The 288,358-nt window shown below is 40.5% G+C and overlaps 2 protein-coding genes and 1 pseudogene across 9 annotated transcripts; all 3 read right to left on the reverse strand.

Annotated features, from left to right (window-relative positions):
* Positions 1-25,806: 25,806 nt before the first annotated feature.
* TBC1D1 (TBC1 domain family member 1) lies at positions 25,807-226,134 on the reverse strand. Of its 8 annotated transcripts, none has more exons than XM_039848786.1 (22): positions 225,918-226,134; positions 215,757-216,262; positions 130,003-130,521; positions 128,338-128,427; positions 126,463-126,567; positions 125,806-125,935; positions 120,170-120,261; positions 115,213-115,323; positions 108,590-108,718; positions 107,277-107,363; positions 103,579-103,820; positions 101,366-101,524; positions 100,407-100,526; positions 99,112-99,251; positions 66,833-67,018; positions 61,136-61,297; positions 55,311-55,469; positions 47,703-47,947; positions 45,480-45,639; positions 38,446-38,615; positions 31,661-31,834; positions 25,810-27,677 (listed from the first exon to the last, which is right to left on the reverse strand). In XM_039848786.1, the coding sequence occupies exons 2-22, from the start codon at positions 216,171-216,173 to the stop codon at positions 27,477-27,479; spliced, it is 3,798 nt and encodes a 1,265-aa protein (XP_039704720.1). In that variant the 5' UTR covers positions 216,174-216,262; positions 225,918-226,134; the 3' UTR covers positions 25,810-27,476. The 8 variants fall into 8 exon arrangements, with proteins under 8 accessions (XP_039704719.1, XP_039704725.1, XP_039704720.1 ...); XM_039848784.1 differs by having other exon boundaries at positions 27,471-27,677; positions 103,540-103,820; XM_039848785.1 differs by lacking the exon at positions 225,918-226,134 and having other exon boundaries at positions 25,807-27,677; positions 103,540-103,820; positions 215,757-216,173.
* LOC120591359 (uncharacterized) lies at positions 162,843-162,961 on the reverse strand (annotated as a pseudogene).
* Positions 226,135-241,841: 15,707 nt separating the features above from the next.
* On the reverse strand, positions 241,842-273,491 carry PGM2 (phosphoglucomutase 2). Its single transcript, XM_039848671.1, has 14 exons — positions 273,331-273,491; positions 268,386-268,553; positions 263,937-264,043; positions 260,713-260,797; positions 259,378-259,461; positions 259,054-259,247; positions 255,929-256,118; positions 255,096-255,193; positions 253,791-253,971; positions 253,607-253,700; positions 252,214-252,343; positions 251,283-251,472; positions 246,890-247,023; positions 241,842-242,555 (listed from the first exon to the last, which is right to left on the reverse strand). The coding sequence occupies exons 1-14, from the start codon at positions 273,424-273,426 to the stop codon at positions 242,453-242,455; spliced, it is 1,854 nt and encodes a 617-aa protein (XP_039704605.1). The 5' UTR covers positions 273,427-273,491; the 3' UTR covers positions 241,842-242,452.
* Positions 273,492-288,358: the final 14,867 nt, after the last annotated feature.

The raw sequence follows: 288,358 nt of genomic DNA on the forward strand, positions 1-288,358 counted from the left end.
CTATTAAAATTGGGATATATGAAACTTGATTCTCAAAATCATCCTTTTCAAGATTTAAATATAAAAACCATAAAACACAATATGAATATTTGCTGATATTATTTAAATAACGGAAGTACATTCCTTTCAAAAAAGAACACTCAGAGTGTAGAACATGAGAGCCTGAATCCTTTCACTGATGTGTAAAACCCAAAGTATCCACTTTCTTAATTCAGTTTGAACAAAGTGCGAAGTTACAGTTCATAGTTCCTTCAACTCTTTTCAGGATTCCACTGTTTTCTGTCTGGAAATAGCCATTGACACATGCACAACTTCAAACTTGAGAAAATGACCCAGAATCAACATGTGAAGAGGCCACAGGGCAATAACCACTTTGTGAAAGCGAGAGAGAAACCTGCCAATTTACATTCTTTGTTGATGAGAAAAACGCATCAGCAATTGTAAAATTAGGTGTTGGCGCCCTATTTAGACACAGATTCAGCCTTCAATTCACTTCTCTCCCACTTTTTCAGTGCCAAAGAGTTGATCCTAATAATCACTTCAGAAATAGTTACTATCACCTTCTCCAATTACTTCAGTCTCCATATTTCAAACTAAAAAATATTGGCCTTAACTGTACGACTTCTCTGGACTGCTCCTAAGTTGCTATTTGGAAATTTACCGAATAGTTCTTAGGCCTATCAGTGAAGACAAAAGTCATCAGTGAAATTCCTCTTGCAATTTTGCTTGCAAGCTATCTAAAGAAACAAAGAGGCCAGGGGTAGTCAAGAACTTCATGGCACATTGGAGTCCATGGGAGGTTGGAAGCCCTGTGTGGGAATGTGGACAGGGGCTCAAAGACAGGAAGGAGACACCATAAAGCTCTGAGTGGACATGTGCAGTGCTTGTTCAAATCCAGAGACTCATGTCATGGACAACAGACTAGTGGTTACCAGAGGATGGGAGGAAGGAGAGATGGAGAGGTAGATGGGGTAAAAGGGGTCATATGTGTGGTCACAGAAAGAAATCTAACTATGGGCGGCGAACACACAATGCAATATATATATATATGCCTTACTGCTAAATTGTACACCTGAAACTTACTGGATTTCATTAACCAATGTCACCATAATATAAATAAATAAATAAATAAATAAATAAATAAATAAATAAATAAATAAATAAATAAATGGTTTTAACCAAAAAAGTATTTAACTTGTGAGAATCAACAGTACTTTAACTATAAAATATAAAATGTGATATAGTATAAAGAGCAAACCAAGTTATACATAATAATTTTTTTCAACCTAAAATAAAGTGATACATTAACTAAAAAAACATCCAGATCTGAATCTGTGGTGTGTGCGTGTGTCCAAGTGTGTTCATTGGCAAGTATGAGCAAGAGTTAACCCTTATTTTTCTTGTTTTTAATGGTGGCATCTAGGCATTCATGGTGCTCAATATTATGAAAGTATTATAAATCCTAGGGGCTTTTGGGTCCAACTCTCTAAATTACTTATCTGTGTGGCCTTGAGGAAGTTAATTAACTTCTCTTAGGTTTGTTATCTGAGGCCTGATGAGATTCTCCTCATCTATGTTAGAATAACAATATCTACCATTTATCATGCACTTACCACCCTCCAGACACTATGCTGAAACTTTTAAGTATATGATATAATTTAATTTATTCTCAAATCTATTAAGGTTTTATTTATATTGATTTTACAAATGAAGAATTAGATATAGAGCAGTTAAGAAACTTGTCTAAGATCACAAAGCTGGCAAGTGTGGAAGAGGTAGGATGTTAACTAAGGTGTGTCTGACCCCAAAGCCTGTACTCCCCAGCACCTCGTGTCTCTGGTAGGACAGGTCCAGCTGCAGATAACTGAACAACTCAAAGTTACCCCTCACAATCATTAAGGACTGCAACTCCTGCTTGTTGCTTTACCTTCATCAACAAGTGACTTCTACCTCATGGTCTAAGAAAGCTGCTCATGTCCAACTATCACGTTTACATTCCAGTCAGCAAGAAAAGAAAGGGACAACAAAGGGTATGTCCCCTGTTAAGGATGTTTCCTGAAAATTACATACAACACTGCTGCTCGCATCCTGTTAACCACGTGGGCAATCATAGCTACAAGGGACACTGGACTATGTGATCTTATTACAGCAAGTCATGTACCTGGCTAAAACAAACAAACAAAAACATGATATTATATTACTAAGGGAGAAGGGAAGGACAAATACTGGAGGATAACCTCTGGCACACCGGGTTATTGAAACTATGAGGGACAATGTATATGAAACACTTAGTTTACTGCCTGCTACATAGCAGGTACTTGTGGGGGGGAGGGGTGGTTGGGAAGCCACTATTTGTTATTTATTATTATTGATCTAAATCTGGCACCCTGTGGAACACATTCGGAAAATCATAATTTCAAATCTGGCAAGGAAAGGTCACAGAAAAAGAAAACATTTTTAAAATCACCGTGATATTATGTATTGGCAGCTCCTTTTTTTAGTTGCACAAAAGCACCATCTTTGTTCATTTGCAAGATCTCCAGGACTTTGTGGAGGGTGATAATGAGTAGATGCTTCAGCAACCATCCCTGGCAGAGTCGGTCTGCCATATGACCCACTGGATAATGCTATCGCAGGGGACCAGTGGTAAGTAATTTCTACTGCAGCAGTTAATAGCAGTGCAGTTTTCATTACAGTAAGAAAATTGAAGTCTCGGCCAGTCTCTGTGCATTTCATCTGACCCAATCTTCATTTCTCATAAGACTGTGTGTTGTTTTCTACCCCCTCGTGATTAACTTTTACCATGAAGGGCAGGGGAAGCAAGATAAGTGAAATCTCCAGGAAATCTCCAGATCATACTACCATTTTAACAATCTTCCTCAACCCTCCTGATATCAAGGCTCTAAACAGGGAGCAAAGGGATGATTTTTAATTTGAGGTGGAAATATTATCTTGTAGGGAAGATTCCAGATGGCTGGCCTGAGCCGGTGACAGACATTCATGCAGCTAGTATGGAAGGGGAAAGAGGAGGAAAGAAGAAAAGTGGTCGCATAAGCGACCCGTACCATTGAAAAGTTCTCAAGTGTATCGGACAACTTCCCTTGAGTGGGACATTTTCGAGGCATTTATACTGTGCATGCCTCCCGCACAAAGTACGTTTTCCACTCTGTTCGGCTCTTGCTCTTTGAATTGCAAATGATCTATGGCTGCATGAATTTTCTCCCTTGGTAGAGAAAAGTTAACTGACTGCAAAGCAAAGTTGCTTCCTCAGATGCCCCTGTCCCCTGAATTTGGGGTCACTGCCCCTCATCTCCTGATCTCTCGGAGGTCCCTCATGTCCTTTCCTATCACTGCTGGTTCCTTCCTTGCAGCTTTTATTTTTGTACTATCCACTCAACAGAGTAGGCAAGGACCTGATAGATTTGTGGCCAAGAGACCATTTGCTCAGCTATGCAAATCAAGGGAATTTTGTAAAATTGTTGAGAAAGCAAAAGAGCATGCGACATCCTCTATTCAGCAGGGGCACACCCTGCTTCCAACTTTAAGGTTTTCTCTCGTCCATGTTTTTTTTTTTTCTGTCATTGCACATGGTATGACCAAATGGTTCCTGGTGCCATTGTCTTAACCCAGAACTGATGCTATATAAACCATGCGCAAGTAATTTCCAGAAAGGGGATTATGGTAAAATCAGGAAGGAGGGACCGTTTGATTTTGGCAGACAGCCAGAATCAAATCCCTTTCCATAGCCTCCTGCACCCTGGCATGTTCCAACCATGGCCAACATGACATGGAGTGGTGATGGGGCGATCCACCTCAGCCATTTTGGAGAGCTTGCTCCCTTTTCTGTTTGATTGCTCAAGACATTGGCAGGAAGAGAATTGTCAGATCCCTCCTTTATTCATTCTTGCATCCTCATATTCTCCTTCTTGCTCAATCTTTCTCTTTTACTGCAACAACATGGATGGACCTCAAGGGTATTGTGCTGAATGGAGTAAGTCAGACAGAGAAAGACAAACACCATGTGATTTTACTTACGTGTGGAGTCTAAACAACAAAATAAACAAACAAACAAAATGGACACAAATTCATAGAGAGAACATGTTGATGGTTGCCAGATGGGAGAGGGGTTGAGGCCAGGGGGAGGTAAAAAAGGGGAAGAGATTAAGAAGCACGAATTAGTAGTTATAAAATAGTTATGGAGATGTAAAGTATAGCATAAGGAATTTAGTCAATAAAATTGTAATAAGAAAAAAGATTCCTACAGATCGGATCCCTTAAGCAAGATAAAGAGGGATCTTAACTAGGCCCATAAATAATATCGTTAATATAACATGATCATTATACTTAAAACTTAATTCTTCATATTACTTTAGTTTCTTTTATCAGAAATAAACCTAATTTAAAGAAAAAAAAATCTCATTCTTTGAGAGGATACTTCTTTTGCCATGATTCACAGACGTTCATAGGCGCTGGAGCTAAATTCATGTGTTGGTCTCTTGGAGGGCAATCTACCTCACTGAGCAGGCAAACTGGAATTCCAGGCTGGAGGTCACATCTCTGGTCAGTCAGGTTCAAATTCCCTCTTCAAGTCTGGAAACTTTCCTGCCCCTACTATTACCCATGAATCCTGTTTCATTTACCTTTGCATGTCTAAGAGACATTTGAGCCTGTGGATAACAGAACTAACTAGGAGACCAGCAGAGTTTGAATTATCCTCACCTTCTCCTTTTGCATCTCTGAATCCAGCCAAGTTATGACCTCAAATATGGAGCTGCCCCCTGCTCCCCAGCATCCTGCAGAAAGGTAGGCCAACAGACAGATAATGGGCTGAGGAAGAAAAGAATCACAGGTCATAGATTTCAGAGTTATGAAGAATTTTAGAGACCATCCATGCTTGTCATTTTACAGAGAGAAGTGTCATGGTCAAAGTCACACTTCAGAAACCCAGGAAGAGCCAGAATGAATCTCTGCCTCCCAGTTCAGGGCTCTATCCAAAGTGCTCTATGTGCCTGATAAAATGCTGGCCCGAATTGTGCTTAGTGACATTCTCCAAATGCTAGGGTTCACCATATCATGTGAAGAGACCAAAGAGACATAAATGTAGAACAAGTGACAGAGAGGAAGGGGCAGAAATTTCTTTTTATTTGTGACCACCTGGTGCTTCTACTGGCCTATTTGCAAGGGAGGAGAGCTGAATAGATGTGAAGGATGGCGGGGCGGGGGGAGCAGAAGAAATTAGGTGAGAGGGTCAGAAGAACATAGCATGGTAGCTGGGAGAGTAAGCTATGGAATCAGCCTGCATGGATCTCAATCCCAGCTCTTACGCTTAACTAGCTGCGCTACTTAGATTTTCTCTGCCTTGGTTTATTCATCTGTAAAAGAGAAAGAATAATACCATCTACTCAAAAAGTGACGATTAAATGAGTCATCTCATGGAAAGTACCTGATACTTAGTTAGCCATTGCTATTATTATTAGGGAAGGGAAGCATGAGGAACAGCCAGGAGAAAGCCACAGGATATCTTTCAGGCCTGACAGTAAGTAAATCACCCTCCCTACTTCTAGTAGTGTTATTAGGAGGCAGTAGAGTGCAATGAAAAGCCTGATATTAAAAGTTATATCAGTTCGTGTAAGTCTAAGCTGCTATAACAAAGAAGCCCCAAAAGACCACGACTTACAGAATAAAGGAGATTATTTCTCTGTTACATAATAATCTAGATATGGACTGTGCCTGTCAGTAAAGCAACTCTGTTCTATACAATCGTTTGGGAACCCTGGTTCTTTCTATGTTGTTGCTCTGCCATCCCCTTGAGGATCTTGTCAAACTAAGTTGCCACATCCAGATTTTAGCCAGCAGGTAGAAGGGAGAAAGTGTGGAGGAGGTATACCCATGATCTTACGGCTCAGGCTAAAAAGTAGCACCAGATTTCTGCGCATATTAACTTGTATGCACTGCATCACATGGTCACAGCTGGCTGCAAAGGAGGCTGGGAATGGAGTCTAGTCATAAACTCAGAAAGGAGGGGAGAGCAGAACTATGTTCAAATCCAGTTCTTTCCGTTACTAACTGTGTTCGGGGGCAAGTTATGAAATTTTCCTACCCCCTTTTTGATCATTTATTTAATAAGTTCTCTATTGTCAGTCACTCTTTTATTCCACAAGTATTTCCTAAGCACTTACTATGTGCTGGGCACTGCTCTAGGTCCTGGAGATACAGCTTTAAACATGACAGACCAAGCTCCTTCCTCTCTGAGGTAGATTTGCTGTGAGGCTAGTGAGGAGCCTGCCAATGACCTTTCATTCTAAATCTGTATTTATTTTCATGCCTAATTTTATATCCTTATTTTTGTTTTTCTTATAAAGTACCTCAGATTTATATGTGCTTTAAGTCCCACAAAACTTGGATCTGCCACTCCTGCTTTCATGGAGCTAACATTCTAGTTAGAAGAAAGTCAACAAGTAAACGAATAAACGTACACCACAATACATGGTGATGTGTTATGACGTGCAGACATAGAGAAGAAAGATTGATTTGATGCAAACCCAGAGAAAGAATTTACTTGCTGAGATGGACTCCCCATGGTCAACCGAAGGCCCACATTTTATAAATAATGAGAGTCTAACGGCCATCCGTTGGCAGGTGTTCCTCTCCTACTATGTACAACAGTACGAATTTCTGATACTTCTCCACTTCCCACACCATGTCCTGCTCCTTTACACCTTTACATAGGAGTTTCTGGTTTGGTCTCTCAGCCAGCGGGTTGAGACCTACCCCCTCCAATTAGAACTGCTCCTTCACAACCAACCAGGACACTGATACTGATTAATCAGAACTGCACAATTCGGACCAGTCAGAACCAAACTATTTTGGAGATCTCATCGACATAAACGGACCTAAGTAGGAACCCGGGAGGGAATTTTCTGTATAAAAAAAAAACGGCCTCCCTTTTGTCTCAGAGGAGCATATTTTTGGTTTTTGGCCCAAGGTTTTTGTCTCCCTGGTTTGTAAACTGTTTACCTGAAAAAAGTTTCTCCTTTTTCCCCTCCAATGCATTTTGGATTTGTTTACAGATGTAAAAAATGAAGGCAGGGTAAGAGGAGAGAGCACTACTTTATTTAGCACAGTTTGAGACTCTCCTTGAGTCATCTGAGCAGAAATTAAACAAAGGGAGTTGTTCCCACTTTTTACACTATAAAGACTACTGCCATTCTTCCTCTAATACACAAATCGTTGTGTGTGCTTCTGATTAATTTTTAGAAATTTTTTCTGGTAGTGGAGTTAGTGAGTCAGAGGGACAAATGTTTTTAAGTTTCTTGAAACCATGTGCCGAAACCTGTGTATTGAGACTGCTCCTGTGGATAATAAAAGAAGCAATGATAGAGACGTAGATTTTGAGGCATTTTAAATATAACTCTTTCAAAGTTTAAAGATGTTTAAGACTTTTAAGAATTCCTTATATCTGGACTGTCTGGGCTTCTCCATGACATAGGTCCTATCTAACCTTTTTCACCTGGCACCCTAAACACCTAAATGCAATTCTTTATCCTAGAATTATTTCTTAAGTTACAGAATTTTTGTGCAACTAGGAACCTTGGTGTTAATGAGTACATTCCAGAGATATTGCTAACTTGCCTTAAGCCTCATGGTGACAAACTAAGATAAAGCCTCAATCTCTCAATTTCTGTGTTTGTAATAAAAACCAGTGACACGTAAAATGTGCCTGTAGTGTTTTGTGACAACAGAGCTGAAGGCATAAGTTTTAAAATAAACACTCATAGATATGGCCTGCCAGATTTTCCTACTTCATAGGTGATGTGAGCATTAATTGAGATAATAAATGTAAAGTATATAGAACAGTGCTGGAATATTGCAATCAACATTTAAATGTTTGCGATAAATACTGCTCTGGTGGCAGAGCAAGTGGAGGGTCCCAAAACCAGATGTGGGCCCTGTGGGAAAGGGAGCAGGTGTGGGGTAGTGTGGGGTGGTCTTGGGGCCTGTAGGCATGGGCAGAAAGGGCTGGTCATTCAGCCTCCGGAATCCCAGGAGCAGGGGAAGGAGTCACATGAGACCACCCAGAGGGATAGAGACCTTCAGCCTGGGTCAAGGGAACCACAGGAGACAGGGGCCCAGCTGGAGGCCTCTGCAGAACCCATGACAGGGCCAGCTTTAATCATCTGCCAGGCCACCCCACGGAGGCCAGCTGCCGGCCCAAAGGGCTTAGGCCACCCGGCCACGTGAGAACTATATTATTCCCTTACCTCTCTTTCTGGGCTTCAGCCCAGAAATGGAGGAAAAGGGCAACTAGCAAAGGGGGAGGAGGTAAGCAAAGGGACAGGAGAGGAAAAAGACCATGCCCCTTTCCCAGGGCAGGCTTCCAGGATGAGCTAGCTCTGAGCCAAGGGAAGAGAGAAGATTTAGGGCTCAATCAGTCTCAGAGTTTTAACCTGGGACTTGGAATGCTAGGATCTGAATGAGGCTACTTTTTGTAATTCAAATGATTTTTTTTATTGCCCTAAGGTGACAGTAAGTTCATTGGCTTGCCCAAGTCATCACTGGGGATAGAGGGATTCTGAGGCTATCAAATAAAATTTAAAGAGACAATGGGGGGCCCCACGAAACTTGGATCTGCCCATATTGCTCTTGTGGGAAAGATAGATTATTGATAGGGAGTAAGAGGAAGACAGAGAGATAGAGTTGCATTTTGTTCACAGTCCTATTTCATGCTTTTCCAGTGTGCCAGTTACACATGATTTTAATGTGACTGTCATTCTGGCTGTGCCACACACGTGCTATGTTATTTCCTAAATCATCACTTTCTGCTAACGGGACACACTTTTATTCCACTCTCACGCACTCACTCATGAGTTAAAAGTAATTTTTGGACTTCCTTTTAAACTTCCCTTCCTGATTACATGCATGGTAGTTTTATTTTCTATAACCCTCAGGTTATATGTTTGAGCCTCAGGAACATACATTACTTAGGCCAATATTACTCTGAACTATACATCAGCTCAAAATTGCTAACATTGACTCCTAGTGTCTCTGAGCCATGAAGTCCCATGTAGTGTTTTCATGTTCCTTGAGGCCTTTCCCATCACCCTCCACTGACAACCTGCCTAGATTATGTTTAGTCAGTTATTTTGTTCATTCATTCATCATTTATTGGATTGGGTACCCTCTTATGCCAATCACATTGTGGGGTTCAGATACACACTTGATAGCTGAATGACACCTAGTCCCTGCTCTCAAGGCTCCTACAATTTACTCTTTCATGATTTAATGGACATTCAATTATTGTGACAACAGGTGATAAAGATGACGTTGGCATTACATTCAAGGTACAGTAGGAGCACAGGAGGGAGTAATTAATTCTACTTGGTAATTCAATTTCACAGAATGAAGACCAGGGGGATGGAAGGGTCAGTAGGGCTCTCCCAGGGAGCTGAAGGAGGGTAGAGCAGGCAGAGGTAACAGCCTGAGCAGAAGCACTGCATGGTCAGGATAGACTAAGTTATACTGTGATAACAAAATGATCCTGAAGCCTTAGTAGCTTAATATGTTAGCTTTAGATAGCCAAGGTTTATTTTTCACTCAAATCACATGTCCAATGCAGGTCAGTTGGTTGCAGGGGAGAAATGGGGGACCAGAGGGCAGGGCTCTGCTCTACATAGTCACCTGGGGACCCAGGATAGTGAAGGCCGTATACACTTATAGCTGTACCATCAGGAACATATGGCTTCCAAGTTGATATGGCAGGAAACAAAAAGATGGAAGGTAACATGCTGGCTCTTAAATGCTCCAGCACAGAGGTGATACATATAATTCCCATCTTCAACACATTGGCTGGAAATAATCACATGCCTCATCAGTTGTGAAATGTACAAGAACTCATGGATATCCCATGAATATTAAATGTCTCTGCTACAGGCTCAAAGGCATGAAACCAATTTTTAAGTTTAGGGAATTAAATAGTTCACAATGATTAAAGAAGAGAGTGCGGAGAGGCAGTATTGAAAGCTGAGTTATGAGAGATAAGGACAGGATGATGAAATCTTGTGTGCCGTACATAGAGCTTTTGAAGGGGTTTAAACATGACATCATGCTCATATTTGTGTTTTAAGTACATCTGTCGTGCAGCAACATGGAGAATGAATTGGAAGGGGTTGAAAAAGGAGATGGAAAGATCAGTTTGATGTCCACGACTGTTCAGGTTAAAGATGATGGAGGAACCAAAATAGGGTCATTGAGGATGAATATGAGAAATGTTAAAGAGATAGTCAATAGACTAATTAGAAATGGAAGAGGGAGAGAAACAGGATGACCTTCTCTTCTGTTGCTTTCGGTGGGCCTCTGTGCCAGCCATTAAGGAATACAGGAAGACGAGTGGGTTTGGGGAAAAGATATGAGGACAATTTGGGATCTGAGTTTGAGTTACCTATTGTGTTTGCTATGGGTTGAATTGTGTCCCCCAAAAAGGTATTTTCAAGTCATAACCTCCATTAGCTTAGAAGGCGACCTTACTTGGAAATAGGTTAGTTGCCGATATAATTAAATAAGATGAAGTCATCTGGAGTCTAGTGGACCCTCAATCCAATATGACTGGTGATCTTATAAGAAGATGGCTGTGTGACAACAGAGGAAGAGATTGGAGTGATGTATCTACAAGCCAAGAAATACCAAGGATTGCTAGAAAACACCGGAAGCAGGAAGAGGCAAGGAGGGATTTTCCGTTACATGTTTCAGAGGGAACATGGCCATGCCAACACCTTGATTTTAGACCTCTACTCTCCAAAACTGTGAGAAAATAAGTTTGTGTTGTTTTAAGGCTGTTTTGTGGTACTTTGTTATGGCATCCCTAAGAAATAGATATAGGCATCTAGATGCAGCTGTCCAATTGAAAGGTACAGATGAGGTCAGACCAGTCTTCTTCCAGAAAGCCCAAAAAAGAGATTATTACTAAGGAACACAGAGCATGCTGGGGGCACGTGCTGGAAGAGATTGTTCTTCCCGGAGTGGAGAAGAGGAAAGGGGATCGGACAGGGAAACTTCACAAGGAGGATGGCATTCGAAGAGGGCTTTGGGGAATAAATAGAAATATTTCCCTCTCTTAGCTGATGATAAACTCCTGCAAGCCAAGTCTACATAGCTATTTAAATATTTGACAAATATTTATTGAGCTGTTTTGTGTTAGGCTCTAGGCCAGGCACTGAGAATATAATGTTGAGCAAAACAGGCACAGTCCCTCTTCTTGCACAATTTATAATCTACTGAGGAGAATGAGATTGATCAAGTAATCAATTAGAAAAATATGTAAGCACTCATTCTAACAAATAATATGAAAGGAAATTACCAAGTGTTAAGAGAACACGTTGCAAGGAAATAGTTCAAGCCATGTTAAAGAAGTGATGTTTTAGCTCAGACCTGGGGTATAGATGTTAGTTTTAGGTAAAGATGAAAAGGGAGGAGACAATCCAGGCAAAGTCTTTGTAGGAGAGAGGAGAGGAACACGCAGATCTGAGGATCTGCAAGACAGCCAATGTCACTACAGTACAGAAAGGGAGGAGAAGTTGAGGCCGGGAGCCGGCAGCAGCCATTGCTTGTAGGAGCAATGGATGGAAGGGAAAGCCAGTCAATGACTTTCAGCAGGCAGGAGGAGAAAAAAGGTCACATTTGTTTTTTTGTTTGTTTGTCTTAGATCACCTTGATGAGAATGATTGGAGAAAGGCAAGAATGGAAACAAACAGAACCATTTAAGAAACTATTACGCTGCTCCAATCCAGAGAGAATGGTAGTTTGAGCAAGGTGATATTGGTGGAGACAGTGGATTCAAGAAATATTCCTCTAGGCACTCAAGGAAAGAAAAAAATAAAGAATGAAATCAATGGTCTGTATCTGCAGCTATTCCATGCTCCTCTCTGTCTTCAGATTTTTAAATGCTGTCTCTGAAAAGTGACATTGATGTCTCAATACAAACATTTTGAGATGTGATAACAAAGATTCAGTGTATGAAGAAGAGGAGATGGTAAACTCTGTCTGGGAAGAAGAAGGCTCATGAAGAGCGAGCAAGACATTGGACCCCTGAAGCCTTCTGAAGCCATGGAAGTCCTAAGGCAAGGACCTTTCGGAAGAAAGGGGTCCCTACAGCACCTGCCAGACAGCAAGCTTCTCTTATCTGATATCCTCTAAGGAGTGTGACTCAGAGGCACTTCATTCAGAAGGAACATAATGTACAACTGAGCTCTCCCAAGGCACCCTGCAAGGCAGCGTCATCACCTAGAGAGCGTGGAAGCATCTATGGTCTAGTTTTCCTTCTCTGCTGCCCTTAGACTCTGAATGTGCAGTAAAGGATGGAGTTTCGACTGCCTTCCATGAGGGAGTGCACTTCTTCCCGGGGACTTGGTACACACTCAGAGTTCTCTAGAACATCAGATCCCAGCTCCTGAAGGACACAAAGCTGTGCTTCTTGGTGCCAAGGGACTTGGCTCACTTTTGCAATTTGTGATGTGTTGAGTTCAAATCATCACTCAGTTGGGCACCAAATTAGATGTAAGATGCAGCTCTAGGAAGGCCTCGTGTTCCTCTTCCTTTTCCATCATGAGAGAGAAGGATGGCATTCTGAGGAATAAAAGGCAGCCAGCCGTTCTTGAACACCCAGAGTGTCTCACAGCTGAGAGAATCTGAAGACTACTGGGGAATTGCTTCAAATCTTACCTTCTTATTATGGTTCAATAGATGCTGGATGCACTCTGTGGATTTAATTTAAAATCAATGTTTTTATTCTAATTAACCACGCAACAAGAGCTATTTATGAAGTGACGCAAACAGATGACTCAATATTTGTTTAATAATGACATCATACTCACATTTATGCCCAAATTCCAAAGACGCTGAGTTCTCCTGCCAAATGGCAGGACTCAAGCTCCCCCTTTAAAATTTTCCCCTGATTTCTGTGCAAACCGGAAGGGGTGTCGGTGTCTCGGTCACAAGAGTGGCACAGCGTTCTCCGCCGGCTTTTTCTACAGTAAGTCATCATTGTTAGAGTCCACCAAAGAGACCCTTAAAGAAACCTCCCTGCCGCCACTGAGACAGTACTGAGAATGTCCCCAAACTCTGTGCCCCATCTTGTCACTAGGTGCTGAAGCAGGATTGCGTGTGCCCAGTATCACTAAGTCTTTCAAAAAAAACAAAAACAAAAACACTGTCCCTTTACCTTACGCTTCTTACTCCACTTCTGGAGAAAACTCAAGCTCAGTTCCAAGGCAGGTAAAGGTCAAAGGCCATAGCATCCCTTCCTTGTCATCCTTGCCTTTCTGCAGGGCCCGCTGCATGCCCCAGTTCCACATCTCCCCACTCGGCTGCACAGACTCCAGGCACAGTCACAGAAACCTGAAGATCTTTACTCCTTTCACCAGCTGCATTAGAGCCTCAGACCCTCCTCGCCAGACACTCACTCACTCACACACACACACACACACACACACATATTAATATACTTGTAGAAAAGGAGCCAAAAGGTCACACATCAAGGAGTTTTAATAATGATAATGATCTCTGGAGGGTGAGTGTTTGGGTGTTTCTCATTTTTGTCTGCTGGCATACCCACTTGTTTTGCTTTGTTGTTGTCATTTTATTTTGTAATATTTTTTAAAAATATGTATTAATATGCATTTTACATTTTATTATGTAATGCTTTCATTTTTAAAAATCACTTTAGATATTAACCTTTGGCTAATAGCTGGAAGCTCTCTAATATATTTTGGTCTTCCTGTAAGTCGCTTTCAGTCCTTCCGGAACTGTTCTTTGAGTGTTTTCTGGCTTTGTGTCTCAGCCTCAAAGGCAAGCTGGTGGGAGCTGGCATCGCGAGCCCTCCCTGTGTGCCAGGCCCTGTGCCAAGTGCCACACTCCCCAGAATGCTGGGCGGGCACTGTTACCCCGCCACCCCGAGGACATGGAGCCTGGGAGTGAGTATAATCAATAAGTCAACACACGTAGGTCCCAGGTGCATGGGCAGAGACCCAAGTTTGGCAGGAGCCAAGAAGACTAGACCCCTTGGGGTATCTGCTTAGGGCAGTAGTTTGGGGGCTTCCTCAGGCTAGCTGGACCTCCCCTCTCGGAGAAACTTCTTTCCTCTTACCCCAAATTCCTGCTTGTAGAATGAGACAGGACAGGGCTGCGCCCCCTCTGTGGACCCTCGACCGGCCCTCGCCTGCCCTCACCTGCAGGCTCCTGCGGAGTGTCAGCAAAGCTCAGCCAGCCAGGTTCAGAGCTGCTGAGGTCCTGCCATGCCCGCCCCACCCAACCTCCTGTAAGAGCTTAAGTCAACAGGCGCAGAAAATCCGACGGGCCATCTCGGGATGCGGAAAGGAAAAATCCCAGCAGCTGCCGCCTAATTGGCATTCTAAACAGCTACAGGCTTCCAAGAGCAGAAATGAATTAAATAAGCCTTTTTCCCCCTTGAGGGTGGAGTGCAGGCTCCAGATCTCCACCCAAGTCACACCCTCGCTGCAGCTATTTATAAGATCTAAGTGCCAGATGGAACCTGCCAGCGTGAAACAGAAAACAAAGAACTGGGCAAAAGGCAAAGGTCCCACCAGCTCAATTGTCCTGGGCGCAGACACAAACCCTGAGGGAGTGCCTGGAACAGTCCACAGGGGCAGGGCACAGCGGGCAGGGCACAGGGGACCGGGCACCTCCGCTGACCCTCTCGCCCAAGTCCAGCTTCCCCCGCCAGCAGAGAGCTTCGGAGAGCAGCTGTTGGATGCTTCTCCTACATTCCACAGCCCAGGGCACAAGGCTGGGTGCTTGGGCAGGGATTCAGGCTGTACCTGTTGGATTCGGCGCCGACCTAGAGTCCAGGAAAGTTCGCCTGGGCTAGCAGCCAGGCGTGGAGTGGGCCCAGCCAGCAGCTGGGGTGGGGCCGCGGGGCCACCGGGAGGTCGGAACGAGGTGGAGAGTGGTGGTTCAGAGCGCAGAAGCAGGGATGTGGGGCAAATCCTTATTTCCTCTTTCACCCGGGGTGACTCTCTGCCTGTTATTAGCTCCTGGGGGACTCTGCTTCCTTATTTGTGAAACGCAGGCAGTAACTAAACCAACTGAATGGGATTTTCGAGAATACTGAATAGACAGATAGTAAGCGCTTTGGATAGTTCTGCAGCATTGAAATGGAAGCCTTTACTAGTGGACTTTCTGCCCAGATTTAAAAAAAAAAAAAAAAAAAAAGTGCCTCTGAGTTGGCCAGTGTCTGTACCAATGACTTGCAGGACTAACGCAAACCCCTTTCCTCCCGGAGAGCTAAAGCACTTGGAGACAGAGCTCATCACAGCTTTCCAGTCCCTGCTCCTGATGTGCCACAGCAGACGGACAGGCTGGCTGGAGCTAACACGCCCTCTGAAGTAGGCACCTGATAAAAGCCAGTTAGCATCCTGTTCCCAGTCCAGCTGGTCTGCTGGTGAGTTAAATAGTTTCTTCCGAAATGAAAAGCGCCCCTCCTGTCCTCTGATGAAAGCCTTCCCTCCTCCTCTCAGTTCCACGCTTCCCTTCAGGAACTTTTCTGACCCTTTGGCCACACTACAGACCCTTTCAAAGGTTCTAGAGCTGTGTCCTGTGGAAATGTCATGTGGACCACATAAGTCATTTTACGTTATCTAGAAGCCACGTGAATAAAAGAAGAGGTGAAATTAATTTTAACATATTTTATTTAACCTAATAGATTAAAAATAGTGTCATGTCAAAATGTAATCGATATAAACATCATCAATGAGACATTTTACATTTTTCTTTTATATTGAGTCTTCAAAATCTGGTGTGGATTTTATACTTACAGTACATCTCAATCTGCACTAGCTACATTTCAAGTGCTCGGTCTCTACGTGTGGCCAGTGGCAACTGGATTGCAAAGTCCTAGAGCTTTTTCTTGATTTGCTGCTGAATTGTTGTAGGGGGAGTGGTCTCCAGCTTAAGTCTTTATGCCGCCTGCTCTGGGGTTCAGATGCATGCAGGGATTTCTGGAGAGGAGCTGCTGTGCCGTTGCAGCCAGTGCGATGGGCCAGGCAGGAGTGACTGCAAACTGAGATGCAGCTGGAGACAGGACGTCCAGGCTTAAGCATCACTGGGTTTCTCTTTGGTTTTCTCCTGGCAGGTCTCTCGACAGTCTAGGTGTTACTCTTAGAGTGGGGATGGGTCATGGCACTGTATAAATGATACATAAATAAATAAAACATAAACAGCCATTTGCCCCCAAAAGATCTGAGAACACTGACAACTCTGCTTTGAAACCTCCCTATCAAAGGATATGGTTCCTTCATCTCCCTCCAAGCTCTCACAGCTGGACTGAAGCTTTCAGTTGGGACCATGCTGTCATGGTTGAGGAATAAACTGAGCTTTCCAGGGAAGGGATCTGATGAGGGAAGAAACAGAAAGAAAAAAGAATGAAAAAGGAGAATCTTTGGACCACAAGCTGCAGACTTTTCACACAGGATCGGGAAACTGGAAAAGTTTCTTTGGCTTCCAAAGTATCCAAAACGTTTTTAGGTTTGTGGCCTTGAAGGCTCGGTGGCCTCGGCATATGAGAAATAGTTTCCAAACACATCACAGGAAAAATGTTTTCTTTTGGTGCTCTGAGGACCTGAGCTCCGTGAGGTCTGATCCCCCCACCCCCTCCCGTCCCAGGAGGAAGGCACTCCCTGACTGCTGCACTGCCTGTGGGAGCAGCCACACTAACCCCCCAGGAAATCACAGGATTATGACGCCTGCCTTATGCAGAAAATGCTAGAAGCTTCTGGAAAACCTAGGAAAGGGCCAAGATCGGACTTTGTGGCTGGTGCCTACTAGTCCTGAAGCCATGGTTTCCCACAGGTCTCCACCCTTCTGGGGTCACTCTTTCTGGCACAGCCCTGGAGCCTTCCCAAGCCTGACGCTGGCCTAGCTGTCTGAGGCATTCACTCCTCTCTGTTGACTCCTTGCAATACAAACTGCCAGGCTAGTTACTGAGAGGGTTTCAAATCTAGGGAGTAAGAAAAATCACCATCCACAGTGTAAATATATATATACCTTATTGTTAAAGTGTACAGCTGAAACCCATTGGATTTCATTAGTTGAAAGGAAGGAAGAAGGGAAGGAAGGGATAGCGTGTGGAGGAGAGAGAGAGAGAGAAAAAAGAGAGAGAGAGACAGGAAGGAAGGAAGGAAGGAAGGAAGGAAGGAAGGAAGGAAGGAAGGAAGGAAGGAAGGCTGTGAAGGCTGTGAAGGAAGGAAGGAAGAAAGAAAGAAAGAAAGAAAGAAAGAAAGAAAGAAAGAAAGAAAGGAAAAGAAAAAGAAAGAAAGTCACCACCCATGCTCTAGGGTGACAGTCTGATCAAATGACCTCTTTTAGCCAACCTGGCTTAAGTGCAGTCATTTCCTGACAGAGGCACCAGTGGCCCCTGAATTGAGCCAGTTAGCAAAAAGTGGCATCCCCTGATTTTGTCTGGGCTACTCTTATGTCCCTCTAAAAAAGACCGCATGGATATCTTGTCTCAGAAGATACAATTTCCCAGAGAAACTGCTATAGCGTACTCTCTTGAAAAATAATTTACTTTCCTCTTATCACCATCTCAAAAATTAAAATGCTGAGGAAACGAGGTTCTGCCGATAATTGGCTTTTCCTGGTTAACAGGAATCTGTTTTTATTTTAACCAGTGACACTGAAAATCTCTGTCTCATGGACCAGTGCCTGGACTGTTTCTAATTCTACAGGACCTGCTAGGCTTCAGGGCACTGTGAGTCCAGATGACGCGGGGTTTCGACATAGAACACATAAGTCACTGAGTCAGCCCTGCTTCCAGGCCTGCCGCTGGCCACTGGTATTTTGTTTCCTTTAGATAAGCTCATTTTGTCGTAGTATGTCCCCTCTCCCTAAAATCTAAGCATAGAAATTCAATTTGAGGGCTCAAGTTAACTGGGTCTACTTGAGAAGTGACTTTAGTTGGAGCAAAACGTTTTTGGCTCACATCTGGCGCCTGACCACATTCTGACTATGGGATGACTTTAGCTTCACTTGGCAAGGGCACTTCCGTTTGGCTCCCCATGAAGTCACAGAAATTCTAGTTATTTCTGTAGTGTGCGATGGCCTGGTTTATTTATAAGAACCATCCATCCGAGCTGAGCTGTTTCTTGTCTGGAGCCGCTTATATTATCACAGTTATGAAATGTTTATTTTCTTAGATCAGCTTGAGCTGATAAGGCAGTTTTGAGCCATTAAGAATCTTGTAAGTCAAGAATAATTTAGATACAGGATGATTTTTTTCTGGTGGGGGCTAAATCAGATGAATCAGTGCCTCTCTCTTGATTGGGCTACTATGTTAAATGGGTGTGACCATCACATATTCCTTTGAGAAATGGTGTTGCCTAGTTCGGAAGGTTTGCTGACAACCCACTTCATTTCCTCCGGCTCACACCCCAGCTGAATTGTGCGGACCCAAGGACCTGGGGAGAGGAGGCCTCCTCACTGGAGGCAGAGGGGACACTGATAAATGTTCCAGGGCCATGGGGCTTATTTGCAACCACACTAAGCATAAGAAACCCAAAGAAAATTGTCCAAATTAATAAGGGTTGAACAAACTCATAGAATTCAAACCTAAGGACAAATCTAAATGAAGGGCAATCTGGCGGTGTCTATTAAAAATGTAACATGCACTCTTTCCAGATTTTTTCAAATATTTGAGTGCCTCTTCTGTACCAGGTGCTGTTCTAGGCTATAACCGTGAAGAAGTCCGGTCGCACCCTCACAAATCCTGCTTTCTTGTGACAGGGACAAATAGAGAAACAAATAATTATGCGATACTGTGTCAAGAACACTGAGTGACATGGATAGACAAAGCAGAATCAGGAGAGAAATAGTAAGGGGGCGGCTAGGGTGGGGGTAGCTGCTGGACACGTAGTCGGGACCAGCCTCTTGGAGTGACATTTGAGCTGAGACCTGAATGAAGTGAGAGAACAACCCGAGTGACTTTGTGGGAGAGGAGCCTCTAAAGCAGGAGGAGCAGCGGACACGAAGGCCCTGAGATAGACACACCTGGCTGGCAGGAGAGCAGGCACACCTGGACTCTGGAGAATAGCAAGCGACGGGGAGAGGTAGGAAGCGAGGTGAGGGACGGAGTAGGGGCGGGGTGTGGATCGCGTGGCTGCCTTCAGTGGAGACTGCGAATGGTCCCCAATGCCCATTCTCTCTTCCTCCTTTTAGTAACCAAATCCCTGCCGTCTTTGTGGGGCTCGTGGTTGCTTTGCTGGAGAAGACCGCACCTTCCAGCCTCTGGTATGACCGGGTGTGGCCACATCATCGTGTTCTTGCCCGTGGGACGTGAGTGGAAATGACTTCTGCTACTTCCACTACTTCTTGGTTTGTTACTCCTAGCCTGGGCAGCGTTCGTCTCTCTTTTTTCTTCCTTCCTGCTGGTGAAATCAAGACTTTGTGCTGGTGAGCCCGCCCTCTCCATGCGGACCTAGGGGAAGGCCCCAGGCAGAGGTTAGTCAAATGTGGTCCTTATACTTGCCTGGAAACTTGTAGAAATGCAAATTTGGGGGCCTCACTCCAGACCTACTGAATTAGAAACTGTGAAGGTGGGGTCTGAGTCTCAACAAACCCTTCAGGGGATTCTGATGAGCTCAGGTTTCAAAACCACTGCCCCAGAGCCGAGTTGGGGGGGTGGGGTATCAACATCAGCTGATGTTGCCTCTTTGGACGGATGAGTCTCCGGATGAGTCTCTGTCGTGGGGGCTGTTCTGCGTACTGCAGGATGCTAAGCAGCATCCAGATCTCTGACCTCCAGAAGACAGTGGCGCACATTCCTCTCCCCCAGCCGTTTTTACAATCTAAAATGTTTCCACAAACACATACATCCAGGTTTCTTGTAATACACATATCAATTTTTTGGAAGAAGAGATAAGAAACTAATAAAAGTGATTATCTCTGGGTATATTTGGAAGACTTTCTTTTTTATTTTATGTTTCTGTTGTGTGCTCAAGTTTTTACCATTATGTAACATAACAATCATGGGGAAAAATGCTTTAGAATGACCACACATTGAAAAAGTGGAAACTAGGTTTCTTTACCATAATTCTGACACCAACTCCAATGTGTGTGTGTGCGTGTTTTTTACCTCCACCGAGCAATTCTCGGACACTAGCTGGGTGTCCTACACTTCAACTCAATCTGACACTAGTTAGTGGTCTTACTGGTTAAAACTATTAAACCAACCCAATTGAACTGTCCTTCTGTCCATGTAATGTTAAGTTATTTAAGTTTAATTAGCTTTAAATAAGCTTTAAGTTATTTAGGTTAGTGTGAGGGATGTTGTCAAAAGTTTTGCTGACATCGAGGTATGTTCTCCTATACCTTTCCATCTTATTGGTCATTACACTATCAAAAACATAAAATTATATTGGCCTGACATGACAGTGTCTTGGGTAATCATACTATTTTTTTAAATTACCTTTTAATTGTGTTTGCAATCTGTTGAGGAATTTTGCCTGGAATTGATTTCAAGCTCACAGAATCATCACGATTTATTTACTTTATATAATCATAATGGGACAAAGCTAACATTTCTTGCTTATTAACTTTGTCTCAGCTGCAGTGTCTTCATAAATATTCACACGACAATCTTATGAAACAGCTGCTATTATTTCTCTTTCACACACGGGGACTCAGGGTCGGATTCCCGCTCACTCTGGGGCTTGTGCTTTAACCACCAGATGTTGCTTCTATTTATATTTTTCAGGCTTCCGTTTGTTCTTCAAATGTTTTACGGTGACTTACAAAGATGTTTAAGATATGAGAAAGCATGAAATATTGGAATAAAGACCAGAGAGGGTCAAAATGAGTCATGGGTCAGAACAAAATGCTTGTACATTTGCTAACCGAAGGGTCTTTGAATATTCTGGAAATGTCAACTCAAAATAGGATCACATGTTTAATTGCACAACAGACACTGGAGTAAACACAAAGTTTGCTCAGAAAGTACCTGAGAAGCCCTGGAGCTTCTTGAAGAAGACATTGAAGATGACAAAAACTCTGCAAAAAACATCTTCATGATCGATGTGGATGAGTTTCACAGGACTGAATGAACCAGAATTTACACAAACACTTCCTCTCTTATCTAAAAAACAAACAAACAAAAAATCCCAAAAAACAAACAAACAAAAAAAAACCGTGGAAATTTTGGCTAACTTTTATAATTCTTCAAAGATTTCTGCATTCAGTTTTCTAGTACTTTCCTTCATTGTCAACTCATTCCAAAAGAATACTAACAATTGAGCTGTTCTTTGTTTGAATTTTCTCAGTATCCCGTAATTTGAGCAGTCAGTATTTGGAGAGTTTCACGTAGCCTCTTGACTCACATTCCTTTTTGGACTCTCATGCCATGAAATCACACCTAACTTTAAGGAACGTCTACCCAGTGCTCAGTTTTCCCATCATTACAGCATGAAGTTGATATGCCCATGTCCACAGGCTCTCCGGCAGATCTGCAGACAAGGCTAGCATAAACCGAAATAATAAGGTCTTTCCCTGTCAGCTGCCCATTTCAATGCCCATGTCATCAACTCATTCCTCTTTGTAGCTTGAGGCTAAGTCGAAAATAGTGTCACTTGAAACTAGTGGATGAGGACAATAAAACATTTGTATTTATGGGACTATATAGTAATGGGAGTTTTGTCTTGAAAAACATTGGTATTATATTGTCATCTGAAAAAGACATGATGTTCTGCGGAGTAGGGTTTCTGAAAAATACATCCCTTGACTGAGATTTAAGGTTAGGATAGAATTCTGCATCATTCGGAACATACCCTTGCATTGTCTAACACTGAGCTGCTCACCCGACTCCTCCTTGGCTTGTTCCTCTTCTTCTCCTTTGGATCTCATCTTGAACACCAGCTCCTCAGCTAAGCCTTCTCTGTCTACTCCATGCTGGCAGCCCCACCTTTGGTTTTTCTTTACTTATTTTAATTACCAATCTCTCTGCTGGAAAAAAGTGCAGTGATGGCAGCCGCTTATCTTGCAGTCTCAGGATCTATCTAGATCAGGGCTTGGTTCATAGTAGAAGGCACCATAACCATTTGCTGGTAGAAGGCACCATAGCCATTTGCTGGAAAGAGTGAAAACAGGCAAGCAGGGGCTCCACTGATGACTGCAGAGTTGGGACCTGAGAGGCAGGCGGGTCTATTTCTACACAACAGAAAGACGGTGGGGACTACAGTGATATTAGGAGTGATTCGCAGAAGCATGTGGGGGAAGAGAGAGGAATCCTGAGTGAAAAAGCTCATTTTATCCTTCCTGATAACCAAGCCATTCAGATGATTTGAGCTTATGAAATTTAGAAATTGATTGCCATGTACCTCAAAGGAAGGAAAAATGGGTCATGCCATCCTTGGTAGAAAGTGCAGGAAGCATGGAGATGGGCAGAAATTTCATTCAATAGCCTCCAAGCAACCTGCCTCCACTTCCCTAAGGTGCTACATCTGCACAGATTCCCCAAGATGGCAGCTCAGGATGTCTCCCTGCAGAGTGCCAAGGACCAAAGCCTAAGTTTAACAATAATCAGTCAGCTTTTCAAACGGTTGGAAGAAATGGGAAACAGAGTTCGAGGTTTAGCAAGAAGAAATGTCTAGGAGAACAGGAAGGAGGCACCCAGAATTTGTCAACACAGGTCCAAATATGGAATAAGACAAAAACAAGGGCAGGAAGATGGAGCCAGAGAGTGAGGAAAAGCAGATGAATCTGATTGGGAGAAAGAATGCGACAAAGCTATTTCCCCGTCACCTTGTCCGATTGTCCAGGCTCTCTCCAGTGGGTCTGAGGAAAGTGCACTGCAGTAATAAGGTGGAGTGAGTCACAGCCGCTATTTTTAACAACACTGTTCGGCTCCTCTCTGCTCTGCTCAGCCCAGCCCTTTGCCAGGCCCAGGACCTCTAGGCTCCTGTGGGACTGCAGGGAAGGGGCTGGTGGCGAGACAGCAGGCACACAAGCAGATGAGCCAGCGGCCACATGGCGAGAGAAGACCCACAGACCGGAACTCCCTACTCCACCCTGACTGCCAAGAACACAGGGCTTCAGATGAAGGGGCCCAAGACAAGATCTCTGAGAAAGGCTATGAAAAGAGCTTTTCAGAAAAGGATGTTTGGAAGTGTTTCCATTGTTTAGGTCACCTTTTGGCCAAAAAAAAAAAAAAAATCATGTGAGCATGTTACTCAATCTTGGAAATGCTTTTATAACTTGTTTAAAACTTTCCAAATGAAGAGTTTGAGTGCTTTAAAATCCTTGGTTTGCAAATTTAAAACTCCAACATGTTTTGATTAGTTTGCAATAGTCTGCCATCAGAGAAGATGGAAATTTTCTAGCCAGATTTCAACAAAAACCTTTGCATAATTGGGGAATCAAAGCAAGTTTATGAGCATCATGACTTAATGTGACCAGCAGTGCCTTTCCTCCCTTTAGAATTACTAGATTTTGGAAGCCACCTTTTTCCAACCATGACAGTGCATTAAACCAACCACTGATCTCAGCTAAACTTAGAAACTGACATGTGAATTGCTATATCTTAAAACAATATTTAAAATAAAATGTTTATTGTCCTTAAAAACTTTTTTATCATTAATATCTTTAAATATTTTGCCTTTTAAAAGTTCTATTTTATAATAAAATTTAGTTATGTACTACATTTTAAAATATATGTATATACACAGTGATATAAATTCAAACACTTTGCTAATAAGGGTTTACAACGAAAACAATTCATTATTCACTTTAGAGATATGAAGGCAGATATCTATGAAGCCTAGATACTAAAATATTCTTATTTTTTATCAGTTTCAAATTGTCCAGATAATGAATGCCTGTGGCTGCTCCATATCATAATTCATCTTTCTCTAATCATTTCTAAAGATGGAAGCAAAAAACTTTACATAATGGAAGCTCTCCCTTTTATAAAACCAAAAGCAATTCTGGATTAATTAGCTTTCTAAAAACATTATAATGCAAGGGTTTTTTAAAAAGCCTAAACGCAAAAAGGAAATGGCTGTCAAGAACAAACATCGTACCCCATCAACCCAGACCCTCTTGTGTTGGTACTCCTTCCTCTGCCTGAGTCTGCACGTAGGGCTGGGCTGCAGAGACCCTGGGTTTAAGTCTTAATAAACAAAGGCCCCCGGAGACCTCCCATTTCAGGAGGGAACCTGATTTGGGCTCCCCGCTATACAGATCACCCTTGTGAAAATGAGACAGATCTTTCCTTGCTTTGAATCTTGATGTCCTCAGAAATGACTCTCAAAACTCACGCAATTAAAGCTGGGCAGTGTCGACTATTAGGCAGTCGGGAGACTGGGATCCACTCTGATCCTGTAGCTAGGCATTAGGTGATTTCGAACCTCTCTTCGCACCTCGCTTAGCTTTTTCCTCTATAAAATGAGGTGGGATGTTTTTCCAGCATGAAGAACAAGGTTCCCTCCAGCTTCTACAGTCCGATTGTTCCGAGGCATTCCAAACCCTTAAAGCCGAGTTTCGCTTTGTAAAATGACTCATAGACGTGCACGCTCCTTCAAATTAGGCAGGTTTTAAAATTAAATGTGGTGGTTTGTAATGTCATCTAAGTTAAGCCAGAACTGCCTTTCCCATAGTCCCCTTCCTGGCTGGTTGAAGGCTGGCATTGACTCAAAGATGTGCTTGTGTGAGGATTGGAAGGCAAAAGTGAAGCAAGGACTTATTTTGCTCTGAAGGTCATCATCACAGGCAAATACGGCGACTAACAAACACAGAGGTGCCTGTCCTGGTTCTTCTCTGCTCCACTTCCTTCTTCTCTTCCCAAGTGTTGGCCTTGAGTGTTGACCTGGGGTTGGGGGCAAGGCAGGCCCACCACTAGGCACCTGGCTGTAAATACACAGAAGTGGCCACTACATGGCAGCACAGCTTCCCAGAGCTCCCTGCACACCACCTTGCCCAGGTCCACTTCAGCCTTGCATTTGGCTTCTCAGATGGACTAGCTGGTTTGCACACCTCTTTCTGCAAAATCACTTCTCAGCTCCTCACACAGTGGTTTGGGGTCTAATTCCTGTAACAAATCCTACATCCCACAGCAATCAGAGCAACTCTTCTCCCCTGACTCACCAAAGCAAACACACAAATCCCCAGACATTATTGTTCTATCTACATGGAACTCCAAAGGCGGCCCAAAACTGAATGTTTGGCAGAGAAGACATTTGTATACATGTTTTCTAAGTCATAGTGTATTTCCTGGAGGCCTATAATGTCCCAAGTCGAAGAGAGCACAAATGGTATCAAAAAAAAAAAAAAAAAAAAAAGACAACCTTGAAGTGTACACACACGAATGCACTTGGGGAATATATGACAAAACTTGCGTGGTTTAAAAACGTGCCTCTGCGAATCTTCATGCAGTGATGCAAGTTGGTTCAAGTATTTTTCTTTCCCTGGCTAAGTCACAAGCTGAGACTCTGTCCAACCTATATCCATAGGCTCACGTCGACAGTCCCCTCTGCTCAGTGCAATCTCCTAACAGCACTTGCTGGCACGTACAACTGAGGGAGCTGGTCTCACTGGTGCCACATTCATACCCCGTGTAGAGGTGTTATACATAACAAGCACTTGGGTAGCAATACTAAAAACACAGGATGCCGATACTTTGAATGATTTCACTGCTGGTTAGGTAATATTCGCACTTTGACCTACAGGTGTTCATGAGGTGTCTCTTCACTCCAGGGCTGAAAAGCAAAAATCCAAAGTTAAAAAAACAAAACAAAACAAAACCAAACACCATAAAAGTGTGCCCATGAATTGTTTTATTGCTTTCCTATTTAATGCAGAGTCAATGTTTTGAGTAATGGTCATAAGATGTCCAAATTTCAACATTATTAAACATTCGAACAGTAAAACATGGAAAGAAGCACTCAAATGTGAACTTCTTCAAGTTATATCTGGTGGGACCACTTGAGATAAAGGCTACTGGGCTCGTCATCTTGGTTTATGAAGAGAACTGCTATCCTCTGACACGGGGAACAGGAGAGTCCCAAATGTCGACCAAGTGTTTAGGCACTGGGGGCAGCACATTCGTCTCCCTCTGAAATGTCTGGGGAGATTTATATTGACTCCAAATATGAAAATCCTTCCTTTCACCTCAAGCTTTAAAGTGACGCCCACGACTGAGAGTGTCAAAAGAAACTCCTGTGGAATAGAAGATGTGGTTACAGTGATAAAGACCAGAAATGATTCTGCTGTCAAGAAAAGTGACATGTGCCCACACAGTTCTCCTCTAACCTGTCCTTTGTAAGAAAACCACCTGTTCTGAGAGAGCACATGGCAGAGGCCAGACACAGTGACCAGATGAAACCGCAGCAACCGTGAGCGGCTTCTTGCTTGTTGAAGGCACAGGGTCCTCATCATCCTGAGGCGGGGGTGGGGGTTGCTGTGTTGTGAGTTATGTTCAAAACATACATCCTACCTCTAAAAAACTGCTCTCAGCTACCATACATTTGATTGTAATTTTAGGCTGATCTCTTTTTTGAAAGTCCCAGAATCTCTGGCATCCCTAAATAGCCTGATGTGGCCTGCTACTTCTGCAAGGATTCAAATTCCCAAGGGGTGGAGACTCACAGGGACACACAGCTGCATTACATCATATATTAGGCAAAAATAAATACACGACTCTACAACATGGATATGAAACACCATAAAGAAATAAATATCTCAGACACTATAACTGCAGGTCGCATGCTAGCAATACCTGGTAGAGTCTAAAAAATGGTGATTTTCCAATAAAACATTTATCTACAATGACTCTGATCAATGCTTAAGGGCTAAGCAAAAAATATAAGAAAATACTATTTTTTTAAAAAAGAAATTTCATTAAATACCAAAGATAGTGATCAAATTTAAGATGTCATATTTCAATAAATCACTTTTGATCTTTCTTGACAGTCACCTTGGCCTTCCATAACAAAAACGGACAAAGGCCAAGTGTACGCCCTGCCAGTGACGCTGAGGGTGCAGCCACACCAGCCCTCCTTGGAAAAACGACGGACCCTCATCTTTGCCAGAGGAATCACCTTGGGCCCTTCCGGCTTCTGAAATTCCACCGTATTATAAATGCTCTTTACAAACACAGTGATACGGAAAAAGGAAACATAAAGGTGTGTTTATTCGTGTCCATGCCATCTAAATCTACTGACTACAGCAATTAGAACTGGAGAAGGGACCAACTGGAACCTAAACAACAACAACGCTGGGACGTTCGCGCCCATGAATTGCGAGTTTTAGTTCAGAAGAACCTGCATGCTGGCAAGCCAGTTTCGTCCCTGAGAAGCATGCTTCGTGCTTCCTTCTCTCCCTCCAGCATCTTCCGTCTCTCTCAATTAAGGCCTGGACAGTGTCAGGATGGTGTCACAGTGTCTCCTCCAGAGCCATGCCCTGGCGAGGTGCTGTCCCCTGTGCTGTCAGTCGCCTGTGGGCTTGGGCTGGGTGAGGTCAGGCTGTGGAGCAGTCAGCTCTGCAGTCGGCCTCTGCAGCTCTTCCACCGTCTGCAGCAGGGCTGACCTCTCCAGCTCTAAGGCAAGGGTGGCCTGCTTCAGCTTGCTTTCACTGCTCAGAAGCTTCTCAACTGTGGCTTCGAGGCTTTGAATCCTACTATTTGCCACCTGAAGAATAAAAGAAAAAGTGAGAATATAATTGCCCAGTGATGACACAGGAGGATCCACTGTACGGTCTGCTGTCCGGACTTGGGGACACCGTGGAGCCATATTTTAGCAGAGAGGCGTCTGCTGCTTACTATCAGTTCTTCTGGCCACACAGGAAGACTACATTTCCTAGGTTCCCTTGCAGGCAAGCTGGGCCACCCTGAGATCCTCCAGCATTTTCCTCCCCTGTTGTGGCTACTATGGAAGCTATGAGTTGAGATGGTGGCTTCACAATGCAGAGGGAGCCCAATCTCCAAGTCACCCACTACAGGGACGGCAGCTCTGATAGCGCCAAAGGATGCTACGTGGAGAAGACATATAGCTTTGGGGACAAAGAGATTTCTGTTTTGCTAAGCCACGGAGATGTGGAGCTTATTTATTTCTACAGCACAGCTTGGCCTATTTTAACTACTACATATATTTATAGGTACAAACTGATTTCATACTGACAGTCAATATGGATTCCATGTAAAGGCCCAAGTGGTAATAGCTCTCTAATCTGAAATTCTTATTATTTTCCTTATAGTAACAAGACATCACTAGGTCAAAGAACATGGGCATTTTCCCTGAACATGGGTGGAGTGCTCAGAACATCCGTGTGTTCTGCTAAGTGGCTCATGTGCAAGGTCTAGTCACCACTGCCATGGAGCCAAGCGGTGTCCTTATGTCCACCTGGTCTACATCCTCTGTACCAAATTATCGTCCGGTAGGTAGAACTTCCAGGTGTTTCTCTCTCTAGTGCACTCAGGCAGGCTTCCCAGGCAACGAGTGAGCTGGCTCTAGCGAATCTGAGGGGCTTCCTGTGAAAGCCACAGAAACCCCGGCCTCTATATTGCCATCCCACAGGTCTTTCTGGCCTGTGCCTTAGCTCACGGCTACATTCTGTGTGTTGCAGTCACTGAGTCACTGCTCTGTCTCGTTAATACAGTCCAGCCCTCCTCTCTATGTCCCCATGTATTTTAGATGGGGAAAATGGTGTGTGTGTGTGTGTGTGTGTGTGTATCATAAATACATACATATATATATATATACCATAAACATATATATATTTATACCATAAATATATATATATTCCCATATTGGTATATATATATATTGGTAGTATATATATATTGGTATATACCAATATATACCATAAATATATATATAAATTTATGGTGTGTATATATATATTTATGGTATAAATATATATATATTTATGGTATATATATATTTATTATGGTATATACACCATAAATATATATATATATTCCCCCCTCCCTCATTTTCAAAACAGGAAAAACAAGTTTTTGAACAAGATAACATTTGTGCCAGACAGACAATTCATGACTCAAAGTCTAGTTCTGGCTGTGCCACTGGAACACTCAAAATAGAAGGAAAAAAAGACTGAGATGCTAAGTTCGTCAGCTCACCAGGCAGGGAGGGGGTGGGCATGTCTGGTGTGCATCTCCAAGCTGTACTCTCTGATCCTTACCCATGGTCAAGGCCTGGGCCACAGCCCATCTCGTCTCAGTGTTCTGAGGTGTGCTGCACAGCTTAGCAGTGAGCTGTTCTGCATGGTCATTTACTGTTCTGTATTACGGTCAGGTCTCCTCAATGAGACTGAAGCTGTTTCATGGAAGAAAACACATCTTATCCTGTACATGAGTGTGGCCTCACACAGCACCTAGCTCATTGGTGCTCAGTGACTTTTAGTTGATTAAGAAAAATGTATTTCCATTATTTGGCACCATCTGACATGTCTATGTAATCATCTTATGTGTGCGACTGGACAAAACAGGTTAATAGTTTGGTCTCCAGTTGCTAGACAACATTCTTAAGCATGTAATAAGAACATAAATGGGATTTTGGTATGTCTAACAACAATATGGACAGAACAAAGCTAGAAAATAGGTCAATTTTGATACTTTGGCAAAAAAGAAGATTTATATTAAAAAAATAGACACTGTATTAATCACCTATCCTTGCACTCTGAAACTGTTTTAAAAAGGTATGAGTCTCACAGAACTTAACATAGTCTGAACTTAACATACTGAAAGACAGTAAATCCATGTGACTCATAGAAGGTAATGGGAAAACTATATGCAAACACCCACAAATTGACACAGTGCAACATAATCCCTGCTCCTACTCTTTGAGGGCAGCAGTGTCTTATGGGTCTTGGTGGCCCTAGCACCAGCCAAGCAAGAACTCAGTAAATACCAGTGAACTGGCTGGCATACACTACAGCCCTGAAGCCTGCCTCCACACATGTAGAGCCATTGGGCAAGGAAGAGCATCTGTCAGTACTATTGCCGTCTGATGCCTTTCTCGAGGAATGTAGGTATCAGAGCAGCTTTTTACAACTCCCTTTCTTCATGAAAAGGGACAGTATCACAGAAGCAACATAAAATTACTCTCTACCCCTCATCTCTCTCTCTTTCTCTCTCCCTCTCCCTCTCTAACACACACGCACACACACACACACACGGGCATGAGCCCAATAAAATGAACCTTTTATTTGAGTATTGCCTAGCTCAATAAGCCGAATGCTTCAAATGCAAATCTGAGCTTTGTTAGAAACGTTTCCATTACGTCATATTTTGGGGACTCACTGTTTGTTAGAAAGTCATTTAAAATTACCCCCTACACTGTAGACCCTTACAGGCCAGATAAGTCTCCTTATCCCATGGAGCCTTCCCTTCAGGCTACAGCCGAGACGTCCTAGAGAGACTGTACACAGACATATTTTCAGTTAGGACATCTCTATCTTGCGGGGAGAAAAGCTGCTAAATTTCCGAAGGTGACAGCTAGTTAGGACTGGGTAGGGAAAGCGTTTTTCTTTGTTCCTCTATAGTAAACATCTACTAGGGTCTATTGGGACAAAACCCTGCTGGGAGAAATGCATTTCAGACAAGGGTTGATTTCTTAGGCTCTCAAACGCTGCTGGCCTTTCTCATACCACCGCCAAGCTTATATCTGCAAAGCGGCAACTTGCCATGGAGAAAAATAAGAGGCTCAGATCAGGACGGAAAGCTTATTCTAAGGTCAGCCCAAGAACACCATGAAATACATACTTGGGGGAAAATATGTATTTCTCTCTCTAGAAACTAAAAAAAAAAAAAAATCTTTTTAAACACTCCACAAACAATTCCTTAACACTGACAGCATTACCACCTATTTATGATGTCAAAAAAGTTCCATCTTATTGGTAAAGAAGCTACGCTAAGCATTCTTCTTGTCCTTGTCACACAAATAAGAGACAGAGCAGGTGAGCAGCCTGCCCAGAGTGACAGCGTGGGTGAGCAACACTGGACCTGGGAAGACCAGGTCTCCAGATTGCACCTCTGTGCTCACTCCACTTCACCCTTCTGTGTGCAGGGTCTGTGTTAGCATTTTTACAGTAGGTCCTCATCCACACTTATCTATGTTAAAATAGAAGCTTCTAGAATGGAGAACTGTGTCCTTTGTTAATCAAACCTTTGTATTTGCACTGAGGACTCATGTATCATGATCACATGCTCTGGTTTATTTTGTGAGGTAGATTTTCGTGTCACTTTCCTCCCTTAATATCCTTCCATGGACCTAGCTAGTTTTGCTCATGGAAGCTCAAGCCTCAGATTCTGTCATCATTATTCAAAGCACAATTGCTGGAGTTACAATCGGCTAAGAGCACCAGGGCATCCTGAACTCAAGTTCATCTCGAGGCCTGTCTCCTAAAAGGCTAAGTGCGGAAGCAGCCTCTCAGAAAGCTCCAGGACTGTGTGATCTCAGCAAAGGATAATCTGTCTGCTCCCTAATAAAAAGGCCCAATTCTTCCGGGATACCTTTGATCGCAACTATAAACAGACAGGGGACAGAAAGGTCCTGCGGTCATGGGAAAACTCAGCCTGCTGCTGCCTTTGGTGAGTTAATGAACGACCACACACTCGGGATTCAGAAGGTGCTTCGTAAATAAGCTCTACCTGCAGTTGTTCGAGAAGGTCAAGGTTCTGTTTGCGTAAGCTGCTGTTGGTTTTCTCTAATTTGTCCATTCTTTGGTTGTCACTGAGAGGAGAGGAATCGATAAGTTCTTCTTGAAGGACGTGGTACTCAACTTCATAAGCTTGTAACTGTTTAGAGATGTCCATCTCAAACACCTGTTAAATACAGAAAAGTCACGAGGCACTGGAAATGAGAAAAATCTCACACACACAGACACACACAGACACAGAGACACACACACACGACCATGTCAATGAGCAGCATCCACCAAACACTCTATGCCTGTACTATTAGTGATAAATAAGGAAAACACTCTGCTCTGAGAAGGTAATAATTTTACTTGGGAAGAAAGGCTAGAGAAAGCATTTAGAAATAAACCTAACATAACAGTTAAGTGTGGGTCTCTGATACTCATTTTCCAGAAGCCAAAATCTTATTTTAAAGAGGCTTACAAAAATTTATTTTTAGTTCTTATTTCAGTATGCATTTCCTTTTTCTCTGAAAATTCTATTAGGTTAGCTATATCAGCTATGGGTCAAAGGGAGGAAACAAAACAAAACAAAAGAATCATAGCCCTACTTGCCCAGTCACCGAGTCAAAGTTTAATTATAGTTCAGTTGGGTTTTCAGAGTTACAAGAACAGCTAAGTAATGGAACTGTTTACTAAAAACCCTTCTTTGCACACAAGACATGCAGAAATGAGCCAAAATCCAAATGTCACCCACACAGATGAGTGAATACGAAACAATGCCTGAGCTGCCTCCCTTCCCATAATAGTAACAGTGATGAAAAAACCACCCGTGTGAAAAACAACCCCAAGTGCACAAGTGAGTGAGTTGTTGGAGTCCGGACTTTCTCTTGGTGAGTGGGCTTGATGGAAGCAGGGCTGAAGGGGAGGGCGGAGGGCAGAGGCTGCGGCCCCAGGCATCTCCTTTCTCTCCCACTGTCTGCGTGGGATCACCCCGCAGGGCTGTGCCTCTCAGCACAGGAGTTAAGCCCCGCCTTGGATCTGGGGGAATCTGAGAATTCAGTTACCATATCAAAAAAGCCAACACGATCAGAACACACATTTAGAGCATGAAGTTAGATTTTACAAGAGCACAAATGACTATTCATTGTATTTCCTTAAGAAAGGCCAACAGAGTTACAATCAATGAAAACTCATTTCCTCTGATGACACCCTATTAGCATTCAAACACCAGTGAGTCCTATCTTCCTTGAAATCAATTTTCAAAAGCCATGTTTACTTGCTCACCATTCCCAACAATCTTATTTTCTCTTCCTTAAGATTAATTTCTCAGCTTCCTGGGTTTCGATTTAATTCAATGGATAATACTAATTAGGCACAAAAGTCATTCTATCACAAAAAAACAAATAATGCATTGTATTTGTGGTGTGTGTGAACAGGTCACCGTATTCACCTGATTCTCTGTCCTCCCTCAGTGACCTGAGGTCAGCAGAGATTATCAGCTCTATTTTCAGTGGAGGAAAATGACTCAGAGACTTTGAGTCAGACTCAAATCGGGGCTCCACCGGTGCCTTCCTGAAAGACCTCGACTAAGTTACTTGACCTCCAAGGTCAGCCCAAGTACACCATCAAATACATACTTGGGAGAAAATATGTATTTTTCCCAGGATCAGTTTGTGGCCTCCCACATGGGGGTGATACCACCTACTTCCCAGCATCACAGTGGGAATTACACAACACAATCATGGAAGTTCCCAGCACACGCCTGGCAAGTTGACCAGGTGCTCACTTAGCTAAGAGACCTGCTTCCACACACTTGTGAAACCCTCACATTCAACCTCGTGCTTCAGCAAAAATTACAAAGGACACCACATCATGGAATATTTGAATAGCTCAAAAAGAGTAAAAACCACCAACATTAAAACCGAGATTGCTGTGGCATAAAGTGTGTAATTATAAACATGGTGCAGAATAAATGTCATATACACAGTTACTTTTTCTCTTCCACCACGATTCATTTTTAAAACAGCTCCTAACCTGGGAGCAAAACCTCTGGCCTTTTACACAGATTGATGATCTGCCAAGGTTAATGGCTCTCAACTGTGCCCAAAGCTATAAACCTTTTCGGGCCTCCATTAAGCCCTAGGAACCATCTTGGGTCATAATCATCTCTGCTTAATTGCATCATTATCTCCTGGCAGTCCAAATACTCAGAGCCCTCAGTTTTGCAGTATGCTCCAGAATTTATCCCCTATCGTGGCAGTGTGTGGTTGGTCGTGACAGGAGAGCCCCAGTTCTCAAAGAAGGCTTTTTCAAGTTGTTATATATTCTTTATAACCGTAATTATAAATGGCTTCATGGTATTCTAACAACTCAACATAGAACCATGTTAATCTATTCATCACATGTTGTATATCCAGTTACTTGCAAGTTTTTGTTATAAATGACAACTCTAAATATCCTTGTACATATGGCTTTTCCCATATTTTGGATTATTTCCTAAGGATACAGTCCAAGAAATGGGATTACTGAGTCAAAAGGTATGAATATTTTGCTGGCTTGTGATACATATTTCCAAAACTGCTTCCCGAATGGGAATAATCAACGTACGATGCCATTAGAAACACATGAATGTGCCAGATACAGTATACCTTTGGCACTGTGTATTGGCATTAAAAAGTTTCCTTTGGTTGATCTAGTAGGTAAAGCACTGTATGTTATTTAAATTTAAATTGCGCATGAAACTAAGTATTTTCCCAGATATTTGTTTACTAAATGGTGTTCTCTTTAGTGAGTTGTCTGTTTATGTTCTTGGCTCATGTGGTATTGGAGACTCAACGTTTCTCTTTGCAGTCTGTGGACACTGTGTATAATAAGCCATTAATCCTGATGTCTGCAGAACTGGGCCACATACTTTCCACCTTCCCAACCCCCAGACCCTGCCCTCCACTTGTTGGTCTTAGTGGCACACCAAAGGGCTGGAGAGTGGAGTGGTCTGACCAGGTATCGGCAGGAAGGGGGTATGGTGTGCATAGTAAATTTAAAAACAATACTAAACCCAACTAAAAGTTGGTCTGCTTTTTATTATCACCACATGTGAGCAATCCTAAACAAGCCAGTGGTAAAATAAAATGCCCCTCCAGCCACACCCCATCCTCTTGGTGGGCACTGACTGGCCTTTATAGAAAGGACTCCTTTTCAACAGCGCAAACTGCCCAAGCGGTGAGGGCTCCTCTCAGGGGCAGAGGCAGCTTGCTGCAGGCTCTGAGGAGCGCCTTTTGGACAAAGGGACCTTGTTAAGATGCTGGTTTCCATCACACAAGCTCAATTAGAGCAGAGAGCTGTCCAGTGTGTTTACAATGAAGTTGCCCATAGCAGAGCTTTTCTAATGTTCTCCTGTGTGTGAATGCCCAGGAGATCTTGTTAAAATGCAGATTCTGATTCAGCAGGCCTGGGGTGTGGCCCCAGATTCTGCATTTCTAATGGGTTCCTACGTGATACAGTGACAGTGCTGGCTCAGGCCATACTTTGAAAGGAGCCTAAGGGATGCTGAAAATAGGTATTTGCCCTGTGTCCCAGAGCCCCACTGTTTTCCTTCCTTACACGGAACTGAGGCTGCGTAAGCAGGCGGCACTCACCATGACGAGAATACGAACCTGACCTCCTCCGAGTTTGTTTATTCCCAGGGTTTCCCTCCTTCTTGAGTCAGAGGATTTTTATGGTTTATATTCAACGGACGGTCAAGTCACACTGAGGAACCCCACATGGCCTTCAGAGACCCTCTTCCCTCTGCCATGGACTCTCAGCTCTCGGCCTATCCACACTGAGCCAGAGTTCCAGAGCCCTGTTCTCAGCTACTGTCTCTCCCATCCTGGATGCAGACTGTGTCCCAGTTGCTCAACTGTGACTATCTATAGACAGGGCATTTAATGAAACAGATCTCACAGAGGACCACCCACCCACCCACCCACCCACAGGCCAGTCTGCTCAGCTTCTACCCTGTGGACCTCCGAGACTTGAGCCTGGGGGTTCTCTGACTGCAGAAGAATCGTATTGTACCCCAGGCCTCATTTCTGAGTAGGATTTTAGACTAGAGCACCCCTTGGAGGGGAGAGGGCAGTGAGAGGGACAGAAAGTCTGACAAGAGCACTCAGATGTCAAGTTCCAGATGGAAAATATGGGAGAGAAAGAGGGCAGAGAGCCACCTGGCATTGTAACTGTTTTCCTGTCAAGACTTTTGGCAGAATAAAAACCTGGGACCCAAAATGTAGACTTTTGTGTTCCCTACACTGCTAGTCCTCAGTCCCTAACCGTCCCCCCAAGCCCCCCCCACCCCCCACCCCAGCAAACACACAAGCTGAACACGTCAGGCATCTAGAATTTGTCTTTTCTCACTCCCATGGCTTTGCATTGCTGTGATCAGGAATCAGCAAACTACAGCCTGTGGACTGAATCTGTCCTACTGCATGTTTTTGTAAGCAAAGTTTTATAGCAACACAGTCACTTCATTCCTATACATACTGTCTATGGCTGTTTTCTAACTAAGGGCAGCAGAGACCTCATGGCCCATAAAGCCTAAAATACTGTCTGGCCCTGTACAGAAAGTGTGTGCCGACACGTCTTGGCGCATCCCTTTAGGCCCAGCTGAACTGTACTCCCTCAGCTCTCAACCCTCAGCACTCACTCCCTCAGCCCAGCTCCCATAAGCCCTCACACAAGCACCTCTGTAGCTCTGACCGCACTTGTAATTACTGGATTACACGCTTATTTTCTGCAAAGGATGGGCTTTGGTGTCAGAGAGACACGTTACATTCCTGGCTCTGCCACATTACACAGGGTGTGGGGCATGTTACTCTCTCCATGCCCAGTTTCCCCATCTATGAAAACAGGGATTATAATATACGTCCCAGAGTTGTTAAGGAGTCAGTGGAATAAAGGATGCCAAGTTCAAAACAGCTTCCTGAAACAAATCAGGTACACACACACAAAACTATTCTCTCTCCATGTGCCCATGGCCATTCTTCCAACATTTAGAGTACCCGATACTCTCACGAGTATCCATATACAGAAAGGGGGACAAAAATGAGAAAATGGGATTTTTTTTTCTAGAGCTCAATATCCAGGACATAATGTGAATGTCAGCTGTGCAAGGTCAAGGCACTCACTGGACACAGACTTGGTTTTAGGGAACCAAGTCTCTGTGTTTGCCCTGGTAGCCATAAAAATATAAGTATATACAATGGAAGCTCTGAATTCTGTACAAAATGCCAGAATTTAAGGAATCAAAAGGGTGGAGAATTCAGTATTAATATACAGGTAAAATAGAGAAAAATCCTGTAATTAAATGACACCCAGAGACCTGGGGGTGTGAGTAGCTACGAAAGCACTGTGAGGCCAGAGGACCTGAGTCTGAGACCCTCCCTTTCCACTTTGCAGCTGGGTGACCTTGGGCCAGTTATTTAACCACTTTGAGCCCTAAGTTCCTCATGGGTTAAAACCATCTCTCCTCTCAGGAGTGCGGTCATGATTTAATGAGATCATATGTATTTATGGATTCACAGAGAACCTGGCAAAAGTGGGGCCTCGACCAGCCAGTTATTCGCATCAAGAAAACGTGCCAGGGCAGTAAAACACAGAGAAAGGCAAAGCCCGTCAATGAACCGAAGATGAATGTGCAGAGTGGCGAGCTGCTCTCTCACACAGGCATGTGAAACGTGCAAAGATCCAAAGTGACACCCGGCACAACACCCTCCCCTGCTCCAGGCCACCTTACTTCTTTTCCTGTGCCCAACGTCTAAGGAGGACAGCAAAGGAAATTACAAATGCTGTGTCTGAGTGTGATCCACTAGAATCGCTGGATTCCTCTTGGACGAACAGAAATCCTCAGAACAAGGATTTTAAAAATAGCTTTATTTCACTATTTGTTTTCACCAAATTGCTCTTGTTTTCATGATATCTGGAGCAGGTAAGGTAAGTTCTAGGCTTATGAGAGGCCCTACTACTGACTCTGCAGTGCCCGAGGCAGAAATCTCTTCCAGAACATTCTTAACCATCTGGCCTCTGGACACTTTCAGGGGTGACCTCACCCTCTGCTAAGCAGCTTAGTCCTTCATAGTCAGCAATCGTTATTGGAAGATACCTCCTTATACAGGGTCAAAATCTGCTCCCACTCCTAACCCAGACCTTGTGACAACTGGTCCAGGTGTAATTACTGGCTCGATTCACCCCTAACCCCTAACGTTTCAGAGAGTAATGGTTCTACTGTACCCAGAAACCAGAGGTTCTGAAATTGCGGATGTGAAAATAAAGTCTATTAACACACGCGCGCACACACACACCCATGGAACAAGCTTATAGAAAATATATGCTCTATCACGACTCTGCTATCAGAGTTATCCTTAAAAAATTCCAAATACCATACAGCAGGAAAGTCAAAGCACTTATTTTACAAAAGTCCACATTGAAAAAATGCATGTATTTTGGAAGAACACATGACTAGGCGGGTAAAGCCTCTTAATCATAAGAAACTACCGGTAATCTGTGCTGGTTATCAGACCTGAATATTGCCACCATGTTTCAATGTGGCATCTCACTATTACACTCACATGTGCACACTCTGACACGCCTTTAATCATTAAACATATACATAGTTGTGACGTGCCTCCTACATGCCAGCACAAGAGATGCTGTCCAAAATACAAAGTGGTAGAAAATAGGTCCTGTTCAAAAAAAAAAAAAATCAAGCGTTCACATATCTCAGATTGCTTCAGCTTTTGAAAGGTTTAGGTTGAATCATACCTGATTGATGGTCTTTTCCATTTGCACCAGGCCCAGGTTGGGTAGTGTGTTTTTTATAAAGTCAACTATGGTTTCTAGGTTTTCATGCTGCAGAATCAAGGGCTTATGGCTTCCCAAGAGACTTAAAGCCACTTTAAATATGACCTCTGATCCCTGAAGAAAGATCATATCTGGGAAAACACAGAAATGCAGAAAGTTAAACCAGACCAGCTTCTGATGAAATGCTATTCCATTTCCTTTTCCCCATGTCATGGGGCAGGACAGAGGGAAACATGACCCCAAACTGCAAACTTTATTTATTTTTTTTAAAGCCTGGTATTTCAGATAGGGTTGTCAAGACAATACTGCAAATAATAAAAGAAATATAGATAAACATACTGCTCAGCTTTTGCCAAAGATTCATATAAATCTTTTTTTGCTCCAAAAATACATTAAATTCAAAACTGCTTCAAAAGTTAAATTGAGAAAAAGATTACTTTTTATTAGTCTATTTTTTTTTTCCAGGAATGCTCTGGATTTTAAAGGAGTTACTAAAACATATGTTTTTACGAGTAAAACAAAGTTTTTTGGTATACAGCATCAGATATATAGCTTAAGATAAAGTTTAAAAAAAAATGCCTGTTTCCTCTATTTTGAAATAAGGAGTTGAATTAAAAAATCTCTAAAAAACTATAAAATGTCTACTCAATTGCAAAAGTACATTATTAAATATTTAAAAATAGCTTAATAATGAAATAAAAAACATCTTCCTCAGAGGAATTAAAAAACTTTGCCAGAGTTATTTTCTAGCTCATGTTATATATATTTTCTATTATCAATCCCAATATTGACTGTACACAGTGAGGCGATGGGTGAGCAACCAGCCCAGGCCCTGACTTCCCCATCCCCACAGAGCTGAAGCCGCTCCAGAAGGAGACAAACTGCCCTAGCATTAAAGCCCAGTCCTTAACTAATTGTTGGGTAACTAAATTCAGGCAAGTTACCTAACAATTGGAATAAAAATATATGATATAATTTTAAAGATGAGAAGATGAGAGAACCTAAATCTAATTAGAGGCAACTGTCAATACTTCTCTCTCTCTCACTGAAGGATAATGGAAGAGACAAAAAGTTGTCAATTTCATCAAGTCAAGGCAAAAGCAGGTGAGAGGAAGAATCCCCAGCATTATGCCTCTCTTGGCGGTTTAGTGTGACGACATGTGAAAGCCATTAAGAAACAGGAAAGCAAAAGCTGGATGTTTTTGTGCAAATGACAAAGATGTCTAAGACAGAGTGGTTTGTGGACAGTGAACGGGATAGTCCTAGGTGCCAAGTGGCCGGGTGAGCCCTGGTGATGCTCTGTGGCCTTCAAGAAGGCCGGCTGGGAGCAGCCTTAAGCAATGAAGCTGCTGGGATCAGCCTGTCTCTCAGAACTCAGGGCCAACACACAACCGCTTGTGTTGCGGGACGGCCCCACAGAACCAGAAAGGTCGGATAGCTGCCTCCCTCTTTGGTTTGGCTGTAGAGGCTGGGGAGATAAATGAGAGAACTGATCATGACTCTGGAAGTTCAGCTTCTTAGGGGGAGTATTGTGTTTATCAAGGCAGTGAAATAAAAGAATATTCCTGTGAAACGTCTGCTTCATAAAATACACAGTCTACCCACGTAATTCACCACTACAGAAAATAAAAAGACCTAAAATAGCACTATAACTAAGATGTATTTTTAAACAGAAAAGTCGTTTCCAAAAATGAAACAAAGCAAATTTGAAGATTCTGTGATTTAGACATTAAGACTTCCTTTCAGTATATGAACATTTATAGCTGGATAGACTGATGGTAGCTATCAGGATAAATATCAAGATGTTTTGGGCGGGGGTCCTGGGGACTGGACTGCATTATCAGACCAATGACTTACTACACACAGCTCAATTTCTTTGGTCTCTGAGGGACAAGTATCTTGAAATTAGATACAGTACCACATCGAAGGCAATTAAATAATCATTGGGGAACTTTTTTGAGCATAATCAAATGTGCAATCCATATCTGTGGTCTCTTAAGGTCAACGATGGGTTTTCTAAGTTTAATTCCTTTAGGATTTTGGTTTTTAGAACAAATCTACTTAGTACAGTGCTTCCTACGAGTCTAAACTCAGACTTTTCTGGACAGTCTGAAGAAAACAAAAGGAAGTTTGCAGAGGTGTTTTTTTGTTTTTTTTTTAACTCTATTGGTATGTTAAAAACTAAACAAATATAAATCTATGTTTATTTCATTGGTTTTAACAGACTATTTAACGTAATAAAAAAGAAATATTATTTTCTAATGCTATTGCCAACACCTTAAGAGTATTCTTATCTGCTGAAAAGTTTCTCTAACTTAAGTTAACAAGCATTCACTGGACATCAAATACATGTCAGGCACTGTACTGGGCACTGGGGAGTCAGCCATGAACAAAGAACAAAGTGTGGAGATACTAACAACCATTGGTTTGGTAGAGTTATGCCCAGGGTGTTATGAGAACAAAAGAGAAGAAAAAAGTCCAAGCAAAGTTGGTGGCCAAACCCAGTCTTGAAAAACCAACAGAAACTTCCTAGGTAAGAAGTCAGGGAATAACACTCTGAGCAGAAGGAGAAGAAGGTATTGATGCGCAAGTGTGAAAGAACCACATCAGGTGTGGGAGCCAGGAAAGAGAATGGCAAGGGAAGAGCTGGGGCTGCAGGTGAAGGACGGGGCCCGATCCCCTTCTGCCAGGCCACACCGTTCCAACTCTACCCAGACTGCAGCAGAGCTCACCGAAGGCTCTCTTCCCGTTTTTCTCAGTAGGTCAGTGCACTGGTAAGGAGATGATGTTAACAAGATTCATGTTATGGGTCTAATCCTTGCAAGAGCTAGTTAGCTTTACGTAAAGGAAAGCCACCTTCCAAGAGCCACTGCCGAGTCCACGCTGACGCCTCCAGCACACTCACAAGTGCCCGCTGCAGCTGCGAGACGCTCAATCACCAGCGCTTGCGGAGGCCCACTCCAGGTGCCCATCCTTCCGAAGACAAGCCAGCTGGTCATCTGTACTAGTGAGCATGGGAGAGCTCAGCCCGAGAAGTTTCTGTTACAATGGGGGGGCCCTGAACTAAGTTCATCTGGGAGCACGGTGAAGAATGGGGCTGAAGGGCTGAAGGGTTGAAGGAAAGACCCCTCACAGTTTTGCCTGGAGGAAGGGGCTCTGAAATAAATCTGACTACACTTGGGGGGCAACATCTATATTCTTTAAACAATGAATGCATTTGTCTCCCTCTGGAAATTTAGAAAATTAAATAATATTTAGATAGCAGTAAAAAAAAAAATCTTCCCTATAAACCCCACTGCCCCAACCCAATTATTTTCAGTTTTGCCCATATTCCAATCTTTATACATTTACATTCTGGAATTGTCTTTAAAAAAAAAAAAGAGAATTAAATTCTCACATTTGAAAATCACTACACAAGAAAGCTTTGAGCCATCCCAGCTCACAACACTGTGGCTGACTTCCTTTCTCCTCTCCCTTTCTCAAGTCACCTAGAAACAGACAAAGAGTTTTATCAGGCAGGAGGTAAAGGGAACCTTAATTCAGCTGACTCCACCACTTTGCAAATTATTTGCTGAGAACAACGCAAATAACTACTTTCCTTTGAAGACACTTCAGCAGCCCTGTTATTGTGTTAACAGGTATGGGAACTCTATTTGAAACTCCCCATGATATAACAGTGTAATTTTCCTGTGGGGGAAATGATAAACGCCAAGCACATTGGCCAGTAAGCAAACTCATACTGCATTTCCTCTCCGGCCACCTTTGTCCTTGTCAAGGGCAATTCCTCTCCTTAACTTTCTCCAGGAGGACGGAGTCCTCCAGTTGTGACACCCCCACATTCCTACCAGGAACAGGTAGGAGGGAAAGGAAGGATGATGACAGCCTTGCAGTAGAAAAACAGCACAGACTGTGCAAAAACTCACTTAATCACCAACCACTCTACCACGTTACTCAAAAAGCCATTTTTCCCAGCCCAACGAACAATCCTGTTCAGTCTATTTCAGTCCTCAAGCCTCTCTGAATCCTTCCCTATGTTACGAGTGGCTTCTGTGTTTTTTGCCTAACCCTTAGTTTTTATATTCCTCCTCCTCTTTCATCTATTCGGTTGCACATCCTATAGAAAAACTTCAGAAGCCTAATACCTCAGCCTCCTCTTCCATGAGGAGCAAGCCAGGTCCTATTTCTCACATTTTTTCCCCGAGGCAGACATGATTAGAAGGAGGACAGAGCCAGCAACTCTTCCCAAACCCCTCTACATCCAAACTGGAAAAATACAAGAGGAGGCTATTTAACACATGAGACCCAGACAGGGCTGACATTCAGAAAAGTGTGATGATTACCAGGTGAAGGTAAAGGTACATACATCATGGGCAGCTTCCCTTCAAGTCGCATATACTTGATGTGAAGGAACCTATTAATTAATATACTAGCTATGCTGACTGCAAGCTGAGAATTCCTTACTTACATATAAAATAGTGAGTAGTTAACAAAGATTCATTTGTTTTTAAGAGTTTATCCAGGCCTAAAGGCTTATAACAAAATGGGCTTCGGGCCAAAAAAAGACTATAGCGTATGAATGGCAGGCTTTGGGATTTAAAACGAAGCTATCCACCAGCTTGGAGCTAAACACACACAGTTCAAGTCACCAATGCTAAGTATGGGAATGGTTTTTTTAAAAATGTCTTTTCTATGGAATCTACTAATAAAAGTTTGTTTTTAAGTACTGATAGGATGGACTGTGCAAAAAAACAGCAGTTTTTGCAAAATGACACCACAACACAGCGCTACCTTGAGTTTCCACTTCTTGCCTATAATGCGAGGATCCCTGAACCCTTAGCCAGCTGGACACAAACCCACTCAATACAGCAGGGGTCTGTTGGGTCTAGGAATAACAAAGACACTGGCATCTTTACGCACAACGTATAAGAAACTCCAAGACCCACCACTGACTACATAGTATAGATAAAAAAACATCCACTTTTACTGGTTTCAGTTTTTATTTATGAAGTCATTAGGGTGATCTTCAGAGAGTTCTGAATATTCATTTCCAAAGCAGAGTTTGTTGGTTTGCTGTTAGTGCCTCTTACCAACTTATGCAGCCTAGGATTTTTTTCTCTTGGAGCTTTACTGCCTGGAGCCCCAGAACTATCTGAGCCCCAGAACAATCTGCGGGTAGCAGCTCTGGTGCCTGTGCCAGCACAGTGACAATTGGTGTTGACCCCCTTAGCCCTTCCTGCCCAGCCCCCTTTGTAGAATTTTCTTCTCAGTGTAATTAAATGCTGAGCTGTTTTCACACCGTTAACAACACTCCTTCCCTTTTCAATCTCCACTCTTCTCCCTCACCCTGTTTGAAAAACTACAGTAAAAACCAGGAGGAAATAAAAAAAAGTAAGTTAAGGTAGACTAACGACTTTCTTTGAATTTCCAGCATAAGAAAAGTAAAATCCACAGAAATTTTTGGCAAGAAAAACTGAAGCCTACAGCTAGAGATCTTATAGTTTCTGAGACTCTTGTTAGTAAACTAAAAGGACAATTTTGAGGCTTTTAGTTATGTTTAACTACACTATAAAACCTTCATGAAATCTCGCTAACAATTTGTTTAATCAGAAAGAGAGGTTTTAGTATCTATTTTCTTCAATGTTTATTTTTTTAGGGACAGAAAATAATCCATTTGGAGAGAGAGTTTTACAAAAGGGAGGGGTAGTGAAAATTTTTAAGAACATAGAATCTTTTAGTAAAGCCAAATAGGAAATTCTTTAAAAGTTCTTGCGAAAAGAAGCAAATAATAATACCACTTAGTACTCTGCTACGAGGAGAGGGAAGACAAGTCAATGCCCACTTACGTTTAACAGTATTTTTATGATTTCTGGAATTTGGACATGCAAGCTGTCTACCCAAAGCTGCCTAAAATAGTACTCTCTCAGTATCTGTGAACATTCCCATTAGGATGATAATTCTAAAAACAGATACAAAAAAAAAAAAAAGTATGGTAAGATTACAGGTTTTTAAGCTATCAAATGACTGAATGTAAATGACACTTTAAAACGCCTTGATATGTCATGACTATCAATTTTTTAATAACCTCTTCCTCCACGGTAACAAAATAAAATAAAAAGAAGCTGAATTGTCAAAATTATGATTTCATTCTGAAGTAGGAAAAAATACAAGAATTGACTGTGCTCAGTGTTTCACTCGGCTCCTGGTATCCAAGAAGATGCACCTCTTCCTGTCATGTCAAGGTTATTTTCACATTTTTTAATTAAAAAGAATTTTTATTGAGGTATAATGGACAAGACAGTTTTGACACTTTGCACATGAACAACTATTTTACTTTGACGGAGACAATCTTCTCGAAAAGTAAATCAAGAAATTGAGAGATAGCTTGAAACGTGAACCACCTACTTACAGTGGGGCACAGGAGTCAATGTGGCTGTGACATCTGGGAAGATGAGGCAGGGGTCTGTGAGGATGGGACGGGAGTCATCGACACAGAGGTGTCTTCGAGAGTGAGTTGGCAGAGAAAATGAAGGGCCAAGGTAGGGAATGAGGAGGAATGGGAGGAGGAGGTGCAAAGAGAATCTGGAAAGAAGAGTAGCCCAGAACTCAAAGGTGAAAAAGTTTTAAGGAGCTATCATTGAACACACCACAGACCACGGAGGATGAGAAAGACAATTCATGGGAAATACTGCCTGGAATTCATGCCAGGACTCTTCAGCCAAGTCTTCAAGATGTCTGCTCTAGGGAGAGCCTGCTGACGAGGGAATCAGGTTAAATCCCACGAGATGAAGGCATCGAGGGAAACCCAACGATTACCAGAAGTTAAGCGGCTTTTGAAATTCACAACCCAACACTAACTAAACTTAGGGTGTCAAACGGTACCGTTCCTGCCGAAGTTACAGGTATAAAAATAAGGAGAGGCACCACGGAGTGACAATAAACGGTTCTCATCTAACACAAGAATGCTGGTTCTAGCAAACAGATGTGCACACATTTACCAAAGACTCTGGCCACAAAGCCCAGTGGGAACTGTGAGGCAAACACGGTGAGAAACCAGGGGGCGGCATAGAGGCTGGGGCCGATCTCGTGCTCCTCCAGGTGATTGTAGAGGTCTCTGTGGTAATCGTGAAGAAGCCTTGAGAGCTGGTACATCTGGATCTGCAAGGATATATACACGCACACAGGCATCAGATATCTGCTACGTGTATTCGGTTACTTATCCCACTCACGGGATGTAAGAGAACAGTTATTAGAACTTTAAACACTCTGTTTGGCTCATGATTTCCGTTGATCTCAGCTACTCATTTATCCAATAAGAGCTTCCTGGTGCCTACTGCACTCGAGGCCCCGGCTAGGTGGGGACCAGAATGGTAATAATGCTGGGCCTTCTACCACTTTCCTTCTTTTTACTGTTCCCTTGTGTCCCCGGCTAAGAGAATCTAAACATCTGTCTTAAGGAAACACTTCATAAATTCTCTCACAAATACACATTCCTAGCAAAACTCAAACTCAGGGGAATTAGAAATAAAGAGCCAGCCTCCGTGCTAAGAGTGAAGTCAGGGCACATGATGATTCTATAGAAGGATTTTATTGTGCCCATTCAGTTAGCAGACCCCCCAGATTACTCAAGAGGCAGGACAAATGTGATTTCTTTAGGTTTATTAAAATGAAGTATACGGATCCTGGGCAAGTTAAAAAGAAAAAAAAAAAGAATACAAGTGTTTATCTCAAGATGGAGAAAATAACTTTTCCAACAAAAGCTGAACTTCAATCTGCAAAAAGTTCCCTTTTCAGAGTGTGATGTAGTCTTGGCAGGAAGCCCTACGATAAGTCCTAGAGCTCAGCCCAGATTCCAGCCGTCCCATGGCCCAAGCCCAGAGAATGATAACCAAGAGGGTCAGATCCTGACTGAGATGCTCCAAGTTGGGTATCTACTGCCCACACTGGGGAAGCCTGTGGCCAGGGCCAGACAACACAGTCGTCCTAAGCACCAGCGATGGCTTTTTTGCACTGAAAAGAATCTAATCACCAAGGCCACCAGCACAAAGGGTCGTGTGTCACAATACTAAATTATACAAAACTCAAAAATTCTGCTCTGGTAGATGGCACGTGCACCTATATTAAAGCTAATGGGAAGAATGTAGGAAGAACCTAACAGTATGTGTGGAAAGTATTATGAGGGGCAAAAACTTTTGGCAAATGGAATGGCTTCCTTTTATGAGATTTAGGTCCACGTGGTTCATATTTACAGGTGGAGGTAAAAGGATTTTTAACCACAATTTGGTGCTCTGAAAGTCCTTGGCTCTAAAGTGCCCTTTCCAAGAATACTTTCTGAGAACTGAAATCACAGTATCTCACTGGTAAATGAACACATAAAGACGTGCTCCATCATTCAGAAATATCCAAAGCAGGACCTTGAGTTTTCCCCACTTTGAAAGATGGCAGAATCGGCACGTGGAACACACAGCTGGGTTTGGTTTTCTTTTGGTATGACCTGCCTCCTGTTCATTCGACAAACACTGACTAGCTGCCTACTTCATCCCAGGCAGTGCTGTTCTAGGAACAAGGGACGCAGCTCCAAGATGGGTAAGACCCCTCCCATCTCGTGATATATGCTAAGAAAAGTCAGAAAATAAACAGGTAAGTGAATAAGGAAATAAGTAATTTTAGGCAGTGAGTGTGTGATGTAAAACAAATGAGACAAGATAAGGTGATACGGTGTGCCTGGGGTGGAAGTGGGGGACACAGCATCGAAGTGCTCAGGAAAAGCTTCTCCTGGGCTGTGATATTTGAGCTGAACTCTGGATGGCAAGGGCTGAGAGGTGGAAGTGAGTGGGATCTCTGGCACAGGAAGGAGCACATACAGGTAGGAATCAGATCATCTGAGGATGGTTTGATGAAGGCTAAAAGGGAACCCAGGAGTCAGACAGGCCTGGGTTTAAATCTCAACTCTGCCACTTGCTAGCTGTGCGACCTGGTTAAATTATATAACCTCTCTGAGCCTTAGTTTTCCCATCTATAAACTGAGCCATTTATAATAATGTCTCTTCTGCAGGGTTATTGAGAAGATAAATGCCTATGAAACCTATCACGGAGTAAGTTCCCAGCAATGACCGTTATTACAATGTTGTCTGATGGTGAGAGTTCCCTAGCTAGACCTGGAAAGGAATCATAAATACTTTAGGCATTTGGCTTTCTTAAAGACACAAGGAACACTCTACCTGTAAAATAATCATGTCCGGCCGATACTGTTTCCGCAGTCCCCTGTCAAACATCAGAAACTTGAGCATGTGAAACGCCTCCTCCTCACCCATGTGAAGCAGCAAAATGCCAGCTACAAAGCTGAGACCTTGGCAATAGCCCACTTCCTGGTCTAGAAGCGAATAGGCCTTCAAAATGTTGTAAAGTGACAGCTGCCCTGCTCCTAGCTGGGCCGAGAAGTACGGATGTGTTGGAAAGGTTCGCCCTGTGAAAACAATATGCATTAGTTGTAATTTTAAAAAGGAAAGCCTGTTACACCAGAAATCCGATGGGCTTCAGGTTAAGGCAAAAGAGCTTCAGAGGCTGGCTATCCTAAGCCAGCCCTGTAAACAAGGCCAGCTGGTTGTTCTTGGAATAACGTTTGCAATGAAAACATCGGCAAGTATTCCTGCTTTTGTGTGGTGAAAAGAAATCAGAACCACCTTTGGTCCTAGGGATATCTGGATTTCAATCTATAACAAAAAGGAAACTGTCAGTCCTGTAAACGTACGTCTGCTCTCGAGAGGAACAGACTGCTGTGGTTCTTTAGCAGCACCTATCCCAGCACCATCTAAATGCGGCCAAGGGCCTGGCCTGGCTACAGACACTCCCCGATCAGCTTTTCCCAGACTGCGTGTGCCTGCAAATGCTTTCATGCCTCCTGCGTTATGTCTGTACTTTTAATTCGCAGGCAGAACTTTGAAACCAAATGAGGAGCAAGAGGTGTTTTCTTTTACACAAAACAGTTACATTCCGGAAAGAGGTTTAAAAAAAAATGTTCTCAACATCCTGATTATTTTCACAAAAAAGCTGGTATTCAGATAACGTTTACAGACTTCTTTTGTCCAAGAGGCTTTTGTGGCTGATACCTGTCAAATCCCACCTCCTGGAATGTGACTCCTGGGGAAATGTGTTTCCAGGGAGCAGAAAAATGCCTGATCAAGAGAAAAAATACTTATCCAGGGCCAAGCTTGGATCCAGATGAGGATTGTGGCCTCATCTAGCAGAGGCAGAAAGTGCATCTAGGCCACAACTTAATTGTTCACCTTAATTGTTTGGCTTGGCAAAAGGAAGAGGACAGATTCCTGTGTTCTTCCTCAGCCTCCCGAGAAAGCATTTATTAATTCAGAGCGGTTTATCTGAACTCGATTTAAGAGGATGGCAACAGTCTCTTAACCACTTTACTGATTTCTTGTCCTATATTCATTCTTGGCCTGTTCTACCTCTTCCCCTAACATATCTTCCCCAAACGCACCCTGCACGTGACGTCCCACTGCTGGAAAGCGATCACTTTCCAGGTCCCCAGTGGAGCTCTGAACACTTACTTCCTTACCTACCCTCCCAGCTTCATCTTCTACTCCAGGGTTAACCTAGGAACTGTAAGGGGGTTCTCCGAGTCTCTGAACCCCTCCAGGCTGCAAGCAGAACCGAGTGTGTGCATGTGCGAAGTATGAGGGGTGTGGTTACCCTTGTGCATTTTCCTAGTCCACAGCAGCATGTATAACTGAACTGTAAAGGGAGCCACATAAATAATTTAAAATTTTCTAGCGGCCACACTAAAAAGTAACAAGTAAGATTAACTTTTATAAGCTATTATTCTGTTCAACCCAGCATATACAAAATATTGTCATTTCAACATGTAATCAATACACAAATTATTGAGACATTTTATATCTATTTTTTCATACTAAGCCTTTTGAAATCCAGTGTATTCATTATACTGACAGCACATCTCAATTCACATTTCAAGTCCTCAATAGCCACACGTGGCTATTGACAGTACAAATACTGACAGCACAAATACACTGCTTTCCACAGATTCTGAAATGGCCTAGGGCAAAAATATATGGGAAGCTCTTCACTCCATCACCCCGCCAGCTTCCAAGCAGATGTGGAGCACCTGCCACCTCCACGGGCTTGCTCATGCCCCTGGCCCCGCCTGGCACGCACCCCTCCCCCACTCTCTCTGGGTCTCAAATGGGTGCAGGTGGCAGAACACACAGGAGTCTTGCAGCATGGAGGGACACCAGGAAACATTTAAATTGGTTTTAAATGTAATCCTTCAATATTATCATTTTTGCTAACCAGACGTCCCCTTATATTACAGAAAGAAGGGCTCGCACTAACTGGCCCTGCTCGTGGAGTGGACAGTTCTCAATGAACAAGGCCCCTAAGAGTACGAGGCTGGCAGCCCGAGGAGTGACTTACGCCAGTCTGGCACTCCACAGTGGGGCAGAGTCTTCACAGACATCTGTCCCGTGCAGTCACACTGGCTCTGCGTGTAGAAGGGCTTCATGCTGGGTTTAATGATCTACTGTCACCGTCGTGAAATTCTTAATATTTGCACAAGGGGTTCTGCATTTTTATTTTGCAACAGGCCCTGCAAATTCTGCACTGTGTTTGGGAGAGACAGGCCCCTAGGGAGCCTCCAGGGGTGGCTACGGACATCCTCTCCACAGCCTTGCTACCAAGCGGTACATTACATGAAAGCAAACCTTAGTCTAAATTCTGCCACACATACAACTTTAAAATTTGTAAGCTGACATGAAAAAGAAACCGCACAAGCATTTCTCATGCTCTGTCCCCAGGCCTCCGACAAGTACCTCTTGGGAAAGGTTCTGCTGGAGGAGGGCACTGTGGCAGTCTGACGAGACAGCCATGGCCACTGATGGTCAGGCCGCACTGATGCTCCGGATGCGGTGGGCGCTCAAGAAGTATTGCAGAATCGCCACTGAATGACCCGGGGCGAGGGGTAAGAAGGGAGAGCTCTTCTATATGCAGATTATTTTTAGGAAACGTTTGGCTGAGTGTAGCTGCAGTTGGAACGGGCTGCTTCTGGCTCCATGCGCATCTCTGCCCAATTCTACATCAGTGACATCACGTTGGTGGCTTAAAATTAGCCAAGGCGGAAGTATTTACACCATGGAAATCTGCAAATGCTAACACCAGGGCTTCATCTGAGGGGCCTGGGGGGGTCCCAGCTCATCACTGATTGGCTCAACGACTGTAGGAAGATTTCAGATCTCTATGAAAAGAAATGCAGTCACACCCCACCTTACTTTTTCCTTTTATCACCCACATTTAGTTAGATCACTTTGAGGTTCAAAGCATATTTAGAATGATCCAATAAATATGATTTCATGATACGGTCTTGATACTATGAAACGATGGCAGACCCTTTGGAAAAAAAGTGTGGGTAGCTGTTGGTGCAAGAATTTATTAAAGTCCCGAGTTGTAATTCTTCAAGTGACCTTCAAAAAGCAAAGTCCCCAACCAGACAGACATGTTTGCTACATAACAAGACCTCAACATGACAAATTCTAGGGACTTTTCTGTCTTTTGTCATCAGTGCTTTTTAGTTTCTCACATGGGACTTCGACCCAAGGATGACACAGAAAGTGGTGCTCCTCACTGGCACCCATCTGCTGTTAAAGAACAGCCCACCCACCACTCGAAGCACACCACACTCCACGCTCTGTGGCACAGCCACGCGTGGAGTGCGGTGTGCTTCGAGTGTTGCCCGGCTAGATTTAGTCATCTTAAATTCTCTGAGCAGAACCTTCCTCTTGGCAGCTCTTCTCCTCCTCCTCTTTTACGGATTCTATAAAAGCAAAAAGGAAATAAATTCTCTTTTATAACACTTGGAGAAGAGCTCCTTTGCTTCCAGATACCAGGCATCTTTTATACCTTCAGTTAAAATATGTTAAGTGGAAGCAAAAATCAATACAACAGCTCCCATGCTGGATTCTTGACCTGCATGTGTCTTTGGATATACACTTTGCCTCCTGCTGTGACACAGGCATGCATAATGCCGTTTAGGTGTCAATGATAAAGAGTCGCTAAAAATCCATCAAAATATGCTGCTTCTGGTTACCAAAAGATTCATCACACTTCGTCAGGGTATATAAGCGATGCCATCGTTTCATTGACCTATAAAGCACAGATTAATAAAATGATAAGTAAGTGATGTGGGGGAGATTAGGAACAGGTCCTGTCTTTGTTGGTTCGAAGGTGTTCCTACATTTCTGGACCTGTTCGCGTGTTGTTTCGGCTAAGTCCTTCCTATCGCGGGAGGCTGGACAGCCTCACCAGGTGGAGGCACTGACTGCTGGAATGTGTCCAGGCTGGAACATCAGTGGGAGGAGCAGCTGACATGGTAGAAGATGGACGGATAAAGTAGAGCCTGAAAGGGGTGTCCAGCTAGTTGCTCAGAGTCACCAACAGCCTGTAGTGTGGCCACGACTAGAGCAGGAGGTCCAGCCAGGTGGCAGGATGCTTGTTAGCCCACACTGTCCACCCAGGATGGAGAGCCAGAGAAGAAATGGCTGCACGAATGGATGTAGCTTAAACCAGACTTAATGGGTGGGGCAGGTTCCTGAACTGAGGCCTCAAGAATGCTTCATGAAGCATCTTCTGCTAAGCCCTGGGAGAGGCTGTTTTCTCCTGGCGGGGTGTGGTCAGCTCCAAAGGAGCCTTACGCCACCTGCCTGCAGGAGGGAAAGCTGTGCTGGTATGGAGTTGGCAGAGCCAAGAAAGACAGGTGTCCTAGAAGGGACGTGACAAGGAGACTAAGAGGACAAAGGTTCTAGAACTTTCTGCCACGGAGTAGCTTGTAACTTGGGCAAAGCACTCAACCTCTCTGGGCCTCTTTGATCACCTCTAGAGTGGAATAATATGTACCCAATTTCATGGACGGTTGTATAAATCTGAGATCCGACAAAGCTAGAGAATGTTTCCCAAACTATAAAACACTGCCCAAAACAAAATGTGTTATTCTTCCTTTTGGATGAAAAAAATCTTGCAAAAAACTGATTAGACTAATAGCTAATTTCAGAAAGTAAAGCCAAGAGACAGGAAAACAAAAACCCATAAAAATTCAAAGTACGTCCAACCAACAAGTATTCTGTTCTTCTGGCCAGGATATGGATCACTTTTTAAGAAAAAGTGAAACGTGATTTGTTTTGCTCTGCTCTGCACCACACACCTTTCTTGGGCCTTGAGTTAGCCATTGTGCACACTATATAGAAAGTACAGACTAAACGAGTGACTTGGCAATGGGCAGAGGGCAGCAATGGGCAGTTAGGAGCAAGTTCTCAGTGAGACCAACCAAGCAGAGCCTGGCAGGTAAGGCCCCGTGGGACCGCCGTCAAGTCTTGGCTAACACACAGGTTTCCCCAGTTCAGGTGGGAGAGGAAATGGGCCCTGGCAGGTCCTGGATAAAGCCTGGAGAGAGGCAAAGGTCACCTGAGAAACGTACTGCTGGAAATAGCTTCGTTTAGGCCACGGCAGGGTATTGGAGGGCATCCAAAATGGGGGCCAGGACTGGAGAAGAAGTGAAGGGAGGAGGCCTGTGCTGTCGGCAGGGAGTGGTGGCTGCAGCTGGCCTTTGGGGGTGCAGAAGGGTGAGCATGGGAGATGGGCAGGGGTGGAGAGGATGTGAGTGCAACCTGGCTCTGCTCATGAATGAGAAAAGGGCGAACCTTGGCTCACAAAGACCACGTGCCAAATGGAAGAAAGGCTGCAGGCAGCCTCCAGGCAAGGAGGCTGTCTCAGGGGAGGCCACAGCAAACACAGCTCCCTGGGGAGAGGGCCCCCCAGGCCCTCAGGCCCTCGTGCTGACTTGGCCTCTTCCTTCCCTCTGCAGAAAAGTGATTACATCTGAACAACGTGAAACAGAGGGCCGATCCCACCCATGAAAGAATGAGAGGAAAACTAAGGGGAGACAACATCTGAATCCAGGAAGGGAAAACACATTCTATTCTCCTTCCATCCCAGGGAGGAGTGGAGGGCGGCAGAGAAACCGTCTGTCCTCCCACCCTTTCAATCTCCTACTCTCAATTTTATTTTCCACTTCATTTCACATGATAGGAACATGATGTCATTTTTTCTGTTACTCATCACATTAGCAAACACAGCTATTGCCAATTCACAAGACTGCTCTGCTTGGAGTCAGTGGGCCAAACGAGCTCTAGCCCCGCGCTGCACACTTTGTCCTTGGGTGTAATTACGACCTGTCAGCATCACCCGTCACCCAGCCGGCCACTTCCATGAAAACACACAGGCTCCTGGGCTCAGAGGACCTCAGAGACGTCTGGCCCTTATTGTAGCACAGAGCCACAGTGAGTTTAGGCCCTGCCAGTTAATTGTGTGACTGTGGCCACCACTCGACCTCTCTGAGCCTTAGTTCCTTCATTTCCTAAACAGGATGCAGGGCCAATATCCCAGGGCTGTTGTGAGGGTCCCATGAGATTGAGGTGCTAGTGCAGTGCCTCGTCTTTGACATCTCAAAAGGTTTATTGAACATCTACTATGTGACGGGCTCTGTCCTGGGAGCTGAGGGTACAATGGTAAAACGGCCCCAGTCCAGCCCCCAGAGGGCTGCGTCCTATGGAGAGAAAGGCAATAAAATAAAGCTGCCGCCACTGCCATATAACGGGGGACAGCTGTGGGGAAAGGCAAGGGACAGAGCGCAGGCCCCAGAGTAACCCTGCTCAGCAGCACGTCGGCTGTGTCACTTGGAGCATGTTACTTCACCTCTCTGCGTTTCAATTTTCTCAACCGTAAGCAGGGACAGAACAATAACTTTCTGATAGTGTTGTGAGGATTAAAGAATGTAGTTAAGTAACTTCACGTGACATTTGGCGTAAGGCAAAGTTAAGCTTTCAATAATAATAATTACTATAATAATAAATGTAATAAGTTTCATGAGGGAGAGTATGAAGTGGGACAGATGGCATAGCAGAGGTACCTGATCCAGCCTGAAGTGGGGAGAAGAGGCTATGGGTAGGGTCAGTTTCTCAGAGGTGACATCTGAGCTCAGACCAAGGAGCAACATTCATGAAACCAGCCCTTACGACTTGCTGTGTGGCTGGACAGGGAAGCCCTGACGCGGCCTGACCCAGCTGCTCCCTCTGTCCTAGCTGCTGCAATGCAGGGACCTTAAGAGCCAGGCCACGGCAGGGCCTCCACCCCACGTGTGTCTGCTGGCAAGTCAGAAGGCCCTGTCGTACAGCATAATTACATCCCCATTCCACATGTCCTTCCCTGCGGCAGTGGCAAATGCATCCAGTAACACCGTTTGCATCTTAGCCTTTTTAAAACTGTTCCAGAGGCAAGGTGCTCACCCTTTTTTTTTTTTCAAATAAAATTGCCCTGGGCACACACAAACTGCTTTCTACAATTTTTGTAATAAATCCTGTTTCGAAGCAGTAACGGCTAGGGCGTGGCTCCTGTAATTAAGCCGAGCCTCGGACCTGACACTTAGGTTTTCCAGAATGTTTGGTTGACTAAAAGCCTCCAATCGATATGTGAATTACTGACCTGAACTCCGGTCATGACTGGAACCTTCATGACTGTCACCCCCGATGCTGAGCTGAGTTAACAAGCTGCCCAGTGAAAAGAGAGACTATTATATATATTTGGAGAAGACATTTGTGATTTCTCTGGGGCATTTTTTTAATTGAAAGTCTCAGTAGCAAATTCTGATTGCTAAAGCTAAAGGCAGATCACTAAATAACTCGGACAGCCTCTCCAGATTTTTCGAGTGAAAGAAACTTCCATTCTCATGTCAGATTGATTTGCAGACTTACCGAGGTCGATAAGAATCGCGTGCTGCTGGGACGTGAGCTGTTTTAAGAGTTCTTTGTACGGCGTGTCCTTTGGCTGATGTTTACTGGGAAACTGGTGTTTAAGGTGGTATTGCTCTGCTAGGAATTTCCAGATTTCTCCCCGGTGATGACGTGGCACACCTTCAAAGTGGGGGCAGGGGGTAGAAAATATAGAGAAAGACTTTATGTACAGAATACACCTTAATAATAAAAATGAGTGTGTTTCATTCCAATGATCTGATTTCTTGTTCCATTATGAATTAACAGCATAAGAAGCAACCAAAATTTTATCCTACTGGCCCCTTCCTTCCTTCTTCCACACTCCCCATTCTGCCCCTTACCTCCCCTCATCCTCTCCCACTTTCCTTTCACATTTCAAATATATACTATGTTCGGATTATGCTAGCATTTGCCAGGGACAAACGGTGAATGACACGAGCCCCTATCTGATGCCAATAATCACATCCTAGGGAAACAAGACCAAGCATGTAATACTGCAGCACAGAATGTCGTCTCATAAAAGGGATATGATCAAAGTGACGTGAGTTCAGATGAAGGAGATGGAGATTTCAGAGAACCCTTCTCTTGTTCTAGAACTTCAGAGTCAGGGGACAGGAAGAGACAGGACAAGTCAGAGGAAGGGGACTGTGACTGTGAGTGTTTCTGTGGCCTTGGGCACAGCGCACACGTGGGGAGGTGCAGGTGGCAGTCAGGTTTTGTTAGAGGCAAAACTGAGGGCAAGAAACCTGCACTTTATAGGGGTCCATGGAGTTGGGGACGAAAGAGCCTAATCGAGGCTGAGATTATAGGGTATTGATCAGCTATCTTTCTGCAAGGGCAGGCTGGAGGAAGAACCAGAGGCTAGACAGGGCACCGTCTGCATAAACTTGGTGTGGTAAGCATTCAATGGAGGCCTAAAAATAAGATAAATTATCCAAGAGACTGTGCCTAATGTTTTAAATATGATTAACTTGAACACTCAAAGTGATAAAAAAAAAGAAAAAAGAAAAAAAAAAAAGAAAAAAGTCTACAACTGAAAAAAGTTCTCTTAAAGTCAATAATGTTATTTAGGGCAAACTTCATTAGAGAAAGTGACAGTTTTTATTCAAAATTCTTTGGTTCGTCATTCAGCTGTCACAAGGTCCAAATGCAGAAATGGAAAGAGAAAGAAGACTGTAGAATAGGGCGCCAAATCTTTCTCATCTCTGACAGGACTTCTCTTGAGAGAAAAGGAACCACTGAATCAGGGATTAATCTTTCCTCCAGATAGAAAAAAATGTGACCGCTTTGTATACCTGCCCGCCACTCCCTTCTCTCCTCATTTCTACATCTGGACCTTGTGACAGCTGAATGATGAACCAAAGAGCCTCCCCAGGAAGGTCATTTTCTCTGGTTTCCCACTGGCCATCTCTGAGGAACGCGTCTGCTGGCAAGATGGTAGCAGCAGCAGCGACCGTTTACTGCGAGGCCATTCTGAGTCCTTTGTGTCACCCTCACAACCTGCTAAGGGAAATATTATGATTATCCTCCTAGTAAACATAGGAAGCGGAGGCCAAGGAGAGTAGGTCCCTCGCCCGAGATCACCCAGCTGGGCAGTGGCAGCCCAGGAAAAGGGCCATTTTCTATTGATGTCCTCCCTGTCGGAACTGTCACACCAGCTGCTGCTCAGGCAGGTACTGGAAAAAAAATATTTATGTTCCTACCTGGCAATTAATAACAAAATAATCATCTGTGGATTTGAACCAGATAGTAGTCCATTTATTACTCGATCCACACTCAGCCACTTCTTGGAAAATATTTAAAGTGTAGTAAGTAATTTGTTTTTTGCCTTAGGGATACCAGTCGTAAAAAAGACTAACAAAAAGCAGCCTGTGGGAGAAATACAAGCTTACACTTAACTGTGACCACACCCTATAGCTTCTCTGAATATTTATCTTAGCGTTAATCTGGTGTAGTGGGCTGAATGGTGGCCTTCGGAAAGATTGTATCTACATCCCAACCCCCAGAACTCCTGAATGTTAATTTATTTGGAAAAAGGGATTTTGTAGATATAATTAAGATCTTGAAATGAGATCATCCCCCGGGATTATCCAGGTGGGCCCTCTATCCAATGACAAACGTCTTTATAAAAGACACACAGAAGGGAAGACAAGAGGAGGAGGCCATGTGACCATGGAGGCAGAGACTGGAGTGATGCAGCTCAACTCAAGGAATGTCGGCAGCCACCAGAAGCTGGGAGAGGCCAAATGCAGACCTGCTGACACCTTGCCTTCAGACTGCTGACCCAGAACTGTGAGATTTTCTGTTGTTTTAGCCACTAATTTTGTGATAATTTGTTACAGCAGCAACAGGAAGCTAATACGCCCTATGTTTTTACATTATTCTATCCCTTCTCTCCCTACTATTCCTGCTCAGAGATATAACTTAGTGTGTGTGTGTGTGTGTGTGTGTGTGTGTGTGTGTGTACACACACACAGAAGCCTTAATACTTCAAACCATATTAGAAGTAAATGCTGCCTGGAAAACAGTCAGCACATTAAGTGATTTATAGTGGGGCTTTTCACAAAATATTTTTTTCAAAATGGGAAATTTTCCCAAGCTATGAGATGACCAATTTCCTCTTTTACTACTAAATGATTGCTAAATCATTCCCATTATCTTATCAGACCTTTATTTTTTGGAGGAAAAGAATATTGGCTGTGTCACTGGACAGTACCACATATTCTGGTATTTAAGAGAAAGCTTAGATGTGTGATTTAAAAACAAAGGGTCATACAAAGTGGAGCCAATTTTTTTGCTAAGAATGATCTAGAACATCCTTCCCCATACTTGGTTTGCCTCCACTCCGAACCCAAGAGAGAAATGTGGCGGTCGAGTCTACCTAGGGCCTGCAGGCGGGCCACCCTCCCCTCAGATGTAAACACCTTTTTTATTTTTATGATTTTAAAAGTATATACTTACTTTTAAAAGTGTATACTTACTATTTAAATAAAAAGGGGGGAAAAAAAAACTTCTGGAAATGCAAAAGATATAAAGAAAATGAAAAACCACCCACTACTAGAGTGAACATATAATTAGCCATCCGGAGCACGAGGCTTTGGAAAGCAAAGGGGAGGAAGGCTATTAATTATTTTGCTGGAATGAGCTGTAAAGCAGGACTATGCCAGGCAACCCAGATGTATGGTCATCCTGCCTATTCCCAGATATCTGCAGACACGTCACGGATGTTTTTCTACAGATACGCACACAGAAACATACAAGTGTACGTGACATCTGTACTCTTTCATTTAACAACTTATCTTTTACATCAGTAAATACAAATTTAGGACATGGGTGGGGTCACACGGTTGAGGATTTTGGCTCTGTTTGTTCTCTGGCTATTAATGCCACGATAAGTATTCTTCCTACTGCCATACACTTTTGACTGATTAATTTCTAGAATAGGTTTCTATGCATGGCATTGCTGGGTAGAAGGTAAGCAGAGTTTGCATCTGGCCCATACTGCCAACCGCTCAGGTGGCCTCTTTGCAATCCCATTCCTAGAAAAGTACACTCTGGTTTATAAAGTTCTACCTCGACATCTTTTAATTATTAAAGAAACGAAATCATTTAAATAAGTCATTAGATAAAAGAAATCATTTAAACGGAAACTAAATTCTGGATTATTTAAAATTCCACAGAACTAGTCCTCCTTCTCCCAAGCTGACATCCTAATCCTGATACTCTGATTCTGTTTTAACTTGGGAAGTTCATAGAGCCCTTTATTTCCATCACTTAGGGGCCTTGAGATCATTAAGAAGCGGCCTCTTACCCACACAGGGACTGTTTTCTTTCAAGACCTTGGAAGTGACTTGGCCTCTCTACCCAAAAGGCCAAAGATGTGGTTCTGACTCAATCTTGTTTTTTTATTCTGCGCTACAAGACGGACGGTGGCCATTTATTTGGGGTTGTTCAATTTTATGTGTTGAAACTAGATGAATAACTGACAAAGCCCCTTTTACTGTTAGAGATACAGAGTTCCTGCCACAGAAGGTGATGTGGCAATGTGGAGGATACATGAGGAAACTCCAGATTAGTTCATCTCATTATATAAATCGTTTAAACATCTATCCCTAACTCCACTAAATATGTTCTAGATGCTTAGAGTATTTCTATTAGTCGCCCTCATAAGAAATATGATGAAAACCAATATATGCAGGTGCCAGGCTTCTAAGCTCAAACATCTAGAACAGCTGTCACAGACCCAAGTGTTTGCTTTCTGTAGAAGAAAAGCCACCTGAAGACCATCATGTAGTCAACAATGAAAAAGGAAAACAACAGACTCAATCTTTTCTTTGCTTTCCTCTTTTTCAAAACGGCAACCTGGGGCAATGTGGTGCAATGGTAAGCCTCCAGCAACCGTTATGGGTGCAAAGAATGTAAGAACTGGAAAAGAGCTCTAAGATCCTCTGCTTGCTCCATGCCTCTCATTCCAGCAGCCAGAAGGCCAAAGCCTGGATCACAGAGGGAGCCCTGGCCAATTTAAAACCTGAGTCCTCATCACCCACCATATTTCTGGTCTCTGAGACCAGCAGTGCCAAGGTGTAGTTCAGCTGCAGGCAGTGCCAGTCATATGGTGCCTAAAACTAGGGTATTAGACCAGCTCTGTGACCCTGGGCCTATTACTCAACTGCTTGAAGTCCAAGTTTCCTTATCTATACAAAGGGGATAATCACGCTAGCAATAATTACACATTACTAAAATTGATGCTCTCAAAACTCAGATAAAGGTTAAATAATGCCTAATTGACAATACTAGGAAAAAAACACTTCGCTTCATTTACTCCTAGAGATGAATGATGCATGCGTAACTTCTTCCATCAAGCAGCTAATAAAGTCAGAAAAAAACCAAGATTTATATATATTTGCAACCCTTTTTTTAAACACTCGGTTATTCATGACTAGACTGGACAGAACTCAGTAGCACCAGAATTAGATTCAAAAAGCTTCCAATCTTGCTAATGCTTTTATAAAATACAGTAAAAATGAATTAGTAGAAAAATGAAATGAGGAAAAAAAAAAAAGACTGACTAAATACAATAGAATCACTGTCAAATTGCTGGAAAAGTTTCTAAATGTCAGTCTCAAGTTCTGTACTTATCCTGGGCCAGTAACAGTTCAGACTGACACACAGTCATCACACTACACTAAAAAACAAACAAACAAACAAACAAACAAAAAAACACATAGCAAATCCTGCCCACTCTCCGGGGCCTTCTCATGGAGCAGACGCATGCAGTATGCTCCTAGGTATCAGCTCATTCACTCCTCAAAACAGCCACAGTCATCACCCACATCTTACACACATGGAAAGTGGGGCTCAGAGAGGTTAAGTCATTTGCCTGAGATCACATTGCAAACTGGCGGGGTTTGGAATCTAACCCCGAGAGTACCTGTTTGAAGTCTGTGCCAAGTTGTCCCCCGAAAGTACTCAGAGGCCACAAAATTACTTATTAGTTTACAATTTAACTCAGAGTGTATCGGCATATTATTAACGGTCTGTAGTCAACTAAGCTTCTGGGGTTTCCTCTATCTTTTTCCTGTTTCCTGGTCTTCTGGGCATTTTAACTGATTTAATTAAGAAGAATCATGAAAGGTGATGAAACACATCAATTAACTATGATAATCTGAAAACAGATTAAATAAAAATGTGATAAATAGGAGAGAGATGGCCACCAAAATTGTATTTAAACATTTTTTTATTCCATACTTCTCCCCAGTCACCGACGGCGGGTGAGGCTGGCTGGGCTGACTCCTGATAAGGCTTACCTTGCCCAACAGCCGAGTGCATTTTTTCCATGTCGAACTTAATTTTGGATCTTCCTGGAGTGCTAAGCATCTTTTCCCACACCATAGTTACTACTTTAAGACAAGGAGTGATTTCTTCATAATCGAGCTTTAGGCGCTTGTTCAGTAAATCATTTTCAGAGGCTGGAACAGACATTTAAGAGCACATTAATGAACATACTAAGGCTCCATGTCTTCTGTTTCACGATATGGTGGCCCAGTCATCCTCCCTACTGAGATGTCAGGTGGTGACAGCCAGCCTAACAGGAAGGATCAAATTAAAGTCATTGTTCATATCCCAAACCATTTTCCTTATCTTGGAAAAAGCTGAACACCTTGATTTCTTGTACCCCTTCGCCTCTAATGGGTACTGCTGGCTCTACCACTAAAATATACCCACTACTTGTCCAATCCTATCCATCTCCGTTGGATACCCTATTAAACCAGAAACACCTCAAGGGCAAGACCTGTGTGTTGAAATTCTAGTGCCTGGCATGGTTAGAGCTCAAGAAAAAAATTTCATCTAAACTAGGAGAGGCTCTCCAAGGATGATTCTTTCTTATTTAGAGCCAAACCTCCTTTAGGTAGATTCTGCCATCAGTCATGTTTCTGCTTCCTGGAGCTGAACAGAATAAATCTACCCTTTTCATATAACATCTCCACACATATATAAAGGTAGCTATTATTTCCCACCAACTTCATCAGCTTAAAGCTGGATTAAGAAGAATTACACTTAAATTACCAAACTGGGGCGGGGGTGGGGGGTCGGTGGGGAGGGGAATCAATACAGGAAAATTTTAAATTGACAATTCCAAGGAGGATTACAACAGAAAACCTCTCTCCCACATAAAACCGCTAAATCCTATTTAGACACAGTGGTAATGTTTTGTCAGCCCCCAAACCCATTCCACATCACATCTGAGAGCCAGACTGTGAGTTTATTAGGACAGCAGGTAGGACAGCTAAGTATAAACCAATACACAGACTTCTGCAGTGCTGGTAAACTAGACTTCTTCATGATAATAATACTTAGTCTATATCTCAAGCACTTTATATTTAGTAACGTTTCATCTGAATGTCACTCTGAGGCACCACAAGTGAGGAGTTCCACCAAGGTCCCAGAGCAGAAGGCAGAGCAGGCCTGGGACCCTCGGCCTTCACTGGACTACAGAGATTGTTGGTAATTGCACATTTTTTTCTGAGACTAGGCATGTATCATTAGAGACTTTAATACTTGATAGAATCAAGTGGATCTACCTAAGCCTAGAATTTTCTTTGTGTGAGATTTTTAATATAAACTTGATCTCTTTAATAGATATAGCACCATTCAGATCTTTTTTTCTTCTCATTTCGGTTTTTGGTAAACTGCATCTTTCAAGAAGTTTGTTTTATCTCAGTTTTTAAGTTTATAGGCATGAAGCTATTAGCCCTACAGACTGCAGACATTGATAAGTCAGTGTATACAAGTCTGCTCTCCCCCCAGCCCCTGCAAACACCCTCTCCACCCTCACTTCATTCAGGAGGAGGCAGAGGCTGAACAAGTTCCTTACTTTGCGACTTTTCATCTACCATCTTTATTATTTTCCTTCTTTGAAGAATACATTTTCAAGGTCCCGCTAAAACAATTCCCTACATCTGTGAGTTCGAATTGAAAAAAAAAAAAGTCAACTCCAGATTTTTTTTTTGACTATGAGGATGCACAGTACATGTCATTAGAGTTGAATGAACCCTTTGGGAAACTGGGTTCAGGACAAGCCTTGCTGAATGGTGACTGCAAGCAGCACCGGGCTCACAGAGCCTGTGTACATTTCTCTGGCAGAGAACTCTGCTGTGAGCACGTCTGGCCACACTAAAGATCCCAGAATGCCACAGGGGAAACCTGCTCTGAAGTCACCAGAACAGAAATATCTGGCCAGAAGATTCAGCTGAAAAGGCTTAATCCATGTATGTCGCTGTTGGCCCAAGAGACACCCTGCTGTTCTAGTGTCCTGACAACACTGTTGCCTAAAATCCGTGGCCTCCACAATGCCTATGGACCAAGGCAGATGATGCAGGCCTGCAACAAACGGAAGGCTCAAAGGCAAGAACTTTAACTACAAGATCAAACTGTTTAAATAGCAAATAAGGGTCTACAATACCATGTTTGTAAGTTTCTGGGGTTTGTAGAAACCAGGAGTACATGAGATCAGACACGACTTTGCAAAAGAGTCTTGTGAAATATTCAGTATCATTTGACATGGATTATGAGCTAGCTTGGACTCTGGACTAACATTAAGGTCTGATTTATGTCTATGGCGTAGGACAGACTGTGTGGCTGCCCATCTCTAGTCTTGCTCCGTTAGCAATGACCTTCACAGGTAAAACACTTTCAACTGCTACCATCTTAGAAAAGGAAGACTAAGGGGCCAGGATCCTCAGTAATTAAATGACCCCTAAGTTTATGGAGACAAGAAAAACTGTACCCATTATTTAAGTTTTTATAACCAACATGTAGTATTTGTTTAACCAGGGAAAAGCCTTTTTGTAAATATCTTCTATTACAACTCAATTAAAATTCCAAATTCAATGTGTTAGCACATTGCTATGAAGATGTAATATCTGTTACATTTTCATTTTAAACATGAAATGTTGAATGATATGAGTCAGTCCAACAAGTAATAATGTGCTAACCAAAAACCATGCTTGCGTTGAATCATACCCCGCTGTCTTGCATTAGGCTGCTTGCATCTGCATTTATAATAGAGGAAAAACGGCTTTGCAAAGGTATAGCAGAAGACTGCTGCCTTGGGAAGAGGTGATGAATCTTAGTTCCAACACCACTGGAAAAAAATGAGCTGTTTAACTTTCGGGAAATTACAATTCGGCTTCCAACTGTCTACAATGTACTGAGGAAGATTTAGATGACATAGTTTGGTTCTTTCTCAGACGCAGTGCTTCTAGAAGAGTAATAAATATTTGATCCATATATTCAAAAGCCAGGAACTAGGCTTGGCCATAGGAAGAACCTCCTCATACATGTTTCTTTAATTTTTTTTCCCCAAAGAGCATACCAGTTAGCCTGAACCTTTGATCAATTTTAAGAGCCACTCCCAGTTGTAATTTAACTTTTCTTTTAAAAGCACTTGAAAAAAACTGCAATGGAATGACTACCTCTCTAGTATATAGTGCCCTCCCAGGTTAGTTCTCAAATTTTGCTTCTGTATATAATGAGAAAGTTCTGCCACCTCCTCATCCCACCCCAACAAAACTTAGTAAATTTTCAGGCAATAATCAAGCTCTTATTGATGATTATTTTTCTCAGCAATGTAGGTACTGTACGCACTGATACAATGCTTTCTAAATTATATTTGGCAAGTTTATTGTGCTATCACCACAAAAGTCAACATGTATTGAACTTTATAGAGCTAAGAAAAGAAATGAATTTAAACAGTAAAAATGAAAGCCCACACAGGACTGAGCACTGCCAGATGAAATGAGGAAGCAGTAGAAAGTTGCTGGGAAGGGCCAGTGAACTTGTGCAACACCTGGCAAGCTGTTCCAGGTAAACTTAGGAAACGTCCCTGTTCCTTCTGGTCTGGGTAGTTATCATTTACATAGCTTTAAAAAAGCTTTGCTTTTGTGGCATACTGATCTCATCAGTTAATAGTTACAATTCTTCCCAAAGGCCAGCAAGCATCATTCCCATTTTACGGCTACACCCTGATTTTCCGTGGCTGTCATTTGAGAGACTGGCCAGGATAAGCACTAAAGTTTATGACTTATATGATGAACATAACTGCCTTTTTGCTTTCTGACAAAAATCCCAACCAATATACACACGAATGTAAGTGCTGTGCTCCAAAGCTGTCATTTGGCTGATGACACACTCAGTGATGCCATCACTGTCAAACCTCTTTCAGATGTCTGCTTACAGGATTGCCTTCAGGAATACAAAAGAAAATGGCAGAAAAGTAAGAGTTGGGAGAACATTTAGCAATCGCTGCTCAAAATGGCCCTCACTGAATGAAGCATCCCTGCCCATAGCACCTGGTAGGATGACCCATCTCTATCAGCTTCAACACTGTGTCTACATCTGTCAGTAGCCTCTTACAATTGTTGGACTACTTTCATAGTGAAAGGTATTATTACTTTATATTTAACTTGTTTTTTATCAAAGATAATATACTTATCCGAACTATGAACTTTATTCAACAGATCAGTGTCTTGATGACTTTCAGCTTTACACAAACATCAAGATCATTATTAAAAGATAAAGCCTGACAATCAAGGAGGAAGTTCAAAGAAATGTAGAGTAGTCCCCCCTTATCCATGGGGGACACATGCCATGACCCCCAAAGGAAGCATAAAACCACAGAGAGTACCAAACTCCTATATACGCTGTTTTTTTTTCCCCTATACATAAACACCTTTTTACTTAAAGAAAGCACTTTATAGCTTCTCTTTGGCATACCTGAATTTCCAACATCACTACTCTTCTGCTTTGGGACCATTATTAAGTAAAATAAGGGTTACTTGAACACAAGCACTGCGATACCATAACAGTCAATCTGATAACCAAGATGGCTACTAAGTGACTGATGGGCAGGTGTGTAGTATAGACAGCGAGGACACGTTGGACAAAGGGATGATCCATGTTCTAGGCGAGATGACAGGACAGCTTGAGATTTCAGGACAGCATTAAATTTAAAACCTATGAACTGTTTACTTCTGGAATTTTCCTTTTAATATTTTCGGACCCTGGCTGACAGCAGGTAACTGAAAGCTCAGAAAGCAAAACCACAGATAAGGGGGGACCACTGTACTCTAATTCCAAAATTTCTCAGGGCAATGACAGCACGACTGAACTACCCTGAGAGCCTCCCCTGAGAGTCTGTCCAGACATCCGGATCAAAACCCTCTTTATTTTATAGCCAGGTAGCTCTCTGTACCCCAAGACTTGTGTTCTTTCCATTATACCACCCAGGGTACATAAACTTAGCTTCTTGCCTACTTTGAAAATAATATTTATTGCTTCGAGTGACAGCATGGAAACAGCAAATGAAAAAATCGCAACTTTCAAAGTTCTTGTCTTGTTTTGATACTGACATGACCCTGGGAGAGTCGCGTGGCTTCTCTGAGCCTTAGATTCCTCTTGAGGCTAATACCTGCCACTGGAGTTGTCTTCAGGATTGAATGAGTCCATCTACACGAAACACCTTGATATCAGTACAAGTAGAGCTCAATGTTGAAGTTTTCAGGTTACTTACAACTCACTAAAAATGCACATAGCATGAGGTTTAATGATTTATGTAGGATCAGTTTATACATAACACCCAGGCACAGACTATGGCTGAGAACAAAGTAGGGAGGGAGAGAGAAAAACCAAAACAAAACTGCTTTTCCAAGGGTTAAAGCTCACATATTTGAAGGCTATCTCTTAGAAGTTCTAGACATTATGCTAAAAATGACCATACGAGGATAACGAATACAGTGGTGAGATCATTAGAGCTTGAAAAAGTAGTGTGAACTTTACTCTGAAAAAGTAAACAGATATTTGTTATAAACACATCTGTATGTATGTATGTTAGACTATCTCGCTTTCTTTTAAAGATAGCATGGTTAAGTCTGATGTGATTTCACTTCAAAGCCAAGATAAATTGAGATCATCGGGCCTGTTCAGTATAAAAATGGCAAACCGACCTTGCAGCTTCTGATTTTCCTTCTCCATTCTGAGAAGGAGGATCTGTTGTAGAATCGCCTTTTGCCATAGTTCTCGAAGCTCGCGAGACGTCCTTTTCTTTTCCTCTGGCGCGGGGCCAAAGGGTCCATCTTCACAAACTGGTTCTAAAGGTGATCGGGGCGGAAGCTCTCCCAGCTCGGAAAAATCTGAAGAGGGAAGAGGACATTTCAGAATGTTCGTTTTTCAATAAAAATGTATGTTTAAACATAGTGCCAAATTATAAAATTCTGCTCATTCAGATATTACATAATGCTATCACCCAAATTTAAGATTCATGCTTTAACATGCACTGGAATAAATTAGGTCTGAGCCACAAACATCTAACACATTACATATCAAATAGAAAGCAAAAGTTGTAGCAGCTGAGGAAGTGTTCAAAGATAGCTACTTTTTAAGGTGTAATATTTTTATTTTCTGAGTTAATAAGTATATTGATAATAACAAACATTCATCTATTGCTCACTATGCACTAGACTGTTCTGAGGGCTTTATGTATAATTTATTTAGCACTCAACCACCCTAAGATGTAGATACGATATCTATTCCATTTTAAAGAAAAGCAAACTGAAGCTCGGGGAGTTTAAGTAACTTGCCTAATGTCACACAGCTCGGAAGTAGTAGAGCCGGGATTGGAGCCCACAGTTTTCATTTTCATGTGCATTCTTAACCACCGTGTAACATGGTTAGGTATTTTGAAAGAAGATTAAAACATACTGAATAGCCAATAATAACAGTGACCATTAACGGGTCTTCTACCAAGTGCTGGGCACTGTGCCAGGTGTGTTATGTACACAGACTCATTTAATCCTGAAGACAATTCCAGAAGGCAGGTATCAGAGGAAACTAAGGCTCAGAGAAGCCAAGCAACTTGCACAGGGTCATACAGTGAATCGGCAGGTGCGTCAGGATCCCAGTCTACATCTGCCTGACTCACAAGTCAATGCTTTCGGCCAGATACCTCTACCACTCAAATATATATTTTTTTAAATTTTATTTTATGAGTTTCAAGTACACAGTACATTGGTTAGACATTTATGTAGTTTATAAAATGATCACTCTAAATGCTCTTTCTCTTCTCTGGCTCTCTACCTAGCCATTACATTAATGCTGACTGCATTCCCTATGCCATGCTCCCCACCATCCCCATGACCATCCATCAGCTACTAATTTATTTAACCTTTTACTTATTTAACCCTTTAGCCCATTTTCCTGGACCCCCAAACTCCCTCCCATCTGGCCGTCACCAGATTGTCCTCTATATTTGTGAGTCTGTTTTTGATTAGTTTATTCTTTTTGTTCCTTACACTCTACATATAAGTGAAATCATAGAGTGTTTATCTTTCTCTGACTTATTTCATTCAGCATAATAACCTCTAGGTCCATCCATGTCATTGCAAATGGTAGGATTTCATTTATATTTTTTAATGGCTGAGTAATATTCCACTGTATATATGAACCATAATATCTTTATCCAATTGTCTGTTGACGGGCATTTGGGTTGCTTCCATAACTCGGCTTTTGTAAATTGTGCTGCCATGAACACAGGGGTGCAAAGATCGTCACGAATTACTGTTTGGGCTTTAAATATTTCTTATGTAATCAATTTTTAAACTTCTATTTATAAGTCAAAATCTCTTCACATTTCACAAATTTGTACCTTTCTTGACTGCAGGCACTATGTTGCTGATGCAAAGTGTTATAACTCACAATAACCTACAGACATGCACAGAGAACATCTCACCTGCACACTCTGAAACTAGCTATGAAGAGCAGCAGAAGTTCTTGTACAAACGGACCGCATCTGCTGCAACACATTCTTAGGAGCTTCTGTCTAAACCGAACCTAAATGAAATCATGGTCTTAAAACATGCCATGTAAAGCCCTTCACAGGAAACTTGAGTCTCACAACCACTCGTCATATACAATCTCGTCCAGTCAGCAACTCCAACACAATTCCAGATTAATTTCCAGAAGTCATCAGCACTGACTGCTCTTTATCGTTATCTAAAATTGGGTTTGTTCTCCTGCTACAAAATCAAATGCAAGCTACAAAATGTTTAATTTCCTAAGTAACCCGTCCATCATAATTCCTCTTAAAATTACTGGATTAAGAAAATGTATGATAAGTATTAAGAATGTTTAATGATCGCTGCAGCATTTAAATGCTTATCATTCCATTTCTATATATGTTTATTTCATTATGATACCATTAAACAAATGAATAAATTAAAATTCTTTTACTTTTGGAGGTAAGAAATAACATACAGTTTATGAATATTAGAGGAGGATGCTCATGTGTTTGTGGTCAACATAAAAGCAGGAATCAAAATTGTCTATGTAGTATGATCTCAGTTTTATAACACCAGGAGAGGCAGTGCAGTTTAGTGATTAAGAGGTCAGACTCTGGAGCCAGGCGGCCTGGGTTTTAATCGAGGCTCTGCATCTATTGATTCTGTGACCTTTAGCAAGCTGCTTAACCTCTTCACACGTCAGTTTCCCAATCTGTCCAGTGGAGATAACAGCATTCTCCTCAGAGCGGTGCTACAAGGATTGAGTTAATACATATGATATAAACCCCCTAAAACAGGGTGCTACACACAGTAAGAATCTGGCAAATATTAGCTCCTATTGTTTACTATCACATAGTCGCTAAGGGCACAGAAAAAAAAAGAAAAATGACACACATCAAAATCTAGGCACTCAGCTGGAAGCTCTAAGAAGGCTTGACAGGGCCACCCTGTCAAAGATTTGTCCAGCACCAAGCACAGTCCCTGGTACCCAGCAAGAATTAAAAAAAGAGATAAGTAGGTGCTAAGTTTGGGTATGGTTGTTCTTCTTTGTATTTCCTGTATTTTTAAAATTTATGACTGTAAATGTTTTTATAATTAAAAATCAAAGAAAACTAATGCAAATCTGTTCTGATTTAAGTCAGAGATTGAAAAATGTTCTGCAAAAACACTTAGAAGACAAATCGATTCCCCAAACATCTGTATACTCAGGACTAGTAGTCATCACTGACTCTGATAAATTTTAAATTAATCCTTTTGTGAAAAGAAATTTATGTCAGTATTTTAATCTCATTTAATCTTATTCTGCAGCTTGTTTTGTTTTGTTTTTCCATGTGAACTCTTCCTTTCTTTTTTCTTTTCTCTTCCCATCTTGGCTGTTAAACTCCGCTGGACACTGCAGTTATGATTCAAGTTCTGCTTTATCTCATGTTGGAAGTATTTACACTCCCACTGGTTTATAAAAGTCTCGTTTCCAAAAAGCGATTCCTGTGAGACGTCCTGGCTGATGTGGCAGGCACTGCGGCAGCAGTTAGCGTGGAATTTTAGTGTGCACAGAGGAAGAATCCGGGGACCTGTCCAGTAATAAAGCATCTTTCCCATTCCTAAACCCTCCTAATAAGGCAAGGGCTCATCTCACCCAGTCACATTCCTCAAATCCATCCTTTCCATTTATCACAGCCTTTCTCCTCCTGGGTGTCTTGAAAATTCCTACCATGTTACTTTCAAATTCTGGAGCGTAATGAACAGAACAGGTATAACTCAGGCCAGGGTGATGGAGCACGTCTAGCAGTTTAGCCTGTTTGGTCCCCAGATCCATTTAGTCTCTACCAATCAGGTTGCTGACAAGGACCACAGTCTACAGAAGCTTAAGAAGCTCCAGCTTTTGCTATTTTCTTATTCAAAGAAATTAGATCTGCCAAGAGTACAAGCATTTTTGGTGATGACTGTGAGATTTAAGACATAAATTGTGTCTCTAATGCTCTCTGCTTTTGCCTTCTTTTACTTATCAATTACAACTCAGTTCTGTTGACCTTTTACCATGTGACGAGTCCCTGATACAAATAAGTTTGTCTGATTCTCAGGACTACCTCAAGAGCAAGATCTTATTCCCATTTTTTTTTTTAGACCAAGCAACTAAGGTACAATGAGGTTTTTTAACTTGGCTAAGGTCACACTGATAGTTAAGAGTCAGAGTCACAATTTGAACCGAGGTGTATTTTCCTCCAAAGCAAAAAATGCTTATCCATGCTTTTCTAACTTTTAGATGCACAAGCATCATATGAGTATCTTGCTAAAATGCAGATTATGATTCAGTAGGTCTGAGAGAAGCCTGAGTCTGCATCTCTATCACGCTCTCAAGTGATAAGACCACTGCTGGTTCTCAAAACACACTCTGAATAGTGGGGCTCACACTACATTTTCACTCTTCATTCCCTCATGTGACCCTATATACTTATTATCATGTCAGTTCTTCCTTTTCTTTCACTGTTACCACTAGGACACAGTTTAACTGCTCTTGTTGTCAGCCAACCAAATTTAGGTCTTCACACATGGCCGGAGCTTGTCCTGACCTTGGTCAGGGTACCAAGGCCAAGGGCAGAACACAAAGAATTGCAAGTACTAGTGTTAATTTTACCTCTCAATTAACTAAATAAAAGCTAGTCTACTGTAAAAGTCAGAAAATAAACCTAACAGTTCACAGCAGAGTTTCTCAGCCTCAACACTACTGACATTTTGGGTTGGGTAACTCGTTGTCATAAGGGGCTGTTCTGTGCACTGTAGAATGTTTAGCAGCATCCCTGGGTACTACCCACTAGGTGACAGTTGTATGAGCCTACTCCAGCAGCGACGATCAAAAATGTCCAGACATCACTAAATATTGCCTGGGGAGAAATGGGGACAAGATCACCCCCAGGAAAAAAACTCAATTCAGAGTAAAAAAACAAAAACAAAAACAAAAACAAAAAAAAATGCACCACTATTCTTTCCTAACCCCTGGGAAGGGGTAAAACTATATCATCTTCACCCAAATTTATTTTATGTGGTAACAACTACTGATGTTACAGTTTATAACTCACAAGAATTTTTTAAATATTAGCTTTTGCTCATATTAGGAGTAGCCTACTTACAAAGTAGTTCAGCAATTTAAAAGTTGGTCTGGCTAAATCAAGCCAAGTGGGCTGTTTCCTTATCAGTGCAAAAAGATCCAGGTCTGAGACAAGGCTACAGCTTTGTAGTCGATCCTCTTTCATGTGTGCGTGTGTGTGTGTGTGTGTGTTGAGAATGCAGTTTTGTGAGGTGTGAACTCACACACATAGGGGGTTGAGTGGAGTGGCAGGGTGAGGATAAGAAGAAAATGTTGGCCAATTGTCAGCTGAGAATCTTGTTCTAATAATAAATATGTATATTATTGCAACTTGGATAATTCCTAAGCCATTTATATCAGTATTTATTGAGTCCCTTTTATGCACCCATGATAGAAAGTGCTAGGTGGCCAACGAGAGGCAACTCTGATGCTTCTACTATTCTCCAGAACAACACTAGGAATCTGGCTGCTTTCGTCACCTGTGCTTGCTGAGGGTCTGCTACACAGAGGCCAGTGTCGAAGGCCACACTTAATTTGGCAGAGGTGGAGTCTGGGATGGGCGCTGCTCCGCTCCAGGCCAGCTGGGTCGGCCCCTTTTTGTAAATACATGGACCTTCTGGGTTCCAGTCTCTCGGTATAAAATGCGAGAAATGATATTCACCTCCAACTGCCCCAACTGCGGCGACCACAGGCAGTGACAGACATATTTATAAAGTCCGCAAAGCCGCAAAACCAAAGGGCTGCAATAACACGTTAGTCTAGGATTAAATTTTACTATTCTGACATCTCCTATAATGACAGGATGTAGAATGCTTAAATTATGTAGACTTTCAGAAACAGCGGCCTTCAATGGGTTCTAAGAATTTTAAAACCAGCCGTAATTCAGGGGCCCTAAGAGACAACCGCCTCCACTTAAATCATGGCTGTGGCATTCTCAATAGAGTCATATGTATGATGTATGCTTGTCTGTCAATATCTTAGATGCCAAATTGTTCTCCAACAACCCTGTGCTGCTGCATTCTTCTCTCTCCCTTCATACGAACGTGTGGGGAAGAGTATGACATTACATCATTGGTATGAACACAACCAATGCTGTGACAGGGCAGGAGAAAAAGGAACATGCATAGGGCCTCATATATGGTCAGCTTGTGGCTCTGTAAAGTACAGAACACAGGGCCCCTTTCTTGTCTTTTCACAAGATATCAAGTTTTGAACTGCAGTTCTCCTCTTACAGATAGGTCATTAAATCACATGTCGAATGCCCTGTAAGATAGAGAAGCTCTCTAGAAACAAAACAAAGAGACAGACTCTTATTCTCCAATATTCAGGCTTTTTCTTTTATATCACAATAGAGCATTTTATAGCTCTCTCCCAGTCTCTCTTGAAAATCCTGATCTCCTAGGCCAAAAGAAAAATAAATGTTTAAAATTCCAGTTATTGCAAAACCTCTGCTTTAGCAACGTAAATAGATTTTGGAGATGAAAATTAAAACTGAACATTAAGTCTCTGGAGCAAAGTTAACAGCAACAGGGACTAACATCTGCAGCATCTGCTGTTGCCCACAGCTGAAGAAAATTTCTTAACACACATACACACACACACACACACACACACACACACACACACGAAAATGAACGTGTAGATTTAAGGAAGGAACAGGCAGTCCCCTCTGAACTCCGTCACACTGTTTCCAAGGCATGAACAACTTTACGTCTGCTACAGAACAATGAAAATGCCAGGAGGGCAGAGACGACTGTTCCCTACCACGTCCTGTGCCTGCGAAGCTGCAGGTGCACAAGAGTTAAAAAACTCTATTTTTCTACAATTGTATTATATAAAGGTCTAGCTATTAAAAAACAAACAAACAAACAAATTTTTTAATGAGTAACATTCATTTGGTAAACAGAAATATTTTTAAGTTTGTACCACATGCTGCTAGAAATGCAGATACGAATACGACACAGTCCCTCAAATTCCAACAAGTTAAATGTTCACTGCAGCGTTATTTACAGTAGCCAAGGCATGGAAACAACCTGTGTCCACTGATGAATGACTGGATAAAGATAAGTGGTGTATACATACCATGGAACACTCGTGAGTCATATAAAAAAAGATGAAATATAGCTATTTGCAACAACATGGATGGATTTTGAGAGTATTATGCTAAGTAAAATAAGTCAGATGGAAAAGGACAAAAACCGTATGATTTCACTCATATATGGAATATAAAACAAAAACTAACAAAACAAACACAAACTCATAGATACAAACAACAGAATGCTGGTTACCAGAGGAGAAAGAGGGTGGGAGGGGCAAAGTGGGTCAAATACATGGTGACAAGGAAACTAGACTTCAGGTGATGAACATACAATAGAGTACACAGATGTGTAGTTATAATCTTTTACACCTGAAAATTATACAATGCTATTAACGAATGTTATCCCACTAAGTTTGCTAATAATTTAAAATTTTCAACAGGGTGAATGAGAGAAGTACACCACTGCTAGGAAATACAAAGAAAGTGTTCTAGAAATTCAGCAAAGAAAATAAATTTCTCCTATTTATCGGGTCGAGAACATGGGCCCTTGGAGCCAGGTGTCTGGGATCAAATCCTAGCTCCCCACTAATCTAGCTACTTAACCTCAAACACCTGTTTCCTCAGCTGCACAATTTGGATAATAGTGCCTATCTTATAGGATTAGTGTGAGCATTAACTAGGTAAATGTGTGGAAAAACCAAGCCTGGCACATAGCAAGCATTCAATACACTGTCAACTATCATTCTTCTCATTATCATCAGAGCAAGAGCATCAGATTGGTGGTTCTTGAAGGACAAGTAAAATTCAGACAGGTGGAAATTATGGGAGCCATTTCAGGTAAATGGAGGCATAAATAAGGTATACCGGTGACTACCAATTAATCAACCAATGATTCATTTTGGCTAATGACCAGATGGTACGCATGTAGAAACAGAAGACAAGAATGGTTGAGCCCAGATTACAAAGTGTCAAATGCCTAATTAAGTTATGTAGTAATCAGCAGGAGTTGGGAATCAGAAAGAGTTGGGGCTTTTACAATTTTTGAAGGAAAAGTTACGTCACCAATGCATTCTTTAGCACTGGAAACGTAGCCTGGCACAGCTTAGTGGATCTGATAAATGAAGGGCTATTATAAAATAATGTGAAAGAGTGCTAGGAAAAAACGCTATGAAGACAGAACAGTGAGCCTAACACTGCCTGAGATGGCGTGCGCTGGGAGGTGAGGACGTGTGATGGGCAGGCAGGCACACGGGTTTTTTGTTTGTTTTTTGTTTTTGTTTTGTTTTGTTTTAAAGAAGTGGCTAAGATATGCAGAAACTAGAAACAGAAGCAAGAGCCCTGCAGATCTTTATCCCCACACCCTCCCAAATCGGCTGCTTGCGGGGAGTTTCCACGGTTCTATAACAATAACTCGGAGTCGAGGAAGCTAAAAGCCGGGAGGGACTTCGGCCTGGTCAGGTACTGTGATGACAGCTCAAGGGAGCAGCAGTAAAGGTGGCATGGCGGGCAGGAGTCCAGCACAGAGAACGGGACCGGAGGGAAGGGTGACAGGGGTGCTCCTGGGGAGCTCTGGTGGGCAGGCCAACAACGCCCTAGCTTCCTCCCTTCCGGGCTGGGCTGTGACAGCGGGGGGCACACGGCGCCAAAGCTTGGTTTTTTCCCCAGTGGTGGGGAGGTAGTGGCTATAAAAGTTGAGGCCTATATAAAGCTTGAAAAGAACCAAGAAAATGCTGTAAACGAATATATTTTTATTTAACGCACTGGGTAAAATTATCCTTTGAAATAAATGGCATTTGTTTTTGAATCTGCAAGGAGAATATTATTGAACTTTTTGAGACGGCTGAGGGTCAGGGCTCTTGTTTCCTGTTTAAAAACAATAAAACTATAAGGAGGAACAAATCCTCAGCCTCAGTAGGAATATAAAATGCTGATCTTTGTCAGAGTTTGCACTCTCCTGTTACACCACTTATATAACGCTGAATATCAAATTGTGGTTCTTGCAATTTTATGAGACACCTTGGGGTGGAAAAGCACCACCAACACGAAAGGCCCTTGGTCAGTGCCACCAGCATGTGTGTGTGCAGGGCGTGTCCGGGGACTTCCCACCCACACCTGCGGCACACCATGGCCTCAGCCACACCTTGCTCACTTTCCTTCCTTCTTCTGGACTGTGAAGGAAATGGTCAGGATTCACAGGGACACAAAACATAGGGCTGAAAGAGACACTAGAAGATGACCTAACTCAGACCTCCTCCCTTCCCAGATGAAAAAACTGAGTCTCAAAGAGATAAAAAGTCCCAGTTTTTTGAGCACTACTATGTGCCAGGCCACATGCTATACAAGGACCCACAGATTTCATCCTTACAACCACCCAATAAGTGAGGACTGTTTTTATCCTTCAATGGACAGGCCCAAGACACAGAGCTAACTAGCTGATGGAGCCAGGACTCGAACTCAGACCCCGGGCTGGCTCCTCTCGGTGCCTTGGGTTGATGGGAATGAATGCAAAGAGAGAAAGGAGAACGCACCCACCTACGCCGGAGCTGCCACTTACTAACCAGGAAGTAAGCCCCTGGACCTCTCTGTGCTGTGTTTCCTCAGCATTAACAGTATCCACTTCCCACAGCTTTGTTGCAAGGATTAAATGAAAAATCTTTGCGAGCACTTAAAACAGTACTTGGCCAGGGGGAACTGCTAAATTCCTTTTATCATCACCATTATCTATCTATTTTATTCTAAACTTGTAAAATCTTTCTGTTATGTCGACATCTCCACGGTCAGACTGTGGCTGGGGATAAAAAAAGAAAATGGGAAGACAGACACTTATTCCAGGAAGAAAATAACAGTGTGGGCCCTCCAACAATAGGAGGCCCCTGGTGACCGCCTTAGTGTGTCCAGGACCTGTGGTCGCGAGAACACGAAAGCGTTGGCCACTCTCACAATGGCTGGGATGCCCTTTTGGCCTTTCTTTGGCTGAGTCCCTTCCTCCTCCTTCACAGCTCAGCTCCAAGGTCACGGTCTCCTCCCACCACTCCCTGCCCTGCCAGGTCTTACAGTGCCTCCTTTATGCTCCCTCAGCCCCCTGGCAAACCTCCCCCGGGCTTCTGTGATTCTGAGAATCGCATCTTAGGGGCTGACAGTCACTGCCCTGGGCACAGACGATACATGCAAGAGGAGCTTAGAGAAAAGCAGGAGGTAAAGGCGGCCTAGAGCATCTTGGAAAAGACATGCAGAAGAGAGAGAAGAGGCTCAATGGAGAGAGAGGAGACAAGGGAACACATGCACACAGAAGTAGAAAGAAGCAAGTAAGGCCCTTGTGTGGCACACGATTCCAGGCCCAGGTGCCTGGGGCTCAGCTCTTTTCAACAGTTTTAGCCTTAAATTATACAAAACTATCATAAAACTTTAAACTTTACATATATCTATATGTAGCTATCTGACATTTACATATATCACTTTATATATATACCTATATCTATACATACATAGATATAAAGCTTTATAAGAAACATATTACAAATAGGATGTTAATTACCCCTCCGATCAATCATTCATTTATTTTATCCCAAGAATAATGATGAAATGGAACCAACCTCTGCCCCCAAGAAGACAGGTGAATCAGCCACCATGACAGGTCAGTGTGAGAAGTGGCAGAACAGCCTACAGGGGTTGGTGAGAGTGCAGAGGGCCATCATGGAAGACCTGCTTCTAGAAGAAATCTGACTCTTTCATGAGGGTAGGAGAAGGGACAGTGGTGGAAGGAATGGTCAAGCGCTAAATCCTAAAGCGTGAGTGACCAGGAAGGGTGACTGCCAGAAAGAGAGAGAGAGAGGAGGTCACTCCTTGTGAAGTGTGGGAATGAAAGCAAAACATCATAATGAATTCAGGAATTTCAAGTAGTTCTACGTGACCCTGGGAAAGTGTGTAGGGGGCGTGGGGGAGGGGAAGTGCACGCAGAGGGTAGGAAATGAATCAGGTCAAACAGTGAAGGGCCTCCTGTGCCAAGCAAGACTGCCATCCTGACACCAGAGCAGAAGTGAAGAAATGACTAGCCATCAAGTTCCGTTTCTGAGAGCCAGTGAGCATTAGCTATGCGGGGACTTACCTACCCACCCTTGGCCCTTCAGTCTCACCCATATGGCTTTTTTAAAAGGGGTCAGACAGGCCAACATTCATCATTTACACTGCTGACTCTCCATGTCAAGCCCACCCTACTTGGGCCTCGCTGTGGTGGTAGCGGACAAGATGTCTCCCTGACCCCTCCCCACCACAGCACGCATGGTCACCATCAGCAGAATGGAGGCCAAGAGTTCAGTCTATGGGAGCAGCTCTCCAAGTGTGGTCTCCAGACCAGCAGCATCTGTAGCACCTGGCTGCTTGTTAGGACCGCAAATTCTTGTCCCCACCTTAGACCTCCTGGACCACAAACTCTGGGGTGGAACCCAGCAACCTAGGTTTTAACAACTGGAATCCCAAAGCACACTAATGTTTGAAAAATCCACGGCCTTTGGCATTTAGCATTTTTTAGCCACTTATTTTATTTTAGGTTATAGGTTTATCTTAATTGGTGGTTTCACATTATATAACACTAGAGAAAGGGGTGCCTTTTAAATAAAGTATTTCAAGTTAATTAAGCATAACTATATCCATTACAGATGACCTGGCCATTAAATAAAATTTAAAAATGTAATGTACCTTGCTTTTAAACCCCAGCCAAACCTTACTTTTATAGTCATCAAAGGCAACTGTTTGAACTAAAATACCATTTTCTTAAGCAGTGCATTTGGAAAGTGGTCCCTCCCTGCTGACCCAGATCAACTGCCCACACTACTGCACTGACAATAAATTTCCTTCCAGAAAACTTCCAAATATAAACATAAATAGTCAGAAAAAGACTGATGAGTCAGTCATCCAACACAAACAGAAAAATATACTACTAAAAGCTAAGATCACGATTTCTCAACTCATGTTATTTGACCATCTGCAGAAAAGCAGCTCCTTTGTTTACAGCATGGCTTCCAGCACCTCCTCTGTGTGAGCCTCCTCCAAGCAGGACGGCCCCTGCCACCAGACCCTGGGAAGAAGGTGTGCTCAGTTTCGAGGGGCCTTTCTGCATCTCAGTTACTACCGAGGCAGGTAAAAAGAGGCCTAGAGAGGAGACCAGATTCTTCAGCCTCAAATCTCCCCTGACCACAGCATGGGGTGTTATGAGGGCTGGAATAAACCTGGTAAGAGCAAAGTGGCTGCACTATGAAATGAGAAGCTTTCAAACTACAGCCCGTGGAGTTCTGTCTGTAAAGGCCATGCAGGGCCTGGGGACAGTGAGTGGTGGGGAAGGGAACAGTCTTATTCAGCTTAGGCCGCTATAAGAACATATGTGTATGTGAGAGGTATGTCCAGGGACTTCACAGACCCAGTGGCTTAAACAGCAAGCGTTTACTTCTCACAGGTCTGGAGGGTTGAAGTCCAAGGTCAGGGTGCCGCACAGTCGGTTCTTGATGAAGTCCCTCTTCCTGGTTTGCCTCCTTGCTGTATCCTCATATGGCAGAGAGAACTCTGGTCTCCTCCTCTTCTTACTTAAGAGGAAGACACTAATCCCATCATGGGGCCCCACCCTCACGACTTCTAAACATAATTACCTCCCAAAGGCCCCACCTCCAAATGTCAACGCATCCGGTACTATGGCTTCAGCATATGACTTTAGTGTGGGATAAACATTCAACCCATGGCAGGAGCAAATGTGGTTCTGAACCACCCCTCCACTCCGTTTCAGCAGAGCAGGTCTGATGCAATATTTTACCGGGTATCTATAAACTTTAAATGAGTTCAGTCAGCAGCCACGAAAAAAGGAAAGTTTCAAAAGCACAGGTAACAAGGTTTTATTAGGACTGAAAGGAACAGGGTGGTGGTGCTCTGAGTCTTGAGGGACTGGTAAAATTCAGATTTCATTTTATTTTTTTTTTGCAAGGAGATGGGGAGACCTAGGGGCCAGATCTGCTTGAGCAAAGGTACCAAGGTACTCTAGCTCAGAGCCACCCTTTCCTCTGAAATCATAGCAGTTGCTGTCTGTATCATTAACGTGGCCACTAACCTACACTGCCAGGTGGCATCTCGTACAAGCCAGGTCCTGGGATACAACTTAGAAGCAGACTGTCATCTGGTCTACCTTTTTTCCTGCTGCCTCACCCAGCCAGCCTGCCTCCTTGTCAAAGCAGGACATGACTTACCCACCACAGAAAGCAGAGTTAGACTGGGCCTTCCAACCCGCCCCATTCCAGCCAACCAGGCAGACATCCAACACCCACGTGCTCCCACGTCTCCAGATTATGATGGAGTGCAATGCCAGTGCCTGATTCATAAACCCAACTTCCAATTAAAATCATTTAAACACCCATAGGATGAGGGAGGCAAAAAAAAAAAAACCCAAAAAAACAAAAAAAAACCCACAACTCTGTAGCCTCAAGACATGAGACAAACACAGGCTTTCAATATAAAGTCAGGGAAAATACATTCAAGGCAAAAAGCATTAAAGTTTTGTGAAAGAACCAAGAGTCAAGATATAGTTTCTGCCACACACTTAAAATATAGATGGGTAGATTTAGTGTAGTTATTTGTGCTTAAATAACATTTCTGAATCTTGGGGTGGAAAAGAATCATTTTATCCTGATAGAGGTATAACCTCCAAATCTTTAAGGTTTATGCCACAAAATAGCAAGCACTGCATTGATACAAGACGGCAACAAAAGCCTCTGGGGGGTCTGAAGGGCTCTTTCCCTTTGCAGCTGCAGCTTTTCAATTCAGATCCTTGAACTTTGCCACATCAAAACCCCGCACTTCCCATCCCTTCTTAATCCTTTGGTACTTGTTATGTGCCTCCCCTGCTACACTCTCATGCACCGTTACTTAGCATTAAATCTGCTTTCAGCCCAATTCCTAGGTACAGTGCTTTGCGTGCAACTGTGCATCAGAATATTTGTGTACTGAATAACACAATGCATCTCCCTCATCGTCCACGGGCACGGATCATATCTTGAATCGGGCACGGATCATATCTTGAATGTAAATTTTGGACTGTCATTAAAAACTATTTTAGAGTACCTTGATGATGGGATGATAAAGACAGAGGCAGAGAAAGAACCACCCAGAGGTAGAAGGAACAGTTGCTGTGGCCATGGAGGAATAACAGGTGGGTGTGATAGCCTCAGGGAGTAGGAAGGAAGGGGTATGAGGCACGGGGCGAGAGGGGACTTGCAGAGACAGGACTCAAGAGAGCCTCCTACACAGCCCAATCTCGAGGAGTGAAATGATTAAACAACAGCACGAAATGGCAATTTTCAAGAAATGAAGCCCTCTTTTGTTCCTCTCCGGCCCAGGCGAGGGTTTTCAGATATGCTGACTGACTTTATATTTTCTACTTGAAAAAAGTAACGTATTAACTGATTGCAGAGAAACTGGAAACAGTAAAAATGGGGGCGGGGTGGGGGGAAGAAAGTTACCTCCCAAAGATAAGTGCTTCTAATATTTTCATTTATTTCCCCCAGGTCTTCTCTTGGATTTTCACTGAACTTATAAATGTACCTTCCGTCCCTATTCTGGGTTTCCATCAGCATCGTGCCATGTCATCTCCTCCGTCCACACCACCCTTCCGAAACGTCAGAAGCGGGCGCAGAGCCTGAAGCACACCCAAGGAGGTGCAGGACCAGCGGAGTCATCATCACCCTGGCCCCACAGAAAGGGGTCAGGTAGCACGGGCACACACAGGACTCATCTCCAGAGGGGAGCACTTGAAGCTATTAAACCAGAAATACACAGTCCTATAATTCCCAGAGGCGAGTGGGGGAGACCTTCGGTGGGAACTGCTGGGGAAGGAATGGGGAGCAGATGTGGTTAAGGGGCTCAGGGAGAGGATACTATGGGGAGTGTAAGAAAGAAATGTGTAGCCAAGGAAAAAATTCCAAGGGAGAGAGGGAGGAAAGGTCCCAAAGGCACAAACAGGTGATCTGCAAAGGCAGCAAGCAAACCTTGGGGAGTCTGACTGGAACGACAGTGCTACAGCGAGAACGCAGACTTAGCCGCTGACAAGGGGATGAACTAACTGCTAGAAGCCCGAGTGATAAACCCTCCCTCCAGCTGCGTGTGCATCTGTGACTAAAAACTCTAACCCCACCCGTCCCATTACACAATGCTTATCTGGATATGATCTAAGCTTGAAATCCATGAAAGGAAGCCCATGACTTAAAAGTTAGGAAATACTTTTGTGCTCTGTGGGGGAGAGGAGATGGGGAAGTCCACGCTATGAAACAAGAAGTTTAAAATAGTGGACTCAATTCTTATCCCAACTCAACACAATGCTCATTGGGTTATATGTGGCAACGTGACCTTTCCACCTGGAAAGCCCCAGCCTTCCTGCTTTCCTTATAAATGCCCATATTCTTAAGGAAATAACCTGGGAAGCAGCATTCTTTTTAGGCATCCGTGACTGTTAGACAGTTGGGAAACTTGGGTTTTAGCTGTGATAAGTTTTGGGCTTTGATGTTTTCAACTAAAATGGAAATAAACTACATGGTCATTGAGATGGCGGCTTCCAGCCTTCATTTAAAACCTTGACAGATTTCAAATACTTAAATTTAATCTGGTTTGTGAGTGAAAATGAACTAACAGGTCAAATTCAAATGTTCTTTGAAAATGTTTTTGTGGTAAGAAAATTTCTTAAACATTCCCATTGTTTACTTCATCCCCCCACCCCCGCCCAAAAATAAAAACCTCATTAAAGAGGTGATGGTTCCTTTTGAAGTCTCCAGTGACCAAAACTGAAGATGGCATATCCAGTGCACAGAGAGGTGTCGTGTATGCACAGGACAAAACAAAGAGGGGAGAAAGTGGCTCCTCTGACTGATCTGGTACAGACTTATACATCTGCCGCTCCAAAGGAGGTACGGGACACAACTCAGAAAACCAAGCACCGCACACTCCGCTTAAAAGTGGCGTCTTAAACTCCAAGGACAGTCAGCACTGGAGAAGACTGACCCCCTGGAGCCTGACCATTGTGTGCTTAGTTGCCAGGTCTCACCTGACTGACTGCATCTGTCAACCTCTGAGACACCCTGAAAATGGCACACTGTCTAACGTTTTGCTGGGATGGTTTTAAAGACTGAAACATCTACGACTGATTTCTTTACAGTGATTCTCGGTCTTTTGGCTCTGTCCATCAAGAGAGTTTGAAAAGAGACTCTCCCATGTCTTGGCTGTCAGCACACTTGGCCAAGGATTTGTCCACCTCTGAATTAGAGAACAGGGCTGCTCTGTGAGGTGAGCCTGTCGCCAGGGGTGTGCACCTGGGGTGGAGCAGAGCATCAAGCTGCCGCCTAGGGACCCAGGTTTTCTTTGGCTGTGACTTCGGGCGATGCTGTGCACACTGCCAAAAAGCTGAATGCAATGTGCAAACCACACACAGCATGCTGCCCAGGGGGCCAACTCACTCTGCAACGTGAGTGTCCTCCATATGCTGGAGTCTCTGATTACCTACGAGCATACTTTTGCTTGTCCTAAAAGTCTGGTGACTTTAAAAGAGGAGGTGGGGTGGGGGGTGGAATTAAAGAATGGCTGCCACTTATGGAGGGAACTGAGAAGCCGGCTAGTTTTATTTCCTTGAAACCCTATTAGGACTGGGCTGCCTGCACTCTCTCACAAAGCACTATCTTGTATTTCCTGGGTGCTTCCTTACTGTGGCCCCATGTCCTTAACTCCATGAGGTACGCCCATGTGACAGCTGAGGATTCTGTGACGACTGCCACTGATCAAACAGCTCAGAGATGGAGGAGCCAGGGTCGAACCCTGGACCACTCTGATTTAAAACTCCATAGTCTTTGACTCAATAACAAAAAAAAACACAAATAACTCGATTAAAAAACAGGCAAAGGATCTGAACAGACATTTCTCCAAAGATGATATACAAATGGCCAACAAGCATATGAAAAGATGTTCAATATCACCACTCATTAGGGAAATGCAAATCAAAAGTAAAATGAGATACCACCACCTCATACTCATTAGAATAACCACCATCAAAAAAAAACAAAAAAACAAACAAAAAAAAACACCAAAAAAACAGAAAACAACAAGTATTGGTGAGGATGTAGAGAAACTGAAATCTTGGGCACCATTGGTGGGAATCTAAAATGGTGCAGCTGCTATGGAAAACAGTATGATAGTTCCTGAAAAAATTAAGAATAGAATCACCATATGCTCCAGCATTTCTACTTCTAGGTACATATACAAAGAATTGAAAGCATCATTATTTACAATACCCTAAAGGTGGAAGCACATTAAATATTTACTGACAGATGAATGGATAAACAAAATGTAGTATATACGTAGAATGGAATATCATTCGGCCTTAAAAGGAAGGGAATCCTGTCATATGCTATAGGAAGGATGAACACTGAGTACATTATGCTAAGTGAAATGAGCCAGTCACAAAAAGTCCAATACTGTATGATTCTACTTACACGAGCTATCTAAAGTAGTCAAACTCACTGAAACAGAAAGCAGAATGGTGGCCGCCAGGGTTAGGGGGAAAGAGGGAATAGAGAGTTACTGGTTAATGGGTATAGAGTTTCAGTTTTGTAAGATTTTAAAAGTTCTGCAGACCCGTTGCACAACAAAGTGAACATACTTAATACTACTGAACTATATACTTAAAAATAGTTAACATGGTACATTTTATGCATTTTTTACCACAATTAAATTTTTTTTTCAAAATCCATACTTTTAACCGGGATGCTACACTGACTCTCCAGTCACTCATGTCTTTCTGAAATTATACATGCTCCCTTTTCCCTCAAGTATCCAGCAGCCATTTGCAGAAATAGTCGTAACAATGGGAGTTACCAACTAGCACTGAGTTTCACTCTATTTTGCCTCATGATATGCCAAGAAAACAAAGGACCAGAGGCTGGAATGAGGCAGTGGAAAAAAAGCTCACAGGACCCATTTGTAAAACTTGGCAACTCGGAAAAGGTGTGCTAGGAAAGAGTCTTGATGTAAATGAAGATCTGAGATTCCAGGATATCCTCCCAAAGGTCACACCAATTCAAAAATGAAATCAGAACATTCCTGACCCCTGTCTCTCTGCCATCCGGACAAGTGTCCCTTCCTGAGTCTGGGAGGGCTTCCCAGGGCACAAACTTTTGCCTCATTTGGGCCCAGGCTCTCATTCGTTATGCAATACTGCCTCTCGTGGAAGGAGGCAATTACTGCCAGTGTCATTTTACAAAAGAAGGAACTAAGGTCAGGGAGCAGGCCCAACGTCCTGGGGATGGGAAGCAAGAGTGGCACCCGGAGCCCAGACCCAGCCACCTCCGGGGTCCTAACCAGACTGCTCTGTGGTCGCCACCACCGGGGTGCTGACCCTGGGTGCTGGCCCTGGACACTATCCCTTAACACCACGCAGACAAAGCCTCAGGTAAGTACTGTGGTCGTTGAGCCTCAGTCTTCTCATCTGTAAAGTGAGGCATAGGGTCAAGAATCACTGTTCTTTCTAACATGAAAAGCTCCAAACGACCTAAGTTATCAACAGTAACAGGGATAACTTATTGAGAATCAGGGTATTATAACAGGAGTATTGAACAGAAGCATTTAAGTGAACAAAAGACCTCTTTACCTCAGATGAAAACCAACACAGACACCCATGCCAGACTATGGAGACAGAACGACACCATTCCAGAAAGAATGGAGTAGCAAAAGGATCATAATGAAACCATTTATGACCCACAGCAGGTAAGACGATTACAGATCACAGTCAATGGAGCTGTGACAGGTTGAGGGCGGGAGGGCCAGGGAATTTGGCAGCAAACTGGAGTTTATAGTAATACAGGGTGACCAGAGAAGGCAAGAGACAAAAGCCCCCCACTGAGAGTCGGGCGATTACACCCCTAGAAGCAGACACCGGGATACGCGTGCTTTTCTCATCGCCGATGTTGCTTCTTCAGAAACCACACAACACTGTATCATCAGGAACCTTAAAATGACTTCAACCATGGAGTTGAAACTTTCACAGACTATGTCAATTTAGAAATAGAACATACTGATTTGGATTGATTACGATTTCAAAAGAAGTTTTTAGTTGTAGCAGAGCAATCAGAGAAGACGGTACGTGGTGTCTTTGGTGCTACCAGATATAGAGAAAGCGGTTCCGTGGGCTTTTATATTTCTTAATTGTAACTTTTATAGTTAAAAAAAAAAAATCAACTCCCAAAGTATTCTCTGAAACCATAAACATAATGTACTGAATTTTATTTCTGCTGAAACCAGAGAAATTTGAACTCGCAGTGAGCACTAGGGAACAAAATAGGGCTCTTTCCTGGGGCAGGTGAGGAGATGGCACATGGCCCTTGGGCGCAGAGACATAAGGTGGATGGCGACGGTGGTGGGAGGAACAAGAACAAGGAAAGCCCTTCAAAAGAGGGCCATGGATCTCTAACTTTGGGGTTTGATCTCTGCAAATTAAGGCCATTGCTACTATCAAGATTTGTGGCAGAAATGTGTTTCCATTTTAACTTTCCATAACACCGAATATATTTCAAATGAGCCTTTCTTAGTTAAAAATTATTTTTTCCTACTGTCAAAGCATTACTACATTATAAAACCAAAATGAAGAAAAGGGGAAAATATCACCTGTCGCCCCACCTCCCAACTTCCATAGAATAGCAATGTTTCCTTTGTATTTTTTCTCCACGTATATGTCTCCATGTATATTTTTTTCCATAACATAATCTGAGTAGTCACAATAAAATATCCATATTTGGTTAGTATTCCGAAACCTTTCCAAAATCTACCCCTGTATCCAATAGGCACCAAGCACCCTCTATGAATCAAAAACCCTGTGCCAGGTCCTAGAACCATCACAAGACAGTGTCCCTGCCTTTGCTGAGCTTACTCTGTGTTTTAGGAATGTGCCCCTAATGCTTGCAGTGGCTGGGCACACTGAAGTGGCTGCGGGAGTGCATGGGGCCTCTCTCTCCAAGGTCAGCTCACTACATACCACAAGTCTAAGGTCCCTGGCGAGCCCAGCAATGGCTCAACAGTCTTTCCTCCAGGACACCTTGACTTCTGGCTGCTGAGCTGTGTGACAACTATTTTGCTCTAAGAATCTCAAATTCTTTCCTAGTGAGTAAATATATTAATCGAACTTCTTTCCTAGTAGAGGAATCTTTGTCAGAAGGTCAGTCAGCTTATAGCCAAGTATTTCTGGTAATAACAGATTTACACACTTGCCCCCACACAATTTCACCTGCTTTTGGATAACCATTAACTTAAAAAGCTAATGAGCCTCAATACTTTTGTTGGCCCCATTCCCCACCTCCCCTCAGCCCAGATAACATCCTGCGTGGGTCCCTGCTGCCGTACTGGTACCACGCTTCTCTCATCCCTCCCTGGATGGGCTACCATGGGCTGAGCCAATCAGCTCTCAAAAAAACTGGAATAAAACCAGACTAGCAGTCAGATAACTGGACGCCTCTGGAGCTAAGGGGTCAAACAGGCTTGGAGACTGGCATGAGCACACACCGTGACGAGCAAGCTGGGAAAGATGGTGTATAGAATAAAAAAGAGACCAGAAGAAAAAAGAATTACATGGTCCCAAAGAGAGGGAGACTTCCTTGGCTCCTGACAACCTCCTAGTTTCCAGCTCTTACCCTTATCTTGATTTCTATAAGCCGCCTCCTGATTAAGCTGCTTGAGTCGCTTTGTTTCTTACAAGTTAAACATCACTGACTGAGAGAGCCTCACACTGACCTGCTTCCTGAGCATTCTCTGCGCACCACCTACGCACACTGGGCATCTGCGGATAAACAACTTCCTCTCAATAGAATGGAAACTGGTTGAATGGGCGTGAAGAAAACATAATTAGGGAAAACAAACAGGTTGGCGACACTCACTCGGGGCTGGTTTGATGGAAAGGGAAGTGAACGTGGGTATGACAACCAAGACTCTGGTCCGTTCGACCACGAACTGCCTGTGTGACCTTAAGTGGGTCCCTTTCCCTCTCTGAGTGTCAGTTTCTTCATTGGTACAACAAGGAATTTGGGACAGATGACTTTCAAAGTCTCCACTTGCTTTCAGGATTCCTTGAAAGCAGTGGACTCAACACCTCCTATACATTCAGTAACAATGTTTTTTAAAAACTATGTGGGTTGTGGAAAATCTTGCCTATGCCCAAAGTTTACCACTTCAGTTAGGAGACGATGCAACACAAGCGCCTTGTGGTTGAGTGACAGAGTCACTCAAGGCTAAGGGAGACCTCTAAGAGGTTCTCATCTCGAACAGCACGTCCAAGAGAAATTTCTGGGATGAGAGAAATGCTCCAGAACTGTGCTCTCCAATACAGTGGCCACTAGCCACATGCGGTTCTTGAGCACCTGAGATGGGGCTAGTGTGAGGAACTAAAGTTCTCGTCGTTTTAAGTGTAATTAGTTTACGTTTAAGTTTAAATAGCTATATGTGGCTAGTGGCCACTGTATTGACAACACAGATCTAGAGGCTGAGACGAATGACCCTAAGACAAAGTAAACGGCTCTCTAACAGGGACAAACAAAAACCCTTAAGGAACTTCAGGAAGGGAGAGGCGACTATGCCCGAGGAGAAAGAGTGACATCCGAAGCACCTTGAAAGGGTACGTCTGTCGGTGTCTGTCAAAGTACGTGGGCAGATGCCGAGGAGAGGAGGTGAGCGGCTTTCTGGGCGAAGGAAACCATCCATGCAAACCCCTGGCTGCGGGGAGAGAGAGCACTCCGGAGGGCAGGCACTCTGACCGCGCAGTGCTACAATCCCTCGGCTTGCTCCCCCATATCCCTCCTCCCCTGCATCCTTACAACTAGGGATACTGCACAAGGTGACAATGTGCTCAGCCCAACATCAGCATCTCCCAGCCTCCCTTGTAGCTACGAGTGGCCAGATGACAGAGTTCCAGGTGAGACCGAGGGGAACTCTGCTGAGGGTTTCTGCAACAGCTTTGCTCTCTGGATATAGAGGGGTCACCCTTTCTTCCTCATCGCTTCCTTCTTTGTTCTGACTGAAATTTGAGAGGAAGCTTAAGGTGGTGCAGCCATCTTGTGGCCATGAAGCATGCAAGATGATGAAACAGCAAAAATAGAAGGGGTCTGGCCCACTGGTGGCATCATGGGGCCACTGAATCAGCCTTACCTTGCTCTACCATCATCCAGACTTCTTATGTAAGAAAAATTAATCCCTCTTTGCTTATACCAGTGTAGTGAGATTTTTGATACATTCAGTTAGACGCAACCTCTCAATGATGTCAAACCTGGTACCTGGAGGTAAAGGGCTGACAAATGTGGAATTGGCAATGCAGAGAAAATTAAGCAATGAGAAATGAGGAAGAACCTCCAACAGATAAACAGACATCTGGCGACTTGGTTATATGCTGGTAAAACATTGGTCTTGCCTGCTGTACACTGGGACATACAACAGGTGCGGCTGAGACTGCAGTGTTGGAAATGATGGAAGAAAACTTCCAGAATGTGGTGCACATTGGTTTCTGTAAGGGAGAATGACGACTCAAACTACACCAGCCATTTTGCAAGCAGAGACAGAAACAAATACCGCTATGTTACGGCACGTATCCCACCTATGTTCTCTAATCTAAGTCCCATAGTTTGAAGCCTTCCATGGCTGTCAACTGTTTCATTAGCCACCCTGCCCCCACTTACATAAGCCTGGGCAGGAGATAAGGCTGGTGCCAATAGGAAAAAGAAAAATTTCCCCTTAGTAACTGTTCAGGGAAGATGATATTGCAAAAACAAATCCCCCGAAAGCCGAATCCACAGAGGTAAGACTATAACCTCCTCATCATGGGAACTGTCCTGCATTGAAAGTTCTCTAGCTAGCACACCTGGACAGGAAATGAACCGCAATACTTCAACTTTCTGTGGAAAACCTATTACTATTCTCTCAAGTGGAAAATGCATAGTTTGGTACTATAAATTATTTCAGAATTGTATCAGACCATAATTACAGTGTCCTACTTTGATAAATGTGTATAATCTTGTTAGTACTCATTCTGCAAACATTTTCATTTATATGAAAGTAATAAATTTACTTGGAAGAAAATCCATTTACAAAAAATTCCATGCAATTTAATGCATCCCTTGGCTTTATCCCAGGATTTTACAAAAATCCTGAGTTGGCCTAGTAGGCCAACAGCTGTAATTTTGGGGGCTGCTAGTTTATGTCTAGGGAAAAACACACAGCTTTGCCACCTCCGGGAGATATACATTCATCCATTTAAATAAATGAAATGAACAGTAACCATTACGCTAGGAAAATTCTGTTTTTTAAAATTAGGATTGCCAATAAATAATGCCTAATATTAGCAAGAGCTAACAGTTAATTCCAGGATACTTCCAACGTAAAAACTGCTCTTTGATGCAGCCTATCACCACACAAACACTAACTTAAGTGCATAAACCAGTCAAGCCTTAATAATTTATTTCTAAAACTGTCAACAGTTCATTACTGTCACTAACAGACTGGATTTAGAATCTAACCAAATCGTAGCTATGTGAACGAAGTGCTGTGGGAACCATGGCACATTGTTCAATATTTCTAGCCTCATCTCTAAACTAATGGGCAGTAGTACCTACCACACAGAGTGCGAAGTGAGAATTATCATCTAACTGTGTAAAAGTGCAAACGCTAAATGCTTAATACATGAGAAAGATAATTACAGTGACTACTTTTAATATCTGATTAGTTTTGTTGCAAAGAAAATAGGATTTGTTGGCTGTTTCACAATCTGCCGGAGAACAAATTTCTAATTTTCAATCTGTTTATTTTACTCACAACCACTCAGGGCCTTGTTTTGGCTGTAGTTTAAATCAGAGTAGGATGTACCCATGCCTAACAGCAGCTGCAGTATAAGAAATTCAAAGGACCTCAAAGTGCAATATTCAAAACTGCAGTGTCAGCATCACCTGGAAACTCCGTAAGAAGTGAAAATTCTCAGGCTCCACCAAGAGAATTCCATCTCCACATTGAGAAACTTCAAGGGTGAGGCCCAGCAATTTGTGCTTCCCCAAGTTCTCCAAGGGATTGTGGGCATATTCAGTTGGAGAACGGCTGAAAGAAACATGGCCCTGTGACCACCCCCAGAGATAGGGACAGCTGTGCGAGCCCTGAGGGTGGCTCCCTTCACCCCTCACCTACCCAGGCACTTTTGAGGGCAAGAGAGAGCCTCCTGCACCCTCCCCCTCAGCCTGGAGCAGAGGAAAGGCAGATGAGGCCAGCCAGCAGGGGAGCCCCGTGCTGGGGGGACTGAACCTCACCCGCTCCCACTGATCTAACCATCCTCATGGTCAGAATCACAGGCAACAATGCGAAGCACCCCAGAGAAGGGGGTTCCATGCCAGCTCGCCATTAAAACCCTCCTTTTACACACGTCCACACAAAAACATGTACGTGAAAGCTCGTAGCAACACTAATCATAACAGCGAAGAGGCAGACACAACCCAAATGTCCATCAACTGGTAAATGGATAAACAAAAGGCGTCTGAGGTCTCTATTACACTGGAATATCAAATGACCATAAAAAGGAATGAAGCACTGATATACTCTATATGATTAACCTTGAAAACACTGTGCCAAGTAAAAGAAACCACATACAAAGGACCACATATTGCATGACTCCATTTACACAAAATGTCCAGAATAGACACTTCTATAGAGACAGAAAGATGAGTGGTTGCCCAGGGGTGGGTAGGTGGGGGGAGTGGTTATGAGAAGTGACAGCTATGGGTTTCTTTCTGGAGCGGGGACAAAAAATGGTTTAAAATTGGATTGTGGTGATGGTTGTACAACCTTGTGACTATAGAAAAAGAATTGTACACTTAAATGGGAACATTGTATAGTATATGAATTACATCTTAATATAGCTGTTTTTTAATCAAAACAAAACAAAATCCCTTCCTTTGGAGGACTCCTTCCCTTCCTCAGGGCTAATCTAACTTCCGGGCGGTGCTGTCCAGGTTGCCTGAGCAGGCTGCAGGGAGCAGCGAACAGCTGTGGGGAAGGAGGGCCAGGGAGAGGTGGCAGCGGCGAGCAAGCACCCAGGATGAAATGCTTAGGGAGGCGGCATTCTCGAGGCCATGGAAGTGCAGGGGCAGGACTTGCAGGGCCCTGGAAGTGGTCACCTCCTTAAATTCTGTACCCAGGACACCTGCCTGCCTCACCCTAGTCCTGCCCTGACTTTGAGGTGGCTTCAAGTTCAGACATGTCTACAATTTTATCCTCCTGAAAATATTTTCAAACTACTACTTCAATGGCTCCATCGTGCCTACAGATTAAAGTTCAAAGGTAACAGATCAAGATCTTCCACTATGGACTTCAATCCCGCTGTGGCACAAGCACAGGCTCCGGAGGGACCCCAGATGCTGGAAGTGGGGATTCACACCCCTTCTGACTTCAGGGCCTCCGGTGCCCAAGCCCTCAGCTCTTCCTACCAAATAGGTTGAGATGATGTCTTTGTATCCCCAACAACCCTTATCTCCAGCCTTTGTACCCAGTGTAGGCCCTGACTATTTAACAACCCAAAGGTTCATGAGGAAAAAGCTTGATCGATGCTAAATTACAACTGTTATCAAGCACAAAAATAGCAAACCAAAGTAAAACCTTGCCATTCACTGTGGCTTCCTCAACATCTGTAATGATGTCAAGAAGCACAATAAAGGGGAGAAAATCCAGTAGCTTCAAACTGTAGAATTCCATGGTCAGACTGCTGGCTTGCAATATTTCATCTTAAACCTGGTCTTTATCCATTACAGAAAAAGCAAAGTTAGATGGAAAATAAATTTAAAACAACCTTAAAAAGCCATGTGTCTCTGGCAACTGGGGACCATTTTGTCTTCCTTATTTTGCCCACTCCCTAAAACATTATTGAAAAAGAAAGAAAAACACCTCTATTTTAGAAGGGAGCTCTCCATTCAAACAAGTTAAAAATGAGCAAGGACAATACATACAGTAACAAAATAAGACCAAAAACAAAAATACAGGATAAAAAAAATAAGAAGCACATTTTCCTGGGACTAGGGCGGGCAGGGGAAGCAGTCATGAAAACACAGGGAGCAACAGTGCCACCAAGTGGTGATGGTGTCTCAAGTCACCCTCTGATGTCTAAACCAGTGGTCTCAATTGGGGCAGCAATCAGAATCCTTTGGGAGAGTTTAAAAAGAAAAAAAAAAAAAACGAGGCTCAGGCCTCATCCCCAACGGACTGACTCAGTGAGGCACAGAACAGAGGGGCAGGTGCAGCCATATTTTAAACATTTCCCCAGATGACTCTGGTGCACAAGTGAAAATTGAGAACCAGGGATCAAAACAAAAGGTCATGCAGATCACTACGATGCTTATATTTTAAGTTTTACTTGGTGATACAAGTTTTACTTACCATTTACTTATAAGGTATTCTACTTACATTATCCATTAAAATTTCCTAATGATATATAAATTCTTGAAAATTTGGCTATGTACAACACAAAGAGATCGACAACAGTGTCTATATTATTCACAATAATATAAAATAGTCATTATCAAAATTAAGATTATATTCCTTAGTTTTAGTATTATTAGCATCTTAGTAATACTAGATATTAGATTCACATCTAACATCTAATCCAATAGGCTTAATCTTATCATAAATTGCCACACTAACAGTTATACTCAAAAGACGAAAATCCTTAGAACTGTAGTCTTACTGAACTATTTGCTTATACAATGGGTTTCAAATCAATAAATCTTAACTATATCAGATGAGTTTTCCTTTCTTTTTTTTCTTTTTAACTAGACATGTAAAGCCTGGATATTTCTATTGTTGGTGAAGTCTATAAACGCACAATGTAATCTGAAATGCTCAAATAAAACGTATTAGACTAAGACTAAAGTTGCTCCTTGGCACACAGAGGTAAATAAAGGATCCTTCCCCCATCCCATAGTGGAGAGTTACCTAAAAAATGATTTAACAAACAAGAATTATCTTCTGTATGATACAGTAAGAAGAAAAAGTGTGGAATATTTCTCTTGCCAAGTATCTAATCAGAAGTTGATTTTCAGCACTTTTTGCAGGCCAGACAATTAAGTCGGAGCCCACAGCTAAGAAAAACATCACACGTTCCATGCCCCATGTGCCACCCAAGAGACAAACCATCCCCGGAAAATAAAACGGCAGGAAAGAAGAAGAGCGCCCTATGCTTGGTTTCATTTGGCACATTACCTGATTTGGTAGGAAATTCACAGATGTTAAGAAATCAGCCTCCCACCCCTGCGTACTCCAAGCCCAATGCTGATGCGGAGGGTGGGAGGGCAACTGACCGAAGGCAAGTCCATATATTAAAAGGCTCTGAAAGGTGTTGATGCTGGGCCAACAGGGAGACACATGGATGGACTGAGAACACAGGCTCAACACAGCTGCCTATGGGGAACCTCCAGTGGGAAGGAGCTGCATGACAGGAAGTCCACACGCAGGGCCACGCCCAGGGATCATGGTGCCCATCTCTGGGGCAGCCCAGGGCTGTGTGTGGTTCAGAGCATGAGCTTTGGAGCGTGAACCCACGAGCTCCAGTCCTGCCTCTGTCGCCCACTAGCTCTGTGGTTTGGGAAAAGTGATTTAAGCCCCTCCATGATTCTGCTCCCTCATCTGTGAAAAGAGTGCAATAAAAATGCAGACTGTCATAAAGGTGACTGGGAATTTGAGGAAATAATTCATGTAAAGTACTTACCACAAATAAAGGCATAATAAGTTATTATTATTATACCAATTCAGTCTTAAATGCTTTTATTCCCTCTTCTCTCTCTCTCTCATATACAAAGTACCTACAATATAATATAAAATTCAGATAGCATCTAATTTTAATAAGATAGCATAAAGGTCAGGTGCCTATTGAGAAACAGGAGAATGAAAAGAGAGTTAAGAAATCACAAACAAATATTGTTTTAAGAATCTGAGCAATTTACTTATCCTTGAAAAGCTATAAAGCCTGTGTAGACATGAGGAATCTGATGATGAAGATAATGAGTAAATAGATGCTAGAATTTGCTACGAGGACATAAATGCTATGGGAAAAAACTCAGGATAAGATTAGGACTGTCTGCTGGTAGGAGGGGGAGGGTGCATTTGAGACAGTGGCCAGAAGGGCATCATTGAAAAGGCGATTTTAAGCGATGCTCTGAAGCAAGTGAGGCCGTCAGTCATGGGAGTACCAGGGACGAGCTGCCCATGCAGAAGGAACCGCTCATGCAAAGGCCTCAGGGAGGCGCATGTGTGGCGAGAATGAGGAGCCCCAGCAGGAATCTTTGTCAGCAAGGAAAGGTGGGTGATGTCTGGTGGTGCTCCCCAATCTCAGCACACCCGCCTGCAGATGACAGTGGGAAAACTGACAGCAGCCAAATAGTCTGGGGCCTGAAAAAATTGGAGATGATTAGGAACTAAGAATGGCAGGAACAGTGTTTCAGTATTTATGCATGGCTCTGCTGTGCTCAGCACTTTTACCAATTAAAGACACTGAGGGCATGGCTCGTCAACTTTACAGTTCTCTACAATGTACCTACCTGCTCACCGGAATCAAGCTTCAAAACTAGCCCAAAAGGACTGGCCAAAACGGATGCTGTAACACTTCACAGGTATGAATTGTTTGGGGGGAAAAGCCTTTGGAAAGCCCTTTCTTAGAGCAGCTAGAACTGAGTCCAATTTGAAAATAGAGTTCATGGCCCAAAGGATGAGCTACCACAAGAGTCAATAACGGGAGTTAATTACTTAAAGCAGAAACGGAGCATGAAGGTGACGCTGCATTAGGGCACGGAAGCCGCTGGGCGTGAGGAACAGGCGCCCGGTGAGGGCTGGAGACAGGACAGCATGCTGGGTGCAGGGTTCCCCGGGGCAGGACAGAGTGTGTTCACAGGACGGGGTTTTGCCTAGAGGGGATTCAACAGCAAAACCGTGTGAGGATGAAGGGACAATGGCCATCCGCTTTAAAGGAAGCAGCTGCTTCTACGACCCTCTGCCATCTGAAGAACAGGAACTGGAAGCCAGTGTGTTCCGTGTGGCTTCAGAGACCAAAACGGAACCAAGGGACGGAATGACAAGGAGCAGGACTCGGCTCAGTCCATGAAAGATCAATGAAAACTCGGAACTGTTCTAAAATGGGACAGGCTGATTCACACTGTCCTCCACGGCCTTACTACGTTCCTGGCCACCACGCCAAGCATTTAAAATGCATTATCGCTGCACATTATACATTTAAATACATTAAATACACTATCGCACTGCAATCGCCACAACAGCTCCCTGGGTGGTACAGCTTACCGCAGTACTGGGGCACTATTTTTAAACATCGAAACTCCACTTCTGAGTTACTGCTGTTCTGTCGTTCCAGCCACAAATCACAGTTCAGTTCTCCCGCCTGGGCTTCCCTCCGGCCCCTCCCCCACGCCCCCCCAGCCCTGCCCACGCCCCCCACAGGGCGCTGCCCACGACCTGGGAGGGGGAGCCGTCTGCAGCGGGTGGGCCGCCCCGCCGGGGCGGGGGAAGAGCGAGGCACAGCCATCCTGCTCACGCCGGCAGTGAGAAGCCAAAACCCTGGTCACTTGGTCCAGCAGTTCCTCCGAGGGGCTCCGTGAGGCAGGAGGGTGCGGGAGAGCAGCGACCCCACGGCGCCCCCTGGGGAGGGGCTGAGGGAAGAGACGGTCAGAGCCGGGAGCACCAAAGGGACTGCCACACGGTGGGAGGTGACTTTATACTGGAAACGTTCGCTTCACTGACTTTCTAATCTTATGAATTCCGAAAGCTTTTTTTTTTTTTAAGTCAGTAAAAACATTAAGCTCCCTTATCTCAATCAGTATGGCAGGAGGCATAATTAATCCTGTGTCACAGGTAAGAAATGTAGATGGCCTGTTCTAGCGCCAGGCTGGCTCCGCTCCTGGTTTCAGAAGGGGACCCGCCAGTCCTTCCCTGCCAGCACTTCGGTGACCTCCTCAGCCCCTTCCACGCAGAAGAGGCCAGCTTTCTGCTTTCCTACCAGTATGTGGGTGATCATAGGGGCTCTGTCAGGTGGACACTTGAGGACTCTTCTGAGCACTCTTTTGGATACCATTTTCATTGGGGTGCATGGACAATGAAAGTGCTCCGTTCTCAGGGCCCCAGAGACCACAGTGCCCAGGGTTCAGGCTTCTAGAGGGATCTGCTCACTCAGTAATCTGACCTCGGTGGCAACAACCCATTACCCCATCACATTCGTTCCAAACTTTTACCCAACTGCGTCGGCTTGCCCAGAATACACCAAAGACACCTGGCCATTGCAAAAATCATAAATAAGAATGCAACTTGGAATTAAATATCCATCTCTTACAACATTTCCAGACTATGCCAGTGGAAAAGAAAAGCTTCCAAAAAGCGAATGCAGAAAGACACGAGTTATGGTGCTTCCTCTTCCTAGTGCTCAGCCCACGGGGTGACGTGCGAGCACCCTCTCTCACGCAGCCCGCAGCACACTCTGGGTTTTCCAGAGAAGCAAACCTCTGCCAGCACTGACTAATCTTCTGACCCTAGTCCTCAGACACCCACTAGGAGATGCCGGTACCCACCTGGAAACTCACCACACCCCCACATCTGGGAAGAGAGAGGCACGGCGGGGGGGTGGCCTGCAGAGGTCACCAACCGCTTCCGCTTCCTCAGAGGCCAGAGCTGCTTCCCAAGAGCACAGCCCCCCATCCTGGCCCCCCTGCCCTTGCCCTAGCAGACCCCTGTGGCTTAGAAATTCAAGAAGGAGGGAACTGGTTCACACAACCTAGGCCACTGTTTTCTCCAACATGAAAATGAAATCTTTAAAACTAAACTTTCTAAATTGATACAAATTGAAATAACTCAATTTACTGAAAAAAAATTTTTTTTAATCTCACTGAATTGATGAGCCCAGACTTTCTAGTGTTGCTTTACACTGATCCTGCTGGAGAACAACAGTACAGGAAGCTTAACATTGATGCTTCATTCTCAATAAAGGTAACCAAAATAACATTATCACCTTACGTCTGACATTAACTTTACGTTTTCAAAGTACTTTCACATTTATAATTTAATGTAATTCCATGAGATAGGGAGAGTCAACATTACTATAACTGTTTTACGACTAAAGGGACTAAGTGTAAGTGAAGTTATGTGATTTATGTCACAAAGCTAGCTGAAGCCAGATCAGGCTCTTGTTTAATTTGGCAGAGGACTCACTTTTTAAATTAAATATTAAGGAGAATTTTGTGAAAGGAGGGAAAGGGAGAGGCAGAAGAGAGACAGAGAGAGAGAAGAAACAAGAAACTGGGGTGGAGGGTGAGGACAGTGACGGGGGAGGAGGACTGTGGGGAGGAGCCTTCCAACGCCGCCTCCTCCCCCAAGGCAAGTGCATGGAACCTCGCCTGAAGACTCTAGGATTAGCCTGTGCTGCTTCCTAAGAGACACACGAAAGTGTGTCAAGGGACGAGAGTGAATCCACACTACAATCAATTTGAGGAACTCAAGAAATCTTTTGAGGTCTACATTTTTGCTTTGCTTTTTTAAGGAAAAAAAATGTTTTCTAATTAAAAAACATTAATGAGAATAAACATTTATTGTTGAAAGTCTGTGATATCACTGTGCAGAAAAAAAAAATTAATTTTAGAAGAACTACATTTAAACTCATTTTTTACAATACAACTCAACATAAGAAGGCCTAAAGACAGACTTCAGCATATTCTGTATTTCTTTAGGGGCACAAGAAGGATGAACAGACACAAGATAGTCCTCCTGTGACACCAGACTGAGTGACAGCAACTAACCACACACTGAGCATTACAAGTGTGATCAGAACACTAGGATCGGGGGTATCTCTAAAACCACACATACTAAGGTAGTATGTAAGCCTACACTTAGACTGAAGAGAAGGAACAGAGACAAGCTTGGGGACACAATGGGAAGGGAAGGAGGGAAGTGGGGGACATCAGGCAGAGAGCCCCTCAACATACCCATGGGCAGGGTGGTGAGTGATCACAAAAGCTCAGCAGAGGCACCATTTTTAACACAAGGTGTTTGTTACAAACTGCTGAGTCCTGTTTATAGGTTCCCCCAGAATTTGAGGATATAGTTCCAGGCATTGTCATTTGAGCTTCTTACCCAGGGAACCTTAAAATCGGGGGATAATTCTCACTTGAAATCTCATTTCAGCTCTTCTTCCACCAAATGTACTTTTGTTCTGGGTAAAATGCTGGAACCTAGCAGTTTTACTTCAGGGGTGGGCCTTACCTTCATATCGGCTGGGGGAATCGCATGCTTTCTGTGGGGTTGCCACTCGGAGGAATATCTGCTGCCTCCATGAGTGTCTTCGTGTCTTTATGGGGGTCCCACTGGCGTCACCGAGATGGTTGGCTTTGGATTCAAAGTCCCTAAAATAACAAGAGAATTGATTTATGACTTGTGGGAGATATAAACAGATATTTTAGCTTGACTTTTTGTTTTTTTAAACAAAACACTGTATTATCAATTATCTTTGTATAAGAAAACAGATAATCACAGAAGTTAAATCAAGCCCACAGTGGGCCAATAATCCTAAAGCATTGCTTTCTTACTGGACACTTCTCATGAAAAGATATTACATGCCCTCAATTTATTTCTATTATAAAAGATGTTTAAAAAAAATGCTCCACAGATCATTAGCTTCCAACTGGGCCTCTCTTGGTGCCACTTCATCAAAAAGAAATTGTCTAAAGGGGGTACTTCCATCAGAGCCTCAATCTTGCCTGGTTTGTCTGTGGGAATATATTCTCAGCATAGGTCTGTGTCTCTATAGACAACCTCGAAAAATTAAAGCAGTTAAATTACACAGAAACATCAAAGCAATAACTACGTGGTCACTTGCTGATGACTACTGTTTTAACATTTGTATTTTTAAATCTACAAAACAAAGTATATTTATCGATATACATAAATAACATCTAATCATTAATATTCTTCCTCTTCACAGGACAACTTGGGGAAGCCTTTATAATTTACACGTGTGTATGTCTGTGTGTGTGTGTGTGTGTGTGTATACACACACACACACACACACACAGACACATACACCCACGACTAGGCAATCACCTGAACTTACAGACATCCAGTTATGTGCTCACTATCAAGAAACATTGCTATCACTTAGAGAACTGGTTAAGACTCTCTTTAATCTTCTGAAGATAATAACATTTTAATAATAAATCAATCCTAGTTGAAATTAGAGAATAGGTTAACTATACATTTTTTTTTAATTATAGTGACATAGGTTAACAAAATCCAGTATGTTTCAAGTATACAATTCAACAGTAAGGCGCACACACACACACACACATATATATATATATATATATATTGCATTATGTGTTTACCGTAACTGTACATTTTTTAAAATAACATTCAGTAAGACAAAAAGTATAAGAAAGAAGATACAACAGATTTAGCTAAAATGATTTTTTAAATGGCAAAAGAACAGCTGAAAAATCCCTGTATATCTAACAATAATTTAACACTTCTACCAGGCTTGATATAGCTAAATTAAACCCTACCTTTTTGTGTTCATAAAGTCAGAGGTGTTATTTTCATCTACAGGAGCCAGAAATTTTAGAAAATTTGGCACAGAGGAAGAAGAATGAAGTTTTTTCCGCAGGGCATTACGGTAGGAGATGCTGAGAGTTTGGTTGAAAAAAGAGTTTAGGGTAAAGAAAGACAAACACACAAAGTATAAAATATAAGCTTTGAGATAAAAGAAACATTTTGGTTCTAACGCTGAGAAAATTAAACCAGGTAAGAAACTAAAAACAGTTTACAAATGAGATTTAACTTCCATTTTTCAGTCAATAAAGTTCCATCATAAATGAATGGAATCAACTACTTAAAAAACATCAGTCCACTCAGTTATGCAAGATGAATAAATTCTAGAGATCTGCCATACACCCTTGGGCCTATAGTTAACGATATTGTATTTTACACTGTAAAAATGTATTAAGAAGGTAGATCTCTTGTTAAGCATTCTTACGATAAAAAAAAAAAAAAACAATAATAAAAATTCAGTCCATCTTCCAAAATGACACTTCTTTCAAATTGGAAAAATAATTTTCTAAATGAACGAGGAAGGTTCTGACATGGCACAAACCGCAGTGTACACAGTCAAACTCACCTTTGTTAACGTGTGTGTGTGTGTGTGTGTGTGTGTGTGTGCACATGCACACGTGCGCACTAAGACGAAGGAATGTGAGAATAAGTTTACAAAAATGGCTTCCCATCAAGACCTGTTTTCATAATAATTTTGAGAAACATTAATAGGAAAATTAAGTCAGTTTGAATGATAGACTGAAAATAAAACCAAAAACAGATACACGTGCACGTGCACACACACACAGGCACGCACGCACACACACACACACACACGCAGTGGCCCCAGGTTCTCTCCATTCAGCACAGCCCCTCTGCAGTGAACCACCTGGGAAGACAAACGACACTGAACTTGCCATGCGAGTGTGCTCACCTCTTTGGCACGGCACTCCCACTTTGTTCTCCACTCGAGTTATGTTTTAGGTACTTAAAAAAATTTGGCGAGGAGGCGGAGGGGTTAAGACGAGGTGGAGGAGCAGGAGCTGAAGGCCCTGAGCAACTTTTAGACTTGTCAACAGGTGGATGATTCCCACTAAATAGCAATTAGAGAGAAAGCACGGGCGGGGGGTTAGAGGGAGAGAGGGAGGAATACTGAGGGGGAGCACTGAGGACACAGGAGAGCATGGATACGGTACTGGTGTCTCGCTGTTTCTATAGGAACATCACAGAGGTAGAGGGCTGCTTTTCACTTCGCTTCTGCATCTCAACTCTCATTGGCAAAGGCAGTTTTTAGTAAAGGAAAAAAAGAGTATTGTAAAAGGTCATTCTTGATCATTTCCCACATATCCCTACGCCCTATAGTACCGTTTCCTCTATTCCCTTTTTAGGAACTGACAGGGGAAAAATTTTTAATTAAAACAAAAACAAAGGAAAGCAAAACAAAATCCAGGGTTTTAAAAATATATCTCTCTTCAAAATGAACAATAACCTGCCCTGAATGTCAGTGGCTCATTTCCTGTACAGAAATGAGAAGAATCCACATGGGTGCGGGAGGGAGGGAGGCGCGGAGGGCTGGGCACTTCCCCCTCCTTCTCAGCACCTATGTCCGGCACCATCCATCAGGAAGCTTGTTATTGGGGCAGAAGGGGGACGCACTGTCAGGGACACTGATTTCTCACCACGGATGCCCTGTGTGAAACAGCAGCCTCAGCAAGAGGACTAGGGATCTCTAGACGGGAATGTCTGCATGGTCACTGAAGGTGCCAGAAATCGAGGGGCAGAGGCGAGAGCACAGTGGAGAGGCAGACGAGAAGTACGCACACGGCATGTACACAGGGCTTCCAGAAACATTACAAGAACATCATAAGGCCTCGAACTATGCTTGTCTCTAAAATGTCATATTGTTCAATATTAGCTTCTAAAGTCTGTCCTGCTGGAAGGTCAGAGTTACCCAGCCCAATTCCAAAGAGCCAGCCCAACTATTTTCAACTCTAGAGAGCTGCCAGGCAACCCTGTGTCTGCGGTTACTAATACTGTGCTGCACACTTAAAAAGTGCATTAAGAGGGTGGCTCTTTTGTTAAGCATTCCTACCAGAATGAAAGAAAAACAAAAAATCAACAAACGCAGTCTTTTGAAGACTGTCAGTCACATCATTGTTAAGCTGTCACTTCTTCACTGGAAACATTTCAAACACTGCCATGCGAAATCTCCATTATCCGTGTATGACCTGCACTGACACACGTCCTGTGGCTTCTGTTGTCATCAGTCAGGAGAAGGCAGTGACTGTAGGTAGGTGTGGCCACATGTTTACGAGGTGAGGGATTATAAAAGATTTTTAAAGTCGTTTTTAAAGATAACTCCATGACCATTTATGGCCTCTGAGACTCGGGGTCAAATGAATTGCCAAAGAACTCCAGAAGGCACAGAGAGAACTTCTGTTACCATATTCTGTTACCATATCTCTATAACCAGGAAATTCCAAGTGCTCATTAGAGCCCAATTAATAAATTAGATCTTATTGGAAGAATCTAGAATTCTTACACTCAAGGATTTTAGAAAACATCTATTCCAATTTTGTCATACAGAGATTTAAGCGAGTTTGCCCAGGTCACAACCAGTTCCGGACAGAGCTAGGACCAGAACCCCAAGGCCGCTGCAGCCAGCACAGCGTCCACGCCATCCCCCACGCTCAGCTCGGTATTGACCCCTGCATCTCTGTCCCGCCACGGAAATGGTCCAGGTTCTCCGGGGAGCAGACTCACCTGCTGTCCCACCTGCTGCTTTTCCTCAAACCAGAAGCTAAGTTCCAAAGTCGATACTGCCCCTCATGTTGCTTGAGTGATTATTATTATACCTTGTTAAGGGCCATTTCTGCTCAGTTTTACCTGCTTCCTCACAATACATGTTTCCCAAAGGGGGAGGAGGGAGGAATGTGTTCCTGCTTCAAGTTTTATCTTTTTTAAGCCAAGAATAAAACCTGACTCAGTTTCTCTTTGACCACCCCGCCAAAAAAAAAAACAAAAAACACCTGCGATGCACATACCTGGTCAGTAACAGGTATGCCCTAGCTATTTGTACAACAAATTTACATTTTAAACAAATCTTACTTTTGTTCATGAGGCGTCTCTGTGCTCACTGAGTGATACCTCATTAGTTTGCGTTGCGAGACCCCTGGAGACCCCTGAGCAGGTTCTGGAGATTCCTGGCATTCTGCAGGGAGGTGACTCAGGGTGTTGGCGCGCCTCCTGAAGCCCTGCTGCAGCGAGAGCGAAGCCGGCTCTTCTGCGGGGTGGCTCTCTGAGTCACTGGACAGGTCGTCCGAGGAGCTGAGGAGCCCGAAGGAGCTCTCGGGGACAAGCAAGGCCTCTTTTTCACACACAGATGGCTCCTGGCAGCAGAGAGACAGCAGATCAGACACGTCACATGGAATCACAAATCTCTAATCCCAGGGGCAGGAAAACGTTTCAGTATGTGAGCACATCTGATTATAATGCCACCTAGAGGCCACCAAAATATATAAGGAAACAAAAGTTCCTTAAATGTCTGCTTCTCAGGGATAAGATGCTTAGTTTATAGCTTGCTGAAAAGATAGGAAACTGCCCAAACACAAGCATGAAAGACATAAACTGTAACTGTTCTAAACAAAACCAAAACAGTTCCCTCTCTCTAGAAAACACAACTCTTTACTACTGGTTATAAGAAGTATAATGAGTGTTGGATAACTTGCCTGCACTGTCTAAACAAATCGAGTTCTTTCTCTCTGCCAAGTGTGTTCATATATGTTATACCCGCATTTTATGGCTCTCTCTGAATCTGTTTTACTGTTAAGATTTAACTTGGCAATCTTGAGGGTTAAAAATTATATCCTATATTATCCTCAGAATATGGAAAATCTCTAGGCATTTATTGCCACCATTCAGGGCCAATCAGCTTCTTTCTACACCTCAGTTTCCTCATCTGTAAAAGGGTATAGTGAAAATTTATCTCACTGGGCTTCAGAACTAAGCAAGATAATATAACAGAAAGTACTCTGTTCACTGTAAAATATTATACAAATGTTATTTTTTGTTAGGTACTCAATGAACTTACTGAGTGGGTATGCAAGTATCTGTTGAGAATCATGACAATATTTTAATGTCGCAGGCTTTCAAGATGCATACTTTTCCAAAGGCATGAACTACTACCACTCCTGCAAGCCAATGCTTAACACTGCACAAAGGATTTGGTTGGTGGCCAATATATTTTCTCAAATCAGAAAATATAAAATAAAAGGAAATGTACCAGCTTGTCTCTACTGAAATTGCTAGAAGGTATAAACAAATCAACATGAAAAGAGTAAAAAGGAATGAACATATCTAATGGTAGATTGGAAAATCTAAATTTTATCTGTTTACTTGCTATATAGTTGAGTGCCTTTTAGATCAGGGGGCCCCAGCCTCCAGGCTGCAGACCGGTACTGGTCTATGGCCTATTAGGAACTGCACTGCACAGCAGGAGGTGAGTGGTGGGCCAGTGAGTGAAGCTTCATCTGTATTTGCAGCCGCTCCCCAGCACTAGCATCACCGCCTCAGCTCCACTTCAGAACATCAGGCATTAGAGTCTCACAGGAGCACCAGTCCCTGGCACCAAAAAGGTTGGGAACCACTGTTGTAGATGACAGGTATTAAGGATTTTAATTTTAAAAAATTAAATTTATGTTTATTGAGGGAAGAGGTTATATACACTTAATTTTGTAGGCATTAGAGAGGAAAAGCTTAATTTCCAGCACATTATGAAATGTTAATTACTCTAAACATAGCTGAATTTTTTTATTCTTCAGGATTGTACAGTTTCAAAGATTCTTTTAAGGATTTAAAATTTGTCTAAGACAATACATCACAGCAAACAATCTTGATCACACAAACCTGTTCATCTCAATTCTCATTAATAACCCTCCAAATTATGTGAAAGAGCTAACCCTTAGCTTAACCATACATCTGAAAGGGCCACTCAAATGTTCAGCTTCTATGCAAGATGATCGATTTACTGGAAGAGATCCAACTGTATAAAATGTGTACCTTTACAACAGTTTCTCAAACTCAGGATGAAAAAAGATGTGTGAGTCCATACAAAGATACACATCCAATACACAAAGGTGATTTCTGAAAAGGTGCCTTTCTCTTAGAATTACCATATAAATTCAAGCTATGTGTATATGCCTAGATTTGTGTTTTGGAGAAAAATTTTAAAACAAGCAGAAGTCTTACTAGAGAAGTCACCTGAGTGATATGACTTATACAAAGCATCTTTATGTGCACAGATCTATCTAAAACGCCTTCTTCCCTGTCCACTCACAGATGCAGTTCCTATACTTCCTTCAAGATTTAATCCAAAAGCATCATTGCCCCCTCCCCAAGATTTTTCTGGTTCCACTGACCAAAAATAACTCCCCTTTCTCTTGCTCCTGGGACCACTAGGTTACCACCGTCTCCTATTCAAACTCTTAGGGCTCCTACCACGCTCTACTTGATGCTGGTGTTACTTTTGGATCTGTCATCTCTCTCCTTCCAGGCAAGTTCCTATAGGGCAGGGGCTCTGTCCTGGTCATCTGCACACAGCAGATAAACCATAATGTTTCCAAACTTGAAATGAATCACGAGCTAGATGGAAGGCAGAAAGCGCTACATTCCACTAGATTTTAACTTGGAAAATCATATTCAGAAGACTGGTGTCTAGGACCTCACTCCCCCAAGTGGGTCCACAGAGCAGCAGCATCAACCTCACATGGAGCCTGTCAGCATTTCAGGCCTCCCTTCAGGCCTACTGAATCGGAATCTGCATTTTAACCTGAACCTCCATTAAAGAGGCACCTCAGAACTTAAGAAGCACTCATCTAAGGTAGTGTTTCTCAAACTGTAGACTATAACACAGTAGGCAGTGATATCAACTTAGTAGTCTGCCATGAACATTATTTAAATAAAATAGAACAGGAAATACCAGTACATATCACATGTTATTTATAGTTAATACTGTAAATTTGTGAAATTTTAGCTTAATTTTGTGTGCATATTTAAGTGTATGTGAACCATTTTGCAATGGTAAATGTTTCTTGCTGTTGGTTACTGGTCTACAAACTCTGAAAGCCACACGCCCAGGAGGGATGTGGTATGGAGCTGGCCACCTCCCAAATTCCCTTTTTCTTGCATCTGAAGCACTCTGGTAGCAGAAGGAAGGCCGAACTCCCCAGCGCAAAACCCCAAATCCACAGTTTGGTGGCTAAAAAGCAGAACTAACCAAGTTTAAATATTCTTCTATGTCTAGAAAGCAAGAAATTAAAACAAGGACAGAGACACAGGTTCATTACCAAAGGGAACCCACTGGCTAGCTCATTGTCACCAAGCTGTGCTTGGTGGCAGATGTGAGGGCTGGAGCCTAGGTGCTCGTTTATAAAAAACAGCAATGTTGAAATCACGTCATAGAGCAGCCAGAGAGTGAAATACGTCTCGGGAATTTAAGTTGCATATTCACAGAATTCACAAACCTACTTTTGAGGTTTTCCCAATTTTAATTATTTTTAATATTGGTAAATATACTTGGGGAAGAAATCCATTGGTGGCTTTTTAAAAGATCTCAGTGGTCTAAAATTTTTATCTCATTTCTTTGTTTATGGAATGGCCATCTGCTTTGTTACGTATAACTACATGACCAGCCCTCCACAGGCACCGCAAAGTCTGGAAGCACCAAAATTTCATGATTGTAAAAATGCGGCCTCTTTTGTCCTTTTAGATAGGTTTTGTAGATAGGAGATGAGCAAGACCAATTTGCTAGTTTCTCCAGGGTGCCATATAAAGAAAAATGTGCTTACTTTGCTGGTGTTACTTAATGTGCTAGACACGGAGCTGTCCAGATCCAAAGTGGTGGAATGTTCCTGAAGGCCTCTGGCTTTATTTCCCTGCATAAAGAAAAGGCAGTTTGAGTCATGATCCCTGAGGTTTCTGCAAAAACATCAGCCAGAAGCATCTTGGCTTATTTAAATAAGCTTAGGAAAAATGCTACTGAGAAATGCTGCTGCGAACATGTACATTAAGACATCAACATTTGTCTTTTTTTTTTTTTATAACATCAACCTCAATGCTTCGAAACACCCTGTGGATTAGTCAGCTGGGAGGTTTAATAGGCAGGAAGAAGAGACAATTCCTCTATGAAGAAAAGCAAGTACTGAGGTAAGTGTGCCCAACAACTCTTTCCCAAGTCTTAAGTCATCTTAACCTGCCAGTCGTATGACACTCAAACAATATTCTCTCCATTTGGGAGCTCTCGAAGGCAGCCACCCCAACCATGGTTTTATAAATGGAATGTTTTTAATTATCTCTAAAGATGCTGCAAGATTCTCAGAAACATCTTCAAACAAAATAAAATTTAACTAAAAAAATACAGCATGTGTTTTAAATGGAGCGTGTCAGGAAATCAAAAAGAACTATAAGAAGATATTGCAAGCTCTAAAAAGGCATCCAACTTTGATTTCAAGAGTATCTATACTCACTGGGGTTGGGTGTGTAATTTCTTAAAGAACTCCCAGATTGGTGCATTTGTATGCTTTGTTATTCCTGTAGAGGTTCAGTCTGTAAACTTTTCCATAAGGGGCCAGAAAACAAATCTCTCATGCTTTGTGGGCCATATGGTGTCTGTGGCAACTACTCAACTCTGCACAAAAGCAGCCTCAGACAACAGGTAAATGAATGGATGTGGCTGTGTTTCAGTAAAGCTTTACAAAAATAGAAGGTGGGTGGTATTTGGCCTGAGGGCTATAGTTTACTGGCCCTACTACAGAGAGTTCCAGGGACAAAAAAATAACTGGATTTTTAAGTTGTACCTAGTGATGCTAGGGAACCAAACTCACACCTGAGTGTATCTAATCTGTGCCTTAATAAAAAACTAGCCAATAAACAACAACAACAAAAGGGATATCGTATAATACAAAAGAGTAGAGAATTTTTTTTGACCCAGGCCAAGTTAAAAATGGAATTTAAAGTGCAGATAACATCGTTCTAATGCTGAGAAGACATTACAAAAGATTTCACCCTTCTATACTTTATGATGAGCACTGATGGGAATAAAAGCAAACAGAATCTCTTACAAAGTTATTTAACTTAAATCAGGAGAAATTATGTTACTCACCCGGGACAAAATACTTTCTAAAGACTCTGTCAAAGATCTTTTAGCTTTGTTTTTTAGCATATCTAGCCTAAACCGAGTGGCACTAGATGGTAATTCATTTCCAATATTCTCCGCTGCAATCTGTGATGTCTAAAAAGTAAAAAAATGAAAAGTCAAGTCACTTACAATGTCCTTCGTTTCTTCTTTTTTTTTAAGGAATGGAAAAATCTCTAGAATGTACCATTTTTATCCCAGGCCACTATTCTATATGTGACCTAAACTGACCTGCTCTTCAGGGACATGGCTGCAAGTACAGGAAATAATTTTGCCTCAAAGAGTTGCTTTGTGTACTCTAAATGAAATAAAGAAATGTGCTTGGAAACCAATTAGTTAACAAAGCAGTTTCAAGCAGGGCTCTGCAGTCAGATCAGAAATCCATCATTCACTAACTGATCTTGTGCAAGTTACTTTCTCTGGACTGCAATTTCCTCTTCTGTAAATTGAGCCTAATCTCAAGATCTAATCATAACACTGTATTGTGAGATTAAAACAGGTAAAGCCAGTAAAGCAGTGAGCACAGCTTCTGGTACAAAGGTAGCTATGATTAGTTTTTCAAAGTAAAGTAACAACTTACCTTTGGGGCATTTCATAGAGTTAAACAAAATTAACTTATCAACTGAAGAATCCATACTCTCTGCCACTGCTAATCCCTTCATTCTTTTCGTTAGAGCTCCACTCTTTCCTCTCTCCCACTTGTTGTATTCATCACCCCCTTCATTCTCCTCTGCCACCAAGCTTCTCTCCTTTAACTGACCATAATGACAACTAATAGTTTTGTTTGCCAACCACTAAATAAAGTTTAATGTTACTTATTAACAGAGGCATATTTTTTTTAAAAAACCCTCTAGATAAATTGCTTCCCGTTTCTATAAATTTTTACCTGCTTCACATAACTCCGCCCCCTTCCCTCTGGCCAAGTTAACATTTTGTGGGTGTTGAGAACAGCGAGGAGCATGGGCTATGGAGCTCAATGCCCAGGTAAGATGCTTCTTTGATGCTCCCTAGCAAAGTGGCCATGGGCAGGGCATTACCTGCTGCTTCTCTTAGTCCCCCACATGCAGACTGAGGATGCATCACGAACCTTCCTCACAGAGCAGTTATGAGATTTAAATGAATTAATACACGTTAAAGCACTCAGAACACACTTAACTCTCAATAAAAGCTATCGTGATTATTAGCTATTCTATTTGCTTTCTACTTTTCATAGAACACATGAGACATAGTTCAAGTTTCCTGGAACCATTCTTTTTCCATCGGTAGAAATAATCTCTCTCCTGACTTTGATGTTTATCATATCAACTCATATTTTGTACTTTTATATATGTATGTATCCATAACACATGTATTTTGGTTTACATGTACCTGAAACTTTAAATGAACATATCATCCTGTACATATCCTTCTGTAATGAGCTTTTTTCTTTCAATGTTGTTTTTAAGATTTATTCATGTTGACAAATATTCTTTGATTCACTCAACTTAAACCAGGGTGTTGTATTTCACTATTCAATTGTAACACCTTCATATTCCTGTTGTTAAACATTGATTCCTTTTTTTGCTTTTACAAAGAAGACTGCAGTAACCTCTCTGGTACACAGCTCCTCATCACATGTGAAATTTTTCAGGAGCTTATGTTAATTTACTTTTATTATGGCAACATTGGTTAACAAAATCCATTGAGTTTCAGGTGTACAATTCAACAGGAAGGCATATATATATACATTGCATTGTGTGTTCCCCTCTCATAGATTTCTTTCTGTCATCACATATTTGACTCCTTTTACCCCGTCTACCTCCCCCCTCCACCCTCCCCACCACCCTCTGGTAACCACTGGTCTATGTCCATGTCCATGAGTCTCTATTTTTTGTACTGTTTGTTTGTTGCTTTTAGGTCTATATTGTACATATTAGTGATATCATGTGGTTTCCAACTTTTTCTGTCTGGCTTATTTCACTTAGCATGATTATCTCAAGGTCCGCCCATGTCACAAATAGCAGTATTTCATCTCTTCTTATGGCTGAGTAATGTTCCATTGTACACATGTACCACAGCATCTTTATCCAATCGTTTGTTGTAGGACACTCCAGTTGCTTCCATGCCACTGTGAATAATGCTGCTATGAACATCGGTGTGATATATGAAAGTTTTTTGCAAGGTAAATAATTAGAAATGTCCTTGCTGGGTCACAGGATCTGTGCATCTTCAGCTGTATCAGAAACTGTCAAATTTCTCTCCCTAAATAGTACAGTTCATATTTGCAGTATCAGCATGAGAACTTATCTTTACGTGGCATCATCAGATTTTAAAATTTCTGCCAATTTGATAGGTATAGAGGCCTCTTACTTTGACTTCCCCTAATTCCTACTGTGATTAAGCATTTTCTATTTTATTCAGTTGTTTGCTGGTCAAAGACTTTACATTTTCTTTGAAATAATAAAATCTTAATTCACCAATGAGTGTTATACATTTTTCAAAGCATAAAAGTGAAAGAAAAGGTTCTGGTAAGAGCTGCATTAGGCTTTGTCCACTCATCGAGAGTTTTACTTCTATGATAATTAGAGCATGCCTTAAAACAATGACTTAGCTTAGAACTTCAAGAAGGTAGACTATCATTTATCTTTGTGTTTTCAGAAAGTACACTGAACATACTCTGGACACTTCATACTTGCCTGCTAAGGAATGAGTGCATTTGCAATGATCGCCAGGCAAGTCCATGGGAAACATACACTGGAAGTTAACAGATACACTCAGCAAATACTAAGTGCCTGCTAAACATTACACATCACAGGTAGGTGCCCTACCAGTTGCAATTGATCCTGTGCAATCATTTACCAAGAATAAGAGCCCGTCCTGACTCGTAGCAGCAAAGGGAATTGTCTACAAAGGGCCCTCATGGGGCTGCCTTGGACCCAACACCAGTTCACTCTAAAATTAATAAGCTGTGGATTTGTTTGCAAACTCGCACCAAAAGTTTTCATAAAATAGAAGCATTTAGAATTGATTCTTTTGATATATAAAGAAAGTATTAGCTAAAAGTCTAGTTGTGCGTAGATCTTACACAGGCCGAAGAAAACTACACTTGTGTTTTCCTTTTTTAAACCATGCCATAAGAATCTCAGTACAGACTTCAGTATTTCCTCTACTCTCCACCACCATCTAATAAGATTCTTTTCTATGCCTATCATAATTCAAATATAATTTGAAAACAATTCACATTTAGGAAATAATTCATGTTTAGAAAATATCGTATTCCTTGTTTATTGTAAAATAAGCACCAAGAAGTTTCTCCTTTGAAGATGATACTGGTTCCTAGAAAAGCTTCTAATTTGGGTTCCAGAGTGAATGGTACTGCAGTCGTCATATTGCCCATCTCACAAGACATGGGTGAACTCTAAACATGAAGGTTTGGAGCCAAGTTTTGAATTCTGTTGCTACACTGAAGTTCTTAGTTCAGAACCCACCACCCTATGGTGTCACAACGTATCTACAGCAGCTTTATTCATAGTAACTAGTACCATCAAAAGGAAAATGGAGAAAAACTGTAGTATTGATACAATGGACTAAAGAGGAACAAACTATTGATATAAGTAGCAACATGGATGAATATCAAAAACATTATTCTAAGTGGGAAAAAAAAAAAACAGAGCTAAAAGAGCACAAACTGTATGATTCCATTAATAAAAAGTTCTAGAACCGGCAAAACTAATCAATGGTGAAAGAAATTAAAATAGTTGTCTGGGGAAAAAAGTGGTGAGGGCTGACTGGAAAAGGGGTTATGGGGGCACCTTCTGGCATGATGGATAATGCTCTCTAACTAACTCTGATAGGGGTTTGGGCTTCCTGAATGTACAAAGTCCTCGAAACTCAACAAATGGTACACCCAAGATTTGTGCAACTTACAAATATGTAAATTTTATCTAAAAAATTTGGTGAACAAATACTGAATTCTACTTAACGATGTTTAGGGAAAAAGAGTACTGATATCAGAAACTTCCTTTAAAAGGCATCAAAAGTAGGTGGAATCATAGATGGATAGATAAAGGGAAAAGCAAATATAACAAAATGTTAAAAATGGTATAATCTGAATGGTAGGTACATGAGTGCTCAGTTTGTAACTTTCAACTTTTCTGTATGTTTGAAATTTTTCATAACAAAATGTCAGGAAAAAAAAAAAAGAGAAACTTATCCTACTGGAAAATGGAGGCAGGCAAATCAATGGGTAGTTATATAACATTAAATTTTGTTAATCTCCTAAAAAGCACGGTTTAGATAATGTCCTTAGACATCGGGCATATTGGCTCCACCAGGACCTAACAAACTGCTTGATCTGTGCTCCTCAGGTCCTTGTCTCTAACATCGCTATTCTACCACCCACCTCAAAGAAATGAAATAATTCACGTAAAGAATTAGAACCATATCTGGTACAATGGCAAACATTCAATAAGTGGCAGTTGATTTGACATTATTAATTTTTGCATTATCTCTGTGAATACAAGTAGAGGTAATATGTCCAGTGACTAAAACATGATACCCCCTAACTTTATTAAATTATAGGTCTTTGCCCAAAGTGAATCCTTGTCCACAAGATCAGAGAACACATTCAGTTTGTTTCCCATTTTATGAAAATGATTCCTCTGGCAGCTATTCAATACTATGTTAGTCTTTAAAAAACACATACGGCATCACCACTGGCTCAGAGAATAGCAGCCCTGAGCCTCTGTCTACTTTGGAGGCCAGTGGCCACAGAAGTTGTCAAAGCTCTAGGTCAATACATTTTCAAAGACTCCAGGAATTTTCAGTGCACCAGGAAGGTAATGGATTCCATGTGGTTAAACTATTTGGTAGAAGACACTGAGAGCAGGATTCTGTGGGTGAATCTCCAAGCTCCATCTGATCGACCTACTAAGTGGCTGTTGCTCTGAAAAGCTTGAGAGGGTGTCCAGCCTGGAAGACACCCAACTACAGCTGGGGGTCAAGGCAACTTCTTTATAGGCACAGACATGAGTCTCCTGGGTGACAGAATGTTTAGGAACCTTGAGAGAAACTGCTGCCCAGATGTCAATTCTGTGTGGTGAGGCTAGGTCTTTTACATTAAATTCTTTGATGTTTTCAAATGAAAAAAAAAAAAAAAAACAACATTAAATATGTTTCTCCACTGGGTTAATCTATGCCCAAATCATAAAGATACAACCCTGTTCCATAAAAATGAGTTGGCGCTTGGGTCAAAACTTTCCATCCACCATAAATGTTTCATTCCCCTCTAGCAGTTACAAATTATTTCAAAATTATCAATTTCCTGTTGGAACAAGTTAGGGGGAAAAAATCAGAACAGGGAAAAACTATATGTGGCAAAAAAAGTGGGGCGAAGTATGGAAATAAGAAAAGAAATAGGTTGGAAAGTGAACTAAAGAATTAACTGAAAGCAGGCAGGGTGGCCCATCCAAAAGTGAACAGGAGGAGTACAAAACTCCTACGTTATTGGCAGGGTACAGGCTAGGAAGGCAGGAATGTCAACACGCAAAGGCCAAAGACCAAAAGCACAGAGAGTGTACTGGCATTAGCATCACTGCTAAGGGACCCTACAGTTAGCTAATGAGATTAAAAAGATTGTTGGACACAGTTCGTGAGCTCTAAGAGTTCAGGAATGGCACATGATTGCCAAAGCCGGCTGGAAGGGAGAAATCAAATGGGGAGAGTTGCTATGTGTGCATCCAAGTAAAACTGTACCATGGTTAGGTTACCAGTAAAGCAGAGAGAGGCTCTTTACAGGACGAGGCACACAACTGAGCATTAAAGTGCCTTTAGAAGATGCATTGAGTGTTTGAAAAAAAATACAATATACTTTTGGAAAATTAAGGAGTTTTTGAACATCCCTCACTGATTTTTGAGCATTAAGTAACTCAAATATAAAGTATACGTTTTGAGGCCATAATGGTTATTATTAATTGACTTAACACAGAGTCTGAAAGACAAAGGAAAACAGTACATAGCACCATGTATATTGAATCCCAAACTGGAAGCTCCTCGAAGGCAGAGACCTGATGGTGGCCACCCCTCAAGCAGAAAAGCTAGACAAAGCGTCAGTTTGGTGGGGAATGGCAGGCAGCTCCTGCACCTCCATTACGCGAAATGGGATTAATGGAAGTTCTGTATCTGAATAGCACAAAACCCAGGCTCTCTAACATTGTAGCTGATGAGTCAGTAGAGCTATCTTATCCTCGCAAAGCATTTATATTACAAAGAACTTACGGGTACTTTTAAGTAATTCTGCTAAGGAAAAAGGGAAGGTGACAGACTGGCTCCCCACAGTCAAGTGGCCCTCGTGGAGGTGTCCACTCTTACACTCCATTCCTGTCGCTCGCTTGAGGCCAGTACTCTTGTCACAACAACCGCTCCACCCCCGCCATGATGCCGACAGAAATTTCTCACCTTCTCTAAGCACAATCTAAGTATTCCCAAATTTCCCCTAAATGGGTAACAAAATAAAATACAAGGACAAAAACACATTTCAGAGCATCATAAAATCCTCGAGATTGTTCTACAGTATCCTGGTAAAATTATAAGAAGACAGAAAAATGCCATACCTGCTTTATCTCCCCAATATGGATGTGCACTTTTTGTTTCTCTTCATATAAACATCTCAGGAAAGAAATAATCAATTCATTCTCTCGCTGTTCATTTCTTGGTCTCAATTTCTTTAAAAAAATAAAAGAGAATATATTATGGTTATTTTTGTCAACAGAACTGCTAAACCATCCCTTTTGAAATGCTAACAGAGGCCATTCATCCATTAACTTGTGCTTTTACCATTCTCCTCACTAGGGAGCACCAATGATCCCAAAAAGTGGACATAATTTTTTAAAAGAAACACAATGGAGCCAGTGGGCCAGATTTAGCTTTTGACTCCTGATGTCCTTATACCTAAAATAAATATTTCACATCAGATAGTGACATATTCAAAATATTTAATAAATAGTCTTGAAAACAGGAGAAAACAACAAAATCTGTGTAAACACCCAGAGGTCAAGAGCCATAATGGCTAAACTCTTACGGTTAGTGAAATGGAAAGGAAAATAGGACCTGCACCCAGGGTCGTGGCTCCACACATCAAGTGTGTTTGTATATCCAGACAATGGAATATTATTCAGCACTAAAAAGAAAAGAGTCATCGAGCCATGAAAAGACCTGGAGGAATCTCAGATGGGTATCATTAAGTGAAAGAGGCCAATGTGAAAAGGCTGTATACTACATGATTCCAACTACATGACACTGTGAAAAAGGCAAAACCAGAGACCATGAAAAGACCAATGGCTGCCTGGGGTTTGGGGGAGGGGAGATGAATAAGCAGAGCACAGAGGATTTTTAAGGCAGTGAAACAATTCTGATACCACATGATACCACAATGTTGGATACTTGCCATTATACATTTATCGAAACATACAGAATAGAATGTACACCTCCCCGAGTGACCCCTAATGTAAACTACTGACATTAGTTAATAATAATGTACCTCTATTAGCTCATCGGTGCTAACAAATATAACATACTTGGGCAAGATGTTAATAGGGGAAACTGGCTGGGGGTGGGAAGGGCAAGGGTAAGAGTTTAGATGGAAACTCTCTGTACTTTCCATCTGATTTTTCTGTTAAACAAAACCCATATAAAAAAATAGTCTATTTTATAAAAAAGAGCCCAGGAAAGCAGAGCAGAAAGGAATTGTGAGGAGCCTCTGAGCAGGCACAGGCACCAGAGGGCTGGCCTTTCCTTTCTTCTCCTATACCTTTAATTCAACCTTTGGGCCATTTCACAAGAAAATGTGTATTTTTCTTGGAGAAATTCTTCATGATTGCTTATTTCAAAAAATGAAAACAGGCGAAGAACACAGTAATAAAAGGAGCATTATTAATATATTTTCTTCAAAACATACATCAAAGAAACTTTGAATGGGCAGAAAACAAGACTACAGTTGAGCAAAATGTACTACCACAGTTGCCACCCATTAAAAACCAAAGCCGAGAACCAGAGACTGTCACAAAGCTCGTTAAACATCACGGAAGAAAGTCACTAAAGCAGATTAAGACATTTTCGTGGTATCATACAAGGTCAAGAAATAAGTCCTTCCTTAAAATATCTGAACATGATTAGGGGCCACCATTCTATTGAGTTAAAATGATTAGCAAGGTGTCACGTCCTCACTACTTCCCATGTGACTTCACCGTCCTCTGCAGTGGCAAATCATTATTTCCCAAAGGGGATTTAATTTGATAAAATTCAAACAGTCAGCGAGACAAGTCTGAGGAGCATAACGGGGAATCAAGTTGGATAACATCACTTGACAGTCAAAAATTAACTTTTGTGTTCAATATTAACCTATGGTGTCAGAAGACGGGACGGCGGTTACCTGCGGCGGAACCGAGGGGGATTCTGAGGGACCGGAAGGGCCTCTATTTCTTAATCTTGGTGCGTGCTGCACAGTTGTGTTCACCTAGTAAAAATTTATTGAACTATATAGATCACTGATTTGTGTGCTTTTCTAGAGTTATGTTATGCTTCGATTTTTAAAAACTACAATACAAAACAAGTAACTGTTAAATGACAAAGCCAATTTTGTTACAAGTATCTTAACCTCACTTCTCAGTGGCCTGTAAATTGGTTGTAAAAGTAATGCAAAAACAAATTTCCGATGCTGGTTAATGAACACCAGAATGCTGAGAAAGTCTACGGTCTCTAGAGGAAACAAAATGGCAATGCTCACCTTGAAACTGTATTCTGACATCTTTTTTAAAAATTATAATCAAATCTTATAAGAAATAATTTTAAAACCATGGCCAGTCCAAGTTGATATATATTCTTTACAAAGTAAAAAATAACTCCTCTGACCATTAATCTTTAACTTGTGAAAAGTCATGTTATTTAATCCATTACTGACTCCTAATGAGTATAAATCTATTTGATTTATCTATTCAATATGAAGTCATTCCTTGAAATATCCTCATCCAGATGAAGAGAATTAGATTTTGAGACATTTTCTTCACTAGCCCTACCTCGGCTTAAAAGCAATTGGTCACCCAGGAGGGGACCGATTCGGACTTGGCGCCCTCAGCCAGTAGCAGAGCAGAATTAGAAGACAGCGAGACCCCCAGTAGTCATCTTCACATATGTCCGGTTAGATATGTTTGAAAATTTCACATTTCAAATAGATCGTGAACAAAAATGTGGCTTTACAGTGTCACCCATCATGGGTCTCCTCTTATAAAGAGAAGGGTTAATGGGCCACAAGGCCGCCTGGCACCTAGCTCTCCTCTCAGAGCTCAAAGTTGGCTTGTTCACAGCAGTGATAATCTCCAGCATCATCTGCATGGTAATTACTGATTTATTATTCTTTAGGGTTCTGTTTGGGTTGCACTTTATTTTACATTAAGCATTTATTTACAAAACACTAATTATATATGTTTTAATAACAATTTAAGTAATCATGCACCATTAATTTCAATAGTAATTACATTTTTCTCATGAAAATGTGTCCTTGGAGAGTTCTTCAGAAACAAACTACCCTCCAGGAAAGACCGTGCAAAGGAAAATATTAACCCTCCTATTTACAAGAAGACTCATGATACAGCAAAGCCACCTTTTTCTTTTATGATTTTTTTGAATCGTATGAGTTTCAAACACATTAGCAGGCACAAATGACTTGGTTTAATAAAATGTTTTATAAAAACCACAAATGGTCAATGAGGAAATAATTCAACAAGACTATCAATAAGCCATCAGAAGAAGAGATCATTCAAGGAAGATCTGTGCTTACAATGATGGAGGACAAAGTATGAGCTGTCTTTTCAAACCCAGTGACTTCCCTGTGGTCTTCAAACCAAACGAAAATTTATAGAGCCTTCTAGAATGACACATAGGGGCTGGGCCCCAAGATTTTAACTGAATGCATTTTTAAAAAGTAAAATGGTGTCACTGCTTTTCTCTAAAGTCTCTTTGCCATAACGTACTGGGTATCTAAAAACGCTCTCAGGTAAAAGAGAATCTCAGAATTACTTCTCAGAAACTTCTCATTGCTGCAGAAAAATATTTTGTGTATTCCCTATCCTGATTCATTGCACTGTTTTTGGGAAAGCTACACAGTGCTGTCTATATAAAATAGAAAACTCATATTAGGGGAGGAATATATGCCTTTTCTACGCTTGCTAGAAAGATGTTCCCCAAAGTGACTTGACAGCACTGGACAGCAAGTGGGCTGGCATCAGACGAAAAAAGGCCTGGTTTTCACTGCAATGTATTAACAGTCAGAAGCGAACTGTCTGTCATTTATCTGTTTATGAATTCTAAGTACCAAGCCCATTAAATTTGTTTCAGGGTACTGTGTACTTAGAACTCTAAACATCCTTTAAGAAAAAACAAAGTGGTGTGTGTCTCAAGTTGAGTCAGAAGAAAACAAGAAATTTAAAGGCAATTAAAAATCATGAAAATTACATTCTCAGCTATTTATGAAATTTAAAAAATCTTCCTACGTTTTCCTTCCGTAAACACATGCCAACCCTACTGTGGAAGGAGAACAGGGATTAAGAGAACTCCAACATGTGATTAAAAGAAAGACAATCCTTCGATTTTCCACACTAACAGCAAAGAGATCACAGGCCCTAAGTATACAGGTTCTCCCCAGCATGGAGGGAGAGCCGCGAGCTGCTCGTATTGCTTAATGACTCCTCTATTTGCAAGACCCCTGCTGCTTTCCTCCTCTCCCCCGAAAAAGAGATATTTATTCTTTGTTCTGATGTACTCTCCTCCCTAGAAAAGTGCCAGGAAACCCTAGAAAATGCTCCTGGGCTACAGCAGACATAAAATTTTTGATGAGCTCATTAAAGATTCATAATGAACAGACTACAGGCATGCCGGCACACGCAGTACGGTCTCCCCGAGAGACGCTGCATCTAAATGCAAGGGTAAGAGCGAGCTTCCAGGTTTCATGCAGAAAGCCCAGAGCTTGGTTCTTGTTTTGCGTTTTGTGTTTATGTTTAGGTTTACTATATTAATTATATATACAGCTCTAAGCAGATATCGTCGACATTTATTTTCAAAACAAAAAAATAAAAGGAGGAACAATTAATATGCAATTTAAGGTATAAAACATGGTCTCCTTTGAGTCCCACACTTAAGGCTGAGATCCGGAACGGGAAGGGGCTGGCAGAGGTTCCCACGGAGCAGACGAGTGCTCAGGGACCAGAAGTCCGGTATTCTGTCCCAGGCTGAGGCTCTTTCCACTTTATAATTTCCTTCTTCTCATTCTAAAATGTTGTTAAAGGAGAGCTTCTCCGGTTTTGTTGTTTTCACATGAAAACCAAGACCTGATGTGACTCTGCAGTTCTGACCCCGCCCCTCCACAGGGCTATAAAAGCTTAAACTAGAAGCACCCGGGGCCACTTTCACAGGGCTCTGACGGCTCTGGTTTGCTCTTTTTTTTTTTTTATAAATAACATTTCACAGGTAAGCTGCTGCTTTTTCTTTCCATATGGAAATTAAAACCTAGTACTGTACCTGGACCTCCTCAAAAATCATTGCTTGCTCCTGATTAGTTAATGTTGTCAGGTGCTTCTGGAGTTCTAGTTTGGTTTTGGAAGGATTCATTCCTATTAAGAGAACAAAGAGATGAAAACAGATAAAAGTTTTGAGGCAGAGTGAACACTTCCCTACTCACTCCCTTTACATTCTTACCCACCCACTTCAGTCTTTCGAAGTTTTATAGAAATTTTAATCAATAATGATGTTGATGATGATGACAACAAATATGACTCAGTTACACCCTCAGGTGCCAGGCACTGTCTTAAACATCGAGCCTGCATCACTTCGTTTAATGTTCAGAACAATCTGATGAGGAGGATTCAATCACCCTCATTTTACAGTTAAGGAAACTGAGACCCAGAGAGCTTAAATAATTTCCAAAGACCACCACCGTGGACTCTTACCTCAGGTCTGTGTGGTTCCAAATTACTTTTCACCACCACTCCATGTTAAAATACCTCACATGCTCAGAACGCTGTCCTCAGAATATGATAAATTCTTGTGAGTATTTACACATAAACTTGATAACTTTTCTTAAGGAGAACAACCACTATGCCACCTGAAAACGGACCAACATTTTTCTCTTGCATGTTACACTCCTTCACAGAAAACTGAACCACGTGGCTAACAACTTGCCTTTTACCACCACTGTTTATTAATAGTTTTAAGACCATTTAGTTACCATTACAGAGGATTTTGAGAAAAAGATGTAAAAATAGTCATAATTTTGGTGCTCATTAGTATCTGATATTTCAGAAAGTCCCTTCTCCACAGAAATACGGCTCAGACCTTGTTTTGTCTTTTCTTGGTGCCAGAGAAAAATGTTACACATGATGAGATTCAGAATGAAAGGATTTACTGACCTAAACTACCCTGAAAAAAACGGCTGCAGATTACAGACATATTTTGTTTTACTGCACTTTGCTTTATTGTACTTTGTACATATTGCGTTTTTTACAAATTGAAGGTTTGTGGCAACCACTAGCAAAAAGATTACAACTCGCTGAAGGCTCAGATGATGGATAGCATTTCTTAGCATTTAAGCATTTTTTAATTAAGATACGTACCTTGGGGGTTTTTTTTAGACATAATGCTATTATATAATATAGCATAACTTTTATATGCACTGGGAAACAAAAAAAAATTTGTGTGACTCGTTCTACTGTGATACTGGCTTTATTGTGGTAATCTGAAACCCAACTGCAACATCTCCGAGGTACGTCTGTACTTTTATTCCAAGGACAGCCCTCTCCTTATCCACTTGTCACTCCCTTCTCCTCCTCCCGAGAGTGAGACCCTGGACAGAGGCTTGGCCTTGTTCTCCAGAAGCTGCAGAACAGTGTGGCTGCATCTATACAACTAAAGATGGTCAGGAAAGGACACTTCTCGAATTTGGAACAGGGACCTGGAAATCACACCTTTGTTTTACAGATGAGTTTGCTGAGGTCTAGAGAAACCAGGTAACTTGTCCAAGATCAGGAGCCAACAACCGGCAGCCAAGCCTGCCTCAGAGCTCCGCCACCACCGACTGCAGCTGAGGCACAGCCCCCGTCTCCTAGCAGGTGAGACTGCTGCCCCGATTCAAACTGCTGCAGCCATCTCAGCATCCCGGAAGTCCTTCTTCCCTACCACACTGTTTTTGTTTTTGATTTTTGGGTTTTTTTTTTTTTTGCTAAGAAAACCCTAAGAGGCTACTACAAAAATAAAATAAAGGCCAATATTTCTTAAGTGACTGCTGAGCCACTTCACTCAACACAATATGCATAATCTCATTTAATTCTAAAAATAATCCTAGAAGTGGGCTCTATTTTTAGTAACCCCAACATATAGATGAAGAAACTAAGGCATGGTGAAGTGAAGTATTTTATTTTGTCCAGGGTCATCAGCCAAGTAAGAGAGAGAGTCAGAATTTGAAACATATCTGGTTCAGAGATTAGTCTTTAACACTCCCTTTATCCAGAGAGTCACATGGGGATTCAATACCAAAGTGAATTCACAGGTGGATAAGAGAGCAGAAAGGATAAATGGGTTTTGTCAGAGCGCACAGTTCAGGAGCTCTTCCAGCAAGCTGCTAGGTCACAAAAGCCAGGAGACAGATGATTTGACTAGACTAACTACTCACATGTTAAATCAAAATAGTATTTAAATTTACAGTAAAAGAAGCCTTCAGTAATCCTCCCAATGTCTCTGACACAGCGTAAGCATCCTATTTTGGGCGTACTATATTGTCTGATGAGACATTCATTCACATGTGAAGAGAAACCCCAAGCTCTATGAAGAATTCAATTAATTATATGCTTCTAACAATCTTAGGTGAAATCAAGTAATACAGACTATTCTTCATATCTAGCAGGTATGAAGAGATCCTGTCTTCAACAGATCTATTCATTAGGTAAAAGGGAGGCAAAGAACAACACAGAAAAAGGTACCCAGAGTCAAGGGCATTCTGGAACTACAATCCCTCCAGGCGAGTTGTTAATGAGGCTGCCTTGGGAGCTCTGATGGATGGCTTGGCTTTGCCAGAGGCAAATTCACTTAGGGAGCAAAGGAAAACCTCAGTTCAACTGCTTTTTTTCTTTTTAGTGAAAGTATAACTCATTCTAGTAATTCTGAAAATGCTCCTCTAATCTTTAAGCGAAATACTATGTAACTACTACCAGCAGTGGTACGCAGTTCAAACACAGACCTGAGCATGGCTGTACCTCTCACATGTTATACGTGCACATTAGAGTATCCAGTGTAATTAATATGTACAGTGCATTTATTCAAATTCATACATTCCAGGGCATAGCATCACTATATCCATTAACATAACACAATCTATAAGTCTTTCTTTTTGCGGCCACAGTTTACAGAGTTCTCGGCCAGACAACAAGTTCCCATAACGTGCAATGAGCTTTAATAAACCACTTCATTCTACTTATTAGAATTCTGTATAGCAAAAAGCAGGGGCCTCAAACTGTTCATAAAGTAACCAGCATTTCCCCTCCTAAGAATGCCTCTAATAATGCACCAACTGTACTTTAAAAATGCTTCTCATCATGTAGGCAAAACATACCCTCACCAGCCATCTGATCATGCTGTTTAATGGATGTTTTTACATTACCACAGCTTTCTGCTTTGCTTGGATTTTATCAGGTAAAAAGATGAATTAAATGATAATTCCAAAACAAAAGCTATAAAATCTCTACCCTGATTAAACTTTTCAGCTATAACTTTCTGAAAGCCAGATCAAACAAAGATTTATCAAGTGGAACTTTGAAACGCTTCCAGTTCCTACAGATCACGGTCTGCTTTATTTTAAAAGCTAAAGTCAGTGCTGGCTTCTTAATAAGCTTTTAAGGGACATTGCCGTCATCGTTTATTTTCTCTTGACGACCATTTAGGAAAGGGTTAGTGAGCCTCTCAGATGGTTTCTCTAGTTGATGCACAACTTTTTTTGTTCCCAGATATATTTTGTATAATATCAGCAAATAGTAGCAACTAGGAAAACTCAGTAAAACACAGCTGAAATTTAATTCATTTTAAAGAGAGCTATAATGCCAGAAACTAAGACTTCAAGAACCTTAAGATGAAAATTGTCAATTTATTTCATTTAAAAAGAGAAATTAGATGTCACACACACCCATGAGAATGGTTATCATAAAAACAAAAAACAATAAAAAACAGAACGCAACAAGTGTTGGTGGGGACATGGAGATATTGCCAAGAGGAATATAAAATGGTGCAGTCACTATGGAGAATAGTACGGCAGCTTCTCAAAAAATTAACACAGAATTACCATATGATCTCAGCAACTCCAGTTCTGGGTATCTTCCCAAAAAAATACAAAGCAGGTACCTTAACAGGTATTTGTACAGCGCCATTCACAGCGTCGTCATTCACAATGGCCAAAAGGGGGAAACAACCCAAATGCCCACCAACGGATGAATGGAAAAACAAAACGTGGTATATACACACAACGGAATATTATTCATCCTTAAAAAGAAATCAAATTCTGACACATGCTACACTGTGAATGAACCTAGGAGACATTACGCTAAATAAATAAGCCAGACACAAAAGGACAAATACTGTATGATTCTACCTATATGAAATACCTAGAGCAGTCACATTCATAGAGACAGAAAGAATGGTATTGCCAGGGGCTGGAGAGAGGGGGAAATTGGGAGTTGATGCTTAATAAGTTTCAGTTTGAAAAGATGAAAAAGTACTGGAGATGGACGGTGGTGACAGCTGCACAGCAATGTGCATGCACTTAATGTCACTGAACTGTACACTTAAAAAAGGTTTAAATGATAAATTTTATGTTATGTGCATTTTTACCACCATTATAAAAAAAAAAAGAAATCAGATTTAAATAGTAATGTAATTTTCCTTTACACAAATAGAGTTTATAAAGGGACATGGGAAACAATTGAATCTTCTTTTTTTTTTAACAATAACATGGGTTGCTTAAATCTGCGATTCCCCACAAAAACCATGTGCCAAAAACAAGTTTTAGAAATCCTCCCATAAATGCAACAAAATGCAAAATGAAGAAGAGAGAGAAAGGAACCCTTCGACTTCTCGGTTTCCTCTGAGAAACAACACCATCACCACTTCACCCTCGCCTTGGTTCGGCCTTTGCCCCTGGGCCTCTTCTGCTGTCCCAGGGACAGAGAGCTTCTCTCTTCCTGCCCGAGGCAGGTTCCCCAGCCCTGTTCAGGAGGGATGTCCTCCATTCCAGTCTGACCCGTGCGGTCCCTCAGGCTCTGAATTTGTTCAAACCCCTCCAATTGTAAAAAGCAAAGTCAGCTGGGTTTTCCTGCAGGATGGCCTTCTCCTGGGAGGACAGCTTGGGCGGCAGGTAATGGCTGGGGCTTTCCTACCTGGGGCTCACTCCTGAACTAGCCTATTCCTAGTTTACACTAGTTTACGCTTAGCTGTCACTAATTTTCAACTTACTTATCCCGACGATGTACAAAATAAATAGTGCCTTTCCCTCTCACAATGTGGTGAGGATTAAATGGATCAGAATACATGTGAGAAAAGAACACTCAGCATGGTGCCTGCTACATTTGAAGTACTCAATAAATAATGCTGCAAATCATAACATTATATTTCTCCTTAAGTCAAATTTCCAGAAACTGTAGTCCATACTCAGTCACCACTTCTTTTAGTCTTTCCCACTTGGTCCTCAACTGCAACCTGTCTTCTGCCCCCTCCACTCCATTAAAACTGCTCATGAAAACTGAGACACTTAGTGGAAGGAAGTTCTTTAGTTCTCATCTTACTAGATCCCTCTACAGTGGCCAATGTGACTAACCACTCACACCACCCTGATTAACAACGCGAATGGCTTTGTAACCTTTTCCTCCAACTCCTCCGCTACCCTCATAGCCCCTTGGAGGGGAGATAGTAGAAGAGGATATGGGATTTCATCTTCAAATCCCGAGCACCTAGCACAAACCTGGCACATGAAAGACACAGACTGCATGTTGGAAGTTTACCTACAATCCCAGCAACTATGATACAAGGCTCTGTTAGGCAGAACCTTTCAACAGATCATCTAGTTTTCCTGGGACCTTTAACTCCCGCTACGTTAAAGCTCAAGAGGGGCCCCTACTCACCCTCTATCCGTTCGCAGAGCTTGTGCAGGCCCTGCAGGGGGCAGCCATCACACAGCTGGGCTGGCGCTTTAGTCTGCTGCACTGCAGCCACCGTGAAAGCCTGTTTCAGGGTCATCATAATCTCATCAACCTGATCAAAGAGAAGAGAGAGTGTAGCTAGCAGAAAGTCAATTTAAAGCGAGCTGGGTTGAAATTTCAGAACTCAGTGGAAAGACTTAGTATTTTAAGAGTTTTCTGGACTATTAGTCACAGGTTGACGAATAATAATCATAATATCTGCTAGGATTACAGTCTGTGAAATACTACCTAGATGCTCAGGGTTCTGAAAGGAGATAAGGTAAAAACCAAAACCACAAATTAAATACTGAGGGAAAAAGCTAACTCCTCTGACTGAAAGTCCAAAATGACATTTTAAAATTGCTAAAAGTGAGGGTGAAAGTGAGCAGGTTCTTCGAAAATAATGAAAATTGAAAATGCATACCCAAATTAGTCTCAGATGCCTCCCAACTAGTTATTCAATAGTCACAAATGAATAATGAAAGCCAAATAATGATATGTCGATGAGGCTATGAGATTTTGCTAAGGAAAGAAAAATTAGTGAGGTTGGAATTTCCTGTAGATGAGGTTTCAAGGTAAGACCTGTTCGTTCTGGCTTACCAGAGCTTCATTTGTGCACTGGAACACATAACACACGAAATGAAAGCCTCCACCTCCTGATGATTCTCGGCAGATAAACCCAAAATGGTCCACGTGTCTAATACCCTGTTGAAGGCAGGGAAAGAGGTAGGGACAGTTGAATTGTATCCAAAAGAGGCACCATTGCCAGAGAGGCAACTGAAGAGTTACACAGCACCCTTTGGAAGAGCACTACAAACTTACTATTTTTTCTGGATATTTTAATATCTAAAAATACCTTCCAAAAGATGATTAACATTGTTCCTCTAAAATGTTACTCTGATTATCCCCATATTAAGAAAAGATCTGAAGACCAAAGTTTTTAATGCTCATGTTAGTACTAAAAGGAAGTGGAAAAAAAGCTAACACAGAAAAAATGAGAACTTTTCTTAGGTATTAAAAAACAAACTACTTAGAAAATCAAAAGCAGACCAGAGATTTAATGAAGAAACACAACTGTACACAAATACACACACTCAATGCATGTACACATGGCAAACACACGCACACAGACACAAAGGTTATAAGTAAAGATTTAAAACATATGTGAACTTCTAAAGTAACAAACAGGTAAATATTGAAGTAAACTGGTATGAAGACTGAATCAAAAATTATACTCATATAGAGAAGCTTAGAAACATAAGCTATTAAGGCCAGGGCTCCAACATAGTTTCCTAAGAGCTCTTTTTAATCAATGTTAATATCTAAACTTGTTTTGAAAGTATCAGCAAAGAGGCACTTTAATACAGATAAGACATTGTCTATAAATATTAATGTGTCAGTATCTCCTGAGAGTATCAACATGCAAAGATATGAGTGCTGATAGCTTGAAGTTCGGGTGATCATAAAACTATCACGTGAAAAAGCAAACATTTAACATTAACATTCTAATAGAAATAACAGCCATTCATGATAAAAATTCTGTGGATAATCTCACTTTCAGATTGAATAGTTTCCAATAAATGGGCAATCACTGACATAATCTGGCATGTCAACTGATGTTCTCCAACAGCATATTAAGTATACGCTAGAGGTTACTTACTTCTCAGGGGAATATGATTTGGAAAAACTTTTCCTTTGTAAATGGTTCCCTAGTCAATCTATTAAGAATCATTATTTTCACATTTTGAAAAAAACATTCCCTTTTGAATCCTAAAGTAGATCATATTATAAAACAATGAGATTTTCATCATCTTATGAATTATGAGAAAATGGAAGTGAGGAAATGAGAAGAGTTTAAAAAAATAACAATAACTTTGTGATCTCATATTTGTTAGGAAGATCCTGAGTAACACTGGCACAGTTGCATTATAACTGACAGATTCTCCAAAATCTTTCTATGAAACACACCCAGGAGATTATCAAGAAAGAACTCAAGTAAGAGAATATTCTGTGTAAAACATCCTCTATCTATTGTATGTTAAGGAAGAAGAAAAAATGATGATTAGTACCCAAACCAAGTTATAAATTTTTGTACAGGAGAAATAACTATTCAAAATATGTGGTGCGTGTATGTATGAACGTATATATAAAACATGCACACACACATACACATATATACCTAGAAATCATGACTGGAGAACATTACCACCAATAATTGGAAAAAAAAAAAAAGAGAGAGAGAAGTATATCTATTTTCTTCAGTAGGTTATTGTTGCTAAGAACAAAATTCTTAATTCCAACATTATATGCATATGTTGCCTTAATATACTAAAGCAAAGGAGAAAGAAATGCAAGAACACAAATCAAGGACTTAGCATACATCTTGTGACCTTTAGCACTTCTGTTGAATGAAAGAATTAAAAGAATTCATTAAAAAGTCAACGGCAATTGAGCAAATAATCCATCTCCACTTACCTGAGAGCAAAAGGATATCTCCTTAAAATTTTTCTCCAATGCTATTTTTTTGGTGTCAGGACTGATGAGGTAAACTTCAGATTGACCAATCTTAAAAGACAGACAAACAGAGAAACCAGCTTTTCATAAAAGTTAAATTCAAATTTATCACACAAACTTTTTCATTTCATGACCTATGAAAATAAAGAATAAAAGAGGCAAGCTCCTATAAAATTCCAACTATCTCACTGTAGAAAATCACTTCAAAGGTTATAATTTATCTTATGGATTTCAGGGAACCAAGACAACTTAGTGCATTCCCCTACATAAGACAGTAGTCTCCTTTGAGGTGAGAGGACCAAATATCCAAAAGTTAGCAACAAAGCCTCAGATCCCATATCTCCTCTCTGTAAGGTAACGAGTTTTCTACATAAGCAAATCTTCCACGAAGCAGAAGTTCTCTTTTAAAACTTTCAATACACTTTCTAATGATTATTTTTTACTGAAAAGGCTTTTTAATAAAATGTTTGTTAAAAATTACCTACCATTTGTTGAGTATATACTGTGTGTTAGGCATTCCCAAAATACTAACCTGGCTTTTTAAAGTTAGATTAGCAAAAATTAACATTTAGTCTTACTGACCTAGGTCAGCACAACAGACCTGCCCCCTGCTGTCTGTGCTCCATCCCTCCCCCAGGGCCTTCTCACCTGCTGCTCCCTAAACCCCAGAAACTCTTCTAGTTGGTCACACTGAAACCTCTGCTCAGTGAAAATCACTTCTGCAAAGGTGCTCTCACAGCACTCACTGCTTCTACTTTGCAGCCTTTATCACAATTGCAATAAAGCAATTATTTGTACAATCAGTTGTTGGTCTCTCTTACATGGAATCTAAATTCCATGTGGGCAGAGACCACATGTCTTGTTCACTACCATGTTTCTAAGATGCTGCAAGAGACGCTGTACACAGCAGCCACACAATAAATACTCGAAAATAGATGCACTGAGTAGCTTTCCCAATGTCACCAAGACAGAGTTTTACAAATACAGGCCAAGGATTAAAGCACAAGTCAGAGTACCAATGTAGCACTGTTTTAGAATACTAGGCTGATGATGAAAAGAGAAAGAAATCAGCCCTTTTCACGCTGACTGTGTCGATCTTAAACCTGCATACATCCAGTAGCATCAACCTAAGCAGTTGGTTGAACTGATAGTTCCCTTTGGATATAAATTTCAAATATCATATCATCCCCAAATCCAATTATCCTGATTAACAAAGGGTAAATGTTTTATAAATCAATAAAAATGGTAAAGAGGGAGTATTTTACAAAAATTTTTGTTGAAATATATTACTTTAAAAAAAAAAAAATCCCTTTTGGGGTCTCTTTTACACATATTAACTGTGTTCCTTCCATATTGAAAAGGTAGCTTTACAACCGTAGGAGAAGGCGATCAATATTATACAAGGCTATAAAATGGATTCTCTTTATGTTCTCCCTTGCTGATTTTAAAGGCTTATAACTAAAGTAAGATTTTATCATGAGAAAAGAATTATTCAGTATAAAAATAGATGGATTCACGTATAAATCCAAAAGCAATGTACTAAGACATCTTCACTCAATAAAGCAGATTTTCTTTTGAACGCGTATCTCAGACTGGGGTCGAGCATGAGGCTTGATGATAGTTTACCGTGAAGAGCATAGTTCGATTTTCCTCAATATCTGTTGGCTGCACAATATTGTGTCCACTAATGAGGTGGTTCTCAATGTCGTTTTCATCAAAAGAGCTGAAGAAACTACTACTTCGAAGGCCTCCATCTTGAAATTCCTTCTTATAGGCCAAAGAGCGCAGCCCCGGCTGGGAGGAGGATTTGCGCATTGGCCTGCGGCCCTGCTCCCAGTTCCCTGCCGGCTGGAGCACAGATCGGAACTTGTCGGAGAAAGAAAGCCCCGCCGCGGGGCTGGGGGTCTCAGAATTCTGGGAGACCATATCGAATTCAGCTTTGCGGCTGCAACTGAAGTGATTGAACTTCTCGATGCACTCGTCGATCAGGGCTGGCGGGGCCTTCTTGTGCGCCACCGTCACCCGGCCGCAGAAGAGCACCTCAAACTTCTTGGCGAATGTGTCGTCGAACTCCGACGGGCAGTGGAGCTCCTCCTGGCGGGCAATTTTCCCGGCCTGACGGATGGAGCTGATGATCTCAGGCACCTGTGGAGAGAGGAAGGTGCGTTACTTGGGATGCGCGGTAGCTGCTCCCACGCCCGCACACAAGGCGTGAAGACGCAAGGGGCCGATGCCGCGCTCTCCTCATCCGCTCGGCTGTGCGGTCCATCGCATGGTACCTGAAGGAGGACACTCCAGGGAATCCGGGGCCATGAATGCCGCCCATGAGAGGGAAATGCACGATGTTCACAGAGAGAAGGGGAACAAAGGGCTATGGTGGAGGATTCACATGCCCACAACACCGCACAAGGTTAAGCCAACTGGCCCACAGACCCACAGCCCAATGTGGTAAGCTTCCAACTCAAACCCAGGCTCCAAAGCCAAAGGTCCTCTCTGGAGAAGCCATCACCTCCCCAAGAGGTTTGTCTCCAATGTGATGCACCAAAACACTAGGCAGATATTCTAGATTTCACAGCAGTGTACCGTGGAAAGTCTTCCCCAATAAATGGCTGGGATGAGTATGACAAGTGAAGACTGAAATAATCTTATAAAACATTTCTTCGGATCGCATTATTTTCTTCAATGATAACTGAAAATTTATTACTGAGCCCTGTATTTCCTAACAGTTGAACAGTATCGACTGCAGAGGTAGGAGGTTTTAATCAAGGAGTAAGCAACCATGACAGTATCATTATCACAGCCACACACTGGGGCTTCTCCCCACAGAGACTCTAAAACCTTTGGGTTCAGTGTAAAGTCATGATCAAGAGAATGAACAAAAGGCTCTTGTGTGCTATCGTCATCCCAAATGCTCTCATCATGAGTTTCTGAAAAGATCTTCAAAGCAGCAAGAAGGAGACAGAAAGATGACTGCAACACAGTGAATGGCATCTGTGTGATCATCTGGATGATGTCCCACCACAGCACTAAAACGAGACAGGAATGGATCCAATCTTCATAAGCAAGGACCTAGTCACTTATGACCTACCACCCAAACCAATTTTTGTCCTTTTTTCTATGTAAGAAAATTCAATTTAAGACCCAATATTCATCTACTCAATGACTTTCTAACATTATAGTGTGTGGGGGGGGGACCCTTTTTAACTCAGGTTAAAGATCAATATATACAGTGAAGGGAGGTGGTTTTAATAGAATTCAAAAGTCTGCTTATATTCTACGTTCATGACATAATCCCCAAAGATTCAACCACTCAAGAGATTTTACTCTCTGTGATTTCACGTCAAGCACATCTTAAAGACAATCTCTCTGCCATAAAGGTATTTTTTGAAATAAAAAGTCAAAATATCTTTAGGGATATTTTATATTTTAAAAACTGACTGCTGAAACATAAGACCTAAATGATACTAAATAAGCTGAAATGTCAACACACATCCAGCATCTAGCTGCAATATTTGCTTGTGTGATAACACTCCTCTACTGCCAAATAATTACACGTCATATGGAGGCCTCAAAATTGTTCTTCAATATGAAAGAAGACAGGACAAAGAGAAGAAGGAGGCAGGAAGTCTAGGTTTTATTTACAACTCTCCCAACAAGTCACTATAGGACCTTGGCCAAAAAAAAAAAAAGGTCATTTCTCTTTGAAAAAAGATGCTCTGATTTTTCTGGTAAAAGTTGTTTCTGGAAGGTAGAGAATAATGATGTTTTTCAAAGAAAAATTACCATTTTATACAAATAAAGAATTTTGTCACTTTTCTAAGCAAACACGTGAAATTATTTTATCAGGAGTCACGTGAATCTTCCCATTAACCTCATTCTGAACAGAAAATTCAAAGCTTACACAGGTCTTTTGAGGCTTGCTAAGTAACTGACATTTCTGTATGCTGGGTCATCCACTGTATCTGAAGTGAGTAATGGTGTCTTTCATCACATATCAAAGGGGAGAGAAAGTGTGTGAAGTCACATGAATTTACGGTGGCTCAGTAATAAATGACACAGACACAGTAAGACACAAAGTAGAGAACTTTATTATTCCCTTGCTTCACAGGGTCAGAAGAGGCTAAAGAGCACACTGTACTTTTGTCAGGGTTGAGCGATGGTAGTTTTTCCAACCACCGATCTCTCCTACACTTTCATCAGAATCTTAAAATGATATGCTTTAGTCAAAGATCAGCACCTCTCTCTCCTTGCTCTGGTAAGTTATGTGTAAAATGGGTATAAAGCAGATAATTGAGGTTAAAGAAAAATCACTGGGAACCTAACCAGAAGACTATAACAAGTTGAGAATATTTGAAGGCATACTGCCATTGTTTAAAGAATAAATTGTAAACAGTTAAAAATCAAATGTTGTTTAAACGTTACTATAAATGGTTCAACAATAAGAGACTATTTAAGTAAAAAGTGGGCTCCACGGTGTTTAAATGTGTAAATTTTTACTAATAGTTTAGTTCCCTTTACCAGACAGACCTGGGACACTGTTTTCTGAAAAAAAAAAATGAGGGCATAATGTCCACTTGTGAGGAAACCCTTAATTCTCCATTCTTTATAACTCTGTCCTGGACTCACCTGCACTGTTGCTACTTAAGAGAATTGGGTCCCTTCATTTATTTCCAAACATTTTTTTCCTTGTATAACTAGATGCCAGGAGGTAGGAATTCAGTAGTGGGATGAATGCGAGGCAGCCTTGCCTGGGAAGGGAATGGAGTATCGAGTAATTGACAGAAGGTCTGTTGGGGGCCTGAACTAAGAACCAAGCACTGAAGAGCGAGAGAAAGAATGAATGAAAGATTCTGGAAGACAGAATCCAAAGGACTGGTGATTACCTGGAAGGGGGAAGTGAGGGTATTGAAAACTATGTTACTTGCAGAGCTCTGGCTTAGATTTCTTGGTAGATGACTGTGCTATTGGCCCAAGTCGGGAATAGAGAAGGAGATATTACAATGAATTCTGCTTTTGTACATGTTGGGTCAGACCAGGAGGACTTGAAAGTAAAGGCATCTAGTGGTCAGCTGGACAAATGGGTCTGGAGTCCAAGACAGAAGACTTAGATTGGGATGTTAACAGCTCATAACACAGGAAGTGACTGATGCCTTGGGAACAGAAAAAAGGAAAGTAAAGGAAGGGGAAAAAGATAGGACCTTAGGATACACCACTATTTCAGGTGTAAAGAAACAGGAATCGCAGGCAATGGAAGGAAGAAGGAAGGCAGGTAAGGATGCTGTCAGAGGTGCCCGGGCAAGCAAGCACTCCCTCTTCCAGAAAGGAAGAAGAGCAACTGAGAATAGGCGGACACGGGTCTGCTGGAGTTGGCAGCTTACAGAGATACATAAAAATAAAGGGGGGATGCCAATATTGATCCCCCAAAAGAAGCAAACTAAATTGAAAAATGTCTCAAGGTGAAACTTTAGTCTATGAGAACATGTTTTTCAAGTTACAATATTTATGAATACGCAGACCCTTTTAGGGCAAAAACTTATTCCCATTGATAAGATCTGAGGACATTTAACATAAATCTTTTTTTAGTTTAGTCACAGCAATAATAACTACGTCATTTCTGATTGCAGATAAGCAGAAAAAGTAAATCAAAATTAGTTGAAGTAAAAACTGAAATTTCTGATTGCAGATAAGCAAAATAAATCAAAATTAGTTGAAGTAAAAACGAATGCTTTTCTTCTGAAAAGCATTTTACTAAATTCTATAAAGGTTTGAGGTTTAGTTTTATTTCCTTTTACAATGGAAATCACAACAAAAATGTTAATTAAAATGATTCACCAATAACAAGAAACAGCCCTGTTTAGACATAAATATTTACTAAACTGCTCTTCTGCCAACCTATTTGAGTTTCTACTAAAGCTTGATTTTAAAGTAAATCTGCACTAATTTCACAATCAAAACAAGATTTTTCAAATTCACATAGTAACAAATGCACAGTATGACGTTTCCTCAGCAGGCTGAAGTGAATATTGTTTTTATTAAGTAGCCAGAAAATAATACTCTAAGATAATCAAAAGTTGTTCATTTCTGAAAATAAAATCCTTATTTAAACATTCAGATTAATTTTCTTTTTGAGGATTTAGGGATTTTGAAGGATTATAAACATACTGCAAGTGTAATTTTATTCATAAGAATTTAGGAAAGAGTTCTTGAAACAATATTTAGAATGAAAAGTCATTTGACATTTTTTTCTGCCAACTAGTAACAAATAAATATTAAATGACTCTAAAGAAGCCTGTATTTGTATTTAAAATTCTAGCATTTTTTTTTTCCTGGTATTGAACATTAAAATATGGCACGTCAAACTGTGCTTTGTTAACTTGGATGAAATGTTTTCTAGCTGCAAGGGGTTAAAACAAGCATTTCAAAGAGAAAATAATTATTCAGCACAATCATTTTCCAGAAGGAACAGATGTGCATTTTGTTTTTGTTGGTCATGAGTGGTTACTTGTATTTCTTGGCCATAAACAAGGTAAATAGGGGATGAAAAATAAATTAAAGCAAGTATTTCCTCACTTTATCTTACTTGCCTTGGATTTCATATAAAACACTTAAGAAAATATCTTATTAGTCTCCCTACTTAAATTATTTAAAGAAAATAAAACACATGTCTGACACTATCTAGACAAGACATGTAAATGAGTATGACTATTATCTGACATTTCAGTCTGCTGGAGGGGATGAGATTTAACATAACGGTGTAAATCTCATTCGATAAGACGTGATTCCTTCTCATCTTATGAGGCTCACAGTATAGGAAGTAAAAGAGACACATCTAAATATGTGATTTCCAGTATAATGTGAGAGATGCTAGAATACAACATGAGCAAGGCACTGAATGCATAGGAGAGATGGCCGATCCTGAGTAGAGAGGTCTGTCCTGTCTGCCTGCTATGGCTCCTCACAGTGAACTCATGTCTCAACTCCTGCTTTGCGCTTAGCCAAAAGGTCAGATTAATATGTTACACCTTCCCAAAAGAGAGATCAGATGTGCTCATTAGCTGGCTGAGGAAGCGTCTGGCACATAAAAAATGTTAATAGCTGCTAGGTCCTAACACAGGGCCACACACCCTCAATTCATCCTTATCTTTTATCATATATCAAACAGTAGTGGTATTCAGCTTCTCTAGTTCTGAAATGGCAAACTGGATAAACTCTTAGCTTTCGAACTGCATGGAAAGAGTCTATGCAAACGTCAAAGCCAGGGTCATACTCCAAAATAATTGTTTGAAAGGTTACTACAACCTTCTGATTAAACCAACATGTTTCTACCAATGTAAAACAATGAGACTAAAATCTAATGTAAGAAGTGATTTAATAGCTAAAAGAGCTAACAAAAAGAGGGTGACAAAACGTAAGAAAAGAACAAGAAAGAAGTGGGAGAAGATACCACTGTAAGATAATGAAGGTATTTTGTAAGTTTTCTAAAGCAATTTTTAAAAGTCAAAACATTTTAGTTGGTTAGCATATATATTGACAGAAATCATAGAATAAATCATGGAATGTTCAACCTAGGAACGTAAGTCCTCAAGTCCAACCCTCTTCATTTAGTGTATTGATTAGCAACTCAAATGTGGCTGCACATTAGAATTGCCAGTATTTAAAAAAAAAAAAAAAAAAACAATGTCTGGCCCCATCCTGGTGTATGTAGATGGAGCAGCTGATTTTGGAGGCAGGGCCCTGGCACCTGCAGCTTTCAGATGCCTCCTGGTTCTAATGAGTAGAATCCCAGATTGATCGTCTGTCCTTTGTCATGTCCGAGGTAAGGAATTCCGCCTCCTTACCCTGTCCCCACATCACCACACCCTAAAACGATGTGATTATTAGTGGCCTAGGCGAGCTGTGTGCTCTAGCGGCACTGACCCTGGGCAACTGCACAGACCAGGCTTGCAGCTGAGATGAACAAATTAGTGAAGACAAAAATACAGGCTCGCCACACAAATATGTGATGAATTGTTTATGCCATTTAAGGACAAAATTTGATTTGCAAATAAATTCACTGCATTTCAGAAGTCTCAGCTAATTAAATACATAAGAGCAAATGCCTTTTAAGAAATGTTATTCTACAATTTTGATCAAAGTTTACTTTAAAATCCTCTCTCAAAGAGTAAGAAACACAAATACAATGAATTAGCAGTTAATCATAGCAATCACCCGTTATGTATGTTACGAAATCTTTGAAAAGGGACACTGGGTCCCTTTTCTACAAGGCAGGCAACTAAAAACATGTAAATGTGCTAGGAGAAACCATTAAACAAAGCGCTGGTTCCTTCTCCAGGACACATGCCACAATCAGTTTTTATAAATGATGTCCTTTTAAATTCTGTCACTAAGGGAGAGATCATCAATAAAGGAATATTTGGTTACATAGTATATATTTATAAACAAACCAGTAAAATCAGCTAGTTTGGGGCACCAAAACTATTTTGCTTCTACCTAAAATCATCCAGGACCAAATATATTAAACTTATGAAAATTTATTTTCAAGGTAATGAGTTGCCCATGTGTTGTATTTTCATATCCAAATCAATAATCTTAGACAAAACACATAGCGGAGAATACGAACCTTCTAGGTGACACATACACAAGTCTTTTTCACCTGTTCTCATTTATGCCTCAAAAAGAGAAGTCCTTGAGAATCTCAGAGCAGTTAAAACCCTAGTGGAGGAACCAGCAATTCCGGCCCAAGGCATCGCAGCAGAGACGTGTCTTGGCTCACCAACAACTGTGTACAGGACAGTCATAGCATTTCCAACAGTCAAAAACTAGAAACAACCCACTGTCCATCAACAGAACTGAAAAATATGTGGCATATTCACATAACCAAAAACATGAAGAATGAGAATAAACAAGCTATCTTATATGCAAAAACATGGATAAAAACTCAAATATCATGATGAATAAAAACAGGTATAAGAATCACATGACATAATTCTATTTTTGCAAAATTTCAAAGACAGACAAAACTAAACGATGACAATAGGAGGCAGGCTAGTGATTATTCCTGAAGGATGACTGACTGGGAGAAGGCCTGTGGGGGTTCTGGACTGTTCTGTTTCTTAATCTGGGCACTGCCTATACAAGATTATTGAAACCGTGAAGTCACTGAGTATATGTAGCTTACGTATAATTCTGTTTATGTTACACGGTAATGAAAATTTTACAAGAGAATAGTATTTTCATAGGCATGATCTAATCTGATGGTGGGGGTCGGGGTGGGGTGAGTCTAGCGAAGTTACCCAGCTAACACATCCTCTTTCCACCACACCGAGGCTTCACTCTCAACTAAAAAAGGCCTCCCAGCCCCATGGCAGTCTGTGTGTTTCCTGCTTTGGTTTGGGAGTTTTTTGTTCTCTTTTGTTTTGGTCTTACATGGACTCCATCCCCCTTTCCTGCAAAAATATATAGTACCTTGCCCCATTCCCTTTCCAACGGATAGGTGGGACCCATAGGCCCAGCCGCAGGTCATGAGTGGAATGGCGACCCTGGACTAAGCCAACCAGCATATTCCATTAGTCTGCCCCACCATGTGATCAGCTCAAGGTTGGGCACATACCTAACCCAGACCAAGAACGGCTAGGCCTAGGTGTTTCATAGAATCGGTAGGAAAAAGGAAACTTGCTATTGCTTTAGACCAGTGATTCTCAACCAGGGGCAAATCTGCCACTCACTTCCCGCCCCCCGGCCGACACACATACATACACTTATCAGTGTCTGAAGACTGAAGACAGTTTTGGTTGTTACTACTGGAAGATGACAGAGGCTACTGGCACCTAGTGAGTGGAGGCCAAGGATGCTGCTGCACATTACAATGCACAGGGCAGGCTACACTGCAAAGAACCATCAGGCCCAAATGTCAGGAGTGCCAAGATTGAGAAATCTTGCTTTTGGATGTAAGGCTTCTAAGGATATAAGCCTGGAATTGTAGGTACCATCACACGTAAATACATGTCAGAGAAAGACAGGGCTGGGGAAGGGGAGGAATGGAAGAGAGAGGGTGAGAGTGATGGTATTGATACAGTTTAGGACCTAGATCCAGCGAGGCCTGAAGCCAGTGAACTGGGATGCTTGTGCCATTAAATCTCCTTTTTGATTATGCCATGTTACACTGGGTGTCTGTCATGTGCAACTAAGAGTCATGTTCATGCTCGAGCTGTGTATAACACCTTCTGCCAAATTCCACGGGCAATAAAAGAATAAAGCACACATGGATCTTCTCCTTCAAGGAAGCTACAGAGAGAATAAACAAGTACACAAATGACTAAGCAAAGTGGAATGCCAACACTGCGGGAGTAGAAGTGCTAAGGAGGTTAAGAAAACAGAGAAATACAAACTCAGTATGGAGTACATTTTAAATAAATTATTACGAGCAAACAGGATGATTCAAATATTTACCAAACTCTGTCCTTCCTAGAATAAAACCTGCCACCAACGACCCAGGGAGTCCAAACTGACTCGATTTTTTTCCCCTACAAAAAAAGTAATATATAAAATTTTAGATCATATCAAAAAAATGTTCAGAAAGGGCCAAAGTGGAATTCATGTTTGAATGACTTATCTATACATTATTCCCAGGCCCCCTCTTCTCTCTGCTATGTAGAATGAGAAAGGATTGTAATCACAAAAAACACAAATGGACTAAGCAACGAGACCACAAAATATGGGTTACTTGAAAAGTATCTACACACTACATCACAAACAGGTATAAATGTGCCACGCAAAGATGACTGTGAAAGGTAATGTCTTCCCCTTGCACCAGGGCCCTCGTCTGCAGTTGGCCTGGTGCCAGTCCTCGGTGAGTGGGGCCGCAGGAGTGTCACTCAGCCCTGCCCTCTCTCCAGATTCGCATCCCTCCTTTGCTTACCTGTAAGCAGAATCCACCTCAATGGAAAACACAGCAAAGGAATTTTCTAGATTTCAGCCAGTTCTCTAAGGTCAGGCCCTTGTTTCTTAGGTAAAAGATAAGGCTTTCCTCCCCGAAAGGAAGTGAATGGGAAAATGGGAGAGCTCCCGGAGCCAAGTGCAGGGCTCTGAGCCACAGCCACATGAAAGAGAGGCGTCCCCATGGAGGCTGTGCTGTGTCTCAGAACCCAGGCAACTCAATGAGGGGCTGGGGACAGCACCACGCAGGCCAGACATAAACACAGGAGGGGACACGCTCACGACCTATGCCACAGTTTAGTCCTTTGAGTCAAATCAGAACCTTACTTCCCAGTATAATGTGTAACTGGCCCCAGACCACACCTTACAGTCTCACTCTATGTACTTAAAACACTCTGAATGGGATCCATCTATCAGAATTGAGGCAGCTACTGGAAAATGTAGGCTTTGCTCTCAAATCCTTCCCCTCTCTATCCTTTTGCTTTTAGAGGAAAATGTGGCATATGTTTTTTTCTTCTGGGACACCTCCCTGGTACATACACTGTCCCCCAGGCCCTGGGGCTCGGCTCCCACTCGGCTCCAGCCAAGGTGCCTCTAGGCTCAGCTAAAAGGTCAATCGTTTTGTGACCATGACCCTTTGAGGGCAGGTTGCTACAGAGCAAAAGGGATGGAAAAGAGGAACACCGCGCACCCTGCCTCTGACTCCCTTCCAGGAGCTGAAGTCAGGCCCTCCCCTGGGGCTCCAGCAAGGAGCAAGCTGGGCTGTGGCATCTTGCCTTGGCGTGAAAGGGCCAACCTCAAGAACCAAGGAAAAGCAAGTTCTAATTGTTTCACCGCTTCTCAAAAATCCAGCCTCCTTTTAAAACACAGCAGCAGACTGTATTCGTTAGTCACCTTTTATTTCCAATAATAAGCTTAATATATAACCCTGTAAAAGAAAAGTATAGAAATATATAAAGTCACCCATAATCCCAAGTCTAGAAATATCCACAGTTAACAGTTTGGTTTCTCTTACATGTGGTTCTTTGTGTATACTAAATGGTAATTTCCTTTACAAAAAAATGGGATCACAGAGTCCTGTGACTTACTTTTGTCATCATGGGCATATTGCATTATCTGCCAACCCATACAGAACCATCCTCATTCCCTTCTGAAAACCAACCACGGCATCAATTTCATTCATTGCAAACACTGTACAAAATGGGAATTACCAAAAAAAGAAAAAAAAATTTAACCTATTCAGGATCCAGTTCCAATCTACCTTACGCTAGTTATTATGAACTCTACTCAATGATAAACCATTTCAGCAAATGTATGTGATGAGCATCTCAACCTTCACATAAACTACCTGGACCCCTAGTTGCATTTCAGAGAATGTAAGGTGTTTGTGTGCATGTTTGGGGAAGGGAGAGGTGGGTAGGAGAAATTATGAGAATGAACCCAGTACTGCTTACTAGATCAGAGAGAAACATTCCATTAAGAGGGAGAAAGGGGACCTGGGAGCAGAAATTGAAAGAGAATAACCTTTAAAAAGATGGAGAAAAACTCTTCCCTGCTTCTGGTCACAACTATTAGGAGAAAGTCAGCCCTAATCCTGCCCCAGCTTAAGACATGAATCTATCTACCAAGCTGACAGATCCTACAGGGATATTCTGTAACTGGAATGTTGAAATAAACTCCAAACTCTGCAGCTTCATGTGCAAGCCTGAACAAGTCACACAATCTCTTAGAACCTCAACATCCTCTTCTATCAAAATGGGATATTACCAGCTACCTTTAGGTTGTTTTGAGGATAAAATTAAACAATGAATGTGAAAGGTGTTAGCATAAAGCCTAGCATATATTAGCTCCCAATAAATGCTAGCCATCACCTTCACGTTTGCAAAGTAGGAAAAGGTCAACTCTCTGTTAAAGTAATAGCACTTGAGAGGCCCAAGCAACCTGGAGTCTGAGGCCCCAGGTGGACAGCAAGAAAAGCCCAGGAGCACTGAGACATCAGTCACGTGAGCAAAGATGCCACGTTGGAAGTGAATCATCTACACCTCCCTGCACCACGTAAAGCCAGGCAGACAAACTGCCCAGCAGAGCCCTTCCCAAATCCTTACCCACAGTATCACATGCAAAATAAATGGTTCTATTAAGCTACTAAAAAAATAAATAAAAATAAAGTAAAAGTACCTAAAAACAATAAGCTTGCTATTATTCCAAGTGCCTTTCACTACCGAAATGCTCATAAATGACAAAAATTTATTCCATATCAGCCAGCAGCTGATAATGCCAATCTCATTTAAAAACGACATTTCCAAACATCCTGTAGACAACAGAACTCTCCCCCACCTCGCCCCACCCTCAACTTTCCAGCAATCTCAAATATACAAGAGTAGGAGCACCTTGATTAAAATGGAGCTGAGCGGAATATTCTCTTCCCCTTCCTTCTGCCAGCCCTGGACATTCAGAAGGACCCACAGAACGGTGTGGAAACCACTACCTCACAAACAACACAGGCCTGTGAGTGGCGAGCAGGTTTTACGGCACATTCAGGACAGCCGTATAAACTTGGGAGCACAAAACACCCAAATGCTTGACTACCAGCTCCCAGAGGGGAGAATTATCTTTTATCTTGCACAGTAATGTAGCCCAACGCGCATAGGACAGTGCCTGGCACACAGCAAGTACAATTAAATTTGCTCAATGTATGAAGGATTGCGATTTATAATAAAACTTTGGTGACTTTGAGATTTTTAAGTGATAACAAAGAAACACCTCAAGTAGACTTTAGAAGAGAACCGTGATGAATCTATAATATCCCCCAACACAATGCCTGCGCATAGTATCCACGCGACAAATATTTGCAGAAGGAACAAATGCTGTAAAAATAGTAAACCAGAAACACGGGGACTAAATCCCTTTGGATTACAAAATTTTCCTAGACAGCTGAAGGCTGACCCCCTTAAGTGCCTAAGCTATTTTTATTTTAAACATTTTGGGATGTGAATCGTTTCATCTATTTTTTCAAAGGCTGTAGAGAATGTAGTTTAACCCTTTCTTCTGTGTGATGAGCGTATATTACACCATGATCAAAAGAGCTATTGAGATTGTGCTAAGCTGTGTGCTGCTGTGTGTTGGGGCAACAGGCAAAACCGCACAGGGTTAGCAGGCATCTTAGGTGAGAGTGGTATCTCAGCTTTTAATTACATACCCACATTCCTGCCAGTCTTCCCTAAGCAAATGTTGGCATGCTCTCTCAAAGGCAGAGATTCCTAAACTCTTTGTGTCACATACCCATCTGACAGCATGGTGAAGCCTAGGGACCCTTCTCGGAATAAGGTTTTTAAATGCATAAAATAGAACACAAAGAAACACAAAAGAACTTAATTACACTAAGAGAATTATCCAAATAATTATGACACAGTACTATATATTTATTACAATATTTAACAAGATCTAGAGGAAAGTCAAATAACTACTGCAATCCAAAGTTATGATGAGCATACACAGTATTTTTAGAAATGTGTAACAATTACAATGCAATATGAAAAATAACTGATTTATTGATGTCACCATCACGGGAGCTGCTAATGATTCTGGGTTTGATGGCTATACTCATAATTGAAAGACATGTTAATTTCAGTTAGAAGCTAGTAAAAATGAAGATGTAAAATTTTTCACCATTCAAGTTTATGGCCTTCTGTTGTCATACAGGTCACAGCACTGAGTCTGTCTCCAACATCACACCTGGGGATGGGATACTGTATGATTCGTTTCTGTGGACCCTGCAGGCCGATGTCAGAGTGTTTACTAAACACACATACTTTAATATGTGAGATGCACATAAACAGCAGTTTTGTTTCTCTACTTTAAAGTGTAAAGCAGATAATGTAATACTAATTCACCTCAATTTAAGTATATTTACTTGAAAATACACCAAAGTACTGCAGATAAATTCAACAGGTTATAAGGAAAGAAACAAACAAAATGGCTTTATTTTCTAACCTTACCTAGTATCAGGTAGAGAAAGTGTGACACCAGTATTTCTTATATACACACCCTGTCGGGGGGAAAAGCTAAACTTCTGACACCTTCACTTGAATCTAGTTAATATAGTATCTCAGGCACTAACACCACTTATTGAAGCCAACTACGTGCCTGACACGTGTTCTATACGGATCATCTCACTGAATCCTCACACCAGCCCTGTCAGGAGAACATTATTTGCACTTGATGTTTCCATCTGGATCCATGCTGGGCATTGGGGCTGTAATGAATGTGGCACCACCTGGAGATGGAGGAGGCCACGGGAGTGATAGGAGCCTCAGCTTACCAGGTGAACAGAGGCAAGGCATCCACTTTTGGGGGTGGGCAGGACCAGAGGGGTCACAGAACCCTGACGAGGGGAGCCCAGGGCTGAGCCTTTAAGGAGTAGAGGCTGGTCAACAGAGATGAGGAGGGAGGCACACTCCAAGCCCAGCACACAGCCTGCCCCAGGTCTCCAGCAAACCCTGAGACCGAGTGAGACAGGTGAGGCTGGGCCCGTTACACTTCCAACAGAGCAGTCACATACAGGACGGGTTTGCTGGACAAGAGGATGCTGGGTGGAAATGGTTAGTCACCTGCCTTCAACCCCAAACAGATGATCATTCAGTCCCTAGAGGCAAGCGCCTTGTTACCCCAATGCCTGGTGCTACTCCTCACACTCTGACTGCAGAAATGAATGAAGGAACAAATGAACAACTGAGGAGGAAGAGATGACGACCACAACTAAGACAAGTAAGTAAGACAAATGGAGAGAAGAGGATAAAATGAAGAACTTTTCAGAAGGTAAAACTGGCAAGAATGGGTAACTGAATGGATGTAAAAGCTGAGTGGTTAGATGATAGAACCACTCGCTCAGACCAAAAAAAAAAAATCCAGAAATCTGAACACAAATTACAATTAAATATTTATTTATGTGAATTTTCTCTCTTTTCAAGGCCACTTTACCCCCGAACAAAAAGCGGCAACTGTGCAGATAGTGGAACCAGGTGCGCTCAGGGAAGAAATCCCCTCACCACCGACTCCTAGTCCACTTTGGCATTGCAGCCAACAATTCTGACAGACTGAAATAAAAAGGTAAATGTGTGTGAAGAGCTGTTATTTCCTCAACTTATTTTCAGCAAAACAGATACAATTTTAAGCCAACCCTTAATAAGGAAGATCTGAAAAAGGCCACCTGTGTTAGTTTTTGCATGGCAGAAACGTGTTGGCTTGTTATTTTTGCTTATTAGTATGTTTTCCTATAATTTCACATGTTGATTTTGTAATCTTAAAAAAAAGGTTATTTTTAATTTTTTAAAAAGTATATTTTTCTTAAAATTTAAGAAATTTTAGAGGTTACCGTCTGCTATTATTAGGGTAAGGCCTTCCAGGGAAACGTTATTTGGAGAAAAAATTATTCATTTCAATAAATTTCAATGTACACAAGCTCCCAAATGCTTTACTATACAACAAACAAAAGCCTTTAAGTCATGAAAACACAATCTGAAAAAATAAACTTCAATATCTATAGAAACTAAAAACTTTAGATGGCAGTCTAGAAGTGATATCAAACGACTGTCTTTCACATGCATAGGGACTTACTCAAGACAAAAATTTGTAGCTTAAGTCGAAATTGTGATAATAGGAAGAACTGGTTTATTTTATGAAGCTGACAAGTTCAAACTTGAGTTTAGCCTTGTTAATAAGATAGGTACTCTTGTCACTTCCTAGGAATTGCAGTACAACAAATGTCATTCAAATTATTACATTTGTGGACACGGTATGGTATCGGGTTGACAAAAACAATATTAATTTGTTAAAAACACAAAGTCACATATGGCATAGGGTTACCCCTCGCATGTATGATACCTTTGTTCAAATTATTAAAAGCCAAACTTCTGTCCTCCTCCATCTGGCAGACTAAAACCCAGGAATGGCAGACTCTGGTAAGCCAAGTGTGGACTGGATCTCAGCCCCTACTTTCACCACTGGCTGGGTGCCTTTGTGCAGCATGCAACCTGCACAGACACACAGAGCAGCACAGCCACAGCCCTGTCACCAACATCTGTGAGAGCCATGGTAATTTCCAAACCAATGTGAGAAATTTAAGCTTACTAATACATGATTGCCAGAGTGGATTCTCGTCTTATAAATAGTTGACTCTAGAACAGCATAGGTTTGAAGTGAGCACATTCACTTATACATGGATTTTTAAAATAAATACCTGTACTGCTTTCAATCCGCAGTTAGAAGCCTGTACATGTGGTGGGCCAACTATATGCACTGACCTACACCATTTCATAGAGAGGACTTGAGCATCTGTGGATTTTGGTACCTGCAAGGGTCCTGGAACCAACACCCAGCCAGATACCGAGGGACAACTTAAGTCTTTGAGGAGTTACAAATTATATGCAAATTTTCAACTACCTTGGGTTTGTTGCCCCTAACCCCTCACTGTTCAATGGTCAACTGTATATCATTTACAGTTTTTTAATATACCACACTAGCTTTTAAAACAGTATCAACTACGCTCTTGAAAAAAAAACCCATCTCATATGTTCAAGAATCCTGAACTTCATTCAGATCAGTGGTAGAAACAGGTCTTTTCTCTCATTTCAGTCTTTTTCTTGAAATAAACTATTCTCACCAAGTAGTCATTCCTTTTCTTTAATCTTGAGTAACAGGCAAATCTGAACTTTGGCTAGTATAGGATATTAGTCAGAACTGGTCTAATCTGTTTTCCACTTAACATATTTCATACTTTATGTAATACCAAGTTTAACAGTAACAATACTATTTGCTGCTCCTTGGCTTACAAAGAAGTTATAGATGTTAGATAACTTAGATAAATGTTTATAAAACTAAAATTGTATCCTAGCACATGCCACCTCAAAAGCAGAATTAAGTGGCAAATACTTTCTTCCTGCTTTTAAAGATAAAGGAAATCAAAGAAACACATAAGATGAAAATTAAACAGCATAAAAGTGCATGTAGAACCAAGGTGACCAAGTCTGAATTCATAAGCAGTGCCCAGCCCTCGGTGTAAATGTCTCTTCCCCTCGACCCACTTATGCTCCTAGTGTGTAAGAACGAAAATCTGATCTTGTCCAAGCACACAACCACTTTCCCCAAGGCCATTTACCCTGTGTCACACTGAAGGAAAGGAACTGCAGAACTCTTCAAATCACTCCCGGTTCCCAAATTATATTATTTAAAAAGAATAGCTAATAGAAAGAAAAAACAAACCAAAAAGTAAAAAAAATCTCAACATCAGGAACATGGTAATATATGTAAAGTATTATCTGTAAGTTACAAAACAAGTCAAAAAATACACTTCATCCAGGTAGGTACCCATGGGGTAGACCCAGTGCCAAAAGTTCATGTGAAAAAGATTTAAGGATTTTGTTGACTGTAAGCTCAGGATAAGCCAGCGAAATGACCTGGATACTAAAAGAATGAAAAGGAACGAAAAGCCTGCAGTACAGCATTAAGAGAAACGTCATCCTTAAGAGAGGGGTCGCAGCCTCACCATCCTTCCACCTCATCAGGCCACATAGGAAGTTTCATTTTTGGTTTTAGGCGACTTTAAAAGAGCAGCAATGAAAGTCACAAAGTGCCTGCAAGTCCATGAATGGGGGTGGGGGAGAAGGAGGCAGAGCTCTGGGTTTTCAGCTTGGGAAGCAGAAGACAGGACACATGTCACTGCCTTCACAAATCTGTCACAGGGAAGAGGCATTAGCGCGCTCCCACAAACAGGAAGGAAAGAAAAGACGGTGAGAGACAACGTGAGAAAGATTTCTACTTACCGTATAAAAAACCTTTCAAATGGAGCTATGTAAAATGGTAGGGGCTTCTTAAGGTTTGAGCACCAGATGGATGGAGCCTGGCCACACTCCTCAAAGTCAGACTTGCATCCCCGAGTCTAGTGCTCGACGCAGGGACAGGCACGAGAACCTGTGGCAGGTGGCCAACACAGTCCCTTCGCTCCCTGCCCCGCGGGCTCCTCTACTTGTGTGTGCATGTTTGGAAGGGTGGGGTGGCCAGCTTCATCCTCACGAGACCAGATATTATACAGTCAGGAACATTCCTAGAGAACCAACACCGAAACCAAAGCTGATAAGAGATAAAGACTGGCTGCACCAGCTAAGATCTGCCACTGGGAACATAGTCAAAGCTGTTGTTTCTCCCACAGCAAGGGAATGGCCAGCACGAGTCCAAGAAGTTCAGTGACTTACTGAAACTTGACTCAAATCTACTCTCAATTAATTCGACAATCAAGGAACAAGAATTCTACCTACCAAGTGGGAACTGTAGTCTCTGAATCCTGCCATTTCCAGCAGTGAGACTTCACTTTGATGTACACTTTGATTTACCCCCAAGGGGAGGAATGGGGTAAGGAAACCTGATTACCGTATTGACCTCCTTTAGAACATATTTGGTAAAGTGCAGTCATTTCATAGACATCTCGGGGAAGACGCTTTCCAGTATTCTGCTTTTTCACTCTACTCTTCTCTTTCCAGGGATCTTATCCACTCCCCGAAGGCAAAGAGAATTTCTTAACCTGTATCTTTAGTTTTGAATTCTTTCCTAAATGACTCATATTTCCAATCACCATCTTAAGAACCACCCAGACTTCAGGCACCTTGACCTTAAAATATCCAAATCAAGCTCACTCCCTTTGCCCTAAAACAGGCTTCTCTCCTGACCTCCTTGTCTCCCAACTGTCTTCCAGGTAACTTCATCCCTCAGCCAGCAGAGTGTATATTCTCTCACGATGAGTCCAAAACCTCAGCACTGGCCTGTACTTAATTCAGCCCCAGCAAGACCCTGAGACCTGTAGCCCTGCCCCCCGGCCTCTCCCAGCACATCTACCCACCTCCCCACTTCCCCCCGGACAGCCTCATCTTCCAACGCACAGCTCAGACAGCCTACGCCTACAGCTCACAAACCTAGTAGGGCCCTCTCCCATCTCCGCCACAACGCGACACCCCAGCCTACGTTCAGAACTCTCCATGCTGGGGCTGCAATAGTATCTTCCCTGAATTCCTATTTACCAACTTGGAGGCGGTGGGGGGCGTTCACTCAACTCCATTCAAACAAATTCTGGGCTTCTGCTCACTTGAATTGCCACATCTCTGTCTTTGCCCATGCAGCTTCTTCCATCCAAATGTTCTTTCTCGGCCCCTGGAAGGGACCCTTGGACCACTCATTCAACCTATTCATTTGATCAGAAAACCAAGCCTCAGAGGATTGGAACGACTAGCATCTGGTCCCAAAGCCGGGCTAGACGGACCAGAGCCCCCATTCTGGGCTCCTTTTCTAGACCACACCAGGTCCCCATGGTTTGCTTTTAACTGGGATGAAATATACTCTTTGGTTTTAAATTTCCTTATTAGACTAAAACCTCTAAGGCCACCACATTTAAAAAACAAAAACAAAAACAAAAACAAAAAAAACAAAAAACACAGCAGCCAGTGCCCACATTTTCAGTGACTTTGGGGGTTTTCTCTTAGACTCACAAGGTCTACTGGGCTTGCACTTTCAAGTTTGACAGCAGACATGATGTGCGTGTCTTGAAGGCTTTGGTGCCCATCCCAAGGTCCGCAGCAACGGCCTAAGGGCAGAGCTACCTTCTCCCCCACAGATAGAGGCCAGGTAGTTCCACTGCCCCTGCTTATTCAATCAGGATTAAAGCAAAAAATTGTTAGAGAGATCTAAAGAGCCCCCAAAATTTGCAGAGAGAGATGCTCCAGGACTCCAAAGACTTTTTTTGATACCAATATCCAAATTATACCACTAGATCCCAAAATCACCAATGTTTTTAAGAAGGATGATATTTAAGTTAACAGTGTAAAGTCAGTCCTGACTATGCATGCTGATTTAAATCGACAGTGAGATTATCAAGTGGCGTTTACTGCACTTGGAAAATGATTACCTCTGTGTACCGAAAGGCTACTCAGTGGCTTTACATTTCCTTCAGCCTCCTTTAATTGCAGGACTACTGTGTAAGCACCTTAGAACACCCTTGTCCTCCATGAGGGCAGGAATTAATCTGTGTCTCAAGTGCCTGGCACAGGGACGATGAGCAATTACTGTATCGTGATTGACACTGAACTTGTAGGAGAAGCGGGATTTCTCGGCCAAGATGCCTGCAAAGACCATAGGACTACACAAAGTAGTGTGGTAACTGCAAAAAAACTAATGCAGAATTAGTTGTGTGCTCTGGTGGTTCAGCACATTGAGGAACTTTCCTGGGGAGAAAAATCCAGTGAATACAATCTCGGCTAGTTCAGACAGTAGAGAACTGACAAAGTCAAACCTTGGTATGCTCTTTCAGCTACACCAATATCAAGTGTTAGAGACTCGAGGGGCTGCCTTTATTGAAACTCCAGTGTAATATAAATTCCTATGTATTACCTTCAGATATTTTCAAATATGGGAAGAGAATCCCTTCTACTTAACCTAGAAACTCAGTAATATGGCTATTTCTGGAACCATAGAGGGTTGTGACCATAGTAAAGTATTAGCAATATTTTATGTTCATTATACAATTGATTTATTAATAATCAGTGTACAAAAGGCCACAAACTCATTACTCATCAGCAGGCTTTCGGTTTGTGTTTCTGAAGTCAAATTTTACAATTAAATCTCTAATATTTTAATTTTGGAAACTTGCATGTATGAAAAAAAACAAGCCTAACACAGTAGAGACCGTCACAATAGACCTGTGCACATGTCTCTAAGCAAATATTGTTTCAAAGATCTCACGGTTTATTTTCATCTAATGACTGATTTCCTTTTGGTCCACCCTGTAAAAAGAACTTCCGAAAAATACCATTTGGCTAATTTTCTGCCTTAGGCAGGCCTACAATTATGCACTCGGCTAAACAAATAAACTTCCTTCCTATTTTTAAAGCTTTCCAAAATTGGAGAATCTACATCTTTGGTTGGCACACTATTTCCTAGACTTTAACAGCCCTAAAAATGAAGAAATTCTTCACAGCATTTTGAGAGATGAAAAGGTCTAGAAATGGTTGAGTAGCCACTCCCTACCTCTATCTTAGGGAAGGGAAAATCAAGGCAGAGTTGTGGCCTTGGGCCAGATCACAAAGGCTGCTGGTGTCAGAGGCCAGCATAATTCTATCTGCATCATTCTCCCCTTATCTGTCTAAATTACTTGTGGCCTGACAAAAGCACGTTGCTCTTGCTCTGTACTTATAACCTAGGGCTTGTGTTTAATTCATGCAGAATATAATAGAACAACAGAAAGAATCTAGACATAGTGAGTTATCAGGTGATGCAAAGAGCTCTGTACTAAGAGTCAGAACACATTAATCTTAGCTATGACTTTGGGAAAGCCACCTCATCTCATCTTTAAAAAAAAGAGAACAGAACTAAGTAACTGTAAAGGTATTCTCCATGATGATGAGGATGATGGCACCAATGATGGTGACCACTCGTCCTTATTAAGTGCTTACTCTGAGCCAGGTATGTTTTGATGTTATATGGATAAATCCTCTACAGCCTGGAAGATGGCTATCATCTCTATTTAGTGGATGAACACATTCATGCTTAGAAAGGAGTAACATGTTGGAGATCTTATCTCCATGAGTAACAGGTGGAGAGGGGATCTGTCCCAGGCAAGTAACTCCAGTGTCCTCTCTTCTTTATCAGAGGTAGATAATCTATGATGATTTGCCTGACTTGCAGTAATACAGACATGGATTCCAAATTGAAAAATCATACAATAATTCAAAACAATGTCCTCATTTTACAAACAAAAGACTGAGGTCCAAGGAAGTATAACTTGAGTACAAGTCAAAAAAGTTACTGGAAATATATGACTATACCCATCACAGTGCCTAGACAAGCTCATCCTAGAAGGCCTGACAGTTTACACTCACTCGTATCACCTCATGTGACACCCAAGCGGGGATACCTGATGGGCAGCAGGGCAATGGTCATCATTCCCATAGCATCTGGCCAAGGTTAAACGGCAAATTCAGGACGAACCTGGGCCTCCAGGCCAAGCCTTTAACTTCCTGTCTGGTGTACTGTCACAGGCTGGAAAAAAGTCCACTGCGATAGGATTCTCTGGAGAGTCTATTTGGAACAGACCCTTAAAAAAAGTTTCCATAGAAGCTGAATAAGTACAAAACATGGTTCCATGGTGCTTTAAAAAGAATATCAGATAAGTGATAACTCTCTAAAGCCCGCAACTCAAGTCAAAAAGAAAACAGAAACCTCAGGCTTATGGTCACCTCGAAACTGACCTCTTTCCATCTGTCATTTAATTGCCCCTAACCTCCCCCTGACCTTGATCTATTTTCAACCTTCCTAACAGTGACTTTTCCTCTTATTTCCTCTTTTCTTCCCTCCGTAATCAAGAACATCATGAAATTTATGGGTTTAAATATTAGTTCCACATTTTGTATAGCTTCAATCTTACACCTCTTTTTAAAAGCTGGTTAGTTGAACATTTTATGCTTCTTGCTAAGAGAAAGAAGTTTCTCTGAGAGACAAGATATTTTTCGAAGTTCTGACCACCCATGTTCCCTATCCTGAACCTGTGCTGAAATCCTTTTATTATAAAGATAGCATAGGTACAATAGATAAAACATGAATTTAGAGCCAGACAATTCAAGCTTTAATCTTAATAGCTAAAAGTTACCTAACCTCTCTGAACTTGTTTCCTCATCCACCTTTTCCAAAAAATAAATAAATAAAAAATAGAAGGCAGGAATAATACCATTGTTTCTACCATTATTTAGAAGTTGACTACTCCCAACACAATGGCTGGCACATATTAAGTGCTCAAAAATTTAATTTTTTCTTCCTTTCCATGGTTGTATTAATGATACTGTAATCTTCCCTCCTGTTAAATCTGCTTTGCAGGTGGTGGTTTTCTGAGCAAACTCAATCTCCCATATTAGAAGAGAAGAGATAACTATATACACACCAACCCCATCTCCCACAGGATGCCCTCCTGGAAATGAGAGCACTAAGTGAAATAAATCAGCAGGTTACTGCGCCCAATACTAGGGACTACGTTAGCACACTGGACTCTGGCGACTCTATTCTCTTCAGATACTCAGGTCCTGGTTTCTTCCTGCACACAGTTCATACAGCTAGCGAGGCCTCCCATGTTCTTGGGCATTTATGACACCTTCGCATGTCAGAGGATCTCCACCCACCCCAACCTAACAGGTGTTCAACTTCATGCTTCCTTTCTTTGTCTTCTTCCTTGCAGGCATATTGATCTACTCTGATGTGCAAGTGTATACACTCAGATGATTAAATAAAGTATTCTGAAATACAATACATGGTTTGATAGACATGCAAACTTTTGATTGTAGTAAAATGCTTTAGAGACAATGTACAAACAAATGAGTAGGCAACATTAACAAGGTGTACAAAACCCAGGACTCCAAGAACGTGGATTCAAATTCTGCCACAAACCAGCTGTGTGACCTTGTTCAAGTTACTTCCTTCAAATTAAGCTCTGGGTCTCAGTTTCTTCATGTAGAAAAGGGCCAATGGAATTACACTCGAGTTACATTCTGGTTTGTCGGAATGACCCACCAGTCTAGCCACAATTACTGATGAGTGTGCACACCCTAGTGTGTGCTGGGATAAAAGAAAAGGGCCCTTCTTAACTCTGACTCTCCCTCTATCTGAGTAATTTATTTAACCTGATGTGCCTTTCCCAAGGTTAAAAATCATTGGTCTCAAAAACTAGGCAAACAGAGTTAGAAATAATTCCAAAACATGCTACAAAACTACCCCTAGTATTTCCTAACTATTCTTTTTCACAATCTGCATAATCACCACATCAGTGACCTACAACTCAGTCATCTTTCTTTTAAAGACTTAGCTCAGACCTCATCTCCTTCAAGTCTCCCCAGAAGCCCCAGTTGAGTGATTTCCTCTGCATGCATCTGTATTATCACATTAAATTGAATTATCTTCCTAGGTGTCCCTCTCCCTACTAGACTATAAGCTACTCAGAGGCTGGGCATGTCCTACTCATCTCTGAAGCCACAGTACCCAACATTGCACGTGCACAAAAGCCACTGACTTAAACTACAAACTCGACCATGTTGTAAACAGTTTACATTCTTCGCAATTTTCCAAGCATACTTTGACATTATTCAATTTTAGAATAGGATCAATTTTTAAAAATAAACACAGAATATATTACGAAGTTAATTTTATAGATGAGAAAACAGGCTCAGCAAAGTTAGGAAACCTCAACCCTCAACCAAACTTAGCAAACCTCAACCAAAGTGAAAAAAAACCATGAGTTTAATCCCATTATAACACATGACAGATATAAAAATAATTTGCAAAAAAAGTACCAAAGTGCATGAAGTAAGGAAATTCTTCTTCCATTATGCCTTTCTTAAGGTAAATAGATTTATGCCTGTCTTATAAATCTAACAAATGTAAAAAACTGCTGGTTCATCACTTTTCCAATAGCAAATTCTGAGATAATAGAAAGAATGGAAAAATTATGGATTCTTAAGTTTAGATTCACAAATAAGCCACATAAAGTTTGTTTTATAAATGTTCTGTTTTATAGATGTTCCTGAAAACCACTGTGTATTATCAGATAAAATTTAAAAGGAATAATTTATTATTTCTACTCCTTAAGTTAACGACAAAAGAAAGGGGGAGAGGAGTCTCCACATTATATATCATAAGGGAAATGCAAATTAAAGCAACAATGAGATACCATTACACATCTATTAGAATGGCCACAACCTGGGCCAGTGACAACACCAAATGCTGGTGAGGATGTGGAGCAACAGGAACTCTCATTCATTACGGATAGGAAGCAAAATGTTATAGCCACTTTGGCATATAGTTTGACAGCTTTTTACAAAACTAAACATTCTTAATATATGATACAGCAACTATGCTCCTTGATATTTACCTAAAAGAGTTGAAAACCTGTATCCACAGGAAAACCTGCACATAAGATATTTATAGCAGCTTTACCCATAATTGCCAAAACGTGGAAGCAACCAAGATGTTCTTCTATAGATGGACAGATAAACTTGGTACATCTGAACAATGGAATATTATTCAGCACTAAACAGTAAGCAATCAAGCCATGAAAAGACAAGAGAAATTTAAATGTGCATTACTAAGTGAAAGGAGCCAATCTGAAAAGGACATATACTTTATGATTCAAACTATGTGACATTCTGGAAAAAGCAAAACTATAAAGATCAGTGGTTGCCAGGGGATGAGGTGGAGGAAGAGATAATAGGCAGGGCACAGAGGATTTTTAGGGCAAGAAAACAATTCTGTATGATACTACTGATGCATGTCATTATACATTTGTTCAAATGTATAATGGTGTACAGAATGTACACCACCAAGAATCACAGTATAAACTATGGACTTTGGGTGATGATAACATGTCACTGTAGATTCATCCACTGTAACAAATGTACCACACTGGTTGGGGGTGTTGACAATGGAGGAGGCTGTGCATGTGTAGGGACAGAGAATCTATGGGAAATCTCTGAAGCTTCTGCTCAATTTTCCTATGAAACCTATAAATGCCCTTTTAAAAAGTCTAAAAATAAGAACATGGGGGCAATTTTAGTCTATTTTTTAATAATAATCTGATTCCTAGTCTATTATAATATCCTAATGGTATTTGGGCTAAAGTTACATATACTGAAAAAGAGGAAAGGCCAAAGTACTTTTTAAATTCGAGAAACCGAATAGTCAATATGTAAAAGGTTCAATATTTTTAAAAGATGTGTGTATATGCAGTGCAAAGTTTTCCTTCCACTCTTGTTCCCCAGATAGTCGATTTCAAGGTTATTATTGATTTTAAGTTTTTAAGTTTTATTTCATTTATTTCCACTATTACCCTCCCAGAAGATACAAAGAACTAATCTGAAATCATGGCAATTGTTCCCCAAAATGTGAGCAGCACCCATGTCTAATGGTAGTTATAACAGAAAATACATACACTGAGAACCTTGCTGCTCAAAGTGTGGTCTCCAGACCAGCAGCATCAGCATCGCCATGGTGCTTGTTGCAAATGTAGAATCTTGGGTTCCATCCCAGACCTACTAAAGCAAAACCACATTTGAACAAGATGCCCAAGTGATTTGTGTGCACTGGCATATAACACAACACCACCCCTGTTTTCAAGGAGTTTACAGGCTACAAGAGGACATGAAATATTCAAATAACTACAACTCAAGGCCTCACACAGAAGGGACTATGTGGCAACGAGAGTGGAGAAAGATCAGCTTTGGTCCCTGTAGGGATCCCCATTGCCCCAAGATCAAATGCCAGTTCCTCTGATGGGTTCTGCATGCCATGTGTGTCCTGGGCCCCGCTCACCTGTCCAGTCTCATCCTCTGCTACTCCCTACAGCAGGTTCTCCTTCCAGCCTGATCAACAGCCTCTGACTGAGGTTCCTCCAACATGACTCCAGGCCTTTGCACATGCTATTCCAAATGCCTGCAGTCCACTGCTCTTCCCTGGCTAACTCCTCCTCAGCCAGCTTCCAGTGGGGGTGGGAGCTACTCCCTGTTCTGCAATTCCATGGCTCAGCAGGCCAGTGGTCTAACCTCCCCTGAAGGAGGAGCTCCCACAGGACTAGGGATATACATCTTAGGGGTTATTTTCTACCCTGTTTAGTACAGTTTACCAAATGAATGAATGAATGAACAAATGAGTCATCAGAGATGCTTCAGGGAAAGGGTGAAAGATGAGAAGAGTTTAGATAGTCAGAAATGGAAAAGCAGGGCAGAAGCGCATACCGGATAAGATCAGTTTAGGGAATTTGGGGAACCAACTATCATTTGCTTTTTTTCTCATTGTATCTGCTCTGGGCTCAGTGCTCTGTCATGGATTAGGTGGGGTTTTTATCCCTGTTTTTCTCTGTTCTCTCAGTAAAACCAACCTGGGTCCAAATTATTGTCACTCTGAGCAACTATAGCTCCCAAAGCCCAGAGAAGCTGCTGCCACTACCCCACAGGAGCTCTCCTGAAATCTTGTTCAGGGCAACACTAGCTTTGCTTAGCAGAGCAAATTTTTCAAATTCAAGGGATGGTTTGACTATGACAACAAGTTCTTCCCTCTTTATTAAACTCGAACATCCAATAATTAAAAGTAATATGTTTACAGAAGAAAAACGTTTAATATACATATTTTACATAATCCATCTCATTAACCTAGGACACACCAACATAGGACTGACTATAAGCAAAACAGCAGAACTGCTGCCTGAATCCCAGCTACAGAGCCATACCTTTCATGAAGGCTACTGTGTGCTAGTAAACAGAAAGGCAAGTCCAACTGATCTGATGCACCCAAGGTGGGCTGATCCAGTCTGCAGAAAACCTCAAAGGTAAATAAATAAACCCAGTGTCCTGGCACAGCTGTGCCCGAAAGCTGTGGTTAGAGGCAGCTGACCAGAGGACACGCTGTACTTGGACTTAACATAGAAGAAGCAATTAGTTACCTGGTGATTTGCATCAACCTCAGACAAATAAGGTAGCAAAGCTACAGGGTCACATCATTTCAGAAGATAAAGAACAATTACGTACTCACTGGTGCTCCTTTCTTACTTCCCAAGTCCAAGCTACCACCATCACCTCTTGCCTGAACCACAACAGACTGAGTGGTCTCCTCAGCTTCCACCCCCAAGTATATACCAGCTGATGTTACTTTGCTTGTTCATGCCCTCTAATGGCTTCCACTGCACTTTAAAGCAAATCCAAACCCCCACTGTGTCTACAGAACCCTAAACAGCCAGGCCCAGATTACCCCTCCTGGACTCAGTGCCCACCTCCTCTCAGCACCAGCTCACTGCAATCCAGTCCTACTCGCCTTCTCCCTGATTCTTCAACTGGACCATCTTTTTCCACCTCCAGGCCTTGGTCCCTCTGCCTTGAACAGGTTTAGTGCCTACTTACCATTCAGATAAAATGCCACCTACTTTCCATCCTAGCTCCCAGTCACTCTCTACCAAACCACCTCATTTACTTTTCTTCAATTACCTTGCTATTTGCCTATCTGCCTGTTTCTTCGCTGTCTCTCCAATCTAGAATTCGAGCTCCAAAAATACAAGGACACTAGTCTGCCTTGTCCACTGCCAAATCTCCAATTCCTCAAACGGCACCTGGCATGCTGTAGATGTTCAATAAATATCTGTATCAAAAACATTTGGTGAACAACTTGTTGAATGAACAATGGCTATAAACCTCTGTTTAAAGCAAGGCCAAACAAGAAAAATCTGGTTTTACATAAAATTTACTGATTACTTGTTTTACAAAAAGATTCTTTACCTAAGGCATTTTTAAATATCTGGCTTACAAAGCTTCAATGTGCACACTTTTTAAAGGACAAATCTGTTGTGCAAAGTGAGCTAACTCCTCCAGGGCATGAACAGTGCCTGGTACACGAGAGCATCCAATAATATATGAGCGCTGGAAAATAATATACGACAAACTATATGAAACTGTACTTGGACTTGAGAACACAGCAAATTTGAGTATATTTAGGTTCCACTTCCCATTTTACCTGATAAACTGACATATACATTTAAAATTCACTAACTTGAGACACTGGCAATCATCTTAGCAATTATCTTTACAGGCAGGTGCAAATCCAAGTAAATTCAGAAAGTTACCTGGCAGTTCTGCTGCAGTTTGTCTTTATTAACTGGTATATTGAGGCATAGAAACAATAAGGAGAAATACTTAAAACCACCAGGTTGTTGGGGATGACTACAGGTTTGCTATGAAAGTCACAAAGCTTGAGAAGTTTATTTTTATTTACAATCTAGGGGAAAACTCAAGTGTCCCCAACGAAAGGCTGACCAAGAAATCACATCTCTATGAAACCTAAGCCCATTAGCTATATAATGCACACCTGTGCCAGGTCATGCCCAACTGAAAAAAAGTGCATCTTATTTTTCTTTATTTTTTTTAACAGATAATCTCTTTGAAATAAAATTCTTCCCTATTTTGGCTTTATTTTTATACCATGAAATTGCTTACTCTGTATATTCAATATCCATGCAATATTAATGCATTACCTTATAAAAACAAAGTCATGTTCAGGTATCCATCTGCTTCAAGCTATGCCACACCCCTTCTCCTTCCCTACCAGCTGTTGAGCTGCAGTTTGCAAAGGTCAAAATTAGATGTTTGTGTGTGGTGCGTGCTCATATGCATGTGTGTTCTTGAAGAGTCATTCTAAAATCAAATATGAATGTACTTTGGGATTATGCATATTGGAAGCATTATCAGTGCCTCCTGCTTCTGCTTTTAAAACATTCCCCAGTCTATAATGCAGTGTGTTAATGACTTCTTTTAACTGAAAACCAAATAGGTTCCATAGAAAGTCACTTTTATAATCTATAATGCCAAGAAATGAACTTTCATATTCTAAAAGCTCTCAGAGAATAACATATTGTCTATAAAAATCAATTTCAGGATGCAATTCATAATAGCACACTACCTAGAAGAAATGAAATATAAAATAACTACATTTTTAAAAATTATGCTGACAACTGATAAATTTACTCAAAAAAACATTTCATAGTTTGTTGTTCTGCAGTTTAAATAAAAATTTTGGAATAACATGATTCTGTATTTAGATCAAATTATCAACAAACAGTTCATTTATATGAGCTTTTCAAAAGTATTGCCAGTTGGCTGACAATTCTTGTAAAAGTCCTTGGTTTTTTTTTTGTTGTTGTTGTTTTTAAATAAAGCTTTGGTCTGTTGTTTTCACTGTCACCTCAGTAGGCCAATGAAAACAAAAGTCCATCTCACTCCTATAGTGGAAAGCATTTTATTAAACACATTTTGGAAAAGTAAATAAAACTATAAAACAGTATTGGCAATAAGTTGGGTTTTCTTTTAGATTTACTTCTTATTGATATTGGAATAAAAAAAAGTTTTTATTTGTTTTTTTTTTATCTTTTTGGCCTTACAGTATAAAAATATAAAAGTAGATTCAAATCCTCAACCTAGAATGAGTATGTAAACCACAGACCCTGAATTACTTTTTAAACTACAGAGCCAAACCACACACCCTGAATTACTTTTTAAACTACATAACACCATTTAAAAACTTTAGCATTATTTATAAAGCCAATTAGCTACCACTTCGAATCAGAAAATCTGGGTTTGAATTTTCAAAATTGAATTATCAATTCTTTTCAGCATAAAACTACTTCATGATTCAAAACTTTGAGACATTTCATTTCACCACCACCTGTGTTTCAGGAAGTGAAGATTCTGGTGAAGACTCAGTAAGAATAGGATATAGTGCCTAATAATTATTCTGCTTTCTGTGTCTCCGTTTTATCATCACTTAAATGACAAGCAAAGCCTTATCTGTCTCATAAACAGGTATTCATAAAAATGTACTTAAAAATAACACTCTAAAAGCACTGCATCATAACCAGAGATTAAACAACCACCTAATTGTTATCTGTAAAGGGTCAGAGAGTAGCTAACCGGTCCTCTCAATGTGAGTTTATTACTCAATCTGCCATACCAAAGGAGCAAGCCCTGCTAAGGTGCTAGCAAAGGGAGGAGTCCATGGGGAGGGAGAAAGATGCCCTATTGCTGGGCTGGCCTTAGAGGCCCTGAGGGATGCATCATTCAAAACACACAAACACTTGGTACTCCGGGAGAATATTATTCCATTAATGTGTTCTCAAGCTGGTGGGGATTCTGGAAATCCACTCCAATGCCTTCACTTCAGCAGCAGTGGAATTGGCCTGGATTTGTAGCGCTCAATTATTCTGAAGGCGCCGATGTTCTGAAAATAAAACTTTAAGAAAGCAAAGAACTTACATCTAAAAACTCAGACTTCAAACCTGTCTTTGAAACCAGGGAGTTAAAAACAGAAGCCAGACACCCTCTAAGTGCACCCTGTAGATGCAGCCTTTTGGCATTCTCAGTGCACTATCCCAGGCATCCAATTACAAACCTATATCAAGGAGGATAACACACGTGCCCGGACGCCGGGAAAACACCGAGCGGTGAATCCAGGGTGCATGGGAGCTGCGGCGGCCAGAGAAGCCGATGTCCAGGCGCGACCCTCTGGGTCCCCGCGTCGAGCCTCACTCCCCCCACCGGTGAAATGAGCGTGACACTATGTACCCGTTTGCCCCGAGGGAATGGGAGGCTAATGAATGAGAACCACCAGGGAAACTACCCGGGCCCCGCACCAGTTGCTCTCCCGCCGCGATCCCGGGATTGCGCGGCGTCCCCGCCCCGGGCGGCCAAGGCTCAGTCGGACCTCGCAGCCCTGGGCGCTCACCACGCTCCGGACCCCCAACGGCCCGACGGTTACAAATGTCCCTAGAACCGCGCCCGCTGGGACAGCAGCTCCCAGGGTCGTCCCGGCGGTAACGGGCGCCCACCCGACGCTGCCCCGAAGCCGCCTACCTTGGCCACCCAGCTGAACAATGGTGACATCGCGGGCCAGGCGGCGGCTCCTCGCCCTCCGCTCCCGCTCACTCCCGCCGCCGGCCCGAGTAGCGGCGGGCAGCCGGGGGCAGGCTCGGGGCGCGGCGGGGCGCGGGCATGACTCCCCCCACCCCTGCGGCGGCGGCGGGCTCCTCCCCGCTCGTCACTGCCCCGAGAGGTCGCGCGGGCAGGACCGCCCAGCCCAGAAAGGGAAGTGGGCGGGGACGGCGTGGGGAAGGGGCGGGGACAGCGCGGCCGACCCCGCCCACCCCGCGCTCGGCGCGCAGCGGGAAGTTGGGAGGCGTGGGGCTCTCCCTTCTCCCCGCTGCCCCGAGGGGGGCGGCTCCCCGATCGGGGAGTCCAAATCCTGATGACTAGAGACGTGGCTTTCTAGGCCTCGGGGTTCCGTTTCGCACAACTTTAGGAACACTAGAAATTCTCCCTGAGGTTTGATAATAGCTCCAGAGTTGGAGCGAACACAAAGCCTGGCCAACTTTCCAGGCAGAGGTTACCCCACCCCTAAACTCTCGAGACTGCTGGCAACAAAAGGACTAGTGTTTCCCCAGCTCCTAATACCTTTATGTAACCGAAGGTGGTTTTCTCCGAGTCGGAAAACCCAGCCGTTGAAACTAGAAAAGGGGCGGGGGAAAAGAACCTTCAGCTCCTGCCAGACCCAAGGTTTTATCAACATGAGAAATGTTGATTTCACCAGATTTCTTCTCTCCCAAAGCAAGGTGATAAGACAAGTGTAGACAATTTATAGCTACAAAGGTTAAGCTGAGTTTCAAACTCAGACACCCGAGAGTTATACGTTGGAAAAAAAATCCGAAGGTCTGGTGGCCAATGCATAAACGCATGTGTCATTCACTGAGTTCCTCAGGCCAAGTAGCCACCCTAGCCCCAAATTTTGCTTCTTTCCTTTTGTCATATTAATTGTGCATTATCTTTACGATGGGTTAGTAGGACATTTTAATGATGTTCCTCGAATGCCTGGCATCTGAGTTAGGTGATTTTTATTAGTTATCTATGCTGTATAACAAATTACCCCAAATCTGAGAAGCTTAAAACAGTTCCTGTGTGTCAGAAATTCGGCAACTTCTTAGCTGGGTGCCTCTAGCTCCTTGAGGTTGCACTCAAACTGTTAGCTGGGGCTGCAGTCATCTCAAGACTGGACTGGGACTAAAGGATCCTCTTTCAAGTTCACTTACATAGTTGTCCTCAGAATTCAGTTCTTTAAAGGCTATGGGTCTTGGGGCCTCAGTTTCTTGCTGCATCATGTGGTCCTCTTCATAGGGCTGCTCATAAAATGGCAGCTTGCATCCCCCAGCACAGGTGATCCAAGAAAGAGTACATGTCCCATAAGGAAGTCAGTCATATAAACTAATCACAGAAGTGACATCCCAACACTTCTGCCCTACTCTATTCACTACAACCAAGGAAATAAGTCTAGTCCAACACTTAAGACAAAGGGATTGCATAATGGCATAAGTACCAAGAAGAGGATCATGGGGGGTGAAGTGGGATGTCATCTCTCTCTTTTCTTTTCTTCCAGGTAGGACGCATGGGAATAAGATAAACAATAAAGGCATTGGGGAAAGTCAAAAGTGATATCATTTTAACAGAGCCTACCCAGGTAATTGAAAAGGGCCTTAGAAGCATCTTTGGGAAGTGCTAGTCTTTCATTCTTTTAAGCAGAGATGTTCTCTAAAGAAATTAAGAGGCGGAAAAGAGGAGTGCATTTGTGGCCATTTAACCAAACCTTTTCCTGTATTTCATCATTTCCCAAACAAGAAGAAGAGATGCAGGCTGAGAACTCCATTACAGTCAGAGCCCTTCTGGCCTATATAACCATGCCTCTCAAAGTGTGGTCCATGGACCAGAAGCCTCAGTATCACCTGGCAGTTAGAAATGCAGGCCCTGCCCTAATCCAGACCTACTGCATCAGAACCTTCATTTTTTTTTTTTTTTAGGCAAGGCAACCCTTGGTTGACCTCACAGATTGCAAGGACCTTGTCAGCTTACAATACCTTATTTTTTTTTTATTTTTAACACCTACAGCACCTGGTCTTCCTAGGTGGTCTCGCATCCAAGTACTAACCAGGCTCAACCCTCCTTAGCTTCTGAGATCATATGGGATTAGACTTGTTCAGGGGAGCATGGCCGTAGACAGAACCTTCATTTCACCATGGTTCCAGGTAGCTAGTATGCACATTAAAGTTTAAGAGTACACCAGTACGTGAGATTTACTGACATTGGTCTTATATTAATAATAATAAATTACTGACAAATAGCCCCCTAAGAAAACAGCTTAAATTGTCCTATGTCCTGCAATGGGGTAAACTAAGCCAGCTAGAGAGAAAGCTGGAGAGTTCCTAGGCAATAACATGGTTTTTTGATGAGAGTGGATGGGCAGCTGAGGACCAGGCAGGACAAGCAGGACTGATGATAAAACATCATCATACTCCATCACTCCAATCCCTAGACTAAGCTCTAAGAGAATGCCCTGAACTTAGAAGCAACACTGGGGAGAGGATAAGTGGAACCCAAAATTAAATTACTGGCAATTGGTGATTGAACTCAATCTCCTGTCTCTCTCCCCTCTCCACAGGTGCAGAGTGTGGGACTGAAAATCTCAACCCTTTTTAATCACGTGGTTGGTTCCCCTGGCAACCAACCTCCATCCTTTGGTGACTTAAGGGCTTAACCAAAAGTAATCTCATTGACATAACAAAAGACACATTTCTTGTTCTCTTTACAGGAAATTCCAAGGAGGACAAAGGCCAAATATGTATTTCTTCTTATAAATCACAATATTACAGCAATTAATCAGGAGTTTGTTCAACTCATAAATATTAGCACCTATTGTATAAAGCAACAGCTAAGTCTAAGAAATAGGAAAGGTGATCAGACATGAAACCTGACCTCAAGAGGCAGAGAGAGTAGCAGGGAAGATCAGGCAGGGAAAGGAGTAAAAAATGCCACAGGATGGCCCATGGAGTTCTCAGAGAATTGAAAGGTACCATCAAGTTGCAGAGGAAAATCTAGCTTCCTGGCTGGAAGACTTCAGGCTTACAGATGGTGATGAGGGGATGGGCTTTCTAGAGAGAAGGACCACCTGAACAAAGGTATAGAGGATTGGTGTTCATCTCCTGAAATCAAGCCCTACTAAAATAGGACAGAAATCAGAGCTCACACTGTAAAAAGAGAATTTTAGTAAATATGGTTTCGTGGTGCACAGTCATCACCGGCATAAAAGTTTGTTTCCAGAAAAAATATTTGCTGAGGATACTATCAAGTTCCGAAAAATCTTTAAATAAAATCCCTTTGTATGAATTGAAAACAAATGTCCATGAAAAACTTGTACATGAACGTTCACATTTATAATGGCTAAGAAGAAGAAACAACCCAAATGTCCATTGGCTGATAGATAAACAAAATGTAGTATACCCACACAACAGAATATTATTTGGTCATAAGAAGTAATGAAGTACTGATGCATGCTACAACATAAATGGACCTTGAAAACATTACGCTAAGTGGAAGAAGCCACACACAAGAGACAATATGTTGTATGATTCCATTTGCTTATCCAGAATAAGCAAATCCATAGAGACAGCAAGTAGATTCCTAGTTACCAGGGACTAGAGAGGAGGGGAAACTGAGGAATGACTGCTAATGAGTACGGGCTTGTTTTTGGAGTGCTGAAATTATTTTGGAATTAGATAGTGGTGGTGTGAATATACTAAAAGCCCAAATTTCATCATACGTGAATTATCAATTAAAAAAATTCCTCTATGTGATGATGTTTGAAACACTTTAGGTAAATTCATTCTCTGAGGATTTACAATACTGGAAGCGACACTTTCAGAATTAAATAAGGTAGATATTAAATAAGGTAGAATTAAATAAGGTAGATATAAAGAATTCGGCCTGAATTCTTGCATGTAGTAGGTGCTCAGGAAATGTTAGCTATAGTAGTAGTAATAGTAGTAGTGATGGTTAAGACACATGGCCTAAGACACGCCCAGATAACTGATAAACATTATTTCTGGGTGTGTCTGTGAGGGTGTCTATAAAAGAGATTAGTACTTGAATCAGTAGACTAAGCAAAGAAGATGCTTTCACCAATGCATGTGGGTATCATCCAATCCACTGAGGGCCTGAATAGAATAAAAGGCAAAGAAAGGGCAAATTTACTCTCTGCTTGAGCTGCGACACCCATCTTCTCCTGTCCTTGGACATCAGCACTCTTACATCTTGGGCCTTTGGACTCAGAGCAGGACTTACACCATTGGATGCCCAATTCTCAAGCCTTTGGGCTTATGCTGAATTATACCACCGACTTTCCTAGTTCTCCAGCTTGCAGATGGCAGACAGTGGGACTTCTGGGTCTCCACAACAGCATGAGCCATTTCCTATTATACATATATATAATCTCCTATTGGTTCTGTTTCTCTGGAGATCCCTGACTAATACAGTATGATATATTATTAACGTAGAAGTAACACAGAAATGATGGGCTGGAGGTCTCAAGATCTCAACTGGGTTTATAGACAGGTCAAACAGTTGAGATCAAAGAGGAGATTGTGTGCTAGCCAAAACTGATTCCTGGCTGGGTGGGCCCCTGGACGACTCTCAATATTTTTCTCTCCCTTTTTATGAGTTGCTATGTCTAGCAGCATGACTGTGCTCCATTTGCCGTGCTGTGAATCCTCCAAGTTTCTCTGGTAAATTCCTACCATTCTAGCTGGGCAGAGTCTGGGAGTACACAGTATTACTAGCCCCTCATACTTCAGGCCATTCAGGAATTCCTCCCTAAGCAATAGATCCTATTCACTCACACTCCCTACTCACTCACTACTCCCCTTTTTCTCTTTCCCACAGTCTTGTTCCCCCTTACTTGTCTACACTTCTCTCTTTCTCTCAAGCACACACATGTACTCACATTTTAAATCATGCTAAATTCAAAAAGGGAATCTCTGAGTGACGAGGCCGAGTATTTGAAGATCGATTTCAAAACAAAGGTTTTCAATAAATTGGTGAATGAGGGATAAATTTGGTGAAGGCTTGTTTGGAGGTAGACAATAAATTCAGGTGATAGCTAAAGAACATTGCACTTTGATAAAACCATGTTGATGTTTAAGGTCTCTAATTTTATATTTTGATTGTGTGTCCAGTTGCAGTTTCTTGTAAGCCAGAACAATAGCAAGCAGATTTAATAAAAACACTTTTAGCGCCTCCAGCCACCTTCACTACATTTATCTGAAAGCATTGCAAAATTAAAGCTGGCTGCAACCCAACTAGAGATGCTAAGATTCTGTGGTGTTAAAAAGGTGAGCCATTGAACTTGTAACTTCAGAGAGAACTAGACAATAACTCCGTAAAGAATAAAGTTTGCATAAGTTTCTCTCTGTACTCAGCAGTCTTGTTAAAACAAAAATTTACTTTTTGACACAAATTTATCTCTTCATTAAAATGCTTATGACATCTCTAACCAGCAAATTAATGTATTTTGCTATTTAAATATCTGTTCTCTTCTTGATATTTTTGCTTAGTATAAACATTAATTGTGTTCAGTTTTTAGCTGGCAAGACATTCCGAAAATAGAAACAGTGTTTTTTATTTTTAACTCAGCCTATAAAGTTTAAGCAAATAATCTCCTTTTCCAAAGTACTGCATACACATGTTTCAAGTTCATGGAAAAACCCAGCAATGAGCTCATAAAAAAAAAAAAAAGAAAATAACACAATGAAAATTTAGAGTCAAAGATTTTGACATCCTCACTCTGTGTTATAACTAAACATAGATGCTCAACTTTAAACTCAGATATTTTAATTATAATTTATAATGGAAACATTAAAAACACCACTTTGCATAACCCTAATTCCACCAAAAAATAACTTTTTTTTTCCTAAACTGAAAGTTATGTTTTTCCTTAAAAATTAGATTTGAATATATCGATTCCTAACTCCTGGCCAAATCTGTCAGTGAAGAAAAATCAGACCAAAATTCCTTTTCCCCCTCCTTTTATAGTAAATCATAATTTCCTTAAAAAACAAAAAGGTAGTTTAGTTTACCTTTGATTAGAATTATTTCTCACTTTTAAAACAATGTCTATCTATTCACCTTCATCTAGTTCTTTAAAACCATCAAATTTCCACCCAGTAATCTCATTCCTTGTTATTAACCAAAGGGAACTGAAAACTTACAACCACACAAAATCTGGCACACAGATGTCTATAGCAGCTTTATTCATAATAACCAAAACTTAGAAGAAATCAAGATATCTTTTAGTAGGTGAATAGATAAATAAACTGCGGTACATGTATGATTCTATCTGCCATTCTAGAAAAGAAGAAACTATGGAGACGGTAAAAAGATCTGTAGTTGGGGGTAGAGGAGAGGGATGAAAAGGCAGAACACAGAGGATGTATGATACTATCATGATGGATACATGTCATTATGCATTTGTCCAAACCCACAGACTGTACAACACCATGAGTGAACCCTAATGTAAACTAGAGACTTCGAGTGATAATGATGTGTCAATGTAGGTTTACCAGGTGTAACAAGTGTATCACTCTGGTGAGGGATGTTGATAATAGAAGAGGCTAGTTTTGTGTGTAGGCAGGGTATGGGAATTCTGCTCAATTTTGCCATGAACCTAAACCTGCTCTTAAAAAATTATCATTGACAGAGAGTTTCAATTGTGTTTAAAACACAATTGAACACAATTTAAACACAATTGTGTTTAAAACACAATTGAAACTCTGTCAATGTTCAATATTAATATTAATCTGGTGTCATTGATTGTATTATAGTTAAATAATTAAAATAATACCAACTGATACCAGTAATTACTGAGCCTGAAGATTCAGAATTTGCTTAATCCCTTTTCAATTCTCAAAGTTTACTTTAGCCATTTAGTAAATAATACATTTTAATTTAATTATAGCATTATAAGGTTAATAATACTATATCATATTATAAATTTCAAAGCCTAAATTTCTGTGTGTCAGTATTTTGAATCAGAACTGCACGGCAAGCACCTGGAAAACAGTGATTCTTCCATGTTGGTTACTTGTGTCTAGTACATAGCCATGCACCTTTGCTGTTTTACACAAAGCGATTCATGCCAGTTTCCTCCCTGTAGCTTGTGATTCCCACAAAAGTCCACTACACCAGGTACACTTGCATTTCACCAAGAAGAGTGTGCCTGGTTACGTTCAGCACAATTTTCAGATGCACAGAACAAGCACACTTTCCAGAAGCTAGGACCCAACTGCTATGTTTCTAGATAAATGCGGTCTCTAAAAATATTAAGATAAAAGGTTTCTCTAGGTTCATTGCTTAGCAAAAGAATGCATAGGTTATAAAATAAACCATCATCTGTATCCTAGTCTCCATACACAACTTAGAAGATATATAAATGATAACAACTTCTATTGGTTTTGACGGGAGATATAAGGGCTGAGAAGATATAAGAAGAAAATGACTTTTCCTTTCCCTTTGTGTTGGACTCTCCTCCGATTTCTCAAATGCTTACAAGCAGGGTGGTCTGAGACACTGCTCTCCTCGTGTGGAATTTTCCAAGCATTACAGAAGTTATGCTATGGGCAAGGTGAAGATAAATCAGTGCTAAGGCAAGGGTCAAGATTCATCTAAAGTGATCCAATTGATAGCACATAGCCCTTCGGGGGTCTTTCTCTCTCTGGAGAAACACATCCTCAGAGGCAGCCCAGGAGGAACATGGGGCTGAACATCCAGGTGCACACTGACAGCTTCTACCTGCTCATTACCGGCTGTGTGATTTCAGGCAGCTCCTGTTGCATGTCTGGGTCAGTTTCCATCTTGTAAATTTCAGAGGTTAGACTCCAGATCCCCAAGGTCCCTACCAAGCTTCCCTCAGGAACACTATGAAATATGAGCTAAATTAAATGCCCATGATGGGTTTGTGCCTGGTAGCTTTGGCTCAGGTCAAGGTGGAATTAAATGAACCTGCTCACCAATCTCAAGGTCATAATGTCACAAGGACACTGAAGCTCTTGGAACTTTTCCAGAAACCTAGAATTGGTTCCTTACATTTGTCAAGAATGAATGCCCACAAATCAGTGGCAGCAGTTACCTGACTCCTGTCTGAGTTACCCGCTTCTCCAAGATCAAGGGTCAGGGAGAAAGGAAACAATATCCATTTAGCACTTTTCACATGCCAGGTATTTTCATATAATCTCATTAATCCTCACAACAATTCCAAAGCCTTGGGGAGCCAACACCTGCCCTGCACGATAAGTTACAGTTGGAAAGGTGTTGCCTTACTGTTTGTTTTTTGGGGGGAATGGAAATGTCTACCCATGCCTGCCTCAACACTGTATTTTGGAAGCACATATCTTGTCTGGTTTCACAGATTTATAGCTGGAGAGGAATTCATTTCAGGATGAATCATAGCTTGAGTCTCACTCACATCTGATTTAGGTGATATTTAGATGAGACTTTGGACTTTAGACTTTTAAGTTGATGTTGGAACAAGTGAAGACTTTGGGGGCTGTTGGGATATAATGAATGTATTTTATAATGAATGTGTGAAAGACATGAATTCTGGAGGACCAGGAACAGAATGCTATAGACTAAATGTTTATATCCTCCCAAAATGCATATGTTGAAATCTAATCCCCAATATAATGAGAGGTGATTAGGTCATGAGGGCAGAGCCCTCATGAATGGGATTAGTGCCCTTCCACCATGTAAGGACACCTCTAGAATCTGACCGTCTATGAACTAGGAAGCGGGCTCTCACCGGATACCAAATCTGCCAGCACCTCGATCTTGAACGTTCCAACCTCCACAACTGTGAGAAATGAATTTTTGTTGTTTATAAGCCACTTGGTCTATGTGTTTTTGTTATAGCATCCTACGTGCACCAAGACAAGTAATAATACTAGAACATAAAGAGTACTGAGTGTTTACTATGTACCAGATACTGCTAAAACCTTGGAGAATGCTCATTATGGGCCAGGCATTGTTCTAAGTGTTTACTATGCGTGAGGTAGGGACCAGAATTACCGAGTTTTGAGTCGGGAAACCGAAGACCATAGCCAGGATTTCAGCCCAAGCGCTCTGTCAATTTAATACACTTTACTACACGGCCTCTAATTATTATCTTGAAACTCTGCAAAGTATTATTTATTCTGTTTTGCAGACAAAAAAGCTGAGGTTTAGAAAGGTAAAATAAAACCCACGGTTGCTCTTCGATAGAGCTGAAGCTCTCTCTGCAATGTCAGGAAAGCAAATAGTCCTAACTGCTGTCAATACAGGGTGTCGTGCTCAAAATTTCAGAGATCCAGTTTGGTCACAAGAGGTTTTCGAGACAGCCACCAACTTCCAGCCAAACGGCAGGCTTTGTCAGGGAAAAAGTTTTGCCCCTCTCATGGGGCCAGGGGCTGAGCTAATGCCAGCTAGACTCCAATGAGGTGGGCTTAAAATGGTAGCAGAGTCTCATGAATAATAAAATGAATTAGTGAGGAAGGAAGGGGAAAGGAAGCAAGTTCTTTTTGGATCTTGGAAGCAGGGCTACAGCCAGCCCAGACTGGAGCTCGTAAGAGGGATATGAGATCTACAGTAGGCTCACTACTGACTCCACACTGGGGGCTGACAAGACAGACCCAACTTGAACCTGGGACAAAGCAGGGGCTAGGTTGCTGGATGTGAGGGAGGTAGGCTCAGTGGTCTTCCCTGTGAAAAGCTAGCCTGGTTAATGAACTGAAGGACCCTGACCGCCTAGTGCCCAAGAAATTTGGTTGGTTGGCGTATGTCCCCTTCCAAAGCTTAATGAGAACATGATTCCTGGGTTAGATGAATTAGGGGGTCTCGGACAAGGTGTCCTTACAAGAAACACGTCACTCTGCTCCTTCTTTTCAACTGTAACATTGTAGTGCAAAGGCCCCAAGCTAGCAGAGTCCAAGAAAGGGGCACAAAGCCCCTCCAGGCCAAGAAATGTTGCTTTACGGTTTCAATTTGTAGTTAATATATAGTACATATAGTTGGTGATTTCATGTATCCAACTCTGGCCTGCTGTGTGTGTAGCAGCAAACTTAAGTCATTAAAGTGTCCGTTATTTCATTCAGTTACTTAACAAACATCTGTGGTGCAGGACTGCACACCATTCTCTGGGGATGCTACAGTAAATAAACCACTTGCCCCTAGAGGAACATCTTAGGGTCCAATGGGCCCACAGAGCAAGTAAACAGGAACCTGCACAATTTTGGAGAAGTAATGCCAGAAGGACAAGAGAGAGTGCGATGAAAACATATGAAGAAGGCCTTTAACCCAGCACTGGGGCCCTCTGAGACGGAGAAAGTGAAGCTTAACTATGTGCACATAGACCAAGTAGAAATTAGCCACTAGACGGTAAAAGAGGAGCCAGATTATCCCTAATCTACAAAGGAAATAGAATTGATACTGCACTTTTTATTACATATAGCCATCTTGCTTTCCAAGAATTTTTTAAATTATAAAACATTTCAAAAAAAATAAATGGAATAATAGGACAGATAACCTATATAGCTACTACCCAGTTTTAACAGTTTTAACTATTTTGCACATATGTACATATATGTATTCTTTTAAAGAAGTAAAATGTTACTTTAGAGTTTCCCTCCATCTCCAGAGGTGACCTCCATCCTGCACTGGGTGTATCTTCCCCCGCTCTGTTTTTATATATTAACTTTACAAACTGAAGGAAGACCCTCCACCAACAAAAAGATTAAGACTCGCTGAAGGCTCAGCTAATGGTTAGTAATTTTTAGCAATAAAGTATTTTTTAATTAAGATATATACATTGTTTTTTAGATGTAATGCTATTGCACAGTTAATAGATTACGTTATAATATAAACATAACTTTTGTATGCACTGGGAAACTCAAAACTTCATGTGACTTGCTTTATTGTGAATCAAACTCACAATATCTTCAAGGTTTGCCTGTGCTTGGACATCATGGTGAACAAAACAGACACAGTCCCTGCCCTCAGGGGGCTCACAATCTAGTGGAGGAGACAAGCAATAAGCAAGAAAGTAAACTAGAGAAATATATAAATACAAAGTGTGGTAAGTGCTATGAAGGAAGAGAACAAGGTAATATGAGAGAGAAAGGCTTGTGGGCAAGGGACTTACATTAGAACGCATAGCTGATAGTACTCTGTTAGTACTAAAACTGAAACCTGAATAAGTAACCTTGTCACAAGTTAGGAGAAAAGCATGTGCAAAGGCTTTGTGAATGGAAGGGAAAAAATATATCACTGTGGGTCCAATAGAGTGAGGTAGAAAGTGGCTCAGGGTAAAGCTGTAGAGCAAAGGACAGATTATCCAAGGCCTTGGAGGCTGTGGTAAGGAGTTAGACTTTATTCTAAATGTGATGGGGAGCTCTGGGTGGGTTTAAGGAGAGAAATCACATGATTCAATTCTTAACTCAGTCGCTCTGACCATTATATGGAGAATGGAATATTGGGCGACAGGATGGGGACAACAGACCAGTTCTCCACTTAGGAGGCTATTGTGGTGGTGGCTTGGATCAAAGTGGTGGCTGGCAGTGAAAATTAGATAGAAGCCAATGGATTTAAGATATATTTTGGAAACAAAATGGACAAGGCTTGCGAATGGATGGAAAGTAGAGTTTAAGCGAGAGAAAAATCAAGAATAATCTTAGGTTTAAAAAATATATATGAATAAGGAATCATCTACAATTACTTCTCAAACACTTTATGATTTGTCTTGAAGTTCTTAACTAAACTTTCTCCAGTGTGAAGTGTGAGGGAGAGATAAAGTCACCAAATTGTGCCTCTTCTATAAGAAACAATATGGCAGGCTAGGACTAAGATTTTGTGTCTTTTCTGGAGGTCTGTTCTGAGCATCCTTTGAATGGAAAGGAAACTGGAATGCTTAGTATCTAGCTGCCTCAGATGGTTCTTAAACAGCCATATCCAGTTGGCTTTCAGGAATAAGATGTTCAGAGATGTAACTACCACCCACTTTTAGTAGCAGCAGCAAAATTATTAACATGTATGATAAATACCAACTCTCGATGAAAAAAACTCACTAAATCTTGGAATTCAGCAACCACAGAGAAGTCCTCAGGCCTCACAGGTGATTTAGATTGACATCAGACATCTGTGATGTTATCAAAGCTTTGTATGGAATCCAAGGCATAATGCTGTTTTAAGTCATAAGACATTAGAAGTAAAATGAGAATTCATATATCTTATTTAACCATGCAGACATTTTAAGATAATCAATGTTAGTCTAAGCTGCAAGTGTGTTTCCTATTTTTTCAGTATTCTACTTATCTCTCAATCTTCTCTTGATTATGGCCTCTGGCTTTTAGGATCTCCTTAAAGCTTCCAACTGGTTGATGCTAGACTGGAGAGAAAAGACGTGGGAAGTTCTTGACCTGACTCTGGCCTTTCTCCTTTATCCTTTGCAATTTCCTGTCTCTTGTTTTCTCTGCAGGAATAAATTTTGTTCACATATCCCCCAAAGTGGGAGCCTTGGTACAGAAGAGAGCATGGAACCAGGGGACAACTGAGGGAGAATAAGAAGGAACATGACCTATTTTACGTTTAAATAGAACGTTAATTATAATAGAAATCGTTATTGTAATAACTAACTTACACGCCTAGCACGTGATCTAAGAGCCAAGATGACCTCATGCAAAGAGTGGAGGCCTGAGCTCTGACAAAGCTGGTGGGAATCTCAGTGTACCACCTACTGTGAACTGGGAGACTTGGGTAAGTTAACAAAACTTTCAGGCTCTATTTCTACATCCATAAAATGGACGTAACATCCATCTTTCGAGAATTTTGAAATGACCAAGAAACACTTAGGTGAAGTGCCAAGCAACCAATAAAGAAATAGCAGTTAGCGTTTGGCATTTCCTAATGTATAATATACTTTTGTATACGTGATTTCACTTCCTACTAACCTTTAGTAAATTCAAGTCTTCCATTTTTGCCTAAAGTAGCACCCCAAAGTTCTTCTAACTGCACGATGCCAAATATATGTCACCATGACTTATCTTTTGCCAACTCTGATCTATCAGTAACAGATATCTAGCACACAGTAGAGAATAGGGTCATGGGACCCTGTCTGAACTCAGCTGTGATGTCCCAGATGACGTGACTACTAATTAAATCTGCCATGGGCACAGGAGTGTCGTGAGGACTGCATGCAGTTGACAACCTGACTCCAGCATAGTCCAGCCTCTTCATGCACAGCAGCAATGGGTCACTTCTTTTCCTAAGGTCTCAATATAAGCCAAAGGCAGTTTCGCAGGGAGTCCTTTCATTTCAAAGATAAATATGCTTGTTCTCCAATTCATTCCAGTAATCTTTGAAACATGGCCACGTGTGTGCCTCTATTTGAGTGAAAAAAAATTACCCATTTATTTACATACGGCCCACATCAAATACAAAAGGCCATTCAAAGATATTATTAGAAATTTTACTGCTAATTTGCGACAGCTAGCTAGTCAGTGACAGGGCCATGACTTGGATCTGGTGTATCAAGTGATTCATTTAACTGCTATGTGGAGCTTGTGAACTCAAGTATTATGAGAGGTCAGCAAATGTAAATATGTGAAGGCCAGGTGGAAGGCAATAAGGAGTGGGGAGTCTGGTGAAATAGAGTGTGCATGCCAATCCACAGGCATTCAGATTGAATTGTCTTTCTTCAAATCCGTGGTAGATAAATTCATATATATTTATTATCTATATTTATTCCTTCTATTTATTCCTATGTATGTGTGCACGTATGTATGTATGTATGTATGTATGTATGTATCTGCAGGTCACCGATCCACAACTTTGCCCCATTATCTCATTAGCAGGAACTATGGCTAACTGCCATCTTTCAAAGTGTTTTGACACACTCATTTTGTTTTGTTTTGTTGGTTTATTTTGTTCTTTAGATTTCACATATAAGTAAGATCACATGGTATTTGACACATTCATTTTTTAAATGGATAGCCCTAAAATGTTTCTCTGAATTTGGGCAGAAATAAAATAAAAGATTAGTAACAGCATCATAAAGAAGGAATAAACAAAGACTGATGAGGTCTAGAGGTATGAAAGAGAAATCTAATCCATGAAAGCTTTCTAGAGGAGGTGGCATGCAGCTGGGAGAGAATGCTTTTCTTAAGTAAAAAGAAAAAAAATTTCCACAGATTAAAACAAACAAACAAACAAACAAACAAAAACAGCAATGATCAAAAGGAAGAAAGCATGGCTATTTCAGAAAAATAAATAGTCCCATTTATTGGAGAATGGGGTACAAAATCTTGGGATTAGAAAGAAAAGTATGAAAAATCATCTGAGGCCAGATGGTCCCAGTTCTTGACTGCCAAGCTAGGTGTTTGGCATTTATTGATTGGGGTTGGAAGGTGGACAATCCAGAAAGCTTTGGAAATGAAATGGCCTGATCGGAGAATGAGTTTTCTAGAAGACAAATCTGAGACGATCTGACAGACTCCTTCTTAAGCATACTTTTTTCCTAGACAACTTCAGAATGAAAACTATGTCATTATTTTTAGCATATGTTTTTAAAAGTAAACTTGGTCACCATAAATGTACATGAAAAAGCGGGCATAAAAACTAGCAGTGAATCTAGCAAATGTGGCCATCTGTTTCTCTGGCTCTGAGTAGAGATTAGCCAAAAAGAAAAAAAAAAAAGCATTTTCAGAAACAGAACTATAGCTGAAATCATATTTTCCAGTGTATGTTTCTACCAGTGACTACTTATATTTTACTTGTCTGGCATTTTCAATAAAATATCCCATTTATAGGACATTATTAAAAAAACTATCATCTGTTGGATTGTAAATGGAAGGAATGAAAAAAGAAGAAAAAGAGGAAGGCAGGGAAGAAAAAAATATATCTAGCTAGTCAGGAAATCTCTGCCCTCACAAAACTTATATCCTCATGAAAAAAGAGAGACAACCAACAAAACAAATTTTAAAATGCCGTAGTATATTAGAAGTTCATGAGAAGCAGACTATATAGATTATGTATGTGTGTGTATATATATATATGTATATATGTAGAAAAATGGAAGGTGTAAACTTTTAGCCCTCTTATAGCTAACACTGGTTATTCTTGGAGAAAAGGCTGCTCATGACAAATAAAGGGCATAGATTTTTGTGAAAGGAAATAACAACAGAAACTGTACAATAAAGACTAATATAAATAGAATGATTATGAGAGAGAGAACAGGGAGAGGTATGTATGTGTATCGGAAACTCTCAAAATATCTATTAATTTAGGAAACAAATCGGAGCAGGGCACATGTTCCAGCAGCAAGATGGGGAGGGCGATTCCTTTCTCACTTTTTACAGTTTCTTCAATTTATCAGATTATAAATGGTTTTAACTTGCTTATGTTTTACAAAATTTTTCAAAAAAAAAAAACGAAAATAAAAACTGAGTTAAAGCAAGATGAGATCGTTCTATACATACTGACATAGAAATCAGTTTGTGGCACATAAGGAAGCAAATCTAGGTTACAGAGCTTTGTATCCTGTGATCCAATATGTATAAAATACATAGGATTTTTTAAAATGCCAACTAATGTTAGAGAGCTGAGAGAGTTATTTCATCAAAGTCTGTGAATCATCTCTGAATCCCCTCTCCCTTCCTCACCACCTACAAACAGCATCACTAAGTAATGACTTCTGTCTCAGAGCAGACTTCCAAAGGTATCCCCTTCTTTCCATTCCAGTTGTCATTGTCCTAGGTCAGCCCTCAACAACTAGCACTTGGATGCCTGCATAAATCTTATTAGTCTCAGTCCATCCTCCGCAGGCTAGATTTACTTCTTATATCATTATCTTCATTCTCCAATGACGACTCGATCAAATCCAGTCTTGGTGTGGCTTCCAAGACTCCTCCAAATCTTGTCTCTCCAACCTGTGGTGGACAATGATTACCACCTAATAATGATTACCGCATTCCTCTTTACTAGAAGAACCTTAATTTTGTTCAATTAGTGAACATAGACCCTTGATCTGTGGCTTTAGCTTTAAGTGTTGCTCATGAGTTGGCATATGGTAAGAAATCCTTTCTTTTTAACTAAATGAATGAATGGTATAAATTAGTCATGTTTATACCATTCCTCCTCCCAAGTGACTAGTCTACAAGTCAACATATGACTCACTTCTGGCCAATGAGATATTATAAGAGTATGCTCCATCCTTCCCATTTGGAACTCACTTGTGCAGGTGCTACAGCAGCCATCTTGGAAGCATGAGGTCACAAACCAAAAAGCCAAAATCAATATGCTAAGGATGGTAGAATATAATGAGATGAAAGCCTATGTTATTGATGATATAGATCCAGCCAGACTGGAACTGCTCATCTCTAAATCCTGAGATAAAAGCCTGTGATATTTATGATATAGTTCCAGCCATTCTGAAGCTGCTTACTTCTAAAAGCTTATTAAGCGAGCTATCAAAATATCTTTATTGCCTAAACTGGACTTTAATGTGCCAGTGAATCACTTGGAAATCTCATTAAAATGATTATTCTGATTCAGTAGGTCTGAGGTGGTGCTCAAGAATCTACATTAATGATAGGCTCCCAGGTGATATTTCTGTCTAAGGACCATATTTTTTAAAAAATGAGGATATAAGCCACTATAAATTGGGCTCGCTATTACTTTTAGCTGAACTCGTCCTTACTGGCTCCCTCCCCACATATGAAGCTGACCATCCAATCTTCTCAATATATACCAACAGCCTCCTGGGCTTGGCTCATGCTCACCCCTCTCTTGAAGGAGCTTCTTTAGATTTTACCACTATTCTACACATCAGTGTTGGTCACTTTTTATGTTCATCACCCTTATTTGCAGTTACTTCCAAATATATTTCCCTACAGTCTTTTATTCAAGTTATTATTAAACAATTACAGTGATATGTTTAAATAGGCAAAATGATTTCGAAAGACCTCCAATTTAATTGCAAAATTACTGAATTCCCTTGTAGATTTTATATATTATATTATGTAACTGGCTGTATTCAATTTCAGTAATGGGAGAATTAAAAACTACAGAAACAGTGTTCTATTGCCAGTAATGACATGCATGAGACTCTCCTTGATTAAGCCTTAATTGCACATGACACTTTGACGCCTTTTTTACAAAGTCTGATATTAATATGTATCAACCTAAAACTGAGTTCAGAAGAATTATTCATGTTCACTCCTAGATTAAAAACACCATCCCTCTCTTATTTGTCCAAGAAATTCTTACCTGATTGTATTTCATTAATTAACAACATGCTTTTCATACCATACTATATTCCCATGTACTTTTTAATATTATTCCAAAATTTAGCATTCATATTTTTCAGTCAAAACTTTGGCCAGAATGGGTATCAGATACTCCATTTGAATTCAAAATATGTCTGAGTGCCAGCGTGGGAGAGGAATGGAGGAGATTTGTGTGGGTAATCTGGAGCTGTCACAGACCTTGCCCATCAATCAGCACATGGTTATGACTGAAAATCATCAATCACGTGTTGATTAGCTTTGATTTCCACTGTAAATCAGCACAATTTATCTGCAGCCCCTATCAGTTCGAAACCATCACATAATCCCTGCAAACAAGGAGATGAGGGATAAATGAAAAAACAGGGCTCCAGAGATAGAGATTTTAATTCAAATCCTACCAATGACTACATAGGAATATCAGCCTCTCTCCAAATGCAACAGAATTTTGTCACCTACTGTAAAAGTACAAATCTAAAACTACCCTGTGACATTCACAATTGATTCAGTAAAGACCATGACAGAAATCTCAAAGAATAACATGAAGATGCAGCATAAATTATTTCAGGGCCACCGATATGAACTGGAAGCCACTGGACCACAGGCTTTGTGATGCCTAGGCCTTGCCAATCCTGGTAGCTCACTGCTGCTTTCCAGGTAGATATTCTTCACCTTTTCCTTCCTCTCCTTCAAAGGTCTCCTGCAGTAAATAACTGATGAGCAAATCGAGGGAAAGACTTAGCCACAGCCTGAGGACTCTTAGGTACCAAAGTATAGATTTGCACCCTCACAGAGTGAGGGCATTGTCAAGTACATGTCCATTACTGACTGAACTTCATGGCAATTTTCTAAAAGCTAAAACTCTTAAATTAATCACTAACTCCCCTCAGCAAACACCATGACCTCTTTCTAGATCTCTAGTGTTTTATTCTTCTGGACAAATACTCTAACCACTTTATAGATCTCAAGTGTTTTACTGAACAGATACTCCGATTGCTTTCAAATGTTTGTTTGTAACATCCTTTTCAAGTACTCTTCTTGAGGTTTGCCAGGTTATGACCATAAAGTCCACTTTCTCCTTCTGCTAAGTATCACTATATATTGTTCTCTCTAGCTGAGTGTCACGTAGCCCCTTCCCTCAATGCTGACCACATAAGCCTTGCAGGAGGTCTTAAGTATACTCAAGAATAAAAAAGAGCCTGTACTCTTGATATATTAATGAATTGAGATTTGGTCCCCATCCGCTAGCTGGAGATAATTTTTTCCTTCCTATGCAGGCCACATAACAGCAAGGTTTTGTTTACAAATTTTAAAAGCGGGTTTTTTTCCCCAAACTTGTAATGATGGAAATTTTCAAACAAATAGGAAAATAGAGAAAATATCATAAGGAACTTTCAGGTCCCATCACCCAGCTTCAATGACTGTCAACTCAGAACTAATCTTGTTTCATTTATATCCACACCCACTTCTCTCCCACAGAGTATTTTAGAGACAATTCTGACATGTTATTTCATCCATAAATATTTCAGCATATAGCTCTAAAAGATAAAAACTCTTTGTGCTTTGAGCTATTTAAATACGAAAGACAACAGATTTGCAAATCAAGGCCCAAACCGGGGGCGGGGGTGGGTGGTGGAGGGGTGGCAAGGGGGATGGAGAGGGGGGAATGCATAGTTTTGGTCAGCCATTTATATTTCTAACTGATAATAAATGACAAAAAATTCATCGATTCATTATGAAGTTTTCCTGCAAAGAGGGCATTAAGGCACTTTTCCATGAACGGAGGAAAAACTTTATCGACCATACAGAAGTCTCCCTGTTTTATGGTATCTGTGTGCACTGTATTTGGCACTCTACTCTTCAAAAAGATTAACATGAAATGTTCGTAACGATACTTTGTGGAAGGTTCTGTGATAATTCTGCAGGTGCAGAATAAGGCACAAAGAGGTGAAGTTATTTGCCCAGGGACCCTGGAGCAGAAGAGTGACTCAGACTTACACAGAGGCTGTGGCCTCTTCACATCATCAGCCTGTAGTAATAGTGTATTAAATAGCATTGCCTTGGCTTCTCAGTTGTCTCCCCCAAAACAGGCCCTGAGAAAAGAAATTTGGAGCAGGGAGTTTGTCTGGTTAGAAATCTCAGGAAGCACACGTGAAGATGTGCTAACAATGATACAGGGGGAAAAAAAAAAGCCAAGAAGAGTGGGGCAATGAATGGGTTACCTGTGGGGGCAACTGGGGTTCAACTCCCCTGCAGAATTTTCTGAGGAGTCATGGGGAATAGGGGTCAGCAAACCACAGCCAGCAGGTCAAATCTGACCCACAGCCTCTTTTTGGAAATAAAGTTTTATTGGCCCACAGCCAGGCTCATTCCAGTGCCGTCTATGATTGCTTTCATCTTGAAAGGGCGGAGTCAAATCCTTGCGACAGAGACTGTATGGCCTGCAAAATTCAATGTATTCACTGTCTAGACCTTAAGAAAAAAAGTTCGCTGACTCCGGAAGTAGAACATGCGGAAGGAAAGAGGGAAGCTGGGTGTTTACTTACCTCATTAGTTTAGGGTTGCCTTGGGGTCATTAGAACCCTCGAACTGCCAAGCTGCCAGTTGGGCAATCTGAGCTAAAGCCCAGTGGCACCTGAGAAAGCCTCAGGCTGAGAAGCAGAGAGGCATGTGGTTAAAATGAGAAGCTGTCTGCCCACAGCTATGTGCAGCTATGGGTGAACTCAGAAGTGGGTGAGAGATATAGTCGGGCATCACCAGCACATGCTACAAGTGACCTCTCTGGGCCTCAGAAGCCTCTTCTATAATAAAGATAATAACCATATTTCGCACAGCAATTAGTGTAAAATCATATTGGAAAATACATAGGAAGTGCCAAGCAGATAGGAAAGGCTTGATAAATATTATCAGGTATTTTGCGATTTTCCCAAACCTTAGTATTGGGAAACATCATTATTGGTACCTGTAGCCTAAGTCTAACTTCTTTACCACAGAGGAAAATATTTCAAAAGTGTCCTCACATATCTTGTTAAATTCAAAATAAACCAGAAGGCTTGGAAATAAATAGATAGCCATCTGCTTGGATGGTGTTTGTACCTGCGATTGATACCTCCCTCTCTTTGCCAGTAAAAATAAACAGCAGCATTATTCATAATAGCCAAAAAGTAGAACCTAACAACCCAAGTATCCATCAACTGACAATTGCATAAACAAAATGTGAAATATCTATACAATGGAATATTATTCAGCCGTAAAAATGAATGAAGTACTGATATATGTGATAACACATATGAACCTTGAAAACATTATACTGAGTGAAAGATGCCAGACACGAAAGGCCACATATTGTATTATTCCATTTATAGAGACAAATCTATAGAGACAGAAAGTAGATTCATGGTTTTCTAGGGCTGGGGGGTTGAGCAGGGAAAAGGGAAGGGAGGGAGGGGAAATGGAGAGTGACAGCTGATAGGTATGAGAGTTACAGTTTTCTTTTGGGGGTACCAAAAAGGTTATAAAATTAGATTGTGGTGATGGTTACACAATCCTGTGAACATACTAAAAACCACTGAACTGTATACTGTAAATGGGTGAATTTTATAATATGTGAATTAAAAACTGAAAGAGAAAAGACATATTCCTGTACTTAATAAAGAATGACCACAAATATTCTTGGTGGAAGCTCTTCCCATGCTCCATTGTTCTCTGTTCCATCCTTGCTGCCTCTCTGGCACTTTGCCTCTTATAATCTCCTTTCTGGGCCTGCTCATTCTTCTGGCTCTGTCTTCACACTCCTTTTCCTACTGGGGGGTTCATATCCTAGAGTTGGACTGCATTCCCTATAACCATACCACCAGCTGGCTGTGTGACCTCGGGCAAGTTACTTAACCTCTCTGAGCTTCAGTTTCCTCATTGAACAGAGATAATAATAGTGCCTACCTCATATTATTATTATTACTAACTAACGTTTGTCGAACATTGATTGTCTAATAGGCCCTAGTCTCTTTTTCTGGAAGTTTTTTCCCTAACATTTTTTACAGTAAATTATATATATTTAAAGTATACAATTCGATGGGTTTTGACATATGAACACATTTGTGAAACCAATATAATTTACCAAAAATTTCTATCACCTCAAAAATTCTTGTGCTACTTTGCAATCGAACTCATCTCCAAGCAACCACTGGCCTGTTTTCTTCATTATAGAACAGTTCACATTTTCTAGAGTTTTATACAAATGTAATTATATAACATGTCACCTTTTTATTAGGGGAGTGTTTCATTCTGCATAGTGATTTTGATATTTTCCACACTGCTATGTGCATCCTATGTGCATTGATGAGTAGCATTCTATTTGCCACCTGTTAATGGACATTTGGGTTGTTTTCAGTTTCTGAGCTGTTTTCAATTTTTGGCTATTACATATAAAGCTGCTAGGAGCATTGGTGTACACAAGACTTGTGTAGACAGGTATTTTCATTTTTATGTAGAATCCTGTGGCTATACCGAAATTTCGTAAAGCCCAATAGAGCCCCTGGCTCATGGCCCATGGGCTGAAAAGGCGACGGGCCTCAGCATTGCCATGACTTCCACTCTGACATGCCCTCTCCAGACACCACCGGTCCCCGTGACTCCCACCACAGTTCCCACTTCTCGTCACTGCAACCGCCACAACTCAGCTTCCTCTTTCTGCAGCCGACACCTCTAATTCTTTTCCTTGGGCCACTGCTGACCCTTTGACTTCCCAGTCATGGTCTAGCCTCTCCTTGTAGACATGACAGAATTGTTCACTTCCTGCTCAGACAAAATAAGGGTATTATTTTAACAGATTCAGGTGATACTGGGTTTTCCAACATTCCTAGCCTGCTGAGGATTGTTTGTTTAACAAAGTCAAGACACCAAAGCAAGAGCAAATTACATTCAAATTAAAATAGCAAAGTTTATTGCTTCATTTCCTTTTAAAGGTTGCCACTTTAACTGGTACCTTCTTTTAAAGAGCCAATTTTTTTTTAATAAATAAAATGTATGTCTTTCTGTCTTATTCATTGTAACTTTGCCATAATTACCTATTGTAAAATAATATTTTTTAATAAAGAAATTTCCTTGTTAACAACACTCAAAATGTCCACATATTTTCAAATGAATCACGGCTGACTTATTTTGGCTGTAATTCCAAAATGGAATTGTCTCAATTAATTCACATTTAAAAATTTCAATCCATATCTGTTAATTAGATTCTACCAAAAAGACCTAAAATGTATCCCATTTCACAAAAATAAAACAGAACCACTACCAGTTTAGGTACAATTATGGCATTGGTTACAGACATAAAGGTTTTGGATGTGAATCCTAGATGTCACATCTTAATCTTATCAGATCTGCTCCCTTCTGTGTAGAAATACTGTGGACTGCTTGTTTGGTAAAGAAGTACATGGCACTGTTCAAAAATTACATATGCTACAGCTTTCATTGACATTAACCTGAACATGTGATAATACAGAGCAAAGCAGGCTGGGATGAAGTGCTAGTTTTTGCTTCTAGATTCTTGAGTGGCCACACTGGATACCAGTCCAAGGGGGCCAGCTGCAGTGATTGATGTGGGTCAGCCATGTAACAACCCAAGATGCCTTTATCCAACCTCGCTTAAGTATATTATTCGATTTACATTTTAACATGCTTTTTTTTACATATTTCTCACAAATAAGATTTTTAACGACTAGTTCTACTTTATTAACGTTCAAACTGCTTATCTGAGCAACAGCTCTATTCTTTGTGCAAAATCATCTCTAATCAAAGTCTTGTGTTTGCACTGCCTAACCACTGTGGGGCACCTAAGCACTGCTTCCTGGGATGTACAGACCAGCCAACCACCAACACAAGGAAAATTAACAGCTACATCCAGAATAACTTCTCTGGAGGTCAAATGAGGACGGGTCCCTTCTAGAACTTTATTTCTTTAAAATCCCAGCAAAATATTATTTCAGATAATTTTTGTTTTTTAGGAACAAAACTCTCCACGTGAGACATCCAGAACAGGAGGTTGTCTCCCTCAGCAACTCAAATTAGGACAAAAGTGGAGTGACTACCTTCCCTCTAGCAGAACCCAAACGGTACTCGCCCATCGAAGTGGCATATGCCATCACATCATCTTGGGACTCCACCCAGCCACTTTGTTCTCAAGTAAAAAATATGAAACAACATGTTTTCTACGTAGATTATAAGAAACAATTCTCATCCAAGAAATTTTTTGAAGAAGTATGCAAGAATATATTCCCAACTGAAAACAGTGGTTATTTCTTCGGGTAGATTAGAGATTGGGAAGTAAGGTGTAAATTTTTATACCTTACAAACTTCTGAACTGATTAGATTTTTAATAGTCAGCATTTATGATAAAATATTTTAAATGAGAAAGTATTTTCCTTAGTTCTGAGTTTTTTTGTCTAGTCCTCTCACAGTGGACACAGAGATTTTCAGGCTGCCCAGCATTGAATGACTGTCTTATTTAAGGAGAAGTCCTAAAAGAGGTGGCAGCATAGCCCCCTCTGCTGACAGGGGACAAATATTCACTCTCTTGAGCTTTCTTGAAACTCTGAGCAGGCAATTGACCTTGGTTCAGTCAGTCAGGTATTCCTGTCTGGACTTTGAATCTTGAAAAAGTCAAGTCAGGTCACAGGGTCAGCGAGACCTGCCTGACCCATAAAGAGGGTAGCAGTGTTAGAGTCCATTAGGCTCCCCAACTAATGACCAGTGAGGCAGTGCCAGGGACAGCAGAGTCTGACAGCAGGTGCCAGCAGCAGTGTCCTTAGCAGGGTATTCCAGTGATGCAAACTTGGCCATGGTTCCACTTGCCTGGCTGCCCTTGATTGCTGTTTATTTGCTAGTCTTGATTCTCTGGTCTTTACGTTGATTCTGTGAACCACCCTATATCCTTCCAATAAATACTTTTTCTTATTAGGTCAGCCAGAGCGGGTTCTTAGAGCCATGAACTCTGATTCACAATTCACTCACTCACTCACTCACTCACTCATTCATTCATTCATTCATTCATTCAATTGAGTATTTATTAACTGCCTACTGTGCTTTGAACTCTGTTTTAGGCATGGGGATCCTGTAGTAAACAAAACAAAAATCTATTCTCCCAAGGAGCTTATATTCTAGTGGATCTCACTTCTTCTTGACCCTGTCCTTTATTCACTCCCTCCAGAAATCTGTTTAATTTTTATACTGTCTCTCTAACCGTAAGCCAAGCTAGTCTTTCTCAGCTTCCCTTGACATTAAGGAAGCAAGGACCTTTTCGTGTCCTTCTGGCCTTGCTTTTGAGTTCAGGCCAAACCTTACTGTTTGACACCATAAATAGTCATTCATCATCATTCCATAAACACTTACTAGCACCTAGACTATTCCAGGCACTCCGCTCAAGGTTGGGGACATAATGTTGAACTAGTCACTGCCCTCAAAGAGATTACAATGTAGCAGCAAAAGAGAGAACAGATATTTAAGTGAGCTCTAAAGATTGATCTGTGCCATAGAAAAAGTACAGCGCTATAGAAGTACGTAATGGGGACACTTAACTAAAAAGGGGACAGAGAAGCCTTCCTGAAGGAAGTGACATTTAAGCTGACATGTGAAGGATGAGTTAAAGTTAGCCAGCTGAAGAGCTTACAGAGCATAATGAAAGGAACAACACATGCAATATTCTAGAAATAAGAGAGAGCACGGCACGGTACAGAAAATGGAAGGGGTTTAGTATGGTGGGGGCATAAAACAAGCAGTTGTGAGAGGTAGGATAATGGTAAAGGTGAGATTGGAGAGGCAGGCGAAGAATCTTATAACTGTTCCACAACTTTATTCTCAGAACAACCAGAAGCCATGCAACGTTTAAGCAGACGTGGCAACAGAAGGGTGTATTGTCAGATCTGCAAGTTAGAAAGATCACTCTGGATGCTAGGTGGAATGAAATGGCAAGGGGAAATATGGAGGCATCAAAATTATGTAAGAGCTCACCAGAGTAGTCCAGAATAGAAAGAATATATCCTGAACTAGGAGGGGTAGGAGAGATAAAAAGCAGCAGAAATATTCAAGAGACATTTACTGGGTATGATCAAGAGAGCTTTCTGATTGATGGTAGAATATAGAGTAAAAAAGATGAAAGAGAAGTCAAAGATGACACCAGGTATCTGATTTGTGTAACAAGGTGGGCAGTGGGCATTTAATCAAAAAGAACTGAAATGCTGAAGAGGAAATGACTTTAGTTTAAAGGAGACCAAGGAGAACTGCCTGATTGGTAGCTGTATAGGTGGCCTCAGATTTCAGCACAGAGACTGGAGCTAGAGTACCGAATCTAGCATCATATGGACAGTTACTGAGATGTGAGAGAAGCGAGATGGCCCCGGAGTCGGTACAATCATGGGGTGGACTGTGTTATTGACGCAAAGCTTCATTGCCCACCCCTGGGGGAGGATTCCATTTTGCCACCTTGTTAATGTCGGGCTTGGCCACATGACATGTTTTGACCAATAAAATGTGAATAGAAATGACATGTGTTACCTCCCTTCTGTTGAGAAGCTTTAAGGTCAGCTCATGTTCTCCATGGTCTCTTTTCCTCTGCCATGACAAGCAGCAGCATTCCAGAGAGACTGCTCAGTCAGCCTGGGTCTCAGAGCAAAGACTACAAGTAACTGAGTAGTAGCCAATTCACAACACACATGTAGCTAGAGCATGAAAGAAATATTATTGTTATAAGCCACTGAAATTTGGAGGTTATTTGTTACCATAACAAAACCAAACCTACTCTGACTGATATAGGTGAGATGAGAAGCAAGTCTATGACAAAACCCTGGAGAAAAGCCACATTTAAGGGTCAACAGATCAAGGGGAATCTACAAAGAAAGCCCACTCCTACTATAGTCTCTGATTCACAGAAACCTCTACCAATTAGTCTTTGCTGGACACCTCTCTGAAGGCTAACTCCTTCATCCTAACAAATGCAAACCCTTTTTCTTCTTAGGCTCACCCTGTTCCCTTTTGTCAGAAGCCTTTGCATCATCTTTCAGGCCTGGAGGCACAAACCCTGCACAGGAAACAGCTGGGATAGATGACATTAGAAGTCACACATCTTCATCCCTTCTCTCCAATCCGTTCCTGCCCTGGTCTGGCCTGTGACTTACTCTTTTCACTCCCTCCAGTTTTCAACCAATTCCTTGGATTCATTTCTGGCTAACCTTGTTCTTGGTCTTGGAATCACTCTGTGCCTAGGTTATTTGGGCAGCCTGATGTACATTTGGCCCTGGCACCCTGTGCCTGTGGTGCCCATGCCCATTCTGACTCATCTTCAGCTTCTGGCCTTGGCTCCCGGCGATGCCCCAGGCAAACAGCTGTGCTCCCAGTTGACCTTTCCAGATTCCAGTCAGTCTGGTTCTTCCCTTCACACTCACACCCCTAGCCTCAGAATTCAGATCATGACACACGGATGCCTATTGCCAAAGCTTCTTATCCACCACTTTCTCTCAGTTGATCCAGTACAAACTGACACATGTGAGTGTCTTCATTTACACTGAACACATGCAACAAAGGTGGCTTCTGATCACTTTTGACCAGGGACAAGGCTGTCTGGCTCCCCCACCTTCCAGGTTCCTGAGATGCTTTTCTCCTTCTATCATAGATCAGGACTGAGAATGTCACTCCCTGTTTAACAGCCTTTGTTTCCAAATTAATAACACCATGCCACTTCCCTTGGTTTAGGACCAGTCCCCAAATCAGAGGTACCCTGCCTACCATGATGACTCTGATCAGTGTGGCAGTCAAGATAATGAAGCACACCTATTCTTAAGTTTACTCATTTTGCATATAGTGTTCAAACGTCAGCTACTATCATTTATTGAAAGTTTATTAGATGGTAGATAACGTGCTAAACACCTAATATGTTATTTATTTTGTTTCTCATAGTCAGTCTAAGAGTAGTAGTTTCCTCATTTTACAACTGGTGAAGCTTAGATTTCAAAAGTTTACATAATTACCTGAGGAAATGCAGCCAGTACTAGTAGGGTATAGGTTTGCTTGATTCTAGAGCCCTTTTTTCCTACTATTCTGCTATATGCTGTGTATGTGTGTGTAGATACATATATGTGTGTATACATATGAGTATGTAGGTGTGATATATATACAGACACATGTATGTGGGTGTTTTGGCATATATATGTGTATATACATAGGTAAATATGTGTGCAGACATATATATATATGTGTGTAGGTATGTGTACATGTGTGTATGTATAGGTATATGTATATATATTTTTTGTGTTTGTGAGTACATATGTGTGTATACATATGCGTGTGTGTATAGCTGTAGGTATAAAAATTTTCTGATCTTAGGTTAGAAAGTAGGTAATATACCAGATTTTAACCACCTGTTATCACACCTAGTACAACACAATATTCCAATAGAAATTTTAAAATGCTTTTAAATTATTGTTTTAAGTTTATTAAAGAAACTCTTTAAGTTATATTTTATGTGGAAGTCATTTGGAATTGCTCTATGAGAGCAGGAAGCCAGAAGCCCTAGGTTTCAGTCCCAGCCTTGCCACTGCCCAGCAGCACATACCTTCTCCAAATCAAAGTTCCCCATCTGTAAAATGAAGGCCATTCCTGCTCTAAAAGACCAGAATTCATCAAATGTCAGGTCGAATCCCTTTTAAAATGATAGCTTATATTTAAAATAGATTAATGTTTGTTCACAAGGGTTCCTAGTATTTATACTTTTAATTTTCTAGTGCCTATTTCCATCCTGAAAGCCTCGTAAAATTATTTTCCCAAGTATCAGTGAGGACAACAAAAGTTGATTTCATATGACCTCCAGTCTCATGAATGGATTTAAACAGAACAATTATAAAACATCAGTGGATAATTCTTAGTTTCCCATGTCAATTAAAAGCTCAGAAATGAAAAAAGACTGTATATTCTAAGTGTAGTAGGCTGAACAATGCACCATGAAAGGAATCGGTTAAGCAGAGAACTGACAGAAGCTATTTCTGTAAAGGGCAAACTAAAGAGACCCAGTCTTGACACAACCTTTAGAAATGACTGGGAGTTAGGTTTCAGAGATCTCCCTAATGATGCAGGCTATTTATTCTGGCAAAAGCCCTCGAATACAATCTTTAGCGGCCACTGGGGAAAAAACAATGACAAATGAATTTAAGATTTTCTTGGATGATTCCAAATGTGCTAGTCAAAATCCTACTGACTGAAGCAGATGCAGAAAAAAGGGCACAGAGACAGGACTCTAAGATCTAATTCATTATTTCAAAATTTATTTCTCAATTGTGCTCAGTTACTATTATCAGGCAAAGTGAATTAGATGTGAGGCACAAGGAAAAAGTAAAAGTTATTTTACTTGCGGGAAGAATTTGCAAAATATCTGGTGTGAATGAGTTTGAATAGAAAAAAGTGAGGGGAGTGGGGAAAGGTTAGGGAATAATGGTGGCAACTGTACTTCATTCTCAGAAATTTTTGTGACATTAGCAATTAAAATATATAAGTACCTATCATAGTGAATGGTTTACACTATGTAAGCATTAAGAAATGGTAACGGCCATCATTATTCTTATATAAATCAAAGAGTCTGCTAATCCATTCTTTCTCCATGTAAAAGAAAGTTTATGTAGAGTATAATCCAGAATGATTTTCTCCAACTTTGTTTGCATTTTCATCTTGTAAACGTGTCTAATTTTTCACTTGTACATTACTTATAGTTTTAAATAATTATTTTTTTATTTTAAAATCTGGCAAATACTCCTTTAGAAAAACAAAAATATGTGTTGCATTTATTTCATTCAATATAAAGTCTTCAGATGACTAAAGCAGAATTGCTTAAACATGCTATCTGTTTTTCTAGAAACCTCTAACCACGGAACTCGACATTTTGAGGAAAAATTTAATAATAGTTTATCCTACTTTTAAAACATTTAATTATTCCAAATCTCTTTTTAGTCAGTTTAAATACTTGGCATTTAGTATTTTACTTTATTTTGAGTTAGATGTGATTCCAAGAAATGATTTAACTTATATTTATCTGAGTAACAATTATAGCTAAGCACAAAATGGGAACCAGTACACAATGCAGTTGAATCAGTTGAGCTCATGAACATCTACGCTTTTTGTTGTCACACATATTCATGCAATATCACACACAGCTCTGCCTTACGAACAAATCATTTTAGTGAGTTTCTAAAAATTTAACACAAAAGTATTAACACCGCCAGGAAATTTTTGTATTTTAAAAATATACATATTAGGAGAACATCAGTCTTTTGTCTAACAGGTCAGTGGATTAGAGTTTACCACTGAACGCTATTAGCCACCTCAGGATGATTTACATTAATGGAAGGAAAACACGAAAGACAGGTCCACGCAGAGACCACTCAATTCCTCTCCAGGGCCTTCTTGTCTGAACTCTAACTGTGAGTGAGCAACTAAACTGGTTAATGTGAGCCTTCTTCTCTTTTCCCTTTACTCAATAATAAGATCATGAGAAGAAAGGTATTTATGTCCAATTTACAAATGAAGAAATGAAGGCACAGCAAGAAGCGGCAGGCAATTATCCCCCAATATACGATGAAGTGCTGGCCGACTGGGCACAGCCAAGTCCATAGAGCCTCTCGCCCACTCTTAGCACAAAGGTTTTCCATCTTTAATCATGAGAAGGCTGGGGCAGTTCCATTTCCTTGACATTTCTGATACCTTATTTTTCTCCTCTCAACACTTTTTTTAAAAACAGCTTTCTCAATGTATAATTAATGTGTAATAATCTACATGTATTTAAGGAGAATGTTGACATTTGTATATACCTGCAACATTATCACCACGGATACAATAACGAAGATCTCCATTGCTCCCAAAAGTTTCCTCATGCCTTTTGCAAACCCTTGTACCCACGCTACCCTGCCCTGTTCCCAGGCAATCACTGAGCTACTTTCTGTCACTCTAGAATAGTTTCCACGTCCCAGAATTTTATGTAAATGGAATCGTACGCTACATCCTCTTTTTTGAGTGGCTTACTCGGTGTAATGGTTTTGAGATCACCCATTTGGTACATGGACCAACACTCCATTTCCTTTTATTGCAAAGTATTATTTCATTGTATGACTATACCACCATTTATTTCTCCATGAACCTGTTGATAATATTCCCTCAATATTTAAAAAATGTTTTTATTGTGAAAAATAACACACATACAGAAAAGTACATAAAGCCACTTACCAAATTATATTAAAAGACACATATATAACCACCACCCAAGTAAAGAAATGAATGACTGTCATCTGCCCAAAGATGCATGTGTCCTTTCATGATCCCAGCCCCTTCCTTCCCTGGAAAGGTGGAGACTCCAACTTCGACGTATGCATCCCTAAACAGTATATCAGTTCTCTTTACTCACCTTGAAGTTTATATGAATGGAATCATACAGTATGTATTTTCTCCCACCTGGCTTCCTCTGATCAGTAGTATGTTTTAAAAATTCATCCATGTTATTTCACATAACTATAGCTCATTCATATTTCTTGCTGTTTAGTATTCTATTGTATTCTACAATTTATCCCTTCTACTGTTGATGGGTGTTTGGGTTGTTTCCAATTTTCTACTATGACAAACCACACTGCTATAAACTTTCCATTCATGTTTCCTGCCATGTATGGCACAAATTCCGTAGGGTATATTCTTAGGAATGGAACTGCTGAGTCATGGGGTATGAAATCTATCATCTTTGGTAGATAGTAGCAAACTGTTGTTTAAACTGGTGGCCAACTTCATTTTTCATTTTCTCACTCCTCTTCCTTTTTTGTATTTTTCCTTAACCCCCTCCCCACTTCCTGCTTTTTTTCCAGAGAAAAGAAAATAAGAAAAAAAGCTCAGATAATGCCAGTTAATTGAACACAACAGACTCATTGACATATTTCATGTTAGGGAGGACTATAGAAGACATTTCTTTTCTGATTTCCTATGTCAATCAAGACCTTATTCAGATGTTAAAGTTGATAGAAGCATAGTTAAATCTTCATTTATTCCTTCTGCCAAAGATGTTATCTTCTGCATACTTTGAAAAGACAGTCTTCCTTTTTCATGTCAACTGCCAGAAAGCTTGGAACCAAATTTACCCACCCGCAGCATGTATATAGGTCAATGCGTCTAGAGTACAGCCCCATGCCACTGCATCAGAATCACCTGGGGGCACGTGTTAACGATGTAGGTGCCAGAGTTCCCACGCTCACACCTTGGTGAGGCAAATGCGTGCTAAATTTCAAAACCATTGGTATGATGCTTCATAGTATTGCATTTTAACTTTCCTTTCTGACTTATTATGTCCTTATCATTGTGTTTTTTTCCACTATCTCCCAATTTTTAATCCGTAGAATATTGTTGTGTTTTATGTACACTTGCAAATCACCTACGATCATTTCTGGTTCAGGAGATGAACTGGTAGATAAATAAACAGATAAATGCTAGGCTAGATCTACAGAAAGAAAAGGTTGCTCCGGCATCCCTTAACTACAGATATTACTACTCAATTATGATATTTTCAAAGAGATTAAGACTAAAAGGTATAAACTTCCAGTTATAAAATACATAAGCCACGGGGATGTAGTACACCATATAGGGAATATTGTCAATAATATGTAATAACTGAATGGTGATAGACGGTTACTAGACTTAGTGTGGTGATCACATCATAAGGTATATAAATGTCAAATCACTATGTTGCATACCTGAAACTAACATACTATTGTATGCCAATTATGCTTTAATACAAAAATTTTTAGTGATTAAGAAGATAAAAATTATTGAATGTGGTGTTTACTTTGAGCCATCATAGTTTCATTATGACAAATTTAAAGTACCAACAGATAACGAGAGGTGACAATAGGCTCAGCTTAGTGGTCCAGAAGTAACCTTTGTTTCCTCCTCACAGTTCCTAAACCAAGACTAGATGTCTTTCAGGAAGAACTTGCAATGCGTCAGATAATTCTGCCTATGGTTCGTATAACCTTGAATTTCAAGAAGTTACCTGAAAAAATAACTAGTGTAGTGTAAAAGGGAAATTAACCTGCCATCATAAAGTTCTCAAAGTTATAATGACACTCATTTCTGCAATAGAAAAGGTTAGAATAGCTTAAGATTGGATTTCTTGTATTTTAGCTCAGATTCTAGCCACCTACTGAGGTGCGCCAGCATTCCTGACCAAAGAAGTCAGCTGTCATTCCTCTGCCAAAATGAGGCTGGAAGAAACCTGGCACAGGTTGGCTGTTTATTGTGCAGAGACAAGCTGCAAAATCAAGATCTACATTTTCAAAAGTATACCCACTGCGAGGGCTGGCTGTCTTCCTGCAGTGAGTAAGAGAGAACAGAATCCAAACAAATTGCAAGAAGCAAACCAGAGCACAGGAACCTGCCACATGGATTAAGAAAGAGTAACAGACACAGAGACTCAACAACCAGATGTAAAAGAAAGAAAAATTAAGGTTCTACATGCTTACCTTGACTGATAACAGATACATCCCATCTAAGAAGGAAACCTCTTAGGGTAATGCACTATCAAACGTTTGTAAAAACAGAACACTGCTCTGTTTTAAAACATTTAAACATTTGGTATTTATCACCGTTGGATTTAATTAGCTTAGCCGGAGCATTAAAATATACTACATTATAAAAACGCATACCTAAATTTTATCTGACTTCCAAAAGCTAATCATATAGTATTTTTTCACATAATAGCTAATATTTATTTATTAGTAGCTCCTACTATGTTCCAGGCCCTATTCTAAGCACTTTACACATATTAGTTTATTTAATCCTGGCAATAACCTAGGATAGTGGTACTGTTATTATCCCCATTTTATAGATGAGGAAACTAAGGCACAGAGAAACTCAATACCTTTCCTAAGGTCCTTACACTAGTAAGTGGCTCTAGAGTGCAGCTTTTAATCACATTTGCCATTTATCAATCATTACTGTTTTGTGAAGGGACAGTAATGACCTGAATTTCAACCTACCAATATTTTTGAGAGGGCATTAAGCGATTAAGACATAAGGATTTGTATTTAAGCAGCTCAGCTTCACGCTGTATCACACATTTCACAGCATTTCATTTCATTGGCATAATGGCACAATGATTGTTTTAAAAATTCACCCACCATGTCTAAGATAATGTAATTGCCGATTTTGCTTTTATATAAACATCATTGTGGTAAAGCAAAAAATATGAGAGATGCCTAGTACAAGTGGAACCATAGGTGTGGGCTCCCCAGCCAAAGAAAATATGAATTAAGTAACAATAGTTACAAAAGAGAGACTCTTCAGGAGTAGCTTGAGAGAGTGAAATGCTGGAGACCAAGTAGCCCTGGTCAGTCTAAAAATCAAGATCCAAAGAAGAAATGCAATTTGTTTCAGCAGAAGGAGAGTAGACTTTAGCTTCAAATGAGAAAGGACAGGACAGGACAGGACAAGGAAGGGAAGAGTAGGGAAGGGAAGAAATTAGAAATGAGAGTTTTAGATGGGCCCATAACTTTGGAAGATCTAGCTGATGTTTCCTGACTGTGTGTCCCTGACTATAGTAGGAGAGTGTATTAATTTAAATAGCTGCTAATAATTACACAGTGATATTTCAAACACCTGTAGACAAAACTATTTCTAATAAATTCAGTCAAGACAGAGGATTTTGTTGAAAGTTCTAGTCTCTAGTTGGTGGTGGCTATGGCCCAGGGTAATGAAGGACTAGTGTCTAGGTCCAGGTAGCTTTCCATGAAGGCTAGGCTTGGATAGTTAGAACTCAGTAAGTGCCTGTTGAGTTGAGGACCACATCAATTAGGGCTCACATCAACCTAGTATTCAGGCTGCGTCACTTAGCTCTAGAATATCCACAGCCTCCACGTCCCCAGAGAAGGGTGAGACTCAAAAAGGCAGAGTCAGGACCATAACACAGAGTTTTAAGTGCTGTTCACTGAACGAGGGTGCCTGACCAAGGAAACGAGTGAAGAATGAAGGAACTCACCACCTCTCTGCTGGCCAAGTTGCAGAGTAGGGATGCCTCTCCCAGAGGAAAGAAGGAATGCTTTCTTCTAATTTGGACAAAAGTGCCGTATGACTTTAACAGCCCTGGAAAGCAATGCTAACACATTAAGAAGCCAACCTGACCTGCAGAGATGGGAAGCAGAGAGTACCCTTTAGAGAGGCACAAAGGGAGAGAATCTATGTTCTAGAGTAGATCCCAGTGTTATTTATATCATCTCTGCCTCTGGCATTAGAGTTTAGATAATAATGTCTACCACTAGAATTCGCCATCTTCCCTAGAGAGGTCTCCCTGTATGCTGTCCTCACATGGTACCATTCTTTCAAAGCACACACATTCCTTCCAAGTAATTTAAAGCTAATGCAGACAGATTATGGAGTGTTTCCTTCTAATGATGATGGATATAATCATAGAGCCATTGCAGGGCACCATCTGGCAAAGTCTGTAGGATAAATGGCCTCCAAACAGAAAGATATAAATCTTCAGTAACTAAATTCAGTAATTTAAATATATTAGAGGTAGATAGGGAGACTTTTAAGTACAATTTCTCCCCTTCATTTTATAGTAAATTGACACCAAACTATTTTGATCTTTTCTAATAGAGGATAATATAGCATTCTATTAATTTATTTTAAACTTTCTTTAAAAACAATTATCTCTGAATGGCGTAATTATGGGGTGGTTTCTGTTTTGTTTTTATTTTTGCTATACATTTCTATTTTTTCCCTAAATTGTCTGCAATGGCTATGTGTCATTTCTATAATAAGGACTAATTTTTAGCTTGTTTTTTTGTTCCCTCCACCTACAGACAGGGTTGGATTCATTCAAGAAAGCAGCTATATATGCTCTAAAAGAGGCTGGCAGGATTGGTCACCGGCTGGGCAAGAATAAAGCCCAGCAGTGCAAATGGGGAAGACAAGACACCACGTGTAGAAGATGGGCCAGGTACCACACAGTCCACCAAATAGCAGTGAAATTTGATATAAGACGCTAAGTCTCTCTGAGCCTCAGTTTTCTCAATTTCAAAAGGGGGATTAAGTTACAAGGCATCTAGGGCTCTATGTTTCTGAGCCTTCATCCTAAACAACTGTAAATTAGTTATAATACTGACTCAAAGGGTAAATGAGCATATTAAATACAGTGATGCATATGAAAGCATTTTGTAAAAGAGCCATGCAAATTAGTTGTGGTTACCATTTTTTTTAAGGTCAAAATGTAAGTAAGGAAGGTAAAAAACAAAAAGTTAATGGGCTTGAGTAGAGACAAAAATAGGAAAAGGAAGGAAAAACTGAATTGAGCACAATGTAAATTTTATCTATCTATAGAGATGTACATAAAAATATGTGGGGGGATGGTTAGAAGTCACAATGGCTTCTCTATGTCTTTGCTCTCCATTTACTCTTCACTGACATCTGGCATCCACCTCCCTACCCCATGCGGGGACCACCCACAGGGCCAAATCTAGGGAATATTTGTCAGCTGTATTTTTAAAAACTTCATTACTGCTCTTGATACTGCTGTCCTTGTCCTCATTCTTGAAACTCCCTAGTGCCTTGGATCCTGGGACACTGCCGTCTTGTGGATCTCCTTCTATCTTAATATTCCTTTTTGGACTCCTTTTCCCCTGCCTACCTCCTAAAATACTCAGTTCCCATCTCAGGCAGCCAGTAAGGACTGAAACCAACTCACTCATTTTCCCTCCTCTTTTCTGCCACTCTCCAGCTCCCCACCTCACGCATTTCATAGATTTGTGCCTTGTCTTTTCAGCCCATTCTCATTCCTCCTTAAAGATTCAGCTCATACATTATCTTCTCCAAGACTCGCTTCCCAGAACCCCCACCATGTGCCCTGGGCCTAACTGTACCTCATCAGCTCTCACCAGATTACACTGAAGAACCTGACTATAACTGTCCTCCAAACTCCTGCTCCACCCTCACAGCCCGTGAACTCACAGTTCCTTAGGGCATGGGCTGTTTCATTGGGTTTTGTACCTCTTATGCTTAGCACAGTGTCTGGCACATAGCAGATGTTCAGCTAATGTTTACTGAACTAAACCAATCCTCGCCAGTGGTAGTGAAGCTAAATAACAACATTCTGCTTGTGATGAAAAAAATAATTTGTTAACTTTTAAGAGTCAACATAGATAATTTAATGTAATCATTTAGCAATGACAGAGTCAGAAGAAGGGGAAATTCAAATATCTAAACTATGCAACTTTATCGGGGTTATCACTTTGTAAGGTATATAAATATCTAATCACTATGTTGTATACCTGAAACTAATATGTCAACTATAATTGAAAAATAACTTTTTGAAAAATCCTAAAAAAAACCTATGAAACAGATGATACAGTAGATTCTGAATTTACATTAGAATATTTATCTTGAGAAATATGCACTTGCATTGTTTAATCAGTGATTACAAGTCTTAAATAGTAGTTGTTGTTTTCCTAATAGTTAACTGCACAGTAACTGTATGATCAAATTAAAATCTATAACCTTAAGATTCTTTAGGTTATTCTTTTGAACCTTTCATTCCCAATTTTTTAAAAAGAGAGAGTCAAATTCTTCAAGACTCCAGAAAGGAATCATCTTCTTGCACATCTTTTCTTCCTGTTGTTGATATTTTCTTATAAGAAGTAAAATATCATCTAAAACCCTAAAGGAAAAGTTATTCAATAATTATGTTGAATTATCCCAATTAACATTTTTAAATGTTGTACATTCAGAAAGGTAATTAGAAATGATAACATTTGTATATGTTGTATATATCTTTCAAAAATAGTAAAATTTATATTTAGTTGATTGGTGAAATGTACATTTGTACCTCCAGTTTTCAATACTGATCAAAAATGCCAGAAACACTCCATGATGACACTGGTTTGTTCACTATTTAAAATATGATAGCCTAGGAAGAAAAAAAACTAAAATCTTATCGAGTGTAATTTTTTCTTCATAAAGCACAAATGCTATATACAGCTCTCCAATGTAAAATCATCTTTCTTTTTCTTTTCTTCATTGTACAAGTCAGTGGTAGTCACCTCATTTATTATAAGCAGTCTTGAGAAAATCCATAGTGTCATAGAAGAAGAAAGGCAAGAATAGATTTTAAGAGTCCACATGTTATAAATCAAGTATTGAGAATGAAAATCATATGAATATGATATTTATTCACTTGCATATACAACTTATTTCCAGTTGTTATTTTTTTAAGCTGTGAATCCCATTAAGGCATGCCATAAGTAAAATATAATCTCTGGTTTGAAATTTAATGTCATGGAAGTAGCAAAGGGCAAGTATGGGCTCCTAGCCACACCTATTGCTAAGGAGATCATCTTCAAAATATTCTTAGTCTATTTTTTTGAGAGGGCAACATTTTTTCCATTAATCTATATTAAAAAACTATATTTGCTTAGAAACAAATATGAAGCTATGCAAGATTCTCATTGCAGAGAAAACTATAATAAAGAGGGGAAAATGGGAAAATCTAAATGACCATTAATAGGGGCTGGCTAAATTATGGTACATCTATATACAGTCCTGACAGCAGTAGAGATGAAAAACATTGGATCAAAATTATGAGAAAATAATTTTTCTTTTCTCATGGGAAAAGAGAAGCCCAGTATCCATCTCAAATTCTCCAGGGGTTCTTGGGAATCATGGCCCCTCCTGTAAGCTCTGCCGCCAGTGTCCAGCCCCAGTGAATATTGGCTCTCTTCCCTGTCCTGCCTCTAATCGCTCTTACTATCCATCTCTTCTGTGTTCACTGTGTGCAGACATACCATATAGACCCTTTTCTTTGATGTCCACAAGTAATATTCAGAGGACCTCGTAGGTGTAGCAGACTATAACAGCTATTTGGGAATATCAGCAAGAGGAAGCCATGGTGGGAGCAGCAGTAAGATATTTCACTGCAACATATTAGGCCTCCCATTCTTAGACCTTGGTCATTCTCCCATTTGCCATCAAAAACAGGAGTTTCACTTTGGCCTCTACCTCCCATATTATTGAGGCCTGGCTTTCTCCAAAATATTTTTGTTGTTATTTTATTTTGTTTTTTTAAATTGTTCTTGTATATCTTTTTTCCCAGCTTTATTGAAATATAATTGACATACAACATTATGTAAGTTTAAGGTGCAAAGGGTATTCATTTAATACACATATATTACAAAATGATTACTGCCTTAGCAGTAGTTAATACCTCCATCTCATCACATAATTACCATTTCTTTTTTTGTAGAGAGAACATTTAAGATATACTCTTTAGCAACTTTCAAGTATATAATACAGTATTATTAACTATAATCCCCCACTGTAAACTAGATCCACAGAACTTATTTGTCTTTCTCTGCCTAACTTATCTCACTCAGCATCACGCCCTCAGTGTTCATCCACACTGTCACAAACAGCAGTATTTCCTTCTATCTCATGGTTGAATAATATTCTATTGCGTGTGTATATGTAATATGTGTGTGTGTGTGTGTGTGTGTGTGTGTGTGTGTGTGTGTATATATGTGTGTGTATATATATATATATATATATATATATATATATAAAGAAGTGATACACATATTTATATGTGTATCATTTCTTTATCCATTCATCTGGTGATGAATGCTTGAGTTGTTTCCATATCTTGGCTATTGTGAATAATGCTTCAGTGATCATGGGAGTGCATAAATCTCTTTGAGATACCCAGAAATGAGACTGCTGGGTTATAAGGTAGTTCTATTTTTAATTTTCTGAGGAACCGCCATACAATTTCTCATAGTGGTTGCACCAATTGACATTCTTGCCAACAGTGCACAAGTCATCAACACTTGTCATCTCTGGTCTTTTTGACAACAGCCATTCAAACAGATGTGAAGTGATATCTTGGTAGTTTTAATTTGCATTTCTCTGATGATCAGGATGCTGAGCCCCTTTTCATGTATCTGTTGGCCATCTGTATGTCTTCTTTGGAAAAATGTCTATTCAGTTCCTCTACTCGTTTTTTAAATAGAAATTTTTTTGGGCTATTGAGTTATATGAGTTCTTTATGTTTTTTAGATATTAACTCCTTATTAGATATAAGATTTGCAAGTATATTCTCCCATTCCGTAAGTTGCCTTTTCATTTTATTGATGGTTTCCTTTGTTGTGCAGAAGCTTTTGAGTTTGACATAGTCCTGCTTGTTTATTTTTTATGTAATCCTACTTGCTTATTATATAATTTTAATTATAATTAATTACATACTATATGCTATGTACTATATAATAGTAATATTAATTATTATATGCTATAATTAATATTAATATATAATATATTTAATTTCAAGAGAGAGGGCTGAGTTAAAAAAATGGTAGAAATAAATATATGAATTGAGTATATATAGAAACATATGCTTATACAGGAAAAGAATACAATCTATAAGGATATATACTATTCCGTTAATGTTGGTTTCTCTCTATGAGGTGGGATTAAGGGAGAAATTTTAATTTTAAGACTTTTGTATTATTTTTTAACATTCCACATAAATGCCTCTATAATCAAGAAAAGTATTTATTTGGGGAAAAAACTGATGCAAAAAAAAATGGATTTATATCACAGTCGAAAGGATTTAACTTACATGCAAGAGTTTCTCAATCATAAAGGCTGTTCAACATTCATGAGCTCTTTCCCACAACTATCACCAATAAATGTCAAAAAAAATCTGTATTCATAAAAACCAAGGAGGAGAACTGTATAGATTTTAAAAAGATGAGAACCAATACATATTATCTTATGAACAAAGACTCTAAGAAGAAGCTCAAAAGAGATGGAGGGAGAGGGGTGGTATTTAAGAAGAAAATCCTGACTGAGCAAGAAAAGTCTGTCCTGATGAGGAAGGAAAAAGAGAAACAAGGGAATAAACTAATAAGGCTGCACAGGGGTTTCCAGATGAGACCGGGCGGGGGAGGGGAGTGCAGGGGGGATAAAGGAGGTGTGTATTCCTAGGAATAAATACAAAAAGGTAACATTCATTCATGCATGCATGAAGTATGATCCAGGCATTGTTCTGGGTGCCAAGGTCTGGCAGTGAACAAGACAGGTAAGGGCCCTGCTCTCTGGTTGGTTAGGAAGGTAGAGAGACAGTAAACAAGAAAGCATAGGAACAAACAAGATAATTTCAGATAGTGGCAAGTCTTATGAAAACATTAAAACCAGATGAAGTGACAGTGATTAGTGTGGGGTTGTTTTGACTGGGTGGCCAGAGGATGAGGTTTGAACTGAATTCATAATGATCAAAGGAAACAGCCACATGAAGAGCTGAGAACAGAGCCTTCCAGGCAGAGGCAACAACAAATGCAAAGATGAATGAGGTTGTCATGTTTTAGTAATATAAACACCATGGTAGCTGGGGTCCAGAGAGCACTGGAAAGAGTGTGAGAAAACAAGGTCCATATGGTAAGCCCGAGCAAAGATACAGGATTTAGTCTAAGTACAGGGGTAAGTCACTAGAGATGTTTGGAGCAGAGGAGTGGCATGAGTCGAAAAGTTTTCTAAAGATAGTTTTGGATGTTTTCTTGGTGGAGAGACAAAGCAAAAATGGAAAGAAGAAGAACATTTAGGAAGTACTGCAGCAGTCCAGATGAGAGATGATGAGGCCTTGGCTCAGGATTAGCAACAGAACCAGAGAAGTTACAGATTTGGACTGGGTCTGGAATAATTTAGATGAGAGTATGAAAGAAAGAGAGAAATCAAAGATGACTCTGAGATTTTGGCTGTAGCAACTGTCACTGCTGCTTAAGAGTTGCTGAAGACTGGGAAAACTAACAGTTTTGTAGGGAGCACATTCAAGGGTTCTATTTTAACCAGGCTGAGTTTGAGATGCCTATTTAACAGCCAAGTAGAACGTCCAGCTGGAAGTTGGATAGACAAGTCTGGAACTTACTGGGGAGTTTGAAGCAACAGATTAAGTTTTTGGAGTCACCATCATTTAGGTGCTATTTAATGCTATAATGAGTTCATCTGGAAAAGGTGCCTAGAAGTGTAGGAAACTGAGCCTTGAGGCATGTAAAACTCAGAAAAGAGAAGAGGAAGAACAAAGGAGACTAGGTAGAAACCACTATTGAAGTAGAAGGGAAAACAGGAGAGCATGGTTTTCCAAAAGCCAAGAGAAGAGAGCGTTTCAAGACAGAAGAAACGCTTTCTTGTCAACCATGCCAAAAGCTACTGAGCAACTGGCTAGGAGACGTGCAGAGAAAAGAACATCAGATCTTCCAAATTGGAGGTGGCTGGTGACATGATATGAACTCTCTTAGTGGAATGATCAGGATGGAAGCCCTAATGGCAAACTGAGGAAAAAAATGGGTGAGTAGAAGTAAAGGCAGCCACCATGACTAGTCTTGAAAAATAGAGCAGAAAATTGGGCCAGTAACTGGAGAAAACTGGAATGCGAAATGGGGACAGGGAAGGGTTTGATTTTAAGATGGGAAATACCAGGATATATTTTTTAGAAGACCAAGCAGTGCCAGAGAAAGAATTTTACTTCTGATATTTTTTATAACATTCCTTAGGAACCAAACAGATCAGCATCAATAGGATAGAAAATTGGAATCTGACTGACTTTTTCTTCCATTAGAGAGCAAAAAGCAGACTATTAAAATACATCTGGGTATCGGAGGGGGAAATGATCAGAAGACATCAACATGAGTTCAGTGAGAATGAGCCACTTCGTATTATACTTAAGGATCAAGATGCTTCTTGAGTTTTCACCCCAACTACTTTTGTCTCTTAACTAGTCTGCCTCATCTTTCTCTCATTCTTCTACTCCATCTTCCACTCCAAAATTTAAAAACAAATACAATTATTTTCACTTCCCTGATCAATGCTTCTAATAGCAACCGTCTTAAGGAAAGTATCCAATCCCCTTAGCAAGGCATACAGAGCCCTGTAAATGCTGGCTCTAGCTTCTCCTTCCTGTCTTATTTATGACCATGCAATTTTCAAAACACTTATCACAGCAGCCCCAGTCACAGTGGACATCTCCAGAATGCCCTTGTCCTGCTATGGCTTGGCACATACCATATCCTCTACTTAGAATATCCATTCAACTTGCACCCAACTCAGTGGCCTGGAAAACTCACAGCAGGTCTTGAAAACTCACTCAAATGTCCCATAGAAAATGTATTACAGTCTACAGCCATGCCACCCTGAACAAGCCCGATACTGTCTGATCTCGGAAGCTAAGCAGGGTTGGACTTGGTTAGTACTTGGATGGAAGACCAAGTACTAACTTTATGCTGTAGGCATAAAAAATTTTTTAAATAAATAAAAAAATAAGGGATTGTAAGCTGACAAAGTCTTTGCAATCTGTGAGGTCAACCAAGGGTTATCTCTCCTAAAAAAGAAAAGAAAATGCATTACATTTACTCAGGGTCAGTCCCTCCAGAAGACAGATCTATGACAAACAGTTAGACATTATAGGGAATAACTTCACTTCGATGTTAAATGCATTTAAGAGCAACTCAGTTGTCTGAAAGAAAAGAGGACATTGTCAGGTAGTACATTCCTCATAGTAAGAGGTGTGGAAACAGGAGGAAGATGACTTTCTGAGTGAAGCCTCCTTGAGACAGGATCCATTCACAGCCACTGTTCAATATAACTCATTTAATTATCCAACGGCTGTCATTGTTAGGAAAAGCCAAATATCTGTTTTCTACAAGTTTCTGTTGTTCCTAGTTTGGTCCTCTAGAGCAATTAATAATTTATCTATTTATTTTTGTACACGGCAGCTTTTCAAGTAACTGCAACGCTATTACATTAGGCCTCCTCCCATTCTCCCCAATTTTTTCTCTATAACTTGCAGATGTTCGCTAACTCCTGCAGTGCAGTACTCAGAACTTGTTTGGCATATAAAACATCATAACGCATCTTGAGGGGGCAATCATGCATTATTTGATTTTGTAGTCTATGACCCCACCACATACATGACACATTGGTAAAATTCTAACGAATGAAATAATATAAAATCTGCAACATTACAAATACCTACATCACTCAGCCACCAGAAATGATGACTCCTGGTGCACCACTGGAACTAAAGCAGACAGAAAAGTGCTCCTGCAGGACTGGCTGCCATTAAGTCACATTTAAGGTGCTAAGTCAGACACAGTAGTACATTAGTGATCACACTCAAGTCCACCTCTTTTCTTGTGTGTCTAGCATCAGGCTCCTTCCCCAAGCCCCACGCACAATCCAGCCTCTTCTGAGGCTTTCTCAGAGCCAGGCCAGCTCCCCATTTGGCTTGCTCTAGTTGTTGGTTCAGGCTCACAGGCCACAGTTAGCGTTGGATACCTAAGTATCCAAAGGGAGGAAAAGTATTTTAAAAAGAGAAAAAGTAGAAACAAGAGATTTATCTACTTCGGTATATCCCAAACTAGACTTCAGGGCTCTGATCCATTACTTTACACATCTACAATTAAAAATGGATTGTAGTTTTGCATGTAACCTTTTTAGAGGAACTTAGAGTAAAATTCTATCATTAACCAATAGAAGGTAGCAAAGAAAAGGAGGAAACATGGAGTCTCTGAGATGAATGTTCAGATTATTACCAGAAATACTTTCTAGGTAGCTAGTCTCATTCAGTGCTGACTAGTAGAAAGAAGACACAGACTACATATGAAATTAAAATTTTCTAATTCGCACATTAAAGATGGTAAAATCAAACAGGTAAAATTAATTTTAGTGCTATATTTGATTTCATTAAATATATCCAAAAGCTTATCATTTCAATATGTAGTTAATACAGATATTATTGAGATATTTTATGTTTTGTTTTTTTTTTCAAACTAAGTCTTCTAAATCTACTGTTTTGACACTTGAATTACGGCACATCTCAGTTCAGACTAGCCACATTGCAAGTGCTCAGTAGCCACACATGACTACTGATTACTGTACTGGGCAGTGAAGCTCTAGGGTACAAATAAATCCTTTTAAGATATAAATCAACTTTAGGTTCCATATATTTATAAATTCTATTTTTAGGAACAGATTTATATTAAAAAGTAATTATAAAACACAAAGTATTTGGAGAAAAATGCAAAGCTATTTAAAGTGACAAGTTTCGAAAAAATAGACTGTTTAAAAATTATCTAAGTGGCTATCATAAGGTGGATGCTTCTGAAGCCCTCAGATTCCAAGGCAAAAATAAATTACATAATCCATCCACTGTCATGAACCCAAACCATCCAGCAAATACTTCAGAGTTCATGCAGTCAGAGATATTCTTTTTATAGATGAAAAAGAATCCCTGCCAACTCTTGCACCCAGCAACTGACTTCTGTCTAGCGTGATACACGTGTGGTCACTGTTCCATGTAACCATTCACTGAATCATAGCTGCCAAGTGGGACCCCAAATGAAAACTTACATAACAAACCAGAATGGAGGTAAAGATATCCAGTGGAAATTTAACAAATATAAAAAGTCCTCTAGAACCTACACAACAGAACCTCTCAGAACCATTGTCTGAGTAGCAAAAAAAAGAATAATGTCTGATATTTAGAAATTATGAAAACCAAATGCAGAAAGGAAACTACATTAAACATATATATAAAATAATACTATGTTCTTCAGAATCATAAGCCTCAGGAACAAAATATTCCAGCTCATAGCTATAATTTCGATCTGCACTCCAGCAAAGAAAGAAAATAATGAGCCGGCTAATATAACAATGGGGCAAGAGACCCAGCTGAAGCCAGACTCTACTGAAAACTCTGAAATAAGTGGAACAGATTTAAGTCACTGACTGAAAATTCCAAACAGATGGGAAATTATTAAGACAAACTGGAAATGGGTAAAATGCAACTGAAACAAAGCTACGATCAAAAATTAAATTTCAAAAAAATTCTTAAATTAAATCATAAAGTAACTCTAGCTTTTAATATAGGGGATTGAAGTATTAATCCTGCCAATCACAGAAAAACAATTTTAGCCCAGCCTTTTGTTTAACATGCAACATGACTGAATCCAGAGAGCCCATGTAGTTACTGAGAAAGACAATGATGTACTTAATAGGGCCTCATGCAAAAATAAACTGGTTCTTTAGTGGAAATTTTAAAAGGAAACATTTATTACTCTTAAGACTACAAATAGCTAAATAGTCTTAAAATTAGCAGTAAAGGAACCCACCAGGTTCAGTCTGAGGTAAATGTCACCTTCAAGAAATGCAGTTTAGCGAGATAGTGGAGTAGATAAACACTGTGCTCACCTCTTCTCATGACCACATCAAAATCACAACTAAAGTAAAGAACAACCAAACTGGAAATAGCTGAAGTATAGCTGAATAGAAGTCTACAACTAAGGACATACAGAAGAAGCCAGTGGAGACTGATAAGAGGAATGGAGATGCTGAACAAGCTTGTCCCACACCCACATGTGGCAGTTAAAAATCAGGAGGGATATCTCAGTAGCTGCAGAGGTCTTCCTTGAGGAGCGTGGAGTCCCAGCTCCATATCAGGCTCCGCAGGTCAGGGTTCCAATTCTGGGGAGAGAAGTCCCTATAACTTCTGGCTGTGAAAACCAGTAGAGATTGTGGCTAAATAAGACAGAGGGTGGCTAGAATCCCAAGCATTCCTCTTACTGTGCTCCCAAATGGAATTACGCATTCACAGACTCACTTGCTCTAAGCTCCAGCGCTGGGACAGCTGTTCGAAAGACCCAGGGACATAAAGAGAAGAAATGAAATGTCTGGCTTGAGGGCAATGGCTGGAGGGGCAGTTTTCTCCCAGACAGAAGTGCTGGTAGAAGTCATTGTTCCTTTGATAAGCCATATCAGAGTCTCCATCAAACTGGCTAACACCTTTTACCTCACCCTGGTGATTCCCTGAGACCTTGGCCCACCCAACTTGCAGGCCTACCCAAGCTGCTTCCATTGGCTTTTCCATAAAATGGCCTGTCTTGGCTAATGCTACAGATTTTCCTATAATCTCTCAAAGGTTCACAAACACTAAACAAGCAGCACGTGTCCTTGACGTGCCCTGTACTTCTTGCTAAGCAGCCCCAAGCCTAACACTAGTGGCAGCCAGCCTCAGTTCGCAGCTTAACCTCTCACAGGCACCTCCAAGTCCAGCACAAGTGGCAACCATCTGCAGATAACTTTGTAGCTCATACCAAGTGGTCCCAGGCAGTGGCTGACCTTGGCCTTCCAAGAGGCCCCAGAAGCAACACATCTGGTAGCCAGCTTCCAACCACATCAGAGCACCACCCAACCACCTCCATAAACAACAAACAAGGCACACTCAGCAGGCACCAGAACTCCACCAAAGCAAATTCTGCTCTGTAGGGTCAGTCTCTGCATGACAGCTCCTTCACTGTAGTCACTGCCAGTCCTCACAACTAATGAGCTTGAGGGACAATTTCTCCCACTGACATGCCAACAGCAATCAAGGCTCAACTACAATAAGGGGGCACACACAACTAACACAAGGGTCATGCTTGGAGCACCCAGCTCAGGTGACCAAGGAGACTGTGCCACTGGGCCCCACAGAACACTGGCTATATAAGGGCATTATGCCAAGACCAGGAGACATAGCAGCTCTGTCTAATACATAGAAACAAAAACAGGGAGGCAACCAAAATAGGAGACAAAGAAACATGTCTCAAATGAAAGAACAGAACAAAACTTGAGAAAAAGAACTAAATAAAATAGAGACAAGCAATCTACCAGATACAGAGTTCAAAACACTGATTACAAGGATGCTCAATGATCTCAGTAAGAACTTCAACAAAGAGATGGATAACATAAAAATGAAGATAGAAAACGTAAAAAAAGAATCGGTCAGAAATGAAGAATACAATAACTGAAATAAAGAATACATTAGAGGGAATCAAATGTAGATTAGATGAAGCAGAGAATCAGATCAGTGATTTGGAAGATAAGGTAGCAGAGAACACTGAATCAGAACAGTAATAAGAAAAAAGAATTTAAAAAAATGAGGATATATTATGGGGCCTCTGGGACAACTTCAGGTGAACCAACATTTACATCATAGGGGTACCAGAAGAAACAGAGAGCAAAGAATTAAAAACCTATCTGAAGAAATAATGATGGAAAACTTCCATAACCTGGTGAAGGAAATAGACATACAACCCCGGGAAGTACAAAGATTCTTAAACAAGGTGAACCCAAAGAGGACCACACTAAGCACATCATAATTAAAATGCTAAAGTTTAAAGACAGAGAGAGAATCTTAAAAGCAGCAAGAGAAAAGTAGTTAGTTATCTTCAAGGGTGCTCTCATAAGACTGTCAGATGATTTCTCAACAGAAACTTTTCAGGCCAGGAGAAATTGGGACAAAATATTCAAAGTGATAAAAAGCAAGGACCTACAATCAAGATTACTCTAGCCAGCAAAGCTATCATTTAGAATATAAGGACACATAAAGAGCTTCCCAGACATGAAAAAGCTAAAGGAGTTCATCATGAACAAACCAGTATTACAAAAAATGTTAAAGGGATTTCTTTAAGAAGAGGAAGAAAAAAGATCAAAAATGTGAAAAATAAAATAGCAAAAACTACATATCACTATTTACTTTAAATTTAAATGGATTAAATGCCCCAATCAAAAATTCATAGGGTGGCTGAATAGATAAGAAAACAAGACCCTTACATATACTGCCTACAAGAGACTCACTTCAGATCGAAAAACACACAGACAGAAAGTAAAGGGATGGAAAAAGATATTTCATGAAAATGGAAACAAAGCAAAACAAAAAAAGCTGGGGTAGCAACACTTATACCAGAAAAAGTAGACTTTAAAAATGGATATAACAAAGAGACAAAGAAGGATCCAGTAATATCACTTCCGGGTATTTATCTGAAGAAACCCAAAATACTAATTTTAAAATATATATGTATGTATATGTTCATTATAGCATTATTTACAATATCCAAGGTATGGAAGCAACCTAAGTGCTCATTAGTAGATGAATGGATAAAGAAGTGGTACATACATACAATGGAATATTATACAACCATAAAAAGGAATAAAATCTTGCCATTTGCAACAACATGGATGAACCTAGAGGGTATTATGCTAAGTGAAATAAATCAGACAGAGAAAAACAAATATCATGATTTCACTTATATATGGAATCTGAAAAACAACATAAACAAAACAGAAACAAACTCATAGAAACAGAGAACAAACTGATAGTTGCCAAATGGGAGAGGGGTTAGGGAGATGAGTGAAAAGGGGAAGGGATTAAGAAGTACAAACAAGTAGTGACAAAATAGTCATAGGGATGTAAAGTATAGCATAGGGAACATAGTCAATAATATTTGACTATAATAGTTGACTGTAACAACTATTAATGGTGTCAGATAGGTACTACATTCATCGGGGTGATCACTTCATAAGTTATATAAATGTCTAATCACTATGTTGTACACCTGCAACTAATACGATTTTGTAAGATAATTGTAACTGAAAAATAAGAAATTATTTTTTAAAAAAAGAAATGCATTTAGTGGTTAAAAATCATAGAAAAGGAAACACAGTCACTCAAAGGACACTGACATTTTTTCAAATACATCTTCCTCGGCAACATTTACTAAAGTCCTCTTCTCTAAGTACACTTCTACTTCTCATGCAGTTACTCAGCTCCCCAAACCCCAAACCAGCCTACTTTTCCACACTTTTCCCCTCCTCCTCATCCCTAAGGTTTGAACACTTTATTACGTAGATCAGCTTAGCCTCTCTCCCAGCAAGACATAATACTTCCTCTTTGGGAGCAGGGAGGAATAGGTTAGCAATATTCTAGCAAATACAAGATTCTCTTAGGTAGGATGGAGAAGGGGAAGCCACTGAGCACTCCTGCCATTAATGACATCTGTACCATCATAGTTATGAAAAACACAGGCTATGCCGAGACTGGATGCCAAATCCAGAAAATCAGAATCTGAATAGAATCAGGAGCAGTGTTTAAAAAGCCAGGACATACTGTAGGTATGAAAAGGAACTTCAGTTAAAAAAAAGAAAAAAAGAACAGTGGGCACTTATAGCAAAACCACTCTCATGTACCCAATCTCTGACTACCCTGGGTACCACATGCACTGCCCCCTCTCCTCACCTGCACATTAACCTACAATTCCCTTCTGTGTTATTACCACCTATATAATCTCTGCCATTCCCCATCGGAAATCCATTCTTTCCTTTTATTGACATTAAACAGCAGCATACAATGTCAGAAGCTCCCGCCCAACACTTGAAACCACCTGCAACTCAGTGCCGGCAAGTCCCTTTAAAGGAAAGAGAGCTTTTTATTTTTTAGATAAAGAAAGGATTAAAATGTAAATACTCTTATTAGTGATCTAAAGTAACACAAAAGTGGTGTTCTTCTGAGTAGGTATTTTCATAGACGAGACAAAGCTGAAACACTGGAAAAGGGAAGAATCTTGAGATAATTTTCTTAGACTTTACATTTTTTATAGGGCTGAATCTGGGCAGCACTCTTCTTTGTGCTGTGACGGGGTGAAGACCTAGTTAGTAGAAGTTACACATTCGACCATCTGTTTCCCAGAGTGGACGCTACCACTTCCTGCCATGGACCCTGAAGGGGACCAAAGTTTTGCCACCCTGAAGCTGCCTCTTGGGATATTGATTTTAAGCTATTTATTAAGAAACATGACTCAGAAAGAACATTTTACCCTCCCCCTCTTTCCTGACCAAGAGATTCAGATAAAAAAATAAAAATTAAATTAAATTTTAAAAAACCTGCTTCAGGAAGATCTTAGGACATTTGCCTTAAAGAGTTTCAGGCAGGGGCCTATTAACTAGATACTCACAGTGTCCCATGGTTTCTGAGTAGCCTAGCAAGAATTTGCCTGCCTGTGTGTTCTGCTCATCCTTAGCTACCTGTAAATCATCTATTCTCACTTCGGAAATCTTCTTTGTCCAAAATATCAATATCGCCTCACTGTCTTTGGAATTTTTATGCCTATGTGAAATATCCATGCACATGTATTAAAAATTTGTTTTTCTCCTGTTACTCTATCTCATGTTAATTTGATTATTAGCCTAGCAAGAAGTTAGAAGGTGGGAGAAAAGATATTAATTTTTCTAAACCTCACAACCTAAAACTCAAAACTGCACTTCATCTCAGAACCTTATGCAACTGTGTTCATACATGGTCTCAGGGAGGTTCTCGGATTTTATGAGAAAATGTAATATATGGTCCAATAAATATATGGAGATTTAACAGACTAATGTACAACTCAAGAGTGGACTAGAAAACACAGTTTTTCCCTAAAACAATGGTCCTCAGAGTATGGGCTGCATAATTTAGTGAACCAATATTTTACAATAATCAATGTATGATATTACAGAAATATGCATGCTTAAAAGATACATTAAAGTGCAAGATAGACCAATGGATCTTAAAATTACAAAGTGCAAAAAAGTGCTTTGATATGGTTTCAGATTTCAGATTGCAACAAATATTTAAGAAACTACCACTTGCCAAGTTTTGCTACTGTGTTAAAGAAAAATAACCACAATTTTCTAAAAAGGCTATAAATTATTTCTCCATTTTCCTACTCTACATCTGTGAGGCCAAACTTTCTTCATATATTCAACCAAGACAACATGTCACCACAAAATGAAAGAATCAGCTCAGAATCCAGTAGTCTATTAAAGAGATTTGCAAAAAAGAAAGAAAGCCAGTAAAACTATACCACTCATCACTAAATATTTTGGAAAAGATGGTCATTTTTTCACAAAAATAATATTTATGCTAACATATAAGGAATTGATGTTTAAGAATGTTATTTTAATTATATAATAATCAAAATAAAAATTTAATTAAATAATTGAGTAAATTTAAACAAATTAATGTCTGTATAATTTGTCAGTTTTTTTTTATAATTTATTAGTTTTAAGTTTCTAATACAATAACTATTAGTAGGTATAACCCACATAAACTACTGCTGTTTGGGATTTTCAATAATTTCTAAGACTGGAAAGGAGGTCCTCAGATGGAAAAGTTTGAGATGCTACCCTAATGTATTTTGATCATGGAAGCTTTTCTCCGTGGACCATCTTGAGTATATTCTATGGAATATACAGTAAGAAACACAATTGCATGCTATGCTTATGAAATTATTCCTTTACATGCTTCTTCTCCCTAGACATTCTTCAGTAAATTAATTTATAAGCTGATCAATGAGTTCCCTTTCAAAGAATAGTTTTGTGCTTACAACCCTGGCAGTTAATGAATAAATCTCCTCTGGCAAATGCAGTTGATGCTGACCTCATCTATTTAGAAGAGGTCTTAATCTATAAAATTATTTCACTGAGCAGATGTTACAAATAGTCAAGAGAAATGACATAGGTTAACATGCTCCTAAAGCAGATAATCCTGTGTTATGAGATACAGTGCCAGGGACATCCCAAAAACATAAAAAATATCATGCAGGTTAGAATCATGGCCAGTTTGGTTTACTGTTCCGTTTCCGACAACAGAATCATGGATTGAAATACCTATGTTATGAATTACTCTTTTATAAATAAGCAGGATGATAGCAATTTATTACTCTGAGTACTGACAATTTATATTTGTAAAAATTATATGCAAGCCAAAGATAACTTAAGAACTAATTCATATTTCTACCATGCTTTTTAGAATATAGAATAAGGTCATTTTTTTATTTTTGGCAAGACTAGAAGCCTCAATTACAGAATTTAGTTATAAATCTCTTCTTCCTGTCAGGTATCTGAATGACTGGCCAGAAGCCTATTTTCAGATGGCTATAAAAGATTTTGCAAAAAAAAAAAAATCAAAAGTGTAAAGTACTATACTATTCCATGCAAAACTCTGTCCAAGGAAACTCAGTCCTTATATAGAGCTGGCCTGGAGTACAAGCTGTTCAATCCTCAAACTCATTCTGGAGTTTGCCCAAATAACAGAAACCATTAAGTCTATTTATGCAGTTTTGTAAGTGTCTGGTTTATAAAATGTTGCTTAAAGATGACCAGGATCTCAGTCTGAGAGCTGAAGACACACATCTTGATCTCCTTTTTCTTTTTACCTAAGACTAGAAATGAAATTAGCATATTCCTGCTTCCACTTTCTTTGATAAGCATTTTTTATGGCCATAAATGCTTACTAAGTTTCAGATCCTGTTCTACCTTATTTAGTCCTCCCAGCAACTCTATGAGATAGACGATAATTATCCTCATTTTACAGATGAGAGAACAGGCTCAGAATTACCTGAGGCTACCCAGTTTATAGGTGGCAGATAGGACTGTGAGAAATAAAATGAAGAAATAAAATTGAATCACTATAGTCAAAATGCTAAATTACTAAAATCAATTAGGGTGAAACATGAGGAAACAATTCTATTTTTGTTTTAACTAGTCTGGGAACATAAACTTTTGAACTTTTCAATCATGTGTCAATGCTTGGATATACATCAAACCTTCAGCTAACCCTCTGATTATCCCTTAAAGAACTAAGAAAAGAATGTTCACATATCCAGACCACCTGAAATTCATGATTCAGATTGTCTAACATCCAGAATCCAGACCACTGGTCATCTAGAGCAACAGTCCCTAACCTTTCTGGCACCGGGGACCGGTGCTCCTATGAGAATCTAATGCCTGCTGACCTGAGGTGGAGCTGAGGTAGTGATGCTAGCACTGGGGAGCAGCTGCAAATACAGATGAAGGTTTGCTCACTTGCCTGCTGCTCACCTCCTGCTGTGAGGCACAGTTCCTAACAGGCCACAGATCTGTATCAGTCAGCAGCCCAGGGGTTGGGGACCCCTAATCTAGAGGATTACCATCTCACACCAATCCAGAGGCTAAGAATGCAGGTCTGATTCTTCTCAACAATGTACTTTTTCCTATAAGAACCCTCGGCTTTTTTTTTTCTTCTTCAGAACACTGTGGGTATTGCCTAGATGTGTTTCTGGTTTGCAAACTCTAAGACTCTTGACTAAAGCTTTTCCATTTAATTCTAGCCAAAGCCTCCTGATTCATTTACACTTGGTCGACAACTGGAATCCAAGGAATTAGTCCCTGTGAACCTCCGAACTAGGATGCTATCCTGCCTATTTGAGATGCACGGACAATAACATTAAATGATTTACAATAAGAGCTATCCCCTTCTGTAGGTAAGATAGTGGTTTTAAGCTTAAGATTAGCCTTTATTTCAAAAACACTTCCTTCCACTCTAGTGTGTTAGGCTCCATTTTGTGTCTTCTCCATCATACTCTATACACAGTATAGAGACACAGAATGGAGCCTAACACATCATACTCTATACACAGTATACTCTATACACAGTATAGAGTATGATGGTATTTACCTACTGATGCTTTGCCTTCCTCCTAGCCTATACTAATAACCCCTTGTATAGTCTCTAGAGCAGCAATCACTGAACAAATAAGTAAAAGAATCAAGGAATGAAGAAACAAAAGTGGACTTCCACAAATCTACTTAGTCACCAAGAACATTAACTTCCAACTGAGTTCTGTACACCCTGGATAGTAGGGAGAAAATGTGAGCATTTTTATTTCTATTTACTGACGTTTACCACCAGAATTGACACTGGCATCCTCACTGTTGCATATGGCAGGCAGCACACAGGGGGCCTAGCACAGGCATTCCTCAGTTCAGGGGTTAGCAGTGGGGCGCTCACCTGTCTGTTTGCTTTCCACGGACTGTACTAAATTGCAGTTTGCATGGGCCCAGTTGAGAAAGTGGCTGTAAGGATTGTATTTTCAATTTTATCTAAACTAACTCTCACAGAATGGACTTTAAATGAGTCCTGTACAGAACTGCAAAAAAATGCCAATAACAATGCAAGCACAAACGAATAGGAAAATAGTAGAGCTAACAACATTTTTACCGTTTCTTATGTAATATTTGTCTCAGCCACATAATGAGATATAACAAGATACTCAGATCTGACATGAAGTTGGTAAAAAAAAAAACCCAAAAACCCTGAAAGTATCAAAATTTAAATTCATATCCCTATTCGTATGAATGGTCCTTGCTTAAATGAACACAGTGCTTTGGTAAACTGGCTAATTGTATTCTTATGCTGTTTATAAATATATTTTCATTAACAGGATCAAAAAACAGGGAGCTCACCAATCTAGAACTTTGCTACTCAAAGTGCAATCTGCAGAGGAGCCAGCATCAGCATCACCTGGCAGCTCGTTAGAAATGCAGAGTCTTAGGGTCCATCCCTTATCTACCAGATCAGAATTTACATTTTAACAAGATCCTCAGGTGATTCATATGCATGTTTTTGTTTGAGAAGCACTGCTTTAGAACACAGTTCTTACATGGTCTGAATCCTAACAGTTCACCTCTTATTTATAAGTTTAGACAGATTTCTCTTTTAAATTTTTTGAACTTACAAACTTATAATTTCTAATATCTGTTATGAAGTGTTCTTCAAGATTATAAAGAAACTGTCCCCATAAACCAAAAATCCAGTGATATAATTTATGCATTACTGCAGCATGATCTCTTATCCATTCCAGTACACATAAAATAATTGTCTGCATCCTCATACAGGAAAAAACATCCAGCTCTAACCTTTATTATTTTGATCCCCACCTCCACTTACTTTTGTTTGATCATCGGCTTTGAACACATAGCAGATACTATGCTTATTGGCTGCATCGTCCTTAATGAGACAAGCAAAGTAACTTGGGTCGTGACTGTTGTGAATCAGTTTGTGTACATGCTGAGGCTTGCACTCAAAGATGCTGGAACAGATCAGGGGATCCCACTGTTGATTTTTTACTGGCTCAGGTTCACATCTCAGTCCAGAGGGCGAAACACAAAGCCGGACTTGCTTGGTACTAGGCTCCTTTTTGGAGGACTGCCTGCTGAGCCGTCGCACCTCCGCCACGACCCAAGGCAGCATGGCCATGGTGGTCAGAGAATGCACAGGCAAGGAGCCCACCAGCTGCAGGCTAAAGTCCACCCAGACCTCGCTAGGAAAGGTATGTTTCCTCGCTGTGAATGTTATCGGTTCCATCTTGGGAAAGGTCTGGAAACTCAGCAAAACGTTGCCACTCTTCTATTTTAGACCAAGCGATCTATTTTACGTGCTTCTGGTACAGACTCCTGGGGGAGAAACACAGAGGCATTAGAATTTAATGAAGTCACAACAATAGCTGCTTTCAAAGATAATTATTTCAGAACTTAAAAGTCTGAAACCCAAACATAGGAAGAAATGGCTATTAGTTCATATGAGCTGCTCCATTGAGAAAGAGCTTTCTTGAAATTGCATTTCATATAAAAACTTAAAAGGCCAAAAAAGTCACACTTATAACAGGTTAAAAGATCCCACCGGGTAACGATAAGCCTCCTAGAACCCACAAAGGCAAACACAATAGAAAACAATGTAATGCTACTTGGACAGCCTGAAATCCTGTTGCATATATTTCAAGTTTTTTTTTTTTCGTTAAGATAATTAAATTCAGTACTGGTAACTTCCTCTAAAAAAATAATCTTGCAGGAAAAAAATGTCAGCTATCTATCATTGTAGTCTACTGAACCAGACCAGTTTTAACACCTTATCACTTATGATATCATTTAAGTTTTAGAAGGTTCTCCTTGATGTAGTTCAGAGGTTCTGAATCACAAATTCAAATTCCATTAACAGGTACTCGATGCCTATTATGTTCTAAATACTGTCGTAAACATTGTTTTGTTTCATTCATATACTATAAGTCATCATCTCAATCCCTTGCCCCTCCTCGTCAATAGAGGATATTGCTTTTCTTAGACCCAAACTCTCTGAACTGCCTCCCCCTCTCTACAGGTGATTTTCAACAACCATATGTGCTGTATCCTAACACCTTTCTGTTCTATTGGATGACAAAACCCTTCTGTCCACAACTGAGTTGTCTACAGCATCTCAGGCCCTATTCTCTGCTTGTTTGCTTCCCTGGATTTCCTGAGCATATATATACATACTAAGAAGAAACTTGTTGAAACTTACATCTGTCTGTTTCGCCATTGTATCGCCAGTTCCCGGTACAGTGCCTGACTCAGAACAGGCTCAACAAATACTTTAAAAGAGTGATTGAAGTCTCTCCCATACTACTAATAAAGATATTTTCGATTGACCTCAAACCTCCCCCATCCACAACTCTTCCTTCCCTACCCAAATTTCTTCAAACTAAAGTCTGCGCTGTCTCCATTTCCTGCTGTCCACACACAATCTAGACTGTGACTAGAAGCACGAAGGAGCCACTGAAATTGCTCCTGTGGAGGTCGCCCACATCCTCTGGTTGTGAAATCCAAAGGGGGCTTTTTAGTCCTTAACTGCCTTGTCCTCCCTGATGAATTTCTCAATACTGACCACTCCTTCCTGCTTGAAACTTCTGGTTCCCATCTTATCTCCCATTGCTTCTTTTCATATTCTGTGATGGCTTTCTTTCCCCGCTTGACTTTATCCTCGCTCCTCATTCTACCTGCTTTCTTTGGACAATTTCATCTAATCTTTGTGCCAACAACCGCATTCTCATACTCATGCTGCTGCTGCTGCTGCTGCTGGGGCTAACAGCTTACTTTTATTAAGTACCAGGCACTTAGCATGTGTTATCTTATTTCATCTTCATAACCACCTTCATCTCTAACCTTCATCTCAGTTAGAGACTATTACTGCCATTTTTGTGACCTAGGAAACCTAGAGAGCTTGAGTCACTCATCACAAGTGATGTTGGGGATTCTGCACCTTATTCTCAACCTATCCTGAGTGCTGCACAAAAATGAACTGACCATTCCCAAGTGTTTGTCTCCCATTGAGCCTCAAAGAGTTCCAGATCAGTACCAGCCATTAAATATTTCTATCTAGATAGCCTATTGGCAGCTCAGTCTTAATTTAATTATTTAAAAACTAACTCGGTCTCACCTCTCCCTTCCCCAAACTTCTCTTCCTTCTTATAAGCTATAGCTCCATGATCAGGATCAATATTTATTTTATTGGCCAAGTCACAAACCAAGGAGTCATTGCTATAAGACTAAAGGTTTGTGTCTTCCACTCCCAAAATTCATATATTTAAATCCTAATTTTCATTGTAATGATATTAGGAAGTCAGGTCATTAGGAGGTGATTAGGTCATGAGGGTAGAGCCCTCATGAATAGAATTAGTACTCCTATAAAAGAGACCCAGAGATTTTCCTTGCCCCTTGCACCAAGTGAGGACACAGAAAAAAAAAGATAGTAGTCTGTGAAACAGGACTGAATCTGCCAGTGGACTTGATTCAGAGGACCTCTAAGCCTCCATAACTGTGAGAAATAAATTTCTGTTGTTTATAAACCACCTGTCTATGGTATGCTGTTAAGCAGACTAAGATGTCATTCAGACTCCTTCTTCATCCTTACTACTTCTAAACTGGCTCTACATCTAAACATATCTTACCTCTTCTCAACTGGAAAAAAAAAGTACCCCAACCTTCAATCCATCCTTCACATATTTCCTAGAGTAATTTAAGTAACATAAAATTGATCATATCAGTTTTCTGCTAAAAATTCCTTGATAACTGTCCACTGTAAAATTTAAAGTCTTCTACATGGTATATAAAGTCTCTTTGAAATCTGGTCCTGTCTGTATCTCCAACTACATATTCTCCCCTAAAATGCCCCCCTTCATGTACCATTAGGCGAAGATAGAGAACCAGTTATGGTTCCCCCATATGAGATGTGACTTCTCATGCCTCTGAGCCATAGTACACACTGTTCCTATCTCCCAAGAACATAATACCTGTCACAAACTGTAAAGGGTCTGAGATTTTACCCTATCTGTAAGCTAACAAGTTAGCCTGCTGGTAGAGGACATGAGACTTTTGGGTCTGAGACAAAGGAAAATGCATTACTCAGAGCAATGCAGCAGCCAGAGAGTCAGAATTTGAGTCAGTTCCTTGATTCCCAATTCCCACAGGCAGGGTGATCCTTGTATCCACACTGGGTTACAGAAAAGCCTTGGGAGCCCAAATATTTTATAATGGGGAATAAACATGTCTGCCCTTTGCTCCAGAGGGAGACATTATTTCTATTTTCCATGGCTGTTTGCTATTTTTAAAAAAGATTGACAAGATAGTTCAAAAACAAAACAAAACAAAACAAAGCAAAAAACGGTTAGTGCCTCTGCTCACAAGGTGTGTAAAAACATGAGAGACCCATGCAGAATCATCTCCCAGTGATCCCCAGTCTTGTCCTCTAAACAAATTGCAACTCATATTTAAGTCAGGGTGCAAGCAACTACCCCCTCTGTCTTGCAAGGTGATTTACGGCATCCACTACTACATGCTTCTGCACTTCGTAATTCATCATCACACTTATTTTAAGAGCTCGAAGAAATGTCCCTCAACAAGACTGTAAGGTTCTTCAACTCTTAAGTTTGGTGATTTCTAAAATCAGTAGAGAAATTCTAAACCCTTCCTGAACTAGAAGTCTCTTCGTTTTATTCTATGTTTTTCTGTGTGATATATAGGCACATATGCTGAGTGAAATTTTTAAATATAATTTGAACACAGTTCAGAGCTTATTTTTTCCTTTTAAATGTTCAAAAGTTCAGGAATAAACCCCTATTTCATTTAGAGCTCTAACATATTTCATAAAAATATAATCTCTGTCTGTTTTCCTTTAAAGTACAGCTTCTCTTGATAATAAAAATAAGTTCATATAACTACATAAATAATGCTCATTCATTCTCTCTCTCTCTCTCTCTCTCTCTCTCTCTCTCCTTTTTTCTCTCTCTCACCTACAGGTGAAAATGGCATTAAATGTCTGGCTCAATTTCTACTCCTGTAACTGAATCTGTTTCAAGTTCTAACTGTTGACAGCTGCTAATCCCAAGACATGTTAAAAGAAGTACTAGAATTATTACAAACGATAGAGCCGAGCCCTCTCAATCAGTGTGGATGAAGTAGTTATTAATATGGTAGCAAGAAGCACCACAGAATTACTTTCAGTTTTCTTATAAGTCGATACATACCTAGTACAAAAAAAGGTCCACGATTTTGTCATTTCAATCATTTTGATAAGTAATCAGTCATCAAATTAGTTCTGCCGTTTTATTGACAAAGCTATTTGAATGCATAAAGTTCACACTCTACAACCAGCTGGAGCACATTCTTAGTATCTCTGTAAAAAGCAGATTGGATCTTAACACTGTTTATGAACTACCAAATAGTAAATTCTACCTCAGACAGAACCATAATTATTTAAAAGCACTTCGATTCTGTTGATATAAGATTCAAGGTATCTTAGAGTAGGTAACTATTTGCATTACTTTTTAATAAAAAGTTGCATGAAATAAATAAACTACTCTAATAACACTAACAAACCATTAGATTATTTTTTAAGCCATCTCAATCCACATCATTTGCACACAAACCCTGACCATCCTTTAAGCCCCACATAGAACCACCTCAGCAAGAAATACTACGATCTGTTATTCCAGCGAGCTTCTAGTTATGTTCCTGTGTGCAAAAGCACTATTACTTACAGAGACCATCTGTATTTTACACAACTCTGACCTGCCACAGTACATAAACATGGTAGGCATTGAAAACACAAGGATGCTTTTACTAGGACAGTTTCAATAATCTTGTCAGTGAGTCCTGCTATGCAAAATGTTCTTGAAAGCATGCACTTATAATCACAATATTTTACAGCTAGAAAGGTCCTTGTAAGCTATTTAGAAATTTCTCTCATATTTGAAATGAAGAAACTAGGTTCCGAAGAAGTTAAGTGGCTTGTTCAAGTTTGGTGACAGAATTAGGACAATCCAAGTCTTTGCCTTCCATCCAAGTGCTGCAAAGAACCTCAGCTTCCTCACGAAAATACTTTCAAGTGTAAAGTTAAGAAATGAAGTTACTTAACTTCTCCAAATGTGAATTTGGAGAAGAGAATGGAACAAGATCATCCCCAAGTTTTCTTCTCTCTCTAAAATCTGGTAAATCTAATTTTCATAATGTACAATACCAAATGTCCCCAACATTGTGTGGGGATAGAAAGCTGCTCTCATCTTCCTGTCAAGAATATAAATGTGGAGGAGGTACATGAAAAAAGGATAGAGTTTACTGATCAGGAAGCAGGAGAAGAAATGGTAGGAGTTAGGCCACCATTGGAACCCTCTCTTCCCATACCCCCATTCACTCCCTCCCAGCAAACCACAGGGAGTAGGATGGGGACTTTCCAGTAGCCAAGAATAGTGCAGCCTCTGCAGGTTCTACCCTCACCTCCTCAAAACTGGTTAGAGAGGAGGGGGCGTGGGGGGTGGGGAAGAAGGATAAAGGGAGTAGTGTTGGAAGATTCTAGCTCCAGGCCAGGTTAGGGAACAGCCAATACTGATTAGCTGTTAAGGACCTCCAGGATAGGCAGGGAGTCCCCAGGTGGCCACTCATCTCCTCTTGCAAGTCAATGGTTTGATTTTTCTGTGCTTACCCTGATAGAGTGGGCATGCAGCTGAACAGAATTATTCTACCACCTGAATACTCTAATCTCATTTTACAGTAAGACCACTGGCTTGGCTAAACCATTTGTCCATTTTCTGCACAGAACCCCACCCAGTCAGAGCAGTGTGCCACTCACCCAGAAATTGCCCACAGGTACCTTTGGAGCAGTTGTCTGTTTCCATCACACAGAGCTCCTGGAGCCAGTGATTTTAATCTTTTCATCATCAAGGATGCTCCCTCATTGGCGTGTGCCTCTCTGATTTGACACATAAAGTAATGATGTTTTGAAAGATTTCCTTCGTGTACAAATCAGAGCCAATTCAAGGCTCGTCCTTTAGAATGCTGTCACTTCTTGTATTCTCTCCTACTGTATTGCACAGGTTAAAGGGGTGGGATTGGGAGTCCTAGGTGGCCTTCAGGGATTATGTATAACCTTCCCTCCTGCACTACTGCTTTAAGTTATTCCCCTAAAAGAATAGTAATAATTGTTAACACATAAAAGCACTTACTATGCGTCTATTCACTAATTTAGCTCTCACAACAACCTTGGACAAGGACTATTTTTATCATGTCTGAATGACTATTATGAACTATTATCATTATCAGCTCTAATTTAAAGATGAGAGATGAGACGGAAGTTGCTGGCACAGAGAAGTAAGGTCACTTGCCCAAAGTCATCCTACTAGCAAGAGGCAGAACCAGATTTTGAACCCAGGTCCTTCCACTCCAGACTTTGTGCTTGCTCTTAGGCACTTTGCTAGAGGAATACTTATTGACCAACTGCCTCTTCTGGGATATTGCATATATGATCTTCTGCATTCTTACAACTCTGAGAAGTATGTTTTATCATTCTCAATTTATGTAAGGGTCCCTGGCTAGTAAATGGTGAAGGCAGGATTTGAATCCAGACCTGTCTTATGCTCAAGTTTCTATTCTTTGCACTATAAGAATATCTCCAGAAGGGAATTACTATAACATACCTTTCTAGTGGATTAGCTGGATTGTTTTTCTATCTAAATCTTGCTTGGCCTCAGATCTAATGTCAAAATTAGATCTGATCTAATGTCAAAATTATATTCTTATGGTATAAAAGAAACAAATAAATATATGATAACAATAAGTAATATTTACTGAGTGTTCACTATGTGTCAGGCACTGTTCTTAGGACTTTAATGGGCAAATTCATTAAGTATGACAACAAACCCATAAGTACTTATCTTCTTTGGAAGTGTAGATTCACTGATCATAAATAATATATTGTTAAATAAGTACATTCTCTTTTTAAGAGAAAAATAGCTGCTCTGTGTCCCAAGGGAAACAGGCACACTCAAAATGAAATGCTTCTTTGTTGGTGCTAAAATATATTCCCTACATTCTGTACAGCTTCACTGAAACCTGTGTCAAGGTTATTTCACATGGCCCAAATATGGCAAATCTTTTTCTAAACATTTGAAGCCTGAGAAGGGACATATTGCCCTTAAATCTAAGAACCTGTCAAATGGAAGTCTCAGCTTGAAAATGTCAAAACCTTGAAAATGAAAACCTTTGTGTCTTATGTTAAGAATCTGGTTTAAAAAAACTTTTTTTTTTTAAATCAGAATGTGGGATTGGAAAGGAAGAAATGAAGATATATGTCAGCAAAGGTAACAATTCTTCACTGAAAACCTAAATCCTTTGCCATTGCCACGGGGATATGGACCCAACACTCCTTGTCTGCTCAGTGGACTCACAGATATTTTAATGAACAGATTTTCCTTTTCCAGGTTTTAATGACCAAGAAAAGAAAACCGCTGAGAAGCATATCACACACTGGAATTAACATAGCCATTAAATTTGAGCAGGCAGCACAGTAGGCAGGGAAAAGAGCAAAGCAAATTATGCCAAGGCATCACACGCAAGCAGACTTAAGCCCCAAAATGGGCTGATATACATTTTAGATCATCTGGGGAATCTGAAGAGTAGAGATAGAGACCTTCAGAGAAATGCTATGAAGGGAGTAAAAAAGGGCCCGAGGGAGTTGTCATTTTGTGGCATAAAATTAAAAGCAAATTCAAAGACGGAATCATCTCTAGCAGACAGCCCTACTCCAGAAATCATAATAATTGGAGATGCTGGTGTGAATGAGAAACAGGTAAGCATGGTGCGGCTTGGTGTGCCACTCCCACTGCTTGCTGGTGGTACGTCCTAGAAGATCCTAGAAGATCTGGGCAGGAGAAGGAGCCACCCGCCCACACCTGGCTCCACATGGGAGTAGCATCTGATTGCTGCTGCAGCCTTTGCTACTGCAGCTGTTCTGGCAATGGCTGCCTTCTAGGGAAGTGGGGGACAGAGATTGTCAACAGCTGGCTAATAAGGGAGAAGGGGCAAGGCGTGTGTCATCAGAGTTGCCCATTTCTTCCTCATATCCTTTGATACTATGACAATGTCATGTGCAATAAAAGGTCAACCCTGACATGACTGCACACAACCGGATATGTTATCACAGTGAAAGGAGAATCCCCTGAGCCCTCTATGGGAAAAATAATGATAGACTGTGGCAGGGAGTCCCATTTGCAAAACTTTTACTTTGATTCTAATAAAATCTAACTACACCAGTGAATGTTCCCCCTATTTTACTGGTTGGCAAACAGCTAGACAAATCCACATAAAGGCATTTATTTTAATTATCACCTGATAATTTTATTTACTGCTTTCGGGCACTTATTCCCTTTTATATCTCCTTGCACTCAATTAATAATCTCAGGACACTCCACTTTGTTCACTTCAGAAAATGTTCCCTCAACATTTCACGCAGTGACCTCTAACTCACAGCTCTGTTCATTATACAGTAGCTCATGTTGTGTTGATGGTTACTCACATATAAATCTGAAAAGTACTTTTTATAGTTTTATTTCTCTATAACATGGTTGGAAAAAAAAAACAGGTAGATTTGAGACTGTGATAGTACATTTCCAACAGATTTAAAACACTTGTTTGCAATCAATCCTTTTTTATACAGTTTTTTTTTTGCATGCATCGTCCTTATTCCTGAATGTCTTCAGGGTTCCCAGGAAGCAGCTGATCGTGAGGCACATCAGCTCCCCAACCAAGAGAAACCATCTCAACTGTAGGAAAAGGTGCAGAACTCACCTGCTTCAGGGATCCCTAACCCGAGAGAGTGACAGAACATGAAGTGTTCAGACACATGAAAAGTCCTGCAAGGTGGATTACCAGCCTCCTGGAAAATTTCCCCATTCATTCTTCCACGGAGCCCCTCCCACAGAGCAGGCTCCCAACACACAACAAAACCCACAGGTGGCCATTCTCCAACTTCAACCAATCCCATCTGGAATCTGGGGAAGAGAATGAATTTCTGCTTTCCTAAAGAAAGACTTTTTATCAAGGCCTCTGCAGTTCAGCTTAAAGTACAGTGCAAAAAGTTTAGAAGTTTGGACTTGTGGAGAGAGCTGAGAGTCTTGGGTGTGATCCATTCAAACCAGGTCACTTTAAAATACTCTTTCAAAGTTTGATTATATTAATAAGTGAAATCATCCAATCATCTGAAAGAAGGACTGAGAGATCTATATGAGGTGAATACCATCCATTAACGTAGGGCACTCTGAAAATTAAACTGTTTGGTGGAAGGAGCAAGTCATCACTTTCAATTTCTTTTCCCTTTTAGGCAACTTCCAGAGAATAAGATACTTTAAATAAAATTACAGTCCGTAAAGCCTCCTTTAGGTGGGTTTCAAAGAAAATGACATCTCTTTTTAAAAATAAAACAACGTGTGGCGAAGTTTGACGGGTCCCATAATAACAGACCGATCAGGAAGCTGGTAAAACAATTAAGCAGGGTTTCGAAATGACTGGTACAGGATGTGCCCATAGAAAGAAATGTTGCGCGCACTGGTGCAGCTGCCAGAGTTACTACTGCAAAGTACCCTGAACTTTCAAAGGGTGGCATGAGATTACTCTGACCGCCCACCCCCAAATCTGGTCACCTTACAAACACACGAGCCCTAGAGATATTTGGCGGGAGGAGGGGGCGATGCTAAGACCGGAGAGTAGAGGTGGAGTAGAACAGAGCCTGTTCAAGCTCCTGGGTCTTTAAGAACCAAAAGGTTTCGCTTTCTTCCAAGTAAGAGGGTAAAGAGGTGGCAATGAACTTCCTCCCCTGAGAGCCCCTTGGGCCGCTAGGAAAACAGGAACACCCGAATCCCGTGTCTCCGCGGGCCGGGGAGCGCAGGGGCGTGCTGTGGGTTCAGGGCGGCCCGGATGCCCCGAGAGGAACCCGCCGGGTGGGATGGGCGAAGCCGGAGAAGGCGCCTACCTGCGCGGCGGCGCGCTCAGAGCGCGGGGCCGAGCCGGGGCTCGCAGGTGCTCTGGGGCAGCCTGGGGACAGCCTGGCCGTGCGGGGTGTCCATCGTGAGGGCTGGCTGCGCGCTTCCAGCCGCAGGGGGCCGGGAGGGGCCCCTCGGTTGACTCCTGCCTCTTCTCCACCCTGCTGAGGAAACAGCGGGTCGCGAGGTAGCGGCCGCAGCAACAGGCACCGCGGCCCAGCGGAGGAGGAGGCGGAGGAGGAGGCGGAGGAGAAGGAGGAGGAGGTGTCTGCGCGCGGCTCGCGTTTCCTCCTCCCCGGCGGGGCGAGCGTGAGGGAGGCGAGGGGAGGGCAGCAGGCGGGATCTCCCGACTCGATCCCCAGGGACCTGAGAGGGGAACGCGGTGCCCCCTCCCTCCCCACCGCGCCACGTGACTGCCCGAGTGACGGCCGGGACAGGCGAGTCACACGCGGGCGACAGCTGCTGCAGTGCGGGTCCGCCGCGGCCTCCCTCCCCCGGCCTCTCCCTTTCCCGGCGGTTCCTCCTCGGCCCGTCTGGGGGATGGGGGGTCCAGCCGCGGCCCGTGGGAGGGAATGCGGAGGGTTCCGGGGCGCCGTCACAGCGCAGGGTGCTCGGGCACAGAGGGCGCGGGGCTCCGCGCGTGATTCTGGCCCTCGTGCTGGGATGTGCGTTCGCACACCCTGTCCTCGGCGGCCTATTTATAGCAAGTGGCGGGGCCTGCGGGGCTCGCAGCAGGTGGCACTGCCAGACCGCTCTTTGCTCCTTCGCCTGTCTTCATCTGCACTCGCCGTCTCTCTCCGATACGGATGTGGTGAACTGCACAGAACACAACACAGGAAGGTGACCGAGCCACCTGGCCCTCCCCACATCACCCCTCATTCCTGTCCTAGGGTTGGATAATGGCAAGGAGTGAAGTGAGACACCGGCATCCTACGGGACGCTGGCAGGTAAAGCAGGAGAATCAGAGACTTAGGGAAACTGCGAAGGCTGAAGTGCCCTCCCCTATGAAACACCAGTGAGCCCCGTTTCTGAACAACTGCGGGGTGACGCAGAGGCTAGATTGGGAGCTTGATCAACAAGCCACAAGGCTTCGTACACACACACACACACACACACACACACACACACACACACACACACACACACACACACACACCCCTTGGCGTGCCTGCCCTTGGTCAGATTTGGGGAAGTTCCCAGTGGCCTTGTAGAGTGTTAAGGAGACGCTCTGGGGAGACGTAAGGCGACTAGGAAAGCGGGCTCCTAGGATTGGCGGTGAGGAGGAAACTAGCAACCCTTCCAAATTCCTGTCCCACCACCAAGTACGTAGGGACAATCCCACTCCCGGGAGAAGGATGTGGGATCTGATAAAAGTAAGGTACATGGCGCGATCTCCAGAGAGGAGTGAGCAGGGAGGGGAGAGTAAAGCGGGGGAGATGGAGGAAGCGGGCAGCGGTGGAGAAACCCAGGGGCATCTTCGGAGATATTTCGTTTAGTGTAGCTGGAGGCCAGCTTTCGGGAGGTGGCAGAGTGTTGAGGCTGCAGGATTGCGCTTGAACCCTTAGCCCAACCCCACTACCAGTGTGGCTGAGGCAAGCTGCTGGGCCTTCATTGTCTCAACTGTAAAATGGGGCCAATACACATATAGAACCATCGTGACAATAAAATGAAGAAGTGTAGGTAAAGTTCTTAGCGCAGTGACATATGCATGGGCCTCAACTATTGGCAGCAGCTACTGTTACCAGCGGCTCCAGAGGCAAAGAGGGGTCCAAGGTGCCCCCCTCCTCCCTGCCTCCCCAACAGTGTGCTCCTAGAAGTCGACCCAAGCTCGTGAAGCTTTATTAGTGTTTCCTTATGGGATTCCCTGGTCCCGTTCGTCTGGATGCTAACATCCAGGAGATGTCTGTTTAGTGGGACTCGAGGGTTTAATCTATGGCTTGATTTAAAAGTCTCATAGTAGTGGTAGCTATTTTTCATTGAGAGGCTAGTCCATTTGGGGCATCGTGGTAGGTACTTTACATATATTTTCTCTAATACTTACAGAAACTCTGCAGAACAGAGGTGATAAAATCCACTTGACTATTGAGGAAACTAAGAGGTTAATGCCTCTTGGAGGCCACAGAATTAGTAGGTGCTGGAAACCCCCTCCCCCAAATCCAAAGCCCTTTATAACATACTTTCTCCCTGGCCACTGTGCAGCCCTCTTGTAGCACTTAGCTCATTCTTTGTCGTAGTACAATTCTTTGTGTACTTAGCCTCAAAATTTTAAAACGACATGAGGAATATATACAGACATGAATAGTCTAATGATCAGAACATTCATTGGGTTATGGAAATTATTTTTCATTAGCTTACAAAACGAGGTAAACCAGTTAAGCTGTAACGTTGTCGCTTGGATCATATTGTAATTATTTCACACCTTTATCTCCCACTCAGTGCTACAGTTATCATTCCTCTTTGCAGCAGCCTGCTGACACACACCTCCAGAGTGCTAGGATGTCAAGACAGGTACATCGTCATCCATTTCATTGACACCCCTAAACCGCCTTTCATACATGACCTGGCAGATGGTGGTTGAAACCCTGCCTGTTAGCCCCTGCCTCTGGTAGAAGGGGTCAGGCCAAGGATGGGTTCTGCTTACGGAACATTTCCCGTCCTGCTGCTCCACTCCCTTTTCTTTTCCTCACCTCTCCACCCCACTCACCCGCACCCTGGTCCCAAAATCCAGGAAGGCTTAAGTACAGGTGCCTAATCAGGTCACAAAGATGAGAAGGGGATGGGCTCAGGCAAGCCTAGGTCCGGTATCTCTCATACCACTCTGCCCCCACCCCGCCTCTGCCCCCCGGAACTGCTGAAACCTAGCAAGTTCCTGCTCAGAGATTTACAATTTAGTGGCAAATGACTATCTGTCCTGCCCCCTAACCTGGGTTAGGGAAGGGCTGCGGCCTTGTAAGCAGCGGTGATTTCTGCATCATTTTTCCAGTTCCCAAGATGAGTTAGTGCCCTAGGAATAATAGTGAGAGATTTTGTAATACTCTTAGCTTCCTGGAAACAAAACTCCTTTTATAATACATGATAAGGATTTTCAGAAAAAATTTTTTTGCTGTAAGGCACTGTCTCAGAGAGTAGGAGATAGCCTTCTATCATCCTCATTTGCATGCATTCCTAGCAGCTCTGGAAGAACTAGTAAAGAGGACTTTGGGACTGATGGCAATACGTGGGATGGCAGGATAAAGACGATCAAACCTGGAGCCACCACCCGTGTTGTCCCAGCGCACGTACCATTGCTCCAGGAGCGGAGTATCTCCTTCCTTTGTCATACAGATGTGTGACTCCCACCCAGCAGGGCTAGTCCACCGCCATGGCAGAGGTTGGGCAGTGGGACCTTGGCGATGGCAACACACACTCCCTGGGGGCCCAGGAAGGTGTTCTGTCAGCAGTTCTTTAAGTCACCAATAACAAAACTAAGTAGAGAATGGGGCCGAACTCTATTGTGACTGTTGCAGGCCCCTGATTCTCCTGACTGGTGTGAGCTAGGAGCACACAGGGCATTAAGCTGATACAAGTCCCTGACCCCTTGGCTCAGTGAGTGAAAACCCCCAAACTGGAAGGCTTCCACCATCGTGGCTACTACCATTTCTTTAGGTGGACAATCTCTGCACCTCCAACTCCTCTTAAAATCCTGCCGTGGGTCATTCTTCTGGAGCTGCCCCTATAGATTCTTTCCCAATTAAGTCATTTGCAGCATAATTAATTGTTCATTCCTAACGGCCAGGAACATTAATATCAACTTTAAGATGGCTGCAGAGCTCTAGAAAACTATTTAACTGCAGTAAATCAAGTGAGAAGCCCAGAGACTGAAAGAAAACACAGACCACTTCACTTTTTAAAAAAGGGAAGCATGTACAAATCTAGAATGAAAAGTCCTTTGTTAATGTAGAAAAGAGGCCATTAATAAAATTATTCATTATTATGAAATCTATCAGTTAGTTATTATATGTTTATATTAGTTAGTAATCCAAACTCTATTGCTATGCACTTTCACCTAATTTCCAAGTATACATAATAAGATAAGTGTTCCTAACTAGCGGGCCTATTTCCAAATTTGGCATAAATAAAAGCAAGAAATTTAGATTATGCTGTATAGAACCCTAGGGTGATTAAATTGGTATGATTGCTCCCATTAATTGGTGGTGACTTTCTGGCCCCCTGGACTGATGGTGATATTTGGGATGGCAGGAAAAGGTCCCTGAACCAAGTTCAAGTTCAGTGGGAAAGGATACAAGATTGAGAAGTAGCATCTGCCTCAAGCATAAGAGGAGGCAGCATCAAAGCACCAACGCTGAGTAATTTGCCAATCCTGCCAATCCAAGTCATAACTATTAGCATATAAATAGTACATGAAGTAATGCCCAAGTGTCTTAATTAGCTATAACAAACATCCTTTATGGCAAGTGAAAGGAAGTCAAGATCAGAGAGTACATTACACTGACTTACCTACCATGTTGGGGCCTTGAAATTGTTTTCTAAAAGGCATAAGAATGATGAAATATACTGGAGTAAAAAAATGAGCAGATAATCAATGTAGATTTTTAAATTTCAGCAATTTCAACAAACAAAATGTTACTGCACGAGAGACCTTGTGCTTACAATGGATGAGACAACATAAATCCATCTTGTGTGAGAACAAATGGACTGTATCCTCGGGCCCCAGAGTAAGTTTCTGTGCGGTGTCTAATCTCCTTTTATGGACAAAGCAGATAAAACTCTGGGCACTGGTTCCACTTCTCTTTTCAGTTCTCTCTCCTATTTGTTAAGTCATCGCTCTACACAAGCAGCTATTCCACACAGTGCTCTGGTCATATCCAGCCTTTACTTGGGCTTCCCACTTCTTCCCTGAGCTGGTTTTGTGGGTTTAGGCATCAAGAGAAAAGCTGAGCAAGTGTTAGATAGCACGTCACTCTTCGTTTTGTTATCTAAAGTTATCTAACATCTGTGAGACAGTCTTTGTAAACTGTCAGAGTTACGGATCTCAGGGATTTACCCAGATTGGTAAAATGAATAAGCTTTCAACACTGCAAGATCCCCACTTCATTTTATCCCAAATGCCATTATGAGATTGCTGGTACATAATGTGAAATCTCACCTAGAAAATGCAGTAGCTGGCTAACTGGTCTTTCTGCTTTGGCCCTTGCCACCCTGCAGTCTATTTTTAATATAGCAGCCAGTGAGCCTGTGAAAATATCAGTTGAGATGTGTCACTACTCTACTTTGAACCCGGCTTCCCAGATTTCCCAGAATAAAAGTCAGTGTCCTTATAATGGTTTATAGAGCCCTTTGGGATCTTTCCCCTTCGCCACGCCCACATCACTACCTATGTTCTTCATGCCACCAGCCTTGGGGCTCAGGCTGCTCAAACCTACCAGGCACACTCCTGCCCCAGGAACATTGCATTCTGTATTCCCTCTGCCAGGCATGCTCTTTCCTCCGCTATCCACATTGCCCCTACTTCAATTTCTTCAGGTCTTTGTTTAAACATCACCTTCTCCCTAAGGCCTTCTCTGACCAACCTTTTGAAAATGGAAACCACTGCTCCATTTACTGTGCACACACACACACACACACACACACACACACACACACAGCTATTATCCCCTCTTCCTGATTTATATTTCTCTATAGCATGTATGGCCCTCTAACATGCTATATTAGTTACTTGCATATTATTTATCATCTGTTTCTGTTCCCCTCCTCTATGAGGAAAGAGAATGTCTTTGTTTTGTTCATTGCTATTATCTCCAATACATAGAATAGAGCTGAGCACAAAATGGGCATTCAGTGAAGATGGAGCGAATGAATGAATTAAATAACTTGTAACACATGACATTGTGAGTTCATGGAATGTCTATATAATACCTCCCTTAGATCAGAAACTTTCTAGGTTTCCTTCTATTTAACTCTTGTGCCCTTATCTGGTTTCTCAACTGTCCCAAGAGATATGTCAGTCCCGCCTCCTAGGTGAGTTGAATGTTAAAGCATGTGACTACTTGTTTAACCTTCAACACAGGATCTGATTTCCAGATATACTATAAAAAGGTTGTAAAATGGAACAACCGAGAGCTCATCCACACTCAATATTTGTCAAAAGCATGGTTGAGGAAAACATCATTTTGGAGAACTGCCTAAAAGATATACAATCCAATTGGTCCTCTAGACTCTGGATCCCCTGAAATCAGTTCCTGTATCAGATCAACCAAAGTGAAAAGCAGTTTGCCTGGACTGTATCGAGAAATTTTTCTTTTATTAAATTTTACTTTAACATGATCCCATTTGCCCATTGGGGGAATACATTTTATAAAAATGCCCTACTCAGTCTAGGGATATTGTTTAATACCTAACACAATGTCCTTTTAAGGAGAATCCCGGAAAAAGTCCTCTCAGGGCTCTACCAGAAATAACTTTTCTTTCCATGAGGAACTGGTTGTAACTCCATCCTTGTGCTGACTAATGGGCTCAAGGGTCAGATCTGGGACCCTTTGCTTGGCAAATATTGAGGTCATTTTGTATAGTAAGTCATTAATTCACAAATGCCCCTTCTAAGCCACTGCCAGCTTGTGCCAATTTTTATCTATTCAAGATGAAATATAGATAACAACATATGATTTCTTAAAACTAAACTGGACTACTTTATATTCTGAAATCATGTTTTTCCCACTTTGTAGGTGTTAACAAAAGAAAGTTTTGTGGTTCTTTTTAATGAAATGATGGTGAGAGTTAGTGGTAGAAGCCTTTGTTGGCAGGTTTTTGTTTTAAAATATCTTTACTTGGCTAAAGAACATGATAACATACTTCTGTGTTTCCATTGTTTAGGAAAATTTAGTGATTCACAAAATTTGAAGTCTAAGAAACACTTGTTATCTTACTCCTAGCTTCATTTTACCTCACCTTTCTCTTCCTTTACCCCTATTTCTTGTCCACTTATTTTTATTTTGTTGCATGCATTTAAGCATCATTTCTAGAATGTGGCAGACACGAATGAATGAATGAATGAACAAGCAGAGGCTTACCGAAGGCAAAGAACATACCGACTTTGGCATGGCCTCCAGCTCCACATCCCATCAGATGTTCTTACTCATCATCTGGAATGTTATTTACAAGTGTATAGTGCCTTATAATCGACATATCTCCTATACCTTAATGCTTTTAGTTGTCCTCAGAGGTGCTTTATCCCCCTTTCCTTCATTATATACATGAAGAAATTTAAGCTTAGAGAGTTTTTTTCCTAATGCAGAAAACTTGTGGAGGACAAATTAGAATTTTAACCTAGATGTTCTGCTTCTAAGTCTAATCCTTTTTCTGTTACTGCTTTTTAAAACTACAGTTTTTGAGGGTGATATTGTATAGAGTTATTTTATTTGTTTGTTTGTTTGTTTTTGTTTTTAAGAAGACATAAGGAGAGTCTGGTTATTTCCTTGGCTTTCATGATAACCTTCCTCATTGCAAGAGTTCTGTGGAAATGCTGAAATTTGCTGGGACTTTCTGACCCTTTAGTTTGGGGGAGCATCCATTGAGCTGAATTAAGTTCTCCTTGATCAACACGTATTGAAGAAATGTGCTTCAGGCTAATCTCTTTTTGTTCACTTTTCGTATTGCATAATAATTCATATTGTGCAACAGCATTGTAGTGGGAGCTTGCCTCATTACTTAGTAATTTCCTTTAACAGTTGAAGCTGAGCTAGAGACATTCGGCCCTCTTCTCATTTTCCTGTTGCTAAATATAAAATGTAAGATAAAGTTCTCCTATTATTCAAGGGAAAGGAATATGAATCTTTGGTGGATATGAAGCTTAGAGAAAAAAATTAAGGCGGAGGTAAAATTTACCAAGATCTCCAAACTGGCAGGGAGGTACTACAAAGGGCTTCGTAGGGTCTTTCAATCATTAGAGATTCTTTGATTCTTTCTATGGACTTGAACTAGGCACGGAAATGATGCAAAAAAATAGGAGACATTGTCCCTGTCCTCAGGATCCTTACACTCTTCTAATTCAGGGTCAATACACTTTTAATAAAGGCCCATTTAGTAATTATTTTAGCCTTTGCAGGCCATTCAGTCTCCTTGCCAACTTTCAATTCTGTCATTGTAGTGCAAAGTAGCCATAAACAATATGTAGACAAGTGAGTGATCTAGTAAATGTGGACAGTGAAATTTGAATTTCATAAATTTTCACATGGCATGAAATAATTTTTTTTATTTTTAAATCATTAAAAAATGTAAAAACTAGTACATTAAACTAAATTTTTTCTGCACAGCAAAGGAAACCATCAACAAAATGAAAAGACAACCCGTGGAATGGAAGAAAACATTTCCAATGAGTTAATACACGCTTTATTATTAACATATTAAATAACAAGATCTGGCCAGGTTTAATAACTACCATGGTTTTGAGTAGTGATGAGTACGTATGATACTCTGAGATACCCGTGACAACTGAAATAAATATGACATGAAAATGTGATTTCTATTGATGACAAAGTCATGAGAACTGAGAATACTTTTGCGGTTTCCTTTGTAATTGAAGGAAAATCTAAATTTTTATTAGAACTGCTGGAAGTAACGTAAAAATATATTTTTATTTTCTATCCAAGTTCATTGACTCTCTGGGTTTTATGCACAGAACCACTGATCTCAGGTTAACGGCTCCTGAAAAGTCAAGAGGAGTGTGGCCTGAGAGACTGAGCGGTTAGAAGGCCCCTGTCTTTGAGACTACAATTTTAGTAGAGATGAGACTATAGAGGCCAAGTTACCACACTGACTCCGTCTGGGGAGAGGATGCTCTAAGTGTGCTATGCAACTTTGTCCCCATCCATACTGTCTATTCCACCTCTCCTTTAAGAGAAGGCAGAGGGAATGCAGTTAGCATATGATGGCTAGGTGGAGGGCCAGGGGAGGCAGGGAGCAATTGGGGGCGGGGAGGATCATTTTCTGAACTATATAGATATCTAATCAATATACTGTATACTTGAAACTAATTTAAATAAGTAATTTATTTTTTACTTTTTATTAAAGAGAAGGCTTGATTTGTGCCACTTGGGCTCTGTATTAGAGATACAGCAGATGCTGAGTCATGGAACCAGGCAAACCCAAAGTGTTTAGATACCATGATGTCTGTCAACTGGACTTTTTAAGCATTTTTGTTAAAACATTATTTTGGAAAAGCATTTTGGAACAGATTTACTTCCCTTAAAAAGACAACCCAGATTGTCAGAAACGTTTGCTACATCTTTAATTTCAACTTTACTGGTGGGAACAAGGATGATTACTTTCATTGAATTTTTATTTTTATAATTATATACAATAAAAATGTAGCTAGGGAGCCCACGACTTTAACTTCAATGGGTGATAGTGGGCACAGCTTAAAAATATTAATTTTTTCTCTTTAAAAATTACTGTCAACATCTGGGAAAATAAGGGCAGCAAAAAGATACTAGTTTTCTAAACGGAGCTGCAAACACTAAATCGTGAACCATCAAACATAGTTTATAAACCTAATTTGTTCATTTATCCAATGATAGTAATACCACTTTGCAATTTATAATATGTTCTCGCATAGTTCACCTCATGTCAGTCTTTCAACAAAGAAGTATTTTAGCTGTTAAAATAGCATTTGTCCTATACTAGAATGAGAGGAAAAATTACATGTATACAATGTTATTCATTGCTATGTTATATTAGCAAAGAATTGGGAACAACTTAAGTGTACTTCTAACTAGGGGACTAAAAGGCAGATGGGGAACAATGCATATTGTGTGCTACCATTTGTGAACAAATACATAATATTTCAAGTTCTTCATCCTTTTGAGTTTTCTAAATTGAGAAAATGGCCTGTTTAATATTTCTTTCATCATTGTGATACTCAAGATTTTCCAAAAACAAAACAAAAGTACCTTAGCCACGTGCTAAAGGTCTGTTTTGTCAACAAGTTCAATCCATGCAACTATAACTGTATGTCTTTATTCTTTTAAGTTTCTACTCATCAACCAGCATCTGGCTGTGCTGCAAACTGGTGATTCTTAAAGAAGCAGAACACTCCAATCTTCATTTTGTTTTGATGATAGAGATGATATTGAGAGAATAATTGCTAGAGAACGACATTGATCAAACTCTGTGTGGCTTCACAGACTTCTTTCAGAATCTTTTTCTTTGTCTTACTTGGTGAAATTGATTTTTGTTTCTTGCTACATAAATACATACTCCATGGCAAATTTCATGGCATCGCACAATTTAACAGCCTTCTTTCTAGCATCCTTTCCACAGAAGGTGCTAAATACGTGCTCTCTGAACAGACGTACGATGTTGATCTCAAATGAGATTATCATTTTCAAGAAGCAGCACAAACTCATCCTCATTTAAATCTCTTGGTATCTTATCAACAAAGATTACGGTTCCAAGTCTGTGTTGTACACACTGCCTGAAGGAAGACCGTCACACATCACATTTCCTCTGACGTGCGGTTACATCCCGTGTAGCTGGTCTACTCAAGCACATCAGGTATTCTTTCATCAAGGTTGACATCAGCTACAAATCCTGTCTGAAACTGCTCATCAGCTGCTCCTGCCCCCTCCTGTGGGAGGCCTGCCTCCAGCAGTCTTGTAATATTCTGTGTGAGTGATGCTGGATACATTGCATCATCTTCTTTAACTGAACCCCATTGCCATTTACCTGATTACCCTCTTATTATGGAAGGCAGAGCAAGAGTGGGAAAACTGGCTGGTGATAACTAAAAAAAACCCAAAGAACAACTAAACCTGGAAAACAACTGAACATGGTGTGGATGCCACCCCTCCTGCACTCCTATCAAATATTCTTGCCAAAAAAATAAAACTTGAATCAGATCATGCTTCCTATCTTCTGTACCACTTCGCAGGAAATGTAAGACACAGAGAAACATGCGAAGGACACCACGAGGAGGCAAATAGCAAAATCTAAGATGTGGGAAACCTTATTAGGACAAATGATTTGGTAGTTTGCGATAAATTACCAAAGGAAAAAGAAAAAGAAAAAAGAGATGAAGAATTTATAGATTAAAAGAGATGTAAGAGAACTATCGATCAAATGCAATGTGGACACTATTTGAACCCTGATTCAAGCAAAGTGTAAACTACATGTGAGACAAATGGGGAAATTTGCACACTGGATAGTTGATGATACTAAGGAATTATAAAGATATGTAGGTGTGACAATAGTTGTATGGTTGTGCGCATGTAAATAAGTCCTATCTTTTCGATACATATTGGAATATTTACAGATGCAACGTCAGGTCTGGAATTTGCTTCAGAATTATCCTGTAGCAAGATGGAGAGTGATGGAGATTTAGATGTAGTGATATTGGCCAGGAATTGAGGATTTGCCATAGCTGGGTGATGGTCCTTGTGGGTCCATTGTACTATTTTTTTGTATATGTTTGCAAGTCTCTATAATAAGTTTAAAAAGAAAGAGATGGGGAAAGTCAAACTTTAAAGTCAGGGAAGGTTCTAGGCCAGCGTTTTGACTTGGTGGTGCACAGAGCAAGTTAGAGGGAGGGCAGCTGGGGAGCTGAGAGGCAGAAACTATTAGGGGCCAGGCTGCACCGAATGCAATCTGAGTAGGAAAGTGCAAGTCGGCCAGTGGCAATACAGGGTTGGAACTTGGGAGAGAAGTCCTTGCACTTGGGACGATTACAGCCATGAGCGTCAAGAAGCTTTCAGAGGACAGAGAATCAATAACTGCAGCTCAATATGTCCACTTAGGGTTTAGAGAAAAAAAGATAAGAGGAAGTCTGCTGAACCAGCAAAGGAGACCATTAGCCCATGCCTCCATCTAAAGTTTACTTTTGTTTTGTTAAACAACAGCAACACTTAGTAAATAAGGAGCTAGATTGCACTTTGGCCACCTAGAGATTTAAAAAAATATATGTATGTATATTTTCTAGTTAAGGTGAAATAGCTCAAAACAATGTATCTTAAGGACACAGTCAGGCTCATCATCTCTAAACTGCAACCCTAACTTCCCTTTGGAGGTTGCACAATGTTATCGTGACCTGGAGCCGGCTCTCTGGTCTGTGTGGCCAGCTTTGGGCCACACACCAAATGCACTGGAGTGGGAGGTGGCCAACAGCTCTGTTTCTCACATTTTATTTTCAAGGATCTAGACAAGGACACCAGGTCAAAAGAAACCGGATTCCCGGCACCACTCTCCAACCTGGTGATCACGCGTTCATGGCCTGGGCCTCACCTCACCTGTTGCTCTTCAGTCCTTCTGAGTGCTCACTGCATTTGGCTTACATGTAGAAGTCCACAGAAGAAGCAATTTTCTTTTATACTTTGATTCTCATCTGCCTAGGAGAGTGATAGCTTGTTCTCAGTGGTTGACTTTTCTATGCAAATATATTTATGGCAAGTGTGAGGGAGGAAGAAACTTTCTTCTACCCTTCAAGGTTCTTTTGGCTGGTCTAATGATTAAATCTACATGAGACAGATTAGCAAGAGAAAATAACCAAATTTAATTACATACATATGTAATGAACATGAGAATCAGAAACCCCGCATACATGAGAGGGTCAGAGACAGAAAGGAAAAATGAGGTACATATGCCATTCTGAGCTAAGGATGAAGTAAGGCACTTTGGAGCTCCAAAGGGTCACTGCAGCACAATAAGAGCAGATATTCAGAAATTAGTAGTTTGCCCTGCCATATACATCAGTCAACAAATGTTATCTCTGATGATCTCTCATTATGGGCAAGACCCCTAACGCATATTCTTCTAGGTAGTTAAGGGGAAAGGGGACAGACGTTTCTTGTGAGCCTGGAGGGTGTTGACTGCCTTCAACTCAAAATAATTCACATGCCAAAGTGGCACATTTTCAAGAGGCCTTTTCTGAATGCCTACATAAAAATGGAACAAAGGGATGATGAAGGGAAATGACACGCCAATAGCCTCCCAGAGTCAAATCGTTTTAAACAAAAATGTTAGAAATTTGAATGTCATAGTCTGGGGAAGAAAAAAAGACAAATCTAAAGAAGGCATTACAAAACTGCTTGCCCACAGTCAGAATATTTTCTTCCTGCAGCGCAGCGCACTATATTGCAAAGATCTGCGCACAGGTGTATTTCCCCTGCTAGACTAAGTTTGAGATCAGGACTGTATGTTGATTACCAGTATTCTGAAAAGTGCCTGACTCATAGCAGGATTCAAACATGATTTAATCAGTGACGATATGAACAAATACAGAAATAACTCTGAGGATTTTAGGGAGTAGAAACTATGAATTAGATACTACCCTTTCAAAATCCCTTCAAAGTAGGACATACACATTTGTTCTGTCACTTAAAGCACTTATTTTTAAAACTATATGAGTTTCCAATGTCATGAAATGACAATACTTTCCCATCATAGCATGATGATTGAGGTAAATCAATGAGATACATAAATGAGAGGTACTTTCAATGTTTCTTAAAGGAAAGAGGAACAGCTGTTATTTCATAGAGAGACCACAAAGAAAATTTTTAAAAAAACAAGAAACAGTTGGCCTGCATTTTTTCCTGCACATCGATCTCTTAACTTGGGATTTGTTCTTTGTAGGCACCAAGGGAAAATGGGCTGCCAGCTCTACACTCAAATTGGAAGGTCAACCCCAAGAAAGTTTAGCTATTAGAACACAGAGGGGGCTGCTATGAGAGCGCTCACTCCTGATCACTGCCTTCCTCTCCTGCAAAGCACGTTCTCAGGCATCTGCAGGTCACATGGTCCGCCTGGCTTGTCCCCAGTTTCAGCGCCCACCCTCTTCAGGCTGCAAGGTAAGGCAGGATATGAACACACGGCTGCTGCTATTTCCTACAAAGTGTTTTCCCCCCATCTCAGATGTGAGTTAGGTCTTACAAGAGGGCTAGTTAAGCATTCTGCCAAAAAGAATTGCCAATGATTTACTGTTGCTGACAGTGCCCTTATTGGATTTCCACATAATTTAAAAACCTGCAACATGAAATGACCTCAGAGAACATTTAGTAAAATCTCTGCATTTTGAAAATCACAGAATTATCACTCAAAGTTCATAGTTTACATTAGGGCTCACTCTTGGTGTTGCAGTTTATGGATTTGGACAAAGGTATGATATATATTCACTATTATAATATCATATAAAGAATTTTTTTTTTTTTTTTTTTACTGCCCTAAGAACTTTCTGTGCTCCACTTTTCCTGCTCACTCTTGGCAACCAATGATCTTTTTATTGCCTCTACAGTTTGGGTGATGATGTATCAGTGCAGGTTCATCAATAGTAACGGATGCGCCACTCTGGTGGGGGATGTTGATAACAGAGGAGGGTATACATGTTTCGGGACAGCAGGTATATGGGATATCTCTGAACCTTCCTAAAAAAAAGTTGTAAAAAATAAGAAATTTGAGATAGAAAAGTTAAGTGGCTTCAACAAGGTCACAGAGCCTCACAGCAAGGTTCACAGCAGAGCAAGATTAGAATCCAGGGGTCTTACGTTGCAAGCTTTATGCACCACAAATTATGCTACCTGCATCCCATACTCAGAAAAAGTCAAGAAATACTTAGTGAGCATCCATAATATGCTATTTCTTGGGAATACAAGTAAGAAATAGAGTTGGGGGAATCTCCCCTAGGTTCATTTGATTACCTGCTCACGTGAGTGAGAGGGAAGTGGGGACTGTCCTGAGGTTTACATCCGGGTTCTATTTTCACCCCCACATCCTATCCCAGTACCTCTATACTTTGTTAAAGCGGCATTCTGTGCCTGGAAGACTGACCATGTTCAGCTGCTATTCACTCCTGAAGGAGAAGCAGCTCATTCATTACCTCTTCTGCGAGGCTTTCTCTGGGCAAAATGACTCACACTTTTGACCTTTCAGTACTTTGCAAATATGCTATTACAGATTTTGTAAGTATTGTAGTTACTTATTAGCCCTCCAATTAGACTGCAACTCCCTCACAGTGGGATTGGATCTTAATCACCTCTGCATTTCCAGAAACAAACTCTGCGATGGAATATAGTTTACGTGCTCAAAAAACTTGTGGAGAGGACACAGATTTCTTTGTGTCCTACCATTTCTTTTTCTAGAGTACAGTTTGAGCCTAGGAAACATTATAAAACAAAAATAAATATAGCTTCTATAATGAAGCAGCTGACAGAATATATTGAATATTGCAGATTTAAGAGTTCCGGTAGGGCACAAACTATGTATCACTAAGATACAAAAAAAATTTGTTCCTTTACTTTAGAAAAATGACTGTCAACAGTATTGTAATTTTTCATTGATCTAAAACTGCTCATAACCATTTAGGGTAATAACAACAACAATAATAATAGGCAATCATTTGCTTTAAAAATAAAAAATCACATAAAATACATAAAATATATAAAGAACAGCTTGGTCCAAGCTCATGGATATTCACTCTATAGGAGTCATTTTGGAAGGTTATAAGTCTCACAATTATAAGGACAGTAGAAGACACAGACTAAATAATAAACCTGGAAAAGAAAATCTATTATAAAAAAATCTGGTTTTAAATTTTGATCACATCTGAACAGGCAAAAACAATTAAAGTCAGGTAAATAATTATTATTTATAGTCCTTGTTGCTTCAGGACCAAGAATTAAATTGTACTGAAGCAAAAAACAGTGCAATAAAGTACCTTGCAAGTTTCAAATAACCATTTGATTCAAGAGTTAAAGAGACAAAATGAATGTTAACACATTGAACAAAAATAGTTAAGCTGCCTCTTCCTAGCACATGTACAATGTATTTTTAGAACCAAACTACTTTAGGTCAAAAACACTTATCTTTTAAAAGTATCATTTACTCCTTTTTATAGGTTTCTGTAAATTGTATTTTCCCCAAACATGAACACAACATTTGATCTATTCATTTATTTTACTTCATAAGCCATTGTTAGAGGTATAAATATACATACAGGCAGACTTCAGAAATTGCAGGTTAGGTTCCATACTAGCATAATAAAGTGAGTATTGCAATAAAGTGAGTCATAATCTTTTTATTGGTAGAGGGTTTTGCCTTCAATTTGTAAAAAATGCAACACCTGTGATGGACAATAAAGCGAAGCGCAATAAAACAAGGCAAGCCTATATATCTAAAATGTGGGTATCCTACATATGATTCCTAGAATTTAGTCATTGTATAGACTTTCTGACTATTTCAATTATTCATAAAAAGAATTATAGAGAAAACATGTTCGTTATTTATTGTAATTAAAGCATATTAATTATATTTTTAAAAGTTAGTTTTTTTAAAAAAAAGTCTCCATTTTTTAAATTTCTGATAATGGCCATCTTTTCGTTATCCACCTTAAAGATCAAACATAAAACAATGAGGAATGTAGGTCTATTTTAAAAATATAAATACTTGTGGTGACAGTTTAAATCATTTGGTCCTCACAAATAATACTTAACAAATCAAGTTCAGCTTAATTGCAGGTAAATGTAATTAATCACAAGGCTAGAATATTTTACTGTTCTTTTGGCTGCAGGTTATACTTTTGTGGCTGGAAAAAATATTCTTCAATAGCACTGACTAGTTCATGAAGTTCTTTCTTCAGCTGCTCAGGGTCACTGCAAAATAAGGGGGATGGGAATTCCAGGTCAGTGGATTATTTCAAAGCATATTTTAGATTCTCCCCACATTGACCAGGTAACACTGACATGTAACTTTAAGGGGAGGCCTAAGTCAGACAAAACAGAACTCCAGTGGCTTCAGCATGGGAGCGCACCTGTTAACTGGGACAGAAAACAAACAAACAAAAAACCCTGAGAAAATACCCATTATTTTTCCCAAAGATTTTCCCAAAGTCTCTACATAAATGAAATCACTCCTTTCCAGTTCTCAAAAGAATTTTTAAGAAATGCAATTTTTGGCCTAGCATTTCTAAAAGATCTGCAATGTTCGTACCTAGCAGTACAGAGAAAACTTTTAGTACTCCAGTTGTCATTAAATCCTTCTGAACTTTTACAAGTGACATCTTTGTTATGTCCTAGTCTCCCAGGACAAAAAGTTTCCTGATTCTGTTTCCCCTTAAACTACTAGAGGCTAAGCAGCAGACTCATCTGTAAGGCCTTCCTAGGATGGGTGGAGATGGTGAGCCTCCTACAAGGCCTGCTAGTCACACACCAGGAACTCAGACCCCAGGGTTTATCTTTGTTATTCTACCTCCAGAACAAAAGGCCCAAAACTAAAGTGTAAACAAGAATCTAGGGAGCGAGATCCCTTTAAGGAAATCAAGTCTCGAGCATGTTGAAAACATTCATTCATATGCAAACAATTAGAAGGTCAATAATAAATAAAATGAACTTGTAATTAGACAAGCTTCCAGCAGCTCAGGTAAGTGTCAGGCCACTAGCACAGTGAGTTACTTTAAAAACTTTTAAACCAAAAAGCTGATTTAAAAAACTAAATCCTTCGATTCAAACTGTCCATACTTCATACTCGACCATCTTTAATATATACAAACTTTATTTTAATGGAAATGGCAATTCTTGTAATTAGTTAAGATCATTTTTACATTGCGATAGCTAACCAGTACAACTAAAACAACCCATTTTATTACAGACATTAATTCTGGCTCTGGAAGTTACTAGTGTGTGCCCTTGGGCAAGTGGCTTAGCCTCTCCAAGGCCCAGATTCCTCATTTGTGAAATTGGGATAAAGACTTTACTTTCTCAAGAGAGTTGATGTATAGATTGAGATAAATTATATAAAGCAATTAGCATAGAACCTGTCCCCAAAACCTCAATAAATGTAGCTCTCATTATAATTATTTTTACCCCCATGGTAACATATAAAGTAATTATGCTTCATAAGTACATATGAATCACAGGGTTTTTTTCCCCTTCTCCATAAGGTGCTTTGAAGAAAAAAAAAAATTCCCAGGAAGGCACATAACTAATAATGTTTGTGTTTTTTTAACAATATACCTAAAACTAAAACTCATCAATGAATTACTATATATCTACATACAAATATATATGCACACACACATATATATATACCTCCTACTAATTTTATTTCTGTTTGAACCTTGCCTGATATAATTCTTATCTAAACTTTGAGATAGTAAGAGAATGTCCTTGTTCTTAGAAATGCATATTGAAGTCTGTGGTTCAGAAAAAAAAAAAGAAATATAAATTATATATGATGAGAGAGAGCAAAGATCACAAAATATTAGCAATTGCTGAGTCTAGGCTAGGGTAGGCAAACTATGGCTTGAGGTCCCCCCTTTTTTGCTTATGACCTGTTTTTGTAAATAAAGTTTTATCGAAACACAGCCACTTCCGTTCTTTATGTATATGGCTGCTTTCTTGCTACAACAGCAGAGCTGAATAGTAGTGACAGAGACTATATGGTCTGTAAACCCCAAAATATTTACTATCTAGCTTTTTACAGTATAAAAGCTTACCAACCCCTGGTCTAAGTGACAGGTACGTGAATATTCACTGCATTATTATTTCAACATTTCTGTAGGGCTCAAATTTTCCAAAATAAATATGTGGACAAAACTAAAGACATCTACCCCAACAAAAATATTTTTTAAAAGCAGGACTTCTATGTGAAAAAATTTTTTACATTCTAAAGGTTAGTAGGTCATAAAATTCAAGAAATGAACAAAATTCATGATATAAATACATTAATAATATTTAAGGTTATCAGAAAATAAGGAAACTTTAGGCATGGCTTCATTTCTGTTGGACATTACATGTACTGGTGGCTGGCTTGGGCTCTGACAGCATATCCATGGATGACTTAGTGCCTAACGTCCCATTTAATAAAAGTGTGCAACGTTTCAATGAATATAATACAAGGACAATCTTTCAAAGTATTTTCAGCAATTTATAAACTAACATTTGAATTTAAGTCCATTCAATAAGCCATGTGAAAATGTAAAAACTATAGATCTTTAAATATTAAGTAGTATTGTTATTATAAAGGAAAGTTTTCTGAAATATTAGATACGTTTTCACAAGATAATGAAAAGGAAAAGACAAATATATAGAGAAAACATCTTTAAATTGGACTAATGTTTATTTGTTTTCAAAAGAATGAGACATAGAAATATAAAAGCACTGAGAATAAGAATTACAAGGACATGTCAACGGAAAACCACACTCGATATAGTAGCAAATAGCTTGTTATCTAACACACATGGAAACACCGATAATTGCATAATATTCAATAAAACACTGGTTATGCAAAGTGCTTATAAAATGAGCTGTTTTAGGTGTTTAAGTTGCTTAAAAGTTGAGTTTTTGCCCAATAAGCACAAAAAGGTTTTGAATGAGAATCTAGCAAAATATATTACACAATCCCATGACTTCTTAAATATATTTGAGTATCTTGATGTTTGAGAGCCATAATTATGACTCTAACTCTAGCATTCCACACTCAACGAGCCTCGAAGATGATTCAGGGCTTGTTGAGTGTGGAATGCTATTTCCCTTAAGATAAACTCCCAGAGTGGTGAACATTCTGAGTTTTATATCTGTGTTTTACAGTTTTGTTTTTCCTTAATATTTCTTGCTTTGCTATCAGCACTCCTCTCTGCTTAAGGAAAATCTAACTTTAATAATTCTTTCGCCACTCTTCTAATTTGCTACATTTTAATATGCTATTGGCTTGCCAATTTAAAATGGTCAGAAATTCTTCTCTGCTTCTATTTCCACATAGTGCAAATTTGATTCACAAAGCCAGAAAAAACCTTCTATAAGCAAAGCTTTGGTATGCATATGTTGCAACAACTACCTAGTTGAAATGTGGCTAGTGCAATCTGGAAACTGATTTTTTAATTTCATTTAAGTCTAATTGACTGAAATTCAAATTTAAAAACTGACCCTTGATTCAGTTGTTGGAAAACTTAAGTATGTTAGGAACAATTGGGGTATCAAAATCCACTTTTTCAACTGTAAATTTTGTGATATCTAAATATAGTCGAGTATTTCTGAAAAACTTTGCATTTGAATTGAGATACATGGTAAGTGTAAAATAATAAATGGATTTTGAAGACTTAATATGGAAAAAAGTGAAATATTTCATTAATAATTTTTATTATGGATTATGTGTTGTAATGATATTTTAAAATATTATATAAATAAAATATATTATTTGAATTTAATAATTTACCTGTTTCTTTTTACTATTCAAAAATGTGTCTTGTAGGAATTTAAATCGCATATATGGCTCACATTTTATTTCTATTGGACAGAGTTGACTTACTTCACTTAAAAAAATTTTTTTCTCCTGATTCTTAACTGTATTCTGAATACAGAAGTGCTAGTTAACTGAGTGCAATATCACATTTACATACGCTAACTACATACATCACAATTGTTAAAGTTCAAAATGTTACAATTGTTGAGAAGTGACCAACTAAAACCCTTTGCCAAAGTCATAAAAAGATGACCCTGAAGCCATTAGACCATCAGTTCTTTGGTGACAAGGACTCTTTCTGATATGGCCCTTTATCCGACCTGGGACCCAGCACAGACTTATGCACAATAAGTGCTTAAGGATATTTGTTGAATGCATGTGAAATAGATTTTAATTTATTATATCAGAGACATGGAGAAAAAGAGAAAAACTCATTGGTGTTGCTTCAAATAAAAAGTACTAAAAAAGAAACTATTACTATTTCAGTATTATTATTACTGAAGTTAGGAGTGAAATTTTCTTATGCAAAGAAAGTTGGGAGAGGAAGAGGAGTAATTAAGTAGGAAGTAGGCACTATTATCGCTAGACATTTCAAGCACCTGTTAACAGCACAATATTAATGTAGGTTCTTAAATAACTTTCCTAATTATATGCCATGTTGGAAAGATGAAATGTTTTACTTAAAATTTGAACAGAACCAATTAGGAAGTCTAGGGAATAAGTCAGAACAGCTACATCCATATCTTACCTATTTCCAGGTGGAGCACACAGTTCTGAATAGTACTTGATTTTGGGCTCCGTCCCACTGGTCCTCATGGTGGCCACACATCCATTAGCAAAGGTAAAGGTGATCATTTGGCTGCTTTTACTAGTAGGGAGAATCTAGGAATTAATTACACATGTTATAAATTTAAATAGTAACATAAACTGTCCTGGTCTAAATAACAGTTTCTCTTGATAAACAAGAAAATAAATGCCAAACAAATATATTGGTTTAGGAAAGAAGAACATTTTGAGAAAAATCAGAAAATGTACTCTATATGAACGACATACTAAATAGTAATAACAATAATATGGTAATCTGCGAAAATTAAGTAGCTTTGTATACTAGCTTTTTAAAAACAAATTTATTTATTTATTTTAATTAGTTTCAAGTATGAATGCTAGGTTTTTGCCTTCTCCATTCTATTCATTAAAGCTACTAAAGTTTTACTAAAATTGAAATACATAATTTCACAAGAAATAGATTATAATAGGTTTAAATGCATTACAAAAAAGAAAAAGACAACATTAGATTTTATTTCTTTGCAAAAGAAAGTCTATAAAGAGACTTTTTAAAAAATAAAGCTTCTGGCAGATGTATTCATAGCTGATTGCTCTCAAAGTCCCACTAACATGACAAAAATACAAAAAACGAAACAAACACAAGGGCAAAGAGGAAAAGAGGAAACAGCAGTTGATGGGTTGCCAACCAGTCCGGGAAGGGAGAAAACAGATGGAGGAGCAGAATCGACCTGATGGGACACAGGATTATGACAGCTGAGCATCTGCAGGAGACAGACAAGAACTGAATGAAGGTGCTCTGCAGAACACTGGCAAATCTCACTACTTGGAGGCACCAGGCACTGCAAAGGGCAGGGGAGAGAAGAAGGTAGTATGTGAAGGGAGCTATTAGACCCTCTCAGATCCTCACCCTCTGCCCACAGTCAGGCAACCAGCTCATAGGAGATGGTTTAATTCTGTGGTATAATTGAATCAGCAAGGCTCAGGAGTTGGGGACACCTGACACTGTGGAGAGTGAAAACAGAGATTAATTCGAGCCCACAAACACACTAAATGTTAGAACCCTTCCTCCCATGCTCCCTGGATCTCTCCTCCACTTATAGAGCCTCAGCATGCAACTTATAGCCCTCAGACAAGAGATTGGGATGAGAGTTAGGCTTCCCCAGATGGGGCCCCTATACAAAGTTAATTTAATACCCAGTCTCCCTAGAGTGAAGTAGGTCAGTTGCCAAGGCTTGAGCATATATATACAGAGCTTCCGATAAGCTTTTTAGTGCCCAAAAGATAATTAAGGATCACCAGACTTTGGGGGAAAAGACATCGAAGAAAAGACAAAGGCCAAAACAAACAAATAAATATCATAAAACTTGGAGAAAATAAAGACAATATAGAGAAAAAAATCTGCATTTTTAAAAAGGGGATAACTAATATCCTTAAGAGCTAAGATATTACAGACATGAAACAAGAACAAGATGCAATTTTTAATAAATTAGAGAATAAGAGCTGAAATACAGTAAATGGAAGTATTGAAAGTTAATGTTGAGGAAAACTCCCCACAAGTAGGAAAAGAACATACATATAGATGATAGGAAAGAAAGAAACACGGCAAGTAGATCATCAGTCCTGGAGAGCCAGCATCTACCTAAAAATTTGTTGAAAAAGGGAGACCAGAAAACACAGGGGAAGAAGTTATTGGAAAAACGACCATCTAGTCTCTTTGACACAAAATCAAAAAAAATTTCTCAGAACTAAAAAAGGGAATGAAAAGAGACCCATATTTTCATACATTGCTAAAATTTTAGAATCCAAAGTATAGCAGAAAGTTCCTAAAACTTTCCTAGAGAGAGAAAAAAAAAAAGTTGCACAGGAAGGATGGAACAAGTATGGCATCAACACACAGCTCTAGTTCTAAATGAGTGAATGACTGGATGCTTAACAGCAACACCAGAACCCAACAGTGATGGAGCAATGCTTTCAAAAGTGCGAGTCAGTAAAGTCTGAGGGTAGAATAGGACATTTTCGGAAATAGGTCTCCAAACATTTATCTCCATTCACTTTTTCTTAGGAAGCTACTAGAGGATGTTATTTAGGAAAATAAATATAGAAGGAGGAAGTCACTGGGTCCAGAAGCAAGGGAACGACAAATGGCATTCCCAGGATGACAGCTGTGCACTCAAACCAGAGAGCAGCTGGCCCTGAGCAGGTGGAGGGAACAGGAGAGAGGCCAATGGAAATGAAACAGAACAGCAGACTAGCCGAATCGTTGGACCCTGTAGAAACCCTACCAAGGCATATTTGAAAGATGTGGGAAGAACTGGTGATAGTTATACAGAAGTTCAAGCAAACAAAAGAACAAAGCAATAATTAATTATAGAAAAAACAATTCTCCACACAAATTAGGGGAACCTAATCTAACTACACTATTTAACTAAGCAGGAAACAAAAATTACTAGTCGTAATGATACAAGCACAGAATCTGATGTCACCCAAAGCTGTGGTATAAACATGTTGTGAAAAAGAAGAGTAGTGAGTGCTGGAAGTAACTAAATCCTTATCTCTACGATAGAAAATTAATGAAGTCTAACACTGACAAGTCAGAACATCACCATATAAGCACATTATTTAGAAGCCTGGCAGCAAAGACCAAGAGAAAGAACAGAAAGGGAAGGTTGGTTGTCTCGGCAGCATGCCAATGAGACGGCAGTGGTTGGAACTGCCACGTTCCATCCTCTGAATACTACTTATCTTCTGAAAGTATATTGTGTGCTGATGAAAATAAAAAATATATAGAAAAGTAAATATCAAAGATAATGTCTAATAATTCACAAGGATATCCTTACTCTCCTTTCCCTACCTGCCACCAGAGCTAGCAACACTCTTTTGAAGCCACATTGGAGCCTTCTTTTGACTCCAGTGGGGAATCCGCATGATATGAAGAATGCAACCTCATATTTTACAGCTAACAGCTACCAGACACTCAGAGAACAGGGCAAAACTAAGTAGGAAGCCAACAGTGGTTCTCCAAATTGGACCAGTCGCCTCCACATCACCTGGGAACTTGTAAGAAAGACAAACTCTTAGTCCGCATCTCAGACCTACTCTGTCAGAAACACCAGGGGTGGGTGGGCTGCAGCACTCGGCATTTCAACCAGGTGGCCAGGTGACTCAGATGCTTGTTCAAGAGTGAGAACAAGATGAGAGAGAGGAAAAGCAGGATCAGGAATCAGAGGACCCAGACTGTACCCTGACCATCACCAACCAGCTGTGCAACCTCAGACAGCTCGTGCCCCTCTGAGCATTGATTTCCTTATGTGTTAAGTGACAGTGTTGGCTGAGGTGACTATTGAGAACCCTTTTAGTTCTAGCCCCTGATGTTTAACTTTCTATATATTTTGATAGCTTACTTATAATAATGCCTAAATGTCTAAATTAGCTTCAAGTAATTATATGATTAACATGGTTCTGCACCCAATTCTGACTATGTTCCCTACACCCCCAAGCAATTTTATGATACCACACAGTATCCTACAATTGAATTCAATTCTGACACTAGCTACCTGAGATAACATCAGATTCCAGAGGTTAAGGGCTCAGTCCTACAGGACTGCCACACACACACACACACACACACACACACACATATCACGACACATACTTCAGGATGCCAGCTCAAGTCTAGTTCTGGGTCACCTGGGCTTTGACTGATGAGCTGGAGCTCAGAGGTTCCAAAGAACTCCTCCTTGGGTTTGATTAATTTGCTAGAGTAGCGCACAGAACTCAGAAAAACATCTTATTTACTAGATTACTGGTTTATTATAAAAGGCTATAACTCAGGAACAGCCAGATGGAAGAGATGCCTAGGACAAGGTATGGGAAAGAGCATGGAGCTTCCATGTCCTCTTTGAGCCAACACTCTTCCCAAATCTCCACATATTCACCAATATAGAAGCTCTTCAAACCCTCTTCATTACATAGGCATGTTTGATTAAATGATTGATTAAATTATTGGCTATTGGTGATTGAACTCAATCTCCAGCTCCTTTTCTCTCCCCAGAGATCAGGATGGGACTGAAAGTTCAAACTCTAATCTCCTGGTTGGTTCTCCTGGCAACAGCCCCCATCCTTAGGGTACCTGAGTTTTCTAAAAGTCATCTTGTCAACAAAGCACAAGACACCTTTATGCTCTCATCACTTGGGAAATTCTAAGGGTTTTAGGAGCTCTGTGCCAGGAAAGAGGACAGAGACCAAATATATTTCTTATTATGAATCATAATATTGCACTGATATACAAGTTAAGCTTTTCAAAGTATAATAGAAGGTAAAGAAAAAAAAGGTTGACAAAAGTAGGCATTACTTACAGCTTTTTTATCAGGTTGGCTATCATCATAGCCAGTTGTAAGATCCCTAACGCCAGATATTTCAAATTTGCCACAAGTTTTTGGATAATTATTCTTCCCATCATAGTTTCTAAGGTTTTCAAATAATTTTTTAATGGTGCCTTGATCATGGCAGATGAAATATGAAGCTTTGGTAATATGGTAGCCATACCTATCAAAATAAATACAAACACATGCAAAATAAGGAACAAATCATTCTGCATAGTGTACACAGAACATGTATCAACCAGTACATTCTAAAAAGCTTAATGAAACAAATGACCATGACTAGCTTCAAAGGAATAGTTTAGCATTAAGAAAGAGGTATAACAATTTACTCAGGGGACCACCAAACTATTGCCTGGCCTTCAGCCTATATTTGTAAGTAAAAATTTTATAGAAATGTAGCCATGCTGCACCCATTACATTATGCATCGTGTCTGGCTGCTTTTGTACTACAAAGGCACAGCTGAATAATTGCTATAAAAAGACTAAATAGATGTTTCATAAACACATTTAATCTTTTTTGACATCGGACACTTAAAATCATATTCTTTAGCTGTTTCTGTGGCTAATGTTCTCATCTGGTAAAGGTTACTGTCATCACAAATGGTAATTACTATTAAATGGCTAAGTATCAAAGGGAAGAGATAATTTCTTATTTGGTTTTTATAAGAAATAGAATTCATAACTAAAGTAAGAGCATTGGAAAGAATATTAGTATCTTGTGCACAAGTACGTAATACATTTAAAAATATTACTACGTGTGGTGATGCATGTAGTAATAGACTGATGCATGCAATAGACTTATAGCAATCATGTCATAATATATACATATACCGAATCACTGTGCTGTACACCTGAAACTAATAAAAAATATTATTTCAGTTATGTAGAGTCAATAGAAACTTACTCAACATAGATGGCCTTTAGCTGCTGAGACAAAGACAAATTCTTGGTTGCTAAAAAGCTAGCCAACTCCGCGCTTATGACAGCGGCACTGACTCCATCTTTGTCCAGAACAAAAGGGCAGCACATATATCCTGCAGAAACACGTGTCAGACACACACCCTTAGGAGTGGGTTGCTTTACAATGCTGTGCATACACATATCTATATGCATTCTGCTTACTGCATGACAGGTTGTACAGTATGAGTATGTGGATAGTTCTCATTTACCATTGTATATAAAAATCTAGCCCAGTGCCTAGTACATAGTAGGCTTTCAAGAAGTATTTGGTGAATAACCCATAAGGAGAGTCTTCCTCCTAGCCAAAAAGTGCTCATTTCCTAGGTCCAGGCCAAATCCCTCCAGCTCACACAAAATTGTTTCCAATTGTTCTAGTCAATGCTTATTCTGTCTTCTCTGAATTCCCACAGTTATTGTGAGTTATATTATTTGTTTTGACATGTGGCCTATCCTCTTTTGTGTGGTTATCTAACTAGAAAGATTCTTGTAAGCTGCTATAGGTCAAGGTCAGAGTCCATTTCTTTCAGAGTCACTGCATAATTGATATGCAATAAATATTTCATAAATGAATATGAAAAAAGGTTTTTAAATAAAAAGCTATAAAGGACAAAACTGTCAATTATGACAACAAAAGAGCAAAGCTGAGCTATTATACTTCATTTAATCAATTAGTTAGATGTGTGCTGCAGCAAATACACAGATCAATCAGAAGAATACATATTATAGAATAAGTAAAATGTATCATAACTAAACAAATAGTTAAATACCCCCAGCACAAACAGCTGAATTTCAAGTTTCTACGGCCAGCTCTCCTTTCTGCTCATTTACATTGATAATTTAAGATAAGTGTTTTTCAGTCATTCTAGCTGGGTTCAGGGTCATCTTTTCAAGTGACAATCAGTTTGGTGAAGGCACCACAACCGTGTTTTCTCCTTTCCTCTGGACAGACTTCTGCATAGCTTTTTTGGAGGAGGAGAGAACATATTGGACCTGGATACCAACACAATTGAGGAAATATCACAACTCCCCTAGTATGTGGATTCTTAAGCTTCTAGTAGCCATGTGCAGGACACCACTGTGTTCAGTCATCTGGGGAAGGAATTCACTTCCTTACATGAATGGCTCTGTTATTTACGAGATATTCTTTTTAGCTGAAAAAAAATCTGATTTTCCATTTTAGGGGTAGGATGCTCTTTGAAATGCCGCAGAAGCAAAGCAAACTGTGTGTTCCTGTTTCACTGGTCACCTTTTGAACCCAAATCCAAATCCACATCTTTTTTCATTTTTTTGCATTCTATACATTAACTAATTCTACGATCATCATGATCACTTCTTACCGATAGCTTCTTCAAATGCAAATAAGACATTCTTCCCCTGGTCTATTAGCTGTTTGGCTCGGTTCCCCATCCACTTAAAGCCAGTTAATTTTTCCTAAAGGAATAATCCAGAGGAGAAAGACAGGCCTTAGACCTTCTACAGAGCAAAAGGAAGGAGAAAGAGCCTGTGCCCCAAACACCTTACCTCAAAGTGAAAACCCTCCTTTAAGGCAATGGCCTGCAAGATTTTGGAGGAGACAGTGCTGGACAACATGTATGTGTCCTTGAGGGCATTGTGATCTTGGTTCTTTTCTTTCCAACAAGTAAAGAGCCACCAGCCCAGGAGGGCCCCCAACTCATTGCCTGAAAACACTCTCCATTCACCACTGGAAAAAGAAAAAATAACCGTGCATTGCAGTGATCTTAAGAGAGACATTAGGAGTCACTGAGGTGAGACAATTAAGCTAAACAAGCTTCAAAGTAGTTTCTGGAAGACTGTTCTTATTATTCTTATTTTAAAAACTGGCTAGAAATGTGACTGCCACTTCACAAACAGCTACCATGTCTCAGCCAGTTGGCCTAGACAAACATCTTATCTTCAAAGAGCATATAAAATGTCAGTGATGACATAATGCTTTTACCTTGGTCCTCAACAAAAGCTTTTGTTTTAAACATAACAGAAATATGCAAGCAAGATCCTCTAAGGATAATAGTTTATAGATCTCAATTTTGGTCTGGTCGGTATTGCTGATTCTGAGAGGGCAATAGTGTGGCATTTCTCAATAATGACCCTAGTGCTAAAACAGTGAGGACACCCAAGAACAGATAAGTGATTTATCTTCCTCTCTGTAGTCCAGGTGGCTAGAAGTACACCTCAAATTTAAGCATATATCACCTTAGCTTAATTTCCTAAAAATTTATATAGAATTGAAATTGTTTCATCATAATCTAAAACCCTAACCCTTTGGCAGCACCCCACTACCCCCAAAAACATCACATATGCTGTTTGACACCCGAAACTACTTAGACCCTGCCTACCTTACAACAAACTCCACGGTCAAATATGCCTTGACACTATCAGTACTCCATACCACAGGTATTCCTCTCTGGTCTGCTCAACCTATATTCAAAATTTCCTTGAAGGTCTAGCTCCTTACCAAACCCTTTGGCAAGTACTGAACTGTAAAGCCAGCACCAAGCCAAGTACTTTGCCCCCAGCAGCCACTGAGTCATTAACTATAATGAAATCAATGATAAAATAAGAGAAGATAACAAATAGTAATTTCAATTCCAAACACATATTGGACTGGTTTACTCTGCGTTATGCTTGCCAACTGTGTGGCTCCCAAATCGGCACCTTACTCTATGTTGGAGGACTTGACAAAAGTCCAGTAAGATGATCATTTGCAAAATAAATAGGAAATATTTCTAAATAGGTCTAGTCTCTCCCAAAACATTTTAATCTGAAGTCACCCTTTATGTTTTCTAGATAATCAAAATTAACTTGTACCTATCTTGTTTTTCTGCCACAGCAAGTCTATCAGCATCAGGGTCATTTGCTAAAATGATCTTGGCCTTGATTTTGTCAGCCAAAGCAAAAGATAAAGTCTGAAAAAGAGTAGAAAGAGAAGAGTACTTCAATCAAGAATCAAGCACATTGCATTCTTTAAAAACATTCAGTTCTTTAAGAACTAAAAGAGAACATTCCCCAAACTAAGGATGAATTTTATTTTTGGAGCTGGTCCTGCCTGGTCACATATTACTTCCTAAGCCAGAGGTCAGAAAATGGGAGCTGATATCAACTCACGACCCCAGACTGCCCATTAAATTCACCCCACATCTGATAGCGTGTATGTTTGTATGTGTGTATGTGGTTGGACTGGTATTTCCAGGCTTCGCGTGTGATCAGCCTCACAAACCAACCAAAATAAATCGACTCTCTAAATATCATTGCTACCCTAACCTTTAAAAAAGGTTGAAGGAGGTACAATTTACATAGCACTTCTTCCTATCAGAAAAATGACAGTTAAGGGATAAAAATCATGTGATAAACTTCCATTCTATTACTGTTCCTTTTTGGCATTAAAAAAGCACAGTAGGTTAAATTTAAACTTAATTAAATTAAATTTAAAACATCTTTAAGATTTCAGCTCTCTTATTTGATGCTAATATATCTAATGTGAAAATTCCTTTAAGACATGATTAATAAACATAAAATTTCCAATGATGAAATTTTTGTTGTTGGTGTTCAACACAATGAAAGCACATAGAAACTTATTTTACTTGATAGCAGTAGTTTTTGAAGATAAGAGGTAAATTGTATAATTGACAATATTAGGTTACCAAGACATCTTTACCCTCTTCGGGGTTTGGGTATTTCACTGTCGGGAACTCAGGATCGGGATCTTTCTGTTCAGGAACAGCCTCGGGAGGAACGAAGCCGAAAGCTCTGAAAGCCGACTGCACAAAGTCATGACCCACGCCGTGGACAGAGGTGTGCACAAACTTCAACTTGGTCTCCTTGTTCACACTCCTAGAATCAGACACATCGTGGAAACTGATAAAATATACAAATGTGGCTCCCCAAACTGGAAGGTTTGCAAAATATCAAGAAACCAGATCCCGAACTACAAAAAATATCAATGTCATAAGAATAAGACAACTGAGGAACTACAAAAAATGTCAATGTCATAAGAATAAGACAACTGAGGATCTTTCTAATTCCATTAAAAAAAAAAAACAAAACTTATCCACTCTCTCCCAAATATACACCCCTCCCTCAACATATTTCAAGTTTTAAATTTTACTCTATAGCTGTTTTCAGCAAATCTGATTACTTTCAGAGTTTGTTTTATGCAACAGCGTTTACATCTAGAATGGGATAAAAGAGCGAGCCCCAGGCTTGGGTTCCAGGAGAGACTCACAGCTGCCTATGGGTGGCTGCCCATGGCAGTGCCAGCTCTGGAGCTCCTCAGACTCTTTACTAACTTCAAAAATGATTTTCAAAAAGTCCATTCTAACCAAATGTGACAGGACACGGAAGCTTAGGTTACTGTCTGTTTCTTTTGGCAATGAGTAAATGAACAAAGTGTTCTCTAAGATAATAGTGGTTTAAAACAAACATCCCCTTGAAAATAAAATGCATCTAGAACAATAAACAGGTAACATTAGTAAGAACAAACCTGGGAAAATATCTCTAAGATATTAGAGTGAATTATAAAACTAACACAATTAGAACAGTTTAGTTCTAAGAGTACTAGATATAAAAAGGCAAATTAAAGGAGCAGAATAGAGTCAGAATATGATCAAATTTGAAATGGGAAACATATATGAGAAGTAGTAAGGCTTAGTGGTTAACATGCTTTGGAGACAGACTGAATTTACATCCTGGAGCTCTGCCACTTACAAGCTGTGTGACAGTTGGTTATTTACTTAACCTCTCTGTTTTCTCATCTATAAAAAGGCAATACATCAGAACCTACCCTCAGCATCACTGTGAAGATTAAAATGAGATTAATTAGTACAAGTGAAGGGCCTATCGCAGTTATCTGAGATATAATAAACACAATTTGTGTTGGAAATTGTTTAATAAAGGTGATATTTTCAATTACTCAAAGAAAGATAGGTTCTTCAATTTAACGTGTTGGTGCAACTTCAAACCTTTTCGGAAAAAAACTAATTTGCCTTCCTATTTTGTAACTCATACAAAATTGAAAATCACCAATGACTCAAAAGATTTAAACATTATGAAATATAAACATGTAAGTTCAAAAAAAAGGGGAGGATTTTTAAAAATAATCTTGGTGTAAAGAAAGTCTTCTTAAGTATAACACAAAACCTAGAAGCTGTAAGTTAAAAAACTGATAAACATTATCACATTTTACAAAAGTTCAGCAAAAAGATCCAAAGAAAAAGTCCAAAGGTAACAATAGAATGGAAAACAATATTTGAAAAGAAATGAAAACTAGTTTTCTATATAAGCAAAGAGGTTTTACAACTGCAAAAGATGGAAAAATACATAGAAAAACATAGGTTAAATAAATATGAAAAAATAGCTTATTTACAAGAATGCAAATAAAGTGAGATACTACTTTCATTTAGCGAATTGGGAAAAATGAGAAATTTGATAATGTCCAGTGTAGATAAGAATGTGTGGATCATATACTGTTACCATATACTGTTGGTGGGAGTGTCAATTAGTGTAACATTTTTAGGGAGCAATTTGTTAACCATTATTAACTTTGTAAATGCATATACAATTCTGATGCCAGAAATCTACCTAAGGACACACACACAGGCACGCACACGTGCACACGCACCCCTTCCCCCCCCACACACACATACAAAGTACTCTCAAGGGTGTTGACTCCAGAGCCATTTAGGGCAGCAGAAAACTAAAAACCCTCAGCCTTTGTGAAGTTCAATCAGAGGGATGGAGGGAAGGCTCACAGATGTCTTTTGTTTAGACTGTTCACCATTTAAAGAATTGTCCCCATCATTTAAAAATTAAGAGATTTCACCAACAAGATCTAGGTTTCCAGTTTCTTTTAGGGAGAAAAAAGCTGATGATCTGGTGACTCTGGAATACATTTGCACATACTAGCACCCAGCTCATGTGGCCGCTCGCTTCAGACAGAACTGGGGTTCAACACTCCACACAAGAGCCTCCACTTCCCGGTGACCCAACAAGCACAATATTAGAGACAACCTAGAAATTTTGCTTCTTTAAAATCAGCGGTTTCTTGCTAGGAGGACAATCGGGAATGGTGGGACCCACAGAGTACTACAGAAGGACAACACTGTCGCTCTGCTTGTCTTATCTGTGTAACTATCTAGTCTGTGTCTATAGTTACTGGGAGAATAAAGGCATAGAACAAACTACATGTACAGTATATTTCTATTTATGGCCTTAAATATATATTACGTTTATAATATGCGTGGATATCCACAGAAAATTTCTGGAAAGACAAAAAAAAAAAGCCAGCGTTTCTTATTTGACACCTTTCAGCAGTTTTCTTTTTACATACATATACACACAGACATATGTATACACACACCTTCACATTACATATATATGATTCTACCACAGAGGTCAGCAAACTGTGGCCTGTGAGCCAACCACCTGCTTTTATAAATAAAGTTTTATTTTTTATTATTATTTTTTTAACACAGCTATGTTTGTGCTCATTCATTTATGTATCATCTATGGCTGCTTTCCTACTGCATCTATGGCTGCTTTCCTTGACTCCTATGGCAGAGTCGAGTAGTTGTGACATAATCCATAAGGCCCATAAAGTCAAAAATCTTTACTGTCTTTTAAGAAACATTACCAACCCCCTATCTACAGTCTCTAAAAATCAGATGCAGCTACAGTATATGTACCAATAGAAAACTTAAATGAATACTGATAGAATTCAGCTAAATCACATTAATTTAACTCACTTGAGGTGAGTTTACAATCCATTTACCTGTGAAAACAGTATTCTTTAAGGTCTTCAAAGTAGTCCTTATTGATGGAAGCACTTGGGTCGTGAAGAAGTGCACTGCTATTAATTAAAGAATCATCCCAAGCTTGTGGCCATGGCTCTAGATTTTCTTCAATAGCTTGAGAAATCCCTTTATCATGAGGAGAGATGATCTGAGCTCCATTATCCCAATAGACCTAGAGAATGCAGAAACATATCCAGAGAGTGTAAGGTTAATGGAAAAGCATCCATTCCTTGTGCTCCCAAACTGTAAAGGTTTAGGATTCATACAGAAGGACAAACATGTGGGTAGAAGAGTAAAAATACCTTATAACCATTGTCCTGCTTTGGATTGTGAGAGGCAGTTATCATGATTCCAGCACAAAGTTTCAAATGTGATACTGTATAGGGCTGTAATAGTAGGAAACAAGAAGAGTGTTAAACAAAAAATTAGATATACTTAAAATGTCTATCATATGTTATTTGATGTGCCAACTTGTTCCCTTTTAACAAACATTTTATATATATATACATGCATATATATGTATACATACATATGTGTGTGTGTATATATATAGTGTGTGTGTGTGTGTATATATATATACATATATATATGTAGGGTGATATATATATATATGGCTGCCTATGAGATTTATCATACACAGGCAGCCCCAGATTCTAATCATCTCTCCCCCTCCAGCCTCCCATGATGAATCAACAGGGTCCTCTCAGGCATTATCTCACATCCTTCATATGTCCTGGAACAAAAAAAAGGGGAGAACCGCTCCATGGTGTGGGAAAAGATCATGAGACACTCATTTAATTCATGTCTGATATAAAAATAACATTGTAATTTTGCCATCAAACAATGAAACTTGAACCAAATTGGGAAGTGACATTGACTGTCCACTGAGATATTTACAATCTAGGACATGCTACATCTACCTGTCAGTGCGCTGGAGACAGTAAACACAAAACTAGTCGAACTTACTTCTGTATATATGCACGCTCATCTCAACTTGATGTAACTGCATTCAAATCATGTTTTTGGCTTAACTTCTAAAAACATATACTGTGAGCATCTGGCCCCGCTCTTAGAAGTTTTATCTAGTTAAAAACAACATCTGCCACAGTCTCTGTTGTCTTTTTCTCTAGATTCTGCTACATTAAGGATTTGATAAAAAAATCTTACTAAAACATGTCAAGAATGTTTTCTGAATTGGTCATGAATATTTAGATCGATGCGTTTGTAGAAAAAGCTGGTGCACCACCTTGTCAAAAGTATTCATGGTTAAGGTATGGTTTAGACCCAAGAAGTTTTCTAATTGTGATAGCCGGCGGGGGGAAAAAAACTATAAACCAAATGAAACATCAAACAAACAAAATATATTTTGCTAAGTAGTTAAAACAGCCTTTGAATATAAGCAAAAGGAAAATTGCACTTAAAAATAAATCGATTCTGACGAATCAAAAGTTGAATACCAGAGAAATATTACCCGGACGTGGGAGAAACATTTCGGGAGAGAAGAGAGGATGCTCAATAAATGTCTGGGAGCTTTTCTGTCATTCAGATACTTGAATCTCAACAGCACTAAGGCCTGTACGATTCAGCCACGCCCCAACCCCGGTCCCATGATAGGAAATTATAAAACAGCTACTTACCACAAAAGGGGTTGGGGTTATGTCGGAAAACAGGTACACAGGAATTCCCTGAGTGATAAACGTAGTTGCAGCAAGTCGGGCGAATCTGGAAAGGTAGTGGGACAGGTAGAGAAAGAAGAGGAATGTTGTCAGGACCATGGGTGACAGACAGTAAAGAAGGAAATTAATGCCTTACCACTTCTTTAGGTTGAGTATAGAAGCCAGATCAAGGAAAACATTTATTGTTTTTCCACTGGCATAGAACATTAAAGCTGGAAGAACCTTAGGCATCTTCTCATTCCACCTCTTTGTTTTTCAGAAAGGAGACTAAAGCAAAAAAAAAGGCCAAACAACTTGTTCCATATGTCCAACAGCCACTTAGCAGCTGAGCCAGGCCTGCGCCCAGGTCCTTCAACTCTCTATCTCAGTGGGTCTTGGCCAAGAGTGATTCCCCCCCACCCCCACCCCCGTGGCATCTGAAATGTCTGGAGACATTTTTGGTTGTCAATGGGGATAGGGGTATGGTGCTACTGGCAGCTAGTGGGTAGAAGCCAAGGATGCTTATAAATCACCCTACGATGCACGAGACAGTTCCCCACAACAAAGAATTATCCGTCCCAGTATGAAGTCACATGTCAATAGTACAGGAACTAAGAAACCCCAGTCTAAAGGTATCACAATCCAGGATAGACCACGCATACTACCATTTAATTACATATTGCATTTATTGGCATATACAAGGCATGCTGACATATACATGTATGTATATGTGTATATTATATGTATATATGTGACATATACATATGTGACATATATACACCTTGGCTCCATCCAGCCCGTAAAAGAAAACCTAAATTTTTGATACTTTGATATTTTTCTCAATTTCTACAGCAAATGGCTTAGGGTAGGACACAGAACACAGCATCAAGTCTTTCTTCATGCTTGGAGTAAAATACTTTACCACAATGAATGAGCAATTTTCTTCCATTGAACAAATTATACCACTACAGGATTAAACAATCAGATCATTCATTCTCTCTCCAAATATTTCTTGAGCACTAGCTTCATCAAACACTATTCCAGGAGCTGTCTGGGGGCACAAAGAGGAAACTCTGCCCTTTAACAACTGAAAATCCCTAGGGTAAATAGCAATACAAGAATGATTTTGACAGAAAAAAAAAATTGCCTCTACATAGCGGAAGTCATAAAAATAACAAAATTCAGCAAAAAAACAAGTTTAATAAAAATTTGAATTAAACCTAAATTGCATTTACTAGAATGAATGGCATGGAAGTCACTTTCACCTGCATGAAACATTAATCGTGTCAGGTTGACCTCGAAGGAGCTTTCTTAAAGCTGGCAAAGGAGACACTCAACATATAAATGATTATTATATACATGATATATATGAACTAAGTTACAAATGTGCATAAAAAAAAGATTCAGTGTGCTCTCTGCATATGCTTATGTTCCCCACTAGATATTTACAATCGGAAGATTAAAGAACAAATAAACATTTCCTTAGGTAAAATTCTGAGACCGCAATAGTATCCAACACTTTAAGAATATTCCATTGATTCATTATAAATGTTTTACCATGTACTGGCTTAATATTTAGTTTACAGTCTCTAAATACTTGCATGTTGCAAGTGATGGCAGCCCTGACCTCCACTCCATCCCATCCTGTCCAACTGAGACTTGAACCATAAACTTAAGTAGAATTAGTAACATCAGTTACTTTTTGAAAATAATATAGCTTTAAGGCCAGAGCAAGAAATATCTGTACCTTAACTGACTATGTTAACATATTTGAAGGATGTGTAAACCAGAAGCAGCCTAAAATGAAGTAATTTGAGATGCTAAACAAGCAGCTAGTCATATATATGCACTGTACATGCTCTGGCTGGAGGCTCTGGTCTGCCCCTGGGGTTGGTAACGTATGTATATGACCTAATTCCAACTAACTTAAGTTCAATAACTGAAAACTGACAAACTAATATTCTGGTTCGTACGACATCACTCTCTTGTGAATGTACTTCATGTGCATCTCTCCCTGAGAGCTACAGCTCCTCTCTTGCATTATTTTTAAAAAATCACATTTTTGATCTTTCAGCTGAAGACCAAAAATCTTAGGCCATTCTGAGTTCAATCTGGGGACTGATGTCATCTAGTCTTTTGCTCTGGCCATGTTCCCTTCCTCACAGCCACACGTTTGTTCCCATCCATCCTTTTCTCTTAGATTAGAAACTCTTGAAAGGCAAAAATTACGATCTATGAACTCATCCGGCACTGTAAAGTTAATTAGAATTTCAATAATATTAAATATTTGAATTCTGATCTGAGAAACTACTAATATTTATACTCCGGAATGATAAAAAATTCATAATAATAAGGGAGGTATTCAAGTTAAAAAAAAAAGGTCACATTATATGATTAAGAGCAGGGCTAAGCAAACTACAGCCCATTTTGTAAATAAAGTTTTATTGAAACACTGTCATGCCCATTCAGTTATGTATTGTCTATGGCTGTTTTTGTGGTACGTGGCAGAACTAGTAATTGTGACAGAGACTGTATGACCCACAATGTGTAGGATGTTTATTATTTGTCCTTTAGAGAAAAAATTTGCCATCCCTGGTACCAGCTTCTTTATGTTTAATTGTGGCTCCTTCTTTGCTTTATGATTTTAGAGCAAAGAGATAAAAGTACATACCTTACAGGTTGTTGTGAAGATTAAATGAGTAGTGCCTAGCTTACATTCGGCACTCAAAGGATTGCTAGCCTGTCATCATCATCACCACCATCACCACCACCACCATCATCATCACCACCACCATTACCATCGTCATCTGCTCACAGCTTCATAAGAGTCTCATTGGTTTGGGCATATTACAAGAACACAGCTTAAAATGGGCATTCAAGAATGGAAAGGAGCTCATGAGGCTTAGTAGTGGGAGAAAGAAAATGACATAAAAGGAAGAAAGTGAGAGGGAAAAATAATATTCTCTCTTAATTTTTTTTTCTTTTAGATAGGTATTAAATTCTAAATTGCTGAAATGATTTCATTTTCTTAGCCCAAATGTAAAATCAGAATTCTTAAAAGTTGCAAACAGAATTTACCCATCATTTTTATAGTTAAGCAATGCAGCTGACAAATGCTTTTTAAAGGCAAGCTATTGAAATGGTGATTAAAAATAAAGTCACAACATACACTACAAAGATATCATTTTGTAAATATCTTTAAATACCTTCTGCTGCTGCCTCCACTTGCTGGGTGAGCTCGAGCATCAAAGCTGATCACAACACCTCTTTGCTTAAGGTCACTGAATTGTTTTTCCAGGTATCTGCAAAATCCCTAAAAAATATCCCATAGATTAAAAGAATATATATGTTTTACCACATCATATATATATTTTTGGCATATACCTATTTTTGGCATATATTTTGGCATATTTTTGGCTTCTACAAGAGAGGAAAGAAATACTGTAGCAGAGAGGAAAGAAATCCCTCAGTAACTAAACAAACTGAACAACAGAAGAGTAACAGCTTTAATTATTGCCTGTCTATATGTATCAGGTACTGTGTCTGACACTTAACTATTATCACTAACCTTGGATGAACTTTGCCAAGAAATTTCATTTTACAGGGAAAACTAAGGCTCGGAGAGGCTCAGTGATTTGCCTAGATACACAAGTAGCAGAGCCTGGAATTGCTCCCCAGGTCTGGTTGGAAGTGGTTCAGTGCTGGGTTAAAAGCACACAGTGGGTTTGTGGGTTTGGACTCCACTCCGCCACCTATAAGCAAATATCAAGTTCCTTAACCTCTTTGTGCCTCAGTTTCCTCTTCTATAAAACAGGAATAACAACAGCACCTACCTCAAAGGGTTGTTATATGAGTTAAAATACACCAAATGCTGAGAATCTAACACCAAGGAAGCACTATGTGTTTGCTGTTAGGAGCATTATTTTTATTATTTTCCTAAGCCTATACTCCTTCTTCTACATTAGTTCTTAAATGCCTGAGGACATGGGGGTTTTTCAGACATTTTTGCCTGCTCTGTATTGTCAGTAGGTCAAAGAAACTTAATATGTTTGATAAGATGTTGACACTTAACTAGTTTAAAGATGTTCTATTTATTTGTGATATTGTTTCCAGCAGGCAGAGGTCTTAAGGAGGCCATAGCAGTCCAATTATATGACCTAGCCAATTACATGAAAAAAAATTGTGCAGAGTTTGGGTTATTACCATTTGCTTAGAATTGATGGAATACATAAGTCTTGTATCTTAGTGCACGCAATAACATTGCAAAAATCCAAAATATGGAAGATTAGAACACATTAGAAGATGTTAAACCTATTGAACTTTGAATTCAATAGGTTTAGATTACCAGATAAAATAGGTTTTATTACAGAGCAAAGAGAACAAGGTTGATTGGGTAATAATGATGGTTCACATTACTCACTTCACTTTGATTGAATGAAGTCTTGTAAAAAATAATTATAACTCATTTTGGTTGGGGGGTGCGGGGGGGCGCAGGGGAGGTGGATACTTCATAGCTTCGTTGCCAGAGCCGTGCTGGTTTAGAATGCCTTTGGTATTTCCTGAACAAAAACATTGTGTTGGGCATATCTTCTGAGGTTGAGTGATACAAAGAAATAAGGACACATGTGTTTTGGTTTTGTGGGTTCCCCAGAAAGCACTGAGATGCTTGTAACCTTCTCTCTCTCCCTGGTTGACTCCTATCTTGTGGCCTTAAAGCTCAAGGGGCAAAAAGCATTCAGCTTTTAGTCCAAAATCTCATATCTCCAAATTGCTGAGGCTGAGGACCTGAGAGAATGGCTAAGGGAAAGGGCGATGCTTATTCTATAGGAAAGACTCAGTGTGGGATGAAGAAGATTTTTCCGAATTGAAATGTTATCTTAGGACATAAGAAATAAACTTTGTATGGCTTCAAAGGTCAAACTATGACCAATACGTAAAAGCTACAGAAAGATAGATTTTGACTCAAAATAATGAAAGCATTTTTTTAAGTTTATTGAGGTAACATTGGTTAATACAATCATATAATTTTCAGGTGTACATTATAATTTGACATCTACATATTCTATTGTGTGATTACCATCCAGAGTCCAGTTTCCTTCAGAAACTATTTTTTAATGAGAACAATCCAAAGATAGATAGGCTATTTCAGAAGACAATGGGTTCTCCATCATTGACGTTTCGTGGCTTGGTTACGTAACCTAAGAGGAAATTATAACCTCTACTGATGAGGGAAACAATATAAAAGTTTCTCGCTGATCTCTACCCTGTTTCCCACTAGGGTGTTCTAGACTCACATATATCTGCTCCTTAAATCCAACCAGATGGCTTTTGGGGGCACCATTAGGATGACAGTCCACATTGGAGACCAGCGGGCAGGGTGCCGAGGCCATAGTGAAAGCCAGCACATTCTGTCACCACGCTAGCCAAGGCCGGGAGTGGAACCTGACTGGGGGGGGTTTGTCCTGGGAATCTTTTTCCTCTAATTTGGAAACCACTCCTAAGATTTTAAAAATGCACCTGCTACTCTCATAACATTGCCTTAACTCTTGGCCTCCTCGATTCCTGTTGTTTCAGTGTTTCAGCGTAGGCTGGACGACCACTTTGGAGTGGTGGGGAATACAGGGGTAATTATCCCAAGGGATTGAACCAGATACCTTTAAGGGATCTTAAGATCTACTCATCTTAGTTTAGTAGGATTCTTAGCTATTACAGGGTCTACTCCCAGAAGAGACCTATTTCCCTGGGGGAGAGAGGTATGAGGTAAGTCCTAAAACTTTTCTAGGGAAAGATTTCATCATTCCTAGAAACTAGATGTAGATGAATATAGGAGAAAAGGCTATAGGTTCAATCCCTTAGAATTCTCCCAAATTAGGCCAAACTGGAGGAGTGACCAATAGGATTTTCCAAAGATGGCCATGCCAATATATCCCATCCCACATGCTCCTCTCATGTGACATTGACATTCCTCCATTGAGAGGTGGCTGTCTACATGCCATCTCCTTAAATACTGACTCACTTTTAACATATAGGGTATGGTGGAAGTGATTTGGGTTGACTTTCAAGGTGAGATTATAAAAGTCAATACAGCCTCCACCTGGCGCACACACTCTCTCTCTCTGCTTGCTATATCCCAGGCCACATGTAGTGAGTGGTCCAGGCCCAGCTAAGGCGTCAGGCAAAGCCAGCAATAACTGCAGATGTATGAGTGAGGGGGCTTTCAGACGATTCCAGGTTCCTAGCTGCCCAAGTGATGCCATGTGTAACCGAGATTAACTGTCCCCACTGAGCTCCATTCACATTACAGATCTGTGAGCAAAATTAACTGTTTAACATCAGTGTTTTGGGTGATTTGTGCTACAGCCCTAGTAAACAGAGCAGAAGGTGACCTTCATCAGCAGCACAATTCCGTGTTATCATCAAGTAGAACAGGATTCCCAGGCTCACTCCATTCCTAGCCTGCCCGCAAAGATGTCAGGGAGCCCTACTGCTAAACAAGTATTTGTGGCTAGGGGTTCCCATGGCAACTCTGTATTCTCAGGCAAGGTTTTCCTGCCTTCTTAGGGTTTTGCTAGAACGTGCCCAACTCCCTTTTACGAAAGGTACATGTGAGGTACACGTAATCACCATTAGTCAATTTTTCTAGCCTTTTCTTTTCTAGAATTAAAGTGACCTTCATTTTTAACAAGTCCAAGTAGTTGGAAAAACGGAATAATCTATTCTTCATTTCCATTGTAAATGGAACTCTCCATACTCAGTGGCAAAGGCTTCATCTCTATTTCTAAAGTTGTGTCTATACTCTGAGAGTAAAATTTATAAATGAAGGCAAGGGAACTCAGCAATAATTTCCACCTATACTATACAATGAAACTAAACCGAATTGGCTCTTGGTTGCTCTGGCAGTAAGAAAAACTTTTTAAATTCTTGCAGCTGTACAGCCAGAACAAATATTACAAGACCATCATAAAAATCAGTCAGATCAGTTGGTAGATTTGTACTGGAATGAAAGCTCCATCAGAAAATCTCTCTGTTTTAGTCATTATTATATACCCAATGCTTGGCACATAAGCACTCAATAACTCTCTGTTAAATGAATGAAAGAATAAAAGGCTGTATGAGTTTTGAAACAACTATGGCTTCAACCAACTGTGCGAGCCTTACTTTATGGAATAAATGTGTGACTCTCTGTGCCCAGGCAAACCCGCAAGACCTGGTCATATTTAAAACAAATTAGACCTGTCAAACACAAAAGGATCCTGGGGTTAAATTAATTAAACAAGGAGGCCATCGGATTGAGATAGTTTTAATGCCTTCAGTAGCCTAAGAAAGCAAGCTAAAACCTGTTAAGTGAGCCAAAACTGAAGCTTGTAAAGGCCTCAGGGTTAAGAAATCAAAACCTAATGCTAAGTAGGCAGTCCCAAATAAGGCAACCACTTGATCTATAGCCAAACTATAATATCTTTGTTCTGCTTCTGCCTCTTTTCTGTAGTCTTTTTCCTAGCTTCCTTCAGTAGAGTGCTCCCAACCATTTCATTCAGTACTGCCAATTCGAGCAGATTTTTGCTCAAATAAACTCCTAAAATTTTTAATATGCCACAGTTTACCTTGTAACACTATGGGTATATTAAGAATAACTAAGAAATATAAAAATGTGGTACCTGTGTAGTCTGGATGATGGTTAAATCGTTCATATGAGAAATTCCCGCTCCCATAGCAGCTCTGAGGCCAGCTGTCCCAAACTTCATTCGAGCCCCAAAACATTTTTGTAGTTCTTCTTTATTACTTCCTGCAATTAGTTGTTTCACTGACTCTAGAGTTAAAGGGTTCTGCAAAATAGAAATGTATACACCAGATATAGCCATGTGAACAACAGAATAAAAAATCTGAAAAATGAAAAAATCTACAATAATTCTACCTGGAGGAGAATATATATATATATATTACTTTATGAAATATATCTATATCTACATCTATCTATCTATCTATCTATCTATCTATCTATCTATCTATAGATATAGATATAGATATATGCTTTTCAATATTTTGATGCTTTTGACATTCGAAGCATAAAGTTTCTTTTTAATTATAATGAGTGATATTGTGATATAATAATACATATTTAGTTTTAGAATAGTTTAGGATAGTTTTAGAATAGAAATATTTAGCCCTTGGTTCCTGGCACGGAACTTCTAAAACCCTTAGAACTTCTGACTAAGGAGAGGAGCATCTTTTGCTATTCTTAATAACACTTCTTCACAGCCATACTGAGTTTACACTAACGAGATGACTCTTGGAGGATGGGAGCTAGTTGTCAGGGGAGCCAACCATATGATTGGAGGGTTGGAACTTTCAGCCCCATCCCTCGACCTCCAGGGAGGGGAGCTAGGCTGGAGATTAGGTTCAATCATCAATGGCCAAGGATTTAGTTAATCATGCCTATGTAATAGAACCTCCATAAAAACCCTAAACAACAGGGTTTAGAAAGCTTCTGGGCTGGTGAACACACAGAGGTGCTGGGAATGTGGTGCTCCTGGAAATGGCGTGGAAGCTCTCTCTGCACCTCTTCCTACATACCTTGCCTTGTGATCTCTTCCATTGGCTGTTTCTGAGTTGTGTTCTGTATAATAAAACTGGTAATAGTAAGCGAAGTGATCTCCTTAGTTCTGCGAGCTGTTCTAAGAAATTATCAAACCCAAGAAGGTGGTCATGGTAACCCCAGATTTATCACTGGTTGGTCAGAAGTACAAGTGACAACCTGAGACTCTACTGGCATCTGAAGTGGGGGCAGTATTGTGGGACGGAGTCCTGAAGCTGGAGGGTCTGTAATAACTCCCCGGAGTTTGTGTCAGAACTGAGCTGAATTGTAGGACACACATTTGGTATGGAAAACTCAAACAGTTGATGTCAGAAGTGCTCTGAGTAGAAGAACACAGTCTTTTCCTTTATAACGTAAGTATTATTTTCTTTCCTACGAAGGCAAGCACTTCTGGAGAAAGGAAATGAACATACAGGTTTTGGGGTCTGACACCCAGAATGGAATCTCAGCCACACCACCACTCACCAACTCTATTCACTTGGGCAAACAGTCTAGGTCTTCCTCATGAAGTGGTTTTTGAGGTGGTTTACATTAAATTAATATAAAACATCTTTCTCTGTCTGGCATTTAGTTGTAGTCAAATGTTCATTTTCTTCCCTAATATCTTCAAATTTTTCCAGAGAGTGATAAGGTTATGTAATTTAAATCAAAATCTTACTTGTAATGTTTTATAATTTGTACAATGCTTTCACAAACCTGGTTACATTTAAATCTTATAATGACGGCAAGAGGCAGACAAATATCAAAAATCCCTTTTCACAGATGGGAAAGCCTCAGAGATTAATAAAAGACTTGCTTAAAGAGCATAATCAGCATTAACTTAGTGCCTTTTCTATTACATTAACTGCTTCAAATAGACATTCACATGAATCATTTAAATTCATTTTACATTGCCCTATTTTTTTTGTATAACAGTTGCAGAAAATGTTAAGAATAGAGAAAAATGACAATTATATTAATTCCATATTAGACATTTTAAATGAAGAATTCAGAGGAACAATAGAGTAAGTTCTTTATTTCTATCAGTCATCAATCATCCCACGAGATGAACATGCGGGCAAGATGTGACCGCAAAATTAAACTTTGTAATGTTATTGCAATAAAACCTTGGCTTTCTGGACTTCAGCCCACATTTGCAGATCGTTCCAGATCCAAGAAGAATCAAGTAAAAGCTCACCTTTTTGGTTAAAAGCAATAGTCACTGATCACAGAGCACAATCTGACCAATCAGAGTGTCAGCAGCCCCCAAAGAGGAGCTGAGGTCTGGAACATAAAACGATTAGTATTTGTCAAGTGAATGAGAAAGCAAAGACTTTCAGGTCACAGCCAATATGTGGTGATCCTCAGTGTAGATTCGGAAAATCCTACCTGGCCTTCGAGATCTATAAAAGACCAATAGCCTGAGAGAAACTAAAGAAGGCAGAGAGATAAGAATGAAAAGTCAAGAGAGCAGCAGAAGTGAGAATCAGCTGTGGGAGTGACCAAAGCTGACAGCAGCCAAAGGAACAGGGATGAAGGTCCAGTGGGAACAGGGCACCTGCCAGATACCTTGCTCCTTCACCCTTGGGGGACTCAGACCAAAGAGCTCCAGTGCTTTTAGCTGGTGGGAAGTTCCCTCTGTGGCCTCTCTCAAACCAAAGAAGAAATCGAGAGAGGAAAGAACAAGAAAAGTGGGAGTGATCAAAAAATAAAAAGGACAACATTCCCTCACCTCCAACCAGGGAGGTACTATCCCTCTACAGATACAACATTTTGTGGAAATCGGGTTTTCATTTCTTCAAAGGGAACGTTTTATGGAACAATTCATTACCAGCTGTGCCTCTAAACCATTTCTACACACTCCAAGTTACTAAGTTATCAGAAATGGAAACACTTTCCTTCCCTAAAGAATTACAATGTCTTTCCAGGAAAAGAAAAACCACCCGAGTTGCCAATAGCATTCAAAAACAGGACTTGCATTCCACCTACAGCGACCCAGAGGGCAAAGAGGGGAAGCTGGCCCTGCTGATAGGATGTGCAATCAGCTTCATTTTCTTAACAACTATTTTAGGTACAGGTACCTTCCGCTTTTCCAAAGTGTGTGTTATGAAATACCTACATTAGTACCAGGTTTTGCTAACTGAAAAGAAATGGGGGAGGATTTTCACTTTTATGAAAAAAGGCGAAAAGTGAAAATAGCGATTAGCGTTTGTTTGGTAGCAGCCCTTACAGAGGTGGCAGCAACTCCAGCAGCAAGAGAGGCCGCTAAGCTCCTTTCCCAGGAAATACACTCAGCATCTCAGCATCAAGCCCAATAGCTTTGAACTGTGTCTGTGAGCATCTTTGCTTCATCTTGGTTTATTTTGTTCATCCCTTAGCAAGATGTGTCCTAAGAGAGCTCATAGGGTGTTAGGCTTAGCTTAAAACGATGTGATTAAACATTTCGACCAAGGAGAATGACATAGAGACATTGCATGTGCTTCGAATTTGCCCACGTCCACCATTCATCCTATCTACATGCAGAAAGAATCTAGAAAACTGACAGACAAAGTTACTACTGGTTCTGCTAACTGTAAAGAGGTCCACTTTAGTTAGTATCTACTTAAGGATAAGATGGAAAGTCTATTGCTTGAGTGAGTTTTTGGGTATACGAAGTGAAAGTGTGGTGTGTATTTATCACATCATTCCTGCTTTTATTATATGTTAGCGTTATTTTAGGTTTAATGTGTATTTGGTATGATTTGGTAGGCTATTTTGGGGGGGTCTGGGAATGCTAAAAAATTTTTCCATATAAATTAATAGTAACTTGTTTCAGCTTATGAAAGGTTTCAGAGGAATACTCTACTTTGAGAGAGCAGACAAAATCTATATCTACTATGTGCGGGCCCTGCGTCAGGCTTTATAAACCATGAACATTAGTGAAAGAGTAGACAGGCTCCACTACACGATTTGCAGGGGTCAAGTGCAAAATGGGACCACTTGTTCAACAATGAAAAAAATTTTAAGACAAGACAGCAGAGTATTAAACCAAAGCTGCGTCCTCCTAGAACGAGTCCTGTGCCACCGAATGGGTCCCACACCTTCGAAGTCAGGTCTGCAGACAGGCATTAAACAAGTAAACCTACTAACAAGTTTTTATTTTGGCTTTTTGACCAATCTCAGTAAGAATGATGAAGGAAAAGAACCGTGTTTAAGGAGAGTATTAGGGAGAAATAATTTACCCTTGGGAGCCAGGGTAGGCCTCTTTCCGTAAGCCACATGTAAGTTCGAATCCAAAACATGAAAGTAACAGCATCAGAAATAAGTTCAGCAGAAGAGAGCAGAGAACGAACATCATGCCTGAAGGAACAAGCAGGAAGCGAGAGACAAGTTAGAAAAGAGAGGAGTCGTGACATGTCTGGAGCTGGACCCTTTATTCTCTCTTTGCTCTAGCATATAAGAGCGTGAAGGGAAGAACTACGGGTTGCTGCGTGTAAGGGGTTCCCTCTCATCTTCTCAGCAAAGTCAGAGACTGGAGGAAGCCACCTGAAGTCAGGCGGGGCCCCGCCGGGAGGACCCGTGCTCGCAACGAAGCACTTGGGAGATGTGGATGGGAAGGGTGGTCTGCAAAGTGCCCAGGAGGAAAAGGAACAGGCGAGATGGAACGATTCTGGGTGGGCGGGGGATGCACCCGCGACATCAGAGGACGAGCTGGCGGTCTGAGTGACCCAGACGCCTGCGCTCCGCAGTTAGACAGTACCCCTGAGCTTGGCCGCGTTCAGGCCGACCCGGCTCACACCCCCAATGCCGAACTGACAGCCTGGCAGGAGGGATGGCTGGTTTTCTCTCGGGACAACCCTTCCCAGACAAACGAAGGCCGGACCCGAGGAAGCCTGGCAGCTGCTCTGCGACCTCCTCCTCTGTCTTCCCGAGCGGAGGGAAGAAGAAAAGGCGGGCGCCGGCATTCGCCGCGGGAAAGGCGGCGCCCGGGGCTAGGCAGAGGACCCCGCACCTCGCCTCGGCCGTCCCAGCACCCTGTCGCCCCTTACCCTGTCCCACCGTAGCCACCGGGCCGTCTCCTGGTCCAGCCGGGTGTCCGTGGCCGGACCACTGCCTCCCTTAGCCGCAGTCGCCGCCGCCGCCATCCCCGCTGCAGCCACCAAGCTCGGGCGGAGGTGATCGCGCCCTTCCGGCAGGCAGGGGAGAGGCGGGGACCGGGGCGGGGAGACCCGGCGCAGAACCAGTCGGTCTGGGAGGACGATGACGCGCTCTGTCCGGGATCACGCCTCCCTGCAGTTCATCTGCGCTCCTCTGGGAGTAGCCGGGCAGAAGCATGGGGTGGGGAAGTAGGGTGCTGAGTCTTTCCCATTATCCCTGAAAGGTCCTCAGGTCACCCCCATTCATACAACAGGTATTCACTGAATTCCTACTTGTGTGCCAGGTACAGTGTCAGGGGGCTGGGATCCAAGGATGAGTAAACTCAGGATCCTAAAAATTAAGTAGAAATTCCGAAGGTCAAAAATAACCCAGAAATATCTTGAACAAGAATAAAGTGGGAGCATTATGATAAACAGGCGGTGGAATGGAATGGAGCGTCCAGAAACAAAACTACACATGTGAGGACAGTGTCTGTACCTCAGAGGAAGCACTGCAGAGCAAGGGGACAGGACTTTTTTAATTAATGGTATCCGTGTCGAAAAAAGAAAAAAGAAACTTGAGCTCCAAGGTCATGTCACATGTAAATATGCATTTCAGGTCAGTTGTAGATCTAAGTGGGAAAGATGAAATGAAACTTCTGGAAACTAATGATAAGAATACCTCATCATTACCCAGGGATCACCAAGCCATAGAGATGCATGCAGTGAACATGAAAAGATAAATGCAGAATGTTTCCAGCAGCATTATTTATAATCCCCTAAACTAGAAACTACTCGAATGTCCATCAACAATACAATGGACACATACATTGTATATTTATACAATGATACAAACAAATTATGGTATATTCATACAGCAATGAAAATGAACTATTATACACAACACCATGGATGAACTTCACAAACATTATGTTGAGGGAAAGAAGCCAGACCCTTCCTCCACCCATCCCCACCCCCCAAATACTAGCTCATTCTGTATATACAAAATTCTAGAATAGGTAACAATATAGGGAAAGAAAACAGATCAGTGGTTTTCAAGAACTGGGTTCGGAAGAGGAGCTGACTATGAAAGCACACAAGGGAATTTGGAGGGTGATGGAACTGTTCTGTATTTCGATTGTGGTTGCCATAAACACAACTCTATGTGTTTGCCGAAACTCATAGAATTGTACGCTCTAAAGGATAAATTTCACTGGATTTGTAAATTATGTCTCAATTTTTGAAAGTCTTAAGATTTAAAACTTTAAAAAGGAGGCAAAACTAATCTCAGGACATCATAAAGATGATATTCTGGGGAAGGAGGTGAGTGCCTTCTGAGAGGCTGGGACCGTTCTATTTCTTGACCTGGGTAGTGGTTGCTCATATTTGTTCACTTTGTAATAATTCACTGGGCTGCGTATATGAATTGTGCATTTTCCGTGTATTTTATTTCATTTTTTAAAAAGTAAACAATATATATCCAGGATCTATAATATCCCTTTAAGTGTAATGAGAGAGGCATATTAATTATATAATCACATCAGTTAATGTATAGTTACAAAGTGATAAAAATGTTGGAAGGAAAGCAAGGCGATTCCATTAGGGCGTTGTCCTAGGCTCGGGGGCTGCTCTGAGCACTTGAAGCTTACGTGGAGATGCCAGGGAGATGGAGAAAGCCCTAAATGTGGGAAGAAGAGTAGAAAGATGGACAGCCTTAGTCTCCCATCTGTCAGGTTGTCTGTGGATCTGCCACACTCAGGGCTGTCTTCTTTCTCTGCACTTGACCAATCTTCTTTTCAGTCATGGTAGGACAGAAATTATGGGACACGGAGGGTCAGACCAGGCAGGTCTCCCTTACCCTTATTTCCTTCGCAAATGACAGAGCTCTCCCAGATGAGTCTGTGCAGCTTCCAGCCTTCTGCCAGGGTGGAGTGGGTGAGGGAAGGCTTGGTGCGGGGGGTGGGGGGGTAGTTCTAGGCCTCCCTTATCTTTCCCTCCATGATGGGGGTAGTTGCAGCTGAGTCTCTTTTGCAGTTTGAAAGGTGTGGGGAGTGGCATGGCAAGGGAATATTTTGACAGTTTTCATTACTTTCCTCAGCACAGAAATGATAGGCCCATGGTGACATCCCATTAGTACTATGTTAACCTCTATTGGGACACCAAGGGGCAGATTTCTCAATATTTAATATCAAGGAAAGAAAGCAAGTAGAATTTTCAAGCCCGGAGGAACTTTTCACAAAGCATTGCCAAGTTGTGGATAAATTCTGCTCCCTTAACCTGTGAGGGGCATCAAAATGTCAGGTGCTGTGTGAAAAACAATGCACAATGATCTCACTCTGTCCTTCCCTTCTGCTTCCCATGTGAAGTAGAAACCAGCCTCTTGAAGGTTGTATCAGTGGGGCCTCTATGTTCAGGAGACTCAGGGTCTCCTGTGACTAAGATGGATCATCACTGTACCACTTTTTGTTTCTGATGATAATACTAAAGTGACCGGAAGCAGCTGATTCCTACATATGACCCCAAATTAACATCTGGCTGTGGAAGCCACAGAGAAGAATAGAATGCTGGAGCAGGACAGTCTTTGAGAATAATTCAGCCCTTCTTGTTTTGTACATTAGAAAACCAAGACACAGAATTTCAGAGCTCTTCTTTAAGACACACAGCCAGTCAATGACAGAGCCAAGATTCTTGTGCCAAGTCTCCTGATTTTCAAATCGAATGTTCAATCTCCTGTTTTGTTCAGCCTATGTCTACATATGACCATAGAGAAAGTTCTATAAACTCTGGTAACCTGTTTCCATGTTACAGCAGTTGGCTCTTGATAAAAAACAAATATTAACCACCTCTTGGCATTTATAGTGTTAGGCGGCGCTCAAAATAATTTTGTTTGTGTGTGCTCCCTTGCTGCCCAGGCACAGTTTCACACGTGGTTGTCCCATTTTTGTTGGAAGTTTTCCCAACTTCCCCAAACACTTTGTCAGCGATTCTTCCAGTTCTTTTGTATCCAGCCCAGGAACAGTTATTTAGAAACATTTATTTTGTAATGTTTTAAATATTTACTAAGATTGATCCCCATGCAACTGTCACTCAGGTCAACTGTGATCATCCATCGCCAATCTTGTTTTATACACCCCCTTCCACTTCTTGAGTACTTTGAAGGTTCCCTATCGTTTCTTCTATAAATGTTTTAGCATATATTTCTAAAAGGTCGACACAAAACCATTATATCACCTAAACATTTTGATGTTGAAATTAGTAATTCCTTAATATATTAAGGAATATATATTAATATTATATATTAAGGAATATATATATTAATAAACATTTAGTGTTTAAAATTTCAAATATCCAGCAGTATCTTTTTTTCCCTCCCTTACACTTTGCTTGAATCAGGAGCCAGATACTCCTTCCATTGGTTGATAAGTTTTTAGGTCTCTTTTAAACTATAGGTTCTGTCTCAATTTCTTCATAATTTATTTGTTGAAGACACTGGGTCATTTGTCCTATTGGTTTCCCACAGTCTGGATTTTGCTGATTGCATCTCTATGGTGCCTATTAACATGCTGCCTCATCTCCAGTATTGCCTGCACATTCGTTTCATTATAATTTTCATTTCCTAGTCTCTCCCCTGCTATATTGTGACTCCTTGAGGACAGGAATGGCACTATATTTATCTTTGCCTACCCAGAGCCTAGTCTTTCCTCACGTGGGAAAAGGTAAGGTTCTAGAGTTAGGCCTGGATCCTGCCTATACCTTTTGTTCTCTGGGGAACCCTGGACAAATCACTCAACTTCTTTTGGCCTCAGTTTCCTTATTTCTAGAATGGAAGCAATAATAGTGCCCACCACATAAGAGTGGTGTGGGGCTTAAATGAAGAAATACGTGCAAAATGCTTAACATACTGCCTGGCGTAGAGTAAGCACTCAGTAAATGTTAGCTGTTGATACAAAAGTTCTACTAGGTTGACATTCTGTATTAGTCAGCTGAAGTAATAAATTAATCCCTAAAAAGTTCTACTAGGTTGGCATTCTGTATTAGTCAACTGAAGTAATAAATTAATCCCTAAATTTCAGGACTTAGTGAAACAAAGATTTTTTTTTTTCTTGCTCATCTTACATGTCCAGGGTAAGTCAATGGATGCTGTATTTCCCACAGTCACCTGGGGATCAGAATTCTTCCATTTTTTGGCTCCTCCATCTCAATATGTGGCCTCTATAGTCACCATGGAAGAGCAAGAGAAAAGTGTGGAGGTCATAGAATGGGTCTAAAACGCTTTTGCCTAGGAGTGGCTTGTGTCATTTCTGCTCACATTTCATTAGCTATAACTCATCATGTGAACCCAATTAACTGCAAGAGTGCTGAGAAATAGACTACCCATGTGCCCAGGAAGGAGAAGGGAATTGAATAGGGATGGGCCTTCTATGTTGACTGTGATTAAATGTTAGGGCTGTTGCAAATATCATTGTTTCTGGTATATTTCTAACAAGCAAGCAATAATCCTTAGATACCACTCAGTTGAAATTTAGAACCACAACCTGATAGAACAACCCGTTCTCCTCCATCTAATAGAGTGATCAGACCATGCCCCTCATCTGTTTCCAATCCTCCCCTAGCGTCACAATGTACTTGGAATAAAAACTATCTATCTTTTACCATGGGCTTCAAAGTTCAACATAATTGTCCCTGCCCTGATTTCCTGCCACTGTGCTCACTCACTGCGATCAGCCATGCTGTGCCGTGCTGATCCTTGAATGTGTCAAGTAAGTGCTGGCCCGAGGCCTATGCCCATCGCTGTCCCCCAGACATCCCGATGACAGATGTCCACATTTAATTCAGGCTTCTGCTCAAATATCACCTCATCAGAAACACTGTCCTCTGTAAAGTGCTAATAAATGTTCAACGACTACTCTGTGAGATAAAAAGCTCTGCTTTGTAGTATTTGCCAGTTTCCATGGTGTAAATATATCCACAATGGCTGATTTCAAGCTACCAACGTGACGCCACTGAACACAGAGTTGGGAGGAGATGTGCAGAAGAACATCCTTAAGAGTATTTTCAACGCAGAGCTATAATAAATGTAAAAAACTTAATGAGCGTAGATAATAGCAACAAGTAGTAAAATAAATAGAAAATGGTGAATTTTGAGTATTTATTACCTTTGCTTTTATTATAATATATTAACTTGTAAGGCTATATAATTTAATTTGTAATAACGGCTGTGTTTAACATCTGGCTAGCAAAATTCCTAAACATTTAGCAGTCAGCTCTGATGAAACTATCATGAGCTGTCACCGACACACCATCGCCTCTCCTGAAAGGCAACCTGCACAACCCTCTTATCTTTATTTTTCTTCAAAGTGTTTACTAGTGACATTATAAACTTGACATTATAAATTTGATTTTTAAAAATATTACCCTGCTATAACGTAAACTCTTTTTTTCTGAATGAGTCCCCAGCATCTAGAACAGTGTGTGGTTCATAATAGGTGTTAGCAAGTACTTGTTGCAGAATGAATCAGGGTCCCCTTGCACTCAAGAAGAAAAAAGAAAGATAGAATATAATAATAATATAGGCATACCTCAGAGATACTGTAGGTTCTGTTACAGACCACCGCAAATAAGCGAGTCATAATCTTTTTGCTGTGGAGAGTCCTGCCTTCAATTTTGTAAAACACACAATGTCTGTGAAGTGCAATAAAGCAAAGTGCAATTAAACAAGGTGTGATTGTATGAGACACAGGTATAACACCTTCACAAACCTTTTCTCTAATACAAGCTAGCATTTCTGAACTCCACCAAGAAAAGCAAACTGCTTGTCACTATTCTCTAGTGTTCCAATTTCAACTTTGGGGAGAGAACGAGTAACTAATGTGTCAATAGATTTTATCAGTATGGTCGTTACTGGCCATAAACCCAAAGTACACGGGCAGCAAACATTTCTGCACATCAGTTGGAGTAGAGTATTATTCATTGGTGAAAAAACTTAAACGTCTATTACATCTATTTTCGCCAAATAAGTTTATGAAATTAGCTGTTTTTTTCTCATCACTCATTTTAATAATTCTTTGAATTCGAGCTCCCATCAACAATTTAATTCCTATCAAGAATTAAATTCTCATCAAGAATTTAACGCTGGGGTTGATTTGTGTTCCTTTTCTCCAACTTTCTCTCTCCACCTCTCTTTTCATTTTTCACGGGGCCCCGTTGTCTAGCACACCTTCTCCCTGCCCCTCACTCCCAACCTGTCACAATCATATCTTCCGAAATGAGTCATTCATTCTCATTAGTTGGTGACCAGTTAAGCATGACTGTGTCCTTTTGCCTGAGGTATTCGGTTATTTGATGAGGCACTAATAAGCTGGTGCACTTCAGGGAAGTGCTGTCACTAAACTGCTGTGTGCCTTCGTTTCTGTCTCCATCAGAAGAAGAGATGCCCTGACCACATCATCAGAGTATGTGAGGATAAACCTCTCTACGAGATTCATGTTTGAAAACTTCGAAGCCCTCTAAAGTGTTCGTATACTCATTCCAGCTTAGAACCAAGTCTTACACTAAAAAAGGCATCTGTACAAAGTGTTGATTTAAGAGACTTAATTGGAAGGGAAAGATTATTTTTTTTCTGAACACCATATAATTCCTGATGTTTCTGAAATGTCCTTGTTTTGGCAACTGAATATTCAGCTTTGCATTGTAAGTCAGAACCTAGAAAATCTGCAGTTTCTGTTTGGGTAGCCAGTGGGCAAATTACTGTGTTCCAAATGAAGCTGCTTGATACACTGCATTTTTCTTTGTCATAAGGATTATTTAGATCTACCACTTCCTCACCTCAGTCATTTCTAATTCTCCCTGCATTATACGGAATTTAGTTTATTCTTCTTGAAGTGAACAATATTAGAAAGGACACCAAGAATGTACTGAGAAAAGAAATGCTGGCCCCAATAACATTATACTGCAAAGATAATTTACAATCATAATTTAAGGTAGATAAACTGGCATTAAGTTCCTTAATCATAAACTCTATTGTGTTTAACGCAAGAAAAAAAAATTTAAACCTGAAAACTTTCCCATACTTATCACTGTTTGACTTTTCTCTAGTTCAAATTTCTTCAGTGATCTAAGCCTCCTCCCTGTCCCTGTCTTTTCTACCTGTAGAGATTATATTATCATTTTCAATGACTCATGCTTCCTCCTCCTTTTAGGAGAATTAAACTTCAACCCTTTACCCTGCGATATGCAGGGACTTCCTGTTGGAGGAGTAACTTGCCCTCCCCATCAGTGTTGGGCTTGGTCATGTGACTTGCTTTGCTAGTGAAGTGTAAAGAGAGGAAACATGGATCACATTTGAACAAAAATAAATTTTAACAGGCGCCACATATTTCAGGCAGCGCTCCTTCCCTCTGCCACTGAACAGCATGAATTCTAGCACCTGACCCAGAGACACTGCCATGTAATGTGGCCAAGAGACAAATAGTTGCTTCTGTAATTTGCTGGGATTTAGGAGGCCGTTTGTTACTGAAGCAAAGCCGACTAACCCATCCAGGAGTGGTTTTCCCTGCTTTGAGGATGGCTAAAATAAAGGGATGTTTGCATTTTAAAAGTCAGCCCTTCTAATTTTTCCCATACTATATGAAGATAAAAATATTCAGAGAAAGTCCTCAGGTCATGTTTGACATTTCTCCCAGGTCACTAGCTTGATGAAGGACAATCAGGGCTTTTAGCCTCTTCTCAATGGTAAAAACAAAACAAAGCAAAACAAAACACCCACAATTGTTTCTCAACAAATTCCAAGTACCATGTACCATAAATAATTGAAAAGTTTTTACTACTAAATTTTTCATATTTTGGTTTTCAAAATGTTCTTTGACTAACACACAGTTAAATAGACTTCTGCAAAAAGCACAAAGGAAGAAAAGATTCACAGTTCTTGAATACTGGTAATTATCACATTCTGAAAATACTATGTCAGTTTGACTTGATGAAATCTTATTTAAAGGTGGTGTGACAACTATAATTTGCTCTAGACAGGCTCCTTTTCAACTCAAGGGCTTAGGTAATTATATAGTTGGACATCTAAATAATTAAAGGTTTTCAGTGAATTTTATCATTCTTCATGTCGAAAGCCCCTTGTTTAGTTTTATGTCTTACATTTTTATGTATGTATGTATGTATGCATGCATTAGTTTTTAATTTTAGTAATGAAGAAAAAATTTTATGCTCAACCATGAAATTACCTTTTAAAACATTTTTCATAGGAATGTACTAAAACATTGAATGGTTTAATTTTATATAACATTGATGATATATATCTAACACACAAAGGCTAGATGCAGGAGATATGATGATGAAAAAGAAAAACAGAATAAAAAAGACTCATAAAAGTAAATAAACAATCTTAAATCACAACATCGATTTGACAGATGAATATTAAAATGTTGATTTTATTAATGATAAGACTTGGATTGAGGCTTTGCATCAAAAATAACAGGTTGGCCACATACATTTGTTTCCACCTCTTCTAAAATCACACTAGGATGGAAATAAGCAGACATATTAGGAAGATCTACAAGGACAAAGAGAATGGGGAGAGGTAGGAAACAGCAACACATTTTGGAGGTTGGAAAGCAGTTGGAAGACTGTAACTAATACAGCAGACATGAGAAAGATGAATTTTAAACTGGTGGAGAAAGCCAGGAAGAACCCAGGTCAAAGACAGAATCCCCCAAAGGCTTGGGAATTATAGGTTTGGGTGATTCTGGAAATAAAAGTAAAGGTGGGGCTGAAAACAGAAAGATTCGTTGAAAGTCTGTTTAAGAAGCAGTTAGGTCTCTAGACTTTTCATCCTCCATGCCAGATAGTTGTCTCTTCCCTGCACACACCAGCAGATGGCTGGAGGTTTATTCTCTGGTGTTTAAATCAAGGGTCTCTTACTGAGGAACCCCAGATACGGGTTAAGACCAAGATACCAAGATGAAGATAGGAGAAATGTTGAGAGGAGTGTGTGTGTGTGTGTGTGTCTGGGTGTCTATGTGTTTAAAAAATGTAACATCATCATCTTCTATGGTGCGATATCAATAAATATGTTTAAAAGTAAAGAAAATCAAGATGTATCTATATTAAGCGTCTTATTTAGCACTATTGAGGGAAATACAAAAGAACTAGTTAAAACGAATTAAACGAAGTTGCATTTTTGGAAATGGTGGTGGTTGTGCTGTTTCTCATTTTTATGAGAAGCCTTTTAGAATTATGTATGACTCTTTAAACTATAGACATGTGTAACTTTGATAAAAATTAAAAATAAACAAAAAAAATCTGTATTAAAGAAGAGACTTTGAGGAGAAGCTAAAAAGCTGTGTGTGAATTTGGCCCACTTGGTTTCCTTTCAGAGACTGAGCTCTGGGCCACCACATTCAGAGATGTCTGAGAAGGCACAGCCAGAACTGTAGGAGGAAAACCAGGGAGTGCGGTGTTCTGGAAGCCAGACGAGGCAAGTGTTTTGAGGAAGAATGGTCAGCTTTCTCAAACTGCTGCTGAGAAGAAAGAAGGAAAGTTTGGAAATGATCAGCGGAGTAAACAATGTACAAGTTCTAAGTGTTTTCTGGAGGTTTCCAGAAAGAAGCCATTAGCCTCCTACTTCAGTGATTCCCAAATCAAAATTACCTGGAGACCTTAAGAAAAAAAAAGCTCTCTCACTCACACACATGCACATACACAAACACACTCAAAACCTGAGCGATAGGTAGACCGTTGTGTATAATGGGGATGGGGCTTAGGAATCTGCATTTCAAGAAGCGGCAGTTCTGATTCTGGTGGTTGTACAGGCCTGGGGAGCACTGGCCTGGCTAGACTTTATCCAGAACGATAGCTGACAACTGGGCACTGGCCACAGGTAAAACTCCTGCCCCTTCTCAAACTTCAGATATTTTGTCCTTAATGATAATTCACGTATCTAAAGCTTGCCTTCATATTGGCTTCATATCTAGCATCATTTCGAGCATCTTGTTTTAAAATATTCATTTTGCTTTAAAAAAAGAAAGGCAATGGACAGGGCTTTGTTGGGGATTTTTCTTGGAGAGTTTCCCATTGTGGATGATGTCTATTCTCGTGCATAAGCACACTCATCATTCAGATGTTGAAGACAGTTTGTTTCATTTTGATGAAAGTGTTAGGCATTGATACAAAGAGGTAAAACTGCCTTTTGTAAAGAACAACTTAAACAGTAAACAATACAGTTTATGATTCAGTTATTAATCCTACAGCCCTCTTTTAAGCCATAAGACTTCATGTAACAGTAAAAATAAACAATACTTTCTCTTGCATTAATGGTTATTCATTTCTATTATGCAACCTAATAATACTATTCTAAAAGTGAAAATAACTATTAAAAACAACTATTTTTTATTGTTGTAAAGTATACATAATGTTATTTGCCATTTTAACTGTTTTTAAGTGTATGGTTCTGTGGCATTGAGAGCATTCACGTTATTTTGTTGCTGTCACCACCATCAATCTACAAAACGAAAACAACTCTTTTTATAAAATGTCTAAAGATAGTTGTTTTATACACTTAATATCTATTAAAAATTAAGTGTCGGCTAAGCTAATTAAAACTAATACAAATATTAAGAACATTAATAAAATAATAAGAGCATCTTGAAATATATCATTTCCTCTTTCTTCTACTGTGTTAGTTTTCTATTGCTGAATAACAAATTACTCACATTTAGCAGCTAAAAACAGCCAACATTTTACATTCTTTTTATCAGAATAAGTCTTTGAAATGCCATGAGTGTATTACACTGCCATTACATCTCAGTTTGGACTAGCCTCATTGCAGTGCTTTATGGCCCCATGTTAACATACTTGCTGCATGAAGACACCCCAGTTGTAATGAGGACCGCCTGGACCCGAGCACTTAAGAGCTTATTCTCGATCTCATAAAAAAAGATTGCAGGACAAATGCACAGGCACATGGCAATTGGGCCAATTATACTCAACTCACTTTGTACCATCCGGTTTTGTAGGAGGCCTATCAGTGGTCTTAGCCAGATGAAATCCCTCCAGATGGAGGAGCTGGGAACCCCACGACATGGCCTTGGTCAAGAGACAATGGGAATATGTGATCTAGAGAACATCAAATTCCAGGATCTTTTCAGACTTAACCTAAAGTTGGTTAAGCCAAGGTTAGCCAAGATACAGTCAAAGTTATTATTAATAGCTTCTCTCGATTATAGCGAAAGTGTTCAAATTACTACCATGACTCATATGTACACAGAAACATAGTTTCTATATTTCTATAGCCCATCGACTTTTCCTGTCTCCACCAGGAGAAGTTAATGTGTGTACACTAGGGATGGAAGTGTATATTGGTTGAGCCACCTTGGAAAACAAGCAAAATTGAAAATGTACACACTCTGTACTTCAGCACTTCCATCTTAGGTATATCACCTAGAACAGAGGTCTGCAAACCTTTTCTGTGAAGAACCAGGTAGTACATATTGGGGCTTCATGAGCCAGAAGATCTCTGTCACAGCTACTCAGTCTGCTGCTGGAGTTGTAAAGCAGCCATAAGTCACATGAAACTGAATGGATGTGCATATGTTCTAATATGTTCCAATAAAGCTTTATTTACATAATTTTACACCTCACAAAATATTCTTCTTTTTCTTTCTTTTTTTTCCCAACTATTTAAAATGTAAAAATTATTCCTAGCTTGTGGTCCATACAAAACAGTCAGTGGATTGTCCCAGAAGAACTGTTGAGGTTCGTGCAAAAAGTTTCCAGCAGTATTACTTGAAATAGCAAGAAAATCAAAAGTCTAACACAGAAACATAGTAGTGAGAGGTTCATGCAAAAAGTAGCGAGAGGTTCATGTAAAAAGTTTCCAGCAGTATTACTTGAAATAGCAACAAAATCAAAAGTCTAACACAGAAGCATAGACAATGAGCAATATTAAGACATATTCATAAGATGGAACACAGCATAGCCCTGAAAATAATGAACTACATCTACAAGCAGCAGTATGGATGGATCTCAAATCCTTAATATTGATCAAAAAAGCAAGTCACAGAAGAATTTATACTGTATGATAGTTATATTAATGGTATAAAGGAGGGCATGCAAAATTAATATGTAGGTGATAAAACTATAAAGAAAGGCAAAGAAACAATAAGCAGTTCAAAAAGTTGTCCTTTAGGGACAAGGAAAGACGAAGATGTTTTGAGAGAAGCATACAGAAGCTTCCAAGTATTTGGAATCTTTCCATTTCTAAATTTTCATGCTGGGCCTTCAGGAGTTCCTTTTCTTCTCATGCTTTAAATGTGTATGTATATACATACACACGCACACACACACACATATATATATAACTTAAAATGTAATGTAATTTTTTTAAAAAAGCATCACCACTGACAATTTGAAGTTGATACAGCACTTTATTTCACATATTTGTTTACCAATGAAGGGTTTAATCCCATGGATCTTGATTTTATAGGAAAGGGTGCCCTCTTCAGGCAATATGTCAAATGTTTTTAAAGATTTTGAATAGAAAATGTAGACTTTAAAAACTACCAGAAATACATAGAAGCACGCAACTAAAAGCACTTTGTGAGGTATATTTTATGTCAATTTGTAACCAGCCTAAAGTATTTTATTTTTAGAACTCTCTAATGGTGCATTTTTTCTATTTTCATTTAATAATAATGACTTAGTTTAGCTAGCTTTAAAAATCCTCATTTTCTTCTTGCTCTAATTTCTATTTCTTATCAATATATGAAATCCCTTAGAATTCTTTCTTGGAAGATTTCAGGTACAACTGTAGGCATGCTTATTGTGAGATGCCTTCTTTGGCCTGTAATAACACCAAGAGGTGGGAAAGACTGAGCTTCTTGTCACTGGCAATCGCTTATATATTCTTGCAGATATTTCAGAATTTTATTTTTATTTGGAGAAGGAAAATCTATTCGAATGTAAGATCTTGTGGGGACTCCTCTGGTTTGCCTCAATATTTAATATATGCCTCCATTTAATATGTATATTACATTACATCTATGAAAAGGATCTAAGCAAAAAATGCCATTCAGTAATTACTAAAAATGTAGTTGAAGTTGTAGCATTAGTAGCTTGGAATTAATAAGTCGATTTCTTGATTGAGTCATTACAATTTAGTTAAACAAAATTTCTTTAACTCACCCAACAGGCATCTATTTATGATTATTATTATAACCTTAAATCAAACATAGTATTTATTCTTTAAGATCATCTTATACCACCACTGTATTAAAAGTAATCTTTAAAAAATCTCTTTTTAAAACAGTATATATTAGTGTGAAAAAGTTGCAAAATATTTGTTAATTTACTCTTTTGCTTTTCTTTCATGGCTATCATAAACTTAATTTCTATAGAGAATTTTATTGGTCCTAAAATTGTTTTCTAGAAAAAGATATTAAGTAAAAAAATGGGTGGCACTGCTTTTAAAATACGTACTACTTTTATTATGCATGGAAAAACAAAAAGCAGATGGTAGAAATTAGAACCCTAGAATTTTTAAACTGGAAGAGATTTTAGAGATCGCTTTTTTGTCTGCCGCCCGCTACTGAGAGCACTCACCCTCAGCTGAGTAAATTAAGTTCTAAAGTGGTCACTTGTTTGTCCCAAATCACACAATTTTAGTAATCGCGATAACTCTTTAACCAGTTTCAAATGAACTTAAGTAGCAGGTTGGTTTTTATCTTAATGGAATAGGATATTTAGTGGGCACCGGGCATGCCCATGCTTTTCCCGTTGGGTAGCTGGGAGGCAGTGTTGCATAGTGGGAAAAAATCTTCACATCAGCGAGAGAGAACCGGGAGCTGGATCTTGCCGGTAGGTGGCAGATCTCGAGCTAATAATTAGGGTTATAAATGGGAATTACAATATATACCCTATTGGGTTGTCATGGAGCTTAAAAGAGATGCACAGTGTTTGGAACACAACAGACTTGCAGTCCATAGTGGCTACTGTTATACTAGCTGTATATTTATGTTATTATTAGCTATATTTTTGCATATTATTTAGCTGTATATTTTTTATGAGCAGTGTTTTTAATGCTTATATACATTTTTCATCTGAAATCCTAATTTCTAGTTATATGCCTAAATTCTCTGTATTTTCCCACAGTTTCTAGCGGGGTTTCTTGTGCCATATTTAATTCATTGGTGCTTAAGTTTCCGCATTTGTATAGGGAGGGAGAGGTTGGACAATATAATTTAAAAATCCATTTTAGCCTTAACTTTCCATATGCTCAAACTTTAGATTTTTGAACCCCCAAATTCCTGATTCTCAGAGAGTTTTCAGGTCCGAATTATATATATTAGCTCCCTACAATAATTCATTCCTCTGACGGCCCAATGAAAGATATCGAATTGAAAATCATTGTCAGGAGTTAAAGAAAATGATGGGGGTGAAGGATAAATCACTTTAATAAATGGTATTAGGTAAGCAGAACAGTAGGGAGAAACATTAACTTGGATTAACTTGGATCTGCACTTCATATTTATTGAAGTAAACTTCAAACGGGTGAAAGAGTTAAATACTTAATGCTGATCTATTTAGAGAAAAAAAAGTCCTTAGAAAAATGTAATGCCAAGTTTAATTCAGCTGTGGAGAAGAGATAAATATTTGATGCTTGAGAAGTATAGGCCATGACTGGAAATACAATGCATACAGTCAAATATGTGAAGTCGAACTAAAACTTGTGTACACGCAATGTAATGAAATAAATATTGAAATGAACAAACAGGATAGAGGGAAAAAATGTGACAATGACATCTGATAAAAGCTTTACTATTCAAATATGGCAAGCATACCAATGTAAAAATCAACAGGTAGAATTCATTTAGTAGGCATGAAAGGTGATCCAGAGCAAGGGACACTGCATTGTCTCATGGAAAGATTCTGTGAACCA

The sequence above is a fragment of the Pteropus medius genome, unplaced genomic scaffold (genome assembly GCF_902729225.1).
Source record: "Pteropus medius unplaced genomic scaffold, Ma_sr-lr_union100, whole genome shotgun sequence".
In the NCBI taxonomy this organism is placed as follows: Eukaryota; Metazoa; Chordata; class Mammalia; order Chiroptera; family Pteropodidae; genus Pteropus; species Pteropus medius.

Coding starts and splice junctions, on each gene's coding strand:
- PGM2 (XM_039848671.1), bottom strand. CDS start 273,426: ATGGCGGCGGCGGCGACTGCGGCTAAGGGAGGCAGTGGTCCGGCCACG. Junction 264,044..268,385: donor CCATCATCCAGACTACACAG/GTACCACATTTT, acceptor GATATTTTTTAG/GGATTTTGCAGATACCTGGA. Junction 242,556..246,889: donor TGTGCTCCACCTGGAAATAG/GTAAGATATGGA, acceptor CTTATTTTGCAG/TGACCCTGAGCAGCTGAAGA.
- TBC1D1 (XM_039848785.1), bottom strand. CDS start 216,173: ATGGAACCGATAACATTCACAGCGAGGAAACATACCTTTCCTAGCGAG. Junction 120,262..125,805: donor GCTCTGCGAACGGATAGAGG/GTGAGTAGGGGC, acceptor TTCTCTTAATAG/GAATGAATCCTTCCAAAACC. Junction 115,324..120,169: donor TGATTTTTGAGGAGGTCCAG/GTACAGTACTAG, acceptor ATTTTTTTAAAG/AAATTGAGACCAAGAAATGA.